The sequence below is a fragment of the Schistocerca piceifrons genome, chromosome 8 (assembly GCF_021461385.2).
Source record: "Schistocerca piceifrons isolate TAMUIC-IGC-003096 chromosome 8, iqSchPice1.1, whole genome shotgun sequence".
NCBI lineage: Eukaryota > Metazoa > Arthropoda > Insecta > Orthoptera > Acrididae > Schistocerca > Schistocerca piceifrons.
In genome coordinates, this window is record NC_060145.1 from 502,247,249 (window position 1) to 502,535,606 (window position 288,358).

General features: G+C 44.2%; 1 protein-coding gene across 1 annotated transcript; it reads left to right on the top strand.

The window, feature by feature from the left end:
• The first annotated feature begins 61,483 nt into the window (after positions 1-61,483).
• LOC124712491 (aminopeptidase N-like) lies at positions 61,484-203,397 on the top strand. The gene is made up of 14 exons (XM_047242786.1): positions 61,484-61,780; positions 83,059-83,315; positions 88,468-88,710; positions 101,646-101,987; positions 116,416-116,596; positions 124,425-124,575; positions 139,292-139,373; positions 155,759-155,957; positions 171,348-171,585; positions 182,107-182,381; positions 188,325-188,539; positions 191,071-191,232; positions 192,737-192,881; positions 203,173-203,397. Exons 1-14 carry the CDS (start codon positions 61,484-61,486, stop codon positions 203,395-203,397), a joined length of 3,012 nt encoding a protein of 1,003 aa, XP_047098742.1.
• Positions 203,398-288,358: the final 84,961 nt, after the last annotated feature.

A 288,358-nucleotide genomic window follows, 5' to 3' on the forward strand; every position in this document is an offset into this window, starting at 1 on the left:
AAATATATAATCCAAACGGGAACTGAACCCAGGTACTCACTTTCGTGAAACAGCAATGCTAACCGCATGATTACGGAACGAAGATGTAAAGGATTCTATAAACATTGTATTCATTACTTTGAATCGTGTTATGTAGATCATATCAAATAATAGAAGCATATTCACAAATACGCTAAAGTTCAAATTCAAAGAGCAAATAGCTTTTTAAAAGAGTGATTATTGTTCCTCACTTCGTGTCATATTCAAAGGTGTTTTACTGCACTCTTTGTAAAGTAACCTGCGTTCTCCGTCAGCTTTCAGGCTATCCCCACGCTAGATTTTATCAAAATCATTTCAGCGGTTTGGACGAGAACGCATAATAGACAGTTTCTTTGACGTTTATAACGTTAGTATGCATTTGTCGTGAAACGTGCTGTGTATGTAGCTGTTGTCTCGGACAAAGGAAAACTTCTTTCTATAAGACACCCGTCCTATAAGAGCAACGAGCGGATATCGAGGCTTAGCCGAGGCTGACAGGTCGAGAGAGGCGCTGCAGGCATGCCGTCAGTAGACGCAGAGTACCGCAGCTCGGGCGTCAGTCGCTACTTGATAACACACACACACACACACACACACACACACACACAAAGGGAAAACCCTGACTTCCCTCGTACAAGTCTGCTTTTTTACAGGCATCAGCCTTCCAATATGGATCGATAAGAACTACACTCTGCAAACTACTGTGAAGTGCGTGGCCACAGGGTATGTCCTGTTCTACCAGTTATTGGGTTTTTTTCCCCCTTCCAATCACGTATGGAGTATGGGAAGAATGATTGCTCGAACGCCTCTGCGCATGTTGTACTTTGTCTAATTTTTCTTCGCAGTGCCTGGAAGAGTGGTACGCAGGGGCCTGTAATATATTCCTAGATCCATTACTCAAAGGTGGTTCTAGACGTTTTCTGACTAGGAACAGTTTGCATCTATCTTCAAATCTGCCAACTCAGTTCTCTCAGCATCTCCGAGGCCTTCCTATGCTGGTACCGGGGCCGAGTTAACCCACGTGAAGGCCTGAGACTACAAAAAAATGTGAAGCCCCTGACGACTTGTTGTAGACCTAATACATTTCTACGAAAGTACGGTGGAAAAGTTAAGGGAATACACGTACTTACATATCAGTAGTGCCATGCGGTAGATGATATTGTACCTAATGCAATTTAGCAAATGCATAACAAAACACACAAAGGTACCCTACTATATAACAGCAATAAATAAGAAACGTGTACCTCAAAAAAGTTTTTCCTATCTTGCGTCCTAGTGTCGTCCGTTATCGCATCCTGGAAGTCAACTGTTCAACTCTTGTTCAAGTGATAGCAAGGCGAGAGCGGTAATGTGTTCTTCTCGTATTGTAGCACAAAATTAGTTCCTGATAAGGGCTAGTTTACAGGAGCCTCTCTCAGCTTCACAATTCGCGATCGGTATTGAGAGAAAAATCCTGAAGCAATCATTAGATTCGGAAAAACATCGCCAAGATCGTTTTCAACCATCACTTCATATAATTCGTCTGGTAAAATGTTTAGCATCTTTTCTTTGACGAAACGCTTCAAGAATTCACTAAAATGAAGGATTTCAGAACGAAAAAATTTCTTTTCGAACACACCTCGATATTTCTCAAACTTTCGACGTTTCTGTTAAAGAGTTCTTTAGCGTCTTGCTTAACTGTTTTGTTTAAATTCGGAAAGATCGACTACTTCGCAATACTTTTCTTCTCGCTTAATTTAGTTTTGCTTGTAGTTTATTAACAACTGCAATAGGTGGCACATGAAATTTATCACGTCCACTCAGTTCTTCTGATTTCTCTCTATCAGGGAATTTTCTTATTATTTTGCGTCTCCTTTCGCCGTTAAATTCGTGATACACATGCTCACTTAAGCTCTTAGGTATTCAATAATTACATGAGACTACAGATCACTTCTGTGCAACGAGAAAACTATGTATCACGATTATCATGTACTACATTGGATGTTCTTGTTTAAAACTGAATTGCGCTAATTTGTGAAGACAGTGCGTATAACAAGCGAAGAAATTAGTTTCATATTTTTGGTCATATTTTATCTTACGCTGATAACCGTGTCTTGTACAGTTAGTTCCTTTTACACAGCCAGTTGAGATTTTGAGCAGAGTGGTGTCCCCCTTCGACCTGGAGACCGGGCATATAGACCCCTTAATCCGGCCCCGGCTGGTAAAAGCCGCCTACTTCTCCGATCCGAATTGTTCCTCTACTTTAAGCAGTAGACAGTGCTGTAAAATGAGCTCATTTCCTTCGGCATTTAGCGTTTTCTCAAGCGTAAAGGGGATTTGGGGGGGGGGGGGGGGGGGTTGGCTCACACCGAACATAGAGAACGCCTTCATACCATAACAGCTCCTCTCCCCTTCACTGTTGACACCACACTTAACGCTCTACAGGCATTCGCCAAACACAATCCCTTCCACCAAATCCTTCAAACAAAGCTATGACCATTTAGGGTACCCTGGTCTGTATGCCTTCGATACCCCAGTTAGTTCTATTTGGTACGAGTCCAACGTGCTTTAGCAGTATTCCGGGATGGGCCGCTCAAGTGATCTGTAAGCTACTCCTTTTGTAGACCGATTGCACTTCCCCATATTCTACGAATAAGCTTAAGTCTTCTGCCTGCTTCACACGCAACAGAGACTATGTGATCATTCCATTTCATGTCGCTAGAAAGTGTTACGACTTGATCTATTCCAGCTGCAACTCATTCAAAGTACAGCCATATGATACTAAGTTTTTTACTTCAGTGAAATGCACAGTTATCCATTCCTGAACATTTAAAGCAAGCTTGCCATCTTTGCACCACTTTGAAATCTTATCAAGATATGACTGAATATTTATGCAGCTTTTTCAGACAGTATTTCTTTATAGATAACAGCAGCGTCTGCAAAGAATCTGTGGTTGTTATTAATATTGCGTGCAAGATCATTTATATACAACACGAACAACATGGGAACCTAACACACTTCCCTGAGGCACACCCGAAGTTACTTCTATATCTGACGATGACTCTTCATCCGAGATAACATGGGGTGTGCTACCTAGCAAAAAGTCCTCAATACACTCTCAAATTTCGCTAGATACCCAATACTGTCGTACTTTCGATAATCAACGTAGGTGTGTTACTGACACAAACGTTTTTTTGAAACCAACAAGTTCTCTACCTACCTGACTGCCTCGATACGTATCAGATGTGAAAAAAAAGTGCGAGCTACATTTGACGTGATTGATGTTTTCGTAATCCATGCTATGGATGATGTCGTTCTGTTTCAGATAAATCACTATGTTTGAGCACGAAAGATGTGTTAAGCTTCTACAGCAAATAGATGGTAATTTAGTGGATCAATTTTGCTACCCTTTTCGTAGACGAGTGTGACCTGTGCTTTCGTACAGTTACTGCTATGGTTCTTTTTCTTTTCCTCTCCGAGGGGTCTTCAGAAAGACATGAGGAGGTTCTCTGCAGAATGTTGGAGGAAGGAAGAGGGGCAGATCAAAGCAGGTGGGAGAAGAGTAATGGAGGCAGGGTAGCTATCGATGTCATGAAACACCTCCCCTCCCCCTTATTCTCGACAATATTTTACGAAAATGGTTTGTATTTTTATGTATATCAACTTCCGAGTTTCTAATCTTCAGAAAACAAAGTATCACGACAATCGTCAAACAACCGGAGGAATTACAGAAAATTAACGAGATAGATATAACACGAGCGACTATTTCATGTGCACATGCAAGCCTTGTGGTTTGAACGCCTGCAGGAGGCATTCCATCCTGGTAGACGCTGGTAGTAGGACAACCTTCATATGGTCCCATGTCGCATTGTTGCCAAATTTATTCAAGATGTCGGATCCAAGATGGCGGCAATAGATAAGGCAACGTCGTGATGACGTCATGGCGGGAAGTTAAAATTTTCGTGGGAAAATAGGACAATTGGGCTACCTCCTCTAACCTAAACTCCCCCACGCCAACCCTCTCCTTCCCCGAGAAAATGCCAGGAAGTTCAAATTTTGACAGGAGAAAGGTCAATTGGGCTACCTCCACTAATGTAAGTCGTCCCACTGCCACCTCTTCCTTCGAATTGGTGGGAAAATGACTCAGACTGTGCTGGGGTGCTGGATTTATTTAAACAATTTGAGTTGTCATAGTCAGTAGATCTATCCAGTGTGTTCACCATCAGGTCTGGGGGTCCAACTGATCTAGTACACAGTACCGCCACCAGAGGGCACTGTCCTCCCATAGCGGTTTGAGGGAGGTGGGGGGGGGGGGGAAGGGGAAGCAAAGGGATTCAGTCTATGTGCAGCTGCTGGAGAGAGGAAGGACTGTACTTTATTTTTTTTTTTGAAACAGTTTATTTAAGGATGGATTTCACATAGTCTATTTGTTACACTGATACAAAACGCTCGCTCTGACATGCTTGGGGTCACGATACACAGCCTACTCGTAAATCACCGAAATAATACAGTACACTGATGTACAGACACAAAAGAAACTCGTATATTGTCAAAATAATGCATGTATAATGCTCTGCAAACATGCTCACAAATTGTAAATTGTTGAAATAATGCATTGCACAGCCTACAGACCGGCAAAATACTCGTAAATCACTGAAATAATGCAGTACACTGATATACAGACATGAAAACAGGTCATAAATTGTCAAAATAATGCATGTAAAATGTTGTGCAAACATGCTCACTAATTATAAACTGTCGACATAAAGCATTGCAGAGCCCACATACATGTTCACAAAATAATGCAACAAACATGAAAAGAACTCGTATACTGTTAAAAAATAATACACCTGTAAAGCTATGCGAACACACTCTCAACGCTTAAACAGCAGAAGATATTGCAGTGCACAAACACTCATTGCACGTAAAAACACTTTCGAACTATCGTCAACCACAACGTATCAGCAAACTTTTGCCTATTAAGTTCCAAGACAGTGCTCTCAGCCCGGTCACATACGTGAGACGCCTCTCGGCTGCACACACATGCCTACCACTGCCAGCGCGATGCCTTTCTACTTATACTGACGTCACAGGGCTATGCAAATAAGAGACAAGTCTCCCTCTGGACGCGCTATAGAAATGTTTTGCAATGTTTCCCAGAATAGCACAGCATGCTTTCTTTCTAGTGATCCTTATGGGACATGTAAGATGCGTCTAGCCACGCAACTATTTACCGTGGCTGATTCGTAGATTTTGGATTTAGGAGTCCAGCAGAGGCCAAATTGTCAAGTGAGAGGTGTCTGAATAGTGTCTCACCCTTGCAGGCGCGGCTAAAAGACTGCCAGGGTTAAACGTCACGTGTCTATATAAATAAGAGCCAAGTCTACCCCTCAGAAATCATAAAGTGTTGCAAAAACAGTTAATGGTCGCTTTTGTTATTGTTGTAGGAGCTTTCATGATGTCTCAGCTTGTTTGCATGGAAATTATCGCCCTACCCAGACCTGTTTACGAAAACAGCTCACAATAACACCGAATGCATTCTTCCTGATGGTCCCAACGAGGCATCCTGTGCTGTCCTTCCTGGAAATCGCGACGTCCTGCTTTAAACATATGTCTCAGAAGCGGTAAACGTTCTCACCACTAAAAGCCTTCATCATGTATGTGCATGCTTGGGAAAATATTGGTCGGTGTTGAAATTACTGTAAAATTGCTAAAATTGTTCGCACTATCAACTATGATGTTTATTATTACAGTACATAGATGGTGTCTTTTCCATTCCATCCATCCACTGGTACACTGTTGTTTACCACATAGAGATTGACTGACATCGCTTGTTTGCCATGGAGAAAGAGTTTTGGTGGAATAGAAACACCTTGTGGGGATGGCCAGCACCAAAACAGTGATTGCGTACATGATTGCAATATAAGGAATCAGTCGAAACGGAATGCAGAGCCACCAGCTATTCCGTCACTGTGAAAGATGAGTTTAAATGTAGAGGTTATCAATAGCATTCGGACAGCAGTTTGGAAACGCTCCACAACGCCGCCAAACTCTTCCAGTTCCTATATCTTGTAACTGCCTTTTATTTAAAATCATCCAGTGTGTGACTGGTGTGTTATGGTAGCAGCAGTGCAACGTGATTTACACCATGCGACATCTTGTTTTCTGTGAGAAGCAATGGATCAGAACCTGTTAATGTCAGTTTAGAACCTGACACTGACCTCGAAGTCATGGCAAAAAAAAAAAAAAAAAAAAAGTACGACAGTGTTCAAAGCGTGCTACAGCCGATAAAAACAATGTTTCGAACAACAACACAGTGTCACAGGAAGCGTCTGTTGCGAGTTACAGTATAGTTTGTGGGATACAGTCATCCTGCTACAGTACACGCGATGCAGTTTTACACTGATCTGTGCAATGGATCAATACCTGTGTATTTAATAGGATTGTCAGATGTGCTTGATGCCGGCATGCAGATGGTATTTGTTTCCGATATAGGGGAGGAAAGAGATGCGGTAAAAATTTTATCGAGTGCTCTATCGGATGAAGTTAATGGCGCTTTTGTAGTTCGTAATTTTTCTCTGTTGGATGGTACAGAATAATGATGACAGAATGTTGGGATGATAGACGTGAATGGACCCTGAGGGAAGCGGATCTGCTTCGGACTGTAGTACCTGTATGTAGTTTGGGGACACGACAATGCAGTAGCAAAATCCTCATCCTTCACCCAGATCCTATACTGTCTTTTATACTACCTCGTGTTGCAGGAGCAGGCTTTGTTTGACACTGACCTTACACATCATACACTGTTGGCAGAGATACAACAACATGTTCCCATTTCCACCGAATGGTCAAAACACGGTCCTGTCGCTCTAACTCTGGTCACTCTGTTTCTATACCGGTTGCAGAAGGTGGTAGACACAGTTCTCTGGGACTTCTGCTCAGTTCTGACTTGAATTGGAACGATTACATGTGCAAAGCTGCAGGAATGTCAGCAGTTGCAAGAGCCATAGGGAATGCCTAAAAAGCCACATGGGAATTTTACTAATAATATACACTCTGGTGATCACCATCTATATTCAGTGTCTCAGTATTTGTCTGGAAAACCACTTCATTCAGAGGTAATGCAATGCCTCGATTTATAAAGCCAGTATAAATTTTTACATGGATACTTGTGAGGACCTGGAGAACCAAGATCGCTTGTAATGAAAAATAAAGTGGCGACAGTAACATACAGTAGTTGTTGCGATCGTGTTTTTTAATATATGGCGGTTTCTATGACGATTACGTTTCTCTTTGTAAGACACAGTGGTACCATTCGCAAGAAAAACTTATGAGACATGTCTACCAATCGCTGATTTTCGGTCAGTATTATTTCGTATCGCCAGCAATCAGTTATTGGTGAAGAATTATACTTAGTAGAAGGGGCTGTGACATAGATTCGCCTCGAGCATCAGGCTTGCAAAGTATGCGTACGTGTTCCGACATCTGCAAAGGAAATGACTATGTCCAGTCATAAGGAAGCTATGGACTTGACGTGGAATACTGTGATAGCAAAGGAAAAAGTACATCAACTCATAAGAATGGTACAGTTATTTCTATTTCCAATGCCACAGCCGTCAGCAGGGTGTATTTCCGATACTTCATTCATCGTCAAATATCGTCGAATTGAGACCGCGATCGTAATACTTAATAGTAAGTATAGCGAACAAATATGTATGTGGCGTTTCCTAGGACGATTATCAGGGGAGAGTGGAGCGCGACGACGGTGGCCTGTGGAGAGAATGATTTATGTTTCCCGCTAGCCGTCCGAATGGAAAGGCCTGCTAGGATGCAGGAATGTAGCTTACTTAATTGTGTGGCTCTGGCTCTGAGCACTATGGGACTCAACGTCTGAGGTCATTAGCCCCTAGAACTTAGAACTAGTTAAACCTAACTAACCTAAGGACATCAGACACATCCATGCCCGAGGCAGGATTCGAACCTGCGACCATAGCGGTCTCGCGGTTCCAAACTGCAGCGCCTAGAACCGCACGGCCACTTCGGCCGGCACTTAATTGTGTCGTCCTCTAGATGGCACAATAGCGAGCTAATACTTAGTATGTGTTGGATAGTCTTCGTGATCGCGTGGAAATTTGAGAAGTTGTATGTTTGCGCTGGACCATTATTCCCTCCCATGTAAGTTGTCCAATTGACTGCTTCTGCATATTTCCCATCCTTATTTGGCTGAGAGAACATCGATTGTGGTTTGTACATCTAGCAGGTGAAAGACAGGTGGAAGACATGTTTGCTAGCTCTCTAGACATGAGAAACACCTTAGTTGACTCTGTAAATTATAAGAATGATTTGTGATCTGCTATATCATTGACATAGGTACTCACAAGTGGAAATATAAGTTTCTTCTATTTTTTGTGGAGTTTTCACGTAAAGGTCTTCGCAGATGGGATAAGTTTCTAGTTATTCAGTGGTTTAAGCGCGCTACACCTCGTTAAAGTTTCGGGTTTCGAGAGAAATAATTTCCAGTCTATATATTCGAAATTATACTGTTCAAGCAATCGATAGAATACTGCTATGTGCTTGATATCGAGAATTATCGCAAAAATGGTATGATATTCTGGTACACCACTTGAAAATACATATGTTCTTGTAATCTTAGAGTCTGGACATGGGTGTAGGAAGCAACCAGGTAGGGGCCAGAAACAGTAACGCCTTTGTGCGGAGGGGATCCGACCCAGCTTTTGTGCAACAGTATTCGCGGCTTATGCACGAGTCTCTGACAAACGCTAGCTACATGCAGGGTGCAGAAGTAGTGACATTGTATGGCACAGGATACGAATTACATGTTTACTAGATCGATATGGTATGTGGTGATATATAGCCGGGTTGTTGATCAGTTTCATGCTGAAATATCCAATCTTCCGTCGTAAGTGGCAGAGCAGTGTAATTGAGCAAGTGTCTTCCCGTATTTGACGATCTGTAGATCACTTTTGCAAGGTTTAACTGTCTGTGCAGTATGCGATCTGCACAAAATAGTTTTGCCGCTGAAAGTCTCGTCTACAGGAAAGGAGGCGGACAGTGCTCCGACACCGGCAGTATCAGTAATCTGGTGGGTATTTTCAGTAAGAGCCAATCAGAATGCTCCATTCATTCACAAGGTATCCTTTGCGCTGGGACATAGGAGCCTCTACAGACTGGTTCTAACAAGATGGTGTAGGGTATCTGCAGCAGGATGCTGGCCCTCACCTGCTATTGTGGCATTGGGACATTTCCAGCAGCTGTAGGGCACCGAAAATTCCAGCATTTTTCCCTTCTGCATGGCAGTTCTTCGAATTCTGTTGGCGTAATTGTTCTGATTTTTCACGTCTGTGCTTAGACAGTGCTCTTTCTCCTAACAACGAGAAACCCTCTGACTGCTGTGGACGTGTTAAGTCGTCATGCCTCGCCGTTTCCCTGGTGCTCGTGTCGTGTATGAGCGTAGCCCTTGGGTCTTCCCTGCAGCGTTAAGGACGTGTTGACGCATACCGCCCCGACGGCCTTTCCACCACTAGGGACAAGTTTAGTCACAGCTACCTGAGCGCTACAGACTTCCAGCTTCCAGTAGCTGTCCAGTCGCCTGACTGTATAGTTCGAGAGTGCATATATGTTTGTTGCCGTGTTCTCTCATTGCAGAATTCGATTCCTGTGTTTTGGCCAGTTTTCTTGTTTTCTGCGTGAGAAATCTCACGTCGCCGTGGTTGCACAGATAAAAAAATCCTGGATATGCTCACTAAGAGCGATAGTGAGTGTGAATTGTCTAACGTTGTTAGCAGTGACAAGTCTTCAACAGAAGCTGTAGTCCTCAACCTTACTAAAGAGTGGAGAGAAAGAATTATAGTCAGCAGTTCCTCTGAACCCGAGGAATGAAAGTGACAGTGAAACGGTTCGGAAAAGAGCATGCCTAAGTGACACATTTGACTGAAAAGAAACCGATTTCCAGCCATTAAACGAGTACTTCGATGCCTCGAGTTCAGGACACGAATGTCGATTAGATTCTCTTATTTTTTGTGATATTTATGCGTCAAGAACTGTTGCAACTTATTGCAGACGAAACAAATCGTATTTACGTTTACACCAGAGAAAATACTACAGAATCTGTGAATTCTCGACTGCCAAAATAGAAAGACATTGGATTTGAGGAAATGTATTGTTTTGTTGCTATTTGCCTTTTAATGGCGCAATAAGAAGTTAAAATTGAGTGATTCTTGGTCCAGAGATACACTTTTTAACGCATAAGTTTTCAGCGAAATTATGTCCCGAGACCGTTTTTGTCTACTTCTGAGAATGTTGCACTTCAGTGATAACTCTATGAGTACTGGAGGTGACAGTCTATTTAAAATCGATTGTTGACAAAGTTCGTAAGACGTTTCGTAATTCATTTCTCCCACATCACAAGCTTTGCATAGATGAAAGTCTCTTGCTGTTCGAAGGACGATTGTCTTTTAAGCAATGCATTCCAACCAAGCGAAGAAGATTTGGAATTAAGACATTTGTACTGTGTGACTGTCAGAGTGGGTATATTTTGGATTTTATTGTATATACAGACGCAACAACAGAAACTGGGTACCACAATTTGGGAAAAAGATGCTACGTAGTGGCAACTTTATGGTATCGTATTTGGGACAGGGTCATATTCTATGCGTCGATAACTGGATCTGTTCCTCTGGCTTCACAACTGTGGAACAGCCGCGCATGGCATTGTTCGTAAGAATAGGCGCAACATGCCAAAACTGCAAAGGAATTACAATGAGGAGAAACTGAGTTTACGTCCACTGACAAGATCCTTGCTATCGAGTGGTGCGATAAGAGAGAGGTGTGTATGTTGACCACAAGTCACACAACACAAATGGTTGAAACAGAGAAAAAATAAAGAAACCGCAGTGTATTGCAGATTACAATTCGGGTCTGGGTACACGTGACCGTTGTCACTTCGTACTGAGCTCAGTGGGATCAGTGCGTAAGGCTGTGAAATGGTGCAAGAAATATTTTTTCCACATTCTGAATTTGTGCATTCTAAATGCCCATGCTCTCCACCGGTCGCTAACAGGGCGGAAAATGGCACTCGCAGAGTTTCACCTACCTCTCGTAAGGGAGATAGTAGAAAAATATGCTACAGAACGGGAAAAAGCTGATAGGGGAAGGCGCTACGATGACGAGAATCCTCTGAGATTCACAGGGAGATATTTTCCGGCTGTTATCGTGAGTGCACATTCGCAGCACAGTACGCTAATGCGCAGATGCGTGGTTTGCACGAAACAGAAAGTGCGCTGGGAAACTAGATACCAATGCGAAACTTGCAACGTTCAATTGTGTGTTGTACCTTATATTGAGACTTATGATACAAAGAAGCATTACTGATCTTTGGGAACTAAATCTGAGAAAATTTATTGACACTTCTGAATGAATTACTAAAAAAAGGCAAGAATGTAAAAATATATATATATAAATCAATTTTCAACTTTGCCAGTGCCGGTCCCAAGCCCGGATCGAAAAGAAGGATGGGAAATTGATGCAACAGGTGTAAAAATATTCAAACGAATCCTGACTTCTTCACGTGTATCAGTTTACTAGCAAATGAACGGACTTGGTGATTGAGAAGGCGCAATAGATGTACTGTGGCAACTGTAACTACGTCGAGTACATTGCGCCAGTATAACAAAACCCATATATTAATTTACGTACGACACATTTAAAATATTAACAGGTAAGATGGACAGTTATATTCTTTTATCCTCAGTAGCACAAATGTAGATCATATTCGGTCTACTTGAATGTACGAATTCTCCGCCCCACTAGAAACCTGCGAACTCTCCGCCTCGTACCTGCGTCCATTGTGTGCCGTCCTAGCTGCAGCAGGACCGTCCTAACCGCCTCGCACTGCCTGTTCCCTGGACTCGGCCCAACTCCGCCCGCACACACCCGTCTGCCTGTTATAGTATCGCTCTAGTTTTCGTAGACTTTACATCGTGCCACTTGGATACTACTATCTCAGTAGTTGTGATATGGAAATTTCAACTACAATTCGTGGTAAGCCTAGTTGCCACTATGAAGGTTATTCTTACACGGTGAAGAAAACGAAGGAAGATGAGACTGTTCAAAACAGAAAGAGAAGCATTGACGAGGAAAGCTCAAAACCGAGGATTCTACAGTGCTCTTTTCGCGCGTGCATCAATGTGGAGCTCCGGATGACGCAAGGTTGGAATTACAGAGGACTCTGAACCAGGCACAGAAGAGGACACGAGAGGAAAATACGTCTACTTCCAAAATCTATTCAGAGGAGCTAGGTAGCTTGCATAATCGAGGGTACGACTTTGTGACAGAAATGCCACAGCAGCAAACAACGAAGACGACGTTATACAAGTGAGAGGGATCCAGAGACAAGAGAAGAGATTGAACTTAAAGCAGAGCTATTAACTATGAATGATGGTAGCAGTTTCCTGTTAAGTGACGATAAATCAGGAGACAGGAAATAGTTTTCTGTGGAAGAGCAGGGAGAAAGACTCTAAGAAGTAAACGAGACTTCTTATGGATGGTACGTTCAAGTGCTGTAGCAAACAGTTTTCACAGATATATACATTTCGTGCAGATTTTGGAAATAATAAAAATGAGGCTAATATCTATCCAGTTGCATTTTCATTATTACCAAATAGAAGGAAAGAGACATAATCCGACTTTTCAGACATGTGCTGGAAAATATTCCAATATGAGAAAGTCTCTCTGGAAGAAAGTACAGGATCTTGGACTCACTTGCGAACATAAAGATAATGAAGAAGTGAGACAAAAAATTCGCATTTATGCTGCGCTGGCGTTTCTACGGCTTGAAGATGTATGTGATGGCGGGCTGGAAATACATTCACAGGCACCGGATGTTCCTAGGCTTTCTGACTTTTTCGACTATTTTGTGGAGAGATGGTTGGAAAATGAAGAAAACCCTAGCAGCTTTTGGAGATGCTACAAACGGTTCCAATGAACAACTAACTCTGCAGAGGGCTGACATGACAAAATTAGTAATATGCTTTCCAAACCAAATCCTAAAATTAGTGATGTAATCAGTTGCACGAAAACAGAAGCAGAAAATTCAGCGTGCGCATTAATGAGAACAGAGTTGAATATGGAAGGTAAAAGAAAGAAAGCAGTGTACATGAAACGGAATGAAACGCTGGAGAAAATACTGAAAAAGTACGAGGAGGATGGTAACATAGGACTTGCTTGAAGGCTATCTCCTACCTTCAAAAACTAGACTAAATAATGTATCAGAATATGTATATAAAATAAAAAATATATGAAATGTAAATATCAATCTTAAAAAATACAAAAAAAAATTGACGAAGCTTACAAGCTGATTTTAAACAAGCCCAAATAACAAAAAAATTACTTTTGCCATTTAACCAGTCCAAAACCTGGATAAACTGCGATGGGAATCAGATTACTTTTAAAAATGTAGGTATGTGATTTCTAACGCATCTAAACCCAAAGCGCCACTAGTAACATGCCTCAGAAGTGTTTACAAGTTAACAGTTAAAATTAAGCTACACTACACTTGTGTGAACATGATGCCACTTAATACTTCCGTGTATTTAATAAGTGCACGTTTATGAAAATATTTCTATTGACAATGACTGCTTTCTGGTGCTGGAAAAGAACCGAATCTTCTTTATGTACTGAAATATTCTACAGTCTCTGTGAAGTCTTATTTTGTCATCTCTACTGTCTATTTGTTGTTTATCGTACCAAGCGAGGTTAGCGCAGTGGCTAACCAGAGATCAATCATTTGGCCGTCCATAGTCTTCTGTATTTGGTTTTCCTTGTTTAAGCAAATGCTGTGAAGGTTCCTTAAAGAGGAACCTCTCCCGTAACCAACAATCCGAGCGAAATCTAAATCTCTAATGACCACAACTGCGGACGTTACACGAAACCCAAACGCAAAATTGATTTTCTCTAGGTTGTGATGATGAATGATCATATACTGAGCTAAAATTAAGCATGTCTTAGGAATGTACACTTGCTTTTTGTGAGTTCCCATTCACTTCAGAAAGACGCGCACTATTGATGCAAAGATGAGACTCCTGAGGTATTTAAATATTAAATTATTGAATGACTTGGCGATATTTGCCGTGCTCAATTTCGAGCTCACACAGAATTGTATTAATTTCCTATTTTGTTACCTGCACGTCGAATATTTTGTTCTGCTGCAGACTTGCAATTAACCCAGTGGTTTAGCTATGTACTCGTATTTTGGAACCCAACGCGGACTTCTGTCATCCTCACCAGTTACCATCCTCACAAAATCATTTATTTATTTACAAATTCCCATAGGACCATTCTTCCGTTTGAGGTGCTGTCTAGATAAGGTATTTCTGTTAACAGTTAGACTTGTTCCACGCTTGGTTCAAATTGTTCAAATGGCTCTGAGCACTAGCAGTGAACCGGCCAACAAATGGCCCTTCAAAAACCTGACCGTAAATTACTTGTTTATTTATTGATTTACTTATTTTGTGCTCCACTTGAGCAACATCGCTGTGTATTTGTTCTAAACCAAATTTCTGCATAAATTAATAGAATCAATTTTTACTTTTAATCACTAAGAACTCTCTAAGTAAAAACATATGCATATCAGAACTAATAACACCGAAATTCTTACATGCAGCACGTAGTATGGCTCGTACCGTACGGCTTGAGCATGCTAGCTCGCGTCCCCAGGGGATTGGTGCGCCCTTGCTCGATCTTTTCTGGGCGGAAATTTCACAGGGCGGAGAATAGACGACACTGTCTACTTGTACAAAACCTGTTGTTCATAAGTGATTTAAACGCCTTTGATCAACGAGAAACAACATGCCAAAGTTAAAACTCTGTTCTCAATGCGATTTTTCTTACTACGTTGCCTCTGTTGCTAGCCAATATTGGAAATTAAACTCATTGTTCTGGGGAGGGTGGTGCGCTTAAAATTTGTTGTTCGAATGAGACTAGCTTTGAAGCATTAATAGAAAACGGTATTTGTAAAAGAAGTAATGAATATACCCTGCTTTCATCTTTTCATAAAAATCAACATCTTTTCGACTAATTTGTAGATTATTGGAAAGTAGTAGGGGATTAAAAATTTTTACTCCTTGTCGTTGTGCTGTCAATCTATTGCACTCTAAATTTCATTTTCATCATGCGTTGACTCTACTAGATAAGCGAATCAGAAGTTAACACTGTTTTCGGACCTGATTTTCACTCCCAACTTTCATTCCAGTTATACAGCTTGGTATGGTTTAGAGAGCATAGTTTTTTTAGCAAAATCAGAACGAAAATACCGCATTTTTGACGTTTTTTTACAAAATCTTCAATTTTGCGCTTAATTCATTCAGTATTGGAAAGAACTATGGAAATGAAACTTTATATTTGAGAACCTTGTGTTGTTAGGTTACTACATGCCACGTTTCACGTTCGTCATAGCGTTAGTTCAGGAGATACAAGAAGCCAAACTTTGAAATTTTTTCGTGCGCCTTTGTTTTTTGGCCGATTTACCTACAATTTTGTGGCTCAATACGGCTAGCAAAATTCTTTTCATCATTATTCTTAAGAAAACGCCTAAAGTTGTACAAGATGGCCAAATTTGATTTCTGTACAAAAACTATTGGCCGAGGTGTTACAGCTCAAAGTCGCCAAAAATTCACGCTGGCTCTGCGCGAGTCGTAATGAGCCGAGAAGTGTGGAGCAGAGGGCGGCTTGAGCAGCGCGGGCCGATCCCGTGGGACAGGCGGCGGGCAGCCGCAGGGAGGCCACTCCTGAGACTATGTTGGAAGCAGGACGTCGCCATTTCCAGGAATACCTCTTTAGAACCATCAGGAAGAATGCAATCGCTGTTATTCTGGGCTATTTTCGTAAACAGCTCCGGTTAGGGCAAGAATTTCTATGCAGACAAGATGAGACATCACGAAAGCTCCTACAAAAGTGACCGTTAACTATTTCTGCGACACTTTAAGATTTCTGGGAAGAAACTGACATGTTACGGAGGGGCTGCCTCATTATTATCGCTAGGAAGAATGCACCTGTGCTGTTCTGGGAAGCATTACAAAACATTACTATAGTGCGTCCAGAGGGAGATCTGGTTCTTATTTACACAGACCTGTGACGTCAGCATACCACTGACAACCTTTTATCCGCGCCAACGACGGTGAGTCGCTCGACAGTTCGGTCATCGCTGGACTGAAAGTAGAAAGGCACCGCGCCAGCAGTGGTAGACGTGTGCGCACAGCCGAGAGGCGGCTCGTGTGTGTGACCGGCGAGAGCGCGCTGCCCCGTTTGCGTACCTCGGAGTTCTGTAGGCGACAGTTCGCTGGTACGTTGTAATTGACTATAGTTCCAAAGTGTTTTTACGTGCAATGAGTGTTTTCTGCATTGCATTGTTTTCGGCTGTTTAATTGTTGTGACAATGTTTGAATAGTGTTACACATGCATTATTTCTTGACAATTTACGAGTTGTTTCCATTTATGTTGCACTATTTTGTGAACATGTCTGTGGGCTGTGCAGTGCATTATTTCGACAGTTTATAATTAGTGAGCATGTTTGCATAACATTTTACACACATTATTTTGACAATTTACGACTTGTTTTCGTGTCTGTACATCAGTGTACTGCATTATTTCAGTGATTTATGAGTAGTTTTCAGGTATCTAGGCTGTATACTGTGACCCCAAGCACATCAGAGTGAGTGTTTTGTATTAGTGTAATGAATAAACTATGTAAAATCTGTCCTTAAATTATTTGTTCCAAAATAAATGAAGTGCACTCCTTCCTATCTCCAGGAGCTGAACACAGGCTGAGTCCTTTTCCCGCCATTTACCCCCCTCCCCCCCCCTAGACTGCCACAGGACGACAGCAGCCTCTGGTGGTGGTACTGTGTACTACATCAGTTGGACGCCAGACCTGACAGTGAACGCGCCGGACGGATCTACTGCCGATGACGACTCGAACTGTTTAAATGAAAACTGCACTCGAAATAAAAACTTACATCCACCCTATCCAGCACCCCAGCACAGGCTGAGTCCATTTCCCACCAATTCCGAGGAAGATGTAGCGTTGGGATGACTTGGTTAGTGGGGACAGCCGGAGTGACCTTTTTTCCGCCATTTTCTAAGGTTATTTGAGGTAGACCAATTGACCTATTTTCTCGAAAAAATTTTATCTTCCCACCGAGAGTCATTGTGATGCTGCCATATCGATCGCCACCATCTCGGATCCACTACCTCGAACAAAATTGGCAGGTTGTGCTACTACTGATGCTTTGGGCCCATACCTCGGTTGACTGTACCCACTACAGACAGCAAATACAGCATCGGATCGGAAGTATCTGGGCGCCCCTTTGTAATGCGGAGTTTGCCACCAGACATCAGGAACAACGACAGCTAAACCAAGTCACGGAGACCTCGTCTACTGAAAAGTAGGAACCATCGAGCACTGGAGAGGGTGGCTGTAATAAATCATATGAAATCAGTGGAAGGGACCAACCGTGAGTTCCAAAATGCTGCTAGCAGTCCAGCCAACAAAATGACTGCTCACACAGAATTAAGAAGAATGGGGCACAGCGGCGGACGAGCTCCTCTAAGCCACACATTCCTGTCGCGCCACTGGACAGGAGGTGACTGGACACGGCTGAATCGGGATGTGTCCTTTGGCGATCCGGTAGAAGGGTCCGGATTTCGCGGATGCCTGCAGAGCGTATCAGCTTGCATAGCACAAGCCTTCTGCTGCAGACAGAGTGCTGGTCGTCTTATAAAAGGGTAATTTCCAGTAGTTTCAAACTCGATTATTGACCACAGTAGATCACTAAAGTACACTGACGGGAAAAAATCGCATAAAAAAAAATTTACTTGTGGTAAGGAAATTCTGGGAATTAATTTGTCTACTTAACATAGGTAAAGTTATTAACATTGAAAAATGGCTGGTTAATGTAAACGCGAGATAAGCTACTCCAAATATGAAATGCTGATGCGTTAACAACCGCGATATCGCCACAATGACGAATGCAAACGTGCAAACGTGCATGCATTGTGCTGTGCAAGTGCTGGATGTCAGTTTGTGGCTTGGAGGTCCGTGCCTCTTACATTACTTTTTTAATCGTATTTTATGCTTTTATGGATAAGATTAGCATGTTTTCTTGGTCTTCAAATGGTGTATTGAAATAATCCATTAACTTTCGGTCATGCAGCCGCGCAAATAAAATTTCCTCCACTGATATTTCGGCCGCGTCTCGTCCGGCCATCCTCAGAGTGAGTCACAAGACTGACGACAAGATGCCAAGCGCGGCCTTATATGCTCCACCGCGGCGGCACTGCCCATGAGGGTCACAGACACTGGTCGGCGGCAGAGACGTACGCTTACACATGCGCCGCCTGTGGCGAAGGCGTACAGACATTCGATTCGCTTATCGATGTATGATCGGCGGCGGTGACACGATGACGACTTCTCTGCAGTTTAATTACTCCAAGAGCCGGATTCCATGTTTTGTCCAAATTAAAACCATCATCTCTATTTATTAAATTGTTAGCTCATCTAATTTCTATAGCTTCCTTGAAGACAGATTCCCAAAAAGAAGAGGTGGATGTTAAAATCTTCACATCACTGTAATTCACGGAATGACCTGTATCAATACAATGTTCGGCCACAGCTGACTTGTCTGGCTGTAATAAGCGTGTGTATCTTCGATGCTCCATACACCTCTCATGAACGGTGCGTGTTGTTTGACCTATGTATGACTGCTCACAATTTCCGCAAGGAATCTGATACACCCACGCTTTACGAAGCTGTAAATCGTCCTTCACAGAGCCGAGTACAGCTGCAATCTTTGTGGGAGGAGGGGGGGGGGGGGGGCGGAAGATCACGATCACCTTAACACAGTGTTTCTCAGGGATACGTCCTATCTTTGAGGAAAGAGCACCCACATAGGGCAAAACGCACTAGATCTGAAGGGATTACTATCTTCTTTCCCATCACATCCCTGCTTTTTAGGTTTCGCATCGAATGCTCTACGAATTTGTTGCGGAGAAAATCCATTCGATTTAAAAATGCCCTTGAGGTATGTGAGCTCTTCTTGCAAATTGTCTTTATCGGATATACAGTGCGCCCGATGCACTAAGGTCTTAAGGCCACCTATGGTCTGTGAAGGGTGATGGCAGCTACTGGCAAGAAGATATAGATTTGTGTGCGTCAGTTTCCGATATACGGCATGTCCTAATGTGCCATCACTTTTACGGCGAACGACAACATCCAAAAAGGGAGGCAGCCTTCTTTTTCTATTTCCATAGTAAATTTAATGCTAGCATGGATGGAATTGAAATGCTCAAGAAATCGATGTAATTCATCGATTCCATGGGGCCATACCACGAATGTGTCGTCCACGTACCTCCAGAAGACCGTAGGTTTTAAACTTGCTGAGCCCAGTGCCTTGTCCTTGAAGTCTTCCATGAATAAATTAGCTACCAGAGGGGAGAGGGGGCTTCCCATGGCAACACCATCAATATGCTCATAAAAGTCACCATTATACTGAAAATAAGATGATAAAATCACATGTTCAAATAAGGCCGTAATGTTCTTATCAAAATATTGGCCGATAAGAGATAAAGAGTCCTTTAAAGGTACCTCGGAGTAAAATGATACCACGTCAAAACTAACAAGCACATCCGTACTATTTAGCCTGACATTATTAAGTCTCTGAATAAAATCCACAGAATTACGAATGTGGTGACTACATTTTCCTACCAATGATTATAATAAGGAAGCTAAATATTTGGTAGAAAAATATGTTGGTGAACCAATAGTGCTCGTTATAGGTCTGATAGACAAGTCCTCTAGACGCTCATCCTTATCCATCTTGTAACTTTAGGACGACCATAAAATCTCGGTGGTACTGCACCTCGAACTTTTAAACTTCTTATGACTTCCTATTGAAATGTACTAAACTCGCCTTGCGCGTGTTTTGTCGTGTGGTAATATCTCGGCAAAGACCTGTAGCAGACCTCTTGTTGTGCGCTGTCGAGTCCACTGAAAGTCGCCGCGTTTATTTGCAGGTTCGTTCACCAACCTACCCTGTGTCTCCGCAACTCCACGTCGTCGTAGTGCAGCTGAAACTTACTATAGTTATTAGAATGACTATACTCCGCTCACGGTAAGAATAAAGCTGATGTAAACAAACACAAATGCGATGATTGGTCAGAAGGCGTAGCACACGTGCACTAGTGCTGTTGCGCTCTTGGATGTAGGCTATACTTATATTAGATATATTACTGCTACGTTATGTTAAATGAAACTTTAAGATATTGAAATGTATTAACAGCCATTAATGTTTTTAATCACGCTTTAGGTATGTAAATTTTATTTTAAAAATCATGTGCGCTGTTAATACGGAGTATGGAAATAGCTGGTGCTGCTGCTTCGTGTTCAGTAGTGAAACAAGCGTGTGGGACACGGTTAAAATGTGCCAGGAAACAGGTTGTTCTCAATGTTTTTCATAATTTTATAGAGATAATAGGCTTTGAAATTTTCCCAGGGTCGTTATTAGATACAAATGAGACGTTATAGCGCCGCGAGCGTATCCCCGACACGGTAGCTCAGCGTGTTCGGCCAGAGGGGTTAGCTACCCTCGGTAGTAAAAAAACTGAGTGAACGGATCAACGAAAACGTGAACGCATCTCAAAGGACGTCAACCACGAACCAGTTCAAGGAACCAGCTAGGATAAAGTGAGATTAACAAAAAAAAAACCGTATACCGTAGTCAGTAGAATAGTAGTTTCGTAACCTGTTACTGTAAACGGTTCGCACGTTTCTCAGCACAGTCGTATTTTGTATCTCACTCAATTTGAAATATCTACATCTCGTAATTGTAAAATTCATCATCATTTTTTATGATAAATGCACTCTTCTTGTTTCTAATTACGTACTGCACGCGAAATTCCTGTTTTAATTTCAAACATAAATTCTTAATTATAAAGGTTATTTAAGTTGAGAAACCAGAAAAATTTAATTTTTTGAGGCAAATATGAAAAACCAAATACTGTTTACTTGGACTATGTCCTTTGGTTTATGCCACAGATGCAGATAAATGTCGTAGAAACATTTTCACAGCATCAAGCACACCAAACAAATGTTGCACTTTTACATTCGCCGCTGTACCATTACAATATGAACCCAACAGAAGTGATCTGGAGTCAAGTTACGGAATTTGGTCCGAGAAGTAAGAGGATTGTTAAGCTGCCACACGTACTGGAACTAAGGCACACGGCTTTTTCACATGTCACTGCTGAACGATGGCGGAATACAGAACGGCTCGTCATAAAAGAAGAGGAGAAAAGCGGCGCCTGGTTGGCTTCGTGGATTCTGATGTTGATCGACTCGTTATCAGCGTAGCAGATGACAGTTCGAGAACTGAAATGTATTTCTCGGATTCGGATATGGAAGACGACTGACTGCAATATCTCCAGTGGCTTCAGCACTCAGCATTACGGTGAAATTCTTCCAGTATGATTTTGCATCACATATAGCTCGCTCAGAAAAATTATCCTTTGTTTAAGTTAGGAATTTTCATCACTCTTTGTTTCTAATTAGAATACTATGTCAGGTGAGAACGAGCGTATTTTATGCTTTCCGTCTGGTCACCTAAGTAATGCTGGAGTTTTGCCGAATGTTATCTCATTCTGCTAAAAAATTACATGACTTTCGCAGCTGTATTGTTTCTTTGCTCGTCTCTTTTTACGTCTGAACTGCAGCTGCTCACATCACTGCAGTTTTTGTAGACCAGCTGGCTGGCCAGTGCTGTCCAAGTTTAATGCGCCGGTAAAGCTGTTGTCCCGCATTACCGCTCAGTCTGTGTTCGTGTGAGACAGCATAAAACGTATCCTTACGATCGTACTTGACTGTACTGGTCACAGGTTGGCTTCCGCTCCACGTGAAACGGAATCCAATGAGATTCAAGCAAACGCGGAAGAATACATGGCGTAGTTTACATCAGCTTTATTCTTATGATGGACAGAGTTTAGAAAGAGTAATATTTACATTCGAGTCTCACCTAATTATTTATCAGAGATGAGTACTAGTTTGTTTCTTCCTTAAATACAACTGTTACTATCCAGTTGTAATACGTAATATTCACAGTTATAAGCTGCCTTCGTCTTTATCAGAGGGAGAACAAAATCGTACTCATTAGCATTACATTCAACAACAGAGATAATAAAAATCAGAGATAATATCATGGCAACGCTCGCTTTTCTTTAGTTCCCACACGCAGAACAGTATCTGACAGAGTTATTTCCGTAATAAAATTTGTATTACACTATTCACTTGGTGGTTCAATACAGGGACGGTTAATTCTGACTGTCGATGTGTTGGAGTTGTCGTCCGATGATGTTCTACATGTCCTCAACTGGAGAGAGAAATGGTGATCGGGCAGGCGAAGACAACATATCGACACTCTGCACAGCATGATGGGTTACAACAGCGATACGTGGGCGAGCGTTATCCTGTTGGAAAACAGACCTTGGCCTGATGTTCATCAACTGCAGCGATACATGTGGGATCCCCAGAGTGTCGTACAGACTTTCAGCCTGGGTGCGTGGGATACCCGAGAGACTGCTGCTGCTGTCACTGCAGGCCGTGTCGCCTCGTGTGGGTCCAGCGCGCAGCAGGCCTCCTTGTGAGCAACACGCGGCCGTCGCTGGCACTGGGGCAGAACCAGACGTCCAGCCTGCCCTCCAGGGAGCTCACCACTCGAGTCGCAATTGGCGGTGGCTTAGGGTCAGTGGACTGCACGCTACAGGGCGTCTGTCTCGGAGCTGTCCACGAAGTAACCGATTTGTAACAGCTCGTTGTGACACTGTGGTGCCGACTGCTTCTCGTATTGCCGCTGCAGATGCAGTACGACGCGCCATCCCTCTCGGTAGTGCCACGTGGCCATTCGGAGAGCGGTCTTCTGGCGAGCGTACATTCTCGTGGCGACTGCTGCACGCTGGCTACGTTCCTGTCAAGTCTTTCTGCAGTGTCGCAGAAGGAACACCCAGCTCCTCGTAGCCCTACTACTCGATCTCGTTCAAACTCCGTGGGGGGGGGGGGGGGGGGGGGGGGGGGAGGGGAGGGGATGCGGGGAGGGGGGTTGACAAAGACGTCTTTGTCTCCTTAAACGCATTCTAACATCAACTCACCACGTGCAAACTAGAAACACGCCTACCACCTTTCTTTTATGTCACGCGACTCCTTCCTCGTGTTCGATCTTTTACCGTCAGCGTATGTCTGACTGTACACACTGTTCACCCTGGGATCTGTTGCTGCATGGGAACTACACGACACCAAATTTAAACCCGTTATGAAAGAATTTTACTTTCTGGGACGTGATGTCACCACTGTGTATCCGGATGGCATACTGCTCAGCACGTCTGCCTAGCAAGCAGGAGGCCCGGTTTCGAATCGCCGTCCGGGACAAATTTTCAGTTTGCCCCACTGATACAAATCAATGCCAACTGGCAGGTAATATCTGTAATTCGGTTGGGTCGTAAACTGTATATAGTTTCTGCTGCTTGTTGCCATGTTGAAAACCAGCTAATCTCATCCACTGAAAGTGCTGTGATTAGGTACTAAATTCACATGTCCAGGATTTTAAACAGTTTTTGGCAATTGCGTACGTGTTACTCACGTTGCTCTAAATTTTTTCACCTGATTTTGATGTGTCTCTGATAATCGCCTTAAAAATCCGAGAGAACTTTGATCGGAGATTTACTTCATTAGCTCGAAGCAAGCCGTAGTTGTGCTTTCTGTGCTTCATCGCTACAAAGGTATAGAAAAGCCACACAGGCCGAACGACCCGACCGTAGGCAGCCAGACGTGTCGGCATAAAGGCGGATGCCCGGTAACCCCACCCCCGTCACACACCGGCGGCTGGCTTCTACAACTATACTGTGCAAACCACTGTGAGGTACATGGCAGAGGGTACGTCCGTTTGTACCAGTTATTAAGGTTTTCTTCCTGTTCCATTCACGTATGGAGCACGGAAAGAATGACTGACTGAATGCCTCTCTGCGTACAGTAATTCTTCTAATTTTATCCCCACAGTCCCTATATGAGCGATATGTAGGGGGTTGTTGTATATTCCTAGAGTAATCGTTTAAAGCTGATTCTTGAGACTTTATTAATAGACTATCTTCAACAGTCTTTCAGTTCAGTTCCTTCAGTATCTCTGCGACACTCTCCCACAGGTTAAACAAACCTGTGACCAATCGTGCTGCCCTTCTCTGTGTACCTACAATATCCCCTGTTGGTCCTATCTGGTATGGCTCCCACACATGTGAGCAGTATGGTAGAACTGGTCGCACAAGTGATTTATAAGCAATCCCTTTTAAGAGTACCTCCAGCTTTACCCACCATCGGACCAATGTGTTGCACGCAGGTATTTGTATCTGTGGTTTCACCGCCAGACAGCACACTTGCTAGATGGTAGCCTTTAAATCGGCCGCGGTCCGTTAGTATACATCGGACCCGCGTGCCGCCACTATCAGTGATTGCAGACCGAGTGTCGCCACACGGCAGGTCTAGAGAGACTTCCAAGCGCTCGCCCAGTTGTACAACCGACTTTGCTAGCGATGGTTCACTGACAAAATACGCTCTCATTTGCCGAGACAATAGTTTAGCATAGCCTTCAGCTACGTCATTTGCTACGACCTAGCAAGGCGCCATATTCAGTTACTATTGATACTGTGAATCATGTACCGTCAAGAGCGACGTTCATCATTAATGGATTAAAGTTACGTCCGTTTTTCTAAATTCTAATTTCCTTGTCCTGTTCCAGAACTCACGGCAGCCTGCGTGAGCTAAAACGCGTGCATTTCGGCCTCCTCTAGTAACACGGTGTTGGCTCTCCTGCCAACCACAACAGTATCAGTTTGCCGATTCCCGCAGTGACTCATTGATATTATAGTCATACGATACTACGTTTTTTAGTTTTGTGAAGTGCAAAATTTTACTTTTCTGAACATTTAAAGCAAGTTGCCAATCACTGCGCCACTTTGAAATCTTTTCAAGAGCTGACTGAACATTTATGGAACTTCTTTCAGACAGTACTTTATTAAAGATAACTGCATCATCTGCAAAAAAGCCCGAGTTTACTATTAATATTGTCTGCAAGGTCGTTAATACATAACACGAACGGCAAGGGCCCCAACATCCGAGATAACATGCTGTGTCCTCAATGCAGTCTCGAGTTTCACTCGATACCTCGTACCATCATAGCTTTGACAATAAGCGTAAGTGCGGAACGGAGTCAAATGTTTTTCGGAAATCAGGAAACATTGCACCTAGCTGGTTGCCTCGACCCACAGCTTTCACTGTGACGTGTGAGAAAAGTAAAGTAACCCCTGTCTTTTGTTTCTGGAGCGCATTGGGTGGAGCAGCAAATGGACGGTAAACGGGGGGAGTGTGACCGGCGGCCGCTAAAGCGCGCGGCTACACGACTGCCGCAGTCACGGACTGCAGGCGGCCGCCGGCCGACCCCGGGGAGCTCCGGCGCCTGCCGAGCCCAGCTGCGGCTGGGATCACGACGAGTACCCAAGAACGATTCCACTCGGACCTCTTATCGAAGCTGAGTTGCTGGGAGATGCAACAGGGTCATTATTCTCACCAAGTAAAGAGTACTACTGACTGGATATCTCAGTCTGACTCCTTATTTCTAGATTCACAAACGGCTTTTCTGGCACCGTTCCTCACAAGCGACTTCTAATCAAATTGCGTACCTATGAAGGACTGCCAGAAACTTCACAGTTCGTAGTAATTGACTGTTACAGGGCCTCTGCTGCTCCCGGTCTGTGGAGTCTGAACATTACTAAAACAGACAAACTGCAAGGGCGTATTCCTGACTGGAAATGGAAATGCAGACACGTGTCCAGAAATGCATCGGTCCCACGGTAGATGCCGACGTACCGCGTGTTCCCTGCGTGTTGCAGGGTGTACGATTGACGCAGCGTACTGTAACGGCAGAGTGGTCCGGTATTCGCGTCGGGAACAAGCCGAGACGATGTTTATGTGCGGCCCAGCAGATGGGAACGGCCGAGAGGCAGCAAGGTTATACCAAAACGAGTACATTCACAGACACCGACCACGTCACATAACATTTCGAGCACTTTTTCGGCTTCTGTGCGACCGTGGGTCCTTTGAGAAAGTGCCGGGGGACGTCGGACTGTGCGTACACCAGACGTGGAGGGCCGGGTTCTACCCCGGTACGAGCTGCAGCCGCCCGAGCGAGCCGCCTCGGGCAGCTTCACTCCCGCGGAGGCCACCGTGGAGACGTGGGCGCGACGCAGCTGTGTGCCGCGTTCCGGGACGATGCGTCCACGTCGCGCGCACACCGTCCACCTCCGGACACGTGCTCGTAGAATCCCCTTTCCACTCGGGAATCGGCCCCTGCACTCTATGGGACTGATGACCACAGATATTAAGTTCCATAGTGCTCAGAGCCATTTGAACCATTTTTTACGTAACAAAAAAAAAAAAAAAGAAAAAAAACCCTCAAACCGCTAGTGTTAACTGACTTACGAACACTTCAGCCAGGACAAGTTCACACGTGACTACCACTGCACTGTGCGAAACAAAGTCCAATGATTGAGAGAGGGAACAATCTTATGGTCCACATCGCATATTGAAACCGCCGTCAAGAGTTATGTTAGTGTTCTCATTTGGCAACGCGATTTGAAAAAGCTAATATATTGTTAACTATGAATGCCGAAAAGTGATAACAAAGAATACCGACATACGTCTCGTTAATTTGCTCGCTGAATTCCGACTTCTCTTGCCGACTACGAAAAATTATTAATGGCGTCACGGGGAACAATAGAGAAAAAAGACAGTTATTAGAGAGGAAATTAAAGTTGAAAAAACATTAGGAGAAACTGAAATTTCTGGTGACTGGAAGGTCGTCTGAACGATGTTTAGAGTTGTAACCAGCTAATCCCCGATTCCTTAAACACTCGAACTGCCGTGCGTAGAACGGCTTCAAACGAGTTAATGTGCCACATATTTGATGTTCAGCACGTAATCGACAAAAACTTTGCAGAAATTTGGGTGCTAATGTAGTAATAAATAAAAACGTTGTGTCTCACACTGAAATTTTACTGTACGAACAGCGAAAATGCAGTAACCGAGATACTTTTCCCTTTTGATAATTTTGTGGGGTGTGTTAGCGAGAAAAAGTTTCGTAAAGGTTTGAAACTGCGTGTTAAGTTTGCTAGAAGTCGCTAAACGCCCTCATTCTCAAACACTGGATGAATGATGTCCGGGTCAGTTACTCTGAGTCGAGACAAAGACACAGTTTCTAATCGTAATGCGGATAATTACAGTATTTTAAATTTTTCAATGACTACTCGGAATACTGAAAACCGAGCTATCGTTGCCTCCGGAAGCAAATAGACAGGCAGCCCGGAACTGCTGTGCGGTCGAGTGTTCCGGTTTCCGGGATAGTTGCTCAGTAATATACTGTAGTTATCAGAAGACACCGTTAGTACAATTGCCACGAAAATCTTAAAAGCAGTTATGTCCTCGGTGCTGTAAAGTTCTTAACTGCTTAAAGGAAAGTAAAGAAAACATATTTTGTGATTATTATGTCGTGATAACCAATGCTACTGTAGGGTAATATCTAAATACACTGTAACATGTACAGACAGACAAACGATTACAATTTCAGAAACATCGAAAGATTTATCCGAGAGAAAGAGCATCAAAAATTGGGCAACTCAATAACGCGTCGGTCCATCTCTGGCCCTTATGCAAGTAGTTGGCCAGCTCGTCATCGATCGATAGAGTTTTCGAATGTCCTCCTGAGGAACACCGTGGCAAATTCTGTCCAGCTGGAGCGTCAAATGGTCAAAATCCCGAGACGGTCGGAGGGCCCTGCCCATAACTTTCCAAAGGTGCTTAACCGTGGAGAGATCCGGCGACCTTGCCATCCGAGGTAGGGTTTGGCTAGCAGTAGAGACTCTCGCCGGGTGCGGGTGGCCGTTATCTTGCTGAAGTGTAAGCCAGGCGGCCGCCTCCCACCCCACCGCTCGCCTGCAGACACGTCGCCGGGACTCGTCACTCAAGACATTTCTACTCCACCCAGTGAGATTCCTGACGCGCCAGTTAGCCAGAATTTGCCACAATATCCCTCACGATGGTATCCGACAACCCGAGAACTCTATCAATCAACGCCAAGCTGAAAGACTGCTTGCATAAGGGCGAGACACGGACCGACGCGCCATCGATTTGCTCATTTTTGGAAGCTATTTTTATTGAATTTTTCTGAAATTGTGATCACTTGCTTATCCGTACATGTGCGTCGCACACGCATATACCATTTCCATCCCACTGGGTTAGCTCCTTCGTGGTGCGTCGTTCCTTTTTTCCCCATACTGATACTGACAAAATTCCATTTGTTGACTTGTTGACGACCGCAATGTTAAGAGTCACTGGGAAAACGAGAGGATTCCTTCGAGAGAAAACAAACACAACCCACAATAAAGTTTACAGCTGATCAGCATATAGTCGAGTGACATTGAACGTAAATAAAACAAATTCCGTGCAATGCAGAGAGAAGAGGGAAAGTGAGACTGTGAAACGAAATGTAGACGACGCCTCCCTCTATAGACTGCGTAACAAACAAAACATTTCTAGGAGGGAATACTGACTCTCGGTTGAAGTGACGCGAATGCACAAAGATAGTTGCAGACAGAATGTCAGCAGCATATTTTACGTTTAGAGTCCTGTCGTTAGTGTGTAACGACCAATCTTTTATCTACATACGTAGGATGGACCTTAAATAGTGGCAACACTGCTGTGGAGACACTATGCAACGGAATCTACTATTGCCGCTGATAGCACACGTTGTTGACGTATCTACATCGAGCAAATGGAGTCGCCCGTCCCACGTCAAAGGCGTGTGCTCGATCGAGAAAAACACAGTCACTTGTGACCGAGCTGTCTAACGTAACGGTGTCACTATGTTTTCGAAACAGGAACAACGGAATTGGATCGAGATTGAATGTGCCAGAGGTCGTACAACACGACAGTGTCATCGAGGTCTTCCAGAGGCGTGCGGCCAGTCGGCATTGCCGTACAGAACAGTGGCACGTTGGGTAAAAGCCTTCGACGAAGGTCGGCAAACTGTGACAGACATCTGTCGGGCAGGTCGTCCTAGCGTCTTCTGAAGAAAAAGTGCATGCTTTTGCCGCGTTAATTGACAGTGATCGACGCCATACAATTCGCGAGCTAGCCCCCGAAATCGGATTAGCACATACGACTGTGCTTCGCATCCTGAAGGAACGTCTGGACGTGCGAAAAATTCCATCACGATGGGTTCCGTATGACTTGACGGAAATGCAGAAATGGATGCCTTACGACGCTGCTCAGACGCCCTTGGAGCGCTACGAGCGCGAAGGAGAGGCTTTCTTACGCCGTATCGTAACACTGGATGTGACATGGACCACATCGTAAGAGCCAAACCTGGAATGCCAACCCGAGTAATGGCGTCATTATGGGACGCCGCAAAAGTCGAAAGTACGTGGGACGCCACGATAGTCGAAAGTGCATCAGAGCCCCAGTATGGTGAAAGTTATGATGATTCTCGTGTACGACTGTGATGGTGTTATCCTAACGCATTACGTTCCTCCACGTCAGATCGTCAATGCACAGTATTACTGTTCGTTTTTGGAGCATCACCTGCGAACAGCTTTGCGAAAGAAGCGACGACACTTTCTGCGAAAGCCACCCATCATTTTGCACGACAATGCGCGGGCGCATACAGCGCAAGCTGTGGCTGCTCTGTTCGGTCGATGGGACTGGGAAGTACTGCACCATCCACCATACTCCCCGGACTTAAGTCCTTGTGACTTTGATTTGATTACGAAGATGAGGGAACCACTTCGTGGCATTCGCTTCAGAACTATTCCAGAGATTCGACAGGCAGTAGATCGCTCCAATCGCACCATTAATAGAACAGGCTCTGCTAACGGTATACTACGGCTTCCACATCGCTGGCAACGTGTTATACACAACGCTGGTGACTACTTTGAAGGACAGTAACAGGTGCAAATATGTAACTCTTTTGTATCGGTTATGAATTAATAGTTGCCACTATTTAAGTTCCAACCCTTGTATTATTTATTCATACCTACACTCAAGTCTTAGCTGTGCAGTTCTTTTCTGGGGAACAATACACAAAATATGACTATCCAAAAATAGCAGTGGAGCTCATTGTAAAGATCTATCCAGAACTCTAGGGACGGTAACTATACCATGTGTGTACATTTACCCGTCAGTTGTATACTCGAAAAATAACAATGATAATTACTGCACAAACACCTGTTGCCATGATCGTGGAAAAAGAGCTAGACTGAAGCTACTTTCATCAAAATTGAATAAACATAAAACTAACTACAGAATTTTCTAGCAAGGAATAAAACTGAACAATAAATAATTGGGTAACGCTCGTTTTACCGCACATCCAACGCCACCTAGATGACAAGGCCAAACAGCTCAGCTATGACATCACGCAATGCAGGCGAGGCACTTAGCGTCAACTCTGCCTTTCGCCAAATCGTTGCGGTAACGCCGTTTTAGAAACGGTTGAAGATAAGACAGTAAAAGACGTTAAGTCGATCGAACTTCGACTATAAGTGAAATTACTGCGAGTTTATTTGTTACCTCTGGGAAAAAAGCGGCAGCATTTACTGTTTTCAGCTGTGTCACATATAGAATCAGGAAACGTTTTTGCGCTTAACACAACTTTGGCAATTCCAGGGACTAAAAGATCTCGAGCCGTAAGAAATGACATTACTTAGGCTTAAAGCACTTAACTTCTTTTTAAAGGTATGTCAGGTGTAAAATAACTTACGACACTGAAGCAGACGGCGGAAAACAGTGCTAATTAACAACAGCATATTTTGTGTTATTGTATGTTATATGTTTCGTTAATTTTAAAGACAAGGACATAAACAGAGTAGGCAGTGCATTCTGACGGTACACATGAAACTACTACCTCCCAGAACGTTGTGTATTGGGAAAACAAATAAAGTTTGTAACACCCCACCAGTTGCTTGTCTGATTTTTGCGTGTGTTCGCCCATGACTGCAACTTACAGACAAATTGGGAGTGGAATTGTACGCAAAAATGGATAACGCTAGATTTAAATGTGGCCCTGTCACCCTAATTAATCTGCGGTGGTATTGTTGACGATAAATCACTTTTTTTTTTACTTCCAAACATGAACGATGACGAACACTTAGGGTGTTCATTGACATCAAACACATACACAAAAACAAAATAAAGCAAAAGGCTGAATTCAGGATCAACTACTGAAAGTAAAGGCTCTCCTGAATCACAATAATTTTATTATAACCTTCAGATCAATGCTGAATAAAACACAATGAACAATTCACAAATTATCCTCCTAACTGGCATTGGCAGTAACTGTGTTAAAATCGGTCCAAAACGCGATCCCTTACAACATATATACGAAGAACCACTACACTCCAAAGTATCGTGAAACCTCTGTGGAAACAGCAATTGCAATTGATCCAACTCTTTAACGTTACTCCTAACACAGGCCGAAGCGGGAGCGATCTCACCGTAACATTCCTGTTGTAGCGGCGGTCTCCGACGGCGACGGCGCCGGCGCCGGCGCGGCCGTGCGGTCGGCGTGTGGCATCTCGGAAAGTACACTCCTACAGAATTCGAACACCAGACTGCTATCCGCAAACTTCTCTAATTGCGACATTGTTTCCGACACCAGTGAGCTGGCGCGGCTAACGTCCTCTCAGAACGAAAGACCAAGACGGGAGACGACTTGGCTAACGCCCTCTCAGTACGAGAGCCCAGAACGGAAGACCACCACCGAGAGTCCAGCAAGATCGCTCTTCACCTTTATTTTCTACCCTCAACTTTTACAAAGCGAATCACATCACTAGAAGCTCTCATAATACCCGGTTTGCCAGTGCCGACCAATGTACGGACTGGGAATAGAACTCTTTTCCACAATTCTTTTATTTCTACAAAATTTCACAAGCAAACTCCGCCCTCGCCGGCTGGGAAGAACCACAGCGTTGGGCAATAACACGTTTACTGGAAGTTTTCTCCCAAGAGACCACTCGAGATTCCTCGTCGTAGCGAACACAGATTCTTGCATTGAAAGTTTGTTATTCGGAACTCCTGGCCTGCCCCACTTACTCGAAGGCGTAAAATTAGTGGGACATAGGCGAGAGTAAGCACAGGAAAGCCCGTCCAGCTATCCACTGCTCTGTTTTGGTAAACACTTGAACACCTGCAGCCGCGCGTCCCTCAGAGGTTGGCAGCCGCTGTGGCCTCTCTAAACGGATTACAGAAATCCCCCAGTTCACCATTCATACCGTCAGGCTGTGGCCTTCGGCGGCTAGGCGGGGACGTAGCCGATCTCTCTCTCGCGTACTGCCTTTCCGCAAAATCTTATAATTACAAAATCGCGGAGTTCTTGCGTGCCGATGCGTTTCCACATAGATTTCCTACACTGTAATTTAGAGTATTATTCCAACAAAACCTAAAGTGTCACGTTAAATGGACTCATCTAAGGTGCAAGGCCGTTACCACCTTACAAGTTAACAGTTTAATCCTTCATTGATGGCTAGCATTTTCTTCCACAGGCCCCTTCAATTGCACTCCGTCTTCAGGCCACGAGTGGCCTACCGGGACCATCCGACCGCCGTGTCATCCTCAGTGGAGGATGCGGATAGGAGGGGCGTGGGGTCAGCACACCGCTCTCCTGGTCGTTATAATGGTATTCTTGACCGAAGCCGCTACTATTCGGTCGAGTAGCTCCTCAATTGGTATCACGAGGCTGAGTGCACCCCGAAAAGCGGCAACATCGCATGGCAGCTGGATGGTCACCCATCAAAGTGCCAGCCACGCCCAACAGCGCTTAACTTCTGTGATCTCACGGGAAGCAGTGTATCCACTGCGGCAAGGCCATCCCCTTCAATTGCACCAAAGTTTACACTGATACAGTTTCATTCTCGTAAAATTGACACAAATTTGTAGAATATACAGCTTACACATCTAAACGATGTTCAACAACTAATAATATACATCCATATTTCAAATATATGGTCTGAAGTAAATCGTAAACAATAAAAGTGGAAAAAAGATTACTGATAACTCACACTAAACCTTTGAGAACAACCAAAACATACAGAAGTATCTACGAATTGCATGAAACAGCCCAGCATTACTCTAACAATGAAAGCATTCATTTTACATTACACTTATGGAAACATTGCACAGAGTTACAAAGTAGCAGTCCTCAAGAGTGTAGCCTTGTTTTCATTTGCTATGTTCGTTTCACTTTCACGCAAATAGAGGAAGAAAAACAAGACAATCCAAATTCATGATACATAAAGGAAATACAAACACGACATCCTTGTCCAGCCACAATTAACTTTCAAAGCAGGATCAACGTAGCACGTGGTCAAAGACATGCAACTACTTCTCACCATATTCTACAAAATGGCAATGTGGCAAAGAACGCTGTGCAACATGAATGAGAGCCATCTTAGAGTCACTAAATTTGCTATCATTGCATATTGAATGTGAAACAAGAGTTTGCTACTTCCAATGGAAAACTACAAGCAGATTGTTAGAGGGATGAAACAGCTTTATTTTTTAATTAATAAGGTATGCTATATAGCAGAAAAAGACCAATCTAAATATTAGGGTGAGTACACATGTTCGGAAAACACACAATGTAGCACAAAAACGGCACCATAACTAAGAAAAAGTACATATTAAAACATTAGGAATCCAAGATTTTACTAGTTCAAATATCTATATGAAAAGTGGTGCATATGACCAGCACAATATTTCACAGAAAAGCAGGTAACAAGTGTGGAACAGCTCATTTCACATTTGCGTGGTAAAATACACCTAAAAATCTTCAGCATTTAGCCATAGGTACAAATTAATTTGCAATGTGAATTTAAAATGACCCATTCCAAATCATTATGGTTTATTGTGCCAAATGATCCATGGAGCCTGAAACTATCTAACTAAAACCAACACTTCACGTCAGGGACAAGAGTCAAACGTATGGGAATAACAAGTGTCAGAAAAAACACACACTTCACCCATCCAGAAAGCAAAACTCAAATAAAAATAACAGTAAATAGACATCTCATAAATAACCAGGTGGATATCAGAAACCAAATATTCCACAGTGAAAACAATAGGGGGGAGCAAGACAAGCAATTATGACTAGATGCACTTACCTGTCATTCCTCTTACCACCTAGCAACTCACTCACGCTGTCCCACACCCACATTATTTGACATTTGCATACTATGTGAAACCACATCACCTCACATCAAGGATAAGAGTAAAAGGAATTGGATAAAAAGTGTCAGCAGTAGCACACCCCTCATTCTTAAGGAAAGCAGCACTCAAAGAACAATAGAAATTAGAAAACTCTTAAATGACTTGTTGGATATCAGAAACCAAATATTTTCAAAACACATTAAAATGGTAGGAGGAACAAGGGAAGCAACTATGACTAATGACACTTATCTCCCCCTTCCCTTACCACCTAACTGCACACTCACATCATCCTGCACCCACACTAAATATTTCACATTTCCATAGTATCTAAAATGATAATATCGTACATCAGAGACAAGAGCCACAGGTATGGGAATAACAAGTGCCAGCAGTATTTTTAAAACACATTGAGAATATGTAATAGGAGGAACATGACAAACAGTTATGACTATATACACTTATCAGACCTTCCTCTTAACAATTAACAGCTCAGTCACCATCCTAAACTCCACTAAGTAATAATCATTACAGTAACATACTAGACACAAAGTATATTCTCTCTATATTGAAAATGGTGAAAGTTCTGTAACATCACAGGTGAAGAAATAAATACGTATAGGGAGAGCTTAGATGTGCTGTAGTTAGTACTGAAAACTTGCTTGGTAATGTTAACAAAAGTGGTCAACCGTTAGTGAAAATTATGTACATTTCTTTTTAGTTTCTTTGTTTAAAATACGTCTTTCCGCCAACTTTTCAGTTTCCTTTTGTTTAATGACCTATTCACCTTATCATTTTCCATTTTACAATAGTTATTAAGTAAAATATTATCACGTGTCCAAACAACAGATTTACACAATTCCTGTGCTGAATGTTTGTCACAGACATGTACTGCAAAATCATCATTGGCTGTGACACAATCAAGAATTAATTTACATGCTAATCAAAATATCCACGGGTGTACTGCCGGTCTACAGTGTCGAACAGCTAAGTTCTCACGTCTCCTTGACAAACCACCTCTGCAGGTTCTGTGCAAGACTGTCATCAATTTGAGTGGCATGGTGTTGAGTGATGATGCTGTCTCGGTTTTGCAGAAAGGTCTCAACTTCGCTCCCACCCCCACGTTCAATCCAGTCGCAGAAAATGTTAGTGCTGTTGAACAGGTTACGGCTCGACTTCCGCTGAATCAGCTGAGGAAATATGTCGTGAAACTTGTCGTGCGTTGACGAAATCCAAGCCGATGAAATCAAATATCACCAGTAAAGAGAGGGCGGCCATTTGTGATCTGAGGGAGCGCTCTGAAATTGTTGTCTTACCGACTGACAAAGGCAATGCAACAGTTGTTGTCTCCCATAAGGACTACACTGATAAGATGCAGAGCCTGCTAAATGACGATTCCTACCGAAAGATCAGCGTGGACCCTACAAATAAGGTGGAGAACAAGACGAGGTCGCTTCTCAAGGACGCAGATTTACCGGAGGGTGACGCTAAGAAATTGTTACCCCAAGGTCCGATACCGCCTAGACTATATGGACTCCCGAAGGTTCACAAAGAGGGGGTACCATTACGCCCCATTGTCAGCAACATCAGGGCACCTACATATTTGTTGGCCAAATACCTGACGGGAATATTAAGTCCTTATGTGGGTAAATGTCCTCATCGCATCCGTAATTCCGTGGATTTTGTTAAACGCCTTGATAGCTTCAGGTTGGATGAGTCAGATATCATGGTGAGTTTTGACGTCGTTTCCTTGTTTACGAGGGTGCCCCTGCGAGAGTCACTAGAATTGATTAGTCAGAAGTTTGACGAGAAGACCACTGAACTTTTTAGGCATGTTTTGACTTCCACGTATTTTCTTTTTAATGGAGGATACTACGAACAAACGGAGGGAGTCGCCATGGGTAGCCCACTCTCACCGGTGGTAGTGAATTTGTACATAGAGAACTTCGAGGAGGAAGCCCTATCGTCATCCGAATGGAAACCTACTTGCTTTTTCCGTTACGTGGACGACACGTTCGTCATCTGGCCACATGGTATGGATAAACTCCTTGACTTCCTTACACATCTAAACTCCATACATCCCAACATCAAATTCACTATGGAGACTGAAACGGAGGGTAAATTACCTTTCCTTGACGTCTTGGCCAAGAGAAGTTCTGACGGCACCCTAGGTCATGGGGTGTATCGGAAGACAACGCACACTGATCTGTATTTGCACACAGACAGCTGCCACTACTCTTCACAGAGGAATGGGGTACTTAAAACTCTAGCACATAGGGCGCGCACTATCTCTGACGCAGAGAGTCTACCCCAGGAATTGGAACATCTGAGAGATGTATTTCGAAAAAATGGGTACTCAGAGTGGCAGATTCAACTTGCTCTCCGCCCAACCACTACAGCACAATGTGTGGAGATGGATGAAATCACGAGGGAGGAGGTAGGCACTGCGTTTATTCCATATACAGGCGCACTCTAGGGGGAAATCGCCCGCATTTTGAAGAAACACCGGATCGGAACTGTTTTGTCCTCCGAATAAAACTCGTGCACTGGTGGGGAGCGCCAAGGATGACCTCGGTTTGAGGAAGGCCGGCGTGTATCAGATTCCGTGTCAATGTGGCAGGTCGTATATTGGTCAGACGATGCGTACCGCCGAGGTTCGATGCCGTGAACACCAGAGGCACACTCGACTGATGTATTCGACCAAGTCGGCGGTCGCTGAACATTGTTTGTCGGAAAATCACGCTATGGAGTATGAACGCACGAGGATTCTGGTACAGACGTCGAGATACTGGGACAGCGTTGTTAGACAGGCCATCGAAATTCGCACCAATGACGACCTCATAAACCGTGACTGTAGCTATAATCCTAGCAAGGCTTGGCAACCAGCGATTGCGTTAATCAAGAGTAAATCGAGCAAACGTATAGTTGTGACGGCCACGGCGGACAGATCCATCACACCGACGTCATCTCAGACGCCGTCGCAATCTGTTCCACTGCGCGACCGTGGCGCGGGGCGCGGACGGTGGAGGGAGTGCGCCGCGGGCGGAGGGTATTTAAATCGGCCGCCGCCGCGACCGAACCCAGTTCCCCCGGAGCAGCCACAGCGTATTTGCCTCATTGACACACTGTACTGGGATCCAGATAGCTGTCAATGCTATCGAAGCCTGGCCTCCAAGCCATCAGTCTGAAATTTTGTAGACAGCAAGTATGACATTTTATGTTCTGACAGACAATATGTTCTTAGTTCTAAGAATGTATAAGTTGTATGCTTGAGGGCAGAGTGTGTTTCCTTACTGAGCTTCCCACTTGGAGAATTCATGGAGCTCCGGTTGTCTAGTCAATTTAGAAAACTTTCTAGAAATTTGCACTTCTCATCATCCTTGTGGCTTGTTAGGGGCTTTTGCATTTCCTCTCTATGTCTAAGGTATTTCAAAGCGGACTTAACATCCACAATTTTCCACCATGTGCTTCTTATTTTAATAAATTCAGCAGTTCCTTCATAATTTTTAATGTTATTTGTAGGCCTCAACTCCAGTAAACTACACTTGATGTTGTCATTGAAAATTTGACAAACAAGCCTTACATTTTGTTTTTCTAGTTAAGAGGGCCACAGAGTTTTCATACTTAAGCCATACCCAAATTTCAATGATTTGTTCGTTTCATTGTCAAATATAGACCTAATTGCAGAAAATGAAGCTTGCATTCTCACAGATGTGTTTTCAAAGCTGGGAAAGCAAAATATCAGAAGTTCATCTTTCAAATTCACCTAGTTATTTCTGATGCATTTATAAATGTGTACTGGGTCTATAAGATAAAAGAAGGGTTGGAATGATATGAAGGGTGTGGGTAAGCAATACTAAGTTGTGGTGGATTTGCAAAATTACAAACAGCTTTTCTGTTAATTGAATTATTGTCAGAACAAATAAAATAACATTTAAACCTAAGTCTTCCAACCCAATCAATACTTTTTCAATTACATGGAACAACAGGACAGCAGTCATTTTATTTACAGACAAATCTATAAATGATGAAATTACACCTTGCACCATAAACACACGAGTAGTTGCAAAAGTAGTGGTATCACATGTCATGCCAACTAAATTTCCTCCTTTGTTGACCATGGCTGGCTTAATGTGTAATACATCTAACATGAGTGCCACAAAACAGTCATGATGTTTCAGGTTTGGTATTTTCTCCCTTATGTAAATAAGAAAGATTGGACTGTTAGGATCAACATTAATATTTGCACAGATGTTTCTAATAGTATTAGGATGAGACAGAATAATATTTCCAGTGCTCTGTATGAATCTGTAAGCATGGCTTGAAATAAAAAAAAACAACAAAGAAGTAAATACTAAAGTGTGGGGAGGAAACCTATGTCTCTCAGGAGGCGAAAAGCTTAACTGAAACTGGATTCTTATGAATTCAACATCAGGTTTAGTTTTCCCCTTACATTCTAAGTTATCTAAAAACTCAACAATGATGTGTTGAAGTTGTTATTCTTCCTTTTTGCACACTAAACCTTCAACAAATATTATAATATTGTCTAGATCATGGATATTACGTACAGTTTTGGAACTTTCTTGAAAATGATTTCACAACCCTTAACATAAATGCTTACACTGAGTTCCTGATTAATAATTATGTACAAAATATGATGCAGTGTTCTTTCAGTGCCTACATAAAAAAGCAGTGCAAATATATAATTTTTCACTGCTTTGACCTCTTTTCACTATAAGTAACAGAGTCAAACTTCTTTATCAGTTCTTGAAATAAATTGTAGGAAAACGTCCTATTATATTCTTATAGAGACTTAATACTGTTCTCTATGGATGTTCTCAGTGCAGCAGCTCCCCTTTACTCCTGTTTTTCAGAAGGAGATTCTCTGGTTTTTGGTACAACTTTTGAAATATACGAAGGACAGTTAGGAAATTTGCCTGGGACTGCGTTTTGCCGGAGTTGTGGCTTGCTTAGTGGTGCGGTTAACATAGCCCCAGTTTTTCAGTCTACTGCTTATGTTTCCCACAGTATATCGTCATTGCAGAAGTGCAAGTGGCAGACGAAGTGAAAAGTAATATACTGCACGAATGTCGCTGAAACTTGTACTGATACTCAAACTTCAACTGCCATATACTTTCGTCGATAAGTATGGCTTAAAATCAAAGGCACTCACCACAGAATGTCTGCTAGGAATGAAGTTCTCCCCTTTGATCGCAGATAACCGTTTCCTTCGTGTATTCTCATCAGCTGGAAATTTGAAAATATGAACATTCTTCTTCTCGTCATGATTACCGTCACAACCAGAACCACGACATTTATTCACCAAGGTGATAATCAGTCTGAACTGCCACAGGCAGTATACACTTCAAAGAGCAGAAAAGCAAACGATTTCACAAAGGTACTCAACTCACCAACGCTACAGCTCCGAAACAGTTGTTTACATGGCTCCACAGAACAACAAGAAAAGAGAAACGCAACTCCTGTGTTAAAAGAGGGAAACACGGACCGACAGCAGCGCCTCTAGTGGTATGGAGATTAACTAATAAAGGATAAACATTGCGGGTTGCATCCCTCCTAGTTCATGTACGTTTTTTTTTTTCCTTGTAATTTTCTTATCTCAGTTTTCCGGGCATGCTATGCACAGGTATAGCACATTGCAATACAGCAGTGACAAACCTATAATTCAGGAACATTTGTACTCCAATTTAGCTGCTACAACTTAATTTAGCTTCAGCCATTTACACTAAAAGCTTGTTTCGACTTACTGTCTGTTTTAAGTGTTGCGTCTGCTTCTTATGACGCACAAAACATTCTGGAGCCTTTAAATGTTGATGGAAATCAGTATTAGCGAGTAATTTACAAATCTATTTTTGACGTTTGCGTCTGATAGTCGCTGCTCCTATAATGTTTTCTTCAGCAGCGACTGTCAGACGCAAACGTCAGGAATAAGTTTGCAAACTGACACACTTATTGATTCCTATCAACCTACAAAAGCTCCAAGACGTTTTGTGTGTCATAAGAACTAGACACAATGCTTCAAATTGACAGTAAGACTCAACAAGCTTGTAGTCTAAATAACTGCCACAAACTAAATAAAAATTGTAACAGTTAAATTGGACTACAAATATTCTTGAATAATGTCATACTTTGAGATCTTACAAGCTGTGGGGTCAATGGAGAAAAAAAACCTATTATTAAGAGAATATTCGTCAGTTAAAGAGGTTCAATTAAGAAATGTTTATCACAGTATTAATTAATGAAGAATTCTAAAATTTGTTACAACTAGGTTTCAGGACAGTAATGTCTGAGTAACTGCCCAAGAAACTTGCTCTACTGATCACTAATTTCTTAAAAATATGTTCCTACATCTTAAAATTGTAAATGCTTCAACACAAAAGAGAAAACAGCAATATTAAGTACCAAAACTAGGAAAGTTGGCTAAAAACAGTGAAATGAAAACAAAACTTACTTTTTATTTCTGAATCACAAAATAAAAAACTGTAGCTCATTAACACCAGTTACGGTATTAGCATCTATATAACGAACACTTGCTGCATCACTAGTAATGGTAGTCCTAATTCACTATTAAGAACGGTTTCACCTGATTCACTACTGATATTAGCAATTTCACAAGGAACACCCACCACATGTTTTGGAAACACACCCCTGTATAGCCTATGCCAAGTTTTATTCACAAAATCTTCTTTGAAAAAATAATCTTCACAAACAAAATAAGTAGCACAATTCACATCAGATGTCAGTTTACAAACACTTTTCCACTTCAGAAGCAACTCTTGGGGTTCTTTTGGAAACCTGTAGAAGTGCTTGTTGCTAACTTTCTCCATTGATACCACGTAATATCCAAATGAACAGTTGGGGCATTTACAGGACTACTTGAACGTCAGTTTGTTGTGTTGAATATTCTGAAAAACATAAAATTCTTCATTAAATAAAACTACTACTGATATATCAAAGTTATTTCAATAAATAAACGGAAACCACACAGCTTAATTCACGATAAAAGAGAATACATTTCTTCTTCTTCTTCTTTCGATTTCGGCCATCTTTGGACCACGTTCAACAATTCACTTGCCTGGCTTTTTGATCTTTTTTTCTCTCTTCCCAATATTTCCTCATCATTTTCGAGTGGTTCCTCCTCCGCTATTCCGACCATTTCCTGTTATTATTCTTTAGTTTCGTTTCTTCTGGAAAACACTTAATTTCGTTCACTATTTGTCTAAACTTTTCCCTGTCCCTGATTGACTCACGGGTGACATTAAAATAGGCCAAATCCTTTTTCACCATCTGTATCCATTTATTGTTGGTTTTTTCGTTCCTGTTACTATGTTCAAACACTTTTCTTGTTAGTCTGTTTCCATCCATCCTCGACAGGTGACCATAAAACGTTAGTCTGCGTTTACGCATTGCCTCACTCACTTTCTCAATAGTTTTGTATATTTCCTTATTACTCTTTAGCTTGTACTCTTCTCCAATCTTTCTCGGTCCTAATATTTTTCTCAAAATTTTCCTTTCTTTCTTTTCCATGTTTTCTATTTCCCCCTTTTTGTTAAGAGTTAGGCACTCCGATGCATACAGGCATTCTGGTCTAATGACAGTTTTATAATGTCTTAATTTAGCTTGAATCGAAATGTTTTTTTTGTTATATATGTCTTTGGTTTTTTGAAAAGCAAATTCCATTTTCCTTGCTCTCGCCTGGTTTGCACTCTTGTCTAAACCATTCACTTGAATTATTTCACCTAAATACTTAAATTTTTCTACTCTCTTAATATTGCCGTATTTAGTAATAAGATTTTTCTTGTTATTTCTATGATTAGACATATACACGGTTTTTTCAAATGAAATCTGCAGTCTAGCTCTGGCCGAAACTTCTTGTAGTTTCTCCAGGTAGTTCTGAGCTATTTCTTCGTTTTCTGTAACTATTGCCAGATCGTCTGCAAAAGCTAAACAGTCCACTTCTATTTTTTCTTTTTTGTTCCAATTCTGATGTCATTCTTGGTGCCTTTGAGTTCTTCTTTCCATATTCTCAATATCTTTTCCAGTACGCAGTTGAAGAGGATTGGGGATAAACCATCACCTTGTCTAACACCTGTTTTAATTTCGAACTTCCTTGAAATTTCACCCATAAATTTAACTTTGGCCTTACTGTTTGTTAGCGTCTGTTTGATAATTTTAATTGTTTTCTTATCGACCCCAAATTCTTCCAATACTTTCAGTAATGTTTCTCTATCTACCGAGTCGTATGCTTTTTTGAAATCTACAAATACTATTGCAAATCTCTGGCCTCTTGAGATTCTGTAACGAATTAGTGTTTTCAGGTTAAATATTTGTTCAACACAGGATCTACCTTGTCTAAAACCTGCTTGATATTCACCTATTTTTTTATCCAGAACTGGCTCCACGATTTGAAGTAATTTCCTTGACAAAATTTTGTATCCTACTGGTAGTAGCGAGATCCCTCTATAATTATTAACATTCATCTTATCCCCCTTTTTGTGTAGTGGGTGTATCAGGGCACACTGCCAGTCTTCAGGAATTCTTTCTTCGTCCCAGATCTTCTTAAACATATGTTCCAAAACTTGTGGGAGGTTGGTATCCATTATTTTTAGGATTTCTGGTACTATGGAGTCTTCACCTGGGGCTTTATTGTTTTTTAGACTGTGTATTATGTGTTTTATTTCTTCAGCGTCTGGAGGTTTTGACTCGGTATTAGTATTTCGGTGGTTTTCAAAACTCATTTTATCTTTGGGTGGTTCACAATTTAGTAGATTCTCGAAATATTTTGCTAATATTTCACAATTAGTCTTGTTTGTCAAACCTAGCTTGTTCTCTTCATCTTTAAAACATAAATTTGGGGATTGGTATTTGGTTAGCTGTTTTCTAAAAGTTTTGTAGAAATCTCTAGAATTATTTCTTTTAAAGTCTTCCTCAATCTGTTCTAGGTTATCCTGAAATTGTCTTCTTTTTTTATTATGGAAAAGCTTAGCTGTTTCTCTTCTCTGGATTTTAAAATTGTCAAGATCTTGAGGATCTTTTGTGGAGTTCCATTTCTGCCACAATTTCTGTCTCTTCTCCAGGTTCTCATCACATTCATTGTCCCACCATGGATGTCTTCTTACTCTTTTCACGAGACAATTTTCTTTTGCTATTTCAACTATTTCGTTTTTGATCTCCTCCCATCCCGCTTCCTTATTTATTGTGGATATGCCATCGCTATCTTTGTGCAATGCTCTTTGAAACCGTTGTTTAATTTCTTCATTTTTTAAAGTTTCTGTGTTATATTTTGGAATTTTGTAAAAGGTTTTCTTCTCTTTTCGAAATGGGAGTGGTCTGAATTTAATCGTAGTCAAATAGTGGTCTGAATCAACATCAAGGCTTTTCAGCACTTTAGTGTTTTGAATTTCTTCTTGACAATGAAGTGAGATAGCCACATGGTCAATTTGGAATTCTCCGAGAAGTGGATTTGGTGATCTCCATGTTTTAGTTTTTCGGCTCAGCTTTTTGAAATGTGTTGTCATTATTTTCAAGTTGAAATGCCTACATACCTCTATAAGCCTTTCTCCATTTTTTGAAGTTCTTTTGTGACCTGGGAAGATTCCTACTGTTCCATGGTATTTTTTCTCCCTTCCTATTTGTGCGTTAAAATCGCCTACTAACATTTTTATGTTCTTCTTTGAGCATCTATCCAGTTCCATTTCAAGTATCTCCCAACATTCTTCAATTTTCTCCGGGTTATTTTTGTTGTCCTGGTTTATGGGTGCATGACAGTTAATTATAGAGTATCCTTTGTTTTTACATTTAATCTCAAGAATGGATAGTCTCTCAGAACTCGAGTAGAAGTTAGTAACTGAATCTAAAATTGAGTGATGTACCAGAAATGCTGTTACATTTCATTTATAGGCTACGAGATTATTTACTGTAAATTAAATGTCTTACTCTAGGATTAATTGTGGACATTTTTTCAGCAGGAAATCTCTTCAGTTCCACGGTGAACTTCATGAAATTTAAAGTATAAAATCTGTTTATAATGAAGCTCAGTAATACGTAGATAAGAAACAAATACAAAGACGACTGTAACTGTAGACTTCAGTACAGAGCAAGACGACAGAATATCAACAACCGCCATTGAACAGCTCTCATTGGTCAGTTTCAGCTTCGTTTGATCCACAGCGCCTCTAGTGGTCTGGAAGGAACTACGTGGCTTCTTGCCTCTTCTCCCATATAGCTTTCACCCCCGTGCAGGGCTCCACGTAGCATTTCTACAGGCATCTAGGTCGCGCTGCTACCGGTAGGTGGCACTGGCTGTATACCCGAAGTTGATGACGTCACTCGCCTATTGGCAGAGTTTTGTATGGCCTTGTGATTTAGGTGGTGTTTGCACATCCAGCAAGCGTGACGTCATTTGGTGTCACACGCAATATCGACGACCGCATGATCGGATATCGACTTTCTTTAGCGTTTGATATGGGCCCCTCACAAGACTTGATGGCATGTAACGGAGATGTACAAGTACACGTCATCCTTGAATGATTTATTATAATTATTGCCATGATAAAACCTCACACAGTGATTCATCGACGGTTAATGCCTTTATATAAGAGTGCTCACTCAGGAGAGTTATTATCGTCAATAATTTACAAACTAAGCACGAAGCGTGCTTGTTTTATAATTTGCAGTGTGCCGTTTCGAGGTAAGGGAGCATTAAAAGTTTATCACATACGCGTCACCATTATCATTAAATGTCACTTAACAATGCATCAATGATATAAGCCTTCAGAGGGAATATGATAACCAAGACCAGAGTTAAACATCTCATTGCTATGTGCTAGAATAATAAAAAGCGTCGTGCATGATTTGTGGAGTCTGAAGTTGTTGCTTCGCATTCCAATTTTCTTTTCGCGTTAGCGTTGTTAACACGTTCTATTACTGTCTAATGATTGTAACACATTTGTGTTCTGCAATATTGAATGTTTTTTACATTCAATCTGATCTGAGAATGAAGGATGAAATAAATATTTAGCTTGAGGGTATTTTTGTTCTGTCATTGCAACTGCAAAAACGGGCAATTTTTTTCACCAGCCGCTTTTCGCTATATTGAGGTAAAGAATCATCAGTTGTCTGTAATTAAATTATTAACATTTTGTTTTGCTTTTAGATCGAAAAACAGTTCGTTAAGAATATGTTTATTTGTACTTAACAGTGATTTTCGGTTGATTTCTCGCTTACATCGGGAAATGCCGTCTGCTAGCGCATAGTTGCTTTTCTGCATTAGCCACTGATAATTTTCGTCTAATATTTAGTTGTTCTGCAGCACTGTGCGTTTCTTATGTTTTTCACAACACACTTTTAGGCACGTCACTATAAACTGTTTGTTTTCGTACTTCCAAGTATGTGTTCTGGTTTGTGTTTCGTAGTGGTTCCAACATAAAATTTCCACAACTTTGTCTTTGACCTACAACCTGTTTATTTATTTATTATTGTTTGTGTGTATTAATATATCGTGCAAGAGTAGGGAAGTGCCGCGCATGAACGCCGCGTGGTCTTGGGCGCCTAACCACGGTTCGCGCGGCTTTCCCCTTCGGAGGTCCAAAGTTAGTTTTTGTAGTTGCAATGACAGTACAAAAATACCCTCAAGAATTGTAAAGCTACTTTGGACACTATGGCTAGAGGTCTGCGCGGATAAGAAAAGTGCAATCTGCATCCGCACCGCATCCGCAAGGTCCTAATCCGCAACCGCAACCGCATCCGCAGTAATTAATCCGCATCCGCAACTTCCTTATCCGCGTCCGCATATATTCAAGTTTTGAATGAGTAATTAATAGTAATAGACTGTAGTACTTAGAATTATGGTACGTAATGACATAGTTATTATTAGGGTGCCATTTCTGCCCCAATTTAACTACTTTTGACTTCTTAAATCACAGGAAATGCTCTATACCTACTCTAAAGCAGACCATTCCATACAGGAAAGCATTGGCGCTCCGGAGCACACACAGTAGCGGCTCGGATCTCGTGAGATTGGAAACGCTATTTAAAAAAATAAAATTCAATGTAATAGTATTAAATGATGAAAATACGTGTATGTTGTTGTTGTGGTCTTCAGTCCTGAGACTGGTTTGATGCAGCTCTCCATGCTACTCTATCCTGTGCAAGCTTCTTCATCTCCCAGTACCTACTGCAACCTACATCCTTCTGAATCTGCTTAGTGTATTCATCTCTTGGTCTCCCTCTGCGATTTTTACCCTCCACGGTGCCCTCCAATGCTAAATTTGTGATCCCTTGATGCCTCAAAACATGTCCTACCAACCGATCCCTTCTTCTAGTCAAGTTGTGCCACAAACTTCTCTTCTCCCCAATCCTATTCAATACCTCCTCATTAGTTACGTGATCTACCCACCTTATCTTCAGCATTCTTCTGTAGCACCACATTACGAAAGCTTCTATTCTCTTCTTGTCCAAACTGGTTATCGTCCATGTTTCACTTCCATACATGGCTACACTCCATACAAATACTTTCAGAAACGCCTTCCTGACACTTAAATCTATACTCGATGTTAACAAATTTCTCTTCTTCAGAAACGATTTCCTTGCCATTGCCAGTCTACATTTTATATCCTCTCTACTTCGGCCATCATCAGTTATTTTGCTCCCCAAATAGCAAAACTCCTTTACTTCTTTAAGTGTCTCATTTTCTAATCTAATTCCCTCAGCATCACCCGACTTAATTTGACTACATTCCATTATCCTCGTTTTGCTTTTGTTGATGTTCATCTTATATCCTCCTTTCAAGACACTGTCCATTCCGTTCAACTGCTCTTCCAAGTCCTTTGCTGTCTCTGACAGAATTACAATGTCATCGGCGAACCTCAAAGTTATAGAAACAATTATATCTCGCTGCTCTTGTGCCAAAGCAGCTGAAAATGACGATCATTTTAAACTGTTACTAGCACATTGCATCATTTACCGACAGTTTTTTTGTACCCACTGCTAGGATGTGTCAAATTTTGAAGCCATTCATGTCAGCTGATGATTATATTGTAGTCTACGCGTTCAGTCCTCGTCATTTCCAGGTGAAAATATTTACAGTATTAGGCCTACACTGCAAAACGCTGGCGCACCTGTGAAAAAGTTAAACTGCCAGCAATAATTGACGTTGTCTGGAAGAAATAACTTGTCTTCCGAAGAGTGACAATAAAATCAGTGGTTATAGAAATTAGGAGTGCATTTAGCTTTAGCTAAAAATACGATTGAAACCTCGAACCTCACTTTTTGGGAGATTTATCGAATTAAGACCTAGCGATAAATGAAATGTCTGTTTCATTCTCAACTAAACAAAGTTTTTCACACTTTGAAACATTCTCAACATTGGTCTAAATTACTAAGACAAAATATGCAGTAGATTTCGCAGTTAATACTTTCAATGTTAAGAAATAATTTTTTATCAGAGTTTAATGGAACTGCAAACGATTTCAAGATGTCTGTATAAGAACCACTGTCGCATAACTTCAAATGTTAGACACTGTTCCCTGTTAAGCAATACCGAGTTACAGTTAAAATGTTCAATTTTGTTACTAATTTCAGCCCTTATCTTTACTAATTGGCTGGTAAATTAAAAGACACATTATTATTTTGGATGATTTGAATATTTTGTAAGTTTTCAATGTGATCAGAATAATCTTTTACGGGCTATCGCAGTCACAAATTGTTGGTCGTGAGCCGTAGTTTGAAGTCCCACTTGTAATTAATTACAAGGCCCGCCGTGCCACCGCCCCGGCCGGGCTGTTTCACTGTTCACAAAGAGCGACAATGCTCGGCGGCTGCAAATGGTACTGTAGTGCACGCTAAAATTTAGGTAGGCACTTATGAGATCATCATTACCTAGTTCAATAATATTGACGTGTTAGCTGTTGAACGTTCTTGTTGCGAAGAGTAAAAACTTAAAATTGAGCTCTTTAATATGAAAATTACAACAAACCAGATTGCTTGTTAAATGTTTCCTTCTTTTATCTAATGCCACTTAAATGTTCTTGTTGGGAATAGTAAAAATTCTAACAATATGTCGAGGAAATTCTTTACTATAAATATTACAATAAAAACTCACAGGATTCAGATTAAATATTTTCATCTTCTGCTTGCTTCTGATTCAAATTCTGGAAAAGAAATAATCAGATGAAAAAATTGTAACTAATTCAGATAAGCCCAAAAAATACAGTGAAGTAAGAGAAGCTGTACAAGTACCTTTTTACTTTGGAAGCTTACTATGCAGGAACATGATGTCATCAATCGTCTGTGTCTTCAAAGACGCAGTAGTCCCGCAGTAGAGAAGCGCGCTGGACGCTGGAATGCAGTGCACGAAGTATGCGAGTTTGGAAAGACGCGGATAGACGTTTTCACGTCCATGCCACCAAGCTATCAGGTCGACGCCTTCCGACAATTGGACTTTATCATTTGTATATCTGAGAATTTCCTCTGACGCAAAGTCGATCTCTCGTCGATTCATCTTCTGAGGAATCTTCAAATTCATTAAAAAGTACGTCAGACTTCTGTTTCTTTTGTAGGAATTCCAGATGTGGTTTCCTCCTTTCCTATAACTGTGGACAATTTCTCGCAACATAATTTTTCGTTTCCTTTACAATAAGGTATGTAAACGAACGACTGATGTGGATAGAATTGACAGTGTCTAGCAAGAAAATTAGGATTGTGTCAGTATATTCACATTGTGAAGGGACAGATCAAGATAAGATGGATAGTTTTTATGGGAGCACTCAGTGATGTAGTTGTTAGAGTAAAGGACAAGGACAGTGTTCTGCTCATGGGTGATTTTAATGCCAGGATTGGAATCGAACAGAAGGGTATAAAAAGGTTATGGGTAAATTTGGAGAGGATATGGAGGCCAACAGGAACGGGAAACAACTCTTGGATTTCTCTGCCAGTATGGGCTTAGTAATCACAAACTCCTTTTTTAAACATAAGAACATTCACCAGTATACTTGGGAAGGCAGGGGAACCAGAGCTGTCATTGACTATATAATAACAGATCAGGAATTCAGGAAGGCTGTGAGGGACACACGTGTATTCAGGGGATTCTTTGATGACACTGATCATTATTTAATCTGCAGTGAAATTAGGATTGTGAGGCCGAAAGTGCAGGAGGTCAGGTCCATATGTAGGAGGATAAGAGTGGAGAAACTTCAGGATAAGGAAATTAGGCACAAGTACATAGCAGCGATCTCAGAAAGGTACCAGTTAGTTGAATGTAGTCAATTACAGTCATTGGAAAAGGAATGGACGAGGTACAGGGAGACAGTACTAGAAGTGGCTAAAGAATGTCTTGTAACAGTAGTGTGTAAAAGTCTGATGAAGCAAGCAGCTTGGTGGAATGACACAGTCAAGGCAGCCTGTAAAACGAAAAAGAAGGCTTAGATGGTGGGGTCATGTTACACGCATGGGAGAAGCAAGGATACCCAAGAGACTCATGGGTTCAGCAGTAGAGGGTAGGAGGAGTCGGGGCAGACCAAGGAGAAGGTACCTGGATTCGGATAAGAATGATTTTGAAGTAACAGGTTTAACATCAGAAGAGGCACCAATGTTAGCACTGAACAGGGGATCGTGGAGGAATTTTATAAGGGGGCTATGCTCCAGACTGAACGCTGAAAGGCATAATCAGTCTTAAATGATGATGATGATGATGATGATGATGATGATGATTACAACTTCATCTTTTTCGGGACTGCTAAGAAACTTAAGGTTTTTATATTTTGGATTCAAAAACGTTGCAAGTTTATGGGTTACTGATATGTCCCATTTGGTGATTAAAATAGATTTGGCTGTACTCTTTAAATCTATCAGAAATGGGCTGTCGACATCATTTTTTTCAAGGAAGGAGAGAAGTTTTAACTTCCACAACACTCATAAATAAAGCGTAGGGGTTTTGGAGGCTTCGAGATCACAAGAAGCTATTTTAAATGGTGTCACAAAAGTTATTATATCTTCCAACATCCTCTTGTGTATAGAATGAATCAAATTATCTTGATTTTTCTCTGACAAAATTGACAGAACTTCAAACCATTGTGAATTAATAGACTCAAACATATCCAATTTACTGTTGCATCGTGTGTCTATATCTCCTTTCAATCACTTCTGAAGGCGATTCTGAAGACCAGATCTTTTAAAGAAAGTTATGATAGCTCGACAGGAACTTATTAGTCGTTGCACGTCACTCTTCTCATCATTCGCATCTCCTCGAGTCGTATGCTCCATCACAGAATTAAGACTGTGTGTTGATCACGAGAGCCTCTTGTATTGGTGAAGTGCTGCCACAATATTTGGACCTCTATCCGTAACGAATACGATGTTATTCACAGCACTGAATAAATCGAACGACCGTAGTATCTTAATTAATTCAAGTTTAATGTTTTCTCCTGTTTTTTTAATCTGACTCTCAAAATTTCTGGTGCACAACACTCGATCCGGAAGTTTCACTTCTTCATAATTATCATAATGTGCAGTCACTCCCATATAGTTTATTTTACGGTACAAATCAGTCCATAAATCGACATTTAGTGCTCCAGCTATATCTCTAAATATATTCTTCACTTCTGCGGAAACAGTTTCACGCAGATGATCGGCCGTTTCCTTCAAATTTCTGGATATGGTGGTTGGATGAGGTAGCAGTTCCTTAGCACTCACTGCACCGTACTTGGCCCCCACATCAATAAGAAACTGCGCCGTCTCGAGAAACCCAGATCCACACGCAACTTCGAATGGTAAAATGTCTTTGCTGACAAGATTGATAAGTTTTTCTGTCGCGGCTGTCTTCAAATTTGGCGGAACTTAAGGAACTTTCACGTCTCTCTTGGTATTTAAATAAGTAATTATGCTACTTTGCCCAGCCTCACACGAATGTTTTAGCAAATTTGAAGTTCCACTTTTGTGTCCAGTGCAGGAGTACACTTTTTTACACGCAAAACAAGCCACTATATCTTATATCTTTTCGTTGCCAACAAATACGTATCCGAATTTTTTCCAAATTGGCGATTTCAATTTGTTTTCCTTCCTTAATGTAAAATCACCTTTTTTCACCTTACACGAAATTGTATCCATCGATATGTTGTTAATTTGAAGAAAGAACTCTCCTTGATATTTGCTACGATGCACGTTGTCACTCGGTCACTACAAAGCGCTAACTGAAGGCAGCGGAAAATTGCAACGGGCACCTGTCTGGTAGACAGTGGGCAGGATTGTCACCCAGAAAGCACTTCACAGGCCACACAAAAGACACGGCCGCGGAAACGGATTAGGCGCAGGTCTCTTGGGCATAGCTACGTAGGTTGTAGCCAGGGGCTGAGGACAACAGACATCCGCTCTACCCGGGCCCTGCAGGATTCCAAGAATGTCAACAGACTTGAAGTTTTCAACTAACATTGCAACATACGTACTGGGCAGATGCCTTGTTCATTATCCGCAGATGACCCGCGGATATCCGCGCCGGTCGCGATTTTATCCGCCAAGTAACAAATACCGCGGATATCCGCGGATATATCCACGGATATCCGCGGATATATCCACGGATATCCGCATCCGCGCAAACCTCTAACTATGGCCACACAAATGAAGAATAAATATTTAGCGATTTCCGTGTATGTAGTTAGACAGGAACCTAAGATGACAGCTTAAATTGTTGATACGGCTGAAACGAGCATCAATGAAATTCATATTCTATCTTCTCACAAATATCTGGCACTTTATTTCCGAATATGTACCGCCTTTCGAGTGTGTGATTGGGCTGGGACCTAATAGAACAGTCAAAACAGCTTCGAGCAGCATAACGTTCATATTCTTCCTTGTCACAAAGTCGATAGCCGATCTCGCGGTAGTCAATATTGCGTGTGACGTAAAAACGACGCTTCAGGCGCTTCAGTCCGTAACCACGCTGCTGCTACGGCCGCAGGTTCGAATCCTGCCTCGGACATGGATATGTGTGATGTCCTGAGGTTAGTTAGGTTTAAGTAGTTCTAAGTCTAGGGGACTGACGACCACGGTGCTTAGAGTCATTTGAGCCATTTTGTCACATTTGCGGGAAATGTGATTCGAGAGTTACCCCAAATAATTGCCCAAGGAGATTAATGAGACTAGTAGAAGAAACTTATTTGAAAAGGCACTTACAAGATGTCCGTCAAACAATGCACTCTATACGCTGAAAGATTACTTAGCTAACGTAGAGTAGGGGCTTGATTAAAATGTAACACACGTAAATAATAATAACGACTCACGACCGGTACTCACAGCTTTACTTCTGCCAGTACCTCGTCTCCTACCTTCCAAACTTTACAGAAGCTCTCCTGCGGACCTTGCAGAACTAGCACTCCTGAAAGAAAGGATATTGCGGAGACATGGCTTAGCCACAGCCTGGGGGATGTTTCCAGAATGAGATTTTCACTCTGCAGCGGAGTGTGCGCTGATATGAAACTTCGTGGCAGATTAAAACTGTGTGCCCGACCGAGACTCGAACTCGAGTTTTAATCTGCCAGGAAGTTTCATATCAGCGCACACTCCGCTGCAGAGTGAAAATCTCATTCTGGAATAATAACGACAGTAAATTGCGTCATTTCACACAACGTTCCCTCCTTCTGTCTTTACTTCCTTCTTTTTTCCCTTTTTCCGGAAAAACTTACTCCCAAAGCTATGCAAGACTAGCACCTTAACGTCCTTCTGAGCTCAACAAATTCTGAACACTGTGGGACTTAACATCTGAGGTCATAAATCCCCTATAACATAGAACTACACTATTGCCAATTAAAATTGCTACACCAAGAAGAAATGCAGATGATCAACTACCACTACGGTCGCAGGTTCGAATCCTGCCTCGGGCATGGATGTATGTGATGTCCTTAGGTTAGTTAGGCTTAAGTAGTTCTAGGTTCTAGGGGACTGATGACATCAGATGTTGAGTCCCATAGTGCTCAGAGCCATTTATTATACTAGAACTGACATGTGATTACATTTTCATGCAATTTGGGTGCATAGATCCTGAGAAATCAGTACCCAGAACAACGACCCCTGGCCATAATAACGGCCTTGATACGCCAGGGCATTGAGTCAGACAGAGCTTGGATGGTGTGTACAGGTACAGCTGCCCATGCACGTTACCACAGTTCATCAAGAGTAGTGACTGGTGTATTGTGACGAGCCAGTTGCTCTGCTACCATTGACCAGACGTTTTAAACTGGTGAGGGATTTGGAGAATGTGCTGTCGAACATCTTCTGTATCCAGAAAGGCCCGTACAGGACCTGCAACATGCGGTCGTGCATTATCCTGCTGACACGTAGGGTTTCGCAGGGATCGAATGAAGGGTAGAGCCACGGGTCGTAACAGATCTGAAATGTAACGTCCACTGTTCAAAGAGCCGTCAGTGCGAACAAGAGGTGGCCGAGACGTGTAGCTAATGGCACCCCATACCATCACGCCTGGTGATACGCCAGTATGGTGATGACGAATACACGCTTCCAATGTGCGTTCACCGAGATGTCGCCAAACACGGATGCGACCATCTTGACGCTGTAAACAGAACCTGGATTCATCCGAAAAAATGACGTTTTGCCATTCGTGCACCCAGGTTCGTCGATCAGTACACCATCGCAGGCGCTCCTGTCTGTGATGCAGCGTCAAGGGTAACCGCAGCCACGGTCTCCGAGCTGATAGTCCACGCTGCTGCAAACGTCGTCGAACTGTTCGTGCAGATGGTTGTTGTCTTGCAAACGTCCCCATCTGTTGACTCAGGGATCGAGACGTGGCTGCACGATCCGTTACAGCCGTGCTGTCATCTCGACTGCTGATACGAGGCCGTTGGGGTCCAGCACGGCGTTCCGTATTACCCTCCTAAACCCACCGATTCCATATTCTGCTAACAGTCATTGGATCTCGACTAACGTGAGCAACAATGTCGCGATACGATAAACCTCTATCGCGATGGGCTACAATCCGACCTTTCTCAAAGTCGGAGACGTGATGGTACGCATTTCTCCTCCTTACACGAGGCATCACAACAATGTTTCACCGGGCAAAGTCAGTCAACTGCTGTTTGTGTATGATGTGTATGAGAAATCGGTTGGAAACTTTCCTTATGTCAGCACGTTGTAGGTGTCGCCACCGGCGCCAACCTTGTTTGAATGTTCTGAAAAGCTAATCACTTGCATATACAAGCATCTCCTTTCTGTCGGTTAAATTTCTCATCTGTAGCAAGTCATTTTCGTGGTGTAGCAATATGAATGGCCAGTAGCGTACTTAAACCTAACTAACCTAAGGACATCACACACATCCATGCCCGAGGCAGGATTCGAACCTGCGACCGTAGCACTCTCGTGGTTGCGGACTGAAGCGCCTAGAGCCGCTCGGCCACCGCAGCCGGGTGAGCTCAACATGTCACTCGTTATAGAGGGGTGCTGACTCCATTTTCAGGTTAGCTTGTGGCAAGCTGCGCTACACAAAATCGAAAACAGGCGTCGTTGCCTAGTTAGTGACAGCAGCTGACAATGTGCTTGTGTATCCGCGTATTATGGAACAATGTGTGTATATTGTGTGTAGTATGTGCAGTGGCTGGGAGTTAGAAATGAATGGACGTGTAGCACTAGCCGTTTACATCTCTTAGAGAGTTATCTGTAAAACAGTATTATACGTTAGAGACAAGCGGAATGAGGTAACACTCTTTTAACCGTCTGTTGCCTGAACCATCAGAAACACACAAATTTTCCAGTATACTTGTGAATCACGGTAGGAAATAGTAACAAAACAACGGTGAGCTTTTTTGGAATTTTAATTTTATTTTTTTGACCATTTTACAAAGGCGGTACTTTTTGAGTACCGTCTGATCCTCCCTAGCCTTCCGATCGACAGTTCTCGGAGCAGCAGTTTTCCTCAGAGATGAGTCAGAATGTCTTAGAATGCACTAAGGCTGCAGTTAAGTGATATTTAGGAAGGTAATTAATTATGCAGTTACTTAGTGGCATTCAGTAAAAATATTTTTATTTTCGTTACAGCTGAAAAATACTCCGCAAAATAAACGTTTTCGTCTAGCTCGAAACTTTTTTGAACTCTGTATCTCATATCTTCCCTGTTTGCTGTAAAAGTGAGCAAATGATCACCTTTATTACCCCATCTTATATCCTTTAGGCTAATTTCTTCCTTTTGTTGCTTTCTGTACAACTGGCCTTGCAGCTCCGTTTTGCATTCGTCCTACCCATCACTCCTTGAGCAACATTTCTCCTGAACTTCAGAAGTGGGATCCTTCCGTACAGTCAAGAATATAGTTTATAAGCGTTTACAAATGCTTTCTGCGTCTTCTTTCCAGCCCGTGAGAAGATCCAAGTCTGCCAACATGGTTATAGAAAAATACTTAATGCTGATTTTAGCGCCCTGCTTCTGCTTTTTGCACAGAAACATTACTTCTGTTCCACGGTAATTGGAAACCAGGCACACACTGCTTTATTAACGTTCCAAAAAAAAATACCTCAATCTCAGAGAATGACGTCATATAATAAAACTGATCTCCTTTCATTTGCTTATAAGGTGAACGGCCCGATGGGAAATCTTTAATATTTATCGTCATTCTGCTACAAGACACAGTTGTCTCTGCTTTTAGTCTCGAGGCAGCAAATAAAAATGTTGACAAAGACCACTCTTCGTTTTTGCTCCAACACTTCTTCCATAAACCTGAAATTACGTATTTCTCAAATGGATTATTTCCAAATCCCCTCTACAGAGATTTATTCCTCTCTCGATATATGTGAAAGGCGAGAATATAGCCTTCTTGTCTGCAGTACACCACACTTTGTTACAATGTTCAACTGATCTCATTGGGTTGTATTGTTTCACTGCACTTTAACCATTGAGGAAAATGATTGAGTCATCTAACTTTCCTCCGCCTTCTGCAAATTTCGGTTTACAGTACCTTTCTACTTTCGTAGGGATTTTCATGTAAGGAACCGTTTACCTCCTGTTTTCGTCTTTTTTTGCGTTCCTTTAGAGTATAAGGTAAACTGGTTTGGAGCCCCACTGGTGAACATTCTAGCAAGAGTCTTTCAAAAATTGCATTGAAACCTAAAGCTTTTTCAAAAATTGCGTCAAAACCTCAAGCTGCAGTATTATTAGCGTCACCTGTTTCATCCTCTACTTACCTGACTTAATTACCTTTGGCAGGTCCTCGAGAAGAGTTGAAACAATTTCGTCATCTATTAGTGTTGGCGATGCATGAAAAGTGCGAAACAACATTTAGAACGATGAGAATCATCCTACCACTAAACGGAAACAGACCTATACGGAACAAGATCTAAATAGCTAGTAAAATACGTACAGTGAAAGACGTCAAAGAAAGCAACAAGCTACTATTGTGTAGCGAGTACACGAAAATTACACACGGCCAGACGTTACTCTAAATGTACGACACAATTTTCGGTTTCTTTCGTAAATATTATCTACACATTTAACAAAAAAGGCGGGCGAGATGAAAATAGGACCTAATCCTCATGATATATTATTATTATCATTATTATTTGTGTTATGCCCTTGAAGAGTGCATTTACATTAAACTTCAAGTCCATTTCCATGTTGTTTTCTCTTTTACATTCTGCCCAAACAACCTTTATTCGTGTGCTGTGTTTTTGCTACCGTTCTTCGGTCCACTTTAGGCCCTTTGTTCTATTCGGCTTCTCTTTTTTCCTGTTCGCCCTATGTTCCTTCAACCTCCGGTTGTGTTCTTGTCGTCTCTGTTCGGTCCATTGTGTTCGTTTGCTGTGTGGTGTCTCTTGTAGTTTGTTTCTAAAGAGTGTTTTGTTTTGTATTGTTTCCTGTGTGATGTTGAGTTGCTCCATGTTATTTTTTACTTCAATCATCCATTTGTTGTTTTTCCTTGTGCTAACCCAGTACAAGATCTGCCTTGTTATCCTATGTGGTGCCATTCTGCTGAAGTGCCGGTAAAACTGTAGTCTTCGTTTCATGATTTGGTCTGTTATTTTCTCTGTGTGTTCGTATAGTTCTTCAGCTGGCCTCTTTATCCATACTCCGTCTTTTTGCGTCGCCCCGAGTATTTTTCGTTCCGTCTTCTCTCTCTGATTTACGTGTCTGTCTTTGTACTACTGTGGTCTCGGCTGCGTATAGTGTTTCTGGTAGCGCCACCATCTCGTAGTGTCGTAGCTTGGCCTTTAGTGAGATAGCTTTCTTATTGTTGTGGTTCCAAGTCAGTTTGTAGGCCTTCTCTAGTTTCACTCTTCTCTCTTCATTGGATACCTTACTCTGTTGATCGTACTGTGTACTAGGTCAGTTCGTGTCCGGACCTTGTGGTGAACACACTGGATGGCTGTACTACCTCTAATTGTTTAAATAAAGATTGGTGCATGCAAAATAAAGAGTTATGTCCACCACAGGCCTTTTCCCGCCCATCCCTAGGAAGAGGTGGCTGTCAGATGACTTAGGTTTGTGGAGGTAGCCTAAGTGTCTTTCCCTCCATTTTCTAAGATTAGCAGAGATAGCCCAAGTGACCTTTCATTACTGCCAAAATTCAAACTTCGCGCCAATCCCTAGGAAGAGGTGGTGGTCAGATGACTTAGGTTAGTGGAGGTAGCCCAAGTGACCTATTTTCCCGCCATTTTCTTAGGTGTGTTGCATCGTCCTGATGGAATTTGAACTTCCCGCTATTTTCTTGGGGACGTCATCCATCTTGGATCGCCGGCATCTTGGATACATCTGGCAACAATGAAGTGTGGGCTGTACAAACTTTGACCCACTACTCCCACCTGGTATTTGCCAATCAGGTGGTCTGTTTGCTTCTCTTTTACATTTAGCAGTGCTTTCGAAATTATATTTGACAGGTAACAGTGAGATGCCCATACAGTTGTTTAGGTCGCACTGATCCCATTTCTTGTGGAGAGGGTGTATTAGTGGTGGGTGTCGGTCTTTCGATATCTCTTCTGTTTTCCATATCTGTTTCTTGATGTTGTGTGTGTGTTCTGTGATATCTGGGTCTTGTAGCTTCCAGAATTCCGCGATGACTCCATCCTCTCCTGGTGCTCTATTGTTCTTGAGGTCCTTGATGATTTCTCTTACTTCTTCTATTAATGGCGGTTCGCCATCTGGGTTCGGTGAGGGTTCCTCTGTGTCCAGTTTGTCTGTTAGTGATTCTGCATTTAGGAGTTTACTGAAGTACATCGCTAGGAGGTTACAGTTGTTCTTGGTATTGGTCTCTAGTGTGCCATCTGGTCCTCTAAAGCAGAGGTTCGGTGCTTGCTATTTCATCATGTTTTCTCTGAACGTCCTGTAGAAATTCCTTGTGTTGTTCCTTGTGAAGTCTGCTTCCATCTCTTTTAGTTTCTGTTTCCGAAGTTTCATTTTTCTTCACGGATAATTTTACTTGTCTGTTTCTGTGTTTTGAGAAATTCTTGTCAGTTTTCTGGTATCTTCTTGCTATTGAACTTCTTCCATGTGATGATTAGTCTTTCGATTGCTAAGTCACATGTGTGGTTCCAGCAGCGGTGTTTCCTGTTTCGCAGTGCTACTGCTAATTTCGTAGCTTCCTAAAGCTTTCCTGATAGCTGTTCCCAGTTTTGCATAGTTCCTATATTAATTTTCTCCAGTACTTTGTCTTGGTTAAGTGTCAGATATTGTGGGTCTGGTCTAGTGATCTTTTCTGTTGTTTCCTCTTACGGATTAGGCGTGTCTTTATCTGTAGTAGGTGGTGATCCGACTCAAAGTAGCCCTTTCGTGTGTCGATGTTCTACATTTCCCTAGGTGCTTCTCTTTGTTTTATGACGTGGTCGATCTGTAATTCTCTCTTGCCATTTGGGAGTTTCCGTATGGTTAATTTTTGAATGGGTTTCTTGAAGTTCGTTGACATGGGTTTCGCGTAATTCTATCAGGTGTCTCCCGTTTAGGTTTGTGTCGCGATGTGGTGTGTATCTTCCTGTAATGTGTCCGTATTTTTGTTCTTTTCCCAGTTTTGCGTTGAAGTCTCCTAGAATAATTTTAGTTTGGAGTTTATATTTTCTTGATTGTCTCCTCCATTATTGTCCAAAAGTCCTCAATGGCGTCAGGGTCCTTCCTGTTGTGGTCATTTTGACAGTGTTGATTCTTTTGTTAGGCGATGTGAAGTCCATTACTACGTCTGTGTACTGCTAATCCTGTGCCACAGAGCCTGAGGTTCTTCCTGTGTACCGATGGCTATGCTTTGTATCCTGTGTACTTCCCTGTGTTGAAATGGTCTTCATCTGGGAATCTTGTTTCTTGTAGTGCGGAAATTTTGATCTTGAACGTGTCTAAAGTATCTGTGAGCTGTTTCATCTTTCCTGTCTCGAGTAGTGTGTTCACGTTGAGTGTTGCGATGTAGTGTTTCTGTTTTCTCTTGAGAGAGTTTGAGAAGCTCCGATTCTTCCTGCGATGTCCGTGAGCCCCCGGAATCCGATGCTTACGACTTTTCCAGTGTATTGACTGGGTCTCAGGGTAGTGAGATTTTCCTCGTTGTTCCATCATGATGTTCAATGGTTGGATATGTGGATTGTTGCCGCCTCAGCCTGATTTTCCAGATCATGAGGTTGGCTATGGCCGGCACCAACATGTGATACAGCCACTGTGGGAACCGACGCTACTGATCGTTTTGGTCCGCCCCGAGTATTTCATTTCCTCGGCACTCCCTATATCTAGGAGGCACTCCACTATCCGCCACCTGGGGAGGCGCCCAGTTGCGGGTCTATCGACCGCCCCGGGAAATACCGATCGACCGGAACATTATGAACTTCTATTGATATAAACCGGTCCAGGCGATAGCAACGTCACTAGGCGAGGAATGACTGGTAGTCAGATACGCGCACAGTGCGGGTAGCATCAGTGAGCGTGCTGTCCCTGTGTAGGATGGGGAATGCGCGCCACGTATCTTCATTTGACCGAGGGCAGGTTACGATAAGTCGGAGGTTCGGCACGAGCATTTGTGGCAAAACTGAGGTGAAACTACGTCCAGAAGTCGTGGGGTTGGGCGGCTACTCCTCATTACAGATGTCGGGCGTCGTAGTCTGGACAAACTGGTAAAACACGACAGCCGGCGAACTGTGGCGGAGCTAACATCAGATTTTAATGCTGAGCAGAGTACAAGTGTGTCTGAAGACACAGAGCGCTCCTAACGATGGGCCTCCGCAGACGAGGACCAGTGAATGTGCCAATGTTAACGAGACGACATCGGCAACTAGGACTGAAATGGGCACGTGACCATCGGCACTGCACGTTGGCGCAGCAACACAGCGTTGCACGATACGACGAATGTCGATACCTTCTTCATCAGCTCCACGAATCCGTCGTCTTCCAGACGACACCTGAACTTCGGGACGGAAACGAGCTGGCGGCGTCTCCATTATGCTCTGGGGAACATCCTCGTTGGCATTCGTGGGCCCAGTGGAGCTCGTGCGAGGCACCGTGACGGCCGAGGAGTGTCGTCCACTGGTTGCGGACCACGTACATCCCTTCGTGACGGCAGTGACTCGTTTCTACAAGATAATGTGCAATGTCAGAAGGTCAAGAGTGTGATGGAGTGGTTCGAGAAACACAGTGGCGATTTGCAATCGATGTGCTGGCCCCCCATCCCCAACTCTCCGGAAACAGATCGAACACATCTGGGATGTGACTGAATGTGACGTCAGAGCTCATCGATCCCCTGACACGAATTTATGGCGATTAGTTGACTTAAGTGTGCAGATGTGGTGCCAACTCCCTCCAGTGATCTTCTGAGACCTCACCGATTCCGTGCCACGATGCGTCGCTGATGTTACCCGTGCCAAATGTGGACGTACCGGGTGTTACGTAGGTGGTCATAGTAATGTTCTGGTTCATCACTGTGCACTCTTTATAACTGTTATATTTGTCTCACTGCCTTAAACCTCTCACATACAAAATATCTCTGAATTCCAAAAAGCTGCACTCAAATATGTGATTCTTCTGGGGGTAATGTCTCAGGTTTTATCGATCTCAGAGACGATGGTCAAGAGTATCGGACAGCTCTCGGACTAGCGCTCAGTGCGAGTGTACGCGCACAAGTCCGCGGGTGGAGCGGCAGCGAGTGGTACGTGCAACTTTTGTGCAGGATGCCCCTGCGAAGCAGTCGGGTGGTGGCGGCGCTGGTGGCGGCGCTGGCGGCGTCTACGTGCGCGTCGCTGGTGCAGCTGGCCCCGGCCGTAGTGGGCCGGTGGCAGGCGCGGAGGACGCAGTGGGCGCGCGCCGCCGCGGTCACCCGCCTGCCGCTCGAGGTGCTACCCAGGCACTACGCCCTCACCGTTGCGCCCTACTTCCAGCCCGAGGGCGGCTTCCAGAAGAACCAGTTCCAGGGACACGTCGCCATCGACGCCATCGTGAATGACGCTGTCGGGAACCTGACGAATACGGTAAGCTCCATTTCTAAGTAGCAATTTTCTTTAACCTGTGCAAGCCTCTCGGTCTCTCTCTAAATGATGAACTATTGCTACCTGTATCCACTTCAACCTTCTTACAGTAATCGGGACTTAGTCGCCCTACAATACGCCCCCTCCCCAAATTTCCATTCGTTACCAAACTAATTATACTGTGATGCTCACGGTTGCCGTACCGACCTACCTAATCCTTCATTCGAGTTGTGCCACATAGTATTTCTCTCTCCAGTCCGATTCAGTATCTCCCAATTAATCAAAAGATTTGAAGACGTCAATTGAAGCAGTGATGAGCGATATTTTGCTTATTTCGAGAAATCGCACAGCCGAGTTTCAGTAAATTCAGTATAACTTTTTATCCACGTAGGGTTCGAGTGTCGTGCAGACTCGACAAAGCCGTGGATCCGAGTTGTCGACAACGCACACCGTAATGGTGTGGACAGTGTTTACACGACGATTGACTGGGAATTGTTACTTTCGGATAGTTGGGGAACATTTGCAGCCGTTCGTGGACTCGATGTCCCCAAACAACGATGTCATGCCACTGGGCCACGATTACTCGCTATTGGTTTACAGAACGTTGTGGACAACTGGCCAGCCAGATCTTCCGGCACGAGCCCCGCCCGACATGTACTTGTGCCGCGCCGGCGAGACTTCCGCCGCTGTGGCAGCACAGCTCAGTACTTGTACAGGGGGCCGCCGGCGGCGCGCCGAGTCCACGGCGCGCCGAGCTGCTGCAATGCGGCGAGCCGACGTCGGGAGGAACCCCGCCACTTGTCACCTCGCTGCACACATTTCTAAAATGTAAACTATATACACAACCCCATTCTTAAAATTTTGTCGAAGGGTACTTACCACTGTTTACTTAACACCAGTTACCATTGACATATTCCTGTTCAGTATCTGGATGAATCATCGAAATAGTACAGAGAAAACTCTTCAAAGCGCAAATTTAGTAGCTACTTTTAGGAATGACTCTTTTTGACCGAAAACAACGTTGTAAGTACGCATTTTGTTTATAATAGTGACCCAACTCCTGAAAATTCTTGAATATGTGTTGCTTCCCCTTTTCACTTATACACTAGAAAAAATTTTTAGAGTGTACCCACGGAGGACCTATCCGTTGAAACACAACAGCAACTCCTATACTCCTGTACGTTCCACAGGACATGCCACTCCTTCATTTCCCTTTTTCTTCATTTGTTAAAGGATACCTCCCTTTTCTGACCTCCGTGTCGGCTCCGCTGATCATTTGCATCAACTGCATTTGCTTTGAGAATGTCAGACGCTGTGCGCGTTTGGAAGGATGCATTTCTGTGATGTTGGTGTGAACCCATAAAAACTGAGAGTTATAAGCTTAACTTCCTCCACATACCTCAGAATAATATCACAAGTATACAGTCGTCGAAATCCCATATGTACGCCAAGTATAACGTGCAACAGAAATAAATGCTCACTTTCTCGAAATCCAGTAATTCAGACATACTGCGACGCTTAAGTTTGCAACTCGGCTCAAAGGCGCCACACTCGTGCCCCTGCTGCGACGCTCCAGACGGCGAGCCGCGTCGGTCGACACGTGCGGGGGGAAGGAGAGAGGGCCGCGGCTCGCAACTTGCTGCCACGTTATAAAGGCACATTTGCATGCCGAGCGTGAGTTTCCGCGGAAACGCGAAATATTAATTAAATAAATAATCAGTGACAAATAAATAAAGCCTATGGCACACAACTGCAGCGCTGTGTCGCTGATAAAACAAAAGCACAATTACGTTACTCTTATGTTTGATTAAGAAAGGGAGAGCTCTGGTAGAAGTGGTGCGAGAAGCACGTATTTTATTTTATTGTCTGGCACACCGCCATATTTCATGTTATAGAAGAATACTGCGAGTTGCAACCACACTAGGCACTCGATTCTGTAAAGAATTATATTTATAAAAGTAAGTAGGATTATGAACTGTAGGCTTATTCATTGAATATATCTGATTTAACTAACTGTGTAACTTTTTTATGTTTAGTAGACAATCACCTCTGTACGACGTATTGGCATGGCTGGCAAATTATTGTAATATTGAGATTTAGATTATGAGTCCGCACCTACCGTAGTAGTCTTTGGAAACGATTTAATTACGAAGTCCGATTATTCAGTTTTATTTCACGGTCAACTACGAGTAACATTGCCTTTACAAAAAAGCCATTGTCAAGCGTCTGATACCGAATAATTAAACGTCCACGTTCCAGATAAGCAAATACAACTGCAATCACAATCACCATCATACAGATAGAATAATTAACATATTTAAAATAACAATATATATTTTTATTTATTTATTTTATTTATTTTATATTGGCGACTGCGTGTTGGACTTGTTATTTTGTCATTTGTTACATTGTTCTCTTTGTTTCATGTAAAAAAATCAACTTTCTGGACCTGGACGTCAATGTATGAGAGATAACAAAATCTGAAGATATTTTCCAATTCTGAAATTTTGCGGGAAGACGCAATGAAACTTCCAGCAAAATAAGGTAAGACGCAGCATCTTTGCATTAGCAGGCTTGACCAGACGTATAATTCAGTGTATTAGCTTTTCAGTAAATTCTGTAGTGTTTCTTTTCTGCATAACAGTTTCAGTGATAAATTTCATTCTCAGTACTTTTCCCTAAACAATAACGTATGCAACAATACCAATACACGAGTGTACAATATGGCCGACTTCTGTACGATATCATGTAACATGGCCAGCAGCCATTACCAATAATCTCAAATTCAGTTTATATTTTAAATTAACAGACAGCCATTGTTGCTACGAGCGATTCATGCTCAACTACGTTTTATTTTAAAATCAGTGTCAAAAATTTTCTTGAAACATATACCACGTGTGGCATGGTAATAACTAGAAAACAATACGCAAAAATGGAACAGCAAGGACGTACTATTCAGACGCAATCCGACTCGGACGTGAGACAAGTGTTAGAAAATGACTTTACGACAGCAACCGGTAGTGACGATTCATCAAACATTGACGCAAGTGTTGACGAAAATTTTGACAATAGGCCGTCCACTACAAAAATTTCAAAATCTCAATCAGAGCCCATGTTAATGCATGACGTCACGTCTAATGACGCGGCGGGGGCAGAGACCCTGCAAACGGTAAACATTGCCGACATGTTACAAATGCTAATGAAACAAAACGCAGAAAATATGGCAACCATAAGGAAACAGAACGCCGAAAACATGGCAACCTTAAAGGCACAATTAGAGACACAAAATGAACAGTTAAAAACACAAAATGACGAAATCAAATCTGATCTCATAGCAATCAAGATAGGTAATGACACTTTGTGTAAACGTGTGGAACTTATAGACGCCACACTGACCAAACAGATGAATGAACTCAGTACTAAATTTTCCCAGCTTAATACGAGACAAGAAAAGACTACAACTGACGTAGCACTTTTACAGACACAAGTAAAAAACCTTAATGTCACGTGTGAAGTTCTTACTGAACAAATTCAAACATATCCTTCAGTACATGACAACCTTGAAAAACGAATTACTGACGTACAGAATAAATTTGACAATGTTGAACAACACCTGACTGACATCTTACAATCAGATGCCACAGCTCATTTTCAAAATATTAATAAAGAATTTCATGATTGGGTTGAGAACAAAGACAAACATTTTGATAGATGCTTACGTGAAAATTTACCAACAATTGTGCACGACTCCGTAGCGCAATACATTACTAATAACAAACAGCTGATCAGTGACGCAGTACAATCCGTCACTGCACCCATGAGACAATTCACCGATCAACTACAGTCTGAATGTAACGAAAATATCAGTCAAAATGTACAGTTCAGAAACCAATATACATTCGAGTATGATACACACATTCCGCACACGACAAATACACAAGAACAAAACACACCACGACTACAACACATACCACGATGTGGAAACACAAACACAAGCTATTATCATGGTAAACCACAGCAACATTATCGTAATTACTCGCCAGCTGGACATAGCAGTAATTACAGTGGAATAAATCTATATCATAATGCAAAGGTAGACGAAAGCTTAATGAAACACAGGCAATTTCAGATTTTTATCCCAGAAAAACGAACCATTCATCCGGTGATTTTTCTTAAATCTTTTAGTAACGCATTTCCTCGCACTTGGAGTGACCGGAAAAAGATTTCATATATTGTCGGTTACATCCAAGGCGATGCAGCTGTCTGGGCACACAGTCAAGCTGACGTATGTACCAAGTACAGTGAGTTTGAGCGTGCTTTTCTGAACAAATTCTGGTCGCAATCCGTCCAGGAGCGACTCAGAAGACAAATTTTAGAACCTGAAACTTTTAACAGTAAAAATGGTAACTTACGCAGATATTTTGAAAAATACTTGAACATGGGACATTTTTTAGACGAACCAGTCGCAACGCGTGATATACTCCGTGCCTTGAAGGCCAAATTGCCTTTCAACATTAAAGAAAAACTCCTACATATCCCGGATGACGATTCAGATTATTTTTTAACAGCTTTAGATTCGGTTGACATGTTACTTGAAGATCAGCGCTTCGCGCGGCAAAACAGCAGCCACAATGTTTACACTAGTGGTATGCAAAACATGCAGGCTTGCCAACACAATTCTGGCGCGCCCACAGTTGGATACGCGATACAACAAAAACAGCAAACTCACATGCCGTCTCAGTACGGAAATCAAAATCAACACGCGTATTCCAATACAAACAATAGTTACAACAGTAATAACATTTTATGCGGCAATCCATACAAAAGGCACCGCGGTAATAACTACAACGGTAACAACGGATACAAAGGTAATAACAAAAACACAAACAGAAATAGAAATAATAATAACTACGAGCCAAGACAGCATCAAGGTTGGACTCGTAACGATCAGTACTTTCATTCAAACTCTGCTTTACCACAGCAGCCACCAGGTCAAAATTGGAGCATACCTTACGACCGACAGGTAAGTTATAATGCGCAACAGCAACAACAACCGCAAAAGTTTGGAGATCATAATAGGCAATATTCGAATGTGAATATAATAGAAATGACACCTGATGCACAACCTCAATCTGTGTCAGTACCTAGTACAAATGCTAATCCAACAAACTAGAAACAGTCACTACTTTGCCCCAGGTCGTGGCTGAAGAATTCTTGGGGGGCGACTTCAATGTTAATCAGTTATTTGACACCACACTTGAACAACAGAATAATGATATGCCGAGTAATTCTAAACAAAAACTACCTGTTTTATTTATAAGATACAACCACAATAACAATATATCAGATGAACTTTTACAAGACAGTACACAATGTCGTTTAAACACAAATGAAATTGTTTTAGTATCTACTACTGGTGTAGTAGGTGGGATTCCAACTACTATTATCCTAGATATAGGTGCAGCTGTGAGCGTTTTGTCTTTTAATTTCTATAAAAAGATGTGTGAATTGGAACCTGTGCCTGAGTTTCCTGCCCAAAACTGTAAAATAACTACTGCACTAGGTAATAAGTCATGTAGGGTTACGAAGCAAGTTTTTGTAAACGTTAAAATAGGTAATGGAACCGTACAATGGCCATTCCTGGTTGTACAAATTGTGACAAATTGCATGTTAGGAATAGATATTATGAGCGAGAAGGACTGCATTATAGACTTCTCCAAAGGTAAATGTATTTTAAATGATAAAGGCAGTGTAATTATTATTGATTTGGACAGGAGAACTCTAAAGCATGACAAACACTGTACAGGGTACAAGGTTCAGTTAGTACTTGTCAATGACATTCAAGACATGCAAACTCACTCATCTGACACAGAGCTAATGGACTTGAAAACATTGCTTGATCATAAGATAAGTGAAGCTACAGCTCTCAGTGTACATGAACGTATAAAACTACAGGAAGTGTTATCCAAATATTTACAAGTTTTTACCAAACGATTAGGTGTTATCAACACGTATGTGTACAAGATTGAAGTTAAGCCTCACAAGATCTTCTACCACAAGACATATAACGTACCGTTATCTCAACGACCTGCTGTGTGGCAAGAACTAAAACAAATTACAACATAGATTATAAGTAGTATAGAAATTTTCATTTCAGCTGTACCAGTGACGCAGTTGAAGACAGAAGAACTTTTCTTTCAACGCCGCGGCACCACCGAGAAGACGGAATATTAAAGTAAAATTTATGATTACGTAGCAGTGGATGACATATTAATTTTTCACGGAACATTTGTTACTGAAGGTACCACTGACTTGGTGTGACACCTGACGAAATGACAGACGTCATCTGTGAAGCGATCTTTTACTTTGAGAAATAGATTAGACGCACATCTCTCAACACGAAAAGCATCTATCAGTAGTCAAGGCCACACAGACACTCTACACACACGCACAAAACGCGAGGAATCGAACATTTTCTCTCTCTTACTATTGTGAATATTTATTGAGTAGTGAAAACGCCTGGTCTTGCCTACTGATGTAGTGAATGTTGTGTCTAGCCTATCTTAATTTCAGATGACATCACAAAAAACATCGATAATATCCCAGCAAAATCGCTAAAGAGGATGTAAATATCTGCAATTCATGAAATCAAATGTGACACAATGTAATAACCTATAGCGATGTAATGATGATGTAAATATGTTTATGTGCAACTATATTATGTTTATGCTAAGAAAATATGTGACGTGTGTATGTATAATTACTTATTTTTTTAACTGATGTATAGTGTAACTGTTACTATGTAAAAATTTGAACAAAACGAGTGCCAAAAAGACATTGCATAGTGAACCACTGTTCACGGACATTAACGAACATTACTAACTCTGCAACTACGCGGAAACCTATGTGAAAGAAACTGTTAATGCTATTCATTATGCAGCGTATCTATGTGAACGCGATGAACGATTTCCTTGATTAATAACTACGAACATTTAGGTGAGCTATATTCAGCAAAAAACTGAAAATGTGAAGTGCATAATTCGTGCATCGTCTAGTGACATTACTACAGTACCCAACTTCAAGATGTTAACTGGATTAAATGGACACAAAGTGCCTGTCCACAAAACAACACGATGGGTGGAAGAATTTTGGTTGGAACTTCAGGGAATGAAATGTTCTCGAAATGTGACGGACACTCTTACCTGGACTGTCCAAGGATCGACGCCAGCTATGTGCCGTCCGAGGTTCTGCAACCAAGCTTCCACGGAATGTAAAAAACGAACTGCACGTGGACCAATTACTCGACGGGTCACGTCTGATCTGTAATAAGCAATGCTTTTAGTCACAACCAACTGCATCACTACGACTATAATGGAAATGAGAAATGGACACGCTTATGTATTAATCACGTTGTTATACAACGATGTTACTGTGATCAAAAAACTTTACCACGACGATACTAACCTGTAAAAAATTATTGAGCAGCGGATGAATATGAACTGTAATAACGACACGATGTGTATAGGTCAACGCACCTGAAAAATACGGACATTTTTCTTTGAAGTATTTCAAAACAATACTATGTAACTAAGAACATTCAACAATCTAAGTTGTATTGTGTTATAACAAATATTGTAAATTTAAAACTAAGTTACCTGTCATAGAATGTAGTCTTCATATGTAATCTTGGTTGAATATTTTCTTTGTTCAACGACTGAAAAACGCGCGCACACGAACAATATGAACTGCAATACTGTGCCGCGTGATCTAACTGTACGATATAACGGCAGTGCCGCAGTTACACAGACGCTTCTGCGCATGCGCGCACTCTATCTGCCAACATTAGAACTTTTACGGCGCACCCGCGTCATTCAAATTTTGTATATAATGTGTATAATGTGTAATGTAAGTCATGTAAATAGTTGTAGATAACTTAGATTTTCTTGTGCCTTTAGGTGAATTGCTCGCCTGCAGGTGTGTCCTTTCGCCTCGCAATTCAGGGGGCAATATAAAGGCACATTTGCATGCCGAGCGTGAGTTTCCGCGGAAACGCGAAATATTAATTAAATAAATAATCAGTGACAAATAAATAAAGCCTATGGCACACAACTGCAGCGCTGTGTTGCTGATAAAACAAAAGCACAATTACGTTACTCTTATGTTTGATTAAGAAAGGGAGAGCTCTGGTAGAAGTGGTGCGAGAAGCACGTATTTTATTTTATTGTCTGGCACACCGCCATATATCATGTTATAGAAGAATACTGCGAGTTGCAACCACACTAGGCACTCGATTCTGTAAAGAATTATATTTATAAAAGTAAGTAGGATTATGAACTGTAGGCTTATTCATTGAATATATCTGATTTAACTGTGTAACTTTTTTATGTTTAGTAGACAATCACCTCTGTACGACGTATTGGCATGGCTGACAAATTATTGTAATATTGAGATTTAGATTATGAATCCGCACCTACCGCAGCAGTCTTTGGAAACGATTTAATTACGAAGTCCGATTATTCAGTTTTATTTCACGGTCAACTACGAGTAACATTGCCTTTACGAAAAAGCCATTGTCAAGCGTCTGATACCGAATAATTAAACGTCCACGTTCCAGATAAGCAAATACAATTGCAATCACAATCACCATCATACAGATAGAATAATTAACATATTTAAAATAACAATATATTTTTATTTATTTATTTTATTTATTTTATAACGTGTCACGTCACACCGGCACCCAACGAGCCACGCGATCGGAAGGTGACACCCCCATTACACCCTACTTTTGACGTCTCTGCGACGGAGGTCAGAACTGCGACCCCCGGCTTTGAAATCTACATCTACATCTACATCTACATCCATACTCCGCAATCCACCTGACGGCGTGTGGTGAAGGGTACTCTGAGTACCTCTATCGGTCCTCCCTTCTATTCCAGTCTCGTATTGTTCGTGGAAAGAAAGATTGTCGGTATGCCTGTGTGTGGGCTCTAATCTCTCTGATTTTATCCTCATGGTCTTTTCGCGAGATATACATAGGGGGTAGCAATATACTGCCTGACTCCTCGGTGAAGGTATGTTCTCGAAAGTCCAATAAAAGCTCGTACCGAACTACTGAGCGTCTCTCCTGCAGTCTTCCACTGGAGTTTATCTATCATCTCCGTAACGCTTTCGCGATTACTAAATAATCCTGTAACGAAGCGCGCTGCTCTCCGTTGGACCTTCTCTATCTCTTCTATCAACCCTATCTGGTACGGATCCCACACCGGTGAGCAGTATTCGAGCAGTGGGCGAACAAGTGTACTGTAACCTACTTCCTTTGTTTTCGGATTGCATTTCCTTAGGATTCTTCCAATGAATCTGTCTGGCATCTGCTTTATCGACGATTTATTTTATATGGTCATTCCATTTTAAATCACTCCTAATGCCTACTCCCAGATAATTTATGCAATTAACTGCTTCCAGTTGCTGACCTGCTATATTGTAGCTAAATTATAAAGGATCTTTCTTTCTATGTATTCTCATCACATTACACTTGTCTACATTGAGATTCGATTGCCATTCCCTGCACCATGCCTCAATTCGTTGCAGATCCTCCTGCATTTCTGTACAATTTTCCATTATTACAACCTCTCAATATACTACAGCATCATCCGAAAAAAGTCTCACTGAACTTCCAATGTTATCCACAAGGTAATTTATGTATACTGTGAATAGCAACGGTCCTACGACGCTCCCCTGCGGCACACCTGAAATCACTCTTACTACCTGGGAACCCGTGTCCATGGCCCTCTGAGTCTCGTGGACGAATAGCGCGAGCTGGGTTTCACACTATCGTCTTTTTCGAAACCCGTGCTGATTCCTACAGAGTAGATTTCTAGTCTCGAGAAAAGTCATTATACTCGAACATAATACGTGTTCCAAAATTCTACAGCTGATTGACGTTAGAGATATAGGTCTATAGTTTTGCACATCTGTTCGACGTCCCTTATTGAAAACGGGGATGACCTATGCTCTTTTTCAATCCTTTGGAACGCTACGCTCTTCTAGAGACCTACGGTACACCGCTGCAAGAAGGGGGGCAAGTTCCTTCGCGTACTCTGTGTAAAATCGAACTGGTATCCCATCAGGTCCAGCGGCCTTTCCTCTTTTGAGCGATTTTAATTGTTTTTCTATTCCTCTGTCATCTATTTCGATATTTACCATTTTGTCACCTGTGCTACAATCTAGAGAAGAAACTACAGTGCAGTCTTCCTCTTACGAGTGGCCGAGGAAAACATTTCAGATAGACCGCCGCTCACAATCGACACGAAAACGTCCCAGAGGTTGGCATCAAGTGCGCCAATGAAACTGCCTCTTTCCCTGAGGCGTCGACTGCACACATTTCGCGTTCGAGAGCGAGAGTTCTCAGTCTGATGAGCAGCAGGTAGTTCTAGACCTTCCTGACAACCTTTGGCCTGCTGAAACCTTCCCTGAGGGCACTGCGGGGCTGCATCTCCACTGAACGTGCAGTGGGACCGCAGATTTCGTTCTCGTCTACAGACCGTTCAGAACCGTACGACGAAATCTGAGCGCTATCGGAACCAGGAAAGGGTACGCACACCTCTTCGGCCTTCCTACTCCCCTCCCTCCTCCAACATTGACACGCCCCTGACTACAACGGCAAAGAGCCCCTCTAGGAGCCTCCAGTTCGGTGACAGCCCCACTGCCGCGCACGCAACTTTGTCGAGCATTTTAGAAATGTACCTTCAGATATTTCGACACCACTTTATCGTGGCGGCTGTGCTAGTGTCAGAAGGTTAGGCGACCCCTTCGACAACCCTCCGCTTGGATTTCCTTACCATTCTTTTGCCGTCAGCAGCGGATATCTAAACAACCGAACGCAGCAAATTGCTCAAATTTTAACGGTTTATTCTCTAGTCATTTATCTAGAAGTGACACCTTTCCGTTTTCAAAAATGTGCTATCGATAAACAACCGAAACACTTGCTTTTGGGATACCGAAACACCGCCAGGGATTCCGAAACGGACACGCACAGCAAATGACTGGAATTTTTATAATGTATTCCTCAGACCCCGATCTCGACCACCCTAGAAAACTTTTTACATATCTTTATCCGTTTTCGAAATACAGAGGTTCAAAATTACGCTACTTGTTTACGAAAACCATGCACGTAAAATCCGGTGTGAGGCAGTATAGAAAGTGAGGTCGCACGGAGAAATATGTTGTAAAGTGTCTCCGTTATTATCTGCGAACCCCATGTCGTAATAATGAAACACATGCCAAACTTTTTTGCACGTAAACTTTGGTCTGAGGTGTAAAATTAGTTTCGCGTTTTTTTCAGTTTCACATAAGTAAACTGTCTGCATTTTCCTGACCGTTACATTTCTTCTGTAAGAGTTACATGCCGTGCTGCAGCTGGGAAAAGAACAGAACCAGCGGAAAAATACTGAAAGATAATAGATAGTGGACGTGTTATAGAAAAAGCAAAGGAGACAATGGCAGCTCGGGAGCGGAACATAGTTGACAGTGATAGAACAGCGCCAGGCAAAAAGTGAAGGAGACACTGTCAGCGGCGGGGAGGGGAGTTTAGGAATAAAGGGAAAATGGGCGAGAGCCAGTGATAGTGAGGGACAGAGTATATAAGAACGACAATGATGATGAGGAACAGAGAGATAGAGTGAGAAGACACAGCAGAGTAGAATGGGAGGAACGAGATACGTATCAGCGATAAAAGAGACAAAGAGGAAGGCAATGACAGAGCGAGGAGACTGTAGCAGTAGGACAGAACGAAGGAGATGGTGGCTGCAAGACGGGGGGAGACAGCGGCAGTTAGAGAGACACAAAGAGAAAAAGACAGTGCTTTGGACTGAATGAGGAGGGCAACTGGGAGTGGATGGATATAGGTGACTTACAGCGATGGACTAGCGCGTGTGAGAGGGTTACAATTTGGAGTTTGAGGTGAGTTGCACGTTAAAAAAGTACGGAATACCAAAATTTTTGGGAAAATTTTTAAAGGTGCTGAGGAAGGTGGAATGAGGTAGAAGGGGCCCAACTTTTGAGTCAGAGTCTTTTGAATGTGTTCGCAATTTTTGTGCTCCGAGAGGAGCATTTCTTCGCTGGTACATAAATGATCTAGCTGATAGGGTCCGCAGAAATCTGCGGTTGTTTGCTGACGATGCTGTGATGTACGGGAAAGTGTCGTCTTTGAGTGACTGTAGGAGGATACAAGATGAGTTGGACAAAATTTACAGTTGGAGTGGTGAATGGCAGCTAGCCCTAAATGTAGAAAAATGTCATTTGATGGTGACGAGTAAGAAACACATAATTTGCGAGTACAGCTTTATTAGTGTCCTGCCTGACACAATCACGTCGTTTAAATACCTGGGCGTAACGTGGCTGAGCGATGTGAAGTGGGACGAGCACGTGAGCATCGTAGTAGCATAGGCGAATGGTCATCTTTTGGGAAAGTATGATTCATCTGTAAAGGAGACTGCTTATAGGACGCTATTGCGACGTATTTTTGAGTACTGCTCGATTGTATGGGATGCACACCAGGTCGGATGAAAGGAAGACATCGTAGGAAATCAGAGGCCGTCTGCCAGATTTGTTAAGTTCGATCAGCACGCAAGTATTACGCAGACGCTTCGGGAACTGAAGTGGGAATCGCAGGAGGGAAGACGAACTTCTTTTCGAAAGACATTATTAATGATGGTAAAATCACTTGCGCTCTTTTATCGCATTTTTCATAGACTACGACTCCTTCGTCTGGTAACAGCATCTTTCGACCATCTTATACTATTTTTGGACATTTCCCCGTAAGTCATTCCTTCTGTAGAATACGCCGGATGAAAGAAACAGACCGAAAGAGAAACTACGCTGGGTCCCGTTACAAGAAGAGAAAATGTGCCCAGAGAAATTTGTCATTCAGTTACCACTAGCAATGTTCATTTCAGTAACAGATAACAAAAAATGAAACTGTACTTATAGTGTATATTCAGTATAGTAGAAAGATTGCATAATTAAATTTGTAGGTGATTTATGGTATAGTGCTTGCGAATCTTGGTATACAGAACTGCTACCAGTGACAAACAAAACGGCTGTAACCTGGCTGGACTCGAGTCGACGTGAGCTCGGATGAGAGATGTGGGGACATCGTGTGGTTCCGCGTTGCGAGACTGGTGGCGCTGTGGTCTCTCAGCGCACGTTTTGACTGGGTGGGAGACCAGGAGGTCGTGACGGCCAAGGCGAGAGTCGAACAGGCAGACCAGGACAGCACGGAAGTTGCAGGCTGATTCTTCCACATCAGGAAATGATTTGTGTATCTCAAAAATAGAAGTGGTTTGGGTACTATATTACACTTGACAGTCCCGCTACAATTAGTCGGGTAAGTCAGTTCCGAGGTTAGAAGAAGCCGAGGCAGTACCACGTCCAACAGGACAATGTCTACTGAAGCAATGCAGACCACACCTTCAGGTTGGCCGCAGCGTTATCTTCATCGCTGGAATGTAGTCCATCTATAGCAATGATTCGATGTGGCAATGCCCAAATTCGACCGCGGTCAGGAGCCCGTGTTAAACTCCCGGCACGCCCGTGACTGGCTGCGTGTAATGGGCACAGAAAGCCGGGCGCACACTCCCCTCCAACACGAATGTACCTTGTCGAGCACTCGGCATCGAGTGCTGAACATTCGAGTTGCTTCCTTCACTTTACGCAATGATTTCTGTGTGTGATGTGTGAAAAACACCAACCTGAACTGTGTGTTAGGTGTGGTGATTGTGATTGTGGTTTACACACCCCTGAGATACGAAATTAAAGTTTCTGTGGTCGGAACACGGAGTGAAGCTTCCTATGCAGTCGCGCGAAATTATTTTTTAAAGGTGATGAAACAGTCAATCAATCTTTATGGAAAATTTTGAGCATATGGCACTTAGGACATCTTCTCTTAAACCAACTTGTTTTTTGAGATACGTGGATGATATTTTCATCTTTTGGCCACATGGAATGGAATCTCTTGATCGATTTTTAGATCATTTTAACTGCCTTCATCCGCGGATCAAATTTACGATGGAAATTGGAAATGATGGCAAATTACCTTTTTTGGATGTCTTGGTACATAAGAAAGAAAATGGCACTTTGGGCCACAGTGTATACCGAAAACCTACACATACGGACCGCTACCTCCATGCCACAAGTTATCATCCACAACATCAACGCTTGGGAGTTTTACGCACACTGGTCAAGAGGGCTTATGGTGTTTCGGATTCCGATAACTTGAAACAAGAGTTGGATCACCTTAAGGTTGTTTTCAGGCAGAATGGGTATTCTGATCACCAAATTACTCGTGCTTTTCAATTTGGACCCCCACGAGAAGCAACGGTGGACACTTCCAAATCTGTTGCTTTTTTACCCTTCGTGGGAAGTATCTCTTCGAAAACTTCAAGAATCCTCAGGAAATATGATATTAAAAGCGTACTTATGCCTTTGGCCAAAACTAGATCCCTTCTTGGATCGGTTAAAGATGATTTGGGACTGAGGAAGCCTGGGGTATAGAAGATTCCCTGTCACTGCAGCGAGGCCTACATTGGACAGACTATTTGTACAGTTCAAGATCGATGTGTGGAACATCGACGGCATACACGTCTGCTCCAGCCGGAAAAATCAGCCGTTTCTGAACACTGTCTTAATGAAGGGCACAATATGTCCTTTAAAGAGACGCAAATTATTGCCTCGGCTTCCCGGTACTGGGATTGTGTATTGAAAGAATCAATTGAAATCCGTCTGTTTGATGATATTATTAACAGAGATAAAGGATTTCCTTTAAGCAAGACGTGGACTCCTATTTTATCACAGATAAAACAACAACGGTCTGGTTTCCGACCGGCTGCATTTTAATTTTGCGATTCCTCGCTTTTGACAGTTTTCACCACTGGCGCCGCTGCAATTCTTCGCCTCACAGAGGGCAGCTCTTCCGTTGCTCGCGCACGCGCAACGGCCAGTACCCGCGGTATAAAGGAGCCGCCGAATCTGAGGTCTCTTCAGTTCCGGCGTGATTGTCCACTCAATCTCACCTGCAGATGGCGGCCAGATGGTCCGCCGAAATATCGTGTTGTCGTCAGGACGATGGAACCCGGCTGAAAACCCGTGAAAATCATCAGCCAGTCAATAGATAACGATTTATTAAGTCTGAATTTAAGAGGGGTAGGCACACCTTTAAAAGTTAATTTTCGTGCACGAAATATGCAGGTCAGCCACATCACAACCGCACATTTGAGTTAAGGGAGGCATCGAACAATTAAATGAAAATGCGTGCTTATGATCGATGGTGCCGGCCGCGGTGGCCTCGCGGTTCTAGGCGCGCAGTCCGGAACCGTGCGACTGCTACGGTCGCAGGTTCGAATGCTGCCTCGGGCATGGATGTTTGTGATGTCCTTAGGTTAGTTAGGTTTAAGTAGTTCTAAGTTCTAGAGGACTAATGACCACAGCAGTTGAGTCCCATAGTGCTCAGAGCCATTTGAACCATTTTTTGATCGATGGTGTTTATTTCTCTTGACGTGCATTCGAGCGGGAAAAACATTCGACAAGATTACAACGAATGCAAAGATAGAGAACAATTATGTCTAATTCCGATCGCGGTACCAATTTTATGATTGCGTAATGAATACTGCCAACGATCAAGCGAAGAGCATGTCAGAAAATGCTAATGGAAAGTGAACTCAGAAGAACAAAGGCCGTTCACAGATGCAAAATGCATCCTGCAAATCAAAAATCTAAGTGGGGTTATCAGTTACCGAAACGACTAATGCCACAAAGTTAACAAACACCGCGCCCCCTGAACTATTCCTGGGAACAGCGTCGCTGGACGAACCTCACCAATTAAACTCCCCAAACTCAGATGCGCGCGCGTCGGCTGTGAGCGAGACTTAGTAGCGTGCTGGATCCATCTTCCCGTGTGCAGCCGTACAGATGCTGCAACACCATCGTCCGTGGAAAACAGAAATTCTAACTCCTCTCTCTAGTTTTGGAATGTCTCCAAGCCATCCACCAATGACGGTAACGATTCTGAGCACCGTCTGATCTCTGGCCAAGTTTTGCTGAGATTGCGACAACAGCCGCGGTGAAATTCCAATATTCCGACAGAGCGGCAGCAGAAGATAGATTTTTTTTTTTGTTTTGTGGACGGGGGCGGGGCAGAAGTCAACCGTTTTTCTAGCCGCGCTCGAGGCGCTGCGTCTTGCGCTTCCCACAGAAAGCTTTAAGTACAGGAAACATACCTCCATATAAGCATCGCGTCTTTGCTCGAGCGCTTCCCAGCCGTCTGGGGCATTACCGGCTGTCGCGTTGACATGTCCGGCCTTGTCTCGGGAAGAAGTGCGAGGGCCCCCAAAGGCGACGTTTATGGCCACAGTGAAGGTCGAAACCTGAAGTATGTTACCACCAAGACACAATCGATGCCTTCTCTGGGCGATAGCAATGGAAATACTATCGACAGTAGTGTTGCCGAAGTATAGTTACTAAACACAGCCTTCCGAAATTCCTTCACCAAAGAACACGAAGTAAATACTCCAGAATTCGAATCAAGAACAGCTGCTAATGTGAGTAACGTAAAAGAAGACATCCTCGGAGTAGTGAAGCAACTTAAATCACTTAACAAAAGCAAGTCTTCAGGCCCAGACTGTATACCCTTTAGGTTGCTTTCAGAGTATGCTGATACAATAGCTCCATACCCAAAAATGATATATAACCGTTCGCTCGACGAAAGATCCGCGCTCAAAAGCTGGAAAGTTGTGCAGGTCACACCAGCATTCAAAAGAAAGTAGTAGGAGTAATCCACTAAATTATAGGCCCATATCGTTAAATCCAGCAGCATTTCGGGACATATATTGTGCTCGAACATTGTGAATTACGTCGAAGAGAACGGTCTATTGACACGGAGTCAACACGGATTTGGAAAATATCGTTTTGTGGAACACAACTAGCTCTTCGCTCAAATGAAGAGATGAGTGCTATCGACAAGAGATTTCAAACTCATTACGTATTTCTGGATTTCCGGAAGGCTTTTGACACTATACCTCACGGGCGGCTTGTAGTGAAATTGTGTGCGTATGAACATCGTGTCAGTTACGCGACCGGATTCGTGATATCCTGTCAGTGAGGTCACAGTTCGTAGAAATTGACGGAAAGTCATCGAGTAAAACAGAAGTGATTTCTGGCGTTCCCCAAGGTAGCGTTGCAGGCTCTCTGCTGTTCCTTATCTATGTAAACAATTTAGAACATAATCCGAGCAGCCGCCTTAGGTTGTCTGCAGATGACGCTGTCGTTTATCGACTAGTAAAGTCGTCAGAAGATCGAAAGAAATTGCAAAACGATTTATAAAAGATATCTGTATGGTGCGAAAACTGGCAATTGACCATAAATAATGAAAAGTGTGACGTCATCAACATGAGTGCTAAAAGGAATTCGTTAAACTTCGGTTACACGATAAATCAGTCAAACTTAAAGCCCGTAAACTAAAGTAAATACCTAGGAATTGCAATTACGAACAGCTTAAACTGGAAAGAACACGTAGAAAATTTTGTGGGGAAGACAAATCAACGACTGCGTTTTATGGACAGAACATGTAGAATATGTCACGGATCTACTAAGAGACTGCCTACACAACGCTTGTCCGTGTTCTTTTGGCGTATTGCTGCGCGGTGTGGGATCCTTACCAGATGGGATCAACGGAGTATATCGAGGAAGTTCACCGTAGTTCAGCACGTTTTCTATTATCGCGAAGAGAGAGTGTCACGGATATGATACAGGATCTGGGGTGGACATAATTAAAACAAAGGCGTTTTTCGTTGCGGTGGAATCTTCTCACGAAATTTTTATCACTAACTTTCTCCTCCGAATGCGAAAATATTTTGTTGACGCCGACCTGCATGGGGCGAAACGATCACCGTAATAAAATAGTGAAATCAGAGTTCTCGAGGAAAGATATAGGTGTTCGTTCTCTCTACGCGCTTTTCGACATTGGAATAATCTAAAATCGGGAAGGTGGTTCGACGAACCCTCTACCAGGCACTTAAATGTGGTTTGCAGAGTATCCATGCAGATGTAGATGTAGAATGCCAGTGTCTCTCTGCTGTCTCACTCTGCTAGGCTGCTGTTTCGAGTAAAAGGAAATAAACAGCTTCTCACAAACTGAAGTGAATAGCTAATTTAGTTCCTAGCTTGATCGTTGGCAACACGTGGAATTACATATGCAAGAGTTTTGCAAGTAATAATACGAATTATGAAAAGAACATTTCAGTTACCTCTTCAATACGTTAGTAGACCTGGGGAGTAGTATTAGAACATAAAAATGTGAATAAACATGTAGGGTGGCGCTACATGAATAATGAAGCCACCTTACATGTAGTCTGAATTCCATGTTAGAATTCAAAAATCCCCTACAGCTGAAACTTGCTGGCAGATTAGAACTGTGTGCCATTCCGAGATCCGAACTCGGGACGTTTGCCTTTCGCAGGCAAGTTCCCCACCGACCGCAAGACTAGCACATCTGGAAGAAAGACAGTTTTAATCTGCCAGCAGGCCTCACAACAGCACACATTCCGCTGTAGAGTGAAAAATTCATTCTGAAGACATATCCTACAGTTGATTTGTGATTCAGTCCAAAAGACAGAGGAAGGAAAGGCACACCAGCTCCAGCAGGACCATTCCTTAGTGGTGGAGAGACCAACATTCAGCTTGATGACACATTTACGTTGACCCTAAAGATGCAACTGTAGCGCTGAAGACAGATATGAAAAATGTTACACTAGCAGTTAATAACTTCTTCATTGCATGGCTTTAATATAGTGCTGTCTCATATCCCCTGGGGGACTATTATAATCGTAGCCTGATCAGTATTGTAATTTAAAAGGATGCTTCCAGTCCTGATTGCTTCGTGATACTGTAACACTTATTTCAGGATACACGTGTTCTCGTTGAAACTCTGTGCAGCTAGCTGCCCAAGCATTATCTCTGAGACAGTGATTATCCAGCACAGGTATTAGCACCACGAAAATTGCTACTTGAAATTGTTCCTTAACCACAAGAACACAAAAAACTTCGATTTTTATCTTAAAATTTCTCTTTTAATCTGACTGCTTATTTTAATGCTGTTGCTTGACTCCGTTCTAGTTTAAATATTATTACCACCATAATGTAATAACCTTGACTTTAAAAATGCGTAGCTGGCAAGAGATATTAGTTTTTGTAGTTACAACTATGAAATGAGGTATGCTGGCCCACTGGGACTTCATTTATCATCGAAACTTGTTCACAAGTTGGTGTGGTATTGAGTCAAAAAATAGTCAAATCTTGCCCCAAATTTTCTGATATTTGGAACTTAACCTTACTCAAATGGTTCATATGGCTCTGAGCACTATGGGACTCAACTGCTGAGGTCATTAGTCCCCTAGAACTTAGAACTAGTTAAACCTAACTAACCTAAGGACATCACAAACATCCATGCCCGAGGCAGGATTCGAACCTGCGACCGTAGTGGTCTTGCGGTTCCAGACTGCAGCGCCTTTAACCGCACGGCCACTTCAGCCGGCTATTAACCTTACTCAGATAAATAAATAAATAAAGCAAAAATTACAGCTAGCCCTTTACGACATCGCCACTTTTCAACCTACGAAACAAAAACAGACATTCTTTCTCTTCAGACGTTGCCTTCTAAGAGACATTAAAAATTTTCCAATATGACTCTACAAAATATTCTGCCAAGTAAAGTGAAGCAGCACGTGTGGCTCGAGAATCTAAACACGATCGTTTTGCTATCTCGCAGTATTCCTAGATAAAAGTACAGAATCTTTGCACTCTCGATGAAAGTCACATAGACAATTTTTTGACAGGGAAATTCTTTATGATCACTATAACAATCAGGGCTGTCGCAGTTTTTGGACCAGAGGTTTCTTGAGTAATATCTCTGACTTTTGGCAGCATCTGTGGTGAAAGTTCTCATTAGTAGCTGGTTCTGCTGTCACCAAATTTCTCTCAGGCAGCACATGACACATGCAGTATAATAATTACAACCACTATTAATATACATTTACATTCTTCGTAAAAAACATATTCAATTAGCGTCTGTATTCTGTGAGAGAAGGAAGCATAAACAACAGCCTGGTAAACAAATAACTGTACGTATATCTGCAACATAACAATTTTATACTCAGCAGTAGAAACGTAAGTTTAATGATGTATTATCTAGGTCTATATCCGAGACACGAACGTTAATTACTACTGTGAATATGACCACAGGAGAAGCAAGAAACATATCATATATGACCTAGCGATTCTAGGCACTTCAGTCTGGAACCGCGTGACCGCTACGGTCGCACATCGAATCCTGCCTCGGACATGGATGTGTGTGATGTTCTTAGGTTAGTTAGGTTTAAGTAGTTCTAAGTTCTAGGGGACTGATGACCTGAGAAGTTAAGTCCCATAGCGCTCAGAGCCATTTGAACCATTTTGAACATATAATATAAACTCTTTGGTGTATTTATCTGTTCCTTGCTTACACTCTATGACAGTTGTGTCCAATGTATCCAAGAAATTTCTCCATTTAAGGATTGATAGCAGTAACATGTGCGACATACTGTGAAGTAGGACATATTTTAAGTCCCGTCAGATTAAAACAGGCGGAGTTATAGTTACAGTCTAAATCTCTTCATCGTTGTGTGCTTGTAGTTGTATATCGATTTGAACATAAGAAACGACGTACGATTAACACAGATGTCACTGACATAGAGATACGTAATAAGTAAACTTATATATCGAATTGATATGTTGTAGACATTGACATGCGTACAACTGTTTGTATCGGATACCGCAGACGGTAGGTTCTACGTCTGAATACAATTTGGTTACTACACATTATAAATTGAGATACTCTTTAATAAACGCTCATTGACAGCATCAGAAGAAAGTGGTGGGGTGTCCCACAGAACGCTGTGTCAGCAGTGGAATTGAGTTGTCGTAGTGAATAACGTCAGACTTCCCCACGGTTCAGTATAGACATCGAATTGTCGGTCCCTGTGTACCTGGTCACACGAGCTCGTTCAGAGATCGAGGAGGGCGAGACTGTGCGATCAGACTGCTCCTACTTAACTACCGTAGTGCTCGAGACGACTTTAAGCTCGACGAGAGCTTTAACTTTGCTGTGGGAAGCTCTGTCGACAAAGGTGTCGTACGTTTTACTGCGCTGTTTGGGATCACAGGCCGAGTTCACCCTGTCTATCGGTCCGCAGATCACCCTCCACGCGGCCAGCAACCTCGACTTCGATAAGGACACTGTGAACGTCGTCCAGTACCAGCAAGATCCTACGAGGGACACCTACGTCGCCGTGACGTCAGTGGATCGCGACAATGCGACGGAGACGGCGACCGTCCGGCTGGTGGCGGAGGTGAGCGGCGAGGTTCGCATCGAGATCTGGTACACGGGCCAGCTGGCCGAGGACATGGACGGCTTCTACGTCAGCACGTACGAGGCGGCAGGAGAGACGAGGTGGGTAGTCGGCAGGCTCTGCTCGAGGTCCGCGTGTCTCTTTTCACTGTTCTGTCTCACCTGTTTCCGGAATGACGAGGGCAATCCAAGTACCCAGTCCCCAGTCGGAGAAAATGTCTGACACGGCCAGCAATCGAAACAAGCCGGGACCCTCCGATCCACAGGCAGCATCGCAGGCCGGGCCGGGGACGGCTGGCTGCTCACACATTCGGCTGACTCGGGAGTGGAGTCGGTGTGGCGTGCCCGCGTTTCGAGTACGCTGAGCATGACTCCGTCACCGGTTTCTTCCGTCAGTGAACGAACCCCAGAAACTAACAACTGCTATTTCACTTGCAGCGTCTGAAGCTGTCCTCTTAGATTCCTGCCTAACGACGCCATCGGCAATCGCGATACATTCCGAATAAACTGCCAACATTTATGATGAGCGAGAATAAGAGTGCCGCTGCTGATTGTTACAGTCGCAGCAATTTCATCGTCCCTTTTTTAAACAGACACGAGTTCAAAATCGAAGAAATTCATCCCCGAGTTGGGGCCGTGGCCAGTGCAGGGGCCGAACAGTCGGTAGGGCACTTGCTTGCGAAAGGCAAAGGTCCAGAGTTCGACTCTCTATCCGGCATACCGATTCAATCTGCCAGTAAGTTTCAAGTTTCGTGTAGACTCTTATTCAGAAGATCCATTACATTTTCTGTCATTTTTATGTTCGTGAGACTGACCACCCTATCCGCAAATTTTTCCCGAGGACATGCAGCTTTACTGTATGATTAAATGATGCTGGCGTCCTCTTGGGTAAAATATTCCGGAGGTAAAATAGTCCCCCATTCGGATCTCCGGGCGGGGACTACTCAAGAGGACGTCGTTATCAGGAGAAAGAAAACTGGCGTTCTACGGATCGGAGCGTGGAATGTCAGATCCCTTAATCGGGCAGGTAGGTTAGAAAATTTAAAAAGGGAAATGGATAGGTTAAAGTTAGATATAGTGGGAATTAGTGAAGTTCGGTGGCAGGAGGAACAAGACTTTTGGTCAGGTGGTTACAGGATTATAAATACAAAATCAAATAGGGGTAATGCAGGAGTAGGTTTAATAATGAATAAAAAATAGGAGTGCGGGTTATCTACTACAAACAGCATAGTGAACGCATTATTGTGGCCAAGATAGACACGAAGCCCATGCCTACTACGGTAGTACACGTTTATATGCCAACTAGCTCTGCAGATGATGACGAAATTGATGAAATGTATGCCGAGGTAAAAGAAATTATTCGGGTAGTGAAGGGAGACGAAAATTTAATAGTCATGGGTGACTGGAATTCGTCAGTAGGAAAAGGGAGAGAAGGAAACATAGTAGGTGAATATGGATTGGGGGGAAGAAATGAAAGAGGAAGCCGCCTTGTAGAATTTTGCACAGAGCATAACTTAATCATAGCTAACACTTGGTTCAAGAATCATAAAAGAAGGTTGTATACCTGGAAGAATCCTGGAGATACTAAGAGGTATCAGATAGATTATATAATGGTAAGACAGAGATTTAGGAACCAGGTTTTAAATTGTAAGACATTTCCAGGGGCAGATGTGGATTCTGACCACAATCTATTGGTTATGAACTGCAGATTGAAACTGAAGAAACTGCAAAAAGGTGGGAATTTAAGGAGATGGGACCTGGATAAACTGAAAGAACCAGAGCTTGTAGAGAGTTTCAGGGAGAGCATAAGGGAACAATTGACAGGAATGGGGGAAAGAAATACAGTAGAAGAAGAATGGGTAGCTCTGAGGGATGAAGTAGTGAAGGCAGCAGAGGATCAAGTAGGTAAAAAGACGAGGGATAATTGAAATCCTTGGGTAACAGAAGAAATATTGAATTTAATTGATGAAAGGAGAAAATATAAAAATGCAGTAAATGAAGCAGGCAAAAAGGAATACAAACGTCTCAAAAATGAGATCGACAGGAAGTGCAAAATGGCTAAGCAGGGATGGCTAGAGGACAAATGTAAGGATGTAGAGGCTTGTCTCACTAGGGGTAAGACAGATATTGCCTACCTTTGGAGAGAAGAGAGCCACTTGTATGAATGTCAAGAGCTGAGATGGCAACCCAGTTCTAAGGAAAGAAGGGAAGCCAGAAAGGTGGAAGGAGTATATAGAGGGTTTATACAAGGGCGATGTACTTGAAGACAATATTATGGAAATGGAAGAGGATGTAGATGAAGATGAAATGGGAGATAAGATACTGCGTGAAGAGTTTGACAGAGCACTGAAAGACCTGAGTCGAAACAAGGCACCGGGAGTAGACAACATTCCATTAGAACTACTGATGGCCTTGGGAGAGCGTCATGACAAAACTCTACCATCTGGTGAGCAAGATGTATGAGACAGGCGAAATGCCCACAGACTTCAAGAAGAATATAATAATTCCAATCCCAAAGAAAGCAGGTGTTGACAGATGTGAAAATACCGAACTATCAGTTTAATAAGTCACAGCTGCAAAATACTAACGCGAATTCTTTACAGACGAATGGAAAAACTGGTAGAAGCGGACCTCGGGGAAGAACAGTTTGGATTCCGTAGAAATGTTGGAACACATGAGGCAATACTAACCCTACGACTTATCTTAGAAGAAAGATTAAGAAAAGGCAAACCTACGTTTCTAGCATTTGTAGACTTAGAGAAAGCTTTTGACAACGTTAACTGCAATACTCTCTTTCAAATTCTGAAGTTGACAGGGGTAAAATACAGGGAGCGAAAGGCTATTTATAATTTGTACAGAAACCAGATGATGATGATAGTCCGCCGCTCGTGGTCTCGCGGTAGCGTTCTCGCTTCCCGAGCACGGGGTCCCGGGTTCGATTCCCGGCGGGGTCAGGGATTTTCACCTGCCTCGAGATGACTGGGTGTTTGTGTTGTCCTCATCATTTCATCATCATCCAATAAAGTGGCGAAATTGGACTGAGCAAAGATTGGATAATTGTACGGGCGCTGATAACCACGCAGTTGAGCGCCCCACAAACCAAACATCATCATCATCTCAGAAACCAGATGGCAGTTATAAGAGTCGAGGGGCATGAAAGGGAAGCAGTGGTTGGGAAAGGAGTGAGACAGGGTTGTAGTCTCTCCCCGATGTTATTCAATGTGTATATTGAGCAAGCAGTAAAGGAAACAAAAGAAAAATTCGGAGTAGGTATTAAAATTCATGGAGAAGATGTAAGAACATTGAGGTTCGCCGATGACATTGTAATTCTGTCAGAGACAGCAAAGGACTTGGAAGAGCAGTTGAACGGAATGGACAGTGTCTTGAAAGGAGGATATAAGATGAACATCAACAAAAGCAAAACGAGGATAATGGAATGTAGTCAAATTAAATCGGGTGATGCTGAGGGGATTAGATTAGGAAATGAGACACTTAAAGTAGTAAAGGAGTTTTGCTATTTAGGGAGTAAAATAACTGATGATGGTCGAAGTAGAGAGGATATAAAATGTAGACTGGCAATGGCAAGGAAATCGTTTCTGAAGAAGAGAAATTTGTTAACATCGAGTATAGATTTAAGTGTCAGGAAGGCGTTTCTAAAAGTATTTGTATGGAGTGTAGCCATGTATGGAAGTGAAACATGGACGATAACCAGTTTGGACAAGAAGAGAATAGAAGCTTTCGAAATGTGGTGCTACAGAAGAATGCTGAAGATAAGGCGGGTAGATCACGTAACTAATGAGGAGGTATTGAATAGGATTGGGGAGAAGAGAAGTTTGTGGCACAACTTGACTAGAAGAAGGGATCGGTTGGTAGGACATGTTTTGAGGCATCAAGGGATCACAAAATTAGCATTGGAGGGCAGTGTGGAGGGTAACAATCGTAGAGGGAGACCAAGACATGAATACACTAAGCAGATTCAGAAGGATGTAGGTTGCAGTAGGTACTGGGAGATGAAGAAGCTTGCACAGGATAGAGTAGCATGGAGAGCTGCATCAAACCAGTCTCAGGACTGAAGACCACAACAACAACAACATCCGCAAATTAATGTTTGATTTCCTGCTGTCTCACATTATGTTTCTTATGTCAATTGGAGGTTTTCTTCGTGTGTCTCATTACGATCTTTTCCTGTTCGTTACTAACACCTTTAAAAACACACAGGGCAGCCACGATGCGGCGCCACTGAGATCCCACTCCGGTCTAAAATAACAGTCACTGTTTTGTTAATTACATTACACCTATGGTCATCGTTTAACTGTTTTGTCGTGCCTAAAGGTTTCTCTGTTATTTTAAACTTTTATTCCGCTTTTTGCAAAATTGTGTGTCGTTCAGTTTGCCAGGCAAGGAGCTTCCCGTTATTACTCTTTATACTTCTTGTGTGAATTTTAAGTATGTCCACGTATATTGTCAGACACTCGTGTGAAGTAACTTTAATTAATGACTACACATACTGCATTTTAACTACTAAATTTGCGATACTAGTCAGTAGCGTGCCGTAACTATAGTGCCCGCCGCTCGCCTGTCATTTGTATAAATACCACACTCATCCGTGCCATCACACGCACTTACTATTTACCTATGTCTGTAGTCAATGACTTTGACTCCTACATTAGGATATTTTATGGTTTGTATGGCTGCTGCCCGTGGCTGTTAATGATATATTTTTTTCTTATTTTTTATGTGTCACCAGGTCTGTTATAGATTTTGCTTCAGCTAAATTAACTTTTTCGGTTACATCACTGTTATATTTTATTTGCAACAGATTTGAAGATGGCAGTAGCAGAAACTAGTAATAGTGGATTGTAATATCTGTGTGGTCAAGATGCATCTTTAAAAACAAGGTGCGACAATCCGATCGCAGACTTCACGTCTTCGATTGATAGACATTTAATTATAAGAAACTGAACAAAGGGTGATGTGTTCTTCATAAATCTCCACTGTGCCGCTGCCTTGTAATAGAATAAACAAGTTATAACACAAAAACAGCGCAACGCGACGAAAGGAATATGGGGTCTGCTGCATGGATTGGCGAGTCATTTTCGTGTCAGTTCCCACAGCTGCTATCAGGGAGACGAGTGGGAATAGCTGGCTAGTGTGAGCTGCACAGGCGTTGCCTTACTGCTCGATGCGATGGGGCGTGCTAAGCAAACGTGCTACGCGTGGACAGGTCGACTGGGGCTGTGTCTCCTCTGTGCAGGTATCTGGCTGCGACGCAGTTCGAAGCGACCAGCGCGCGCAAAGCCTTCCCGTGCTTCGACGAGCCGGCGCTCAAGGCCACATTCAGTATGGTCATTTACCCTCCTCACAACTACAGTGCGCTCTTCAACATGGACCCCATTCCGGCTCCTACAACAACAACAACAACAACAACCACGACGACGCCGACGCCGCAAACGACTGCGGATAATTCGCCTCCACTGCGCAGCTGGCCTGCACCAAGGTACGTTTAGCATCGAAAACCACGAACGTCCCAGGAGGCAATAGCCTCAACACAAATAACATAGCCTGCTGGCCTGTACAACTGAGGCACCAAGAGCGATAGGAAACGACGAAATTTTACTTATTGTGTGTATACATACACTATTATACAAGCAGACCTGCAGATAACCTACCAATTTCAACTAGGAATATTACCACAGCTCAAAAACAAATTCAAATTCTTTTACAAGTTGCGGAAAATGTAGGACTAGAAACGTTATTCGAAAAACCGGAATATATGGCGTACAACAAACAAGTGACAAAGTTTTTGATCACAAAATATGGAAAAATAAAAATGCTTTCTCAATATTTGGCGGAGGGGGGGGGGGGAGGGCGGGGGGGGGGGGACGGACGGGGGAAATCATACAAGAAAACGGTTCGGAAAAAGCTGTCAGAAAACAGCAGCTGCATTCAGATGAACACAAAACATCTATAATAAAAAAATCATTTTCTAAATTCAGTAAACTTAGGTATTACAGCACTGTAATCAAACCTGACTGTCCTGGTGGAGAAGAAATTTTAATTTTAAGTAGAAAGAGAGATACCGAAGAAATTCGTAACAAGGAAATAAAAGAATGGACAGACGTACATGGTGACATGAGGAAACGAAAACTTAAATTTTATGGGCACATTAAAAAGAATGGCACCCACTAGAGTAGTAGAATTCTACGAAAACATAAGTTAGGCCAAAAGGGAGTCAATTAAATCGATCACTGCAATTAAGGAGGATCTCAAAGCAGCCGGTATATCTCAGGCAGACGTTACAGATAGAAAGACATTCAGACAAGAGATACTTGATTAGAAAGTTGGCCATAGGCAAATTAGAAAACAGACTGCAACACCATGATCTGATGGAAGAAAGACATAACATTCTGAATCGATGAAACATATTTGGACACAAAGGAAGGCCAACCATCAAAAGCGACATTGATTTATTGTACGTCGCGTGGTCCTACTGTACCCATACGTGAATAATAATAATATTGTTTAACGTTGTATCCAAAAATCTCGAAAAATTCTTGACCAATTTACTTCAAATTTTTACACAACATTCTAGTAAACACAGAGACAGACATACGCTATTTACTTATTTTAAGCAACAATGTGCACATTTTCGGCGAAAACTGACTGTCAAAGAGAAAATGCTGTGCTGTGCTGTGAAAATGGGCAGTTTTGTCTTTTTTCGTGCCGTCAGTTTTAACTATGACGGCAGGGCATTTCAACTATTAGACAAATTGTTTCTCTAATATAGCGGGTGATCAAAAAGTCGGTATAAATTTGAAATCTGAGTACATCACGGAATAATGTAGATAGAGAGGTACAAATTAACACACATGCTTGGAATGACATTGGGTTTTATTAGAACCAAAAAAAATACAAAAGTTCAAAAAATATCCGACAGATGGCGCTTCATCTGATCAGAATAGCAAGACAAAGCAAAGAAGTTCTTTACAGGAAATGCTCAATATGTTCGCCATCATTCCACAACAATAGCTGCAATCGAGGAATAATGTTGTGAACAGCACTGTAAAGCATGTCCGGAGTTATGGTGAGGAATTGGCGTCGGATGTTGTCTTTCAGCATCCCTAGAGATGTCGGTCGATCACGACTCACTCTCGACTTCAGGTAACCCCAAAGCCAATAATCGCACGGACTGAGGTCTGGGGACCTGTGAGGCCAAGCATGACGAAAGTGGCGGCTGAGCACACGATCGTCACCAAACGACGCGCGCAAGAGATTCTGATTGTGATAATACAGCTTCACTAAAAGCGCCTTTTCAGGTAACGTCAACATGCTGCGACTGCTGGCGCATCTGATTCTCTCTCTCATTACAGCTCCTTTCCTGCACGATTGTCATGCGCAGTCACTGACGTTTTGCTGTCCAGCGCCATATGTCGAACATTTTGCGAGCTTTTTTTTTCTAATAAAACCTCATCTCATTCCAAACATGTGTGTCAATTTTTACCTCTCTATTATTCCGTGGTTTATTAAGTTTTCAAATTTATACTGACTTTTTGATCACCCGGTATATAGCGTCATACTGGTTGTCGTTCCCAACGGATGAGACTGTGGCGGCCAGGGCAACACTCGAAAAATGTGCGCATCGAGGCAGGCAAGGACAGTAAGGGAGACTCGTGGCCTTCTGTCATCTTGTTGAAAGATGCCGTCTGCATCTACATCTATAGTCTGCAAACCACCTTGAGGTCCGTGACAGAGGGTACGTCCAGTTGTACCAGTTGTTAGGGTTTCTTCCTGTCCCATTCACACGATTATTTGAATGCCTCTGTGCGTACAGTAATTATTGTAGTCTTATCCTCACGATCCCTGTGTAAGCGATACGTAGGGGGTTGTAGTACGCCCCTAGAGCAATCGTTTAAAGCCAGCTCTGGAAACTTTGTTAATAGACTTTCTCACGACAGTTTACTTCTATCTTCAAGTGTCTTCCAGTTTAGTTCCTTTATTATCTCTGTGACACTCTCCCACAGATTAAACGAATGTGTGATCATTCGTCCTGCCCTTTTCTGTATACATGCAATATCCGTGTTAATCCTAGCTGGTATGGGTCCCACACGCTTGAGCAATATGCTAGAACTGGTCACACAAGTGATTTGTAAGCAATTTATCTTAAGTCTACCACCAGCTTTACCCACAAATGAGCCTATGAAATCATTCCATTTCATATCCCCACAAAGCGTTACGCCCAGGTATCTGTATGAGTTGGCCAGTTCCAACAGTGACTCATTGATATTACAGTGTGAGGATACTACGTTTTCCTGTTTTCTCAAGTGCTATATTTTACGTTTCTGAACATTTAGAGCAAGTTGCCCATCTCTGCACCATGTTGAAATATTATCAAGGTCTGATGATATTAATGCAGCATCTTTCAGATACTGCTTCATAAAGGATAACTGCATCGTCTGCTGAAAGCTTGATTTTACTATTAATATTGTGTGCAAGTTCATTGATATACAATATGAACAGCAGGAGTCCCAACACACTTGAAGACGCATCTACATCTGACGATGACTCCATTCCACACAACATACTGTATTCTTCCTACCAAAAAGTTCTCAGTCCCGTTACCAATTTCGCGTGATATCCCATATGATCGTCCTTGTGACAACATGAGTAGGTGCGGTACTGAGTCAAATGCTTTTCGGAAACCAAAAACACTGGATTTACCTACTTGCCTTGATCCCACATGACCCAAGTTTTAGAAATCCATGCTGGTTGCCATTGAGGAGGTCATTCTGTTCAAGATACCTCATTACGTGTGAGCTTGTAATATTCTACAACAAATCGATGTCTAGGATATTGGATGGTAATTATGTGGATCACTTTTACTACCCTCCTTGTAGTTGGGTGTGACTTCTGGCTTTTTCCAAGAACTGGCCACGGTTTTTTGTTCGATTACAGTCGGAGGACGGGATAAGTCAGTCGCAAATTCAGTGTAGAATCAGACAGTGCTTCCATAGGGGCTTGAAGCATTGTTCAGTTTTAACGATTTCAGCTGTTTCTCAACTCCACTGACACTAAAACTCATTTCACTCATCTTTTCAGTGTTTTGAGGAGTAAGTTAGGGTAATTCTCCTGAGTTTTCCTTTGTAAATGAACATTTGAAAACGGAGTTAAGCATTTCAGCTTTTGCCGTGCTACCCTCTATTTTAGTTCCTGTCTCATTCGGTAGGCACTGGACACTACCTTTGGTACCACTGACAGCCTTTTGCATGCGAGACGAATTTCTTCGGATTTTGTGAAATGTGATTTGACAATATTCTGCTACATTAGTCATTGACGACATCACGCATTGCTCTCTTGCCAGCAAAGGTGTTTCATTCAGCATCTGTCTATTGCCCAACGCTTTGTTTTACACCTATTATGCAGTAATGTCTGTTCCTTTAGAAGTTTCTGTATGGCGAGTGTATACCATAGAGGTTCCCTCCCATTATGAACCGTTCTATTGGGTGCATATCTATCACGTATCCAGTGCGTGGTCAACTATTCTTTTAAACTTGAGCCAGAGTTTCTCTATATAGTCCTGACCTGAGCTGTAAGTATCGAGTTCCTCATTGAGATGCGGCACTGCTGATTTTTTGTCTAGTTTACCTAACATATACATCTTTCAGCTTGTTTTAGTTGCCCTTTGTACTTTGTTTTGCGGCGGTGTTCGTAGCGACAAGCAATTCGCTGTAGAACGGCTTACGAAGTCACCGCCACACTTTTAATAGCGGGCCGACCGGTCCGCTGGAACAGTGAACAGAAAGATGAAAACCCAAACACTCTGATTAAAGTCGGTACTTATCTTTATTAACGAAGATACAGAACACAGTAGTGAACGCCGTGTCTACAGAGATCTGTCTAGTTCGAGTCGGAGCGGCTAGGTCAGCGTCGGCTGACGACAAACAACAACTCTGCTGCGATGAACACACGACTGACTAGCAAGTACACAATTAGGTGGCGAGTATACAACTGAGCGGCGAATATACACTCCTGGAAATTGAAATAAGAACACCGTGAATTCATTGTCCCAGGAAGGGGAAACTTTATTGACACATTCCTGGGGTCAGATACATCACATGATCACACTGACAGAACCACAGGCACATAGACACAGGCAACAGAGCATGCACAATGTCGGCACTAGTACAGTGTATATCCACCTTTCGCAGCAATGCAGGCTGCTATTCTCCCATGGAGAAGATCGTAGAGATGCTGGATGTAGTCCTGTGGAACGGCTTGCCATGCCATTTCCACCTGGCGCCTCAGTTGGACCAGCGTTCGTGCTGGACGTGCAGACCGCGTGAAACGACGCTTCATCCAGTCCCAAACATGCTCAATGGGGGACAGATCCGGAGATCTTGCTGGCCAGGGTAGTTGACTTACACCTTCTAGAGCACGTTGGATGGCACGGGATACAAGCGGACGTGCATTGTCCTGTTGAAACAGCAAGTTCCCTTGCCGGTCTAGGAATGGTAGAACGATGGGTTCGATGACGGTTTGGATGTACCGTGCACTATTCAGTGTCCCCTCGACGATCACCAGTGGTGTACGGCCAGTGTAGGAGATCGCTCCCCACACCATGATGCCAGGTGTTGGCCCTGTGTGCCTCGGTCGTATGCAGTCCTGATTGTGGCGCTCACCTGCACGGCGCCAAACACGCATACGACCATCATTGGCACCAAGGCAGAAGCGACTCTCATCGCTGAAGACGACACGTCTCCATTCGTCCCTCCATTCACGCCTGTCGCGACACCACTAGAGGCGGGCTGCACGATGTTGGGGCGTGAGCGGAAGACGGCCTAACGGTGTGCGGGACCGTAGCCCAGCTTCATGGAGACGGTTGCGAATGGTCCTCGCCGATACCCCAGGAGCAACAGTGTCCCTAATTTGCTGGGAAGTGGCGGTGCGGTCCCCTACGGCACTGCGTAGGATCCTACGGTCTTGGCGTGCATCCGTGCGGCGCTGCGGTCCGGTCCCAGGTCGACGGGCACGTGCACCTTCCGCCGACCACTGGCGACAACATCGATGTACTGTGGAGACCTCACGCCCCACGTGTTGAGCAATTCGGCGGTACGTCCACCCGGCCTCCCACATGCCCACTATACGCCCTCGCTCAAAGTCCGTCAACTGCACATACGGTTCACGTCCACGCTGTCGCGGCATGCTACCAGTGTTAAAGACTGCGATGGAGCTCCGTATGCCACGGCAAACTGGCTGACACTGACGGCGGCGGTGCACAAATGCTGCGCAGCTGGCGCCATTCGACGGCCAACACCGCGGTTCCTGGTGTGTCCGCTGTGCCGTGCGTGTGATCATTGCTTGTACAGCCCTCTCGCAGTGTCCGGAGCAAGTATGGTGGGTCTGACACACCAGTGTCAATGTGTTCTTTTTTCCATTTCCAGGAGTGTAGAACTGTCCTAGCGCTCGCGACTCCAGCGCTTAAGAAGCCAGAAGCCAGCGGTGGCGCGCGCAGACTTGCGGCGATTTCCTGTATCGCTGGCGCTGCTTACGCGGACGGCGTCCGGACTTTGATGCTGCCAACCTTTTGGCAGCGGGCTCGGGTGGCATTACTGGCTAGGATATAACACTTTGTGTGGTGTCACCGCCAGACACCACACTTGCTAGGTGGTAGCCTTTAAATCGGCCGCGTCCATTAGTATACGTCGGACCTGCGTGTCGCCACTGTCAGTGATTGCAGACCGAGCGCCGCCACACGGCAGGTCTAGAGAGACTTCCTGGCACTCGCCCCAGTTGTACAGCCGACTTTGCTAGCGATGCTACACTGAGAAATACGCTCTCATTTGCCGAGACGATAGTTAGCGTAGCCTTCAGCTACGTCATTTGCTACGACCTAGCAAGGCGCCATTATCAGTTTATATTGAGATTATAATTCTGTATCATCAAGAGCGATCTTCACCAATTATGGATTAAAGTTAAGTATTACAGCAACTGCGTCCGTTTTTCTAAGTTCTCATTTCCTTGTAATGTTCCAGACCTCACGCCAGCCTGCGTGAGCTTAAACGCGTGCCTTTCGGCTTCCTCCAAACCCCGTGAATTGGCTCCTGCCAATTCACAACACTTTGGTAATCATTGTTGCCACTACCGTGTCACGGTCACTGATACCAGTTTCGATGCACATCCTCAAAAAGGTCATTTCTGTTTCTTACTATTAGATCCAATATATTTCTGTTTTTAGTAGGGCTTCTAACTATCTGTTCTATGTAGTTTTCAGAGAGGGCATTTAGTAAAGTTTCACAGGATGACTTATCACGTCCACCACTAAGAAAACTGTAATTTTCCCAATTGACTGTTGGCTGGTAAAGTCTCGAGCGACGATTACAGTAAGACTGGCGACCTTCCGTACAAGTGGGCTGAGGAGTAAAGTTTTCAGTTACATATGGGGACGAGTCTGGTGGGCGACAGAAGGATCCAATTATCGTTCTGTGCCAACCCCCGATACCGAGTCTCGCCCAAACAATCTTACACGCAGCTTCAATTTCAATATCGGCGGATTTGAGTTTTGGATGTAATGCGACAAGTACACCACATCAATTTCCCATTCGCCTATCCTTTCGAAATATACTCGAATTTTCCCCCGAAATCTCACCGCTCTCCATTTCAGCCGTGGCAGTCTCGAAGACAGGGGCAAGCCGCCGGCCATAACAGGTGAGAAATGTAACGGCCGCTTTCCAAATTACCGGCTGTGCGAACGAGAGGTGACCGTGTCGCGTACCCGACGGCACCACACAGCGTCACACGACGCGCATCACACGTACGATAATGTTCTTCTCCTTCGTCACGTTATCGCACATCTTCGTGGGAATATCACATTAACCTGGATTCGGCAACGTCAGTTCCCGGAAGTCCTATCTGTGACCACCCCGTCCTCTATTTCTCCGCCGGGGTGGAAGTTGTGTACCCCAGCTGCTTGTGTTTCGTGTTAAGTGGGAGAACGTTTTCGAAATGTTTGTGAATTGTGGCACCGAGCTGGAACTCGTGTACCAGCGCACTACTCACCTCGACGTGGTCTGCAGTGGAGAGGGCGCAGACGAGACAGTGACAGCTCCCATATACCTCCGCGGCTGGGGCGCGCGGCGGCTCCCCTCCCCTCCCCGCCCCTTCCCACCCCTCCCATCCCTCCGACAGAGCGCGCCGTGGGCCGAGTGGCTAGCCGCCAGCGCGCGACGGCTGCTGGCGAGCTGCGGACCGCCCTGTCGCAGGCTCCAACTGTGCTCCACATACAGCATCCCGGATGGCGCCCGAGTGTCACAGGCCCGCGGTTGTACACCTGTGATGCTAACAAGGGACTTTAGTACAAAATGGCTACCCGTTTGTAGGTTACTTGCGTGGGCTCTGCTGCCTCGTGACGCTTACGATAAGCATTTCCGCAGCAGCCGCTGTGGAAAGGCTTCTACCTACTTCCACTTGGGTGCCGGCGTCTCAACTGTTTCGACGTCTCACCGGGCCGGCTCTCCTCGCGACGTCGTGAAAGCTGTGTCGTATTTTCTAAGGCGTAACGTGCGCCCTCGCCTGCGCCTGGCACTGCTGGAATCTACTTCCTAAACTGTACGTTTCTGACCTAATACGGTCGGCGCGTGACCACAGATGTGAAAAACAGCCCAAAGACCGTACGTAGGCCGGTCAGCTCGCTCGCCGTCTGTTAGGCTGATACTATCCAAAGCAAATCCCAGAGTGGCAGAAGCAGCTCGATAACTAGCACCGTTATCTGGGAAAGTCTGACACAAAGTTAGCGACCTACGGAATTTGCCAGCATGAACTCTCTCCTCAGAGCTCCACACCCGGATTCGTCTGACAAGACAGCAGGGCGACACTCCCGCGTGTCGTGTCGTCGTCGGATGCACCAGTTTCTGCGGCAGTGGCGAGGGAAGCCGCGACCGATATCGCCACGCCTGGAAATAAGGAAAGAGATCATGAAAGCATTTGGCCATACTCAAACAATAGGAAAACAAGAGGTAACACGCCTGGAAGCCCTGCAGATTTAGTGCGACCGAAGGATGTTGAACATCAGCTGCAGAGATAAAGTTAGCAATTGGGAGGTGCTGAGAAGAGTACAGGAAACCATATATCTGCGAAGGCACATCCAGACAAGAATAGACAAACTCCTAGGTGACATCTGAAGACAGAACATCACTGTAACAATAGTAGAAGAAGCTTTTGCTTTTTTCCTTCTTGCGAGAGGTATAACACGCTCTTCTCATGACCGCACACCACTGAAATGCGATTTCTGGATAAGTAAACCGCCACGTAATGCGGGGTGGTTATAATTAAACTTTCCCTATATAACACATTATAAAACCGACGCTGATCATCGTACGACTATCAAACTTGGTAGCATCAATGTCCAGAGTACGGGATGCACGATATGCATGCGTCGCTGTACCACCGTCCAGTTCCAACTATGGCCACCAGGTGCCGTGATCAGTCCTCGTGATTCATAGTCTCACGCACCTGACCAGTCGCAGTGCACTTGTTGACGTGTCAACATGAGCCTGGACAAAAGGAGCAGGGCGTTATTGGCGAAGCTCTGTTATCAAAACAACAGTAATGCTGCAGCTGCTCTTCGAGAATATCGCCGGCTGAAAGAATTACGACAGGGTCCTCTTTCTCCGCCCGCTACCCAGAGCACGATGAAGAAATTCGAATCAATTGGAGAACTGGGTGTCGGTCCGGGAAGACGCCGACACACCACAGGTGGTCGATGAAATCGCTGTTGCCACGGCAGATAATGCTGCGCGCAGTTCGCGATCGCCAGGCAGTGCGCGTGCTGTGTCACGACAGTTGAACACACCGTGGTACACTGTACGGAAGGTGCTTCGAACCATTCTCAAATGGAATCAGTACAAGATCCATAACGTACGGCAGCTTGCACCACACGACGCACAGCGACGTGTCGACTCCGCTCTCCACTTTCTCGCAAGGATTGAAGTTGTTGAAGGCTGGCCCTGGACAGACGATGCTCATTTTCCTCTGACGAGTGAGATGAACACACAGAACTGATGGGTGTGTGGTTCTTCTCCTCCAGTCACTGTGCACCATGTTCCTCTGGGCGGTGAACGTGTCACTGTATGGTGTGGCTTCACGGCTACATTCGTCACTGGCCGATTCTTTTTTGAACAGGTTAGCGCTCGAGGATCAAAGATGTGCAGCCTGGCCGACGTTACTGCGATGTGCTTCGCCAGCGTGTTATGCCCGCCCTGCAGTAGAGAGACGCATTGAACACGATAATTTTCGTGCAATATGGGGCCCCAACACACGTCGCACTTGAAGTTCACCTGCTTCTCCGAAACGCACGTGGAAACGATCGAATTATCAACTGATCATTTCCAAATGCTTGGCCGGCACGATCGCCTGCTCCCACCCCCTGTGATTTCTGGTTGTGGGGCTACCTGGAGGACACGGCTTACTAGGAGAACATTCACACAGGAATGCTTCGCTCTGCGATCCTGCGCTTTCTGACTCTTCCGGACACTGGTGGCCGCCATACTGAGCCCCTTTTGTAGCAGTAATGGTATTATGTACTGTAGCAGCATATTAAAAGTGTTTTAATTCAATCGATTCAGCATTATTTCTCTACCCCATGTCTTTGACCTTAACGCTGCCAAGTCTGGTGCTTGTACGGTAATTAGTTTCCGTGCTATAACGTTTTAAATAGCGAAGCTTTAATTATAACCATCCACGTACGGAGAGGCCTCATTGCTACTTGTTAGGCGTGTCAGTCCCCGAAGTGCGAACCACTGGCAAAACGCAGCGTCTAGTAGACCTCATGTCTGTTGCATGTCGCCGCTTACGCGATTGCTGTTTATATGACCAGGACTGTGTAAGGATTCCCTTTCTTTCTTTCAGTCGAATTTAGACGTTGCTTTTTCTTGGGCCGTTGAAACTAGCTTTGGAGACACCTATATTTACACTCATTTCAACAGAAAATGCTTTGATTTGTTAAATAACTCTCATAAGTGCTATGCATATGTTGTATTTGTTGTACAAGATTTTGATACGGTCGTGTTCTCTTTCCCGTTGAGTTAGAACCTTAAACGCAGCTGAGTGACTGATCGAATCGAATGACTTGCCAAAACCTATTACCACAAGGCAAAGAGGTAGATGTTACGCATTTCTTTGAAGAAACGTCCCCTTTGAACAGTTATACAAGACTGTGCTGAAACTGACATTTTTTTTTTTTTTTTTTTTTTAGCGCAACGCAATCTGACTTTCAAAAATCTCTACAAAAGAATGGCCCTGACTAACATTAACCTATACCTTTCACAAATCACTTACCTCTCCAAAAATCTTCGTTACTCGAACTACTGCAGTACAGCGAGCGCCACTACTGCCAGCTAAATAAAAGATTCAAACTACGGAAGGCACTAACTACTGATAGGGATAGTTAGCAAATGAAAGATATTAATAGAGAACAAACAATGTATTTACCTTAGTATCATCAAAAGTCATAATATATATAGCAGTTCATGACAAATTACAAAACTCCGCCATCTCTCTCCCCACATCCACCACTGCCGGCGGGTCACCTCCAACTGCGCAACGCTACGCGCTGTTCACAGCCAGCTGCCTAACACTACAATGGCGAGTATTACAACAATGCAAAGCAGCTACAGACTGCACACAGCACAGCCAGTGATTTTCATATTGAGCGCTACGTAACGTTGCCAATAAAAAAACCTAAACAGCCTACTTACATCTTTTACTATTATTGTTTCATGCGCAGTGAGGATGTGGTAGGAATGAAGATTGTGTTTAACGTCCCGTCGACATCGAGGTCATTAGAGGCGGAGCACATGCTCAGATGGTGGCAAGGATGGGGGAGGAAATCGGCCGTGCCCTGTCAAAGGAGCCGTCCCAGTATTTTTCGCCTGGAGTGATTTAGGGTAAGCGCGAAAATCCTAAGTGTGGACGGCCGTACGGCGGTTTGAACTATCGTCCTCCCGAATGCGAGTCCAGTGTGTTAACCACTGCGCCACATCGATCGGTGTGAGGATAAGGTCGAGTGTACTAAATCCTGTGCAAAACCCAGATTCCAGCCTGGTCGAGCCCGGTCGAGTGTAGTGCTCATTCCGCCAGTCATTGTGTAAGTACAGGACTGTTTTGGCTTCATTCCAGATACACGGTAATGTTTCGCTGTGTAAATAACTGGAAAATGTTGAAGCTAAATGATTTATAGATTTCTCATCTGTCAGTTTCAAAATATCGACGCCGAGTTCGACACTGACAGGAGTAGTTCCTTTTATCGAGCTCGTCTAGAGCATTTTTGACTCTTTAGGGGAATATTCCTGCAATTCGGGAGACAGGAGCCTCGAATTCGCGTGGGACTAAAATATCATCATCGATTTTGCTGTACAAGTTATTATAAAAATTTCCCATATAGTCGAATATATTTTCCTTATCCGCAATTCGGGCTCGATCTATTTCTATTTAACGCTATCTACAGTTCAAACACCTCGATAATGTTTTAAGCTACATGCTTTATAGATCACAGATTTTAAGATCTCGGCTGAGTGGTCAACACTTACGTGTGTAGGTGGGTGTATGTGTTTCTGTGTGTGTGTGTGTGTGAGAGAGAGAGAGAGAGAGAGAGAGAGATGCAGGGTTTTTGTCAAGCGCATTTTCTCTCAAGTTTTGGCACGTATCTGGAATTTCTTTCTTGCAACGTGTAGCTGGAGTCAGCCCAAACGCATCCTGCTCATCACGTCTTTCATGCGATGCCAAGAGTCGGCGGAAAGCGTGCGTTTGTTTCTCGTCACTCACTCACACACACACACACACACACAAAATGATTTTGAAAGTGTAATTTCACGTTCCCACTCGACAGAGTGCTACCAGATTAGTGTAGTGCAATCGATATTGATTTTGCCGGTACGAATTAAAAGGCACAGTGGAAGATGAGGAACAGCCGGTAGGCTACCCCAGCAGCGACTGTGCAGCGCTGCACGCCGGGGCGCTGCTGTGCTGTCCCTGTCACGACAGTAGCCTACACACCGGACTAATCTGGCAGCGTTCTGTTCCGATTTTAAAATCACTTTGTTTGAAACGCGAAACAAACCCACGCATTGAGTCGACATTTCGCGTCGCACGAAACACGTGACGATAACAATTTGTTTGAAGTGGCGTCAACTACGCATTATAGAAAAGAAATTGCAAGTTCCTACAGTAACACCTGACGACCTGTAGGAGGGACACCCAATGTCACAATTACAAAGCTAGTGTTTCGTAAACACTCTCGGCTGAAGAACGAAAATGTAGGACTGTGAAACAAAAGTAAAGGGGTAAAATAAAAAAAAATATTGAAACGTTTATTCTCGAATTACTGCGTAATTCGAATAAATGCATTATGCACTAAGTGCACCTATTGTGAACGTGTCCTAGGTCACCTGCGGCAGCAGCTGCGGTAGCGAACCGGACGCCGGTGTACTTTGGGACGACGAATCCGATGTCGACGTACCTGGTGGCGTTCGTAGTGTACCACGAGGAGACGTTCGGCGCGCTGGAGAGGAAAGCCACCGAGACCGAGGGACCGATCCGCGTGTGGTCCAGGGCGGAGCTGGGCGCGCAGCGCGGCTTCGCGCTGGACGTGGCCGCCGCCTCGCTGGCCGCGTACGGCCGCCTCTTCCCGGACTACTTCCTGCACATGAACACCAAGCTGGACCAGGTCGCCATTCCGGACTTCAGCGCCGGCGCCATGGAGAACTGGGGGCTCGTCACCTACAGGTAGGCCGGCTGCCTGCTCCGTGCCCCTGCATTTAAATTATACCACCAGAACTGGCTGCGAGTACGCGCTTTCTCGAGACACGTCGGGTTGGTCAGTATCCAGTCTAATCACTAACCGCATTTGTGTCGAATGCTCGGTCCGAGTACATTGCCGAATACGAGGCAATAGGACACTTACGAGAAGAGGTCCCTGGCAGTGGAATTGACTTTTCGAAATCATCTGTGTGGTGGTATAGGTTTAGGCTCAGGTATTACACCCTGAGGCAATGGCCCGTAGTTTGCGAATAACTGACGAAAAAAAAAAAATTCGAAATTTTCTTTGATGCTCTGCTGCTTTAAAATAGTAGCGTTTCACCGAGTCGTTGCGTAGTGTAACGGCTGTAGCACTGGCGCTATATTTTTAAATTGATATCGAAATGACTTTGATAATTATTATTATTTAGTTAATTGGTTTAATTGTATTTCCTTATTTCTATTTCATTGGTAAATCATTTAATCAGCATATTAACTTATTTAGTTGCTCTCATTTTTAATTCCCATCATTCTTTCTCCAGTGGGAATATCTGCCCATCTCAAGTTAAGTATGTACATATTTTTATTTATCTATTATAGTATTTAGATAAATAAATAAATAAATATAATAAAATAAACAGTATTTAAACATTTGAAAATGTCAATCTACTGCCTGTAAAACAAAGAAGAAATAATCTATTTATGTATGCAGTAGCGTGAAAACGTAATTTTCTTTATAAATGACATTTTCTTGGATGGTAATGTCATACAACGATTTAAAACACAAATGCTTAATGTGCAACGGAAAAAATAACGCACACGAAGAGTTAAATAAATGAAGGGATTATAAGTACAGCGAAATGCAAACAAAACGAGAAATATAAGTAATGAATGCAGCAACATGAACGAAATATAGGATGATGAAACGGAAGAAACTAAATCGATGTTAATACAAGGCAATAATTAAAATCAGATACACAAAGATCCCCACAGGGAATTAAAAATAAGAGCAACTGAAAAAATTAATATCGTGATTAAAAGATGTGACAAGGGAATAGAAATAAAATAATACGTTTATTCCAATTACCTAAATAGAAATAATTACTTAAGTCATTTCGATAAAGATTTAAAAATATAAAATTTGAAACCACCTAACGAGGTTCGGACCCACAAGCTCTCGGACATGATACGAGTGCTATAATCATTACGCTAAGCAAACAACTTGTAACACTCTACTACTTTAAAGCTCTACATCACGCAAAATTCCGAAATTTTTTTGCTCATTTACTCGCAAACGATGACCCACGTTGGTGAACGGTTGAACGGTGTAGTACCTGGTACCCTGACCTACACCACTGTTTAGATGGTCGCTCCCGCCACTGAGGACCTCTCGCTGTTAGTGTATCAACAGTAACCCTCACTCGCGAGGCGCTTTAAGGACTCGATCTCCCGTGTGTAAAACGGTTTCATATGTGTGACGACTTGGCAGATAGTTAACGTGTTACTCCTTTACGGTTGAGACATAAAACCTTAATTATGTTTTAGGTTTGTCTTAAGTCCGTAAGTGCTCTCATTATCAAACAGTGGAAGAGTACAGTCTCGGTAATTTGTACTCAGTTTTAAGAAAAGCTCGTTTTTCGTGCATCCCAGTTTTTATGACATCGTGACTCCTGAAGTACAAGAGGGGGGTCAGGGGGCGGAAAAAACATGTGAACACCAAAAACACAACACATTACTGTGCCCAGCTGGACTTGAGAACTGCTTTCAGTCGTCCCTTAATAGAAAAATACAGGTACCGTGTAGGGTCTTCATAGGAACCTCACACCATTCTCCTTGCGAAGCGGTGGCAATTTCAGGTGACCATGATGGAGATGGGTGGCAACCGCGCATCCTTCTCACCACAGTATACGGCAAAGACTCAGTAACGTCGAGATGTGGCCACTGCGGAGGCCAGGGTAGGCGCTACGATCGATCCTCGTACTCAGGCTCATGCGACCAGGGGCCGTGTCGTACCGTGGGACGGGCCTCAGCAGCCGAAATGCTCACACAGTCCACTCGCAGTAGTGTGACTCTGCGGAGCGATCACACCGAACCCCCGCCTCGTTTCGCTGCGGGACGCGGCCTCGGCCAGCAGTCGGGGACGCTGTGAAACGAGACTCGCCCGACCACACGAGTGTCTTCCGCTGATATGTAGTTCAGGTTCTTTCGCTTGGACACCGCATTTTCCTGCTATGGGCAAAATTTTCATCAGTGACGAGTTCAGCCCTACCTGCAGTTTGCTGCTTATGTATCTAACATCGTTGCGTATTTTGCACTGACAGAATTCGTGAGTTCTGCAGTGATTTTTGCAGGTGTCGCCACAATCCTCCTCAGTGACCTTGCGTCACCACCACTCGGCTCCCACTTCACCTGCGTTTTGTCACATCGGATGATGTTTTTGCACTTTCCCTGTTTGCGGTGTAAATCTTCGGCATCGTGCCTCGTGGAACACGAAACACGCCGCCTGCCTTGGCTACGGAAGCACCCAACAATTCGAATGCACTGAGCTCCAGCGTAATGCACGCACAACTTCACGAACTGGGTACGTATTCCAATACGTCCCATGGTACACTCTATAAATAGCGCAACACACAAACTATCACAAAAACTGAAAAGCATACTGATCAAAAATTGTACATATGAAACAATATATTCTATAAAGAAACAGCATGATACTAGAGGAAGAACTGAAAGGTAAAAATCTTCCCTAAGATGCTCAGTTCTTATCAGATGACATTACCAACCTCTACTGCCGGCCGGGGTGGCCGTTCGGTTCTAGACGCTACCGCCTGGAACCGCGCGATCGCTACGGTCTCAGGTTCGAATCCTGCCTCGGGCATGGATGTTTGTGATGTCCTTAGGTTAGTTAGGTTTAAGTAATTCGAAGTTCTAGGGGACTGATGACCTCAGAAGTTAAGTCCCATAGTGCTCAGAGCCATTTGAACCATTTTGAACCAACCTCTACTTAAACATATCCATACAAGAAGCTGTAACAGTAATCCAAAAAAGCCTTATGAAACATAAGAAACTTGCGTATACAGAGATCATTCAATTTATTGAACTAAACCAGCTAACTCTTAAGCTACAACTACTTACCTTTAATGGCAACATTTATAAGCAACCAGATTGCCTAGCAATAGGATTATGTAAATTAGGTATCGCAGCTGACGTAAACATAAGTCACTTGGAACAAAAGTTATTTAGCAGCCAAGAACCTTCCATAAAGAAAACTAAATTTTGTAGGAGATATGTAGATGACACACTACTGTTAGGGGATGTCAGAGACATAACAGACATTCTAAACTGCTTCAGTGAGCTACATGAGAAAATTACATTTACAATGAAACATGAACGAGACAAAAGCATCACTTAGCTGGACTAAATATTACAAGAAACGACAACACACGCACATTTAAAATTTATAGGAAAAAGTAAAATGACCGACACCTCAATCCCTCCAACCTCATGCCATCCAGACATCCATAAACAGTGAGCATACGAATCATTGCCACATAGTGCAACTAAAATACCTATGAACCAAGAAAATATGCAACAAGAAATAAATGTAGTGAAACAGGGCACAGTTGCCAACGATTATACTGCTTCCATGGTTGACGCAGTCCTAGACAAATTGCGCCATAGAAGAAAAAGACAAAAACAAATTTATATCTAGCATCCCATATATTGGCAATACATCACAGACGGTTGCTAATATTTTGAAAAATCACAAAATAAAACTTTGGCTTTCTATATCAAATAAACTACAACAAAAGCTAATAGATAATACACACAATAATTATGATACATACGCAGACTCTGGAATATACAAAGTAATATGCGAGGAATGCTTCATGTTCTACCTAGGACAAACAGGCCGAAATTTCAAAACCAGTCACACAGACGACATTAAAGCCAAAACACACAACACACATACATAATACAGGACACCCACTTGGAAAAGTATAGCAAAGTATCAAATTACTCCCCCGATAAATATGGTGGCTAAAATGGATTTGTTAGAAAAACTGGAAATACATTTACATTAGAGTTAAAGACAACATGTTAAACGAAAAACCTGAAAGTGAAGTGCTCTCGTCGTGAAATACTGGCTGAATATAGAGCGGGTAATTGCAACCGCTGCTTCAAGACATACAAGCGATTTGTAACTGATACATTTTTAATTACTGTACTGAACCCTCAACGCGAGATTATATCTGATTACGAGTAGATTACAAGAGGGTATTAAATATTTAAAGTGGGTAAATAACTGTACGAAATACTGAAAATCAAATTCTGGTTGCCGCTGGAAGTCGTTAGAGACAACATCCAACAGATTTTTTTTTTTTTTGTGGGGGGTGGGGGGTGGAGGGGACGGGACCATTCTAACCCTCCACCCCATAATTACCGATACAAATTAGTTATTTAAATTCTGCTGCTGTTGATTTACAGGACATATACTTCAGCCTTCGTAACAGCAGACTGAGCAAAGAGGGTGGAAAGTTCAGAAATGTTGATTGATCAATGTAACTGGTACTTACGTCCTAAAATTCTTTTTCGTTATTCCACGTGGTTCACGTCTAGGGATCTTCTTTCTTGCTTTCCTGTAAAATACTGACAAAATATTTGCATTTGCAGGAGTTCATATGTTTGATCTTGCTGTATCAATTCTAATGAAAACAATGAACACATTTCAGCTTCCACTTTGTTGGTATATTCTTGAAATCATTTAATAAATTTGAAATAACACCTTTTCTTTGTGGTTCACTATTATACACAGATATTTTAGAGTATTGTTATTTAGATATAATGGCTACGTTCGGCCGCCTTTGACCATATGCGGTCATACACAGTTTCTCTCTCGGCAAACTACAGCAACTAACATACTTTCGTCGGAGGGTCGAGTCCTCCCTCGGGCATGGGTGTGTGCGTTGTTCTTAGCATAAGTTAGTTTAAAAAGTGTGTAAGTCTAGCGACCGATGACCTCTGCGGTTTGATCCCATAGTAATTCACACACACACATTTGAACATACTTTACCCACTGATAACCCACTTTTGTTAAATACATAGATAACAACACATTGGTCAAAGATTATTAAATTTCTTCATGCTTACACACCTTTCTGACATTTACAGTCATCAAAATAATAAGCTAACTTTTTATCTAAGAAAAGGGTGTCGTAGAATACGTGATAAAACACCTTGTGTTGGAAATTACAGTTGGTACGTACACTGATGGCCCAAGACATTAAGACCACTTGATTAATAGCTTGTTTGTCCGTTTTTGGGTTGAAATACATCACTGATCCTACATATCTGAAGGTTTCTTGATAGGTTTGTAGAGGTATGTGGCTTTATATGACATCGTACAAGTCATGTAATTCGGGTAAATAACGAGCCGCTGATATCCGTACGCGGTGATGGCGCCCTATAGCGGCCCAGTTGGGTTCCATCGGATTTACAAAACTCAAACTTGGTTTCCGAGGCATCAACATCAGTCCACTGTAATTCTCCTCAAAGCATTGCAGCACGGTTCTGGCTCCGAGACGCGGACATTTATCCTGTTGAAAGATGACATCGCGAAGGGAGGCAGGTGGTTCACAGCTGCCACTACATCCACAGGCGCAGGAGAATGTCTCCCACAGGATAATATCGCTCCCCCCAACCTGTGGCTGCGGCGCGCTGCACGTTCCGTGCTGCCGATGACGACCATCTACCGAGCGTAGCAAATGCGTGATTCACCCGAAGGACCGACACGTTTGCATCGGTCGAATCCCGACGGTTCCGTGCCCACTACTATCGTCACTGACGAGGTCGTCGGGTCGAAATGTGAACGCGTAGGGGTTGTCTGCTCCGGAGCTCCACGTTCGACAACGTACGATGTACGACGAACGGTGTGCTCCGAAACACTTGCGGCTGCACCGACATTGTGCTCTTTCGGCAGAGATGCCACAGGTCGCCTTCTATCCTACTTTACAGAGCAGACAAGTCTCCGAACTCCAAGTTCTGCGAAGAGTCGTGGACGTGTTACCATTTAGCGCCTAGTGGTAGTTTCACTGTCCTACCTCTTTCCATAGATGCTCACAACTGTAGCCATTTTCGGGATACTCGTTTACTGGCTCTCTCCTTTCTTGGATTTACCCCTTTGCAGCCCATATCTTGGCTAGGGTGATCCTCCGTATATGTATACCGCGCCACGTGCCCGCAACGCCACCAGGCAGCACCCAGTGCCGAGGTGGAGAAGGGTCATAATGTTTTGGAACACCATGTATTCAGAGTAGTTTCATTACACCATTGTAGATGGAACGGTGGTTTGTGCCGACGCGAAATGCAGCGCAGTGGAAATGTAAGGACCGCCATTTGGCTGAACACGACACGGCGAGTATAGTCAGGTGGGTAAGGCGGGTGAGGGCGAGTGGTAGTGTCTCCAACAGGCGGTCACCAAAAGAGTTCCACTTGTGTGAGAACCACGAGCGAGTGCGCCTATTGCACGAACACACGCGTCCTAGACGTTCAGCTCGGCGACGTGCACAGACTTTACTGCAATCGCGACGTTCATTGTGCCGCATATTGACTATATGAAGCTTCGCCCATATAAACTAAAGCCTGGCCAAAACAGACTCGCTAGCTGCACTGCCATTTTTGCGACGATTATCCGAAAACCAATGTTCCTCCAATACGATTTGCTGTCCAGTGAAGTAAGCTTTTTCGTGACTGGACATGTTCAGAAGCAAAGCTTCGACAACGTCTGCGTGCGAAACCCGAGGCAAATCCAAAAGCTGTTGCTGATCATTTCTGAAAAATGTTGTAGAATATCCTCATTCCAGAATTGCACACAAGAGAACTTCTGAACAACATTCAGGTCCGCAGGAGAGTGCAACAGCTGAACATCAAACCAAAGTAAGTACATATTCTACACTCCTGGAAATGGAAAAAAGAACACATTGACACCGGTGTGTCAGACCCACCATACTTGCTCCGGACACTGCGAGAGGGCTGTGCAAGCAATGATCACACGCACGGCACAGCGGACACACCAGGAACCGCGGTGTTGGCCGTCGAATGGCGCTAGCTGCGCAGCATTTGTGCACCGCCGTCGTCAGTGTCAGCCAGTTTGCCGTGGCATACGGAGCTCCATCGCAGTCTTTAACACTGGTAGCATGCCGCGACAGCGTGGACGTGAACCGTATGTGCAGTTGACGGACTCTGAGCGAGGGCGTATAGTGGGCATGCGGGAGGCCGGGTGGACGTACCACCGAATTGCTCAACACGTGGGGCGTGAGGTCTCCACAGTACATCGATGTTGTGGCCAGTGGTCGGCGGAAGGTGCACGTGCCCGTCGACCTGGGACCGGACCGCAGCGACGCACGGATGCACGCCAAGACCGCAGGATCCTACGCAGTGCCGTAGGGGACCGCACCGCCACTTCCCAGCAAATTAGGGACACTGTTGCTCCTGAGGTATCGGCGAGGACCATTCGCAACCGTCTCCATGAAGCTGGGCTACGGTCCCGCACACCGTTAGGCCGTCTTCCGCTCACGGCCCAACATCGTGCAGCCCGCCTCCAGTGGTGTCGCGACAGGCGTGAATGGAGGGACGAATGGAGACGTGTCGTCTTCAGCGATGAGAGTCGCTTTTGCCTTGGTGCCAATGATGGTCGTATGCGTGTTTGGCGCCGTGCAGGTGAGCGCCACAATCAGGACTGCATACGACCGAAGCACACAGGGCCAACACCCGGCATCATGGTGTGGGGAGCGATCTCCTACATTGGCCGTACACCACTGGTGATCGTCGAGGGGACACTGAATAGTGCACGGTACATCCAAACCGTCATCGAACCCATCGTTCTACCATTCCTAGACCGGCAAGGAAACTTGCTGTTCCAACAGGACAATGCACGTCCGCATGTATCCCGTGCCACCCAACGTGCTCTAGAAGGTGTAAGTCAACTACCCTGGCCAGCAAGATCTCCGGATCTGTCCACCATTGAGCATGTTTGGGACTGGATGAAGCGTCGTCTCACGCGGTCTGCACGTCCAGCACGAAAGCTGGTCCAACTGAGGCGCCAGGTGGAAATGGCATGGCAAGCCGTTCCACAGGACTACATCCAGCATCTCTACGATCGTCTCCATGGGAGAATAGCAGCCTGCATTGCTGCGAAAGGTGGATATACACTGTACTAGTGCCGACATTGTGCATGCTCTGTTGCCTGTGTCTATGTGCCTGTGGTTCTGTCAGTGTGATCATGTGATGTATCTGACTCCCGGAATGTGTCAATAAAGTTTCCCCTTCCTGGGACAATGAATTCACGGTGTTCTTATTTCAATTTACAGGAGTGTATTAAATGTGTCCACACATTGTGATATCCAGGAGCCGATTTGACGTGGCCACCCAGTTCCGCAGACTCAAGAGCTCCACATTACTTCCTCTGAGGCAGTGTGAAGCAAATAGTCTAGGCCACTCGTTTTCTGACACTTGACTAACTGAAGACATCCACTGATCTCTGTATATATGAAAGGCAGCATCCAGGCCGACCGGCTGACTGACTCAACATCGCACAGCCCAGACTGCTAAGAATAGAAATTTGGAGGCGGTGTGGACCTCATACCGGAGGCACCGTTTAAGAAGTCCAAAATTCCAACCCGATGGGGTGGAATAGGGGATGAAGGTCTTTTTGAAGCTAGACCTACGGAAATGGGTATTTGGTTCCCCGGTCGGGAATAAAGGTGTGTGCGTTTCAACATTTTTGGAAATTAAACCACGCGAAGATAAAACAGTGGGTGAAAGCTTTTTTTGAAACTATATCATTATTAAAGAACTGGTAAAGTATTTTTAAAGATACATGTATGAACAATGGTATTTGACTTCTCTGTTACAAGTAAAAAATACGTGTTTCAGTGTTTCTGGAAATTCAGCCCCTAAGGGAGTGGAATAGAGGATAATAATTTTTTTAAAAATTATTTCGTTATATTAAAAAAACTTTAAAGCTAAATTTATGAAAATCTATATTTCACTTCTCGGTTAGATATAAAACACATAATTGATTGGTGACTCCGTGGCGTGTTGTGTGCACCACGACCAAATAGTGGATAGAATTGGAAGGAAAATCAGCATTGGCCGTTGTTGTTGTTGTGGTCTTCAGTCCTGAGACTGGTTTGATGCAGCTCTCCATGCTACTCTATCCTGTGCAAGCTTTTTCATCTCCCAGTACCTACTGCAACCTACATCCTTCTGAATCTGCTTAGCGTATTCATCTCTTGGTCTCCCTCTACGATTTTTACCCTCCACGCTGCCCTCCAATACTAAATTGGTGATTCCTTGATGCCTCAGAACATGTCCTACAAACCGATCCCTTCTTCTGGTCAAGTTGTGCCACAAACTTCTCTTCTCCCCAATCCTATTCAATACTTCCTCATTAGTTATGTGATCTACTCATCTAATCTTCAGCATTCTTCTGTAGCACCACATTTCGAAAGCTTCTATTCTCTTCTTCTCCAAACTATTTATCGTCCATGTTTCACTTCCATACATGGCTACACTCCATACGAATACTTTCAGAAATGACTTCCTGACGCTTAAATCAATACTGGATGTTAACAAATTCCTCTTCTTCAGAAACGCTTTCCTTGCCATTGCCAGCCTACATTTTATATCTTATCTTTACTCCTGATAACGACATCCTCTTGAGTAGTCCCCGCCCGGAGATCCGAATGGGGGACTATTTTACCTCCGGAATATTTTACCCAAGAGGACGCCATCATTATGTAATCATACAGTAAAGCTGCATGCCCTCGGGAAAAATTACGGCTGTAGTTTCCCCTTGCTTTCAGCCGTTCGCAGTACCAGCACAGCAAGGCCGTTTTGGTTCTTGTTACAAGGCCAGATCAGTCAATCATCCAGACTGTTGCCCTTGCAACTACTGAAAAGGCTGCTGCCCCTCTTCAGGAACCACACGTTTGTCTGGCCTCTCAACAGATACCCCTCCGTTGTGGTTGCACCTACGGTACGGCTCTCTGTATCGCTGAGGCACGCAAGCCTCCCCACCAACGGCAAGGTCCATGGTTCATGGGGGGCCGTATTTTGTTGTTTTATTGTCAGCAAAATCCATTTTCGGTCACTTAGTGACCATCCTCAGCGCTTGAAGTTAAAAATTTTCACGTGACGATCAGAGAGTATAAAAACGAAAATCACAACTACACCTGCGTATGAACAAAACAGTTGGTAGGAACATACCTGTAATGTACAATTAAAATTGGTAGGCACTGGTATCAAGCTCTAACCACAAGCTTAGACGGATCACATAAACTGAGGCCGCTGTTTACATGCACCTGTACAGCAGACCTCGGTGTGACAGGGCTTGGAACGCCCTCTATGTGACATGTGTCACGTGAAGACTTAATATTACTGGTTTTGCAAGATATTAACACAAAATACCTCTTGTGCATTTGTGACTCATTAAGTAATTCAAATTTAAAATGTACCTAATAAACATAGCAGACGAAGGGGGAAGGAAACATCTAAAATACAATGGCGTATTGTTTTTGAAAAAACCAACTTAGAAAACATAAAACAGATCGATAATAAGTTGTCAGAGTGCAGGACAAGTAAAAGAGAAAAAGAAAAAGAATAATATATGAATAACATTAAATGAGGTATAACACAGTTTTTTTTTTAAACATAGTAGGCACCATCTGGCGTGGGAAGTTAGTAGTACAACGTTCGTGATTTACGTAAACTCTTACGTTAAGAATAAGGAGTCAAATATATAAAAATAGTAATAGTCCGAAAATGCCATTACGTAATAATTATAATGCCGTGAAACACAATAATCATTACAAAAAAGTTTTGAAGGTGTAGACAAACAGTTTTGTTATCATATTTAACCGACATGATGATGTACATCTCGTTTGTCCCTTTGGACAAGCTAACATTATTATAACAATGGTTATACGCTTCCGCATAAGCACTGGGTCAGAACCCATACATACATAACATCAAAGATACCCGGTTGCTTAATGTAAAACATAGCACCCACAATTTGGCGAGGGAAGTTAGAAGTACATCGTTCTTGATTTACGTAAAACATTACGTTAAAACTGAGGAGTCAAATATATAAGAAACAGTAATAGTACGAAAAATGCCACTAAGTAACAACTCAAATGCCATGAAACAATATTAATTACAACAACAAAAAAGTTTTGAGGGTGTAGACTAACAATTTTGTTATCATATTTAACGACGCTATGATGTACATATCATTCGTCCCATTTGGACAACTTAACATTTTTTATAACACCGGTTGTAGGCTTCCACATCAGCACTGGGTCAGAATCCATACATACATTCACAGGTTGACAAAACAGTAATAGAATCGCCAAGCAACCGGTTTTGAATACTAATAAAAATAATTTGATTTTACATAACTTATAGTAGCAGTGGGACCCATATGAAATAAAAGCAGACTTAAAAATACCTTTAATTCTGCAGTGGAAGAGATGTGTTTCAAAGTAGCGGATATGAACAAGTGCTCGTGTCTTTTAAGGTGTGCATTTTAGAGCCCATATTTCACTGGACATTTTTCACTCGTCTGTCAAACTTTCTTCTGTGTAAAAATACCGTCAGATCTGAATCGTTAATAAGTGCGAGACTAATAATGCGTAGATAGTGGTTTAGCCGACAACCGACAGATCACGTCTGATTTCCTTTGCCTTCGATGTCATCCTATCAGAGTAGGCGCACGCTCGTGGTTGTTAGGAATTAGCATTGTTTAAAGTTACAAACTGGTGTGGCAGGGACCCGCATTTGGCTAGGACGCAGGTTTGGCTATCATTCTGAAGAGCTGCTAGGACCCAATGCGAGACAATAATAATATTCGTCGGAATGTGAGTGAAAATAGGTATAAAACTGAAAATTTCAGAGTAATGAAAGATGTTTGCTCGTACGGCTCGCGGAAAAGCTCGGAATTATAGAGAATACGAGGCAGAGCAAAGCTCATGTCGAAAGGTATCCAAACAGCCTAAAAGGTCCAGTGGCGAGTCGATGCGAACGCAAGGGCAGCGTGGAAAAGGAAATGAAAAAACTGCGCGTAGCGATTACGTAGCTGGCCCATCAGACATACAGCGCCAGAAACAGTTCAAACTTGCGATTTATCTAGTCTGTGTAACGGCTTTATTAAATAAACAAACACTGTGTGGAAGAGCTGACGTGACGGACAGGCTGGCGTGCTGTCCTCAGCCCTGAGATGCAGCACGCTGCTCTCGCGGCCGATGTCAGCCGAGCAGCCGCTCACGAGGGCCGAGTGCGACCCACGTGTTGACGCGGCCGTATGCTACCCATAACCTGCGTGATCTGACGGGAACCAGCGTTACCACTGCGGTAGGCCATTTATTAAAAAGATCGGTAATGAAATTACATACGAATACGAAGCACTTTTGACGATTTTACCCCGACGTTTTCACGAAAAATGTACGCTGTCGACGCGAACTGCTCACACAGAATTTGTGTTTCCTGTGTTGGTCAGTATTACCACGCCTCAAAATGTGCAGTAGCTTCTTTCAACAGACTGTATAAGAAAAGTGGTATACCGGGTGATTATAATCAATCTTAAGGTCTTACAAGTGCTGCAGAGTGGGCTGTACACCTTTCAGGTTGCTGAAACGTCGCAGGTCGTGTTCATTAATCGGTGTGCTCGTGCAGTATGCTGCAAAAATAACAGTCCACTTTCTGGTACCAGGTGAAAATATGGCGCTGTAAGCTGTCACAAGGTGAAATGTTTCCTGTTTTAGTGCCAGTATACATTTATTTTTTGACGTGACTATCGTTGCGAAGCATAAAGACGGTTCAAGTTTTCCGTACGAAATGCAATGGCTGTTGAGAAGAAAGACCACGCACTGCTGGTGAAGTTGTTTAATCAGAACGGCAGCAATAGCAGCGCTACATTGGGGGAATATCGGTGACGCAAACAACTGCGAAGAGGCCCCGTGTCGGTAAAAGGGCTAAGAAATATGATCGAGAAATGTGAAGAAACAGACGAGGCCGGCGGGGCGGGCGCCCCTTCCCGTGGCAGCTGTCGGCCGAGTTGCAGCCGGCCGTGCGGCACGCGGCCAGTGCTCGGGCTGCGTGGCGGGAATGTCTCCCCTGCCGAACCATTCTACAGTGCTGTCCCCGGAAGATTCAGAATATGCACCAGACAAAGCCCCGTGCCAGGCTACAACAACGCGTGGTTGGGAAATATCTTTTGGACAGAAGAGGAACATTTTACTCTGGACTGTATCGTGAATGTACGGAACTGTCGAATATGGGGTTCTGCTCCAGCACATGTTGTGCAGAAACATCCACTGCACTCAGTTTATGTGATCTTGTGCTGTGGTTTCACGAGCTCGTCATTCTCAGGAGATGACACCTCGTAGCCCTGTCGGGTGTACAGTGACAAACGCACATCGTAAGGATCTCCTCGAGCAGCACAAGGTTCCAGCTTTGCAAGAACGCAACTGTGTCCGCGCCGCTATTTTCGTGCCACATAAGGCGGCGCGACACGTCACGCGCCAGGTGAAAAAGATTTTCTTAAAGAGATTCTGTAACGAGCACATCATCTCCAGGCAAGCTCCAGTCGTGTGGCCATCCAGATCCCCCGACCCAAGTCCGTGTCACTTCTGGTTGTGGAGATATCTGAAGGATCGTGCCTACCAGGGACGTATCTGGACTCTTTCCGAACTGAAGGCTAGCGTACAATGACACTCCGATTACACCGAATATGTTGCGGCAAGTGTCGACCGTGGCACGTTACGAATGCAGCATGTCGCTGTGTGAGAAGACGGTACTGAACACTTGTTGTAACTTTTGCCGTAACCACCGTTATCGTATCGGATCGTTTCTCACCTATTCCTGTTCCCATATCCTGACTGTTTATGGCCCTATAATTTCACCTGGTGGCAGAAAGTGGTGCTACATTTCTTTCAGGACTCGCCGCAAGCGCACCGGTTAATGAATATTTCTACGATTTTTCAGCGTCATGTAACGTATACGACGTGAACTGCATTACCCAGAACACCGTCAGTTAAATTAAGACCACGATTTCGAGAAATGTGTTATAAGACAAATTCGTACTTCAGTATAGTGACCGACGACATTTAGAGCTAATATTGATGTAATTTGGACTAACGATTTACAGAAATAAGATGAATTACTGGAAAATATTAAATATAGGAGTTACTGTCCTGTTCGAGGTCCTCACTGAAAGAATTTTTTAACCTTGGCGTGTGGGAAATCCCTTAAAATACGGCACCGGTGGCAATCCTGGCTCGATGTGAACGATAAGGCCACCCGACACGTTTCTGCCCCTCCACCAGCAGGCACCTTCAGCTGTAGAGTGTACTTACAGGGAACGCGGGGTGCTGATCGACGAGGCCGAGAGCACGACCGAGTCCCGGCGCAGCGTCGTCACGACCGTGGCGCACGAGCTGGCGCACCAGTGGTTCGGGGACCTGGTGAGCCCCGACTTCTGGAACGTGGTGTGGCTCAACGAGGGCTTCGCCACCTACTGGGCGTACCACGCCGACCTGGTGAGTCGCAGCACACTGGCGTTCTCAGCGGGGCACACTCGTGCTCTCGAAGCGCCCAGCATCCGGCACACGCCGCTCTAGCGATTATTCGTTCCGTTTTGAAACGCACCCCTGTTACTTTTTGAACATTTTTGAACACATTCTAAGTTGGTTTACAAATGATTCGTAAGCTGATTTTTGAATCCGTGCATAGTGTAGGACTACGTGATGTTTCTGCCAGCGGAATCTCCATCGAATATAGAAATAAAAAAATTTCCCACAGGCAAAAGGGGACGGTGCTATACGTGCTGAGCTGTACAGGTATAAACCCGAACTGGTGAGTGCCAATTGCTGTTTGTTTGTGTGGTTAACTGGATGAACCAATGATCGGCGTTGTTATAATTACTAGCGAAATTCGTAGATGCAGACTACCAAAGTGGAAATAAACTACTAACGGGAATAACAGGTAAGAAAGATTACATATTAGTGTCCTCGGTGCATCCGAGAAAATGACGTTTTGACAGAAAAGTTTTGCCAGAACGCTACACCACAAAGAGCCAGTTGTACAGTCCCCGGTAGGAGCCGCTAAGTTCTATTCTTGGAATAGCGCCGAAAACGAATTGTACGAACAAGTGATAAAGTCTGACCGGAGGATAAACGCGGAGAATTAAACATGGATAGTGAAGTTAACCGGAGAAAAAGTTTAGAAAATGGGACGATAGTTACAGAGATAGTGGTGACAAGATTGTTCGTTAGAAGAAGGAAGAAAAAGAAACGGGGACATCACACAAATTATATGCAAGAAAATGACGAATCCAATTTTATGTAGAAATTTCTTGCTACTATTTATCGATCTCGTGCTTGAGAAACTGCAGCGTATGACTGAAATGTGAAACTATTTCCTAACATAAAGCTTTTTGCTTTTAGTTCTCCTAATAGGCATTTAATGTTGGTACTGCGTGAATTATATTCTGTCGTCTGATCTATGTAAATGAGGTACATAAAAGCGACCATTTGTGCCAAAACAGTCTCTTTTATTTGGCGTGAGTTACAGTTCCTTCAATAATACAAGGGCCTGTTTCGTTTTATGTAGCAGACAGTGACAAAATAGACATAATCAGATCGAGAAACCAAACCAGTCTTAGTACTCTTCTTATTTTTTCAATATTAGACAATGAAGATTTGATTTTTCGTGTAGCAAAACGATTGACGAATTTTGATGAAGTAATAGATTCTATCGCATAAAGGAAACCTGTAGTAAGATTAGAGAGAAAAAATGATGGGACCTAAGAATTGAAAAAATCTGTACTGTCTAGTTTGTCTCTCGTATTTACTGTATTTATCTTTCCTCTATTTAAATTTATGTTACACAAAAGAGAAAGTTATTAGCTAATAGACAATTAAGAGTGCAAGTTTTATGAAGATTTCTTATTCTCCCGGTTACAAATAATCCTACCCTTCATTAACTGTGAGCTTCTTTTAAGGGGGTAGGATGTCAAACCGGTCGACTGAGACCAGGAGAGGCACCGCAGGACATTTTAATTTCCACTCTGCTGAATATAGGTTTGATGGCTTCCATTACAAAATGTACATGTTTGAATTCACAGAGAGAAATACAGTGAGGTGCGATAAAGGAATCTGTGTCAAGAGACGTGGCACGACGCTTTCGCGCACTTAACACCAAGTAACAGGACTTACCTCTCTCCAATGTTTTAATAATGAAACTCTTCAGAAAGATGTGCGATACAAAATGAACATATTTTTGAAAAATCGATTTTTTTAACTTTTGATGTACTGTCTCAAATGTTCGAGCTGCCGGGGGGGTGGGGGGGGGGGGGGAGGCACTGTCAAGTTTTTGCCCCGGCTCGGGGGGAATATCGTATGGATCTGAGGCCGACTTATCTTATACGTGATGACGTGATGGATGAAGAAATATAGATGTGCTGAAAAAGGAAAAAGAAAATAGTGGAAGGCAAAGTAAGTGGGAGGAAGAAAAATAGTGATTGAAGGGCACTAAAATATGAGGGGCGCAGGTTGTGGAGAAAATGTTTCTCAGGGGTGTACTTTGTGAAATTATAGACCGTGTATTTATACGAGGTTTTATTAGAAATAACCTGAGTTAATGCCCGACTATTTCTCCCCAAAGGAACTCGTTTTATTTCCAGACTGTGGAGAATGTGATTCATCCAAGTCCCTGAATTTTGTAAATGAAGCACAATTCTGGCCCGCATCTCGTGGTCGTGCGGTAGCGTTCTCGCTTCCCACGCCCGGGTTCCCGGGTTCGATTCCCGGCGGGGTCAGGGATTTTCTCTGCCTCGTGATGGCTGGGTGTTGTGTGATGTCCTTAGGTTAGTTACGTTTAAGTAGTTCTAGGGCACTGATGACCATAGATGTTAAGTCCCATAGTGCTCAGAGCCATTTATGAAGCACAATTCTGTTACTAACCCTGTAAACAATATAAGATTTGACTAGAGATATGTTCCCATATCCCTGTAATCATCAACAACCAAGTTATTGTTCGCGGAAGTGTGGTGAATTTATTCGAAGTACAAGGTATGCCAACTCACTCCGAAAATAACTCTGCACACCCGTTGATAACACTTCCCTCGAAAAGGCGTACAAAATACATGCAACTGCAGCGGCATTAATTTAAAAGAAAGAGATAGTTTAAATAAACAAAAATACTTACAACTAATAGTGGATCAACAAAGTTACATTTACTACGTTTATATGCGACCCATCTTCTAGAAGACGAAAACCGAATTCAGAAGCCGTTTTCCGTTGTCGTGTTTACACGTTAAGGCCTAAAGCGGATCTGCTAGCCCAGTCAAATACGGCGTCTGGAAATCAGCTGTTCCAGTTTCTGATTTAGTTAGCACAATCGCTATTTCTTTTCAGTTAAATAGTAGAAGTAGACAGCTTCATACTCTGTGTAACATTTCTACTTCTCCTCCACAGCGCAAAAAGTCACTCCGTCCATATCAGCCGAAATTTTTTCTAACAAGTCGTAACCTGTCAGAGCAAGCACGTTTGAAAAACGGTTGTGCGTTTACATGGTAACGAAAATCTGTTGTGGATGTGGAAAACCAGCAGCTAGAAACGGCATTCCAGAATCGATTTTGGAGTTCAAATGGTTCAAATGGCTCTGAGAACTATGCGACTTAACTTCTAAGGTGATCAGTCGCCTAGAACTTAGAACTAATTAAACCTAACTAACCTAAGGACATCACACACATCCATTCCCGAGGCAGGATTCGAACCTGCGACCGTTGCGGTCCCTCGGCTCCAGACTGTAGCGCCCAGAACCGCACGGCCACTCCGGCCGGCGTGATTTTGGAGTGTTTACATAACTAATCACAGGTGGTACTGGGGAATTGGTTTAGGAAATCCGGTTTTGGGAGCCCATGAAAACATAGTGACTGAAAGTTAATAGTTCATTTTAAGCATTTTATTTACGCAGCAGAAATGTCCGTTGTTAGGGAGCCGTGGCGACGTGTTGAGATGGCGACTGTGGCTTGTAATGATGCAGACGAAGTTATCAAATCAGCTCGTTCTGTCGTAGTATGCTGGTGAAGTTTAACGGGCCACTGTTCGGACAGACGTAATTGTTGGTGATAAGCCACCGTTTTAACATGTACACGTTTATTACTTGTTATACACAACTAGTTATCATTTCAGCACTTCATACACTATTCGTGATAATTTCCGACTGCAATGTAAATGTTCGTCGCGTTTATATATGACTATCGGAATCGCATATTCACGGTCAGTGAAACTTCTTTGCGCCTAATCCACAATTGTAATTACGTTCACCGTGAGAGTTACGACTTCATATTCTCGGCAGTTCCGTAAGACGAATACAACAGTTTTACGGTGCCTTGGCTCTCGCCGTAGGCTAAATGTAGAAACGGTTACACTGACACGGTAGCAATGTCTACTCACGTAAGCATTGTCAGTACCAGTTGAGAAACAGTCCATTAAGCAATATATTGTGCGATCTTTCTATTCATAACGATCACTACAACTTTGATCACGCACTGGGATGATAATCCCAATCGTCAGTTGTCAAGTTCCACGATTCACCTTCTCGGCAAGTTTTTGCATCTCAAATCAACACTCGCCATATTGTCACGTAAGCACTGACTGACTAATATAGCTGCTCCACTGTTACTTTCGACATTATTTCATGTCTACGATTTACATAGCTGTTCTTCATACGGCAGTTAATGTTAGAAATACAGATGAGAAAAACAAAAGAATTTAAAAGAAAGAAAACGTCTATCCATTAGAGAAAAAGAAAGAAACTACAGTTACGTTTTAGCATTATTTATAAACACTGCTATGCTATACCGTGAAAGATACTTGGTCTAAGAAAGCGAAAGAAATGACACAAGAAAAGGGGAAAAAATACTTATCACTAATAGCTATATCTTCACAAGGCGTATAAAAGGAAATAATTAGGCTTTTCAGACAGCTGGATTGAACAACAGTTCCATAAGCCCCTCCACTATCTGGTATGGAGATGCTTGTAAGTCGCTTCTAGATGGAGAAATTTCCATTATAGCATGCAAACCTGTGCAACGTAATTGCAAAGCCTAACTGAAGACACGATTTCTCAGGCCTCAGTGAGCACTCTTAACATGATGTAGCAGGGTAGACACCGACTGGGTCACCTTTTTATGTTTATGCGGATTATCGGTTTCGACGTCTGTTAAACGTCATCTTGAGATCCACATGCAGCTACTGGAGACAGCAGTTGATCGGCAGGGCAAAAATTCATTATTCATTTAAAATAGTTCTAACTGACGCTTAGTCCGCCATCTGCCTCTCTCCGTCTTTCAGTTTTATGGCTTTGCATTAACTGGCAATGACACAACGGAAGTAGAATCGTAATATTGCTGCAAGTTACTTGTGACTTTGGGGTGTGTGTTGTTACATGTTATGCAATTATCATACAAAAAAAGAAATACTGTGATGTCTGCCTGTATCCCTTATTCTGCCGCCTGATAACCTGCAGCTGGGGTGACGAAACCCGTTGGGGCGGCTGTGCCCGGACCTCCTCCTGCTTGGCGTAGTTCAGCAGCTCGACGTGCAGTGGACACAGCAAGTCTGCAACGCTGCCACTGTAGCCGTCCGTAACTGTGGAAGTCTTGCCAGTGCAGGATTGTGTGCACGAACTGACCCATCGACGTGCAATGGGATTCTTGTCAGACCACCTAGGTGGCCAAATCATTCGCCGGAACTGTCCAGAATGTTCTTCAAACCAATGGCGGATATTTGTGGTCTGGTGAAATACTGTATTGTCATCCATAAAAATTCCATCATTGTTTGGTAATATGAAGTCCACAAATGGTCTCCAAGTAGTCGAACATATCATTTCCAGTCACTGATCGGTTTATCTGGACCGAAGGACTCGACGCGGCCCACACCTTTATTAATTCGCAACCAGCTGGCACAGTGCCTCGTTCACAACTTGGGTCGACGGCTTCGTGGGGTCTGCGCCACACTCAACCCTACCGTCAGCTCTCACCAACCGAAATTGGGACTGATGTGACCAGGCCACGGTTTTCCGGTCTTCTAGTGTCACGAACTCAGGGGAGGCGTTCCAGGTGACACAGCGCTGCTAGCAAAGGCACTGTCTTCAGTCGTGTGCGTGCTGCCACAGCCCACTGACGCCACATTTCGCCGCACTGCTCTAACGGATACGTTCGTCGTAAGTCCGAAATTGATTTCTCCGGCTATTTCACGCAATCTTGCTTGTCTGTCACCACCGACAACTCTATGCAAACGCCGCTGCTCCCGGTCGTTAAGTGAAGGCCGTCGGCCACTGCATTGTCCGTGGTGAGAGGTAATGCCTGAAATTTAGTATTCTCGGTACACTCTTGACACTGTTTTTCTCGAAATATCGAATTCCATAAACATCGAGACGGAACGTCCCATGCGTCTAGCTCGAACTGCCATTCCGTTTTCAAAGTCTGTTAATTCCCTTCGTACGTCCGTAATCACGTGGGAAATCTCTGCACACGGATCACCTGAGTACAAAGGATGGCTGCGCCAAAGCTCTGCCCTTTTATACGTTGTATACGCGATACTGCCGCCGTTTATGTGAATATCGTTATCCCGAGACTTTTGTGAGCTCAATGTTAAAGTGAGAACAGTAATAAGCCCACCACACCACTACGGCACCGGTTAGCGTGGAGTAATGAGCATTAGAATGCTCAGAGTTCCATACTCAGCATACATCACTTCTGCCAACACTTAAACAACGCAGGGTGTCAGTTGACGGGACCCTACAGGGAAGGAGATTTGGCACGCCTGTTACCCGAGGTCATAAGAGTCGTGTGTCTAGTAGTGAACCTCGGACATCAACTACAGTTACGACCACTACAGCTTTGCACTGAGGAAGCTAGTATTTTGATGGGAGCACATCTCACTTAAATGATGATCTCTATTAGAATGAGACACCGGATGTTCCATTGTAATACAGTGAGAACAGGAGTGGACATTACGCCGTGCATTGAAGAAGTAAAGACGATTACGACGCCTGCAGTTCATTAATGACGACAATGCCTTCCTGCCCTGCCGAAGTATACTGTCTACTGCCGGCTGTTGACTGCAGCATCTTCCACTGTTCGGCATTCACAACAGTGGTGGACTTTCTATTGTGGCTGGAGGAGCACCACTGCAGCATCGACTGCTCTGTAGTCAGCACTCTGTCCTTTCGTGGGAGCTCGTACCGAATGGCGCCTGATAAAATGCGCTACTGTCAGGAATATGTTGTCTTGTCGAGGCACAATGAGAACTGGTGTGGGCCTAACACTTTGCCTCAAAGAACAATTGATGTAATGAATATTACACCATCCATAATTGTGTACTCGCAACAACACCTTTCTGCGAAGCTTGCAATTCTGTAGAAAGCAGGCTGACAACCCACTGGACGATCAAAAATTTGACAAACGGAATGACGCAATTTTAGAGACTTTACTGGTCTCGTACATATACGATTCGTATGTAAGGGGGAATTTAAAGTAGACTGGGGCGGGGGTGAGAATTTAGATCGAGGATGGCGGCGTGCCAGGGCAATCCGTGCAGTGGGGCGAACTGCTGTGCCGAGATGGCTCAGTGGCTACCACACCTGCCTAGTGAGTAGGAGACCCGGGTTCGATTCCGGGCCTCGGTACAAATTTTCGCTCCCACTTCAGTCTTTACACATAAAATCAAAAACTTGATGTACGAATGACAGTGGTAACAGTAAAATGCCTAAACCTGCGCAAAACTTAGCGGAATGTCCATTACAAAGGCCATATTTATATACCGATCGTTGTGTGCTTTCGTGGAGGGACGGATCGGGGACATAAGTCCTCGGCAATCTAAAACTGCATAGCGTAGTTGTTGTGTCGTAGATATACAGTGAGAACAGCAGTGTGACAAACACTACGCTTTGGACAGCACCTAGTCTAAGGGACGTTAAAATGCTCACATTTCATTATCTGCGCAACTGCCATTCCTCCTGGAATGTGTCGCCAGAAATACCACAGCAACGTCGAACGCTCGGTGTGTGACAGGTTGGTAGTCGACACAGTTGTGGATCTAGCACTGAGGCTTGAGGAACACTTAGTGGAACGAGAGATTTAGTGCTTGCAGATGTGTATAGACCACTCCATTCTTTTGCCCGGCCTAAATGCGAGCAAGATATCATCTGATAACTACAGCAGGGTAGAGAGATTGTTGTGCTGTTCGCTTATACAAAGGGCAGCATTGGTCCCAACACTGTGCCTCGGAGAACATCTCTGACAGTGCGCATTATAATGGCTATAGCTTTGTACTGACTGCACCGAAATTTCTCCAGGGAAGCATCATAGAGGGATGGCAGCTACGTGACCAGTTCCTGGCTGAAGAGTTTACGGGGGCCCTGGAATCTGACGCGGCAGCCGACACGCACCCGATGACCACAGAAGAAAACACCACGGCCCCCTTCGATGACATCACTTACAACAAAGGTATGTTTGTTTACCTGGATAATAGTGAGTGACATTTGAGTTTCTTATTTTTGAATATATGTCTCTCATTTGAATTAAACCAAACAGATGAGTGCGCTAGCATTTGAGATGAAGCGTTAGCCGAGGCAGAGAGAGACGCGCCTGCAGAACGGTTGAGGAACCATTCCAGCAACACAAACCGTGGAGAGGTTAAATCGCAGTGATCCCACAATAGTCTGAATCTAATTCGAAAATCAGTACAACTGGATCCAAACACCCAGGACTATCCCAGGCATTCACAGCTTGAGGAGAGAGAATGGGTTAGCATTCCTTTCTACATACTTGTCCACAGGTTAGTTCACTGTGGACTCTGGATACTCTCCACTTCTTTTCTCTCATTCACTGAGCCTCTATTGAAACATCCTGCCTTTTCTGTCTGTCTCTTTTAACCTTACTTCCTTTCTACAATACTCTGTGTTGATGAGGGGATGAGAGACCTGTATGGCTTCATACTTAATGTGCTAAACAATCAGTGACACAGTGTGGTCATCAGCAGAGGCCAGTCTGCCGCACTTTCCCTCGATCGGAACATGAGTCTCTGAAAGAACTGAAAGCGTTTGTGTAACGCTGTAAGTGTGATTTTTTGGTAAATAAAGCAATAAATATCGCCTTCACATGATAAAAATGTTACATTTCATGAATTAACGTCGTTATTTCAACACTACTAGCCCATCTCTCTTGCCGTGTCAATATTGTCACTAGTCTTACAGTTCTGATACACTACTGGCCTTTAAAATTGCTGCACCACGAAGATGACGTGCTACAGACACGAAATTTAACCGACAGGAAGAAGATGCTATGATATGCAAATGATTAGCTTTCCAGAGCATTCACACTAGGTTGGCGCCGGTGGCGACACCTACAACGTGCTGACATGAGGAAAGTTTCCAACCGATTTCTCATACACATCATACACAAACAGCAGTTGACCGGCGCTGCCTGGTGAAACGTTGTTGTGATGCCTCGTGTAAGGAGGAGAAATGCGTACCATCACGTCTCCGACTTTGATAAAGGTCGGATTGTAGCCCATTGCGGTTGAAGTTTATCGTATCGAGACATTGTTGCTCACGTTAGTCGAGATCCAATGACTGTTAGCAGAATATGGAATCGGTGGGTTCAGGAGGGTAATACGGAACGCCGTGCTGGATCCCAACGGCCTCGTATCAGCAGTCGAGATGACAGGCATCTTATCCGCACGGCTGTAACGGATCGTGCAGCCACGTCTCGATCCCTGAGTCAACAGATGAGGACGTTTGCAAGACAACAACCATCTGCACGAACAGTTCGACGACGTATGCAGCAGCTTAGACTATCAGCTCGGAGACCATGGCTGCGGTTACCCTTGACGCTGCATCACAGACAGGAGCGACTGCGATGGTGTACTCAACGGCGAATCTGGGTGCACGAATGACAAAACGTCATTTTTTCGGATGAATCCAGGTTCTGTTTACAGCATCACGATGGTCGCATCCGTGTTTGGCGATATCGCGGTGAACGCACATTGGAAGCGTGTATTCGTCATTGCCATACTGGCGCATCACCTGGGGTGATGGTATGGGGTGCCATTCGTTACACGTCTCTGTGGTGTCACCGCCAGACACCACACTTGCTAGGTGGTAGCCTTTAAATCGGCCGCGGTCCGGTAGTATACGTCGGACCCGCGTGTCGCCACTATCAGTGATTGCAGACCGAGCGCCGCCACACGGCAGGTCTACAGAGACTTACTAGCACTCGCCCCAGTTGTACAGCCGACTTAGCTAGCGATGGTTCACTGACAAATTACGCTCTCATTCGCCGAGACGATAGTTAGCATAGCCTTCAGCTACGTCATTTGCTACGACCTAGCAAGGCGCCATTATCAATTGCTATTTATCTTGTGATGCATGTACCGTCAGACCGATGTTCACCAATTATGGATTAAAGTTAAGTATTCCAGCAGCTACGTACTTTTCTTGCTAGTATAACTCCTTTAACTCTTCCAGACCTCACACCAGCCTGCGTGAGCTTAAACGCGTGTCTTTCGACTACCCGTCACTGTGGATTGGCTGTCTTGCCAGTCCACAACAGTCTCGGTCACCTCTTGTTCGCACTGACGGCACTTTGAACAGTGGACGTTACATTTCAAAAAAATGGTTCAAATGGCTCTGAGCACTAAGGGACTTAAGATCTGAGGTCATTAGTCCCCTAGAACTTAGAACTACTTAAACCTAACTAACCTAAGGACATCACACACATCCATGCTCGAGGCAGGATTCGAACCTGCGACCGTAGCGGTCGCGCGGTTTCAGACTGAAGCGCCTAGAACCGCTCGGCCACACCGGACGGCGTTACATTTCACATGTGTTACGACCCGTGGCTCTACCCTTCATTTGATCCCTGCGAAACCCTACATTTCAGCAGGATAATGGTTCAAATGGCTCTGAGCACTACAGGACTTAACTGCTGAGGTCATCAGTCCCCTAGAACTTAGAACTACTTAAACATAACTAAGCTACGGACATCACACACATCCATGCCAGAGGCAGGGTTCGAACCTGCGACCGTAGCGGTCGCGCGGTTCCAAGCAGGTCCTGTACGGGCCTTTCTGAATACAGAAAATGTTCGGCTGCTGCCCTTGCCAGCACGTTCTCCAGATCTCTCGCCAATTGAAAACGTCTAGTCAATGGTGGCGGAGCAACTGGCTCGTCACAATACGCCAGTCACTACTCTTGATGAACTGTGGTATCGTGTTGAAGCTGCATGGGCAGCTGTACCTGTACACGCCATCCAAGCTCTGACTCAATGCCCAGGCGTATCAAGGCCGTTAGTATGGCCAGAGGTGGTTGTTCTGGGTACTGATTTTTGAGGATCTATGCACCCAAATTGCGTGAAAATGTAATCAAATGTCAGTTGTAGTAGAATATATTTGTCCAATGAATACCCGTTTATCATCTGCATTTCTTCTTAGTATAGCAATTTTAATGGCCAGTAGTGTAATTACTAGTGTTATTTGTTGTACAATGATGACTATTGGCGAGATGTTAATTGTAATATTTACGTAATTACATAGCAATCGAGTACAGTGATACGTGGGCGCACATCGTGTTCGATACGCCGCAAGCGACATCTTTGGGTTGCACAGCGCCCCTTTTGCAGCGTGTGGCTGTGCATCTGCGCGACGCTTTCTCGGATGCCGGACGAGTCTATGACGAAACACGCTGCTCTTCCTGTCTCACGTCCGATACGAGTCCCATACTAACGAGCAATATTCAAGAATTGGTGAAATGAGTGTATTGCTATCTGCCTTTTTTGTGGGTGGACTACACATCCTGAGAATTCTTCCGGCGAATCTCACCGGGGCGTCAGCGCCACCTGCAATTAGTTCCATGTGGTCCGTGTACACCAAAATATGTAATGCGCGCAACTGCTCCCGGTAATTGCTCTGCAACTGTGTAATCATCCGGTAACCGGTTTTTCTGCCTATTCGTGCGCAATGTGTTGCGTTTGTTTAATCTTGGATAAATTTCGCATCCGTGCATCAAGCGTAGATCCTCTGCAGGTGTTGGTGTGTTTCGCTATAGATTTCAACCGTCGTGACGTCTCTGTATAGAACAGCGTCGTACGCGAAAAAACTCGTAGAATTTCCGACGTTATTTACAAGGTCATTTATACGCTCTAAGACAAATAGAAACGACCTGTCATGAAGGAATTATGTGAATGGGACGGATATGGGGAGATGTGATGTACGTGTGCAGACAACCAATTTATTATAATTTCAGAAAAATTAGATCCTTTTTCAAGAAAAAGAGCTTCACAAATAGAACAAGTCCCTGATGCACTGGCCCTTATGCAAACACTTATTCGGCCTGACTCTGATTGATAGAGTTCTCGGATGTCCTCCTGAGGGACATCGGTCCAAACCCTATTGGAGCGTTACATCCTCAGAAGCCCGAGACGTAATGCACCGTATGTTCCAATTGGGGAGAGATCTGGTGACCTTCCTGGCACGAAGACAAGCAGTAGAAACTCTCGCCGTGTGCACACGGGCGTTGTTTTGCTGAAATGTGAGCCCAAGATGGCTGGATTATGATGGGCAACAAAACGGATTGTAGAATTACGACAACATACAGCTGTACTGGAAGGGTGCTGCGGATGACTCCGGACCATTATTCCTGGCTGTCAAGTCGTATCGCGGGCGACAATAGTGTTGGCATCACACCACAGTCCAGGACGTCTCCAGACACGTCTTCGTGACACCCCCCCCCCCCCCCCCGCACAGTGGTGGAGTACCTTCTCGACTGTCGTCCGCCGTGAGGCCCGACAACCAGGAGACGACCTGAGGCGCCGATTGTTTTCGTAGCAGGACCCCCTCGGTTGTCATCCGGCACCCTAGAGGGTATATCGACGATATTCTGCGCCCGGGTTTGTTGCCCTTCACAGCGAATCATCCTGGGCTTACATTTTAGCAAGATAATGCCCCTGCATACAGCGAGAGTTTTCACTGCTTGTCTTCGTGCTGTACAAACCATGTTTTGGCTAGCGAGGTCTCCGAATGTTTCGGCAGTCGACAAGATTTGGAGCATTATGGGCAGGACCCTCCAACCAGAGTCAGGGTTGGACAGATTATCCGTGACGGTCACAGTCGACAGCTCTGTCAATCAGTGCCATCCGAACTGCTTGCACGGAGCAACGTATTATTGACTGGCTCAGCTTGCGAATCTCTTTCCCTTGAAAAATCACCCCATTTCCTCGAAAGAGTTGTAATCTGTTTCTCCGCACATGATCTTCACATCCACCATATACTGTGAAAAGTAATTAATGGTCCTGTAACGCTCCCTTTGGGTACGTGCGAAGTTAGTTTTACATATGAAGATTTGTCTCTATTAACAATGACAGGCCGCGTTGTGTTTTTGAGGAACTCTTCTATCCAGCCGCACAGCTCGTATTTTGTCGGTCAGAACGCAGTTCGGAACCGTATCGCACTGTTCCTCGAGACCAGGGGGCGCACGCAGCGCAGCGCCGCACCTGCCGCCTGCCGCCTCCTCAGCACAACTCTGCAACACGAACGTCGTATGCGGAATCCGTGTCGATTCCTACAAATGAGACTCTCACTCTCCAAAAGTGCGTAACTCTGCAACGTACTGTCGACGGCGATATAGGCCTACAGTTTGGTGCATCTGTTCGACGTACCTTCTTAAGAGCGGGAATGACCTACGCCTTTTCCTACGATCGGGAACACTTTGCTCCCAGCAGGGACCTGCGGTACGGTGCTGCTAGAACACTCTGGTATCCCATCAGGTCAGGCGGCCTCTCCTCTGTCAATCCATTTCAGTTGCTTTTCTATCCCTGGGTCACCTGTTTCGATGTCTGTGATTTTGACGTTCGTCTGACGATTTAAAGGGCGAGCCACAATCTTACTCAGTGAAATAATTTTGGAAAAACAAATTTAGTAGCTGCACATAACCATCTCCAGTTGAGTTGGACCAGAGGAGCCAGTCTGTTACATGTAAACGCAGCCCACGCTATTTTGGAGCCTGGAGCCACGACCAACTTGCGCAGTGCCTTGACATTTTGGGTCAGTGGCTTCGTGGGGTCCTGTAGGGTCCAACTGGCACGGTCACGAACGCAGCAGAGATGCTGCAGGATATGCTGTCCTGTTAGCAGACACAGTCGCGTCGCTCGTCTGTTGCCCTAACCCATTAACGCCAAATTTCACAGCACTGTCCTAACGAACATGTCCGTCGAACGTCCTACACTGATTTCTGCGGTTATTCCGCCAATGTGGCTTGTCTGTTGACACCGACGACTATACGCAGACGGCACCGGTCTTAGTCGTTAAGTGAAGGACTCGGCCACTCCGTTGCCCACGGTAAGAGCGAATGCCCGAAATTAGGTATTCTGACACAGCGGATCTCGGAAAAATTGAATTCCTTAATGATTTCCGAAATGCCTGTAACTTCAACTACCAATTTGCGTTCAAAGTCTGTTAAGTCCCGTTGTGCGACCGTAATCGCGTGGAAAACCTTTTCACACGAATCACCAGAGTACAAATGAGAGTTTTGGCAAGGCACTGTCGTTTTATACCTGATATATGCAATACTACTGCCATCTGCAAATGGCTATCCTAGGACTTTTGTCACCTGAGTGTACTCAGCTAGTTATTTACGCTACAGTGGCCGTACGGCTTTTTCATCTACTAAGTGGTATCAAACTTGGATAATAATTTTTTCGCTATTCTGATTTCTGCTACTCCTAATTACGTTTATCTGTTTCCTCAGCCCACAGACCTCACTCGTCACGTGGTTAGCACATCGCTGCCCTGTCGGTCTCAGTTTTAGTGACCGGATACGCTGCTTCTCGGGCGGGCTCGCGAGGGCCGGGTGCGGGCCGCCCGCTGCCGGTGCGGCACTTGGCAGGCCCGGACCGCCGACCGCCCCCGGCAACGCCTTACTCTGCCGGTGTGACCTCTGTGGCCTCCTTCCATCTAAGTTACTGAGGATTTCGAACAACTTGTGCCACTTTACATCACAGAAGGCTGTTCCTAGATCAAATAATTCTGTGGAAGTGGGAAGATTTTTGTCTATGAAACATACAAAGTTGTTCAGCTTCCATTGGCGATCCTACACTGAAGATAACATGCAACCTGCTCCCTAATTAGAAATCCTCAATCCAGTCCCAAATTTCGATATATACACCACAAGATCCTACCATCGTTAGTGAACATTGATGCTTTAGAGAGTTAAATACTTTTTGGGAGTCGGTAAACAGTGCAGCTACCTCGTTGCCACGATTCGTGTCTCTCAGGCTGTCGTGTTGATAGGTTTATACGTGACCGATTGTAGTCGGAATCCCTGCTAGTGATAGTACACACATCAATAAAAGCTTTGCATCACCCCGGTTCCCAGAACTCCTGAAGGTAGACATCGATATGGATTTCGTATCACAGACATGGTCCCTTTGACTGTCTGATGTCACTAAACCCACCCAAAGATGTAAACAATCAAGCACGAGCAGCTCCTATTACACGGAGGGGATTTGACAGCCGATCTGTTCCAGTCATCCCACAAGGAAATACAGCTCGTGTTGTCTGTAGTTCGACCGTGCCTAGAGGGTCAATACCGCGGTTCGATCGCTTCCACATTGATACCTTGTGCCAGGAAGGGCTCTCAACAAGGGAAGTGTCCAGTGAACCAAAGTGAAGTTGTTTGGACATGGAAGAGATACAGAGAGTGAGGAACTGTCGATAACATGCCTCGATCAGGCCACACAAGGGCTACTACTGCAGTGGATGACCATTACATACGGATTATGGGTCGAGGGAACCCTGACAGCAACGCCACCAAGTTGAATAATGCTTTTCGTGCTGCCACAGGACGTCGTGTTACAACTGTGCGCAATAGGCTGCATGATGCGCAGCTTGGCGAGGTCCATCTTTGCAACCGAGAGGTCAAGCAGCGCGGTACAGATGGGCCGAACAACATGCCGAATGGACCAAGAAAATGGTTCAAATGGCTCTGAGCACTATGGGACTCAACTGCTGTGGTCATTAGTCCCCTAGAACTTAGAACTACTTAAACCTAACTAACCTAAGGACATCACACACATCCATGCCCGAGGCAGGATTCGAACCTGCGACCGTAGCAGTCGCACGGTTCCGGACTGCGTGTCTAGAACCGCGAGACCACCGCGGCCGGCCCGAATGGACCGCTCAGGATTGGCATCACGTTCTCTTTATCAATGAGTGTCGCATATGCCTTCAACCACACAATCGTCGGAGACGTGTTTGGAGGCAACCCGGTCAGGCTGAACGCCTTAGACACACTGTCCAGCGAGTGCAGCAAGGTGGAGGTTCGCTGCTGTTTTGGGGTGGGATTATGTGGGGCCGACGTACGCCGCTGGTGGTCATGGAAGGCGCCGTAAAGGCTGTACGACAGTGCAACCATATCGGCAGCATATTGGCGAGGCATTCATCTTCATGGACGACAATTCGCGCCATCGTGCTCATCTTGTGAATGACTTCCTTCAGAATAACGACATCACTCGACTACAGTGGTCAGCATGTTCTCCAGACATGAACCCTATCGACATGCTTGGGATAGATTGAAAAGGGCTGTTTATGGACGACGTGACCCACCAACCACTCTGAGGGGTCTACGCCGAATCGCTGTTGAGGAGTGGGACAATCTGGACCGACAGTGCCTTGATGAACTTGTGGATAGTATGCCACGTCGAGCACAGGCATGCATCAGTGCAAGAGGAGACGCTACTGGGTACTAGAAGTACCGGTGTGTACAGGAATCTGGACCACTACCTCTAAAGGTCTCGCCGTATGATGGTGCAACATGCAATATGTGGTTTTGATGAGCAATAAAAAGGACGGAAATGATGTTTATGTTGATCTCTATTCCAATTTTCTCTACACGTTCCAGAACTCTCAGAACCGAGGTGCTAAAAAACTTTTTTTGATGTGTGTGTAAGAGGCGATCAAAAAGATTCCGTTTGAGGTCGTTGCTACAGTATACACGAAAGTAGCGCGACTCCGATGTAGGTATACAAGCACAGATCTGTAGGAATGGGATTAGTGTGACATTTGTATCTTTCCGACGTTCGTGTGATAGATGCATAAATGTAAAATATGGCGACTTTGTTACCAAATGCGTCGAAACAAAAAAATGGTTCAAATGGCTCTGAGCACTATGGGACTCAACTGCTGAGGTCATTAGTCCCCTAGAACTTAGAACTAGTTAAACCTAACTAACCTAAGGACATCACAAACATCCATGCCCGAGGCAGGATTCGAACCTGCGACCGTAGGGGTCTTGCGGTTCCAGACTGCAGCGCCTTTAACAACACGGCCACTTCGGCCGGCTGCGTCGAAACAGCAGTAGTGTGCTGTTATTGTTTTCTCGGGTGCCGCACGATGAACACCGGCAGACATCCGTCGGAGAATGAAGAATGCGAATGGGGTAGTATGTCCGTCGAAAACGATCTTGTGGAGTGCTGCGCCAAGTTCCGCGCTGGTCGCAATTCGACACGAGGCGCCGGTCGGTCTGGGAGAATTAAGCGGCGCCACTCGATCGTCAGCCGTATAGTGCCGGTCTCTCCGGCACGCGATTATCACGCCTTCGGTCCCTTAAAGAGGCCCAGAAGGGTCGACGATTCCCGCCGGACGGGGACGTGCAGCAGGAGGCTGTGTCTTGCCGAAATGGTGCGTCGCTGGGACCATTGCGTCAATGCTCACGTGAAGCGCGTCGTTTGCTGCGGTTCCTGTTTTTCCCTCGGTTTACTCCTGTTTGGAGTTTCCGCGCTGTGGAGCCTCCGCTAGGGCGGCCGCTGTGTGCCGTGCCCAGGGCGGAGGAGGCGGTTGAGGCGAGTGTGTGGCCCTGGACGACCGTTCTGCAGCGGGACGCTCGCTCCCTCTATGCTTAGTCTGCATGGGCCAAAAAACCCGGGGCGTGAGGACACGAGAGGCCGTAAATCTGTGGACAACGTTCGGTTTCCGTTCGTAGGCTGGGGAAGCTAAGAAGTCCGTCTGCGGCTGCCAATAATCTCTGTCGGGGCCAATCTCCAGGTGTTGTGGGAGCTATTAATAACTGTGTGGCAACGTTTCTCTGCTTTGAGTTTGTGGTCGGAAACTGCCTTGCGTGTGTGTTACTGGCCCCTTGCACGATGGTGCATTTGTACGCCATACTGACTTAAGGCGCGAGTCGTAAAGAAGCACAAAAGGAAAAATTTTTTGGCTGTGGACCTTCTGCAAACTTTAGTTTTCCTATGGACGGCGTAGGTGACTGTTTGGATAAGCACGTTGCAAAATGTTAAATAACCTTGTACTGTCTGGTGGAGAGAGATAACAGATATTGTCGAACATTAACACAATCTCACATTTCAGACATCCACAAAATTAATTGGCTCTGTTTTAGTATGTAGGCATATATAACTCTAGTCGTTATTGTGCATATATTCTTGTGTTAAGGAGTTTAGTCCCTGTGGCATTTAAGTGCTCTATTTAATTCTATTTAAAGTAGTGCTGGAGTTTCTATTTGGTAATCCGCCTAGCCACGACTGATGTCGGTTGGTCGGTCTGTCTGAAATGTTGGGCCTATTGGGTAGAGACCGTTGTTGACTTGCTCTCCTAAGCTGCCAAGTGCCGTATTGATACTACGGCGGTACTTCTAATCGAATCTCATTTGCACAAGTTATCAGTTCCAGGGAGCACAAATAAAGCTACCTTTGCCTCTGCAATTTTCGTCCGCTGGCCGGCAAGCTTCGGTTAATGATTAAAAATCGTCAACTGGTCTTCGTCCAACCTAGTGCCCCTCAATGTTCCAGGAGAATGAAATACGAGGTTAATTATCTACTCCGCCGTTATGCCCAAGAAAGGCGAATTAGAGTAGTCCTGGACAACCTAAGTATTGTAAACTATTGAGATAGTTCTAGGCTTGGAGAAATTCCTGTTTGGTAAAATTTAGCCTTCTGCGTCGGTAATCCGGCGTATTCCACGATCCGACATTGTTATAGAACTGAAAGATTTGGTTTTGATAAATTTGCTGAGACGTGACTTACTTATTTGCTATTGATGTTAATTGCTTTAAATGAATCTAATATAATTTGTGGTTATAATTCTTAATGAGTGACCGTCCTTAATGGTATAACATTTAATGTACGTCTGATTGTCCCCTATGTCACCTACTGACTTCATTCAGAGACTGAAAAGGTAATCCTCGCTCAAGTTTATGGGACTTTATTAACCGCTCAACTATATTGTTTATGGTCTTAAAATGTTTGTTAAAAAGGACTAGTTTTAGATTCCTATTGTTTATTAATTAATTCTTAAGTTATATATCAAATATTACGAGTGCAAATATTCTTTCATTGTTACACCTGCTGGTTCTGTGGTTCACGCTGAAGGGTGTGACAATAAATGCAAAATCTAAAGTGAAGCGTCGGGGCGAATTTCTCCTTTCCCTAATCATTACCGTAGCGAACTGATTTTTTGCCGCTTGTTATTGAAACTGGTTGAGAGAATAGTTTGATCGAGCCCATAGAAAGAGTATATCATCACTTCGATTTTGCCTTATTGGCATCCCGATTCTGGACTGTAGGGCCTTCTGGCGGAAACATTTTAATCGCCGTTTATATCACAAGTCACGCAATGGAGAGTAGCAACCAGAGAGCCCTGTGTAATGAGGAATCGACCACCAGATGTCACCAGAGGCGGACCAGCCAGTATAAAAGGGGGAGGGGGGCCTCGGCGACTTGGAACGGCGTCCGGTCACTGGATGTCACCCGAGTAACAACACCGCCGGGACAATTAAAATTGTCTAAAGCCTCACAGGTGGAACTGGAAGCACAGCTGAACGGCGACCAGGCACCCGGGCACCCGCCCACGGCCCACTTGCCGACAAACAGGGCCGTCGCGTGAAGTCAGCGGAAGGAACCGACCGTGACTTCCAAAACGCTACTGGCAGTCCAGCCAACAAAATGACTGCTGGCGGAGAATTAAAAGTAATGGCGGACAACGGCCGAGGACCTCTTCGTGAGCCACACATCTCTGTGGTCAATACTGACGACACCTGAGACACTGGATGACCGGAAACGAGTCATTTGTAGTGATGAATGACGCTGTGCTCTGTGGCTGTGCGTTTCGGTTTGGCGAATGCCTGCAAAACCTTACCTCGCGTCTTGTGTGGTGCCAATACTGAAATACGGAGGACTTTATGAAATTTTTTACTTAATAGTGGACTGTCAACAGTTAGAAACAGTATCGTAGCCAAAAACGTTAGTTTTGCAAGGGTTTTCGGAAATTCCTGTTACAATCTTCTACGATATACATTAAAAGCGTAGCCGTAAGGTGTATAACGGAATGCCGGACTGGGTGGCCAGCCATGATTTTCCCCTTATCGCGGGCTGTTGCCTCACTGTCGGGCTATTCCAGAACGCCTCGCGGCCAGACCCATGCGTCTACAACCTGTATTCGTACATCCATTGTGTATATTCCGGCACAGGTGAGACATTTTACTTGAAAGTCGCTTGCCTGGAGTCGGCGGATAAATACGACACCGTTTCCGTACTATGACGGTTTCAGTTCATCCACTTCTGCTTGAGGAACTGAATTAGGCGCGACGCAGTGCAGTTATTAGGTAACAATCAGAAAGGAAACATAACTAAACATCTATTTATCACCTACGCACTTTTGTTCGCATTAACACTTAAACATTACTTTCTATACGAACAGTGTATTGGGTTCTTATTTGTTCTGCAATATTGTAAACACGTAATGTTTAAGAGTTAATACAAACAAATGTGCTTCAGCGATAAATGAATGTCTCGTTATGCTTCCTTCGGAATTATTGCCTAGTAACGGTAGTGTGTCACGCCTAATTCAATTCCTCAGGCAGAAGTGTATGAGTTATACGTCTGAATTGAAACCGCCGTAGCCGGCCGTTGTGGCCGAGCGGTTCTAGGCGCTTCAGTCCGGAACCGCGCGACTGGTACGGTCGCAGGTTCGAATCCTGCCTCGGGCATGAATGTGTGCAATGTCCTTAGGTTAGTTAGGTTTAAGTAGTTCTAAGTTCTAGGGGACTGATGACCTCCGATGTTACGTCCCACAGTGCTCAGAGCCTTTTTTTTTTTAAACCGCCGTAGAACAGAAGCGGTACGTTTCCGGACGTGTGTTTGCATTCAAGCTATTATATACTCGTCGCTCTCTACAAGTCTTTTGCTTGCAAAGGAATTTCATAGTACCCTGTATATTACGATACTGTTTGTAACTGTTGATGACCTGCTACAAATATTTTCATAAATATGCACATCTCTTTGTAGATCCGTCTCAAGATAATCATAACGCCCTTTGTAGATCAGTGTCAAGATGATCATAACGACTGAAAGCGGTAAATGAATAAAAAAAAAAAAATAACAGTGATCCGAGACTTGGAACTAAATCCGTGTCCGGACATCCTGCTTTAGGTTTTCCGTGCTTTCTCTAAATCACTTCAGGCAAATGTCGGCACGATTCCTTCGAAAGGACAAGGCCGCTTTGCTTCTCCACGCTTCCCTAATCCGAGTCCGTGTTCCGTCTCTAATGACCTCGATGTCGACAGAGCGTTAATCACTAATGTCCTCTTACGATCGGAGACTGTTGTATTTACAGAATTTAGTAGCAGTGGATCGCTGTCACCTTCACAGTCACTATGTCACTCCACATCAAAATAACGGAGAAGGTAGTGTTATAGAATGCGAGCGGTTTTGGTGTTCAGGGCGCAGTCCACTTATGGAGCTAAGAAAACGCTGAGAGCGACAGAAGAAGTGTACAAATTTTCAGCGTTCTGTGTTGTGTGCGGTAGAGGAACAGTCCCGAGGCGATGGACGTCAGTGTCAAGACGGAAACGCAGCGCCCGTGAGGCAGCGGTTTGTTGACAGTAACGTTCCCCTCGTGGACTCGCCTGCGCGGATTGCCGACACCGACACGAATCCAGCGTAGCACTGGCGGAAACTGCGACACCGTCGACCTGGCTCCACAGCTACGTGTCCGGGTCACTACTGCCTACGATGTCGAGTCCTACACCTCGGTCACAGTATCTCTAGCAGATTTCGAGCAGTCATAGAGGCAAAGAATTGACGCTCCTCATATTAATCTATAGGACAGTAAAACGAGGGAAATTTTCAAAGTCGCAGAGCGAAGCATTGCGAGAACGTGGACACGAGGCGGCCGTAATGAAAACATTTCGCCGCCGAGACTGGGTCAGGGCAAAACAAAATACTGCCGTTTCGGGAGAGCAGGGCACGAGAGTCTAGCAGAAAGCGGCGGCTCAGATCGAGCACACGGCGTCACGTCGGAAAGAGAGGCTAAGGCGAATGCAACGAAGGGTACCGAGAGCTTTTACGAAACAGTTCTGTACCACAGGAAAGTCACGAGGCGAGCACGGCTGAAAGGAAAACCGACGCTACCTCCGTAATAGCTCGCCTTACGTGGTCATTACGAATGACGTTCGGTAAAGAATAGCCTCTACTTCGCTGCACAAATACCGATGCAGTTTAGCTCGTGAGGCAGCCGGTGGGACGGATCGGTGGCCTACGTGACGTTCACACTCGGTTCCTCGACTGCAGCGAAGTGACGTCTGGCACGAGTCTGGTGTAGATTTCCTGCACGGTACAGACAACAGCCGCTACTGGGAGACGTGGCTGCCTCGCCATAATCACCAGTCGCGGAGTCGGACACCGCGGTGTGCCCCTCTCTCAGGTGGCGGGACCTGGAGGTCTTTGCTCCCCGCCAGGATCAGGACACCACATTCCTGACGTTATAGTGGACTGAATAGAGGCAGCCTGGACTGGAGGCCAACTCGACGGGTGCACGGCACCTGCGATGGCGGTACGGCGGATGACGAGAAAAGGCGGTGAGCGAGGGAGGGCAGAGCAGGCCCCACAGCCCACAGCCCACAGCCCACAGCCCACAGCTCGCTGCGCACTGCCGGCGACCACTGGCCGCTGCAGGCCTTCCGAGGGAAACCGGCGAGGGGCGAGTGCCTCCTCTCACAGAACCAACTTCACTCGAGCCCTCCCAATACTCGCCTCTTGCACTGCAGATGTACAGATGCAGAATGTCGTGTGTGAAGCTGTCGAGATCTTCTACATCGTAGCGAACCGTCGCAAATGCGTTACAGTAGACAATTATAACTAACTTTCATTTCATATTTTTCAGGAGGCTCCATCTTGCGCATGTTCAGCAATTGGCTCGGTGAGGACGTGTTCTACGAAAGGCTCAACGAGTATCTTATTTCTCAGTAAGTGTCAGCTACACAGATATTTAAAACTCTGCGCATACTTGACTGCTATCCAGTGGATTAGTACCATCAAAATAACATTTAACTGTAGTGGTCGGGGGATAGCAGCTTTATGAAGGTGCAGTACCTATTTATGTTTATGTTTATGCTCTTCAGGGGTATGCTGCCGGATACGATCGTCTTCACTAGACGATATTTCGGCGATGCATCTGGCCGCTATCTGCAGGTGGGCTGCTGGATAGAGTAGGGAAGGTGTATATTTTGTTTATTTTGGAACAATTTATTTAGCGATGGAGTATATTTATCACACTGATACAAGACACGTGCTCGCGGTCTTGCCACAGACCTGTAAACTACTCCTGAATAACGCTCTGAAGACACGCCAACAGCCCCTACTTTACCAAAATAATTTCACTTCAGACGTGCAGACTTGTCCTAAATAATGCAGTATACAGATGTGCAGACACGAAGTCAACTCGTAAGCTGCCCAAATAAAACGTAGTGCAGCCTACAGACCTGCTCACAAAATAATGCAGCAGACACCGTCTACCGCCCCCTGTCCAGTAGACCACACAGGAGGCTACCGGCAACCCCGCAAAGTGACACAGCCGTCAGCTGTCGTACCGCACGGCAATGCCCGCACCAGTGAGGTGGCTACGTCCATTTCGTACTCGACACCTGAGAAACTGCTCTCAGAATACGTGCCCGCCTAGGCACCGTTGCCGATTCGACCGGCCGGGACCGCTCCCCCCCCCCCCCCCCACCCCAAGGCGTGCCCGCGCCGTCACAGCCGTACGCCGCCGCCGGATGCGGCTGAGAGTTGCCTCTATTTCCAGATCTACAGTCACTGTTATACTGACGTCACAGATCTCTAATGAGCACTCGTGCAGCTGCCGTATGCGAGACACCTCTGGGCAGCACGTGTCTTTACCGTTGGTTACAGAGTAGCACACGGTGCATTGATCCTAGTGCGACATGAGAGAAGCGTCTAACCGTGCTTAACAGCAAATAGTGCAAAATAACATCGAATGCACTCTTCCCAGAGGTCCTAACGTGATACCAGAGTCCATCACGTGTTACCCTTCCTGCTTTCAACAGACACAAATGTTCCCACCACTATGTAGAGGCTCCTACATCCTAGCACTAAGGATGTGAATGAGTCGAGCATTATGATTGGATCTTATCTAATTTCCTCGCTGAATTACTGATGCCCTCGGTAACGGAGCACCATCCCCCTTTTCTTTCTTTCTGCAAACAGGGATTTCAGTGGTAAATTATTTTGCACAAACCTCTCAATTGCATTGACAGTTAAAGCTGCAAAGTTGTCTACAGATCATCAAATACATACGAGACTCACAAGAATATTGGAAGCCAGGAAAATATATACCAGTGTAACTACATTTAAATATTGTGATTGCTGCTACAGTCTGACACCAATCGATGTACAGATAATGTCTCCTCTTGACGGCTGTGCTTCTGGAACCAATCTCAGTATCTATAGCGCACATAATTTTCCGTGCAAAACATCTCCTTCGTACCCTTGCGGTTATTGATGTGCTGAATCTATACATCCCTTTCGATAGGACACACAGTCATCCCCTCTAGTCATGCCACAGTAATTGTACAATGTAATATATACAAATCTTACACTACATAAGCCACAGCAACTTTACAATGCAATATATACACATTTTACACAAACACTACAGTTTTCTTTTATATCTGTACAGCACCCGAAAAAATTATGGTGTACCTACACTCACAGCAGCTATATGTCTGTCCTAGGGAAGCACCGTCAGCCTTTTTTTTCTTTCTACAGACGTGACATTCAGCGACAATAAACTATTTTACACTGATCACCATATTGCACCGACAACCAAACCTCACAAAGTAGCATACGTATCGTCAAATACGGAAAGACTCTTACTCAGTTACACTGCTCTCGCACTGAGGACAGGATCTTGAATATTAGAGTGTGAAACCGATCTTCAATCGAGCAATATATCACCACATACCGTGTCGATGTAGTAAACATACAATTCGTGTCCTCCACAATACAAAATCATCCTTTTTACATCAGAAAGCCGTCAATAGATCGAACTCACCCTCAGAACTATTGAGCAAGGACTGGCTCCTCTCGCCCTCCCTCAGTACAAATGTGTTACTATTCTGTGCCAGTCCTGCCTGCTTGCTCGCATTTCTACACCCATCTCCAGACTCTGGGATTACAAGAACATATCTAATTTTGCATAGTTCGCACACAGCAGCATCCTACCGATCGCTCACCCAATGCCAATCCGAAGATATAGACTGGGAATTATTTCTATACAAACTGAAACTTTAGCTAGATGGAGCGTGATCTAGACCACTGAGTAACTAGAAATAATTAGACGAAAAATGATATTTCCACCGGCGAATACCGGTCTCAGTGATATACCAGATTCGAAACCGTCCCTAAAATTTACATGGTCAACTAAGTTGTTTGTCATGTCTATAAAACCGGAAAAAGTGTCTTCCACATGCTATATACACCCCACAATCGATCTTCTCTCAACTAAATGAAGGCGCAAAATGCCCACAAGCAGCCAACCGAACAATTTACGTGGGAGGAAATAATGATGCAGCACAAACTCACCTCCATATTCATTCTCAAATTTCCATGCGAACACGAAAACTATCCAACACATACTAAGTATTAGTTCGCTATATCGTAGTCTAGAGGACAACCCCTTAATTCATCTACATTCCTACATTCCAACAGGCCTCGCCATTCTGACAGCTCCTAGTGTTAAAGGGAAACGTGAATCACCCCCGCACAGGTCACCGGCTCTGCAGGCCGACTGTGCACAGGTAGAATCAATCGTCCTAAGAAATCGGTCACATATATATTTCATGCCTGTACTTACAACTGAATGTTACAGTCATGGTCTCAGTTGAATGACATTCGATAATGAGCGAAGTATCGGAAATACACCCTGTTGATGGCTATGGATCTGGAAATAGAAATATCAGTACCATTCTTATGAACTGAGATACTCCTCCCTTTGCTATCACAGTACTAGAAATCCATAGCTTCCTTATGAATCGACATAGTCATTTCTTTGCATATATCAGAACACAAACACATACTTTATAAGCTAGATGCTCAAGGCGAACCTATCATGCACCCACTACTACTAAGTATAATACTTCGTCAATAACTGATTACCTATGATACAAAATAACACTGAGAGAAAATCAGCGATGGATGGACATGTTTCATAAGTTTTTCTTGTGAGTGATACCACTGTGTCTTAGAAAGAGAGCCATAATAGTCTCATATGTTAAAAAACCGATCACAACAGCTGCTGTATGTTACTGTCACAAGCGATCTTGGTTATACAGGTGCACACAAGTATCGATCTTAAAAGCTATACTTGCTTTATAAATCCACATATGGCATTACCTACAAATCACGTGGGTTTTCCAGACAAATAATGATATGGTGATTGTCTTGCAAACCACCTAATGTTATAAAACCCGATCCTAACAACTACTGTATGTTACTGTCACAAGCAGTCTTGGTTCTACATATGCATACAAGTGTCAATGTTAAAAGCTATACCCACTTTACAAATCGAGGTATGACATTACCTCTGAATAAGGTTTGTTTTTTGCCCAGACAAATACCGTGACGGCGATCGCAGGAGTATATTGTGTCAGACCAACGCGTCGCCGACGGCGCAAGCTCGTGATAAAATCGCTGCATTTTGAAAGTGATTCGGCTAAGGAACGTGATATGTAAGGGGTATTTGTGACTCCCTCACGCCACCCAGCTAGAATTTTCTACAGTATTTGTAGCGCATTCTGTTTCGATCTCTTGTCAGAGGTTCGGTGATATATCCACTGAGCTGTAGGTGATGGTTGATTCAGAAGGATCACAAAAAGTAGTAGATGGTGTGCTAATTGAGGTCGTACGAAAATGGACACTAGCTTCTCAGAACTGCAGTGTTACGCTATGCACTAGAAATGATGGTTGGGATTTGGAAACAGGTGTTTCCATTCAAACAGATACTTGCTTTGGATCACAGCCACAAGTGAATAATATTTTTGGCACTCTCATGTCTCGAAATGAGTTGCCTTTCCTGAACCTAGCTGCTACAGTAAAATTTCAACGTTGTTTTAGTCACCCTCTACGCATCTTGCAACTGATTCTATTCCTACAGCTTAGCGTATTTAATCATTCCATTTTAAGGCGGAACTCAGCAGAAGTCGGAGAAAACTATATCCACCACCTTCTGCAACCTGTGTAGAAACTGAACGACCTGAGTTAGTGCGACAGGACCGTGTTTTGGCCATTATGCAGAAATGCGCGCTTTGTGGTGTGTCCCCAAACTACTTACCAGTACTACACATCCGTGTCCATTCACATCAATCAGCCCAACATGCTATAATCGTTATTCTCTACCCCCCCCCCCCAAATTGAGAAAAATTACGAACTATAGAACTATAAAAGCTCCACCAACTTCATCTAATTTAGAAGTCACCAAGGCACCGATGCTGGCGCAATGATGCATTGCCGCGGTGCAGTCCAGAGCGGAGAAAGAGATTTCGCAATACTCCCCAGAAAAGCATTCCTAACAGTGAAGCCAGTCCCGTCAAACTGCTGCTGCTACTGCTGCCGGTGTGGCACGATCCTATTAAATATACAGGCACTGCAGAGGTTTGATCACCTGTACTGTAGGATGATGACCGTATCCCACAGACTATTCTGTAAGTCACAAGAGATGCTCCCTGTGTTCCTGTGCCATTGTTTGAAACATTGTTTTCTAACATGGTTTTGTACACTGCAAAACATTTTCTTTTTCTGCCACGATTTCGAATCCTGTGCCATGCTCTAAACTGACATTAAGAAGTTCTGATCCACAGCTTCTCGCAGAAAACTAGACATCGCACAGTGTAAATCGTGTTGTTACGATGGCTACCGTAAGACGCCACACACTGGATGCTTTTAAATAAAAGACAGTTACAACATAAGGAAACTAGCTGCATTGTGAAGTGTTTTCAAACTGATGTCCGAAAGTGATTGATGACTTTAAACTCTTCTGTCACAATGACGGAATAGATGATGGCTCTGCATCCGCTTTCGACTGATTCTTCATATTGCAGTCATGTACGTGATCCCTGTGTCATGTTCCAATTTGAGAATGACTATGGAGGTGCGTTTGTGCTGGACCATTATTCCCTCCCATGTAAATTGTTCGGTTGATTGCTTCTACACATTTTGCGCCATAATTTAGTTGAGAGAAGATCGCTTGTGGGGTGTATCTAGCAAGTGGAAGACATTTTTTTGGGTTTTATAGACATGAGAAACACCTTAGTTGACCTTGTAAATTACAGGGATGGTTTTAAATCTGTTATATCACTGAGATTGGTATTTGTGGGTGGAAATATCATTTTCGTCTGTTTATTTCTAGTTACTCAGTGGTCTAGAGCATGCTCCATCCAGCTATGTTCCGGGTTTAAATAGAAATAAATCCCAGTTTATATCTTCGGAATTACATTGGGTGAGCGATCGGTAGGATACTGCTGTGTGTGAACCGTGCTAAATTACATGTGTTCTTGTAATCCCAGGGTCTGGAGATGGGTGTAGAAACGCAAATAAGCAGGCAGATCAAGACCAGAAACAGTACTGTTTTTTACCGAGGAGGAGGGGGAAACGAGCCAGTCTTTGCATAACTGTTCTGAGAGTGACATCGATCCATGGAGGATATGAATTGTATGTTTACTACATCGACACAGTATGCGGAGATATATTGCTCGGTTGGAGATCGGTTCCACGCTCTAATATTCAAGCTCCTGTCCTCAATGGGAGAGCAGTGTAATTGAGTAAGAGTCTTTCCGTATTTGATTATACGTATGGTACTTTACAAGGTTTAGTTGTTGATGCAATATGGTGATCAATGTAAAATAGATTATAGCCACTGAATGTCACATCTGTAGAAAGAAAAGAAAAGGCTGACGGTGTAACCCTAGGACTGACGAGCCTCATGACATATAGCCAGTGTAAGTGTAAGCATACTATAATTTTTTCGGGTGCTGTACAGATATAAATGAAAACTGCAGTGTTTGAGTAAAATGTGTGTATATTGCATTGTTAAGTTACTGTAGCTTATGTTGTGTACAATGTGTATATACAGCATTGTAAAGTTACTGTGGTTTATGTTGTGGCATGACTAGAGAGGATGACTGTGTCCTATCGAAAGGAATGTATAGATTCAGCACATCAATAATCACAAGGGTATGAAGGAGATGTTTTGCACGGAAAATTATGTGTGCTATAGATACTGAGATTGATTCCAGAAGCACAGCTGTCAAGAGGAGACATTATCTGTACATCGATTGGTGTCAGACTGTAGCAGCAATCACAATATTTAATTGTAGTTACACTGGTAAATATTTTCCTGGCTTCCAATATTCTTGTGAGTCTTGTATGTATTTGATGATCTGTAGACAACTTTGCAGCTTTAACTGACAATGTAATTGAGAGGTCTGTGCAAAATAATTTACCACTGAAATCCCTGTTTGCAGAAAGAAAGAAAAGGTGGATGGTGCTTCAATACCGACAGCATCAGTAATTCGGCAGGTAAATTCGATAAGAGCCAATCATAATGCTCGATTCATTCACATCTTTTGTGCTGGGATATAGGAGCCTCTACATAGTGGTGGGAACGTTTGTGTGTGTTGAAAGCAGGAAGGGTAACACGTAATGGACTCAGGTATCACGTTAGGACCTCTGGGAAGAGTGCATTCGATGTTATTTTGCACTATTTGCGATTAAGCACGGTTAGACGCTTCTCTCATGCCACACTAGGAACAATGCACCGTGTGCTACTCTGTAATCAACGGTAAAGACACGTGCTGCCCTGAGGTGTCTCGCATATGGGATCTGCGTTAGCACGCCTTGAAGTTCTGTGAGATCAGTATAACACTGACTGTATGTCAACTTTCACCTGTGTCTGGCAGCAGCTCACAGCACATCCCTGGTGCGTCTGCACTCCTGCCCGGTAGCATCAGCATTGGTGCCTAGGTGAACACATATTTTTAGAGGAATTTCTCAGGTATCAAGTGTGAGAGGGATGTCGCTGCCTCATGCATGCAGGCATTCGTGGGTGGTTTGACAGCTGACAGCTGTGTCGCTTTGCAGGGCTACAGGTGGCCTCATGTATGGTCTACTGGACAGGTGGTGGCAGACGGTGTCTGCATATGTTGATTACTTATCCACTGCATTACTTTGTGAGCAGGCTCAACTATGCATTGTTTGGGCAGTTTACAAGTTGGTTTCATGTCTGAACATCTGTGTACTGCATTATTTAGGAGGAGTCTGCATGTCTGTACTGAAATTATTTCGGTAATTTAGGAGCTATTCATGTGTCTTCAGAGCGTTATTTAGGAGTAGTTTACAGGTCTGAGGCGTGGCTCCATATATGTGTTTTGTATCAGTGTGATAAATATACTTCATCCCTAAATAAACTGTTCCAAAATAAATAAAGTACACTCCTTCCTTACTGTATCCAGCAGCCCACCGCAGGCTGAGTTATTTTTGCGCCATTTTCCCCCTCCAGACCACCAACAGGAGGGATGACAGCGCCCTCTAGTGGCAGTATTGTGTACTAGGTCAGTTGGAGTGCAGACCTCCTGCCGAACACACTGAATGGTGTTGTTGTCTCTAATTGTTTAAATAAAGACTGGTGCACAGTTACGACAGTTGATGATGAGCAAGCATGTTTGCCGAGTCTTTTAGATGGATTATTATTTTGACAATTTACCAGTTGTGTGGGTATCTGGGCGTAAATGTATTGCACTATTTACGAGTGGTTTGCATGTCTGTAGTCTGTGCAATGCGTCATTTGCAAAAAACTGCTGATTTATCAAAGTGGGAAACAATTGAGAATGGGGTGCCGAAAGGTTCGGTCTTGGGTCCACTGCTGTTCTTAATATATATTAATGACTTGGCAATCTATATTCACCTGGTACTTTTTGCTGATGATACAAGTATAGCTATCACACCCAACAGACAAGAATTAACTGGCGAAATTGTAAACAATGTTTTTCAGAAAATCATTAAGTGATTCTCTGCAAATGGGCTCTCATTAAACTTTGACGAAACACAGTATGTACAGTTCTACACAGTAAATGGAATGACACCATTAATAAATATAGACTTCGATCAGATATCGCTAGCTAAGGTAGAATATTCAAAATTTCTAAGTGTTTGCATTGATGAGAGGTTGCACTGGAAAAAACACACTGAAGATCTGCTGAAACGTTTGAGTTCAGCTACTTATGCTGTTAGGGTAATTGCAAATTTTGGCGATATACATCTCAGTATATTAGCTTGCCACACCTATTTTCCTTCTCTGCTTTCGTATTGCATCATATTCTGGGGTAACTCATCATTGAGTAAAAGAGTGTTCATTGCACAAAAGCGTGTAATCAGAATAATTGCTGGTGCTCATCCAAGATCATCCTGCAGACACTTATTTAAAGAGATAGAGATACTCACAGTATATATATTCACTTATGAAACTTGTTAGTAACAATCCAAACGAATTCAAAAGTAATAGCGGTGTATATGGCTACAACACTAGGAGAAAGGATGATCTTCGCTACTCAAGGTTAAATCTAACTTGGGCTCAGAAGGGGGTAAATTATGCTGCTATGAAAGTTTTTGGTCACTTACCTAATACCATCAAAAGTCGGACAGATAGCCATATAGCATTTAAAAGGCAATTAAAAGAATTTCTTAATGGCAACTCCTACTCATTAGATGAATTTTTGGGTATAGTAAGTGGGTATTTTCCGAACGCCCACAAAAAAAGTAAATAAAAATTAAATATTAAGTGTCGTATAATATTTTGTGTAATGTAATATCTTGTATAGACATCTTTTATTAACCTGACGTGTTCCACATCATTACAAAGTGTCGTATTCATGACCTATGGAACAAGTACTAATCTAATCTAATTTTGACAGTTTACAATTAGCAGATGGATTTGTAGAGCATCATACATGAGTTATTTAGGAGTGGTTTGCAGATCTGTATGCTGTGTGGCATGTCTAGAGCATGTGTTCTGTGTCACTGTGATAAATATACTCCATCCCTAAATAAATTGTTCCAAAATAAATAAAGTACACCCCTTCCTCTCTCCATCAGCCCAGTGCAGGCTTAGTCCTTTTCCCACCAATCCCTAGGAAAAGGTGGTGATCAGGTGACTTAGGTTAGTAGAGGTAGCCCAAGTGACCTATCTTCCTGTGATTTTCTTAGGTTCGTAGAGAAACCACAAGTGACCTTTCTTTACTGACAAAATTCAATCTTGGCGCCAGTTCCTAGGAAGATGTGGCAGTCAGAAGACTTAGATTAGTGGAGACAGCCCAAGTGACCTATCTTCCTGCGATTTTCTTAGGTTAGTAGAGATAACTGTTATGTGATGCATTATCCTGTTGTAATTTGCACTTCGTGCCATTTTTCTGGGGGAGGGTGGTTAGTTTAGTGGAGGTAGCCCAATTGACCTATCTTCCCGCCAAAATTAAAACTTCCCGCCAAAAGCCGCTATCTTGGATGACATCACAGCCGCTATCTTGGATGACGACATCGCCACCATCTTGGATAACGGTACTTTGGCATAGAACCATACTTTGTCCCAATACTGCAGTCGCCTATACATGGCTTATAAAGGAGCCGCCGTTTCTGGTGTTTGTTCAGTTCAGGCGAGATTGTGTACTCAGTGATCGCACCTGAAGATGGCGGGCAGATGGATCGTCGAAATTTCATGTAGTGAAGATGACCATATCCTGCAGCATATCCATGGAGAGCATAAACATGAAAGGCGCTGGGAAAATCTACGGAATAACATTCAGTACCAATTGTTTCCCTCCTTCAGACAATGAGGTACTGTTCGATGATTATAATCTCTAATGTAACATCACCATCATTATGTCACTACACGACAAATGTCAGCTCTTATACACGACATCTGCTGCCCAACACAGCTGATCATATTTCACCTGATAGTAAAAGGAATGGATTGTGGAACAAAATCGAGGAATCGCTTCGGAGGTACTGTGTGTGTGTGTGTGTGTGTGTGTGTGTGTGTGTGTGTGTGTGTGTGTGTGTGAGCGCCCGCTCTGGGAATGTTCATATTCTCATGACGTATTACTTCAGCCATAAAACTGCAGAAATTCAACCGTACATGAACTTTGTCTGCTGCTAACATTTCCGCTGTAAAATGTCCTAGGGTAGAATTGAAACTCAGGGGATAGGAAATCAATGGTAAGATTTGCTGGTGACATCGCTATCCTCATTGAAAGTGATCAAGAACTACTCAGGACATGCTGAGTGGCACGAACAGTCTAATGAGTAGAGATGTGAATTGAGGGCACATCGGAGAAAGAGAGTAGGAGAAGTGAGATTAGCAATAAACTTAACGTAAATACTGTAGAAGTAGACCAAGTTAAAGAATTCTGCTAACTTGAAAGCAAAATAAAACATGATGGACGAAACAAGGAGAATTTACAATGGGGACAAGTACAGCTAAAGAGCGTATTACTGACCAAGATAAGTCTACTCGTGTCAACCATCGGTGATAAATTCATGATGAAATTTCTGAGAATGTACGTTTTGAACACAGAATTCTATTGTAGTGAACTGCGAACTGTGGGAAAACCGGAACAGAAAAGAATGAAAGCATTTGAGATGAGGAGCTACGGAAGAATGTTTCATATTAGGTGGACTGATAATTAAGGAATGAGGAAGTCCTCCACATAATCTACGAAGAAAGAAACGTGTGAACAACAAAGACGAGAAGACAGAATGGAACGACTGGACCTCTGTTAAGACATCGAGGAATACCTACGTGGTGTCCACCTGTTTGCTCGCCTCCCATGCAAGCGGACCCGGGTTCGATTCCCAGCCGGGTTGGAGATCTTCCCCGCTCGGGGGCTGGGTGTCCCCAGTATCACTTCATCCTCATCATCGACGCGCAAGTCGCCCAATGTGGCGTCGACTCAAATAAGACTTGCACTTGGTGGCCGAACTTCCCCGAATGGGGCCTCCCAGCCAACGATGCGATACTCTCATTTCCAATTTTTTTAGCTGCATGGTACTAGAGAGCGCTGTGAAGAGTAAAACCTGTAAGGGAAGACATAGATAGGGATGTGACCAACAAATAATAGAGTTCGTAGGTTGCAAGTGTTACTATGAGATGAAGATGTTGGCACAGGAGAAGAATTCTCGGCGGGCCGCATCGGACCAGTCAGAAAACTTGACGAGAGCAAGCCGAAATATTTGCACCAGACAAAGTTTGGTTACGGCTTAATTCCCTCAAATTTATTCTTCATCTCTACAATAGCTCGATGCCCATCTCGAATGGGAAGTGATCCTAATATCAAGATTTCGCCTGTAAATGCTGGTTAAGGGAAAGTTGACGAAAGACGGAGTTATTGTACGTAAACCATGGTACGTGGTCTGCTGGACAGAGGAGAAGCCGCTCTGTCTCTCGCGGCTTCAATTGCTCGCTAACGGCAGCCGTGTAGCACAGTGGTAACTGCCAAAAGCATACATGCCTCTAATAGTAACGTGTGATTGTAGCTTGTGTTCCAAAACTGAACAGCATAGAGACAGAGGTGATGACACATGCTGCTGGGCCTGACCGTACTTTTTCAGGACAATGCTCAAGCACGTACAGTGTAAGCTGTGACTGATGGGGCTGTTAAGTGTTATACCACCTACTGCACTCCCCTGACTTAAGCCCTCGTGAGTTCAACTCGATTTCTCAACTGAAGGAAACACTTCACGGCATTCGCTTCAGAACTACTACAAATTCGTCGGGCAATAGACCGCGCCGCTCAAACTGTGAACAGAACTGGCACTGCTAAGAGTGTCCTACGATTTCCACATCGCTGGCAGCGGCTTTTGCACAATGATGGTGACTACTTTGAAGGTCAATAAAACTATGAAAGACGTATCTTTTTGTACTAACTGTAAATAAATAGTAGCCACTATTAAAGTTCCAACCCCGCGTATTAAAGTTTCATGAGAGGGCAAAGCTTCTGTCCACATATCAGCATGGTTTAGAAAACGTCTACCGATGAAACTCAGCTTGTCCTCTTCTCACACGAGATCCTACGAACTATGTACGAAGGGCAACAGGCGGATTCCGTATTCCTAGATTTCTGTAAAGCATCTGACATAGTACACCGGAATAGGTTCAGAGATATATGAGTGGCTCGAAGACTTCTCGAGTAACAGAACCCAGTACACTGTCCTCGGCGGCAAGTGTTCATCAGAGACAAGGGTGTCGTCGGAAGTGCGCCAAGGAAGCGTGATGGCCGGCCAGAGTGGCCGAACGGGTCTAGGCGCTACAGCCTGGAACCGCGCGACCGCTACGGTCGCAGGTTCGAATCCTGCCTCGGGCACGGATGTGTGTGATGTCCTTAGGTTAGTTAGGTTTAAGTAGTTCTAAGTTCTAAGGGATTGATGACCTCAGAAGTTAATTCCCATAGTGCTCAGAGCCATTTGAAGCATTTTTGAAGTGTGATGCGACTGCTGTTGCTCTTCACGTGGGACAGGGAGGGCGGCAGTCTGCGGACGTCTGCTGATGATGCTCTGGTGTAGCCGCTGAGCCATTATAAGAGGATAAAAGATTTATAGTTAGTGTGATAAATAGCAGCTAGCTCGAAATGTAGCAAAATGCAAGTAAATGCAGATGAGTAGCAAAAAGAAACTTGTAACGTTCGAGTGCGGCATTAGCAGGGTTCTGCTTGACACGGTCAAGTCGATTAAGTATCTGGGAGTAATATCGCAAAACAGTACGAAACAGAATGAGCATTTAAGGTTTGTAGTTGGAAGGCGGATGGCAGAGTTCGGTTCATTGGGAGGATTTTAGGAAAGAGTGGTTCATCTGCAAGCGAGACTGCATGTAGGACAGTGTGATCAATTGTTGAGTACTGCCAGAATGTTTGGGATCCACACCAGGTCGGAGTAAAGAAAGACGCCGCAACAGTTCAGAGGCGGGCTGCTAGATTTGTTAGCAGCAGATTCGAACAAGACACAAGTGCTACGGAGATGCTTTGAGAACTCAAATGGGCACCGATGAAGAGAGGCAACATTCTTTTCGCGAATCACTACTGAGAAAATTTAGAGAACCGGTATTTGAGACTGACTGCGTGTAAGGACCGTGAAGATAAGATGAGAGAGAGTAGTGCTCGTTCAGAAGCATAAAAGGAGTCTTCTTTTTCTCGTTGCTTTTCCGTGTAGAACAGAAAAGGAAATGACTAGTAGTGACACAGGGCACGCCCCGCCAAGAGCGACGCGGACTCTTGCGGAGTACGCATGTATACGCTGATATAGAAGAGGCAGCAGTTCGGAAGAGGTGAGTGAGATGGCGTTGCAGACTGGTTCATATGTTACACAGACAGACATAGAGGAAAACACTCTGAAATTTGAAAAGGGAATTAAATTTCAAGGAGAAGAAATAAAAGATGTAAGATCTGCCGATGGAACTGTAACACTTTAAAGATCAGTTAAATGGATTGGATAGTCAACTTGCAAGAGATTATTGAATGAACGTCAACGAAACTAAAACAACGGTCATGTAAGTAGTAAAATTACGTGAGATGATATTGAGGGAATTACGAAACGAGACACTATCTCTTGTGAGCTTAACTACTGTTCTCAACTAGGCGTTAAAAACGCATCACTAATTGCTTCTTATACCAAATAAGAAATATTTGAGAACAACAAACACAATGCATCTGTACTTGTGCTTTGTATGGCTTGTCTCCACAGAACTTCATTGTAGGTATCTGATTTTTTACTTCCATTATAGTCCTGAATTAATCTCGATTTGTGTATACTGCAATTGTAACTGCTGACTTGTGATTTTCTTATAAATTAATTTGTTCCGGTTTCTCACCAGATACATTGATTTGTTTACTTGTAATTAATAAATTTTACATTTGGTCATAAAACAAAACTTCACACATGACACAAGATAACTTCAGATTGAATTGACTTATAATATATGTTTTCACTAAAGATGTCGTATTAATTTTATACGCTTCAGAAATTGGTAGTTAATGTTTGTAAAAAAACTGATCTATAATTTACATTTTTGTAGGTTAGTGACGCGCAATTCGGATATACAGAAAAAAAACTAAATTGGGTTTTGTGGTATCACAGTTTTATATTACAACCAGAAAATTAAAATTATGTGTTAATAATCATATACTCGAGCGCCATAACGCAGCTAATATTTAAAAAAGGATTCAGTATTGATAAGACTCAAGGCTACGTACCGAAAGCAACGAAAGGAATTTGTCAATATAGTGTTGCGATAATTGATAAAGGATCTTTAGCCAACGCAACGAAACCCTGTACCCATAGTACCACCACAAACAGTGAACGGAATTCCAAGACTTTGCTGCAGTAAGCAGGTTCAAACAGATGCGAGTTGCAGGGTTGCACCACGGGGACCGGGAATTGGAGCTGCGGCTGGGGGCCTCGCACTGCCGCTACCAGTCCGCAGTGGGCGGCCGGAAATCAGCCGCAGTTGGCAGCAATCGTGTGAGGAAAGACCGAGCTGCGTTCTTTCTGATTTGTGGACACGACTTGTCCGTCTCTAGGAAATTTACTGTGCTCGAACTCAAAACATGTTCTAGAATTTGCAACAAACCGATGTTAAGGATGTTGGGCTGTAATTTTGCGGATCCGATCTTTTAACCTTATTATATGCAGGAGTAACCTGCGCTCGGAACTTTACGCTGGTCGTGAGATTCGCAATAAATGCAAACTAAGTAAGGGGCCAACGACGTAGGGTTGTTGTTGTTGTTGTGGTCTTCAGTCCTGAGACTGGTTTCATGCAGCTCTCCATGCTACCCTATCCTGTGCAAGTTTCTTCATCTCCCAGTACCTACTGCAACCTACATCCTTCTGAATCTGCTTAGTGTATTCATCTCTTGGTCTCTCTCTACGATTTTTACCCTCCACGCTGCCCTCCAATGCTAAATTTGTGATCCCTTGATGCCTCAGAACATGCCCTACCAACCGATCCGTTCTTCTCGTCAAATTGTGCCACAAACTCCTCTTCTCCCCAATTCTATTCAATACCTCCTCATTAGTTATGTGATCTACCCATCGAATCTTCAGCATTCTTCTGTAGCACCACATTTCGAAAGCTTCTATTCTCTTCTTGTCCAAACTATTTATCGTTCATGTTTCACTTCCATACATGGCTACACTACATACAAATACTTTCAGAAACGACTTCCTGACACTTAAATCTATACTCGATGTTAACAAATTTCTCTTCTTCAGAAACGCTTTCCTTGCCATTGCCAGTCTACATTTTATATCCTCTCTACTTCGATCATAATCAGTTATTTTACTCCTTAAATAGCAAAACTCCTTTACTCGTTTAAGTGTCTCATTTCCTAATCTAATTCCCTCAGCATCACCCGACTTAAATCGACTACATTCCATGATCCTCGTTTTGCTTTTGTTGATGTTCATCGTATACCCTCCTTTCAAGACACTGTCCATTCCGTTCAACTGCTCTTCCAAGTCCTTTGCTGTCTCTGACAGAATTACAATGTCATCGGCGAACCGCAAAGTTTTTATTTCTTCTCCATGGATTTTAATACCTACTCCGAATTTTACTTTTGTTTCCTTTACGTAGGGTAATCTTTGTAAAACCGAATTTGGATTCCATCTGGTCCTGGCGTTTTGTTTGCTTTCCAACTCCTTCAGTTGTTTTTCTACGACATCGACGTTTATTACTTTGTCGTCCGTACGGGACTCTCTGCGATGGTCGAATGATAGGTACGTCTGTAAGATTCTCGCGATCGAACGATTTCTTAAATGTGGAATTTAAAACTCGGGCCTTCCTTTTGCTATCGTCTTGTGCCAAACCAGACTGGTGAAGAGTTGACTGGATAGAAGCCTTAGCACCGATTAGCGATTTTACACGGGACCAGGATTTTTTGGGGTACCCCGCCGGATCTGTAGTCGAATTACGGCGGTGGTTGCTGCCGTATGCCTCACCCGTCGATCTTTCCACAGACGCAAGAATCTCTACTAACATTTGCCTCTCGTCACTTGCACGTCGTCTTTCGAACCGAGAATCCGACAGTTTTTGCCTACTCCGCAGTTTCCATATTTCGTTATTAAACCACGGTGGGGTCCTTCCGTCGTCAATCCACTTACTAGGTATGTACTTGCCCAGATCGGAACAGGAAGGGAAAGGACTAGTTGTGGCACGGGGTATCCTCCGCCACACACCGTTCGGTGGCTCGGGGAGACGTAGATGTAGACGTAGATTTAGCACGCAGCACTGCGCACAGCAAAGCCTCGAGCGTCGGGAGCTGGCGGCGCAGCTTACGGCGTCCCGTTGCAGCAACTACAGCAGCGCGCGGCCGGCGGACCTGTTCGAGGCGCTGGCGCCGGGCGAGCCGCAGCTGCAGGAGCGCATGGCCTTCTGGACCTCCACCGCCGGCTACCCCGTCATCAACGTCACCAAGGACGGCAGCCAGGTGCAGCTGAAGCAGGTACCTCCCCTCCCCACTCCTCTACGGCCACTACGCCGCCCTACCCCTCCAACACAGCCTCCAGAAATCACGACACTCCCTCTAGATCCGTCTTAAGGACAGACGTGGGGAAAAATGTATTCTTGTACTTAAACAAATATATCTCCAAAAATACACTGAAGAGCCGAAGAAACTGCTACACCTGCTTATACCGTGTAGGGCCCACGAGGGCACGCACAAGAGCCGTAGCATTACGTGGCATGGACTCGACTAATGCCTGGAGTAGTGCTAGAGGGACCTGACGCCACGAATTCTGCGGGGATCTCTTGTGAACACCACGTTGCAAGGCATCCCAGATATGCTCATCGATGTTCGTGTCTTGGGTGTTTCTTGGCCAACGGATGTGTTTAAATTCAGAATAGTGTTCCTGGAGGCACTCTGTAGCATTTTCTGGCCGTGTGGGGTGCCGCATCGTCCTGCTGAAATGTCATAATGTACAATAGGCACGAATGGATGCAGGTGATCAGACAGGATACTTACGTATGTGTCACCTGTTCAGAGTCGTATCTAGACGTGTCAGGGGTCCCGTATTACTCCAACTGCACACGCCCCATACCATTGCAGAGCCTCCACCAGCTTCAACATTCCCCTGCTGACACGCAGTGTTCACGGATTCGCAAGGTTGTCTCCATACCGTGCGCTCGATACAATTTGAAACGAGACTCGTCCGACCAGGCAACATGTTTCCATCATCGAAATTCTAATGTCGGTATCTGCGGGCCCTGGCGAGGCGTAAAGCTTTGTGTCGTGCAGTCATCAAGGGTACACGAGTGGGCCTTCGGCTCCGCAAACCCACATCGATGAATTTTCGTCGAATGGTTCGCACGTTCACACTTGTTCATATTGGTTCAAATGGCTCTGAGCACTATGGGACTTAACTGCTGTGATCATCAGTCCCCTAGAACTTAGAACTACTTAAACCTAACTAACCTAAGGACATGACACACATCCATGCCCGAGGCAGGATTCGAACCTGCGACCGTAGCGGTCGCGCGGTTCCAGACTGAAGCGCCTAGAACCGCTTGGCCACTCCGGCCGGCACACTAGTTCGTACCCCAGCATTAAAATCAGAAATGAAATCCTTCTGAAAATTGCTGCAATCACCTCAAACTATTCTCTTCAGTCGTAGTTGGTCCTGTTCTTCTGGGATCTTTTTCCGGCCACAGCGACGTCGGAGATTTGATGTTTTACCGGAATCTTGATATTCACGGTACACTGGTGAAATGGTCGTACGGGAAAATTCCCACTTCATCGGTACCTCAGAGATGCTGTGTCCCATCGCTCGTGCGCCGACTATAGCGCCACGTTCAAACTCACTTAAATCTTGACAACCTGACATTGTAGCAGCAGTAACCGATCTGACAACTGCGCCAGACGCTTCTTGTTTTATATAGGCGTTGCCGACCGCAGCGCCGTATTGTATCTGTTTACATATCTCTATTTGAATACGCATGCCTACAGCAGCTTCTTTGGCGCTTCAGTGTATTACAGCCGAACTAGCAAAACTTGAGACTGTTATGAACAACATAATGCTTGATATTTTGTGAAATTTTTGTTTGAAATTGCGCATCAACATACATTTTATAAGGATATGAATTTTTATTTATTGTTTCTATAATGTACCTTTTCTCGTAAACTAATCCAGCAATAAAACTGAAATTTCACAGTTTAAAGCTGCATAAGAGGCTAATAAAACTGTGGAACAGATTTTTTTTAAGGTCATAGTTGCTTTGAAATTAACTTTTCATTTTTGTTTGGCTCGGGACTGTTTTATTTTTCTCAAATTTTAAGGGGGGTAGGACGTCAAACGGGCCGACTTGTAGCAGGAGAGGCACCACAGGACATTTTAATTTCCACTGTCTATACTTTTACAAATAAATTCATAAAACTTTGACAGCATGACGAGGAAGGATTCAGGATTCATACCCTTAGCAGTGACAGCTCAAAAACGTAACAAAATACATTTTTTACATGTGAAATTTCATCATTTTTCACTTAACTATTGACTGCATTTGTTGCTGTAGGTACACTTTTCTTCCTGAGTAAGAGAGGTTCTTCCATGAATTTTGTACAGCATACAAACCATAGTTATAGGTGTATGAAACTCTACAATTTATTTAATTTATGAAAAACTGAATGAACTGTTACATTTTAAATTTCATGTTTAGAAAAAACTCAAATTTTATAGTTAATTATCTCAATTTTTACCACAGTTTTTTAATAGGTTTGGAAAATTCTAGAGTTTCATTCACCTGAGAGTACTGTTCGTATGCTGTGCAAAATTCATCGAAGAATCTCTCTCACTTAGGAAGAAAAGTGTACCTATAGCAACAAATGCAGCCAGTAGTAAGTGAAAAAAAGATGAAATTTCACATGTAAAAAAAGGTATTTTGCTAAGTTTTTGAACTACCACTGCTATGAATGTGAGTCCTCAATCCTTCCTGGTCATGCTGACAAAGTTTTATGAATTTATTTGTTAAAGTATATACAGTAGAAATTAAAATGTCCTGCAGTGGCTCTCTTGCTCGAAGTCGGCCCGTTTGACGTCCTTAAAGCAGAACTTTTCTCAGGAAAAAGATAACAGAAAAGCACTGCACAGGATTATTCAGTAAGTAATTCTTAAGAACTATCCCAAATTTCAGGATGTTACCTTTTATGGTTCCTGATAAAAGGTACATTACAGCTCAAAAAGTCAGTTTATAGCAATTCGCATTTAAAGCTTTTTGACATTATTTCTGTACCTCTAGTGACTAATGTTCTCCAAGTCCATAACCTTTATTCTCTTCGTCGTCTTCCTGGTCTAATCTCTCCCCCTGCCTCCTTTCGCTTGGCATGTTTCCCATTTTTTCTTCTGCTGCCTGAGCTTTGTCCAGTCGCGCTCCATCGATGCTTCAGTGTGAACGCACCTGGATGGAAGTCCAGTCTCTACAGGCACTTAATCCTATCTACATTTCCACTAGACATATATATCATGTAACTACCCTCACAACAACTGAAGACACAAATACTGTTTTTGGACAACGCATCCTATGTTTTCGCATGTACACATTTTTTGAGCAGTTCAGGACTGGATAGGTACTTGAAAATTGGTTTTATAACGTCTAAAACAGCATGTGTCAAACCATGTTTGTGGGTGTATCGCTTTCCACTGGCTTCTGCCAGAAGATATTTTCACAAAGGGGATGTTGAGGATTATTATCCGTGGAAAGCTTGTGCAAGAATATTGTCCACACGGCTTGCTGCATTGTTTTCACACTATGTAGGTTATCATTGATAGTTTTTCCATAGTATATTTGTAAAGTGTGGATTTCCTTGTCTGTCAGTCTGTTAACACCTCCCAGTGGCCTTCCACCTTCTAAAAACCACGTTTGTAAAGAAAGGAACAAACAGACATAATCTTTCTGACAGCCTTTTAGACTCACCTGCAGTTCGTTGAAGGAAAAATTAATGGAAAAAAAAATAAATTCTAGCATAGAGGAGGTGAGGTGTGGATGACAGCTCAGAAAGAGGTGGCGGGGGGCAGCGTAGCAGGCACACACACCCATACAAACTTTTTTAAAACATATTTCTAGCCAGAATTTGCTTATGAAACTTTCCGATGAATTCTTAAAGAATCAACGTAATAAATTATGAAATGAAAAAAAATCAAATTTTTTCGCAATTTTGCCCTACGTCTACCCTTCATCAGTTGACATTCTAGTCAAAGCAGCGACTCATCAAGATCAGTCCCTCTAAAACTTAGGCAACAATTATGCGGTGAACTGTTTGCAGTTTCCGTATCCATGACTGTTACCTTAGTGATTACGACCGCCCTTCCCAATTAAGAAGCACACTAAAATGTTTTGGACCAACTCTTGTTTGTAAACTAATATGGAAACGCCGTCTGCTAACTGTCGAACAGAAACACCTCAACAGGCAGAAGCTTTTGACTGACAGAACGTAGGGACGGCGTCCCTTCGCCATCCCCCACGCCTACAATGCCTGCATGTGACCTATCCTCTCCTACGCAAATGTTGCCTCGATATCTGACAAGCCGTCATTCCATCAACCCCTGCAAGTTCATCGAACAACACACTCTCGGCCTTGCTTCCTGAATCCACATGCCTTCCCCTGTAACAGTCTTTTACGAGGTCATATCTTTTCCCCACCTCCATGTTGACACTAAACACATCTGTACATCCTACACTCCCCGTAGACTCGACTATAGTAACTTCATAGTTTCCCGCTTAGCTACAAATCCTGGTGAGCTGCGACGCATATAACAACACATTCCGCGCGCTCTACACTTATACGTTTTCCATATCCTCTCCCTGCACAGTTTTAGCAGACTCCCACCTCCTGGCAGTTAAACCCGCCCTGACATCTATCACTCTTATCAGATTTGACTAGCCCTTCCGCACTACTTTCTAATTGCAGAGCTTCCCTCCCTTTTCTTTCCTCCTCTTGACCTTATCCAGACACACATCCACTTTTCTATTTTCTTTTAGTCATCAGTCGTCTGACTGGTTTGATCCAGCCCACCACGAATTCTTCTCCTGCAAACCTCTCCATACCATATTAACATCTACATCCTATGTCCTCAATTATTTGTTGTATAAATTCAAAACGTTGCCTTCTCCTACAGTTTTATTCCCTGCACAGGTCCCTCGAGAACCACGGAAGTTATCCCCGATTCCTGATGTCTTTTTTAATAGATGTCCTACTATCCTGTCTTTTCTTCTTGTCGGTGTTTTCCATATATTCCGTTCCTCTCTGACCTTTCAGCCCACCTAATTTTCAACATTTTTCTGTTGTACCACATCTCAAACTCTTCGATTCTGCTCTGTCCCGCTTTTCCCGCACACCACAATTGGATATTATACAATGCTGCGCACGAAGTATACCTTATCAGAAATTTCTTCCTTAAATAAAGGCCTCTGTTAGACAGCTGTGGACTTGAGCCCCTCTGCCTGTGCTAGACTACTTTTTACACCGACCTTGCTTCGGCCGTCGTGCATAATTTTGCTTCCAGTGTAGCAAAATTCCTTTACTTTGTGATTCTCAATTTTGATGTTTACTTGCTCGCTATTCTTGTTTCTTGTACATTCCGTTACCTTTGTCTCGTACCAGTGTACTATGAATGCATATTTGTACCAATTCCATCCAACAAGTCCTGTAATTCTTCTTCACGCTGACTGAGGATAGCAATGTTATCAGTGAACGTTATCGTTGATATTCTTTCATCCTGTAATCTGATTCCATTGTTGAACGCTTCTTTTATTTCCGTCATTGCTTCTTCGATGTATAGATTGAACAGTACAGGCAAAACACTGGATCGCTGTCTTAAGGACTTTTTACCTAAGCATTTCGTTGTTTGTCTTCCAATCTTTTCGTTCCCTCTCGGTTCTTGTACAGTTTGTCCCTCCCTACAGCTCACAGCTCAGCGCTGTTTTTTCCTGAATTTCGAACATCGTGCACCATTTCATATTGTCGAATGCTTTTTCTAGGTCGCCGATGGTGTGAGCGTGTCTCGAGTTTTCTTCGACCTTGCTTTCATTATTAAACCCAACGGTCAGAACTGCCTCCCTGGTCCTTTTACATTTTCTAAAGCCACACCGATGGTCGTCTGTCAGATCCTCAGTTTTCTTTTCCATTCTCCTCTCCATTAATCTCGTCAGCAACTTAGATGCACGAGCCTTTAAACCGACTGTGCGATAGTTTTCGCGTTTATCTGCACTTGCTGTCTCCAGAATTACGCGAATTATATTTTTTCGACACTCTGATGGTACATCGCCAGTCTCACGGACTCTACACACCAACTTGAATGGACGTTTCGTTGCCACTTGCCTCAATGATTTTAGAAATTCCTGCGGAGTATTGTCTTTCTCCCTTGTACCCTGTCCCTCAGAGCCCTTCCCGCTACTCCTAAATGCAGATCCCGACTATAAAGTGGTAGTGAAGTATAATGCACTACAGTTGATCCTCACATATGAAACTCGCTTCACGTCCCCGTTTTTAAGGGTGTCGTGGCCTGTCCTGTGCACGCACATTGGATGCATATTTCTCCCGAACCGATGTAAAGCAGTGGCTATATGGCGCAATGCCGACAGAAGCCGTCCTCCACGGGTGCCAACATTGGCTATAGTTAACGGCCGATAGGGAGGTCGCATCAGTTGTGTTGTGGGGATAGCACGAGCGATTCTGATGACGGGTTTTTGCATTGGCTTCTGCTAGTGAAGAACATTATTCTTAGCAAAACACTTGGAGGAAAAGTTTTGGGTGCGCCAGCGTAATGAAGACAGATCTGCAGGAGACTTTTTCGAAACTTGGAACTGTTTGTGAAGTTACCTAAATAATTTCCAGGACTAGAACATTTTTGAAACTATAAGAAACGAGGCAACTGGCCAGTGTAAATTCAGGGCAGGTAACGGTTCAGAATTAAAAACTTGTCATAAGCAAACATTCAACATTATTTAATAACATTTCCACTCTTATATAGGGTATTATTAACAAGAAATTATAAATGAGTAAGTGCGTACGAGCTAGATATTGGCTATTTTCGCCGTCGTTCTGTGCCGCCAGGATGAGTTATCGGACTGGAAACAGACACGTTTACGATATTGCAGTGCCTGTGTTCTTACGAATTACGATGCAGATTTTCTTCGGACATGCACGCACGACCAAAGGAACAGGTACTGCGGTGACTCTAGCCGTTACGAAGTACATGCGACGTATCCGCAGTTGCGAGTACGGATATTCGTCAGCTGTGTACTGGAACGACGACACTTTTGATTCGTGCTCGACCGGGGCCCGCTTATGACGAGCAGTCGCCTCACCAGTAGGCTATGCGACCGCGACTCAGCTCAGCGCCAGGCCGAAAGATCCACGTGTGTCTGCGACCTGTACTCGTACGCCCGTTACGTGTGTACGTGTACAGGTGTGGCCGCGAGCCGTGCTCGGGTAGCCATCTGGCGACAAGCGGCAAATCCGCCTTCCACTCCCGGTCGAGCACGAACTCGGTGTCGTCATTCCAGTACACAGCTGATGATTGTCGATAATCACAACTGTGGATACATTTAATCTAGGAACGTGTTTGGTCTATCGACTCCTCGGTCCGTAATCAGCCACGATCGGCTGTTGTCGGATTGGGCTTCCCCTTCCATTGTGGGGACTTACATTCTAGTCTCGGTGTTTTTTCGTTCCTACGTCTGCCGGTGGTCGCCAGGCTTTGAATCGTCAGAATTAAATTTTATTAGGATTCTCGGAATTCATCTCAGCCGGGGATCTGCTTTACTTTCGCCAATGCACACCAGACTGAAAAATTAGCGTCTGCAGGAATCGTGACTGCAGAATGTTACTCACTGGCAAACGTTGAGGCGTACCTACACAAAGTCCCCGGAATGCCGCAGACGAGAGAAGCGGTCGGACCCGGCAGGGCTGGCGGGTCCGGCCGGCGCTCCCCGCGGCCCCTGCTGCCGTTTCCCGTCTGCTGCAGGCGAGCTGCCAGCTGTTGCCGGAGAACGAGGTGCGTGCAGCCCCCGCCATTGCAGAGCCAGTTTTTTCGGCAGAAATATCCCGCCTTCTAATTTGGTCAGTGGACAGACAGAGGCGAGCTTCCGTCGAGGTGTCCGTAATTCGAGCGTCTTCCGACATCGGCGTGGCACGCCTCAAGTGTGATGTGGGCAGCTGTGCGAACAAAAGGTGAACACGCAGTGGCGCCCCGTACCGTCGCGGCGCATGCCGAGTCCGCCTGACGACGCAGAACGCAGCCCGGCACCGTCGGTTCCCCTCAGAGAGTCTGCGCGACTGGGCCCCCCGCGCCGCTGCCACGGCCGAGTGGACGGCGTACGCTGCCGAGTCGCACTGACGCGGCCACCTACCGAGACAGGTGCGAGACTGGCGGACCCGTGCCAACTGCAGTGCCGTGGTCAGCCGCGTAAGGTTCCCCAGTGGAGGCTCTGTGATGCCAACAGCCCAGTTGGAGTCGTCGCACAGGTTCTCGATTGCCTTTAAATACGGAGAGTTTGTTGATCGGGAGAGATGACCTCCGTCACACCACAAAATGTTCCAAGGCCACACGTCATCAACTTCAGTCCTTGCAGGAAACGTTACAGCAAAGCCTATTCGAATGTCTGCATCACGTGCCAAAAGTTGGTGATCGATGTGAGGTTAGTACGTATACCGTCAGACTCTCGTTCGCAGCACTCTTGTAACGTCGGACCACGGAACGTCCAGCTGCCCTGACACGGCTGGCGCACTGCCAGCAGGTCGCACATCGCGTGCGGCAGTATAACTCCTTCGTCAGTTTGTGGCGCAGTTGACCGTCGGCCTCTCCCGGGAGCAATTCCCGAATCGCCAGTTAATCTCAACTTCTGAATTACGCCCTTCAACCCCGGTGCGGAAAGAGGACGTCTCGGAGTTCCTTTAACGCGTCGGTACTCCAAAGGGCGCCATCACTGTTGCTGTTGTTTCTATGAAAGAGCTTTACAAGTAAAACCCTGCTCCCCACGTCCAGACCCGTGCTACCTGTCTGGAACAGTGATACACGCTGATACTCGTGTTTCAACATCAGGCGCGTTGTGGGGCCCCTTAGGGACACGGCATAGAGACGTGGAAACAAAACCGATGTGCACTCCGTGTGCATACCGGGTGGAGTCACGCCAGACGTGGAACGCATCTTCCTGGGTGCCACAGAGAGCACAGGGTGCAGCCAACTGCAGGTGCTGGCTCACGTCGGTACCAATGATATGTGTCGCTTTGGATCAGGAGAGATTTTCTCCGGTTTCGAGAGGCTAACAGAATTGGTAAAGGCTGCCAGTCTTGCCAGCAAGATGAAAGCAGAGGTGACCATTTGCAGCATAGTCGACAGGACCGATTGCGCACCTCTGGTACAGAGCCGAGTGAAGGGTCTGAATCAGAAGCTCAGACGGTTCTGCGACCGTGTAGGCTGCAGATTCCTCGACTTGCTCCAAAGGGTGGCTGGGTTTCGGGTTCCGCTGAATAGATCAGGTGTCCACTACACGCAGCAGGCGGCTACACGGGTAGCAGGGGCTTTTTGGCGTGGACTGGGCGGTTTTTTTTATTTGCAGGCGGAACACAGCAAGAACGTAGATACAGGCACCGTCAGTATAACAGTTGTAAATTGTCATAGCTGTGTTGGGAAAGTACCAGAGCTCCAAGCGCTAATACAAAGCACTGATGCTCAAATCGTTATAGGCACTGAAAGGTGGCTAATGCCGGATATAAGCTCAGCCGAAATTTTTGCAAATAACCTAACGGTGTTCCGAAAGGACAGGCTAAACACGGTTGGCGGTGGCGTATTTGTTGCTGTTGGAAGTAGTTTATCTTGTCGCGAAATTGAAGTAGATAGCTCCTGCGAATTAGCATGAGACGAGGTCATTGTTAGTTCAAAGAAAACTTGTATTTGATTTCAAACACGTACCCGACTCATACGAACATATTTCGTGGTGACTTTAATTTACCCTGGATATGTTAGCGAAAATACATGTTTAATTCCGAAGGTACGCATAAAACATCATCCGAAATTGTGCTAAATGCATTCTCTGAAAATTATTTCTAGCAGTTAGTTCATGAGCCCACGCGAGTAGTAAACGGTTGTGGAAACACACTTCACCTCTCAGCAACAAATAATCCTGAGTTAATAACGAGCATCAAAACGGATACAGGGATTGGTGAACACAGGGTTGTCGTAGCGAGACTCAATATTGGAACCCCCAAATTCCCTAAAAATAAACGAAAAATATACCTATTCAAAAAAACAGATAAAAGTTCACTTGACGTCTTCCTGAGAAACAATCTCCACCCCTTCCAAATTAATAATAAAAGTGTAGCCCAGATTTGACTTGAATTCAAAGAAATGGTATCGGCACAAATTGAGAGTTTTATACCAAATAAATTTACAAACGATGGAGCTGATCCTCCTTGGTACACAAAAAGTGTCAGAACGCTGTTGCAGAAACAACGAAACAAATATGCCAAATTTAAACAGACGTGAAATGCCCAAGATTGCCTATCTTTTACAGAAGCTCGAAGCTTAGCGCGTACTTCAATGCGAGATGCTTATAACAGTTTCCACAACGAAACCTTGTCTCGAAACCTGGCAGAAAAGCCAAAGAGTTTCTGGTCGTATGTGATGTTAGCGGCAAGAAACAATCAATGCTTTCTCTGCGCGATAGCATGGCAGATACTATCGAAGACAGTCCTGCCAAAGCAGAGTTACTAAACACAGCCTACCGAAATGTCTTCACAAAAGAAGACGAAGTAAATATCCCAGAATTCGAACCAAGAACAGCTGCCAACATGAGTAGCGTAGAAGTAAATATCCTCGGAGTAGTGAAGCAACTTAAATCACTCAATAAAAGCAAGTCTTCTGGTTCAGGCTGTATACCAATTAGGTTCGTTTCAGAGAATGCTGATGCATTAGCCGCATACTTAACAATCATATATAATTGTTCGTTCGACGAAAGATCCGTACCCAAAGACTGGAAAGTTTCACAGGTCACACCAATATTCAGGAAAGGTAGTAGGAGTAATCCACTAAATTACAGGCCCGTATCATTGACATCGATACGCAGCAGGATTTTGGAACACATACTGTGTTCGAACATTACTAATTAAAACGAATAAAACGGTCTATTGACACACAGTCAACATGGATTTAGAAAACATCGTTCTTGTGAAACACAAATAGCTCTTCACTCGCATGAAGTGTTGAGTGCTATTGACAAGGGATTTCAGATTGATTTTTGGATTTGCGGAAGGCTTTTGACACTGTACCACACAAGCGGCTTGTAGTAAAATTGCGTGGTTAAGGAATATTGTCTGAGTTATGTGACTGGATTGTGATTTCCCGTCAGCGAATTGGTAGTAATTGACGCGAAGTCTTCGAGTAAAACAGAAGTGATTTCTGGCGTTCCCCAAGGTAGTGTTATAGGCCCTTTGCTGTTGCTTATCTATGCAAACCATATGGGAGACAATATGAGCAGCCGTCTTAGGTTGTTAGCAGATGACGCTGTCGTTTATCGGCAAATACAGTCATAAGGAGATCAAAACAAATTACAAAACGATTTAGAAAAGATATCTGAATGGTGCGAAAATTGGCAGTTGATCCTAAATAACGAAAAGTGTGAGGTCATCCACACGAGTGCTAAAAGGAATCCATTAAACTTCGGTTACACGATAAATCAGTCAAATCTAAAGGTGGTAAATTCAACTAAATACCTAGGAATTGCAATTACGAACAACTTAAATTGGAAGAAACACATAGAAAATGTTTTAGGGAAGGCTAACCAAAGACTGTGTGTTATTGGCAGGACACAGAAAATGCAACAGATCTACTAACGAGGCTGCCTACACTACGCGTGTCCGTCCTCTTTTAGAATACTGCTACGCGGTATGGGATCCTTACCAGATAGGATTGACGGAGTGCATCGAAAAAGTTCAAAGAAGGGCAGCACGTTATGTATTATCGTGGAACAGGGGAGAGAGTGTCATTGAAATGATACGTAATTTGGGGTGGACATCATTAAAAGAAAGGCGTTTTTCGTTGCGGCGGAATCTTCTCACGAAATTGCAATCACCAGTTTTCTCCGCCGAATGCGAACATATTTTGTTGACACCGACCTACATAGGGAGAAACGATCACTATCATAAAATAAGGGAAATCAGAGCTCTTACTGAAAGATACAGGTGTTCGTTCTTACGGCGCGATATACTAGATTGGAATAATAGAGAATTGTGAAGGTGGTTCGATGAACCCTCTGCGAGGCACTTTAATGTTATTCGCAGAGTATTCATGTAGATGCAGATGTAGACGTAGAACGAACCAACACTACTAACAACGCAAATCCTGCAGCGCACAATCCGAACATCATTCTTGTAAAGCTGGGTGCCTATACGGTAAGCAGTTTTCCTTCTATACTGGCTCAAGTAGCCAAACTATAACCACTCTGCACATTTACAAACATGCGACAAGAGCCATCATACGTTTCAATTTGGAGAATGGCTTCTATCCCTGTCAGCAATTCGCTTTCGCTTAGGCCAACTATGCACCTAATCTTTAGACACTGTTCTCTGGCTCCACCCCCCAAGTAGCTTCTATATTCTTGTCTGAACTGCTCGTCGCCCACGTCTAAGATAAAAAAGGCTGCAATCCAGAGAAATACATACACAAAAAACTACGTGAAATTTAAATTTATATTGGATGTTAAGAACTTCCTCTTTTTCAGATACCTTTTCGAAGTATAGGCAGGCTACATTTTACAAACTCTCTGCTTCAGCCGTCATCAGTTGTTTTGCTACGCAGAAAGCAGAACTCGTCTACCACTTGTGATGTATCATTTCCGAATCTAATTCCTTCATCGTCACCTGATTTAATCAGACTTACCTTTGCTTAACTTTCGTCGATATTACCTTATAACCTCCTTTCGACAGGCTATCCATTTCATTCAGATACTTTATCGTTCTTTATCGTCTCTGACAAAATCCTGTTGTCATCGGCGGAGCTGAAAGTTTTAATTTCTTCTTAATCGGCTCTCCAGATTTCTGCTGGTGTCCCCTTTACCGCTTGCTCAGTGTACAGGACTTGCCTCACTGCGCCGCCCGCCGGCTTCGGCCCCTCGCGTACAGTAGCTGCGCTGTGCCGCGACACCTCGCCGACTCGTGGAGTCTCGGAATGTTTCGGAGTGGAAGTGAAGTGCTGTAGCGGGCGCTGTGGCACGCTCTAGCTGTTTAATTATGTACTGTCTGTGAGGTATGTCGTTGTGTCATTTAGTGTGCTCCAGTCGTCATGATGTGCAGTTGTCATATAAAAGAGATTATGTCGTAACATTTAAACTGCACTCTTAGGTGCCTGCTTAACCACCGAGTAACTGAATCAGTTTTTTAAGTAAACCACAGGAGAAGGCAGGTGGTTCAACGTTTATTAATATATCGAACGTATGACACTATTATTAATAAACACTGATCCACCTACCTTCTCCCACGATTTCATTAAAGAACCACGATTCCTCTATCATCTTTCACGATTTAATGTTAAAACTCTGATCCATTCACGTCGTTTATCGAAAACTATTTTCTCATGCGTTTCGCCGTCTTGTCCTGTCCGACTCGTCATTTCCCATCTTCACTTTCCATTATTCACCACGCACACAATTACCAAATGCAATATCCAACAAAACCGCGGACACCGTAAGTGCACTTTTGGGTACAGTCAAAGTACTCGTATATAGGTGAACTGGAGATTCGGATACCCGAGTTTTCAGTTGGGGGAGGGTTTGTTGGTATCCTGGTCTAGGGGCGAGTTACATAGGTGAGCTGGAGGTTGGGATACCGGCTTTCGTATTTGTGGGGGGAAGGGGGAGGGAGGGGTTATTGGTATTTTGTTATAGGGTGCAGCTATATAAGTTAACTGCAGATTGGGATACTGCGATCTTATGCTGTGTGTTGAATGATTTTGTCGCCTTTTGTTTTTTGGCAGTTTAGAGTGTTTTTTTTTCTGAATGTTACGCCTCGAACGGTGTTGTATTTATTATTGAATTTATAGCTTATCATCGCCCGAGACCCCTTTTTGCCGTGTTTGTCCCACTAATTTAATTGGCTTTAGTCAGTGTGTAACATGGGTGCGTATTCCAGAATTGAAAACAACTGTGTAAGTTGAAATGACAAGTTTAATGTAGCAAATTTTAGCACAAAAATTAGAGCTTTTACACAGTTTTCAACTCGACGACATAAAAACAGCGCAATGGATAACGCATCTCGCCAACATCAAAAAGTGAAATAATCCTACACACAACACTATTAAATATTAACTCTCTGAAAGAACAGTAATCCTAAGCACAATAATATAAAAGTTAAATTGGAAGTTTCTTTACAAAACTGCTCCTACACGTATGTTATGATGTTGGTCGGTACTACGAAAATCGTCCGATTCCGGTTCAAAGTTTGGTACTATTTAGGATGACAATCAAATCTACGGTAGATCGTTAGTTACGTGACAAATGTGAGTGCAAGATTAGCCAAGGCCGCTCGAGTTTACAGTGGACACAAGCTGGTGAAGCAACACAGTTTAAGCCTCTGTATGCGGTGTTTGCCTTCATCTGCGACAAGCTGCCGACTGCAATGGAATGGCGCTCTCTCCCACTGAAATTCCTACAAAACTAATCAGGCCTTTGCTGAACTTTCCAGCAGAAACTTCCCCTGTGTTTCTCGTTATGCGAGAAAACATGTACTCAGCCCTAGTCTTAGTACGTGGCGATATACACGCGCGTGGTTGGAGCAGCGTGCATACTATAGTTCCCTTTCAGTTCTCGCAAGAACAATTAACTAATTTGGCTGGTTCGTTTCTCCACAGTTGGAGCTAAACGTTGCTAGAGCTGGATTGCAGCCGCTGTGAGTGCAGTGTCCACACAAATTTCTTCTCTGAGTCGTACAGAGTGATAAACACTCCGTTCTGCACTTGACGCCAGTTCAGAGACGAATCCCCGAAAATTTCTCTCTTGTCCTACTCACGGCAGAACTACCTCCCCCACTTGGGTTCATTTTTTCTTCACGTCACGGCCTTTTTCGATCAATAGGAGCGTTCCTCTTATTTTGCGGAAACTCTCTCTACTAATCGCAATGTCCATTCTATCAAACTGCGTCGAAACTTCAGTATTTTTCTCCTTCCTTGTGCGTTTCCACCAATCGGACGTTTTGTGCCCCTTCTTGAGGTCTAAAGTATATTGACCTTTCCTCGTGTCACATGCGCTGGACGCGTCATCGAAATGCGTTACTAGTTTTTCTTCGCGTCCCATAGGAATTCCGAAACGTAGCTTTCTGAAGCCTTTCCTTTGTCCCTTGCGTGGCCCTCCCTCCTGAATCACCTGGTCGGGTCGCTGACCTTACTCCTGCCAAACCTTGAAGTGGCTTCCGTCGTAACCCTTGCAGCGCGCCTTCGCTACGCCGTTGCCCACCTGTATTTTTCAAACTAAAAACGACTCACGTTGCCTGTTCCACCTTCCGCTCAAAGACACGCATACGGTGTGTTAATTACCGTCGATTTACTGTCAACCCTTTTTGCAATACATACTGAGAGGTAAATGTTCTCATAACCGCCGAAGAACGTTAGGTGTAATATTCACCTTCTTGTTGCGATGTATAAAGTTCTCATGTAAGGTGCGAATATGATCATTTATTCTGCCACCTTACAAGTGGATAGGTTCGTGGTCGCCATGTCGGATACGCTCGAAGTAAGGGTTTCCGGGATAGTGGAGAAGTCACTAGCTGGAGCCGGCAGGTGGTTTCCCAGTCTCCAGTAATCCTCACTACTCGATTATTACTCAGTTATTACTACAATTCGAGTGCCAAGTGCAGGTGCAGCACGACACGGGCGGTGACCTGACTGCCCGTTGTTGGCAGTGGAAGTTCCAGCTGACGCCGTCCGGGGATGGCGAGGCCGCAGCGCCGTGGCCCATCTTCATTACCTTCAACAACGGCTCCCAGCTGGGTAGCGACGACGTCATGCAGAGCGTGTGGATGCTCGACGACCAGATGGACATCACCGTAGGTCTGTCGGAGGGAGAACTGATACTCCTCAACTACAAATGGACCGGTAAGACACCCACACAGTTTCTTTTGTTCCACATTCGAGACGCGTTTCGAAAACATTACTTTCAGATGAAACCCGAATGGCTGAACTATGCTAAAAGTAAAAGTCTGTTTAAGAAAGGAGATAAAAAAATACTATAAAATTTCCGTCCAATTTCACTTTAGCCAGCATTCCCAAATATTCAGTCGGCCTCTTAACCATCTGATAACAAATATTACATTATCCAAAGGAGGAGACGAGATACTGGCAGGAGGGGTCGCGAGTCGTGCGTGGGTAGCTCAGTCGGAAGAACATTTTCCTGTTAAAAGCAAAGGTCGCCAGTTCGAGTCCCCGTCTGGCACACAGTTTTAATCTGCCAGAAAGTTTCGTATCAATGCCTACTACGCTGCAGTGTGAAAATTTTATTCAGTATGTTGTCCAATCCTCACAATGAACCCCTCAGTGCAAGGTCGCAAGTTCTCTCTTTAATAAGGCTCATTTCTAATTATTAGCTGCTAATGACTCACCGTGTGCATCAGAAGGGCCACAGAAAATGAGTGCCCGACACGTGCAGAGAATACCGATCTATGGGATGCATGTATTACACTTCGCAAAGTGCACATCGTCGACATTGGAGAAACGTTAAAAACAACGAATGAAAACTTGCGCACCACGTGATCACAGAGGTTGGCACCATCAGAGGCGATCTCCTTGGGAGTTACAAACCGAGCAGGGCGTTCACCTAGGTATCCCCTATCAAAGAATTATATTGGTGCAACGGGATGGTGAGAACTGATGGAATTTGATGTCATGCAGGCGAATTCAAAAGTCTGTCGAGCAGCTTACCATGAAACCGGTTACCCATTAAGGCGTAGCTGCACGTAATGTGATAACACATTTTATAGGCTGAATTTGTCCTGATGTTCCAGCTGGTATGAAATGTAATGTCACACTTTTCAGGAAGGATAGTTTGCTCTAAAAAAGTACGATTTTTATACGCTTACCAGGAATCAAGCAAAAACAAGTTATTTTTATCAGCTATTGGCCTAAAGCAGCGCTTATGCCATAGTTGTAGTTCTCTTACAGCCATTTTTCCACTCTTGCTTTCTGCGACGTAAATATTCCCTACCGCCCTTGCAAGATGACGCACACCAGGAGGAATCTTAGGGAGCAGAGCAGCTCCGGCTTCTCAAAGCGCAACAAATAACCTTCCAGCACTGATGTTAGTTCAGCTTGCTACAACTCCCTTGGTATCTCTCATTTTCAGTGTTCCTTTCATCTGTATTTTCTCTTCAAATTCCGATTGGTCGGAGACGAAAACAAATTTGTTACTGAACGATGAGATAAGTCATTTTATCTCATCTACAACTTTTCTGGACGATTCCGCTGATTACTATGCATCGTCAAGTTGACGCTTTGTTTGAAATTTCGTCATCGTACCTCTTCCAGTTCTGTAGCTCTGTTTGAAGTTCCGCAACCGTCCACTGCTTCCCCTAAAGTCGCTGTAGTCTGCGTGACCCGCAGTTTGATGTGTATAACGTAGTTGGTCACTGTCATGCACGTCCTGCAAATTGTATCACGCACACTTGAAACCGACAAACACCAGCTTTTGTTGCAAGTGCACCTTGTCCTCCCTTGAACATCGGTAGTTTTTCTTACGCCATACACGGTCATATTGCTGTTTACTTATTATAAATTGTTCATAATTGTCTTTGTTTTATTATGCTGCGGATGATATTCCGTATATGTAATTACGTTTAGTACCCGCTCCTTGGACTGCGTTTGTCCTTCACTACGTTACACTGGAGACGGGCTTTGTGGCTCCCTGTCCGACGAGGATGATGATCTACATGGTTCGAAACGTGTTCCATTATCACTTTCACTTGTTAGGCACATAGTCCTCCTCATGTACTCGTACATAGACCGCATACAACCCACCGACGCATCTTGCAAAAACGTTAATATTTCATCTGTCACTCTTACGAAACTCTTTAGTGTCCTTCTGACGAAATGTCAACCTCGACAACTATTGCTGCAGATATAATCCAATGTTTGCTTCGTTTATCGTTGCCGTTGCTCTGCACCACTAGCACTGCAGCGTGTTGCGAGTTACTCTTCGACTAAGTAGTTGGACTACGTAACACAACCTCGTGGTGTTCTCACCACTGGACACCTCCAGTCGCAACAGAACCTCGTGCTGTTCTCACTACTGAACACCTCCAGTCGTAACACAACCTCATGCTGTTCTCACTACTGGACACCTCCAGTCGTAACACAACCTCATGCTGTTCTCACCACTGGACACCTCCAGTCGTAACACAACCTCGAGCTGTTCTCACTACTGGACACCTCCAGTCGTAACACAACCTCGTGCTGTTCTCACTACTGCACACCTCCAGTCGTAACACAACCTCGTGCTGTTCTCACTACTGGACACCTCCAGTCGTAACACAACCTCGTGCTGTTCTGACTACTGGACACCTCCAGCCGTAACACAACCCCGTGCTGTTCTGACTACTGGACACCTCCAGTCGTAACACAACCTCATGCTGTTCTCACTACTAGACACCTCTAGTCGTAACACAACCTCGTGCTGTTCTCACTACTGGACACCTCCAGTCGTAACACAACCTCGTGCTGTTCTCACTACTGGACACCTCCAGTCGTAACACAACCTCGTGCTGTTCTCACTACTGGACACCTCCAGTCGTAACACAATCTTGTGCTGTTCTCACTACTGGACACCTCCAGTCGTAACACAACCTCGTGCTGTTCTGACTACTGGACACCTCCAGTCATAACACAACCTCGTGCTGTTCTCACCACTGGACACCTCTAGTCGTAACACAACCTCGTGCTGTTCTCACTACTGGACACCTCCAGTCGTAACACAACCTCGTGCTGTTCTCACTACTTCACACCTCCAGTTGTAACACAACCTCGTGCTGTTCACACTACTGCACACCTCCAGTCGTAACACAACCTCGTGCTGTTCTCACTACTGGACACCTCCAGTCGTAACACAACCTCGTGCTGTTCTGACTACTGGGCACCTCCAGTCGTAACACAACCTCGTGCTGTTCTCACTACTGGACACCTCCAGTTGTAACACAACCTCGTGCTGTTCTCACTACTGGACACCTCCAGTCGTAACACAACCTTGTACTGTTCTCACTACTGGACACCTCCAGGCGTAACACAACCTCGTGCTGTTCTCACTACTGGACACCTCCAGTCGTAACACAACCTCGTGCTGTTCTCACTACTGGACACCTCCAGTCGTAACACAACCTCGTGCTGTTCTCACTACTGGACACCTCCAGTCATAACACAATCTCGTGCTGTTCTCACTACTGGACACCTCCAGTCGTAACACAGCCTCGTGCTGTTCTGACTACTGGACACCTCCAGTCGTAACACAACCTCGTGCTGTTCTCACTACTGGACTCCTCCAGTCGTAACACAACCTCGTGCTGTTCTCACTACTGGACACCTCCAGTCGTAACACAACCTCGTGCTGTTCTCACTACTGGACACCTCCAGTCGTAACACAACCTCGTGCTGTTCTCACTACTGGACACCTCCAGTCGTAACACAACCTCGTGCTGTTCTGACTACTGGACACCTCCAGTCGTAACACAACCTCGTGCTGTTCTCACTACTGGACACCTCCAGTCGTAACACAACCTCATGCTGTTCTGAGTACTGGACACCACCAGTCGTAACACAGCCTCGTACTGTTCTCACTACTGGACACCTCCAGTTGTAACACAGCCTCGTGCTGTTCTGACTACTGGACACCTCCAGTCGTAACACAACCTCGTGCTGTTCTCACTACTGGACACCTCCAGTTGTAACACAACCTCGTGCTGTTCTCACTACTGGACACCTCCAGTCTCGCCCCCTTTTGCACGAACAGCCAAAATAGTAGTTGCACGGTAGACAGTATGTGGGGAGTCGAATGCCGAAACATCACTGGTCTTCCACTCCAGGGGTTCCTTGTCAGTTCGGATTTTAAGGGTTTCTGGTACTGATAAAACAATCTATATAGTCAAAATGTACTTAATTCATTAGGTAATAAGTTACAGGCTACTGTATGTTGTGATCTGTCAAAGGCATTTTAATTTGTAAATCACAATATTATTTCGAGTAAATTAGTATATTACGCTGTAACTGGAAATGCTGCATAATGGTTTGGTTCCTACATCTCTGACAGGAAACAAAGGGTGTCATTAGGAAAGAGACGTGTATTAAGCTATCGAGCGTAATTCAACTGGGATCTAATTAGAATTACACTTGGTGTTCCATCTTAGGGCTGTTGCTTTTTTTTTGTGTATATCAGTGACTTTTCCTTAGTAATATTACCAGATGAGAAGTTTGTTTTGTTCTCAGATGATACAACCATTGGAATAAATAGCTAATCAAGTGTAGTCTTAGAAAGATCGGTAATGAAACTTTCGAGGACGTTAATAACTGGTTAGCAGCCAATTCTTTGTACCTAAATTTTGAAAAAACACGCTGCATGCAATTCAGAACTTGTAAGAGATTTCCCACCAGTAAATGCCTATAATGCTGTGACAAACACATGACGAAGTCAACAGCGTTAGATTTTCGACTTTACAGCCCGATAAGAAAATTCAGCTGGCGTTAACACACCACACATCTGGTGATGCGCCTAAACAAATCTCTATTTGCAATGCGAATTTTGTCAGACATAGAGGACATTAAATGAAAAGGATGACACACTATGCCGACTTTCATTCCATAATGTCTTACGGAATTATTTTTTGGGGTGACTCATCAAGCCAAGCTAAAGTTTTCCAGGTACAAAACGTGCAATAAGAATTATTTGTGATGTGAACTCGTGGGCTTGTTTAGGGAATTGGGGATATTTACCATTGCTTCCCAGTATATTTATTCCTTAAGGGAATTAGTCAATTTGAGGTACGACCGTACTAATGCATTCACTCAGTAGCATTTCAGCAAATACTAAAAATCTGCAGAATGGTAGCTGACACCACACTTTGAGGTAGGGAACCTGGGGTCGGAGCAGCCAGCATAACGAGGTGACGTTACTGTCTGCTCGCATTCGGGAGGACGACGGTTCAGTCCCGCGTCCGGTCATCCTGATTTAGGTTTTCCGTGATTTCCGTAAATCGCTCGAGGCAAATGCCGCAATGGTTCCTCTGAAAGGGCGCGGCCGATTTCTTTGCCCGTCCTTCCCTGATCCGACGAGACCGATGACCTCGCGTTTGGTCTCTTCCCACAAACAACCCAAACCCCAACCCATTAGTGTCTGCTTTGTTTATTTACATTAGTTACAGTTAACTGCAAATACCATGACTGACACAATCAACGTACCGTTTGTGCTGTATCTCAGAACATGTTGAACGCAAGCATGACATCGGCGATTAAGATTCTGACGCACCTTGACAAAAATCCCTGGTATGTTTCGAATCACATCACAGGCGGCTATAATTCTGACAAATAATTCCGTCTCCGTATCAACTCGGGTCTCATAACAATTGGCTTCCCGTATCCCCATATGAAAAAATCGAGGGGATTCTGCTCAAGTGACCTCGCAGGCCACGGAACAGGACGTCCCCTTCCAGTCCAGCGAGCGGGTTGTACTACCTAGTAACCAGGCTAGTCCTCCTCGTTTCCCTGCAATAAATAAAGAATGTACATGTAAATAAAAAGCACAGTACGTGTAATCTCAAACGGATGTTAGTAGTAAATGAGCTGTAAAACTGTAATGCTAGACAAAGCTGTAGACAAGTTTACCTCCGTAAGCTGGCTTCTCCAATTCCAGGTTCTCTACTTCAATTTGTTCAGTGCATCATTCTCTATGTCCTGTTACATTTTGGCACGCTCATAGTTCAGGTGATACGACCTCGTAAACAGTGGGATTTGTGAAAAACTGGTTCTTGCATGAAACGGAGCGCAAATTTTCAGATACGAAGGGACGAGGGGAGAGGGGGGGGGGGGGGTGGGAGGCGGCGTTGGGTTCACTGCTGAATTCTAACGTACAATACAGCATTTAACTGTAAAGAAGATTATCCCATTTATCTTGAGCCGTGCGGGATTAGCCGAGCGGTTTAAGGCGCTGCAGTCATGGACTGTGCGGCTGGTCCCGGCGAAGGTTCGAGTCCTCTCTCAGGCATGGGTGTGCGTGTTTGTCCTTAGGATAATTTAGGTTAAGTAGTGTGTAAGCTTAGAGACTGATGACCTTAGCAGTTAAGTCCCATAAGACTTCACACACATTTGAGCATTTATCTTGAACACCGAATGTACCTTTCCCTCCGGGAGCAGTATACGAGGATTGGAGCTTTAATGGTGGCAACTATTTATTTACAGCTCGTACAAAGTAGATGCGTGTTTCAGAGTTTTACTGACCTTCAGAGTAGTCACCAGCATTGTGTATAACTCGTTGCCGGAGATGTGGAAGTCGTAGGAAACTCTTAACATTGCCAATTGTGTTGACAGTTCGAGCGGCGTGCTCTATTGCCCGACGAATTTGTAGTGGTTCTGAAGCGAATGCCGTGAAGTGTTTCCATCAGTTTAGAAATCGAGTTGAACTCACGAGGGCTTAAGTCAGGGGAGTGCAGTAGGTGGTATATCACTTAGCATCCCCATCAGTCAAACAAATCAGTAACAAACTTCCTGTCAGATTAAAACTGTGTGCCGGACCGAGACTCGAACTCGGGACTTTGCCTTTCGCGGGCAAGTGCTCTACCAACTGAGCTACCCAAGCACGACTCACGCCCCGTCCTCACAGCTATACTTTTGCCAGTACCTCGTCTCCTACCTTCCAAACTGAAACCACTAACAGCTTGCACTGTACGTGCTTGAGCATTGTCCTGAAAAAGTTCGTTCAGGTCCAGCAGGAAGTGTCATCACCTGTGTCTCTATGCTGTTCAGTTTTGGAACCTACGACCAGCTTAGAGACAGAAGTGATGGCACTTTCTGCAGGACGTGACCATCATTTTGCAGGACAATGCTGGCAACGGGTTATATACAATGTTGGTGACTACTTTGAAGGTCAGTAAAACTCTGAAACACATATCTGTTTTGTACGAGCTGTAAATAAATAGTTGCCACTATTAAAGTTCCAGCCCTCATATATATATACATATTCTCTATGTCCTAGTGATATGTATGAGGGCTGGAACTTCAATAGTGGTCAGAAAATGTTGTTTAGCTACCAGGGGGACATTAATACGTCTGACTGCCTTTCTTGTAACTTGCTTAATGAGAAAGAAGATGTGAAGAGCACTACAGTTCCTTATTACATATCTCCGTGTATTTTTAATTCGGTAATCCACTTTCTCACGTCAAGAGCTTTTCAGAAACGTATCCGAGCGTACCGCTCACATAAACATGACCTTCTTGAAAACACAACAAGAAATTAATTTTAACATTCCTGTACTTGCACACAGTGTAGGTAGATGACGTAACTCGTCCACTTCCTGGAGTTTACAGGAAGCAAATGGAAACAGAAGGAAAATACGCACCGGTCATTCAATCAGCCGTCTGCAGTTCAGCGTTCGCGTGGGAACGTACACCAGGCAAGAGGAAGTAGTGTATAAATGTTACTCAGCTACAGACAATGTAGGTCAGCAGAATAAGTGCAATAATTATGAGAATCTACAATTATTGCTCCGCTGAAAACTCAACCAACAAAGCCGCAAGAAAGAGGAAATACTGTCCGGCTGGTAGCTAAACAACAATTGCTTGGTACGTATTTGTATTTTACTTCTGGACAAAAACTTATTTGAGGTGGTCAACTTCTGGACAAAGCGATCGACAGCCCTGGCCGTAAGGGGACCAACTGGGTGCTGGCGGCTTCCAGATTCAATAGTGTGGACGCAAAATGCGACGGCGTGCGTGTGCAAATGCCCGAAGCTCAGGAAGCAGATGATACTCGTGTTACAGCGGGAGGGACATTTTGCTCCACAGATTCAAGTGGACACCGCCAGGGAGCAAGAAGAAACCGGCACATAATAAACATCCCGTGGGCGATATCGATAAACGTGCCATCAGGCAGATATTTCTTTGATATTATGAACAATGAACAGAAATGCCATATTTCGTGAAGCTGCCAGAAATATTGTTCCGCCTACGAAATTTTTAAAAAGTTGTCGAAATAAATGAGTTGCGATGTGTGCGAAGTAGCAACAGAATCTCAAAAAACGTTTCGGGGGAAAAAGAAGCACCAGGATTACAACAGGCAGTGGTTTATTGGACTGTGAATCTACAACTGGATGTACGTGATTACACTGCAATTCACACTTAAGTGCCTGGAGTGAAAACCTCATTCTGGAAACATCCCCCAGACTGTGGCTAAGCCATGTCTCCGCAATATCCTTTCTTTCAGGAGTGCTAGTTCTGCAAGGTTCGCAGGAGAGCTTCTGTTAAGTTTGGAAGGTAGGAGACGAGGTACTGGCAGAAGTAAAGCTGTGAGGACGGGGCGTGAGTCGTGCTTGGGTAGCTCAGTCGATAGAGCACTTGCCCGCGAAAGGCAAAGGACCCGAGTTCGAGTTTCGGTCCGGCACACAGTTTTAATCTGCCAGGAAGTTTCAAGTACACAATTAAAGCAATTCAATACCTTCAGGATATAAAGCACTCTACAGTGGCTGATGAATTCTTTTTGTTAAATCAGATACCTCGCGTTTCTACTCAATTTAGCATGATAATCGTGAGTATGTTTAACTAAATATCACGGTTGAATGTACAAAAAATGTAGGAGAGACGGAGAGGACCGCAGTTGTGAGTGTCAATTGAATGTCACTTGTTGGCGTAGCACGAGCGCACGTGTTTACCTTTCGTTGGCGCCGGCAGTGGAGGCTGTTAGCGCGAGTTGTGAACCTGAGAATCTATTCTAAATCTCTCTCGAGTGTTAAACCCCAATATGATAAATTTCCATCATCTTCGGTGAAGCTGATACTCCTAGTTCTTCCCCAGCTCAGTTAATTAGAATGGTACACACGATTTGTCTGGTATAGCGTGTACGTCATTGCCTTCAAATGGCTTGCGTTAACAGTCATTCTCGGTGCGATTCCCCATACTAGGAGACTTCGCAGTTTAACTCCTTTCGAGTTAAGACGAGCCTGTGAACAAGTGTTCTGATAATGACTCGCGCATTCGTCTCAGCATGGCGCGAGCCGCCTTGCTCAAACACTCGACGATTTGCTACAAGAGCTAGAGCGAATGTCTCTCTCTACATTTGCCTATATCAAAGCTAGTGGCCAAGCGTTTTCTTTATGGCCAATAGAGCGTTCATACTTGTTATAGCTCCACCCACTAGAGTTTTTGTAGCCTATCACGGGCGTCGTTTCTTTCGTATGGTAGAGTTTAACTTCTGCTATGTAATACTGACATAAACAGCTTTTTCTTTCGTGTGAGTTTTAGCACTAGTGGCTATAGTGAGTGATCAATGTTTTGAGTGGGGTTTCTCCAGACGTTTATCAGTCATCTCCATTATCTGTAGAAAGGCTTTCCGAGGAGTCGTCGTTAAAAGCAGAGACGAGGGCGACTTTTGGCGACGGCCTGTGCAGCGGCTCCGGTGTCTGATTGTGTCCACAAGGTGTCCCGCTGTGCGGGCTCCACCCTAACATTGAGGCGGGCGTCGCCACCGTAAAATTCTGTTTCCCTCAGAACTGCGTCTCGTAGCGCGGGTCTTGGAAATTACTTGCTGCCATTACTAGTGTGATTGTTAGTGGTTTACATTCACGAAATGCTGGCTTGTTTATTCACTTTATCTATCAATAATTCATACATTTTCACATAATTATGTCGTGTGGTATATCGAGTTAACAGGAATTGATTCAAAAATTCAGTGTAAAGTGCGTTATTTGTTTGACACCTTACAACATATCTGGGTAGAAAGGAAAGAATAATATTGTGTCTGCTCGAGGCAGAACTATCCATAAATAATATTACTGAAGGATAGATGACTGTGTCACTTTGTAATCCACTTCCGCACTCCAAAAGCCCCAATCGGGAGTGTGCGGGATGCTACATGGTGCACCCTATTCTGTTTGCAATTGAGAAAGAATTGTGTGACATTGCCAGCTGTGAGATCGGAGATGAAGCTCCAATTAATTGGGAACAGCTTGTTCTTTCTCGCACAATGGGCCCTTTCTGAAAAGTATGTGCGCTGTTCTTTAGAGATGGTAATTGAAGCTTTACAGCCACCTTTCATATTCTATTAATTTGTAAAGATGTTACAATAGTACTGCCCGATCACGGCCCGACCATCTCACCGACTCGCTCGCCGACCTGTCCGACTGTGGCTGCTGTACGGTACACCCCAGCTGCCGGCACTGGCGAAACTGTGGGCCAGCACGTTGCAGTCAGCGCTGGAAGTTAGGGGTCCGCCAGTCAGAGTGGAGTGCGCGGACGACATATCCGACACTCACACACAGGCGAACCGGTCGGGGCAGGTCCACTCGGCGGACGAGTCGGTCGACTGGCCTGCTCGTGTGCGGGCGGCTCAAAGCCAAAAGTGCCCTCGAGAACTGACCCGTGGTCTGGTCGGCACAGGTTTCTACCGCGTCAACTACGACAGGATCGGCTGGCAGGTGGTGCAGGCCCAGCTGGTGTCCGACCACCTGGTGGTTCCCCGGGAGACGCGTGCCCAGCTGTTGAGCGACTCCTTCAACCTGGCGCGGTCCGGCCACCTGGTATGGGGGCCGCCGCTCGACATCTCCCTCTACCTGAGCGAGGAGCGGGACTACCTCCCCTGGGCTGTCGCCTTCCGCAACTTGGACTTCCTGGACACAGCCCTCGCACCTTCCGAGTACTACTCCTCCTTCAAGGTGAGCCAGCAGCTGTTGCTGTAGTTACGTGTTCGGAGAATCCTAACGATACGTGCTATCTGTGAGCCGCCTAATCCTCATCGTGCACATTTCTTCCTTTGGCCAACTTTAACCTGTTATTATTAAATCGGCTTCAAAAGCCTGAATACCTCGTTCTCGTTGTTGTTGCTGTCTTGAGTCCACAGACTGGTTCGATGGCAGCTCCCTGTGCAGCTCTATCCTGTGCGAGCCTCTTCATCTGCGACGTGCTTCCTTTTGAACCTGTGTACTGCATTCATCTCTCACTGTCCGTCTACAATTTTTACCCACCACACTTCCTTCCAATACGAAAGTGAACTAAAAATCAATTAATCTGTTCAATATGATGTGAGACGTTAAGTTTGTGAAACTTTTGTGGTTTGAGATGGAAGACTGTAATTATGTTATGGAAGATTAAATTGAGAATTGGAACTGAGAATACGATTAGACTTGAGCTGCAGTAATTAGCAGTGGCAACCACACTGAGACTCGAACCTGTTTTATGCTTCAGCTGTTCTGTCCGAGCGCAGCACCGTGTAAGGATAGTGTCAGGGAAGGCGAATGGTCGACTTCTGTTTATTGTGAGAGTTTTAGAGGAGTTTAGATCCTCTGTAACGCAGAGCGAGTACAGAATACCAATTCTTGAGTAACGCTCGTGTGTTTAGGCTTCTCACCTGGCTGCATTAAATATAGACACGGAACAAATTAAAACGTGTGTTGCTGGACTTGTTACCGGTAGGTTCGATCGGGATGCAAGCATTACAGCGATGGTTCGTGAACTCAGACTGGAAATCCTGGATGGAAGGCGACGCTGTTTCCGGAAAACACTGTTGAGAAGATTTAGAGAACCGGTCATTGATTGCAGCATAAGACGTCAGAGCGACACTACCGCTGCCAAACCTACAGTGCATTTCGCTTAAGGACCGTGAAGGTGAGAGAAATTAGGCCTTGTACTGAGGCGTGTAGACAGCCGCTTTTCCCTCGCTCTATTTGCAAGTGGAACAGGGAAGGGAACGATTAGTTGTGGTAGTCTCCACCATGGTGGCAGAAAGCCGAGAATGATAATACTGTGAATCCACACAAACCATAAAAATCTGTTTATATGGGTACATACATAAGTACATACGTACCAGGTGGTTATAATTAAACTTTCTCTACCTAACACGTTATAACATGGAACCTAATTACTCTACGAGTACCAAACTTCGTAGCAATGATGTCGATGGCATGGGGAAGACAAACAAAATTGAGACACTTTTAATGTGCTGCTAAAGTACATCATACCATTACATGCCGATACCATTACTCCTACAAAGGGGGCTCAGTATGGCGCTCATCAGTGCAGGATCGCATTCTGCACAGCAGAGCGAAGCATGTCCGTAGGTATGCTTGCTACCTGTGTGAATGTTCCCTTAGTAAACCCTGCCTTTCAGGTAGCCCACAACCAGAAATCACAGAGGGTCAGATCAGGTGATCGTACCGGCTAAGCGTTTGGAAACGATCGGCTGATAATTCGACAGTTTCCAAATGTGGTTAGGATAAGCAGGTGAACATCACGAGCGATGTGCGTTGGGGCTCCATCTAGCATGAAAACTGAACTTCAATGCGTCTCTATCACGTAGGGCGTGAGTGACACGCTGCTGGCGAAGCACATCGCAGTAACGCTGGCCAGTCGTACTACACGTCTTTGGTCCTCGAGCACCAACCTGTTCAAAAAAAAAGAATGGGCCAATGATGAACTTTGCTATAAAGCCACACCCTATGGTGACACGTTCACCGTACTGAGGAACTTCACGTACAGTGACTTGAGGTGAAGATCCCCACACTCTCCAATTCTGTGTGTTCGCCTCACCCATCAGAGAGAAATGAGCTTCGTCTGTCCACAGGATGGTCCAGAGCCAGCCTTCTTCAACTACAGCCCTTGCGAGAAAGTGGACAGTGAAGTCAAGACGTCGTTGTGCGTCCTGTGGTGCAAACTGCTGTACGATTTGGATCTTGTACGGATACCATTTGAGAATGGTTCAAAGCACCTTCCGTACAGTGGACCGAGGGATTTTCAACTGTCGTGACACAGCATGTGCACTGCCTGACGATAGGGAATTGCGCGCAGCGTTGTTTGCGCTAGCAACAGCGATTTTATCAACCACCTGTGGTGTAGTTGGTTGTCGGCCCCTTCCTGGAGCGACGCCCAGTTCTCCAGTCAATTCGAACTTCTTCATCGTGCTCCGCACATCAGGTGGGGAGAGAGGACCCTTCCGTCATCCTTTAAGCTGGCGATGTTCTCGAAGTGCCGCTGCAGCGTTACTGTTGTTTCGATAATAGACAATGAGCTAATACTTTTGTCCAAGCTAACGTTAACACATCAACAAGTGCATTGCGACTGGTCAGGGGTGTGAGACTATGAATCACGATGACTGATCACGCCACCTGGTAGCCATAGCTGGAATTGGACGGTGGCGCTGTGACGCTTGGAAATCGTGCACCTCATACTCTGGACATTAATGCTACCAATTTTGGTACTCGTACAGTAATTAATTTCCATGTTATAGAGTGTTAAGTAGGGAAAGTTTAATTATAATCACCCGGTATGTTCCACATCTCCTACTAAACCACTGGACCGATTTCGATCAAACTTGGTACACATATCTCTTACTGTCTGGAAAAAACCACTATGGGGGTAAGAATCAGCCACCGGTCAGAGGGTTTGCGAGGTGACGCGAGGATACTCGTAGTCCAGTTATTCAGTGTTCGAGAAAGGAGCGCTTAGAGACTTGCGGCGAACTCCACACACAACTTCAAACCCTTACAAAACTTTCACCCTCTGACAACCCCAGCAAAAAGACGAAAGGAAAAATTTTGTTGCGTACTACATTTTCGTTTTTGTGCAGTTATGCTGCCACATGAAGAATGACGCTTCAGTTTATTACTTCTTTACTACCGATTCGAAGTACATTCCGCAGACAGTAAGTACATATACCACTGAATGTACCTGCAAATTTATATCATCCTATACCAGGTAGTTCAGTACACGCTACGAGAAAATGGCACTGTGTGGCGATATTGACTAGCCATACAGGTGAAATATGTACAAATATGCGTGAAATATGTTAAATATGTGTACAATATATTTGACATATTCGTATGGGAGGAAAGCCACGAGTAGAAAGCTCACCCGAAATCCCTGGAATGATATCAGTCAGATTAGTTACATTATGAAAAAAATACTGTAGGAGTAACAACGGCCAGGCTGTTACTCCAGTGAGTGTGATAACGTGGAGAGATATGGAAGGACGAGGAGATGGTGAGGGTGAAGGAGGAGAGAGTGATGGACAGGAGCACGAGGAGGAGAGGGACAGCGATAGGGGAGGGGAGATGGACACAGAGGAGGGTAGGAGGAGGGGAGATGGACACAGAGGTGGGTAGGAGGGGTCTGGCAAACAGAGGGTGAGGAGGAGAGGGACAGCGATATGGGAGGGGAGATGGACACAGAGGTGGGTAGGAGGAGTCTGGCAAACAGAGGGTGAGGAGTAGAGGGACAGCGACAGGGGAGGGGAGATGGACACAGAGGTGGGTAGGAGGAGTCTGGCAAACAGAGGGTGAGGAGGAGAGGGACAGCGATAGGGGAGGGGAGATGGACACAGAGGTGGGTAGGAGGAGTCTGGCAAACAGAGGGTGAGGAGGAGAGGGACAGCAATAGGGGAGGGGAGATGGACACAGAGGTGGGTAGGAGGAGTCTGGCAAACAGAGGGTGAGGAGGAGAGGGACAGCGATAGGGGAGGGGAGATGGACACAGAGGTGGGTAGGAGGAGTCTGGCAAACAGAGGGTGAGGAGGAGAGGGACAGCGATAGGGGGGGGGGAGAGGGACACAGAGGTGGGTAGGAGTCTGGCAAACAGAAGGTGAGGAGGAGAGGGACAGGGGGGAAGGAGCAGAGGAACGGAGGGGGCAGCAACAGAGACTGATACAAGATCGGATTAAATACACAGCCGGTGCAGCACGCCGAGTTGCTCTCTCACTATTCTTTAAACAATCTGTCCACCCACCTGCATAGGCTTCCGGTTGTCTGCCCAATAGTTCTGCGGTGGTAGCTGGTAGAAGCAGCGTTGACATACCTACCACGCAAAGACCGCATAACTCCAGTCCGTGAGCATTAGCTGACAGCTAAACTATGGAACGGTCGGGAATCTTGCATGACTAGTTTGAAAACTGTCTAAGATTTCCTGTAAGCTGATTTATTGTCTCTAAACCACAGAAAATGGGAGTCGAGTCCTTATTTGATATCTCACCATCAATTATACATCGTTAGTGACTGTCTCTGTTACAAGTTGACACACGAAATCAGCCAGAAGATGTTTAGTCCTACCCGATACTTTTTAACGTCGCAAACAGTCACTGACCCACGACTACTCGCGAGTTAACGCATTCAGTCGTTCGGTAGGCTTTTAGCGAAGGAGTGCTCACCTTAATGTCTCGTAATTTGCACGAAACACGCTACCCGGAGTTTATTTACGACTCGAAATTTTCAGACACGAAATTTCCTAGAATAAACCACTCACAAAGCTCAAACTTTCTGAAAATACACAGTACTGTAGTCACTTTTCATCAGCTACACGAGAACCGATGAGACGCACGGATATCTCCATTTTGCTCCAGATTTGATCAGCGCGGTATAACATAGGTGATAAGCACAAGACGGGTTCTGACCGACTATGTCGGCTCAAACGCCAGGACGATGCTGAATTCGTATTGGCTGGTATGTTCAGCAGCCGATCGTATCATGTCGAGCACTTCTATACTCGCGGTCAGCCAATCAGATTACAGCAAGTGATTTAGACTAGAAATCTCGTAATTTCGAAACTAAATAAAATTTAATGAAAACAAAATACGATTCCTTTCCACGAAATAAATTACCAATAAATTTAATACAGAACGCTCCTTTTGGCTGCCTGTTACGAAATCTAACTCACTCGAACATACGTCACAAATTTCACTGTTGCACAACGACTTTCTCACACATACATTTGCCGGCCTGGGTGGTCGAGCGGTTCTAGGCGCTACAGTCTGGAACCGCGCGACCGCTACGGTCGCAGGTTCGAATCCTGCCTCGGGCACGGATGTGTGTGATGTCCTTAGGTTAGTTAGGTTTAAGTAGTTCTAACTTCTAGGGGACTGATGACCTCAGAAGTTAAGTCCCATAGTGCTCAGAGCCACACATACATTTACATAGTTTTAATAAAATATCACAGTCTCACTTTACGCATGTCCCCCATTCGCTCTCTAAGTCTTTTCAAAAGACTCAGACAACCGAAAGACGATGAAATAATAGCCTTCCAAAGTTTATTTAAATACGTCAGATATTTGTGGAAATTTAATTTCGTCAGAAATTTATGGAAACGAAAGTAAACTGCAGAAAATTGGAGTAAATGAACCTATCCTCTCGGTTGTAGTTTCAATTGGTGCTATACACGAATACATTACAGTCCCTAACTCAGTTTCACAATGCCAGTACAGTTACTATGCGTCCTAGGTAAAAATTTATATCTGCGGAAGTACCAAAGTTACGATTTGAAATTTTGACAGTCGGGTTGTTTTATCCACAGTATTTGATAGACTAAGTACGTAAAAGAAGTGTTACTATTTAGCAGCACTTGTCGAGATTCGGGGAGAGTACATGTAACGCATTGCACGCGGCGTCAGTCGAGTACAGCAGCTGGCTCGGCGCAGCAGCCGGCGTCAGCTGTGCCAGCGCCAAGAACCAAATATCTGCTGTCCTCCCGGCCCCGAGGCAAAGTACGCTTTCGCTGCGAGAGGTAATAATTTGCTACGTCGCCTTGGGCAACGCCGGGGAACGGAACTCGTATGTTTGGATTTGTTTTAACGGAAGTGTGCATTCGCTATTTGGCATCGATCGGGTTTCGGCTTGCAGGCGTACATGCAGGCCCTGCTGGCGCAGCCGTACGCCGCGCTGCGCTTCGAGGTGCTGCCGGACGACGAGCACGCGACGCGCCTGCTGCGGGTCTCGGTGCTGCGACACGCCTGCCGCGTCGGCTACCCGCCGTGCCTGCAGGCTGCCGCCGACCTGGCCGCCGTCGCCTTCCCGGAGGGCGGGCAAAACGACGGCGACGGCGACGGGGCAGCCAGGTGCGTCGAAGCTCTCGTCCCCTCCTTCTGGGGCTTCTCCGTGCCGGCGGTCTTCCTCGGTTCCTTTTGACCATGCGTTTGTCCGCCTCCGTAGACGGGTGTTCGGCACGTCAGAATACCGCCGAAGGCTTGCGGGGTCACTTAGAGGCGAGGTCGGAGATTTCCTTCCCTCGGGGACTGGGTCTCGTGCTGCCTCAGTCGTTTCGTCCTCGTCAACACGCGAGTTGCCCCAGTGGAATCGACTGACAAGTCTTCAGCCGGGCGAACAGTCTACCTCGCACGTTTCGTTAACCCTACGGGCGGTAGCAGAGAGCGTGTCCCTCTACATCGTCCCGACTTTTTTTGCAGGGTGTGTCCCATCCAGCTCCGTTGTCTTCTCTCTATTTCGACGTCGACAGGTTCTTCTGTTTCGAATTCGTAGGTCGTCGCCGATATTACATTTAGTCACAAGATTTTAAGACTTTTCCTAAGACATCTCGTCCTGTCCACGAATCCGGTATACTCAGTTCGCTAGACGTACAATAGAACAACTCGTATTAATGAGTTGTACTACAAAAAGACAATTACAGATACTTAAATTTGACAACTACACAGACGTGTCGGGAGGAAAGGGTGACGTAGGAAATAATCAGTCTTACTAGTGACCGGTGATCTACGGAAGTGGCCGACGTTGACGCCGCTTCCGAGGTGGCCGTGACCAGTCCGGGGCGGTGCTTATGTCCTCTTCGCGTAGGTTCGCAGCTGTCGCGCTGTCGGCCGGCTGACTTCTCAAAATCTTGCAGTTTGTCAAAGTAATTTTCCGTTTCACGTCCGTAAAGCAGCACTGGTTTCACCTATGTTCTACGTACTCGTTGTCGAGTTAACGTGGAAATCTGCGTGACCCTCCGTAACGGACACAGCCGGGTGAACGCCCCGTCCGCCGTTCCGGTTCTCGGTCTGGCGTCGGCAACGGTGCTGCACTCCCCAAGTACGCCAACTCGTTTACCTTTTCGACATTCTCGTCGTTAGTTCTCAGCTGACTTTCGTACTCTTCGTCTTCGCGCGGCATTCACTTGCAGCCCGACTATCTCGGCTTCGTGTTGGGAGGTCCTGCAGCTTTTCTTCCGTGTCGACAAAGTTCTGCGAGAGGAGTTGGACTAATTGGAGATCTCCGATCGTTCAGTTAGTCCCCGTTATATCTCTGTCTTCTTCTTCTCCGTCACTTTGCTCGTCACTGAATTCTGCACCAAAAAAGGATACCGGTGGATAAAACACACCCCATCTCGACCTCCACAATTAACTGGGAAGTGTTCGATAACTTTACCCTCACGGATAGCTCGGGACTTTTAGTCTCCCTGATAACTTCTGCACTCTTCTCCGGTATCGCGTACTGTTTCAAAGATTTGCACGTATTACTTCTTTTAATGAAGACGAACGCCTTTACCAAATATTGAAAAAGAATATTAACACCAGTGATGAAGTAATTTGATTCTTCAGTAACGGCTATAAGCGTGTTTATTTGACCCGTACAAGAACACTTCTACTAAAATCAGCTTGCTCCTTTCTTATCTGCAGTTTATCTGTTAAGGATTATTCGCCCAGATGCTTTGCTACGACTCGTAGGCAAGGTGGTTCCCCTCCAGTTATGGAAATTTGACGAGAAGCCGTTCTGTCCACTCCTATGGCACGTTTTCCAAGTTCCAGACCTTTATTAAATGACTGTGGATAACACGTGTGCCTGCCTCTGCGTCAGTGGTTAGACATCCTTCTGCACTGTTATCCACTCGGGGCCTTTCCATTCTTTAGCTACTCGATTGCTGTTTTGATCTGTTTCATTGAAGGTGGCTCTAAGGTAATCGCATTTTCTACCACTTTGGTATCACTTTCATCTTTGGCCTCTCTTTCTCGTTCAGACTCTCCCTCTGTTAAGCACCTCCATAGGAAAGTTGCTTACGTCTGGTCATTTCCCCAATTGTAATTTTCTTTGGTAATTTGTGGTAAGGTGTTGTGGGACCTAACTACTCAGGTCACCGCTCCCTAACGTTACGCACTAATTAATCTAACTGAAACTAACTTACGCTAAGGACGACATACACACCGATGCCCGAGGGAGGACTCGAACCTCCGATGGGAGAAGCCGCGCGGACCGTGACAAGGCGCCTGAGACCGCGTGGCTACCCTGCACGGCCCCCATTTGGAGCCCACATCACAGCAACAGTATTCGACACTATTATATAATTTTCTTAGTGTATCGAGTGAACGTAACACGAGGACGCAATGTTTCTCACGGCGAACAATGGTTACAATGCTTTGGTTGATCATCAGACGTGGCTACTCAATCTTAAATCACTCCCGACAGAAACGCCTAAGAACACGATTGTTGAGCCTGCTACAATGGACGACGGAGTAGTCGAGGGATATGAAACTTTTTCGTGTACGTATTCAGTTTTACACTACATTAAAGTCGAGATTCAGCTGGCAATTTTTCACCCGTTACTTACCATTTGCTAGTATCTCTGCATTTGCCAACGAGACTGTAACTGGTTTTGCAGCGTGGAGCCGGACCTGCGCAGCACGGCGTACTGCGTGTGGGCGCAGGACGGGGAGCTGTGGGGCAGGCTGTGGCAGCGCTACCTCGACACCGCGGTGGCCACCGAGAAGGTGGAGCTGCTGAGCGCGCTCGGCTGCTCCCAGGACAACGCCACGCTCTACGCGTGAGTCTACACATCTCCATTGCCTCGTTCCACTTTACTCGTACATTATCCGATCGAACGTATCCACACATATTTTAGCGGACGTCTTCGACCACCACATAAATGATGGAATGAACTTTGCTGTAGACTTTCAATCGGATGTCTGTGAGGCAATGGGAGACCATTCATTAGTACTCGCAGGAAAGGTGACGATGCTGGGTGTTGGGGTCTGGAGGGAAGTCAGCGCTGTAACTCAACCCGGAGGTGCTCCGCTGTGTTCGGGTCGTGACTCGGGGCGGACCAGTCCGTCTGGAGAACGTCGTCACACACAAAACTTTGCCTCACAGGCGTCGCTTTACGACAGGCTACGTTATCGTGCCGGTACAGACAGCCGCCGTCTCCAAACTGTTCCTCTACTGTACGCGTTACACAACGCTGTCAAATGATTCGTAGGCGACCACACCCTAACCGTGTGAACCGCCGCCATACTGTAGCCCCCCCCCCCCCCACACACACACACACACCTCTGTAGTTCACTGCTGGTACGACACGTGTTGTTAGGTAAGTTTGATGTGGTGTCACAATCTATTCATTAGCAGGAATAATCTCGAGTTAGATTTTTAACGCAGGAAGTATTAAACTTTGTATACGTCTAGAAGCAGCGTAACTCACGGCCCACAAATTATCCTACTACTAACACTATTCACTGTACCACTGAAGATACCTACAAAATTCCACACGCCAGATCTGTTCTTTAAAGAATCGTGGCTGATGCAGGGCCTACTGCTAACACGCCACTGGTCTTGTGATTTCCAACATTTCGGCAACCGGCATCCGACGATTGTTTCACAATGTCATAAGCTCAATTTATTTGCATTGCTTCTCGGTTTACGTTCAACTTTTTGAAGACGGGCCGAGCTGGGGAGGAATATAGATTCCTGGCGTAGGCTATGGCCGACGATATAACGATGATACAGTGACTGACGTCATACATGCTTAAACAGAAAGTGAACGGTACATGAGATCGTGTTCCAGTTTTATTTTTCCGGAATATCAGCTAGTAGTATACGAGTAGCCTGAGGTCCAGGTTAGGTTGAAAGGTAACAGTACGGTAGTGATCTCGTGATGTTGATGAATGTGAATGCGAAATCTCAGTTGTTGTGACGTCTGATCTGTAGCATAGCTTGAGGTGTAGCTCGGGTTGGAAGGTGAGCGTCTGGCATTGATTTGTCGAAGCCAATGAGTGTGATATCGTGAGGATAAGTGTAATCCTGCTTATTTAACATATATTATACATACTGGACTCGGATGGGTCGTTTATGTCCGCTGTTTTGATGATATCGTTGGTAAAAACTGCTGGTCTGTGCTGAAGCCGCCCAGTGCACATCTCTCGTGTACTGTGGGCATGTGCCTGCAGTATAAACGAAGCATCCAATACGTGCTCAAGTGATCCAAAGCTTTAGCTGATTTTCAGCTGTTTCCTATACGAGGGATGCCGTACGAAAGTGCTGCGGCGTTGTTGCAGGTATCTGACGAACGCACTGAATGCTAGCCTGGTGAGGCCCCAGGACTGGACTACGGTGTACGCCGGCGTCTACTCCACGCCGTTCGGTCTGCAGGTCGCCATGGACTTCATCGAGACGCGTGCGGCCGACCTCTCCACACAGTACGTACTGAACCAATCCCCATCTCGTGCAGGCACGACATTAGATTACGTATTAGATTTAATATTATGTTATATTACATTATAATAAGGCATTGATCAGGTAATAGATAGATTACATTAGATATTATGATTATTTAATATTAGACTGATTAGAAATATGATTAGGTATTAGAGTAAATACATATTAGAGTAAATAATAGACAGGTTAGATATGATACTTGAAGATGTGGAATATGTCAGAAGCATTTACAAAATAAAATATATGCTAATGTTTCCTAAACAGACCAAAAGTCAGATGGTTCTGAAAGATGTGGAAAAAGATAGAAACTTGATGTTAGTTTTATTTACATACTAATTTCTATAGAACTTGCCACATCAGTTTATAAATACTAACTTGCACATCATAATTCTAACAGTATTTTAAGGTGGCAGATGTAGTCTGTCCTCAATGTTATTCAATATGTAGATTCAGAAAAGTGTAATAGAAACGAAGATAAAATTTAAAAAAGGGCTTAAAATTTCAGGTAGAAGAAATTACATAGTAATTTTGTCTGTGACAGCAAAGGACTTGGAAGAGCACTTGGACAGGATGGGTGGTGTGTTGAAAAGAATTCATCGGATGGATATCAACAAAAGAAAACAAGGGTAATGAAATGTAACCGAATTAAATCAGGCGATGTTGAGGAAATGGATTAGGAAATGAGAAACTAATGGTAGTACACGAGTTTTGTTATTTTGGTAGCAAAATAAGTGACGATGCCTGAAGTAAAGAAGATATACAATGCATACTTGCAGTAGGAGGAAATGTGTTTCTAAAAAAGAGAAAACCAGTTAACATCGAACATAAATGTAGAAGTTAGGCGGTCCTTCCAGAAGGTATTCGTCTCGAGTGTAGCCTTGGAGACAACAGAAGCTTTTGAAATGTCGTGCTACAGAAGTATGCTGAGTAGGTACTGGGTCGAACTGGGGAAAAAAGAAATTTACACCACACCTAGACTAGCAGAAGTGATCAGTCGAAAGGATACCTTCCGTGGCATTATGGAATCATCAGTTTGGTCGTGTAGAGAAATGTGTGTGTGTGTGTGTGTGTGTGTGTGTGTGTGTGTGTGTGAAGGAGTGGAGGAGTGGGGAAGGGGGGAAGGAGATGGAGTAAAAATTGCAGGACACGGAGGTTTTGACATCAGAGATAAACTTTGACTTTCTGTTCCAACCCACTGACTTTATTTGTGTAAGCTGCAAGTGTGTGTGTGGAAATAGCGATGAACTACTCCCACAAGTCTTATGCCCCAGAAAAAAATTCAGAAACGCAATCTCACCCATATGTTCAATAGAAATAATCACACACACACACACACACACTTACATAACGTAGCGCAGGTGAAAATGGGCTTAGCGTAGCTATCATTTGAATATTAAGCAGCAAGTAATGATTGATCATTGTTACCCAAAGCTGAACAAATTTTCACTTTACGCTTATATGTCCAGCTGTGCGAATGAGGGTGTTTTCTCAGTTAAAGGCAAGAATAATTAAATCACAAAGTAAACACATAATTTGTGAATAGCATTTGCGACTAACATCACAGTAACGTGTGAGATCACTTTACACAACACTTAGCAAGCAGCGACTGTCGAAACGGCAGCCGTTGACCTACCTTGTCCTTATCTGCAGTCTAATGGTATGCGGGGAGTAACCACTTATTACTAGTTTCTTGTGACTGAAACTCAGCTCTCGTATTCCTGTATGATGGTAGATTCATGAACAGTGAATGGAATCCATGATGTATCACAAGACTACAGCCATGCAACATGGCACTATTCTGCACAGTTAACAAAGAATGATTTGTTTTGCATAGAAGCAATTCCAGAAGTAGGTGGTTAATAGGCATATATATATCGTTACTAAATACAATTAAATCGATTTACGCGGGCACGAAGCAGTAGGTATACAATTCAAATTCAGAATAAATAACGAGAATACTCTGTTGCAAGTACACGATTATAAACGAAGCAACGACTCTTTCACAGTTTATGTGCGGAGGAAAAATTTGAACCCACAGCATGACGAGTTGAAAAGATCATAGACATCGCTGTAATCAGCTTCCATTTAATCAAGTTTGAGCTACCTCAAGTTGCCATTTTACCATGCAGAAAATACCACTTTCCTCATCACGGAGTAATCATGAGCAAGCAGTGCCGAAATGATCTACCGCCCATAACTAAGCTTTGCTGTGGCAAACGATCCCACCCATTTTTCTCATCATTGTAGAATCTCCATACCGCCACGGACAACCACCAAAAGCAATCTTCCCCCTAAGTCACATCACAGAACAGGACTCCTCGACATCAGAACACAGTACACAAAACAGACTGGCGAATGCTATTTCATACAAGAACAGCCTTGCGCTTGCGGCTTCTAAGCTGTGAAGCCCCCCCCCCCCCCCCCCCCCGATCGAAAGATGCGAAATTTCATTGATCATAGAAATAAGTTGCTCACATCTCTTAATCGATCGATCGATCGAGTGACTGATTTATGATTGATTGATTGAAGCTGTATATAATGGATACGCATTATCTGCAAAAAGTAAAATATTCAAATGTAATGGGAAGAAATGAAATTTCTGAATGAAAAGGACACTTCAGTTGACCACATTTTCTGCATTAGTATCCATTTCAATATTTTTCCTCTAAGTGATTGACAAAATACATAAAATTATGCAATAATAACTGCATGCAGTGATAGTGTGTACTTACAGGTTCGGCTACACTCGTCAATTATTCAGAGTAGTAGTTGGCGATCATGTGATCACCACTGAAATTATGTCATTCCTCTCCAAACGCTAGCCGGAAATCACACTAAAATTGTGCAAATTCTCTTCGAATGCGAGCCAGAATGCACACTAAAATTACGCCATTTCTCTTCGAATGCGTGCTGGTATGTAAATTAATTGGACAAAAGCATGTTTTGTAATGCACTGTTCATGGTAACTAGAAAGCAACTTCAAGTGCTGAAATGAGGCTCAGCCACACTGATGTAGGTAGAATATGGAAATTTTACTTAAAATTGAGAGCAGGACGATATGTCATTTCTTCCTCAAGTTATTGATTTTTAAGTCCGTGGGTAGGTCACGCGTGAATTTCTTTTCGTTATTAAGTAATGCAGTGCACGAAATTTTAAAGGGTTAGCAGAGGTAAAAACGCACTGCGTAAACTTTGGGTACGGTGGGTTTTAGCACATACATTGCTGTGTATGAAATGTAGAGAAGTAGTCAAAATTTTATTTGAAGTTGAGAGCAGAACGATATCTCATTTCGCCCACGAGTTAGTATATCTGGCGGACGGTCGTGCGTAACATGCTCATTTCCGTTTCTGTACGTAGGGAATCCTGTGGTCACAACAAACGTCATACTTGTAAAACGGTTCAAGATATCGAAACTAGGCTTTTTGTATATGATAGCACGCAAAGAGGCATGTCTGTTATATGATAAACACTCGAAACATTTTTATTCACCGAAATATGGAAGTAACTTATTCACAGAAATGAGAGGATTGGTAGGACGGGGTGAGTAAACACGCCTGCAACGCTTAAGTGTAGAGTGTGAGGGGTTTTCGAGCAGAAATTCATGTATGAGTCAAGTAGCCCAGTGGTCAAACACATCTACTGCCAATTCATTGGCTTTGGTTCGATACCAGCTGCTATAATTGTTTTTTCTCTCATTAAATTTATTTCATTCTTCACAATCTGAAACAATTAATTATAACTTTAAATATATTGAAACTGTTCTTCTTCTTTCGTTTCACCTTCTTTGGGGTTCGTTGGATCAATAATTTCTTTGTGCGTTGTTCTTTCCTTAGGGCCCAGTATTTCTTCATTTGTCTGATCTTTTCCTCTCTTCTTCCGAGATGAAGCGTTTGGACATTTGTGTAGATTTGTCTTGGAACCGCATGTTTTCATCTTTAATAATTAATTTAGCTGTTCGAACAGTAAGTGAATTTTCTGAAATCTTTAATTATACTAGATCTTCCTCAGTTTCTTTAAACCATTTGGGTTTCGTCAAAGATTTGTTTAGTTAATCTGTTGGAATTCATTCTGAGAAGATGACAATAAAAATTTATTCTCCTTCTTCGCATAGTACCTGAAAGTTTTTCAATTTTCTTGTAGAGAGTTTCATTTTTGATGTATATAATCTTATTGTCCTGAAATTTTGGCTCTATGATTTTTCTTAAAATTTTTGTTTCCTTTAGCTTAAGTTTCTCCATTTGGCCTTTGAAATTCATGTTTAGTGTTTCTGCTTCTTACAGTTCTTCTGGCTTAATCACTGTCTTGCAATGTGTAATTTTGGGCCCCATGAAAGGGATTTTTTGTTGTATGTATTTTTTGTCAGTTGGAAGGTCAATTCAAGTTTATTTTTTCTGGATTCCATTGCTTTGCTTTCCCCAGCATTCCAACTAATCTATTCTCCGAGTTGTTTGAATTCCTTTACTATTTCAATCTTCTGTTCTTGATCTTTGATGTATTTACATGAGTGCTTGATGTTTGTCAATATCTTCGATTTTTCAAAGGAGATGTGAAGACCTATTTTAGGTGCTTGTTTCATTAGTTTTCTTGAGCTCCCGTGCTTCTTCCATTGTTTCAGCAAACAGGGCCATATCATCTGCAAAAGTAATGCAATTTACTTTAAGGTTCTTCTTTTTGCAACTCAGTCTTATAGCACTCTTAATATTTGTGTTTCATTCTCTGACTACTTTCTCAAGCGCACAATTGAACAGCAACGGCGAGAGCCCATCCCCCTGTCACACTCCCGTTTTCATTTCAAAGGGTTCCGATAATTTGCCCATAAATTTAACTTTCGAAAATGTATTTGTAAAGGTCGCTTTTATAATATTAGTTGTTTTCTTATCCAAACACATTTCTTCCAGGACTGATACTAGAGATTCTCTGTCAATCGAATCATACGCTTTTTTTAAATCAATTAAGGAGATTACGTATGTCTTTGCCCTTGATTTATGGTATGCCATAATGTTTTTGAGGTTCAGTATTTGTTCCGAACATGATCCACCCTTTCTAAAACCTCCAGATTTCCGGGTCCAATTGCGGCGGCTCTGCCCTGTTCAAAAGGACTTTAGAAAGAATCTTGTATGTTATATCCAGCAGCGATATTCCTCTGTAGTTGTTGCGGTCTGTCTTCAAACCTTTCTTGTGGATAGGGTGGATGAGAGCTGTTCTCCATTCTGTGGGGACCTCTTCTTCTATCGAGATTTTATCGAAAACACACTTATGGGATGTAATTGCATTTTTGTCAACCTTTTTCCATAGTTCGGCCACTATTTGGTATTCTCCGGACTCCTTGTTGTTTTTAAATTCTGAAATGACATTCTGTAGTTCTTCAGTCGTCGGTGGTTCTGAAGCCGGCTTCTCACGGTTATTGGGGATGGATTCAAATTTTTCAAGGATGGGTTCACAATTCAAGAGTTTCTCAAAGTAGCCTGCTAGTATTTTGCAATTTTCCGTGTTACTGTGAGCGATGGTCCCATTTACATCACGAAATTGGAGGGTGGGTGATTTGTATCTTGGCAACCTTTGTTTGAAAGTTCTGTAAAAGCTTCTTGTATTGTTTTTAGAAAATTATCCATCAATTTGGAGGAGAATTTCGTTTTCATGTGTCTTCTTAATACTTTTTATAGTTGTAGCTACCAGTTTTCTAACTGTAATGAAATTCAATCTGCTTTCTTCTGTTTTCTGTGACTGCCAGTTTTGCCATGCCAGTTTTCTTGTTTCAACGAGGGCATCACATTCCCGCGACCACCAGGCATGTTTTTTACTTTTTATGTTAGGTGCTATACGTTCAGCTGTAGTAATGAGGTTTTCCTTGATATCCCCCCAGCTTTGCGTCTGAATAGTTTCTGTTGCTGCTGTGAATTCATCTGATTTTAATATCTTTTCTATGCTGTATATCCGACCCTTAATTTGTTTTATGCTACGTTTCCTGTATTGGATGACTTTGAACTTAATTTTAGAAAGGTAGTGGTCTGAATCCAAATTTGCACTCCTGAGTACCCTAACACTCATGATTTCTTTGCGAGAAATCTTCTTGTTTGCACATGATCAAGTTGAAATTCCCCAAGGCTAGGATTTGGGGATATCCATGTCTTTGTCTTCGTGGTATTTCTTGAAAGCTGTGGATTTAAGAACTAAATTGTGTGCTTGGGAAAGTTCTATTAGCCTCACACCATTTCTGTTTGTTCTCTTGTGTGCAGGATAGTCTCCAACTATTTTCTTATATCTTTTTTCTTTACCAATCTGTGCATTAAAATTTCCAAGAAGAATGATGATGTTTTTATCTGGAATTTTCTGTATAATGTCATGTAAATGATTTCAAAAGGCCTCCAATTTTTCTTTGTTTTTTTTTCTGTTATCCTCATTTATAGGGGCGTGTGCATTGATAATTGTGTAGATTTTGTTTGTGCTTTTGAATGTAAGACCTGAGATTCTTTCTGATTGGGAATCAAAGTCAACTATTGAGTTCAAGATTTTTTTGTTGATTATAAAGGCTGTTCCAAGACGTGGTACATTTTTCATTACTCTCGGTCCCACTTTCCCTTTGTATATCCTAAAACCATCGGAATCGAATGTATCTGTATCCATGTATCGTGTCTCTTGAATGGCTGTTATGAGTACGTTGTGGTTCTTTAGGGCATTTGTTAGATGTTTTAATTTTCCGGTTTTCAACAATGAGTTTGCAATGAAAGTTGCTAGGTACGTTGATTGCCTATGTTGAAATTTGCATGAGATTCCAAGACACTCCGACTTGTCTTTGAGCAATGTTGCAGACTGCCCAGAATCCGAATGTCTGCTGACGTACTGGCGTACGGTGGATCGTCCACTTCGCTATAATTTTGCGTATTTTCAGTGCGTTATGTACGAAATAATGGTCTGGGATACCTCATTCTTAATAAACAAAATGATCACCGACGAGCAACTCATATTATTTTTAGAGCACATTTTGACTGATGAATATTTTAGAGAGATCCGCTTAAGGAGTTAGATATTTTGACTAAAGCTTCAAAGTGTATTTATTTCTCTCACAAAGTCTGTTGTGAATAATTTACAGTAGGGTAAAAAGGAACACTGATGTAGATAATTACAATACCAAAAGATTATCTTTAAGACAAAAATAGGTGCACAATGCTACCAACAAAACTTTTCATCACTTATACAATGATGTGAAATATCTTCCAGACAGAAAAGTTAAATTTGAAAAAGAAACTAAAAAAGTTTTTCAATGATACTGCATCCATTCCATATCTTTGCGATTTGTAGAGCTGGTGGGTAGGAATTATTAATTCACATCTGTATTAAACAAAAGAAACTTTGTAAATCATCATCATGTAGCCATATTTACATATGAATAAGTAATATGAATGGAAAATGATATCTTCAACGTAATTATGATTAATCATACAATGATCCATAAAATTAACTAACATGGAAAACAAACAGTGAGTATGTTAACTAAACATCAGCGAACTTCATCTAACACTGCTGTCTTCTCAAAACAGGATGACTGTATACTATTTAGACGAATTCTAATAAATGCTCCAAGAATGATGTACATATTGTCCAGTATTCTAACGTAAGTTGAAATAAAATGTTGAATCAGTGATACAACATGGTACAAATCGAATACACGTATAAATAAAGCTTTTATTTTGTAAGTAAATTATTTCCTCCAACAAAGAATGGAGTGTGTGCAACCGCTCTCTTTCAGAACTGTGGGTGTGTTTAGAGCTTCCCTGACGATTCCCGTCCACAGTATTACCGGACACAGGCACCAGTAACTTGTGTTGTCTGCTTCACCGAAACTGCCTAAAATGTTGTCCACTCCCATCTAAAGTGGTTTGAAACCGTTCAGTTCTTTAAGTTTACTTTCTCTGACAGAAATTACACACATGTTGTGTCCATTCTTCGATACATTTCCTGATGTAGCAAAGAGGGTGTCTAATACGATTTCGTAAGATTCGTAGCACTCATCCAAAGACTTTGCAAGCTATTTGAAACTGCAAAGTAATTCCTTCATTCTTTCACATCTTCACATGGTTATGTAAACGTGTCGGATTAATAATATAATATTCCATTTCAGACGCGTCATAACATAATATTCTGCTTCCCAGGCCCAGCGTTTTGCAGAAGATCATCAGTGGACTCGCTGGGAAAGTGGTGACAAACGAACAACTGAATCAGGTGAGGTTACATGTCTTATATTAAAGAAGAGAAGGACTAAATGATATTTAGAGCTGAAAAACATTAAAATAGTTAGAGAAAGTTCAGATGGACAGGGTGGCCAAAAGTGGGGATTGAGATCAGCTGTGGACATTTATTTGGAAGTAACCATCCCGCCACGTATTTCACATGTTTTAGATGGAGGCGTGGAACCCATACCAGTTAACAGACAAAACGCACACAGTGAAGTCATAGTCTCAACAACCAGAACAGATATGATCATGTAACTGTGAGAGCCAATAAGTAGGAGTCCAACTGGGATGTAAAACAAATAAAGTACATGTACTTATTGTATGGTACACGGTCCGAACGGGTCGGAGAGGCGTCAGTACAGCATGCCCCACAAGGCATGCAACCTCTCCACACGACATTTTATGTTAGTGTTCAAATCTCTACTTGGCCATTCCAATTTAGGTTTTCTACAGTGCCTTAAACTTCTTGAGAAAAAGACGAGGATATCGAACACCCCCCCCCCCCCCCCGAGTCCGATATTAAGCTCTACCCCTAATGACGTTGTCACTCACAGGGAATAAAGCTTTTCATGTGTGAGCTGCTTTCCAAGCTCCATTGGACTCTATTGCGTACCTTGCTGGAGTGGCATTCCTAGAAAGTGGATGGTGTGAATCCACCTATCAGTTTAATGAGTCGTGGCTGCAAGATATGGACAAGAATTATTTACAGTGGAATGGAAAAACTTCTGGAAGATGACCTCGAGGAATATAAGCTTCAGCTGGAGAGAAATATTATTTTAATTTTCTGGCACTTGGCTTATCGTATCTCACCTCGAGGACTAATGTACGAATGCACAGAGCCATACTGACTATGGCTTTTCTTGAAAGATACAATCACGAAAAGGAAATCTATGTTTTGTGGTGTATGGAGATTTACAGAAATCTTTCGACGATGATGACTAGAATATACTCTTTGAAATTCTGACAGTGACAGGGAAATATATAAGGATTAAAAAATTATCTACAACTTGTACACAAACCAGTTATAAGGGTCGAATGACATAAGAGGGAATCATTAGTGAAGAATGCACTGAGGAAGCAGAAAAAGAAACCAAGAAGAAATTTGGTAATAGAAGTAAAGTCTGGGAAAAGAAATAAAGATTTTGTGTTTTCAGATGAAGTTGTAATCCTGTGAGAGAATACAGTTGACTTGAAAAGAGATTGTACTTTGAACATCAACAAATTAAAACAAAAGTCAATGGAGTGCAATCGGATTAAATCAGGTCTTGCAGAGGAAACAATAGAAAGAAATGAGACTGAAAGTAGTAGTCGAGTTTTGCTATTTGTGCACCAACGTAACTGACGATGGCTGATGTAGGTAGCAATAGCAAGAATATTGTCTGAAAATCACACACACATCGAATATAAGTATTAGAAAGTCGTTTCTGAAGGTACTTGTCCAGACAGCACATTGTACACAATTGAAATAAATAGTGCAGCCAAAAAGAACGCTTTCCAAATGTGGAGCTACCAGAGAATGTTGAAAACAAGATGGATGTCTCGAATAATTAGAGAGGAGGTACTGCACGGAATTGGGACAAGAGAAATTTACGACAAACTGGATTCGATGAAGGGATTGGCTGGCAGGACACATCCTGATGGGTCAATGAATCGTCGGTTTGGTAATGGAGTGAAGGGTGGTGGATTAAAAGTTATACAGACACACAGAGCAGGTTCATGTGGATGAGGGTCAGAGTGATTAATTGAGTACGAAGAAGTTTTTCACAATATAGATTAATGTGGAGATCTGCACGAAACCAGTGTTCGGACTGAGATCACCGCAGCAAGGAAATGGAAATACAGAGAATTAGTTAGCTCGGCCTTTGAAATTTAATAGAAATGTAAAGAAAACAAATGTGTCTCCTTTGGGGCTGGATTAGAATTATGATGTATGACATAATCTTCACATGTGTGTACACCTACTCCGCAACAAAGAGGAATGATTGGCTCACAATGCACCGTATAACGGAGAATCTGCAGACAGACAGGTGTGTTTCTTGTTCCAGCTGGGGGCCCTGTCCAGTGTGCCAGAGCTGCAGGCAGTGAACGCCTCCATCCAGAGTGCCATCAGCAAGGCGGAGCAGCAGGTGGCATGGGGTGAGGCCCACGTGCCAGAGGTGGGGGCCTGGCTCGACAGCGCAGTCGCCAGCGGCTCACCGGCAGCCGTCTCCACGACCCTGCACCTCCTGCTGGCTGCCGTCGGGAGCATCGTGTTAGCTCTGCTCAACTAGGTTCCGTAACTCGAGAAGCACGATTTTAAGTTTGGAGATAGGGGGTAGAGTAGTCGCCCAGTGGGGGAAACCCTCAGGTGTTTATATATTTCGCAACAAAAAATTCTTATTGAAAAACTATATCCCTTTAAAGTTTGTAACAGTTAGTAGAACAAAGGAGAAGAAAAATGTGTTAAGGAAACACAAAAGTTAACATTTAGTGTTCAGTTTCTTTTCTTCTTTGGCCCTTTACAGACGAACATAGGATCACACTTAAGCCACTATGACAGTTCTACACTACTTCAGCTCTCCAGTTTTTGATTTCCTCTTTTCCTTCCGTGATTCGTAGGAACAGTTTCATTCAGGAAACTTTCTCACATATTGACTTCATTTCCTCATACTGTTGTGTCTCCAATTTCTCGATTACTTATACAATTATTTCAAGATGTCCATGTACTCCAGTAAGTCAGCTGGGGTTTATCTTTTAAGTTTTAATGTATACCATTTTTCTTTTTTGTCTATTAGGACTCATAGACGTGCATAGAAATTTATCTGGATTGGGGGAGGGGCATAAAATTCTTAAGTACACTAAAATCTACATTGTGACGACCAAACAAACACAGGCTATAGAGCAATTGCTAAAGTCCTTGTATTGCCTCAGTGCAGGGAACCACGGAGTGGTACAATTGGCTGAACACGTGATTGACCAGAATCGTGGGAAATCACTTCCAGAAGTATATGAGAATTTCGTAATGAATAAATACTCTGTACTCCAGATTGCGAGATAGGCGGAGGGAGCAGCAAGTACCCCCTTCTTGTTTCCCATTTCAGACACCTTTGCTCGGACTCTTCCTTAGGGAGTGCTTGCAGACTATCAGTCTCCTTTTCGTAATCCTATCTGTAATTTTTTCCCACCTGTTTGTGTTTATCTGTGTTACTTCTTGATTTGAACTCTGCTACTCATCATCTATTTCCTTTTCTTTTCTTTTATTTTTCATCATGTTTGCGCTGTAAATTAACACATCCAGCGCAGCTACTTACTATTTGGAGAAAACAAGTTTCTTTTCATTTTTTAAATTATCTATGACACAACCACACGAGCATTTTAGGATCCCATAACTGATTCCGGCCAGCCAGTGGCCGTCTTCAGACTAAAGACACACAACAGCGAGCACTTTCTGTTCTCATAATTGTAAGCACTAATTCTGCTCCATATCTAAATAAATTATGGGAAAAGATAGCGAAAATGTACATTTCCCTGGAAACACCCAACAAAACCCTCATGAATCAGAAAAATACAGAAACTAACAATACAGTACCTCCAAGCAGTTGCCACAAATCTCTGCTAGACCATAAACTAAAGTTTGTAAATTTATATATGTGTGAAATAATTGTATACTGCTGACGTAACTGTTGAAAGCAGTGGTTTGAAAAAGTCTTTGTCAAATATTCAACAGTGGTGCCCATGTTTGTTAAACATCTAAGCATCTTAGAAATTTAAATTATAGTCTTCTCTGGCTTCTTTCTCTAGATTTAAGCATGTACCGTTTAAACTTCTTGTTCAGAATAAAAATTACGCAGAAATAAGTTGGTTAGTGTGTACTATTAATTATAAAGCACTATGTGATTTTGATGTTAATTTGTACTCACAAATATCTGTATTGCTTCCAGAAAAGAAGTCCATAAAAGTATTACAAACTGAGAGTGGAAATTTAAGTATTAATTCTCTCCTCCCACTCTGAAACATTAAGTTTTACTGGGTTCTTAGTTTTTAGTACTAAAATTCACAAAATATGTTCGCTAACACTGTGTTTTACAAAGTCACTTATGTCATGAGATTTGTTATCTGGGAGATGTTAACATGTATATGAGTTCTTTAAATAACTACAAACGAAAAGTTAGGTTCAGTTCTTGTGAAAAGTATTTTGGAACTACGAATCGAGAGTTGTTTGTGATTTACGTTCAAGTATCGATTAGTAACGATAGAACCAGAACAAGGATGTTTTTGTATTCGATAAAATTGAAATTAATGACAGTATAATATATTGTGTTTTAAAATGATTAAATAAATGAAACAAGAACGTTACAAAATTTATATAAACCTGTAAATTTGGCTGCATGGCACCTGAGGTCGACTCTTCATGTCATACTTATCATAACGTCAAATACTGGTACGTTTCAGAGAGCATCTCGCAATTCAGTGCTGCATGATTTCCCATGAGAGGTTCTACATATTAAGACCTGTCATTTTATTAACATGTTTTTTTCTGGCTCCATCTTGTTACTAAGTGATAGTCAGAAGAACGCAAGCATCCAAACTTCATGAAATTCAAGGAGCAGGAAAACAAAGGAAGGGAATTAGAAACAAACGTGAGGGAACAAAGATTTAATGGAAATGATTAAAGTATCATTCCCTTCAGCCCATACACTGGTTTTATCCTGCTCCCCAAGGTAAGCCAGTCCATACACTGGTTTTATCCTGCTCCCCAAGGTAAGCCATCTTGTTCAAGCCCCTCTATATCTGCATAGCTAATGCAACCCCCTCTATCATATTCAGCGTTCAAGGTTACCTCCACTGTCAATGTATAATACATGATTGCTCAGAGTATTTCCTAATAAACAGTTCCCTCAAGTTACATTACACCATAAAGTTATTTTCTCCGTGATTTGATGTATTATTTCTTCATTAGTTGCCTGACCTACCCATACAATCTTCAGCATCCAGCTGTATTATGACATTTCACAAGTTCCAATTCTCTTCTCTCCACAATGTTGAGACAGATCTGTCAGATACTTCTCATTTCTTTATGCTTTTCTAAAGTGTCCACTGGATTTTGCCACTTCCTAAATGTTTATTAATATCACTAACCACACAGAAAGAAGTGTGCCATTGTCTTCTTTATTTTTACATGTTTATGATCTGCTAATTCCTTCCAAACCTAACTAACGTGAAATTCCAGTCTGGCAACAAACGACAAAAACATAGATCTATAAAAGCAACATAGGACGACGCTGCTTGCCCTTTGAACGAGACATCCGTGCGATGAGATTCAAAATTAGTTAATATTGATTCGCACCAGTAATTACAGTGTGAATATAACACAAACAGTTGCAGCCACTCTCACAATTAGCTCCTTTGAATAAAATTTAGATATGCAATGGTCGACTTCGGTTTACTTGGAAAATTTTAGAAAAGAGTGGTTCACCTGTAAAGGAAAGTGGATATAGGAAGCTGATGCAACCTATTCTTGAAGATTGCTAGATTGTTTACGATTCATATAAGGTCAAATTGAAGGAAAACATCGAAACAACTCAGAGGCAGGTTGTTTATTTGTTACAAGCAGAAGCAAACAACATATAAATATTACGGAGACGCTTTGGGAACCCAAATGGGAAATCCTGGAGGGCAGGCAATGTTCTTTTCCAGAAACGCTATTGAGTAAATTTAGAGAACCTCCATTTGAAGCTGACTGACAAATGATTCTGATGCCGCCAACAGACACTACGCGTAAAGACCACGAAGATAAGATTAGAGAAATTAGGGCTCTTACGGAGGCTTGCAGACAGTCGTTTATCCATCGCTCCATTTGCGGGTGGAACAGGAAAGGCATTCCACTTGGGTAGTCCGTGCAGCACTGCATTCTGCAGGGGTGTAATGCCTAGCATTTCTTTCTAGTAAACAAGATAAACCTGGGTTAAAGGCCTGGCTGGGACACAAATTTTAATTCATTTCTTTAGAGTCCATCATTATCGTAGTTAAAAATTAGTCTCAAATGTCTGGAGTAAAATTTAATGATGAGATCTATAGGAAATAAAATGACTAATAGTGGTTGAGGGTACCCTCCGGCACGCACTGTACGATGGCTTCTTATGTGGAGGAAGATGTAGATGTGCGATTTGATGCTCCTCTTAACAGATCGAGGAACGATCAAGTTAGATCTTTTTGAAATAACAGATATTCGTTCATATGAGGTGAAGTCAGGATGGCCGAGACTCACATGCAAGTTGTGCACCTTCTCCACCAATGTGAAAATGTGCAAATGCCTTCGCACTGTCTGAGCAACATACTGGCGCCAGTGGGAAGTTGGCTGCTTGCTGATTAAGTAGTAAGTTACGCCCCCTGCAAACGTATTGACTCCAAAGTCGTTTAGCGAAACCGGTTCTAAAAAGATTCAGGATGATAGGGAAAATATGTGGCGTGGATCTTTCTGGCACTTGCGTGAAAAAATTTCCCCTCTTCCGATTGGTAAAACAAATAAGCACAGGCCCTGGTTGGCTGACGCGAGTTTTCGGCGGAATTGTTTTTGTCGAGACGCGGAGTTACGGAAACGCTCGGTTTCAGAGAGGAGCGCGGAGGGCATTCTGTCCGGAGGGAGGCAGGGGAAACGTTCGGTGCTGAGGAGCAGCGGAAGGCAGCAGATTCCTGAACCCGGAACCAGTGTGGAGCTGTCGCTCTCTGTTACGAGGTCTGAGGTGTCAGCCAGAGTGGTGAGTTACGATCTAAATGAGATCGGCGTCGTAAGCAGTTTAGGATCCTTGCGATTCAGGCAGAGTCCTTCCACGGCCTAAGTCGCGAGTGTTAACTTTTAATTTAAATTCTCTCGCGATTCACGATTCACCGTTTGTTACAGTGGGTCATGAGTTACCATTGACTTACTGGTTAACTTGTGGCGCATGTCGAGCACCGTAAGTAACGCAGTTACTTCCACCACATTGCTTAAAGTCGGATCAGTCGCCGTCTCTGGAAGTAACCCCTCTTTTACTCTGTATTTTCCTGTACCGGTGACTACACCGTACGAGCGTCACTTGTTTACTACTTCATGCATTTCTTGATATTTTTAAACGAAGACGTCAGCGATGTTCGGTTTTTTTTGTGTGTGTGTGCAGATCTTGGAAATATCAATGTGCAGTAGTCGAATTTCTCTTGCTACCATTTCGGTAATTCCTTAACCCCCATGTCGCTTGAATATAGATTAACCAAAGTCTTGAGCTGTACTTTTCTCACGAAAATTCTGTGGTCCCTATCTCCTTTTGATCAGACAGCTTCCACTCAGTCTACAGGGCATTAGGTTATACAGTTATATTCGTATTAAGCTCAGTCAGCGCACCTGACGATGGCGACATGTCTGATCGCCGAAATATTGTGCCCGTTGGACACTATGGACCGGCAGTATACCCGTGGACTGTTCGAGCAACAAATACGCCTGGAGAAACTGAAGAATCACATCACCGGGCGACCGCTACGGTCGTAGGTTCGAATCCTGCCTCGGGCATGGATGTGTGTGATGTCCTTAGGTTAATTACGTTTAAGTAGCTCTAAGTTCTAGGGGACTGATGACCTCAGAAGTCCCATAGTGCTCAGAGCCATTTTTGAAACACATCATATACCTTTACGGGGAGGAGATGTATCGCAGCATGAAGAAACTCGACAAGCTGCGCCACCGAAGATGCTGTTTGCTGAGTGCTCTTGCATTCCTGAAGAGATGTTGTACCGAACAGATTGTGCGGAAATTTGCTAAGGTCACACATCACATCGATTATGCAGCAGCCAAGAGAATTAAGAGACGGGCCAGCCTTGCCTTGGTACTTGAGAGGGAGCACTTTACTCGCCGCAGCCTTGAATACAGCTCCCAGGAACTATTTAAACTTCATCGTAAAATGGCCAATCAGTTTAACTCGTGGACCTGGGACTGGGTGGATTGCCGATTCTGCATATAAAAAGGCCACTGGACGTCAGATTTCAAAATTCCCACTTCTCTCGGATAAACCATCGCTGGAGGAACCATGCAAGACGATCATCAATCTCACTGACATGGAGCTGTCTCATGAGGTGGTTTAGGTTCTGGAGAAGGGACTCAACTTTGCTCCCACCCCTAGGTTCACGCCGGTCGCGGACATCGTCAGTGCAGTGGAACAGGTTGCAGCGCGATTACCACCTGAAGCAGCAGAAGAAGTGCGTCGGGAAACCTGCCGGGCTCTGACCAGAACTAAACCTACGAAGACTAACATTACCAGTAGAGAGAGGGCGGCCATTCGGGACCTAAGAGGGTGCTCTGAGATTGTTATCTTACCTGCTGACAAAGGCAGTGCCACTGTTGTTCTTTTCCGTAAGGACTACATTGAGAAGATGCAGCGCATGCTAGATGACGACTCCTATAGGAAGATCAACGCTGAACCCACGAAGAAGGTGGAGAACAAGACCAGGGCTCTACTCAAGGACGCGGATCTACCACAGGGGGACGGCAAGAAACTGTCACCTCAAGGACCTGTACCACCAAGACTTTAAGGACTCCTTAAGGTCCACAAAGAGAGGGTACCTATGCGCCCGATTGTCAGCAACATTAGGGCACCCACTTACTTGCTGGCAAAATATCTGGCTGAATTACTTAGTCCCTATGTAGGTAAATGCCCTCACCATATCCGTAATTCCGTGGATTTCGTGAAACGTCTCGACAACTTCAGACTGAAAGACACTGATATCCTAGTGAGTTTCGACGTGGTTTCACTATTCACCAGGGTGCCTCTACGAGAGTCAGTCGAGCGTATTGGGAAGAAATTTGACACTTTAGGCATGTCTTGACCTCAACGTATTTTCTGTTTAATGGGGAATACTATGAGCAAACGGATGGAGTCGCAATGGGCAGCCTCCTCTCGCCGGTGGTCGCGAATTTGTACATGGAATACTTCGAGGAGGAAGCCTTGGCCTCATCCAATTGTAAACCTACTTGTTTCTTCCGTTATGTCGATGACACGTTCGTCATTTGGCCCCATGGTAGGGATAAGCTCCTGGATTTCCTTACACACCTAAACTCCATACATCCAAACATCAAATTCACTATGGAGACCGAAGCAGAAGGAAGATTACCATTCCTGGAAGTCATGGTCAAGAGAAGAGCTGATGGTACCCTGAGCCACGGTGTGTACTGGAAGAAAACGCACACTGACCTGTACCTGCATGCAGACAGCTGCCACCACCCTTCTCAGAGGAATGGAGTACTAAAAACATTAGTACACAGGGCGCGCAGCATTTCAGACGCAGAGAATCTGCCCCAGGAATTGGAACACCTCAAAACCGTGTTCCGAAAAAACGCGCTCTCGGAATGGCAGATTAGACGCGCTCTCCGTCCCACCACCACTGCACAGCCTGTGGAGACGGATGACGTCACGGAAGAAGAGGTAGCCACTGCCTTTATTCCGTACAATGGCGCACTATCGGGGAAAATCGGCCGTATATTAAAGCAACACCGAGTTAAAACCGTCTTCTGCCCGCTCAATAAAACACGGGCATTACTGGGAAGTGTGTAAGATGACCTCGGTTTGAGGAAGGCCGGCGTATACCAAATTCCCTATGAGTGTGAGAAGACATATATCGTACAAACAGCACGCACCATCGAAGATCGTTGCCGAGAACATCAAAGGCACACTCGACTGAAATATACAAATAAGTAGGTGGTAGCAGAGCACTGTTTGTCCGAGAAACACGAGATGGATTATGTGCGTACCAAGATCCTGGCTCAGACCTCTGTATATTGGGACAGCGTTATAAGGGAGGCTATCGAAATTCGCACCAGGGAAGATCTTATCAACAGAGATTGCGGCTACAATCTCAGCAATGCTTGGGGCCCGGCATTGAATGTAATTAAGAAGACACTCAGCAAGAAGTACGAACTGGCGACCAGGGCGGACGTAGCAAGCACATCGACGCTTCGACAGATTCCAACGCCCACGTCTTCGCGACCGCCGGCGCGCGGGCGCGGACGGCGAAGAGAGCGGCCCGCGGGGGGTGGAGATTTAAATCAGCCGCCCGCCCTCAGGATCTCAGTTCATCAGCGCACCTGACGATGGCGACATGTCTGATCGCCGAAGTATTGTGCCCGTTGGACACTATGAACCGGCAGTGTACCTGTGGACTGTTCGAGCAATTTATGCAATTTATGAGTTGTTTGGCTCTCTGGACGTAAATGAATGGCATTATTTACGAGTGGTTTGCATGTCTCCAGGCTGTGCAAAGCGTTATTTTGACAGAATTGGCAAATGTGTGAGTAGAGATTTATAAATGAGTTATTTAGGAGTAGTTTGCATGTCTGCATGCTGTGTGGCATGTCTGAGCACGTGTTCTGTATCACTGCGATAAATATACTCCATCCCTAAATAAATTGTTCCAAAATAAATATAGTTCAAACTTTTCTCTTTTCACCAGCCCAGTGTCAGCTCTTTTCCCAGCAATCCCTAGGAAGAGGTGGTGCCCGGGTGACTTAGGTTAGTGGAGGTGTGGTGTCACCGCCAGACACCACACTTGCTAGGTGGTAGTTTTAAATCGGCTGCGGTCCATTAGTACATGTCGGACCCGCGTGTCGCCACTGTGTGATCGCAGACCGAGCGCCACCTCAAGGCAGGTCTCGAGATACGGGATAGCACTCGCCCCAGTTGTACGGACGACGTAGCTAGCGACTACATGGACGAAGCATTGCTCATTAGCCGAGCCAATAGTTTGAATAGCCTTCAGCTAAGTCAATGGCTACGACCTAGCAAGGCGCCATTAGTAACATTGCATGTATCTAAAGAGTCTCACTTGTATCGCCACAATCTCCAGATGTACCAAAAGGATGGATTAAAGGTAAGTATTCCAGAAGCTACGTACTTTTCTTTATAGCATTCATTACGTATCCTGTTTCAGACCTCACGCCATCCTGCTTTAACTTAGCGCGTGCCTTTCAGCTTCCTCTCATTGTGTCTAGGCTGTCTTGTCTAGACACAACAGGAGGTGATCTTTGTTTCCCGCAATTTTCTTAGGTTGGTAGAGAAACCCCAAGTGACCTATCTTTGCTGCCAAAATTCTAACTTGGCGCCAGTTTTTAGGGCGAGTAGACGGTCTGATGACTTAGGTCACTTGGGCTACCTTTCCTAACCTATCTTCCTGCAATTTTCTTAGCTTAGTAGAGGTGGGATGCATCATCCTGTTGGAATTTGAACTTTCAGCCATTTTTCTTGGGGGTGGGGGGAGGAGTGGGGCAGGTTGCCCAATTGTCCCGAAAAAATTCAAACTTCTCGAGAAGATCGCCATCTTGGATGATGTCATAGCCACCACCTTGGATGACATGCACTGTTGCCAAGTCTACACGCCGTCATTGTGAATGAGGTCATAGCCGCTGTCTTGGATACATGTGGCAACAAATCAGAGTGCGCCAGAATCCGCTTTGTCCCAATACTACCATCGTGTTCGGTGTATGGCTCTGGCGCATCATACTGCATTTGCATCACAAATTTTAGCAATAGTTGCCACCACATTGACGCAACTAACTCTTACAAATTAGTTATTCGAGGACAATTCCGAGCCAGACGCCCAGGACTGTTCATTCCGCTGACCCCAAACTACCGCCATTTTCGGCTTCAGTGGCGTCAAGGGAGAGCTTATTGGAAGGCAGGGTGCAGATTTGGAGTGCTTTCTGATGAAAGCTGGTTCTTCCTTGGTAGAAGTGGCAGCCGTATATTAGTCAGCAGGAAGCCATTTGAGGTCTAAACAAACCTGTCCGCGTTCTACACACATTGCAACTATGCCTGGAGACATGGTCTTGGGTGCGATTTTATGACAGCAGGACGACTCTCATCATCATCCCATTTACCTTTACTGCAAACTTGTACGTCAGTCTGTTTATTCGACCTGTTGCACTGCCATTAATGAGCAGCATTTCAAGGGGTATTTTCCAACACGATAACTCTCGCTGTTGTAACCAAACATGCCCTACAGAGTGTCGACATGTTGTCTTGGCCTGTTAGATCACCAAATCTCTCCACAGTCGAGCACAAACTGAAATGCGACTCCTGTGCAACACAAAGCAAGCACGTTTGCATGCTTCCATTCAACATTCTAGCTGTTACACTGGCTGTTAATGTACCATGATTTCACATTTACAATGGATTTTCTCGCGCTTACATTCACCTGTGATGTTGTAACGGTATTCTCTTAACTATGTTACCCAGACAGATGCATTGCCGAAATTTCTGTACTCTACATTAATTACTTTTTGTTGCTGCGATTTTCTTTCTGTCAGTGTATTTTCATTATTTGATAAGATTATTAACCGAATTTATAAATTTAAAATGGTGTCATGATCTACTCGTTAAGAGCTACAATATTACGTTAAAAGTTTGACATTTTAAGAGAAGTAACGAAGGTAGCAACTGTGTTACTCAACATTAATCAAATTTTCGAGAGCACTGAGCTACATCCAACAAAGATCACACATCACTTTTAATCGTTACGAAACTTTTTCTTGCTTTTCGCTGTTCACGCAGTAGAGTCAAGCCAACTGAAAAGAGGACTCTGAAAGGCTGTGTCAGAGCAGAGAGACTAAGAAAAATCGACTTTAAAAAGGAAGTGAGCAGCTCGACAGGACGAACAGCTTCAGACCACCAAACACAGTAAGAAATTGTTATCTGTCAGGCAAGAGGAGTCTGGGAAGCCCGAGGAAGCGTAGCCACTGTTAGTTCGTCGCGTGTTTCACAGATCATATGAACGTCTTCTTTATCGAAATGACGTGGAACGAGTTAGACTACACGATACATGTACACGATTAGCGTTAACATTAATGATGGAACAGCACCGGAAAACTGCTCCTACCTGAGCACAAAAAAATCGAATATGTTCCGGTTTATTTAAAACACTCTGACTGGAAAGCTTGGTACCAGTTGTTGCCTCATTCTACTTTCCTCAGTACCTTTACAAATTTTCGTAAAAAACTGTGGCATGCGAACACACTTGGGCTCCTTTTAACATGCAGCTCACCTCTCACTCCCACAAGCTCCCCTAACTACAACTCGCTAACACCCACTGCCGCTCACACCCATAAACTCCCATTTTCCCGTTCTCTCACTCACTCACTCACACCAAGTCACTGCCATTACCTCTTTGTGTCTCTCTGTCTCTGTCCCTGTCCCCTGTGTTACAGCCATTGTCCCCTTCGTTCTGTCCAACTGTTTCCTCTCATTACCCTTCTCTCTCTCTCGCTCACTCTTAACTGCTGCTGTCTCATCCCTCCATTCCTACTGCTGTTGTCTCTTCTCACTGTCACCCTCCCTCTCTTCCTTGTTGTCATTGCCTATACTCCGTCTCTTATTATCAACGGCTCTTCCCCACATTCACTTTCTCTTTCCCTTTCTCTTTCTCTTTATTGCTTCCCTTCTTGCAATGTCTCCTCGAATCTTTTCCTAGCATTGTTCTGTCACTGTCAGGTATGTTCCGATGCCACTGTGTCCATATCTCCCTCTCAAACTGCCACTGTGTCCTTCGTTCTTTCTGTAACACAACCACTACCTACTGCCTTCCAGTATTGATTACTTTTTCACCTCTTTCCCATCCCACTCTCTCCTTCTCTATCGGCATAAAAAGCGCGAAGACATTCTCATGCCAAAATTTATGGGAACATTTTTAAAGGTGCAGAGGAAGGTAGAATGAGGCATCTGATACCCCACTTTTCAGTCAGATTAAACAAGAGCATATTCCTCTTTCTTGTGCTCCAATAAAAACATTTTTCCGCCTGTTCCCTTCTTTTCCTTGGCACAGCAGGGCATGTCACTCATATGCAAAAAACTTTAAGGTTAGTAAAATTTTGATAGTTTACTTCTTTAAAATGTAAATAACTCAAAAATCATTTTACACATCGACCGTATTGTACATGCCCAAAAACCTTGCGCGTGCTGCAGTACTACAACAAGGGGTTGCCAGAACACTTTACAGCGTATTTCTACGTCATTGCCGGCCGCAGTGGCCGAGAGGGTCTAGGCGTTTCAGTCCGGAACCGCGCGACTGCTACGGTCGCAGGTTCGAGTCCTGCCTCGGGCATGGATGTGTGTGATGTTGTTAGGTTAGTTAGGTTTAAGTAGTTCTAAGCTCTAGGGGACTGATGACCTTAAATGTTAAGTCCCTTAGTGCTCAGAGCCATTTGAACCATTTTTTCTACATTGTATAAACAACGCATTCGCTCACGCCGAATTTTACGTGCATATCTTACACGTACAAGGCAGAGTAAACTTGTATCTCAGAACTGGAGAAAAATGTGAAGAAAATTTTCAAGGTTTGTCGAGACTGAGATTTTAGGAATATATCGTAAAATACACCCATTTGCTGTACGTAGTCGTCTTGCAATCGGTGGCTCAATTTTTGTACCCAAAAACCGTGTTTTTGGAGCGTTTCTCGACAAAGGATAAAGAAGTTTCAAAACCGGAAGATGGCACTTCTAGAAAAATCCTTACAGAATATACCCTTAAATTTTGAGGAATTTGCTGCCGTTGATTATTTACACATCAGCTGCTGACGGAGAAAAAATTGTGAAAAATACTTTTTTCTGGCTTTGTCAGGAATCACCCACGAACTAAATGGTGCCTCCGTAAGATCCTTAAGGCGCACGGTAGAACACATCTGATGCAAAGAGAACCAACCGATTTGATCTATTTTCCGAAGCTGGAGGAAGTGCCTAATATTAAATAATTGACCCTTTACTGTAGGATAGTAGCACTAAGATGATCCTTGTGTCGGGTGTACAAAATAATGCCCCCTAGGCCAAGTGCTGTCCGAAACACCTGACCCCGGCTTTCTATCAACAACAGAACCCGAGATACGAGCCCTGGAAAGTCGCGTATTCATGCGCGACGTTATGGTAGGTATTGCTAACGCATGCTGTCGCAATTGTACCTATTTTAGACTTACTCAAACAACTACACTTATAAAAAGGTTTTCTTAGGCTACGTTTTTAAATAAAAATTCGGCTATGGAATAGAAGGTGTTGTCCACGAGAAATGTTTTTTAGGTTAGATTTAAAACTTGCTTTGTTTCCTGCTAGACATTTTGCGTTATCTGTTATGGAGCAAATCGTCAAATATGTTTGTTGCTGTATGCTGAATTCCTTTCCGATCCACTGGCAGCTTTAATAATGGGCAATAAAGGCCATTTTTCCCTCTAGTGTTGCAGGCATGCACCTCACTGTTTTGCTCAGATTGTGATGGATTCATTAGCGAATGTATGCATTGTGACGCCGCCGTAGTTATAGTGCCCAGTTCCGTGAAAGAGTACCCACGTGACGACGGCAGGCGAACGTCGTATATTACTCTTACTGGTACGTGATGAGTTACCTCAGACTATCATTCCATAAGACATTATTGAGGGGAAATATGCGAAATATGTCAGGAAGTTGAATGGTATGTTTCCAAGACTAGAAATTATACAAAGAGCAAAAGTAGCTTAAATTAACTGTTTGAGAAGCTCAATAATATGCTTCTTCCAGTTCACATTTTCATCAATATTCACATCCAGAAGTTTCGAGCATTCTACCGTATTTACTGAAATATGCTAAGTCATTTGATGGTATGATTCTATTTGTTCTACGGAAGTGAAAATAATGTGTTCCTTCCAAATTTAGGGAGATTACATTTTCAGAGAACTACTTAGTAATTCTTTAAAGAATATCATTAACAATCTATTCTGTTGCTTTCTCTCTAAGGGGGTTTATTATAATACTAGTATCTCGTGCAAAAAGCGCTAATCCTACTTGTAGAATGTTAAGTGGCATGTCATTCACGGAATACATGTGGACGCAGGACCCGTCCTGTGAATGCACATTGAGGTGACAAAAAGACATGGAACAGCGGTATGCACATATACAGAAGGCACATATACCGCCTACACGCGACGGGCATTAACAGTCTTTGAATGTGGAGTGGTACTTGAAGCTAGACTCATGCAACATACATTTCGGCCGGCCGCGGTGGCCGAGCGGTTCTAGGAGCTTCAGTCCGGAACTGCGAGGCTGCTACGGTCGCAAGTTCGAATCCTGCCTCGGGCATGGATGTGTGTGATGTCCTTAGGTTAGTTAGGCTTAAGTAGTTTTAAGTTCTAGGGTGACTGATGACCTCAGATGTTAAGTCCCATAGTGCTCAGAGCCATTTGAGCCATATATTTCGGAAATAGTTAGGGAATTCAGTATTCCGAGATCTGCAGGGTCAAGATTGTGCCGAGCATACCAAATTTCGGGCATTATCTCTCACCACGGACAATGCAGAGGCCGATGGCCTTCGCTTAACTAGTGACAGCAGCAGTATTTCAGTTGGGTTGTCAGTGCTAACAGACAAGCAACCCTGCGTGAAATAACCGCAGAAATCAATGTGGGACGTTTGAGTGTGGCCGGCTGCCCTGCCCGTTGAGTCAAGTTTATAGCTTCGACTTTAGTTTAATGCGACTTAATGTTGTAGCGTACTTTGATGTTAATGACGGAATTATCGAACAATAATCACGGTGCACTCAATGGTAGTAAGACGCAGAATGTGCACTGAGTGCTTTAATAAATAACGCGCGGATGAGTAAGTGATATACTTGAGGTACCAATATGTAGAACATTATTTGTAGTTTCTGAAATGGGTTTAGCAGAGAGTTCTTAATCTATTGATTATTTTTGTTAGAATTGCACGTTCAGAATTCGCTACACCTGTTAATATGCAATAGAACTATCACTACAGAACTAAATGTATCCCTGATACATGAATGGTTTTAAATTCTCAAAAATTACGTCCACTTGATGAATGATTAATCTAAGTAATAATCACGGTAACATATACCATCTGTTAATAATTCATCCTGAAACCTGCAACAGTTTTTGCCATTTCAAAAGTTACGTAAAACCTTTAACATGAATCTACTTTATTAGTCCACAGACAGATTATCTGGACGAGTTTTGATTACCACTTCGTAAGTCATTAATCTCCGTTGTTAATATACAAAGAACTTGACATTATTTTCTTGTAAACTCTTTACCCCGTTAAACCCAATATGTCCTTGTAGTACATTGATTACTTTTCGTAATATAACGCTAAGTAGCTCGAATACTTCGTATAAATGCTCAGCTTCTGTGAATCAAAATTATCTCGTTGCCTTTCTTCGTATTAGCAACGTTAACAGTATATTTCCCTAATTCAATTTATTTATGCCAATACTATCTCTGAACTCTGAGTATGTGTTATAAAAATTACATAAATCAATTTATTTCCTTATTCCGGATTAATTGTTGTACAAAATCTGGTTCTCGTATTTCTCAAAATATTCGATTTTCTACATGCGAGTCCATTAATGGTAATTAAAGTAATCACGCAAACTTATTTGTAATGTGACACCTTATGCCAAACGCATTTGGAAGATATCACTGTAACTGCCTTAAAACTTATAGGCTGAAATAAGAAACACTGAAATGTGCTTTCTGATTTCTACAAGGTCTTATTTTTTGGTTTTACTTTATTTTTGTCAGTTAAATTCAGTATTTTACACCTTCTGCAAGAGGTAGTGACCGAATGCCAGCAAATCAATTTAATTCTCTCTAACTGATTCGAAGGAACAACAAAAATAAAACAAGAACCCTACCGCCGCGTTACACTAACCTTAAGAAAATTCATTGACAAAGCTAAGCCACTTGAGGCGTTGACAGATCGCGAATCCAACTACTGACGTCACAAAGTTACAAACGGTCACTCGTCACTGCATCACTCGCCAAATTACAGCACGGAGACACGCAGTCCCCTACTTTGGTTCCAAATTTCACGGGAAATTCATTATCACAGCTAGGGAGACCACCGCTGTACCACTCACTCTTCAGCGCTTTCTGCAATCTTTCATCATAAAGTTTCCTGGTTTACTCATGGCTAGGGACTGTTATACCAAATACAGTGGCCACTGACACACCACAGGGCGTCACCTCGCTCGAGTAACCCAAATCACCAACAACCATTAAATTAAGGAAAACACTCAGTTTCATTTCAACGCTTAAAAAGATCTTCCCAGCTATAGCATGAGCTATCATGCACCAACATTCTCGATTATAAATAAAAGGAATCTGTCCTCTTGGTAGCGGAGAAAGTTCGCAATAGACAAATTCGTGCCTAGCGTGCTAACCACAACCTCCGTACTCGTAGTTAGACTTACCGCCGCTGAAAAAGCTGTTGTTCTAAGTCTTCTCCACAGGACGATGTGTAGTGTGCAATGGTCAAGAAAGAACTATCTCTTATTGTCGATTACGTTAGGAACTGCAGTTTTCCAACACTCACTTCATGTGTTGAATGGTGAGTCTTGTAGCGGGCAGACAGCAGCGCCAGCAGACGATCTCTGGATACCGCCCTTTCCCTCTGCGTCTATTGTTCTCTTTTCTTTTTTTGAAGCAGCCTTCCTCGTACTCAATCCGTACAACAGATTTTGGTATAAATGTATACACAATTAATCGCATACAATTTCAAAATAATTTCCTTCATAATTTACGATTAAATACGTAACTTGGCAAACACGTGGAGGCGACAAGTAGACCAGAAACACATGTCAAACATTTGACACAGTACAACCTACAATGAACGTATCCGTTAGGTCAGCGCAGCGAAATCTGGCGTTAATGGGCTGTGGCAGCAGACGACCGACGCGAGTGGCTTTGGAAACAGCACGACATCGCCAGCAGCGCTTCTCCTGGGCTCGTGACTATGTAGGTTGGACCCTGGACAACTGGAAAACCGAGGCCTGGTCAGATGAGTCCCGACTTCAGTTGGTAAGAGATGATGGCAGCGTTCGAGTCTGGTGCAGACTCTACTGACCCATTGACCCAGGTCGTCAAAAAGGCACTGTGCAACATCGTCGTGGCTCCAGAATGGTGTGGGCTGGGTCCTTTAGTCCCACTGAGCCGACCATTTACTGGAAACGGTTGTGTTCGGCTGCTTCGGTGGTTCCTAACCTGGGGGTAATTACCTCCTGACGTGTAAACTGACAGGATAAAAACAAATGTCCTTTAAGGAATAAAATGAGGGGATGAAAAGCAACCGATTCCACTTTGTTTCAGTCACAGCACTGGGTCGATAGACCATCTCTATTATCGCAATTTGTAAGACTCTATAGTGATTATATTAGTATTATTTATTAGAGTAGTTAGAAGCAAAGTATTAACAGCCTGAAATCGTCCAATTTCTGCCAGTAAAGAAGTAAGGAGTGCAAGAATCAAGTGACTTATAAACAGCAAGTGTAGTGCATATATCTTAACCTGTTTCATTTTAAATGGCGTTGCAGTGTGCAGGTCGGGCAAGGGGCGCAATGGAGACGAGTTTTGCTGGGGATGCGTGTTTTGTAACAAGTGTCTATCAAGTGCTACCCACAGCTTCTTCTCAGAGAAGAAAGCTAGCTATCCACAGTGAGGGCATTGACCACCAACTAAATATAATTTATCTTTCGTCATCTAAAAAATAAAAGTCATCTAAGAAAGGTCTTTTATTCTACAGTTTATTTAGGTGCTAAAGTTGATGATGATGTGCGGGAGGGGGGGGGGGAGGGGGGCAGCAATAGACCGTAGGGACGAGGGAGGGCGGTGGTACTAGCTAATGTCTGACTGCAGTTAGGGGTATTGGTCCGAGAAGGATGTGAACCACTGGGCTACTCGGAGATTATTTGCAGCCATTAATTGACCACATCTTAGCAAACTACGATGTCGTGTTACTGTGCCAAAGTTGTTCGTCACTGGTTTGATGAACATTCTGGACAATTCGAGCGAACGATTTGGCCACCCAGATCGCCCGACATGGATTCCATCGAACATTTATGAAACATAATCGAGAGGTCAGTTCGGGCAGAAAATCCTGCACCGCAAGCACTTTCGCAATTACGGCCAGCTACAGAGGCAGCATGGCTCAGTATTTGTGCAGGGGACTTGTGTGCATTCCACGTCGAGTTGCGCCACTGTGGTGTCCCGTGCCTTCTGGTTGAGAGAATACCGATTGTGGTGCGCGCATCTGGCAGGTGAAAGATGGGTGGAAGACACGTTTTCTGGTTCTCTAGACATAAGAAACACCTTATTTGACTTTGTAAATTATAAGGATGATTTGGAATCTGATATATCACTGACATCGGTATTCGCGAGTGGAAATATCAGTTTGCTCCATTTTTTTTCGAGTTTTCACGCAAAGATCTTCGCACACGGGATACGCTTCTAGTTACTCAGTGGTTTACAGCACTCTGCACCGGTTTATAGAGAAATAATTTCCAGTCTATATTTGTGGAATTATAGTGTGCTAGCGATTGGTAGCATACTGCTATGAGCTTCATATAGAGAAGTATCGGTAAAATGGTGCGATATTCTGGCAAACCATATGAAAATACGTATGTTCTTGTTATCCCAGAGTCTGGAGATCGGCGTAGAAAGCAAGCAAGCAGGTCGGTACCAGAAACAGTAACGCATTTTTGCCGAGGGGAACCGACGCAGCCTTTGTGCAGCAGTTGAGGCAGTGACCTGGGTCTGCTGAGAGTGTTCTGGTCATGTATCAGGACAGTGCGTGTGGGGGAGGAGATGACTGGTGACCTTCGGCTGCGGTGAATGACCTACCGACCTCGCGGAAAATATCTAATGTCGTCAGGAGAATGCGGGGTGAGTCACTAACTATTGCCACTTACAATAATTCCGAAAGTATGATAGGAGCTGAAAAGTTTGTGGCACAAAAGTTCCATGAGACAACGGGGACCATAATATGACGTTGGTTGTTGACAGGTGGGGTAGCTTCAGAGATATGAAGGTCAACATTGTTTTTTTAAATAGGATGCTATAGTTTGGTACTTATTTTCTGATAGCGGGTATCGAGATCAATCCACTGATGTGCAACAGTAAGGTCTTCGAAGATTAACGAAGGTCACACAGGTGGCATGAACGTCCATTTACAAAAGGTGTTCGAAGTGATGACCATTGGTATGAATGCATGGATAGAATGGCATTCCTTATCACATCGGCACTTATCGAAGCACATGCTCCGATAATTTTCTCTCGCATATCTTGAGGTGTTCTTGGAATGTCTTTATAAACAGTGTCTTTTAACAATACCCACAAGAAAAAATCCAGAGACATCAAGTCCGGCGAACGAGCCGGCCACGACACATCTCCTCGGCGTCCAATCCAACGATTTGGGAATTTTCTCTGCAACTCATTTCTAGCTATCAGATAAAAATGTGCCAGACACCCATCGTATTGATAACACATTCAGCTCCTTGTTCCCAAAGGTATTTCTTCCAACAGCAGATCTAATGTTTCTCGCAGGAATGTGGTGCACTTTCTACCATTAAGATTTCCTTCGATGAAATAGGGGCCTATAACTCTGTCCTCCAGAATCCACACCATACGTTCACCGACCAAGGTTTTTGGTGTGCAACTTGCCGAAGCCGACATGGATTTTCAGTTGTCCAATGATGCATGTTACGCAAATTAATATTTCCATGGTTCGTGAATGTAGCCTCGTCAGTACATAAAATCAAATTAATAAATATGTCATCCCTCTGAATCTGAAGTTGAGCTCATAGGCAGAATTCAATGCAACGCATACAATTCGTACCACTTAATTCTTGGTGGGGACTGATATTGTAAGGATGATATTTATGGCGATGCAGAACACGAACAACACTACTCTGGCTCATGCCAGATTCCCTTGCGATCTGACGCGAACTAACACAAGGATCTCGAACGACAGTGGCAAGAGTACAATCTCTGTTTCCTCGTTAGTAACTTTCTTTTGTCGGATATGTTTCCGATGCGTTAAAGATCCAGTTGTTCTCAATTTATCATACACATATTTAAATGCACGACGTGTAGGGTAAGTACGTTGAGGATATCTTTCACCGTATAAGTCTCTAGCTCTCACTGAATTTCGTTTGCATTCTCCGTAAATGAGAAGCATATCGACTTGTTCTTCGAAGGAATACATCATTCACATTCGCTTGATTCGACGACACTAGTCTTACCGCTCTTATTAGTGTTGTATTGAGAAACCGTCGAATGGTGTTTACATATCAGTGGCACCTTACATCGATACGCCGTATTCGGCGAATATTTATTATTTGCACGGTATACAAGATAGAATTATCAGAGCATGTGCTTCAATAAGTGCCGAAGTGTGTGTAGGTACATGATGAAAGGGCCCCCAGGATGCCGTAAAATTAAGGTTTTTATTTAAAAAAAAGTAAAGACCGAGTAACCAGAGAGTTGGCAAAGACGTTAATTATAAAAGCGTGGTAAGACGCAGACAATTGAAGGAAAAAACATTCAATTTTTGCCACAGTTTTTTTGTTTTCACTCTTACGCTCTCTCGTAGGGAGAAGGACAATGAAGATGTGCGGTTTTAGATATGAAGTATTGCGAGCTCTATTTATCATATGTGTCCGTGAATAATATTATATTAACCAACAGTATAAAGTATTTTTTATTTATTGAAGCGAAGAGAAGAACATATAAGGAGGATTTTCTTGATTACGACAAGCGCCGGTGTTTTCGGAGTCCGCCGCTTGCAGCTGCAATTAAAATGTAAGCCAAGTCCGATGGCCAAAAGATACAAATAAGCACAGAACTTTTTAAATAACGCAATCGTATTACACCCTACAACAATGTGTCTTCATACACATAGTCAATAATAATTAGTAATATTTAATTAACTTATTTATATCTTTTTTTTATTACAACTGTCAACCTGTGTGCCAGAACCTCAGGGCACCGGTTGTGGGTAGTGTGAAGAATTTTGAAAGGAATAAGAATTGGACCCAGGTCACGTAAAATTTTCCATAGTAAGCTGTTTTGTTCGGCACATCAAAGGTTACGCAAGTTGCTTGCATGGATACGCTTGGTAGCGCCTCTTTTGATGTAGATAGAAACCTTTTCTTCGTTATTCCCTTCCTTGAATTTTATTTCGGAAAAATTGACAGAAAATTTTCATTGTGATACATATTGTCAGTAAAACATCAGGAATTGTGACAATAGTTTGCGCATCATAATAGACGTAAAACAGCTTTGACATCACGTGAATTTTATTTTTTACATATTCATACAACATGACAGATACATATATGCCTATTGAAACTTCCTGGCAGATTAAAACTGTGTCCCGGACCGAGACTCGAACTCGGGACCTTTGGTTTTCGCGGGCAAGTGCTCTACCAACTTTTTTTTAGTGCTCTACCAACTTTTTTTATTTTTTTAAATTTTTTTTCTTAATTTTTTTTGCTTTTTTTAGCAATTGTATCATCTGATAATTGTTTGATAATGCGGGGCCACAGTCATAATGTATTTCTTTAAAGTCAGTACCGCCATTAGTCAGAAAATGGCTCTGAGCACTATGGGACTTTTTTTTATAAGTGCTCTACAAATTTTTTTTTTAAGAAAAAAATAAAAACCTCTTGGGTATGAAAATAAAAGATGACGTTATTCATAAATAACACAATATCCTTTGAAAACGTAAAACATAAAAGGTAGCTATATTTCCGCAACGGCCTTCTTTTGTATTTTTATGTTTTTTGTTAACATAAATGAGTATACAGTCTCACCATCAGCAGCAATTTTTTTTTTTTTTTTTTTTTTTTTTTTTTTTTTTTTTTTTTTTTTTTTTTTTGGGAGCACAAGAGAAAGTAAACAAATAGGCTGCAGATAGAGAGCTATGTGTGAAAACGATAAACATGTGTAAGGAGAAAAAAAAACTTAGAAGAGGAGGAGAAAAGAGAAGTGAAATAAAATAGGAATACTTTCCGCGCCATGCTCCACTTTGGCGCGCCATCAGAACAAAATGCATTCTATCATTGACCATTGAAGGGGTACGTGGGATCGTCCAGTCTTGGCTGGCACGGTTCGTTGCGATTCCAGCTTTGAGGCGGATTGGTAAAAATGCTCTGTAAATAGTTCGCGAAAGTGGCCCGATAGTGTCGATGTCGGCGAAGGGTGTGGTGATGTACTTGGAGGCGTGTCCAAAAGTCCGCCGGATCGACGATGCCGTCCCGGAAGAGGTAGTTGACAGCCATGCCACTGATCCATGTGATGGCGTGCCACTTAGCCGATGGAAAGTAGGTCGTGTCGGGATATATCATCATAGTGGGAGAAACGTGATGTGGTGGTACTCGAAGGTAGAAAGCCACAATCTTCTGTACGAGGGTCCAGACAGCTGCTGCTGGCCCACACTCAAAACGATGTAAATCTGTATCTTCGACATTGCACTTGAGGCACAGGGGTGAGTCCACCAGTGCGATGCGATGCAGTTTCTGTCTTGTAGTATACTTGCCGTTGACGAGAAGGTACCACATAGAGGTGGTGTCAGTGGTGTAATATGGTTGGTGGATCGTTTTCCAAACTGTGGGCCATGAAACCTGGGGGTGACGTGTTTCGACGGGGTTGCGGGGTGGAGACTTTCGGAGAAGGCGGTAGATGTCGCGGGTGGTCGTCTTCCTGGTCCTGGGGAGCTCGGTGCATATGTAGCTGTACTCCAAAAAGAAGCGGCCGATATGTGACATCGGAGGTGGCGTGTAAGCCAAAGACGTCGGTGGGCGTCTCGAAACAGGTGCGAGCTCGGTGGTCAACATTCCAGTAAAACTAGCTGTGGTGTCACCGCCAGACACCACACTTGCTAGGTGGTAGTTTTAAATCGGCCGCGGTCCATTAGTACATGTCGGACCCGCGTGTCGCCACTGTGTGATCGCAGACCGAGCGCCACCACAAGGCAGGTCTCGAGATACGGACTAGCACTCGCCCCAGTTGTACGGACGACGTAGCTAGCGACTATACTGACGAAGCCTCGCTCCTTTGCCGAGCCGATAGTTAGAATAGCCTTCAGCTAAGTCAATGGCTACGACCTAGCAAGACGCCATTAGTAACATTGCATGTATCTAAAGAGTCTCACTTGTATCGCCACAATCTCCAGATGTACCAAAAGGATGGATTAAAGTTAAGTATTCCAGAAGCTACGTACTTTTCTTTATAGCATTCATTACGTATCCTGTTTCAGACCTCACGCCCATCTGCGTGAGCGTAGCGCGTGCCTTTCGGCTTCCTCTCATTGTGTCTAGGCTGTCTTGTCTAGACACAACACTAGCATTTTGGCTTTTCCATAACCGGAGCATAGTATTGGTGTAAAGTGCCGTAGTCCTGGCTCTCACATTAACCAGACTGAGGCCACCATCCCGCTTCGGTAAGGTGAGAGCTTCCAGAACAAATGAAATAGCCGAATGCCACCTGTAACCTGGCCGCCATTGTCGCAGTGATGGGCAGAATCTGCGCTATATAGGGTGTCCGAGCTGCCAGAAGGGTATTGACGAAGGTGACTCTCTGGTACATATTCAGCGGGCGTAGTATGTGATTTTGTATGTTGGCCCGGATGCGTTGCAGCAGCGCTCGAAAATTGATCGCCGAGATGCGGCGAATGTCTCGCGTGTACACCAATCCGAGACAACGAAGGGTGTCCACCAGTTGAAATGGAACTACGCTGTCTGCGGGAAGGCCGCGGCCGATCTTCATGGCGCATGATTTTGCCACGTTCATAGCGCTCCCTGCCCCTGCACTGTAACGGGTAATCCACTGCATCGCAGCTTGTAACGTCAGCCGCTGAACGTACGACGAGGGCCAAGTCCTCCGCGTAAGCTCGGCAGCGGAACATATGATCCCGGAGTGGAATATCTGTCAAACGATGCCGTAATCCGCAAATGAGTTGTTCCATCGCAATGGCATAAAGCACCGTCGACAAAGGGCAACCCTGCCGTACTGAGCGTTCAGTCCGTATAGGTTCTGTAAGTCTGCCGTTGACGAGAAGTCTGGACGTTGCTCCACGAAGGAGCCGCATAATCACTTGCATGAACGTCGGGGGAATTGCCATTCGGTCCATCACTGCGTTGAGGAATGCATGATTGACGCGGTCAAACGCTTGTTTGAAGCCGATGGAGATTAAAGCGCCTGGCAGTCGCGAGTGTGTTGCCACAGCGATCACATCTCGATATTCACTGAGGGCTGTCTGTATATTACGATCGCCGCCTAATGAAGTTTGTTCGTGGGAAATAATGTCCCGTAAGACACGTTTGAGTCGCACTGCTAGAAGGCGTGTGAAAATCTTGAAGTCCGAATTGAGTAACGTGATCGGCCGATAACTGTCGAGCCGTGTTCCTCCTGCGGGTTTCGGGACTGGTACAAGTAAGCCTTCCATGAACATTGGTGGCGGGTTCGCCGCGCCGGACAAAAGTTCCCAGCACATGTCCCTCCGTCGTGGCATCATTAAATCTTGGAAGGTTCTGTAAAATTCGAGAGGTAAACCATCCGGGCCGGGAGATCGATTCAGAGACCCCTTGACCACAGCGCCTTGGACGTCGTCGGTGGTCACTTCAGCAGTCAGGAGGGTTGCAGCTGCTGCGTTGAGAGTACCAAGTGTCTCCTGGGCAAACTCAGCAATGGCCTCTGCACCGGCAGGTACTTCTTGAATGCATCCCCAATGGTAGCTTGCGAAGTCAGCCGTCGTCCATCAGGTAAGTCTAAAGTTGTCATTAAAGCCTGTCGGCGTCGACGAACATTTTGAACAATATAATGCATAGAAGGTTCTTCACCGTTAATCCTGTCTTGGCTGCGGGCTCGCACAATGGCTCCCTCTAGATGGCATCTGGTCAAGGATAAAATCTTTGCCTTGATGCGTTGAGCTTCTTTGAGGCGATCCAGGGATGGAGGATGATCCATGAGTTCACGTAGAGCACTATAGTAAAAATCAGTTGTATGGTGATTCCACCTGGCTTTGGCTCTGGCATAGTGTGTCAATGTGCGTCGGATGGCCGGTTTGGCGCACAGCAACCACCACTGCAGTGTGGTCTCGTAACGCATAATGCGTTGAACACAGGTGTGCCACGTGTCGGTGACCTGTTGTCGACATTCAGGGTCCCGCAGTAGCGCGACATTGAGTTTCCAAGGTCCTGCACTGCGCCATATAGATTGTCGACGTAGGTTCATGGTACAGATATAGATGTCATGATCCGAAAAGGCAGACGGCCAACGTTCCGCGTCGAGGAGCGTTAGAGATGTATATTCTATCAAGTCGGCTGGCAGAGTGGCTCGTGATGTGTGTATATCCCGGGCGGTCGCCGTGTACCACTCGCCAAGTGTCGAGGAGACGAAGGAAGCGAAGTTCGGGACATGTGGTGAAATGGGGGTATTGGTCTGTGCGCTCGAGAACACAGTTGAAATCTCCACCTACGATGAGATGATCGTATCGACCGAGGAATAAAGACGTGATATCTTCTGCGTAGAACTGGGAGCGATCCCTCCGTTTATCAGTGCCCGATGGGGCGTAGAGATTTATGATTTTGAGTCCTTCAACTGTTATGGCCACCCATCGCGCTGTTGGGAGGTATGCGACATCGGAAACTGCAATTCCTGCTCGGAGGAGGATGGCTGCGCCTGAGTATTCCATAGCTGCAGGGGCGGCATACGTCTCATATCCATAACACCCAGTCCAAGCCGCTGTCCTCAGTTCTTGTAACAGGGCGATGTCGATGTCCGCTGCTCTTAGCGTGTCACGGAGCAGTTGAAGTTTAGCGTGGGAGCCGATATTATTAGTATTGATAGTAGCTATTCGGTACGCCCGATGGGAGATCCGTGCTGCCGATAGGTTCGTAGCTGGTGAAGATTGTTGTGGTGGATGCTGGAAGTCCATAGAAGTCGCAGGAGTCGCCGTAGAAACTTCACCCATTTTAGTGTTGGTCTAACGGAGAAACAGATCTCATTTCCGCATCAGATGGAGGTGGGAAATCCGTGTCATCCGTCCATGAAAGGTGTCCGACAGGTTTGACATCGGCGAGATGTGGCAGCGCTGGCCGAGTCGGCTCAATGGCGTCGGTGACAGCAGGCGTGCTATGTTCCATGGCTTCTGGGAGCGGGGCTTGCGCACGATCTCTGTTGGACGGTTCACCGTCTTGTGGATGACTCGTCTCCGTGGCAGGGGAGAAAGTGTTATCGTTTTCTCCGTCGGAGTGATGTGGCATCTCTTCGTCCTGCGGAGGGGGGTCAATGGTCGAGTCTGATGTCTTGCGGCGTTTTTTTCGTCGTTTGGGCGACTTCTGCTTTCGGCAATGAGTTTCGGTGTCTGAGGAAGGAAGAGATTCACGTCGTTCCGGTACAAAAGCCGCGGGTGCTATGATGCGGTCTTCATTCTCCAGAACACTCTCATTAGTATCCTTGTGATCTTCTAGCGTGGGTGTGTCCGGCTGTTGGACATGTCCACGGGCGGCATCGCCGGTGTCAAGGTGCTGGGACGCCTCCGGGTGTAACGGACCAGAGAGACGCTCATGAACGGCGCCTTGTGAGGGCTGGGCGTGCAGTGTCGCCGCATAGGTGACTGGAAGGGTGGTCGTGGTTCTGTCGGGGTTCGTATCGTCGGGCCTTAGTTGTGTGATGCGGCGTTGCAGGCGTTCATTACGGACGTGGCCTTCTTTGCCACAACCGGAACATGTTCGAGGTTGTCCGTCGTAAATGACCACCGCACGGCAGCCGCCGATAGAAATGTACGATGGAACGTGCCGTTTGAGATCGATTCGGACTTGTCTCACACCATTAAGCACCGGATACGTCGTAAACTGTGCCCATGTCTCGGCTACGTGGCTCTGGACTTTTCCGAACGGGCATAGCGCCGCGATGACTTCATCTTAGTTCACCTCGAAAGGCAGTTCGAATATGCGGATCGTCCGAAGGCCAAGTCCTGCATGGTCAACATCCACAGGCCCGACGTTTCCGTCGGAGTGCCGGAATTTTAGTCCATGTCGCGTCCTTTGAATGATCTCTTCGCAGGCAGCGTCGGAAGTCATCTTAACATAAACGACGCTGCTAATGATCGATAGGTGTATGCCGATGAGTTCGTCACGCGGGATCTTCACGTCTTCGCGTAGGAAGCGTTCGACGGCCAGTGCTTTGGGTCGTGCGTATTCGTTTGAGAAGGTGAACTTAAGAGTGTTCTTCCTGTAAGAGTTGGCCAATACAGCTTGTTCGACTGAGAAGCGCTGTGACGAGGAAGTAAACAAAACACTCCGCGCGCGCAGCGGCGTGGTCGGCCGAGCGCGGTGCGCACTGCTGCCCTGCCGAACGCAGATTGACCAACTGAGCTACCCAAGCACGACTCACGCCCCGTCCTCACAGCTTTACTTCTGCCAGTACCTGCTGTAAGCTGTGAGGATGGGGCGTGAGTCGTGCTTGGGTAGCTCAGTTGGTAGAGCACTTGCCCGCGAAAAGCAAAGGTCCCGAGTTCGAGTCTCGGTCCGGCACACAGTTTTAATCTGCCAGGAAGTTTCATATCAGCGCACACTCCGCTGCAGAGTGAAAACCTCATTCTGGATATATGCCTATTGTTGATAACAATAGCGAAAAATGGCGTAGAATTGCGAGACCGAACAATTGAAGTTCATGCGCCATGCATGCCTGCTGCAGGAAGTTTAAGTAGATCGGAGGTGAGTGTCTCAGGAGTGACAAATGATAACGACGCTCCACAGCAGAACAACCTTGACGACACAATGTTCACAAGTGACGTGACAATGTCACGCATTTCCCAGAGCGACTACCGCTCATGAATGAAACATTGGAATACGATTCCAAAATGAAATTTGACAACACGTTACAAACACCACTTGGTCACAACACAAATACTAACTAGGAAAGTACAGCTAACAGCAACCAAGTGGTACAACTTAAGCAGTACTATGGCAGTTATTATCTAACATAAACGTGAAATTTGATGATATGAAACATAATATCAGTTATATGAAACAAGATATGAATACCAAAATAGATAGTTTGACACACAATCTGAACACCGTTACACAAGATCTAAATACAACGAAACAAGAACAAAAACAAGTATTCAAGGATTTGCGAGTCACGGTCTCACAGAAATTCGATGACTTAGCGAAAAATTTTCGCACTGAAATAGACGAAAAATTGAATGATATGAAAACACAGGTAAAGCATGAAGTGCTTCCTGAAGTTAACAGTAAACTACGGAGTTAAAACATAAGGTAGATTCTTTTAACAACTATAACGATCTACTCACGAGCTCATAAATTAAGGACTGATACATGATGATACAACGCTCTATTGGGCGGTTTGCGGGTTTAAATTACCTCGGGGTATGACCATGCGTTGCGTTTGACCTGCGGTCGTCGGACGGTGGTGCTGGCAGCAATCCACATACGCAGGGGAGTGTTGGTGCATGTCAGAGTACGGTGCAGCGAGTAAGTGTGCAGGCTTTTTCAGATGTGCTAATGGTGACTGTGCCTTGAAAATGGCTCAAAAAATAAATTTTGATTACGTTATGAGGGTTAGAATACTAGGGTGACTGGAGGCCGGTCAAACACAGGAGGTCGTAGCATGGGCCCCCGTATGCCACAAAGTGTGATCTCAAGATTATGGCATTGATTCCAGAAGACAGGAAACGTGTCCAGGCGCTGCATTACTGGACGTCCACAGTGTACAACACCACAAGAAGACCGATATCTTACCATCAGTGCCCGCAGACGGCCACGGAGTACTGCAGGTAGCCTTGCTCGGGACCTTACCGCAGCCACTGGAACAAAAATGGCTCTGAGCACTATGCGACTTTACTTCTGAGGTCATCAGTCATCTAGAACTTAGAGCTAATTAAACCTAACTAACCTAAGGACATCACACACATCCATGCCCGAGGCAGTATTCGAACCCGCGACAGTAGCGGTCGATCGGCTCCAGACTGTAGCGCCTAGAACCGCCACTGGAACAGTTGTCTCCAGACACCCAGTCTACAGACGACTGAACAGACATGGTTTATTCACCTGGAGACCTGCGAGGTGCATTCCACTGACCCCTGGTCACAGGAGAGCCCATAAAGTCTGGTATCAAGTACATGATCATTGGAACAGTGGTCCCAGGCTATGTTCACGGACGAGTCCAGGTGTAGTCTGATTCTCGCCGGGTTTTCATCTGGTGTGAACCAGGAACGAGATACCAACCGCTTAAGGTCCTTGAAAGGGGCTTGTATGGAGGTCGTGGTTTCATGATGTGGGGTGGGATTATAATTGGTACACGTACACCCCTGTATGTCTTTGACAGAGGAACTGTAGCAGGTCAGATGTATCGGGACATCATTTTCCCCAGTATGTCCGCCTTTTCAGGGGTGCAGTGGGTCCCACCTTCCTCCTGATGGATGATAACACACGGCCCCAGCGAGCTGCCGTTGTGGGGGAGTACCTTGAAACGGAAGACATCAGGCGAATGGAGTGGTCTGCCTGTTCTCCAGACCTAAACCCCGTCGAGCACGTCTGGGATGCTCTCGGTCCACGTATCGCTGCACGTCTTCAAACCCCTAGGACACTTCAGGAGCTCCGACAGGCACTGGTGCAAGAATGGGAGGCTATACCCCAGCAGCTACTCGACCACCCCATCCAGAGTATGCCAACCCGTTGTGCGATCTGTGTACGTGTGCATCATATCCCATACTGATGTCGGGGTGATTGCGCATGAAACAGTGGCGTTTTGTAGCACATGTGTTTCGGGACGGCTTTCTCAACTTATCAGCGATACCGTGGACTTACAGATCTGTGTCGTGTGTGTTCCCTGTGTGTCTACGCTATTAGGATCAATTTTGTGTTGTGCCACGTTGTGTGGCACCACATTCTGCAATTATCCTTAATTTATGAGCATGAGTGTAGTAAAACAGCAGATAAAGAAAGTCACAGATGCAAACACAAACTTTGAAGTCACAGAAAACCAGTTGTGTTCGACCGCGAGAAAGGTGACCACTGTCGTTAACAAACCAGATAAAGACTGTGAAACTGTACCGTCAGCTGTAGAAGAGCTTACTTTCTTACTTTAAGGGTATCAACATTAGAAAATGGCTCACCATGTGCTAAGAAGGAGAGAGAGAAGATCAGTGAAAATTTGAGTGATATCATTAGCCAAGCTGAAGCAGGTACGTTAGATAGGGGTAACACCATTGCAGAGTAACAGACTGTAAGTTGTACATAGATGAAGTAGAAAAGACTATTCGGAAAAAAGAAAATGAAATAGTGAAAAAGTTAAACATTAATCTACAAGCCACGGGAAACAGGATCCGCAATCTTTTGTAAGAAAATATAACCGGATCTCGAAATATGCATGTAAAAAATACACAGGCTAAAGTGAACAAACCACAACCTGTTGGTATTTATCCGCAAATTGTCAAGAGTCCCAAAGCAGATACCAGTGACAGTCATAGAGTGAAAAATGTAAACATACCCACAACTCCATCACATGAACAATTACCAGCCGGAATTACAGGTAACTAAAATAACCACCTAAATACGACCGAAAATGCCATGTGTATATCAACTATTTTTGCAGAGGAAGGTTTGCTGAGACATCGACAGTTTCGTACATTCACTACTGAAGGTAATAGAATGAATGCCGTAGTACTTATCAGTGCTTTTCGTTATGTATTTCCAAGCAACTGGATGGAAGCATAGAAAATCAAATTTGTCGTGGGATATACGCAAGGTGATGTGCTATTATGGGCAACTGAAGTGGCGGAACGTTGCACCACTTATATCCAATTTGAACGAGCTTTCCTCGACAAATACTGGTCTGAGACAGTGCAAGAAAGACTGAGAAGCGAGATTTTAAAACCAGCACCATCCAATGACAAATACGGTAGTCTGCGTGGATACTTGAACAGGACACGCTACTGGACCAACCCGTTATCACAGGTATAATCAAGCACTGACAGAAAATATTCAGTGTCGTGCTCTGGCGTTGTGACAAAAATTCTTACTATAGCACACTAGAGAAAAAATTAATCTATGAGGAAAGACCTGCACCCAATAGAGCAACAGAAAATCAGGCACAACAACAACATAGTTATGTAAATCAGTCAGTGAAACGTGATCTAAACACACAGCAAAGATGGTACACACAGTAGCAAAATTACATACCCAGAGGTAATCGGTACGGCAACGGGAACGGCAAAAACAAACCATTTAAAAGAAATTTCCAAAACGACAGGTGTAATTTCAACGCACAAGCGAATTACAGTTCATCGTTACAAGGCCCTACGCCGAACGTGAATAGCAAGTCAGCCGCAGCAGTGGCCGACGCTCGGCAACAACGCCATGCCTTACGCTGTATCGCAGCCGACCTCTGGGCAGCAAAAATACTGCACAGCACCTAACGACACAAACTGGCCAAGTACCCACACAGTGCAACTAACTGGAATTTCTCCAGGTAACGAATTAAGTCACACTACGCCGTCGAAAACACCAACCGCTCATAGTTGATGATGATGATGATTGGTTTGCGAGGTGCTCAACTGCGCGGTTATCAGCGCCCGCACAAACTCCCAACCTTTGCACAGTCCAGTGTCGGCACTTTCATGAATGATGATTAAATGATGAGGAAAACATAAACACCCAGTCATCTCGAGGCAGGTGAAAATTCCTGACCCCACCGGGAATCGAACCTGGGAGGTTATAGTTGAGCCCCAGGATATGGACCTCTCAGGGAATGGGGGCAAGGCAGAACTACAAACATGTTTTATAAGCTTCCTGGCAGATTAAAACTGTGTGCCCAACCGAGACTGAGCTACCGAAGCACGACTCACGCCCGGTCCTCACAGCTGTACTTCTGCCAGTATCTCGTCTCCTACCTTCCAAACTTTACAGAAACTCTCCTGCCAACCTTGCAGAACTAGCACTCCTGAAAGAAAGGATACAACGGAGACATGGCTTAGCCACAGCCTGAGGGATGTTTCCAGAATGAGATTTTCACTCTGCAGCGGAGTGTGCGCTGATATGAAACTTCCTGGCAGATTAAAACTGTGTGCCCGACCGAGACTCGAACTCGGGACCTTTGCCTTGCTCAGATGGTAGAGCACTTGCCCGCGAAAGGCAAAGGTCCCGAGTTCGAATCTCGGTCCGGCACACAGTTTTAATCTGCCAGGAAGTTTCATATCAGCGCACACTCCGCTGCAGAGTGAAAATCTCATTCTGGAAACATCCCCCAGGCTGTGGCTATGTCTCCGCTGTATCCTTTATTTCAGGAGTGCTAGTTCTGCAAGGTTCGCAGGAGAGCTTCTGTAAAGTTTGGAAGGTAGGAGACGAGATACTGGCAGAAGTAAAGCTGTAACGACCGGGCGTGAGTCGTGCTTCGGTAGCTCAGATGGTAGAGCACTTGCCCGCGAAAGGCAAAGGTCCCGAGTTCGAGTCTCGGTCGGGCACACAGTTTTAATCTGCCAGGAAGTTTCATATCAGCGCACACTCCGCTTCAGAGTGAAAATCTCATTCTGGATGTTTTATAAGGTTTGACAAACAAGGAGACATAAGAATGATTTGTATCAGCATGTGTTAGGTATAGTAGATAAAGTCAAGGAAGAACAAATACAAGCAATCATTAAGGTGAAAATGTTGTGGCGTAGCAAGACAGCCACGCCACTCGGAAGTAGCCGAAAGGCACGCGTTACGCTCACGCAGATTGGCGTGAGGTCTGAAACAGGATACGTAATGAAGGCTATAAACAAAAGTACGTAGCTTCTGGAATACTTTAATCCATCCTTGTTGTACATCGCTCTTGACGATACAAGTGAGACTCTTTAGATACAAGCTATGTAAGGCTAATGGCGCCTTGCTAGGTCGTAGCCATTGACTTAGCTGAAGGCTATTCTAACTATCTGCTCGGCCAAGGAGCGAGGCTTCGTCAGTGTAGTCGCTAGCAAAGTCGTCCGTACAACTGGGGCGAGTGCTAGTCCGTCTCTCTAGACCTGCCGTGTGGTGGCGCTCGGTCTGCGATCACTGACAGTGGCGACACGCGGGTCCGACATGTACTAATGGACTGCGGCCGATTTAAAGCTACCACCTAGCAAGTGTGGTGTCTGGCTGTGACACCACAGAAAATATTTAACATAGACACACAGTTAATTTTAGATAGAGGTTCAACAACTAACCTAATGTCAAATGCATTTTTTTGTGAACTGAAGAAGAGAGGCAAGTTTCCAACATCTCCTGTCCAAAGTCGCAAGGTGCAAACTGCTACAGGCAGTAAGACTAAACTGGTTAACCATCAGGCACTTATCCCATTATAGAAATTGAACATATTGCAGTGAAGTGCAACTTTCTTGTAATCGACAAACTTATAGTTAATTGCCTTATTGGCATGGACACGTTTAGAACATCCAAAACGCAGATTGGCATGGTTATGGCTAATGTCACTTTTTTGTAAACGATCAGACGAAAGTAACAAAAACAAACCAGAGTCAAATGTAGTGGTACAATATTCCTTTCCAGCTGTATATTTCACAAACAAATATAAAATATTTCAGTATACTCGATCTCAAGTTGTCCTACTGGCAAATAAGGCTCCACGAAGAAAGCCGAAAATATACTGCATTTCTTTGTGTTGGCAAAAGTTACGAATTCCGTGTTCTACCTTTTGGACTGAACATTAGCGCAGGAGTATTTATATCTGTATTGGACAAGGTTTTAGGATCAGAAATGCTTACAAAGTAACTGTATACGTAGATGACATGCTAATAGCCACACCCACTTGGTTAGAACATATCAGGCTCTTTGAACATGTGCTTCAACGATTTGAAGATTACGGAGTAACAACTAATTTAAAAAGGTCTAGTTTTGGTAAGGAGCAAGTCAAATTTTTAGGACATGTTGTGTCAGAAGAAGGTATATTACCTCGTCTGCAGAAACGTGATGCCATACGCATTGTCCGGCTCTAAGGAATAAAAAACGACTAAAGGCGTTTTTAGGACTAGTTTCGTTTCTTTCGTAAGTTCGTACCACAGCAACTGATGAACAGTGATGCATTTCTAGGCTTGTTAAGAAAAAGTAGGCTTTGATTATGGGATGATGAGTGTGAAGAGGACTTTAGTAACATTAAGCAGGCATTAGTCAATGCAAACATTCTTAGCCACTCTGACATGTCCAAGGATTTTTGCCTATGCACGGATGCCTCATCTCAAGAGCTGGGGCCATGCTTATTCCAGATGCGAGAGGAAGAAGGTAAGGAAGTACACAAGGTCATCAGTTTTGCTAGTCGCACGTTATAAGAAGCAGAAAGATCCTACTCTGTCTCAGAATTAGAAAGTTTAATTGTAATATGGGTATTTAAAAAGTTTGAATATTTTTTGTAGGGTAAGAATATCAAAGTTTACTGTGACCATCAGTCACTGTCATTTCTTTTAACATGTAAACTATTACACCGTCGATTAGCTAGGTGGTGTCTATATTTACAAGAACTCAATTTTGGGATCATTTATAGTAAAGGAAATTAGGATGTATCACGGTATAAGTGTATATTTTTTATTTTTAAAATTATATATTTTATGATTTTGGTTGGGGTGACTTTAAATATTGTTGGCTAGCATGAGACTTTTAATTGACTTATACCGCGATAACACTCGTACGGACATCGGCTGCCCCGAAGTACGTACGATATAATATTTTTTAAACACAGAGCGCTACTCACCGCCTTCTAATAAATATTTTGCGTGAGCGTTGCTATTTATAAAAGAAAATATGCGTATTCTTACGCAAACTGTAATTATTAATATGGATCTCAGGGGCTACTGGTTATTTATGCACCAAATTACATAAAGAGTAACTGAGATATCGCGGAATGTAATACTGTTCAATATTTCTTGTTCAAAATTTGCAAGGCCAAACTGGAGAGAATCTCGTCTGCCGTTAGGCGGCCAAAATGAAACATATTGAACTCATTCAGTATTCTAAATATTAATAAATGAAATCTATTTTGACTCTTTTTAACTTTGAAATTAATGAAAGATCAAAACTGAGAAGTCTCTCGCATTTACATTTAATATTATGACATGATATTTTAATTAAATAATACAGTCAGCGTAATGGCCGACTAAATCCTGCTACGTGAGATGAACTCCTTGCACCACGAAGTTCGGTAAAAATTTTGTTAATTATAATTGATGGTTGCAATCACGAGAGCTGACAACTAAGTCAATAATACACACTTTCCGATAACAATTTCTTTTGTATTTTTCAAAAATACAGATAAAACGTTAATTATTAGACAGCAAGACAATGGCGGCCTACCGCTGGACGAAACAAAACAGGAGAGCTCGTTCAATGAAAACATTGTCTCTGATCTTCATGGCCTATGTTACACAGAGATTACAGAAAAAAACAATGTTTTGTTAATTACATCGATATTTGTGTTTTGATAATAATAACTTACGTTCTTTACTATTTGTTATACATCGCGCACACGTACACAGTCGTGAAAAAATTTATAATTCATACGTCTCATAACAAAAACTTCCTTTCCCTTTCTCCAAATGTTCATTTATGTGACGTACCGCCACAAATGTTATTGCGGATGCCTTGTCCAGGTTAACACAAGATTTAGAGGAATTTGGTGAATTAACAGAGCAGGATGCAAAAAATCAGAACGTTATTGGCTCTGAGCACTATGGGACATAAACATCTGAGGTCATCAGTCCCCTAGAACTTAGAACAACTTAAACCTAACTAACCTAAGGACATCACACACATCCATGCCCGAGACAGGATTCGAACCTGCGACCGTAGCGGTCGCGCGGATCCAGACTGAAGCGCCTAGAACCGCTCGGCCACACCTGCCGGCTCAGAATGTTATTAATGCAACGTACAGCACAACAGTCAGATTACCATAATTTTGTAAGCAAACGAAAATTATACAACAGCAAGATCGCATATGGAGTACAGCCATGCAAGACCTTAAGCAAGATTAAGGCGGAAAGGTAAGCAAATGGTATCAGGAGTACAAAGGCGTCGTGTTTCATAGAAAACATGAAAAATCTGATCAATGTTGTGTCTGTATTCCACAACATTATATCGACGAATTTATAAGACACACACATGAAGTATGCGGACATTGCAACACAGTTATTTTCCAAATTTGAGAAAGCTAGTCCTACAGGTATTAAGAAAGTGTGCAATATGTCAAAAATCAAAACAGAACAATGTGTCAAAATACACTAGGCTACACAGAATACTCACAAAAAACCCTCTAGATATAGTATCCCTGGACATAGCTGGTCCATATCCAAGAAGTAGAGGCGGAGTACCATATGTAGTAGCACTATGTGATATTTTCAAGAAACATATCAAAATGTATGCCATTGAAAATGCAACAGCCACAATTATCAGAAAAAGAATTGAGGGAGACTGCTTGAGAAGAGTGGGTACCCCAAAGGTACTACTAACTAACAATGCTTCATATTTCGTTGGGCAAAAATGGAAACAATTTATGACGTCACACGGCATATAGCACACACACTACTGGCCTTTAAAATTGCTACAGCACGAAAATGACGTGCTAAAGACGTGAAATTTAACCGACAGGAAGAAGATGCTGTGAAACGCAAATGATTAGTTTTTCAGAGCATTCACACAAGGTTGGTGTCTGTGGCGACACCTGCAACGTGCTGACATGAGTAAAGTTTCCAACCGATTTCTCATACACAAACAGCAGTTCACGTTTCCGACTTTAATAAAGGTCGGATTGTAGCTTATCGTGATTGCGGTTTATCGTATCGCGACATTGTTGCTCGCGTTGGTGGAGATCAAATGACTGTTAGCTGATTGTGGAATCGGTGGGTTCAGGAGGGTAATACGGAACGCTATGCTGGATTCCAACGGCCTCGTATCACTAGCAGTCGAGATGACAGGCATCGTATCCGCATGACTGTAACGGGTCGTGCAGCCACGTCACGGTCCCTGCGTCAGCAGATGAGGACGTTTGCAAGACGGCAACCATCTGCACGAAAAGTTCGACGTCGTTTGCAGCAGCATGGACTGTCAGCTCGGAGACTATGGTTACCCTTGACGCTGCATCACAGACAGGAGCGCCTGCGATGGTGTACTCAGCGATGAACCTGGGTGCACGAATGGCAAAACGTCATTTTTTCGGATGAATCCAGGTGCTGTTTACAACATCATGATGGTCGTATCGGTGTTTGGCGACATCGCGGTGAACGCACATTGGAAGAATGTATTCGTCATCGCGATACTGGCGTATCACCCGGCGTGAATGTATGGGCTGCCATTGGTTACACGTCTCGGTTACCTCTTGTTCGCATTGACGGCACTTTGAACAGTGGAAGTTGCATTTCAGATGTGTTACGCCCCGTGGTTCTGCCCTTCTTTCGATCCAATGACTGTTAGCAGAATACGTAATTGGTGGGTTCAGGAGGGTAATACGGAACGCCGTGCTGGATCCCAACGGCCTCGTATCACTAGCAGTCGAGATGACAGGCATCTTATCCGCATGTCTGTAACGGATCGTGCACCCACGTCTCGATCCCTGAGTCAACAGATGGGGACGTTTGCAAGACAACAACCATCTGCACGAACAGTTCGACGACGTTTGCAGCAGCATAGACTATCAGCTGTGGAAGCATGTATTCGTCATCGCCATACTGGCGTATCTCCCAGCGCGATGGTATGGGGTGCCATTGGTTACATGTCTCGGTCACCTCTTGTTCACATTGATGGCACTTTGAACAGTGGACGTTGCATTTCAGATGGGTTACGCCCCGTGGCTCTGCCCTTCATTCGATCCCTGCGAAACCCTATATTTCAGCAGGATAATGCATGACCGCATTTTGCACGTCCTGTACAGGCCTTTCTGGATACAGAAAATGTTCGACTGCTGCCCTGGCCAGCACATTCTCCAGATCTCTCAGCGGTTGAAAACGTCTGATCAATGGTGGCCGAGCAACTGGTTCATCACAATAAGCCAGTCACTACTCGTGATGAACTGTGGTATTGTGTTGAAGCTGCATGGGCAGCTGTACCTGTACACACCATCAAAGCTCTGACTCAATGCCCAGGCGTATCAAGGCCGTTATTACGGCCAGAGGTGGTTGTTCTGGGTACTGATTTCTCAGGACGTATATACCCAAATTGCGTAAAAAGATAATCACATGTCAGTTCTAGTATAACATATTTGTCCAATGAATACCCATTTACCATCTGCATTTCTTCATGGTGTAGTAATTTTAATGGGCAGTAGCGTATTTTCCCTCCGGAATATTTTACCCAAGAGGACGCCATCATCATTTAACCATACAGTAAAGCTGCATTCCCTCGGGAAAAATTAGAGCTGTAGTTTCCCCTTGCTTTCAACCATTCACAGTATCGGCACAGCAAGGCCGTCTTAGTGTTACAAATCCAGGTCAGTCAATCATTCAGACTGTTGCTCCTGCAACTGTGTGATGCATTATCCTGCTGAAATTTGAAATTCCCACCATATTTCTGAGGGAGGGGAGGGGAGGGAGGCTTAGGTTAGTGGAGGTAGCCCAATTGACCTATCTTCGCTCCGAAATTCAAACTTCCGGCCAAAATATGCCATCCTGGATGACGTAACGGCCGCCATCTTGGATGACGTCATCGCCACCATCTTAGATACATCTAGCAGCAGTGCAGAGTGTGCCAGAATATAGGTTGTCCCAGTACTCCCAGGATATGGTATTTTGGAAATTACATTTGGTCCTGAATAGAGTAATTTCCACTTCTGATTCTGTTTGCCATATTCTGTCGATTTAGAGTGCGTCTGTAAGAGGACTCGTTGCCCTTCAAAAAACTGTGTAACACGTTTCATTTTCTTGTTACAAATTTTCCTTCTATACTCGGCCATGTTTTCTAATGTAGCTATGGCTTGTTTGATTTTGCCTTGTAGTGCCATTTCTGTAGTGGGTGCCTTTGGTATGGGTAACTCCCAATTATTCATTTGTTTTGTCCGGAACATTAGGTTATTAAGTGTTAAATTTATTGAAGAATGTGGAAAGGTTATTGACCACTTGCATGAAAGGTGTTACATATTCTACCCATAGAGTGTGTTTGTGAGGTGTGTATGCCCTAATAAATCGGTTAAATTCTTCAAAGACTCGTTCTACTAAGCTTGCTTCTGGGTGAAAAAGGCTTACTAATACACTCCTGACCATTCAAATTGCTACAACAAGAAGAAATGCAGATGAGAAATGGATATTCATTGGACAAATATGTTATACTAGAACTGATATGTGATTACATTTTCACGCAATTTGGGTGCATAGTTCCTGAGAAATCCCTACCTGCAGCGTACGTGCAGCTTCAACACGATACCACAGTTCATCAAGAGTAGTGACTGGCTTATTGTGATGAACCAGTTGCTCGGCCACCATTGATCAGACGTTTTCAACCTCTGAGAGATCTGGAGAATGTGCTGGCCAGGGCAGCAGTCGAACATTTTCTGTATCCAGAAAGGCCTGTACAGGACGTGCAAAATGCGGTCATGCATTATCCTGCTGAAATATAGGGTTTCGCAGGGATCGAATGAAGGGCAGAGCCACTGTTCAAAGTGCCATCAATGTGAACAAGAGGTGACCGAGACATGTAACCAATGGCACCCCATACCATCACGCTGGGAGATACGCCAGTATGGCGATGACGAATACATGCTTCCATAGCTGATAGTCTATGCTGCTGCAAACGTCGTCGAACTGTTCGTGCAGATGGTTGTTGTCTTGCAAACGTCCCCATCTGTGGACTCAGGGATCGAGACGTGGGTGCACGATCCGTTACAGACATGCGGATAAGATGCCTGTCATCTCGACTGCTAGTGATACGAGGCCGTTGGGATCCAGCACGGCGTTCCGTATTACCCTCCTGAACCCACCAATTACGTATTCTGCTAACAGTCATTGGATCTCGACAAACGTGAGCAGCAATGTCGCGATATGAGAAACCGCGATCGCGCTAGGCTACAATCCGACCTTTATCAAAGTCGGAAACGTGATGTTACGCATTTCTCCTCCTTACACGAAACATCACAACATCGTTCCTCCAGGCAACGCCAGTCAACTGTTGTTTGTGTGTGAGAAATCGGTTGGAAACTTTCCTCATGTCAGCATGTTTTAGGTGTCGCAACCGGTGCCAACCTTGCCTTAATGCTTCGAAATGCTAATCATTTGCATATCACAGCATCTTCTTCCTGGCGGTTAAATTTCGCGTCTGTAGCACGTCATCTTCGTGGTGTAGTAATTGTAATGGCCAGTAGTTTATTTGCAGAGTTTTCCCCTCACTTGCAAAGGGGTATACGATTGTTGAGACGGCTGCCAATGCAATATACGTTCCAGTGACAGCTCAGAAATTGGATTATTTGGATCTGCGTATTGTTGACCAGAATAACCAACTTGTTGACTTTCGTGGCAAGGAGATCATTGTACGATTACATCTAAGGCGTGATGGGCATACAGTATAAAACAAGTGCACGCAATCCACAGCATGTCACTTCGCTAGTGAACAGCGTAGTCTTAACACGTGCAAACTATGAGTTTCTTAAATCAGTGCCTTGAAACCTCGCAAACACGTCATCCCTCAATATTCCAGTCCAGTAGTGTATGATGAGAGAATTATACCTCAGGAATACTTCTCTCATAAACCTTATGCTTCAACCACATTTAACAAGAACGATGAAATTAGGATTGTCATCCAGCACCAAGATGCCCTCATGCTTCCATGCAAGAGTTTCATACATCTAGAGGGGTCATTCGAGAAAACTGGTGGCAACGATACAGTGGGATCCAAGCTTACACATGACGCTTTAGCATTCCTGTTTCAAGAGATACGCTACGACCTCAGTGGATCTGATCTCGACCATACACGCAATGTCGGCATAACATCAACCCTTAAAACATATGTCTGCATTATCCGCAGATTTGCATAGTTTAGAAAATGCGGGATGGTTCATAGACGATCCAGGGGATAGAACAGTTGCGGAGTACAAACGATTTACTGCATGCCAACCTCTAAAAATGCCTATGGAGTACTTTGAGGACATGAGACAGTTTATTATGAACGCTAAACAGGAGCTCATTCTGGTGCAGAGTGGAACAGACAATAACACATGCATTCAAGGATCTCAAGAGGAGAATATGATCATAATCAGCAAGATAATATGGAAAATGACTCATATCAATGTATCCAGCAAGGAGCGTTGGAAGCTTTTAAAAGTCCTGAATTCCAGTACATTTCTGTTACTGACATTTTGCTCGTGGGAGGTTTTCAAGTACCCAGTGTTCTGACTGTGAGCAGAAAAACTTGGGCTATTGAATCTAGGTGACTCTAGCTGCAAAGACGCTTTATCACACTTGCATTTCAGACTGATAGACTTCAGCATTAGTTAACTTGTAACTGTCGAAGACGGTGGAATCATTTGCTATATTACCTCTTCTATCTTAATTGAGAAATCTACCCATATGACAATTTACATCTACAGTGGAATCAAAATGTATACAGTCTAGCTTATGATATGTATGCGTTTCGTGCTACTTACTATAAAGTTCCTTAAGAAGATAGAAGAGGGTGTCTACTCAGTCCATGTAACTTCAAGGAGCTTTCACCAATCATCGTAATAGACTGATCTAAACAGAACGAGATAATTAAGTCTGGACCTAGAGACGTGCGAAATGAATTTGTTCTGGGAAATTTGTCGAAGATTCACACTGCCACGTACGCTCTAGTTGTACGTGGCCGTGTGATCAACTACTGCCCGCTCACTGGTGTTGTGCAACAAGCTTATGAATGAACGGGTGCTGAACCACACATAGAGCAATGGCGTCTCAGAGTGAGAACATGTAGGGTTTCTGTGATGGTCAGCACAGACAGTTCATATATAAAGATGTTGCGTTTGTAGTGTGCACACAAGATTTTGGAATAATAGAGATATTTCGAGCAAACATTGCATCACCGAGGTCTTTCAAGTACGTGAAGTATGCTAAGACATGGAAGAGTGCAAAGTGGTTAACGCATTTCTATCCTGGAATTCACTGGGATGATCCTGGCATATTTATAAAGATATGGTGACGACGCTTAAATTATTCGATTACACGAATACTATCATCTACATTAAGGGGAACGAGAAGATCTCATGGATGTGTCGAATCTTCAAGTTTTCTGCTATTGAAGACACGCGATTCTATGGGTGTCCTCCTCTCCGTCGGCTCAAGAACATGTATGACAAAAAGTGTTGCTGTATCTGCTTATGAAAATGTAAAATTACTTCTAAGTTGGATCAGAAATAAATGTGTTTTTACCTCACAACCTCTGTGTTCTTTATCAACCCTGCTCCCACTGTGGTAGTGTACAGGTTTTTAACCAGTGATCTTTTGTTTAAACTGTATTCCATCGATTTCACTGACCAATAGGATTCTGCAAATTTAAAAAAAATACCACATACATTGGAAGTATATCGATTTAATTAATGTGCACAAATTTTTATATCAACGTGGTGTTAGCAGTACAGTAGTTAAGGGGAGGGTGTGTGTGAGTAGGTGACATGGAGCAGAACAGCAGGTTAATTGCAGAACAGTAAATTAATTTGAATAATTTTTATGTAAAACCCAGTCCAGTAGTTTAAGGGGGTGGGTAACAAAGAAGAATGAGACAGAAATGGCGTTCAAAAGCATGTGGAATTCGAAAAGTGTACCAGAAAATGGTGGGAGGACATAACTAATTACTGAAATTGGTATCAAAGGCGGTGCAATAGCTTAAGGAAATGGGACATTGAATACCACTTAACAGAATAATAGGTTAAGAAAGACTTGTGTTCATCCTATCTAGCACAGGAAGAGTCCTTTTCCAGCCAAATCCTAAGAAGAGGTGGTGATCGGATGACTTAGGTTAATGGAATTAGCACAAGTGTTCCTTTTTCCCACCATTTTCTTAGGTTAGTGGAGGTAGCCTTGGTATGTTGCATTTTCCTGATGGAACTTGGACTTCGACCATTTTCTGAGGGAGAGGGGGAATTTTCCAGTGGGCAAGAAGTTAATTAATTGATCAATTTAGTCAAGTAAAACAAACTGATAAGAGTGAGAGGAGCTATTCGAATAACTCAAACCTGAAAGTGTACAGTCTTAGACATAAAACCTGACCGCCGGCCGGCCGCCACAGAGACTAAGTCCGAGTAGTTCACATAAGGTGGCCAATAAAAATGACCGCCCCTGACAACTCTTTAAGTCCAGCCATCTGCACAATCTGGCAACACTGTAAGATGCGGAAGTGTTAGGAGGAAGTGTTGTCTACTTCCAAGGTGTTCTCGGATTGTGTGAGCCCGTGGTCTAGTGGTAATAGTCGCCTGTTCGCGTCCAACTGCATTTTTTTTTTTTTTTACTACATTTTGGTCTAAAGTTATGAGTCTGATTGAACATCGAAGATAATTCGCTTAACATTCTACCGACCAGCAATAACAAGTACTTCCAGAAACAATTCCGCAGGGCAGCTCGTGGCTGCGTCACGATCATAACGAGCGTTTCCTCGCTCTGCATCGGCTACCGGCCACCGGCCAGACGCCACCCACCGCCTGAAATCCGTCGCCGCCCGTGTGAACGCTGCGCCACGCTGTCAGTGTATGTATCAACTGTCATTTTCGAATTTGAAGTTCTAGTTATCATCTTGCAGTTAAGCATTGGATTTTGCATACTTGAAAATCATGAACTACAGTTAAGCATTGTAAAACAGTCGCAAGTGGAAGAAGGTGTAACATCTGCAACACAACGTTTACTTTTGGTATAACAGAGGGGTGAATTCAGAGGAGGCAGCTAGAAAGATTTGAACTGTGTGTGGAGCGAGTGCTTTTGGGAAAAATACTCCAGGAAAAGATATTCTTATTTCAACAAAGATCGTTCTTGCATAAATGATTTTTCACATTAAGGTGGTCTCGACTACTGATATATGTGATAGATTACCATTTTACCATCATGCGACATTTGCATTCAACAAGCAAAGTTCAGAAGTCTGGTGTAGGAGTACTGCATGCTGTAATTCTAAACAACAAAAATCAACGGAGTGGCTATTATTGAACGTCATCAGGTCGCTCATTGACCATTGCTATGCAGTACTGTCACTGGTGACGTGTTGTGATGCCTTTATCGTTAACTTCCTAAGATAAAATGAAAGGCTGAGCTCCACCAAAAGACGTAAACACGAGCAAAGAGTAGTGTGAACATAATATTTTACATCTGATAGCTCCAAAAGTGTGTTTTGGGTTACGAATTCTGCCCCAAGGGGTGCATGCAACACAACTGGAATTTGTTGTCAACAACTGAGACACCTTTCGGTCGCAGTGTAAGAAAATCGAGCAACAAAACTTCATCACCTATGCTACTGCATGATAACTCACTCTGTTGACTTGAGAAACAAAACTATCCAGGAGATTAAGAGGAAAGTCGTCTCTCAGGCACTTGTATTGATAGGGAAGTCCTCTCTCAAGCACTTGTCCCTCTCGTCATATATTCGAAAAATTTTACCTTTCCCGCTCTTGATCTATCAACCGTCAAGGCATTTCATTTCTAGACGAAAATACTCTTAAAACTACTCTGGTTTAATGACATCGTTAGAACCAGTAGGTTTCTACGGACGTAGAATTTGTAAACAACTTTACATTGTCAGATTGTTTTAGATATCGTGAAAGAAAATTCTGCTGCTTATTAATTTCTCTTTGATGATTACTGTTCCGTTTAGTAAACTAATGGAAAATGCAATTAAAATATTCACTGTACTAATACAAATTAAAGACAGCTTACAACAGAAAAATCACGATGGCAGTCTCTTAATAAAGTATTAAGTGTCTGGGAAGACGATTGAGCCTATTTTAACACGAATTAATAGAATATTACCGACTTTTGACTTCGAAAAGATCTGTATTTACTTCATTTCATGTATCATTCGCAAGTATTATGAAAATCTGGCATTTCATAGATAAAATAGAATACCAAAGCAGTATTGTGAATTTGGCTGTACCGTAACGTTTTCGCTCTGACACTAAGGGTTATTGAAAGTTGCAAGACGAATATAGCTCGAGCGTTGTCTTACGATTCCCTTATTGAGTTTGTATGTGCCTGCTTGTTGCTCTGCTACAAAAGAATTAAAACTCTGGCTTTCAGCGAGTGTCGAAAGGCGAACGAAAGTAGCTTGCACCTGGTAGCCAAGCATGTTACCTGGGAACTGGTTTTTTTCTAAAGTGGGAAGACATCCTTTTGTGGTTGAATTGTTGGCAAGTGTCAGTCAGACGTGTGCCGTTGGTCTAAGTGTTTCGGTGTGCTGAATTTGGGCAGAAAAAACCTGTAGAAAAATCATTGTTACAAATAGAGAGATGAAGTCCCTCATTTATATTTTCACGTCATCTTGGTGAATTTTGCTCATAGTATTTTGGAGTGTGTTCCAGAATTTTTCGACATTTTCGGTGTTTTTCTTGTTTTCGATGTTGGTTGGGGGCATGTGCATTGATGGGTGTATATTTTTCACTGAGGCTCTGAATGAGCATAGTCATAAGTCGATTGTTGATGGGCCGGTCGCGGCGGCCGAGCGGTTCTAGGTGCTTCACTCCGGAACCGCTCGACTGCTACGGTCGCAGATTCGAATCCTGCCTCGGGCATGGATGTGTGTGATGTCCTTAGGTTAGTTAGGTTTAAGTAGTTCTAAGTTCTATGGGACTGATGACCTCCTCTGTTAAGACCCATAGTGAACCACTTGATTGTTGATGGGTGTGATTTCTTTGACAGAGTTGATGATAGATTTGTTTTCGAGAAATGCAATGCCGAAGATTGGTACGCCTTTCACTACCTTTTGTTGTATTTTGCTCTTGATGATTCAATAATTTCCTTAATGCAAGGTTTCATTGTCAGTTACTCGTGGTTCTTGAAGAGCAACGATGAGAATTTTTTGTCTGTCGATTTATTATGTGACATTATTTAGTTTTCGTGCTTGGATCAATTTATCGATGTTTAGTTTTCAAATGCATGTTTTCTGCTTGTAGGGAAATTAACAGAGACCTTCGATATTCTCTGCCGTGCTAACCTGGACTCCCCATAATCCGAAAATCCAGCTGCCGCAAGTCGACAGCCGGGCTGCGTACCACCTGGGGTAAAGTTGACTTTGCTTGCACAGTTCATATTTGATTGTGTTTCATTGGTTTGGCCTGGGTGATTCCAGGACCAGACAGGACCAGAGGGTATTGAAGCCTTTGGAAGCAAATATTTTCAGCCGAGCTCATTGAGCTAACAGACGGTGATCAGAGTAGCGGTGATTTTCACTCAGACGTGTCTGGATTTTGGATTCAGCGGATTGAGTAGCCGTTCAGGATTGTGTTAGTATTTGGTTCACCCAAGTATTTGATTTCCACGGTACCACCCATATGGGCGAGGGTTTCCCCTACCGGCCACACGGGATTTTTATTATTATTAGTTTCGTTATGTCATCAGCAAATCCGATATGGTGTATCTTCCCACCACTGAAATAGATGTTTATTGTTCGATTCAGTATTTCCATCACATAAATATGCGTTATAATTACGTTTCATTGCTACTAGTAGACATATTTCTCACTTTTTCTTAGACAGTTGCAACCTGTTACTCCATCATAGGAATTCATGTGCGCAGCATTGTTGCAATACAGCCGTTCAAATTATCCGATTTCTGTAATTTCATTTCGATACCAGATCGTTCTATTCGGATTCAGCCAGTCAGTCTTAATGTGGATATCCGACTACGACTCTCATCATTTGATTGACTGGGTAAACCACATTCGTAATCGGACTGTTGAATCTGCCGCGCGGGATTAGCCGAGCGGTCTAAGGCGCTGCAGTCATAGACGGTGCGGCTGGTCCCGGCGGAGGTTCGAGTCCTCCGTCGGGCATGGGTGTGTAAGCTTAGGGACTGATGACCTTAGCAGTTAAGTCCCATAAGATTTCCCACACATTTGAAGATTTGAACTGTTGAATCTAGACCACTTATCTATGACAGGGCCTGAATTCCAAAACACTGTGGAAAATAATAATACAATGTGCTTATTGGAAATACGTTACTTAAATATAAATACATGAACTAAGGTGATAACAGTTTGTTTACAGGAGCAAAGCTCCATCCATCATAGCAGAGCAGTGCGAGATTGGTTTCAGGGCCAAGAGAGGATAAAGCTGTTGCCGTTTGTTCCACGATCACCGAACATCAACCTTTGGACGAATATAGAAAACGTATGGTGGAAAGTAAACCATCACGCTATACTGTCGAGGACTTAATGAAATCAACGCCCCTACGCTTCGAGAAACCTTACGTAATGATCGTGGATGGGTTGTTTACTAAAAGTATACGGATCCACAAAACCCATGTGGACAATTATCTGATGATCGGTCAAGCTTTGCTTTGTCGCAGCTGTTTAACATACAAGTCCATTTACTTTCAGTGTCCTCACAATTCTTGCAATGCAAGGTAATTGAAAATTGAAAAAGCTCATCTACTCGACGTCAACTGTGGAATTGACTGGTGCATATGTTGTTCAACACACAGTAGTCGTCACCCTCACTGGAATCAGATACTGTGTGTGTGTGTGTGTTTGTTTTCGTGTTGACGCACAATTTGAATCAGTACTAGTAACATTACAGAGACAACCAATAATAAATATTGCATCAAATATGACTAAAGTATTTTAATGCGATGGGAAGTTTCAAACTGAATTTTTACCCAACCCTCGACCTGCATATTACGCTAAGTAAGTAAGATGTATTAACTCCATAGTATCGTTAGCAGAGACAGTGCGCTCTTGTTGTCGAGGCTCACGACAAGTACAGCGATTAGGAGTGCCCAGTGCCGCCGCGATTTGTTTGTGTTGGCTGAGCGTGGACACAGCAGCACACGCTTCGCCATAAACAGAAGGAAATCACCTTGCCTCTGACTGTAGTGAGCGGATATCACTGCCTGCGTGTTCTTACAGTAACCAACGTGAGACTCTACTCACAGGTGCCATGGAGCAATTGCAACGGGTATCATGTCATTACTCATCAGAATATTAACCAGTGATGGAATGTCCACTCTGTTTGAATCCCAAGAAAATAGGAATCTTCTCACAATGGAATGCGAGGTGATATCAAAATTTATCCAACATACAAAAATTTTTAACTGCAGGTCTTTCATGTATGCAGTAGTAGCACACAAGGAAATATTATGTCTTGGAAGCGTATATTTCAGTTAGTCTTCTCATATTAACGCCATTGTTTTAGTATGAAGTGAGAAAATAAACACGAAAAACTACATTACCTGAGAAGCATATCAGTCAAAAAAAAATTGAAATGGCTCTGAGTACTATGGGACTTAACTTCTAAGGTCATCAGATGCTTAGAACTTAGACCTAATTAAACCTAACTAACCTAAGGACAACACACACATCCATGCCCGAGGCAGGATTCGAACTTGCGACCGTAGCGCCTAGAACCGGCATAATTGTGTACTGACCATTCGTTATTTGACTAAATATGAACTACAATCTGATTCACCTATATATTACACGGGTTAGCGCCGGCACAAAGCAATGAGTAGGGGTTGGATGCCGTTGAAGTCCCATTACATTGATGGCAAGACAAATTTTCGCAAGTCACCTCTATTGCCTCAAAATACAATTGCATCTTAAATATCGAAGGACCGACGTCCACACTGTCACAGCGCGTTGAAATACAGCAACGACGGCCGATGAAAGTTTGTGACCGATAGGGCTCCGAACCTGGACCTCCTGCTTATTAGACAGACGTGCTGATTACCGCACTATTATTTTTTTTTAAAAAAAGTTAAAGAGGGCAGGGGTCGAAGATCCGAGGCCTGGCCACAATGCCTACGCCATACCTATCACTGAGCAGCTGCATTATTCCCATGTATTCCATGTTTGCACCCATATATTCCTTTAAATTGTAGAACAAAATTGAAGTAGTAATTAAGGTGAAATAAATTGCAGATTGCCACCTCCAATGGCGTGCGTTCGTTGTAGAACATAACTTATATCAGTGAAATGGGTGACGGAAAAATACATAACAAACATTCATTCAAAAATGTATTTACAATTTAAGTTATTATGCACTGGATCCATATGAGGTCTGTAAGGAAGCAATATATTTTTCAACAAATGAAAAAAATTTCGGAGTCGAAGGAGTTTTGCCAAATTAGAACAGTTCTGATTTTAGAACCAACGTAAAAGAATATTCCAGGAATAAAAAAAGTGAAAGTATAGCATTCTGATTCTAATAAAAAAAACTGTCCACCTCTTCGTAGCTCACATAAAGCAATAGATAAAAAAAATTGAACAATTCGTTATATTTGTTATTCTTCTTCAGCTTAAAATGTTCTTCTGCAATATAAAACATGTACTCTTCTAAGTTTTGTTTGTTACGACGTAAAAAACAAACTGTCCCAGAAGCCACGAATAACTGTTATTCTTTGCGGACGGGTAACATTTCCAGTCGGGTTGTAAAGCTTCAGTTATCGGTATCCGACTTTCTAAAGTTGTGTTGATAGTGCTAGTTTCTTCCTAGTCCAGTTCCAAATTCTGATTCTACTTTTACATAAGAAGATGTGCGCTACAGTTTCTACAAGCCGACATTTGTCACAGTATGGAGATGGTCTCAATTTGATTTTCCATAATCGTTCCTCTGAGGGTATGGTTTCGTTTACAACGTCGCACCATACGGCACTGACTCTAGTTGGTAGAATTTTATTGTTGATATTTTTCCAGACGTTCCTACAGTTTTTTGTAGGTTAATTTACTGGAATTGGTTTGTGAAGACGATGTCTGGTAATATAATCATAGACGGTTCTAGTGTTCGTTTGTGCTGGTGGAAGTCTTTTATTATTTTTGGTCATCAGTCTACTGACTGGATTGATGCGGCCCGCCACGAATTCCTTTCCTGTGCTAACCTCTTCATCTCAGAGTAGCACTTGCAACCTACGTCCTCAATTATTTGCTTCACGTATTCCAATCTCTGTCTTCCTCTACAGTTTTTGCCCTCTACAGCTCCCTCTAGTACCATGGAAGTCATTCCCTCATGTCTTAGCAGATGTCCTATCGTCCTGTCCCTTCTCCTTATCAGTGTTTTCCACATATTCCTTTCCTCTCCGATTCTGCGTAGAACCTCCTCATTCCTTACCTTATCTGTACACCTAATTTTCAACATTCGTCTATAGCACCACATCTCAAATGCTTCGATTCTCTTCTGTTCCGGTTTTCCCACAGTCCATGTTTCACTACCATAGAATGCTGTACTCCAGACGTACATCCTCAGAAATTTCTTCCTCAAATTAAGGCCGGTATTTGATATTACTAGACTTCTCTTGGCCAGAAATGGCTTTTTTGCCATAGCGAGTCTGCTTTTGATGTCCTCCTTGCTCCGTCCGTCATTGGTTATTTTACCGCCTAGGTAGCAGAATTCCTTAACTTCATTGACTTCGTGACCATCAATCCTGATGTTAAGTTTCTCGCTGTTCTCATTTCTACTACTTCTCATTACCTTCGTCTTTCTCCGATTTACTCTCAAACCGTACTGTGTACTCATTAGAGTGTTCATTCCGTTCAGCAGATCATTTAGTTCTTCCTCACTTTCACTCAGGATAGCAATGTCATCAGCGAATCGTATCATTGATATCCTTTCACCTTGTATTTTAATTCCACTCCTGAACCTTTCTTTTATTTCCATCATTGCTTCCTCGATGTACAGATTGAAGAGTAGGGGCGAAAGGCTACAGCCTTGTCTTACACCCTTCTTAATAAGAGCACTTCGTTCCTGATCGTCCACTCTTATTATTCCCTCTTGGTTGTTGTACATATTGTATATGACCCGTCTCTCCCTATAGCTTACCCCTACTTTTTTCAGAATCTCGAACAGCTTGCACCATTTTATATTGTCGAACGCTTTTTCCAGGTCGACAAATCCTATGAAAGTGTCTTGATTTTTCTTTAGCCTTGTTTCCATTATTAGCCGTAACGTCAGAATTGCCTCTCTCGTTCCTTTACTTTTCCTAAAGCCAAACTGATCGTCACCTAGCGCATTCTCAATTTTCTTTTCCATTCTTCTGTATATTATTCTTGTAAGCAGCTTCGATGCATGAGCTGTTAAGCTGATTGTGCGATAATTCTCGCACTTCTCAGCTCTTGCCGTCTTCGGAATTGTGTGGATGATGCTTTTCCGAAAGTCAGATGGTATGTCGCCAGACTCATATATTCTACACACCAACGTGAATAGTCGTTTTGTTGCCACTTCCCCCAATGATTTTAGAAATTCTGATGGAATGTTATCTATCCCTTCTGCCTTATTTGACCGTAAGTCCTCCAAAGCTCTTTTAAATTCCGATTCTAATACTGGATCCCCTATCTCTTCTAAATCGATTCCTGTTTCTTCTTCTATCACATCAGACAAATCTTCATCCTCATAGAGGCTTTCAATGTATTCTTTCCACCTATCTGCTCTCTCCTCTGCATTTAACAGTCGAATTCCCGTTGCACTCTTAATGTTACCACCGTTGCTTTTAATGTCACCAAAGGTTGTTTTGACTTTCCTGTATGCTGAGTCTGTACTTCCGACAATCATATCTTTTTCGATGTTTTCACATTTTTCCTGCAGCCATTTCGTCTTAGCTTCCCTGCACTTCCTATTTATTTCATTCCTCAGCGACTTGTATTGCTGTATTCCTGATTTTCCCGGAACATGTTTCTACTTCCTCCTTTCATCAATCAACTGAAGTATTTCTTCTGTTACCCATGGTTTCTTCGCAGCTACCTTCTTTGTACTATGTTTTCCTTCCCAACTTCTGTGATGGCCCTTTTTAGAGATGTCCATTCCTCTTCAACTGTACTGCCTACTGCGCTATTCCTTATTGCTGTATCTATAGCGTTAGAGAACTTCAAACGTATCTCGTCATTCCTTAGTACTTCCGTATCCCACTTCTTTGCGTATTGATTCTTCCTGACTAATGTCTTGAACTTCAGCCTACTCTTCATCACTACTATATTGTGATCTGAGTCTATATCTGCTCCTGGGTACGCCTTACAACCCAGTATCTGATTTCGTAATCTCCGTCTGACCATGATGTAATCTAATTGAAATCTTCCCGTATCTCCCGGCCTTTTCCGAGTATACCTCCTCCTCTTGTGATTCTTGCACAGGGTATTCGCTATTACTAGCTGAAACTTGTTACAGAACTCAAATAGTCTTTCTCCTCTTTCATTCCTCGTCCCAAGCCCATATTCTCCTGTAACCTTTACTCCTTCCCCTACAATTGCATTCCAGTCGCCCATGACTATTAGATTTTCGTCCCCCTTTACATACTGCATTACCCTTTCAATATCCTCATACACTTTCTCTATCTGTTCATCTTCAGCTTGCGACGTCGGCATGTATATCCGAACTATCGTTGTCGGTGTTGGTCTGCTGTCGATTCTGATTAGAACAATCCGGTCACTGAACTGTTCACAGTAACACACCCTCTGCCCTACCTTCCTATTCATAACGAATCCTACACCTGTTATACCATTTTCTGCTGCTGTTGATATTACCCGATACTCATCTGACCAGAAATCCTTGTCTTCCTTCCTCTTCACTTCACTGATCCCTACTATATCTAGATTGAGCCTTTGCATTTCCCTTTTCAGATTTTCTAGTTTCCTTACCACGTTCAAGCTTCTGACATTCCACGCCCCGACTCGTAGAACGTTATCCTTTCGTTGATTATTCAATCTTTTTCTCATGGTAACCTCCCCCATGGCAGTCCCCTCCCGGAGATCCGAATGGGGGACTATTCCGGAATCTTTTGACAATGGAGAGATCATCATGACACTTCTTCAATTACAGGCCACGTGTCCTGTGGATACACGTTACGTGTCTTTAATGCAGTGGTTTCCATTGCCTTCTGCATCCTCATGTCGTTGATGATTGCTGATTCTTCCGCCTTTAGGGGCAATTTCCCACCCCTAGGACAAGAGAGTGCCCTGAACCTGTATCCGCTCCTCCGCCCTCTTTGACAAGGCCGTTGGCATAATGAGGCTGAATTCTTATGCCGGAAGTCTTCGGACGTAATCTAGGCTGGCATGCTACATTAACAGGAGCGTTCCTCTCCCCAGGATCTAACGAGAGGAACAGAAGTTTCGTGATGCCTGTCTTAGTGGCATGTATTAGTTTAAAAGCACGTCTTTAATTCCAGGTCCTCCGTTTTGCCTCTGCAAAGTCACCGTGTGGTAGGATACTTCGAAGATATTTTGTTTCCACACATACTAAGAGGCTACAGCTAATATTTTATGTGCCGTGACCTGCTGTATCGGTAAGACTGCTGTGACATGATATATTTTGCTGAGTATGTATGTATTTATAAACCCGATGTTTCTGCAGTCGGTCTAACGACCGCATGTCATGGTCCTTCTACAATGTTCCGGTGACATTAAGATTCCGCTCCCAATTGTTCGTGGCCACGCCCTTGGGATTCGCTCTTAACCACAATCCGAGTTGGAGTGTCTCTTCAGTTACATCTAACAACTGCGCACCTATTGCACTATTGTATGAACCGAGATGCACGTTCATTTGGCTACAAGAATGCGTATGTTCCTCCAGCATGACGGGGCTACTGCACATTCAAGTCGTCAGGTCACAAATTATCCAAACCTAACATTTCCCGGAAGGTGGGTCATTAGATATGGGCACTTTTCTTTGCCTTCAAGGTCCCCGGACATTATGTCTTTGGATTTTTGCCTGTGGGGATGGTCAAAGGCAAAGTCTACAAAGAAAAAGTAAACCCAAGAGCCGATTTGATCGTCAGGATTATGAATAGTGCAGCCCTCGTAAAAGAATGCAAAGACGATCTCAGCAGAGCTACACGAGGTGTTATCAAGAGAAATCAAATGTGCATTGAAGTTGGTGGGAGAATGTTTGAAAATGTACTTTGAATGTTCTCATTTGCCTTTGCTTTGAGTTTGTTAGGGTTACGTACTAACAGCTGTGTCTCTGTACTCAGAAAAAGTGGACGCAATTATATGCAATTTTTTTCGTCTGTACTACCACCTGCTAAAATATCTACTATTCCTCCTGAAACACCCTGTATATGGATATATGTGTGGTGTCTGTTCTTTCGGACATGTCCGAAAGAAAATGCTTCATGGCACTCTGCAACGACCTTCGATCTAGTTGCAGGGGCTGATAGGGATTTCAGAGCTGCTTGGCTGTCTGAATAAAAGTAGATGTTACGATTTTTGTAGGGTCTACTCTAATTCTCCTCCGTGCACATGCTGATAGAAAAAAAAACTTGTAATACTGTTTCCATCTTCCCTAAAGAGACTCTAAGCAGTACACCAGACCCAGTACTTTCATCTGTTTTCGACCTGTCAGTAAACCACTATATTATGTGTCCTGCACGGTGTAGTGGTTCGTTTTTTCACTGATCCCTGCTTCCAGCTGTTACATGGCAAGGTTTATTGATACAGCTAGAAGTTATTGTATAGTTAATCGGCATTTCCCCAGCCATCGCCATACTGATTTGGGATTCCGTACATTCTAACTATTTCCCGTTATTTCCAATTTGTAGCCTTTATGTCCCTGCCGCTGCCTCCATTTTAAGCCACAGGTGTAAGGCGGGCATGTCTAGCATAATATCCATTCCAAGAGTGGATATCCTGCTAATTCCATCTGTTCGTGAAAGCAGGCCAGTCTCTGCACTTTGCTAGACTCCCTAGCAGCCACCTTCTTTTCGACTTTGTTCATATTATAGGCCAATATACACTCCTGGAAATTGAAATAAGAACACCGTGAATTCATTGTCCCAGGAAGGGGAAACTTTATTGACACATTCCTGGGGTCAGATACATCACATGATCACACTGACAGAACCACAGGCACATAGACACAGGCAACAGAGCATGCACAATGTCGGCACTAGTACAGTGTATATCCACCTTTCGCAGCAATGTAGGCTGCTATTCTCCCATGGAGACGATCGTAGAGATGCTGGATGTAGTCCTGTGGAACGGCTTGCCATGCCATTTCCACCTGGCGCCTCAGTTGGACCAGCGTTCGTGCTGGACGTGCAGACCGCGTGAAACGACGCTTCATCCAGTCCCAAACATGCTCAATGGGGGACAGATCCGGAGATCTTGCTGGCCAGGGTAGTTGACTTACACCTTCTAGAGCACGTTGGGTGGCACGGGATACATGCGGACGTCCATTGTCCTGTTGGAACAGCAAGTTCCCTTGCCGGTCTAGGAATGGTAGAACGATGGGTTCGATGACGGTTTGGATGTACCGTGCATTATTCAGTGTCCCCTCGACGATCACCAGTGGTGTACGACCAGTGTAGGAGATCGCTCCCCACACCATGATGTCGGATGTTGGCCCTGTGTGCCTCGGTCGTATGCAGTCCTGATTGTGGCGCTCACCTGCACGGCGCCAAACACGCATACGACCATCATTGGCACCAAGGCAGAAGCGACTCTCATCGCTGAAGACGTCACGTCTCCATTCGTCCCTCCATTCACGCCTGTCGCGACACCGCTGGAGGCGGGCTGCACGATGTTGGGGCGTGAGCGGAAGACGGCCTAACGGTGTGCGGGACCGTAGCCCAGCTTCATGGAGACGGTTGCGAATGGTCCTCGCCGATACCCCAGGAGCAACAGTGTCCCTAATTTGCTGGGAAGTGGCGGTGCGGTCCCCTACGGCACTGCGTAGGATCCTACGGTCTTGGCGTGCATCCGTGCGTCGCTGCGGTCCGGTCCCAGGTCGACGGGCACGTGCACCTTCCGCCGACCACTGGCGACAACATCGATGTACTGTGGAGACCTCACGCCCCACGTGTTGAGCAATTCGGCGGTACGTCCACCCGGCCTCCCGCATGCCCACTATACGCCCTCGCTCAAAGTCCGTCAACTGCACATACGGTTCACGTCCACGCTGTCGCGGCATGCTACCAGTGTTAAAGACTGCGATGGAGCTCCGTATTCCACGGCAAACTGGCTGACACTGACGGCGGCGGTGCACAAATGCTGCGCAGCTAGCGCCATTCGACGGCCACCACCGCGGTTCCTGGTGTGTCCGCTGTGCCGTGCGTGTGATCATTGCTTGTGCAGCCCTCTCGCAGTGTCCGGAGCAAGTATGGTGGGTCTGACACACCGGTGTAAATGTGTTCTTTTTTCCATTTCCAGGAGTGTATTATCGTTGGTTTTTTGCCACAGTCTCTGCACTTTGCCAGACTCCCTAGCAGCCACCTTCTGTTCGACTTTGTTCATATTATAGGCCAATATATTGTTGTTGTTGTTGTTGTTGTTGGCCAGGGGTGTATATCCAGTACGTACTGGGTTTAGGCCCCACTTTACCTTACAGCAGCTTCTAGTGCTTATAAGATTATCTTACGCAGTGGAACGTATTCTTTATGGGAGGTGTTCATAATAGTTTTACATCCAGGGCTACCTCTAGATACACTACTACCCTCTCTAAAGTTTCATCGAGAAACATAATTTTTCAGTATGTGTGCTGGACATGCTTCCCCATAAATAATACTACACCAATTTTCCTGGGGCTCGTCTTTAAATACTTTTTCACAATGTTCAGTGCACATAAGTTTAACAGTACTAGCAAATTTCCTAAGTCTTACTGTGAATAAATCGTCTACTTATTCTTTTCAAGAGTAGTCTGTCGCATTCAGCTCATCTATGAATTCATTCACCGCTACGTTCTTCATCTCTAACCATTTACTCGAAGGTCGTACTACTAGAACCCCCTCGACATCCAAGAAGGTACAGAGAGCATCCAGAAAGGGTAGTGCTTTTCCCACCTTCCCAACAATTTGGTGAAGTGTTACATGATTTGCTTCGCAAGTATTATGAAAATGTGGTAGTTCATAGATACAATTATGTATTCACAACAACAAACAATATGTCGGCAGAAAACAAAAGTGGCATTATGAATTTTGCAGTACTTTAAGGTTTTCGCTTTGACACTAAGGGTTACTAAAAGTAGCATGACGAATTTTGCTAGAGCGTTGTCTTACGATTCCCTCATTGAATTTGTATCTGCCTGTTTATAGTTCTGCTACAAAAGAATTAAAAATCTTACTCTCAGCGAGTCTCGAAAGGCGAACAAAGGCAGCGCACACGACAGGCAAGCACGTTCCCTTTCTTCTTCTTTTTTTTTTTTTTTTTTTTTTTTTTTCTAGATGGATCAGGTAATGGCTTGGCGGAGGCAAGGTGGGCAGGGGTCGCAACCCGAGGCCTGGCCACGACGTCTCCTCCCTCTCATTCTGGGGATGTGGTACAAAGGATGCAGTTGGTGTATTATTGTGAATTTTTTTGTTATTTTATTTATTCATTTATTTTTAATTTTTTTAATTATTATTTTTTTATTTTTTATTTTTTAACAGTAAGGAACTGAAAAGCAGTAAGTGCACCCGTTGCGTCGAGTTGGGGACGCACATAACTAAAAACATGCTAACAGTTGTAGAAAAAGGCATAAAGAAAGAGAGCAAGGTGCGGGGCTAAGGAAACCTTGAAACAAAACTGAAGGGTGGAATCCATACCACCATTAACCAGTGCTACATCTTGCACCGGATGGGAAACAAAAACTGGGAAAACCTTTCCGCACCGGGGACAAAAAGAGGAAATGGGGCAAATACTGCTACAGAGTGTGAGGGTTCACAACGAAACTCTCCATCTGCTGTATCATCCAGGTATGACTTCTTGTAATGACCAAGGTAGATCCCACGTTTTATCGTGTAGTGATCTATCATCGTCTTGTAAGTTTAGCTTCTCGTACCCATGATGTTCCAGCTACATAGAGGGTCGTGGAACGCACTCCACAAATAAGGAAAAATATTGTCGATACTTTGGGTTACGGAGGATCTTGCAATGTCGTTCCTGCAAGTAGTACCAAAAGTCTAAAGTGTCCTTAGTGCCGTCTTGAAACAAATAATGCACTGCATGTCCACGAAGCCACGTCATTGCATTAGTTTTTAGTGCGTGGGTAATACGTCTCATCCGGGAAGAAGATAGTCTTGGAGTCGATATGATTTGGCGTTACTCGAAGTATGCTGACATTTGCCTCGCTAAGTGCCACACTGCCGCAGACTCGCCACAGCTAAGACGGTGTTCATCATTGTCTGGAACGCCACAGCTCGTGCACGTGGGTGAGTCTGCCATGTGGATCGCATGTAGCCTTGATCTGGTCACCTGCTTACCTTTGACAGTGATATACCACATCGCCGTGACGTCAGTGTCCAGTGTTACGTGGTGAATTGTCCTCCATACTACTCGACAGTTGACGTTCGGGTGCTTCCTTTCCACGACGCTATCTGGTCGTCCACGTTGCAGGACCCGATAAACCGTCTTTGCCGTCGCCAGTTGAGTCGCTGGTAAGGCAAGTCGAACGTAACTTAGTTCGAGGTAAAAAATACCGATGTAGAAGAGCGAGGAGGGGACGTGGTGTATCGGCACAGGTGGCAACAGGGAGGGCGGTGCTAGTTCTTCTATTAACAAACTCGTCAGACTGTCCGGACGGCGGTGCCATAGTTTGACTAATGTGCTCACAAATAGGGCGACCGCTCTGTCATGAACGTGATAAAGGCCTAGCCCTCCCCGATCCGAGGGAAGGGTGAGAATCTCATATTTGATCTCAAAAAGCATTCCTGAACTCACGAAGGACCCAAAAGCCGCAAGTATACGGCGAGCTACCATCACCGGAATTGGTAATATCTGGGCGATGTGCGGAATGCGTGACGCTAAATGTGTGTTGACACACTGGGTCCTTTAGACGATGTCCTGGGTTCGTAGGTTGTTGTTGGCAATTCCAGTCCGAACATTTCGTAAAAGCCGTCGAAAGTTGTGAGCAGCGGTCCGTCGTATGTCGTCTGTGAAATCAACGCCGAGACATTTCAAACTATCTCTGAGCTGTAAGGGGGTGACACTGTTCTCAGACATTCCGACCCCGATGTTCATCGCCACCGATTTTGCGACGTTGATACGACTACCAGTGGCCATGCTATATTTCGCTATACAATTAAGTGCGCTATCGGTGTCGTCACCATTGCGGATGACTATCACCAGGTCGTCAGCGTACGCTTTACATCGGAAAGTGTGGCCTCGTAACGTCATACTCGTTAGTCGTTGGCGCACGCCGCAGAGGAGTGGTTCCATAGCCACGGCGTAAAGTAAAGTGGACAGAGGGCAACCTTGGCGTGTCGATCGAGAAATGGTGAGGGGCTGCGTAGATCGGCTGTTGACGATCACCTTGGACGCAGCGCCACGGAGTAGTCGCATGACGACAGTGACGAATGGCTGTGGGTACCGCATATGTTGGAGGACCGCTTCCAAATAGTTGTGGTCCACTCGGTCGAAAGCTTGACTAAAATCGATTGCTGCCAGTGCACCCTTCAGACGAGATGCCCTTACCTAGGAGCTAGCGAACAGGCGCGGGTCTTTGACGTGTTTATTGGCACAGTAGCCGCTATGGCAGATAAATCGCAAACATAAGAGACGAGAGTAGTTGTATTTCCCGTGTGGAACCACTTTCGTTGACTCAAAAGCATTAACCTGTATCCTTATGTCACATCTCAAGAGAAAATCACTAACAGTATTCAACTGAAATGACACGATAATGTCAAGTGAATTTAGCAGGATAGTTCTGTGCCATCAAGGAAGTAACTCGTCGGTCACATAGTTGCCAAGTTTCAGTTATACTGCCAGGAAGGATACCAGTTGATGTGTTCTGTGAGTGACCTAGGAGGTGACTATAGCTTCGTCTCAAAGTTGCCGGTGTCAAGGGCCGCAAGTTCCTCATTATATGTCAATGAATCTTATTCGCATTTCTGTAACTAGGTTTAGGGGCTAGAGTGCAATTACTTGTAATACATCGATGCACTGAATGCAAACTAAATGTCATAAATTTATAACTGCGACAATTATTTGTGTTTTACTGTCTTAATCGGACCGAAACCTTGAAAGCGTATTCATCGGACGCGATTCACAATTTTGGAGCTTCTCCAGTGGTTCAGTTGGCAATGCATCTTTGCTGTACAATATTGTTATTGAGATTACTGTCATTGGCACATCCGCCAGAAGACAGGCATGGCATGGCTTATTGTTGTCAGCTTTCCTGACGGATATTCTACACTTGCTCGAAACGTGTAGACTTAAGGTGAATTCGAACATTGCATATGGCGAAAATTTGATGTTTCTATTCTTCCAGCTCTATCATTCAAATAACAGTTACAATAAGCGGCAGAAAAGCGCCTGTGAACCAACCGTTAATTAGTAGAATCTGACAAATTCCATCTGTCATCTGATAACTGTGAAAAACTACTTTTTTCATCTTCACAGCACCACACTATGAACTCAACCGTTTCATAGGATACCTATACGTAATTTCGTTGTGATCATTTTCAATGACAGTAGGGGAGGAGCAAAACATCTGACTTGAAACATACTTTTCCAGCGGGATTTGAATCTTTGGCTACAGTTGCAGTAACACGTCCAGTGAGATATCAAGAATGTGAGTAATCACTCATTGCTATAGTATAGGCTAGAGCAGAAAGAGGCAGGTTTCCAACAAAGTAAACGATGAGAGACACTGTCGATGTCACTTATTAAACAGGAATTGTTCAGAAAATTACAACAATATCTAGTGAAATGAGTAGGTTTGCGCAGCTCCAGTCCAGCACTATCACTGAGTTGCCAAACATTTTCCAAATAGCATTTAAGATAAAAATGTGTGTGTGTGTGTGTGTGTGTGTGTGTGTGTGTGTGTGTGTGTGTGTGTGTCTGTTCTTTCGAACATTTCCGAAAGAACAGACACTACGAATCAATTAATCAATTGTTAATCAATTAAAGATTGAAGGAATGATGTCCAGGCCGTCATGGCCATTAAAACAACGGCGTAAGATGAAAATTTGTGCCTGACCAGATTCGAACTCGGATTCGTAGTGTGTTTTCTTTCGGACATTCCCGAAAGAACAGACACCACACATATATCCATATACAGCGTGTTACACGGCATTTTTTCTGCAATTTGTCTATACTACCAGTTCCTACAATATTTACTGTTCCTCGTGAAACATCGTGTATAATTATTTGGGTCTCGATGGGTCATCGAAAGTTTTCAGTGCTAGACGCACGACATCGTCCGAACCCTCGCGGGAATGCAGAGTGCAGCGAGCGAGTGGAATAGTGTAATGACGACGAGGGGGGGGGGGGGGGGGGGGTGGTACCACGCATGTGGTATGCGGCAAAGATAGGAATTCGCGTCTGACGAGGACCGTGTGTAGACAGGGGCATGGGTGTGTGTGTGTGTTGTCCATAGCGTAAGTTAGTTTAAGTTAGATTAAATGGTCTGTAAGCTTAGGGACCGGAAACAAAATACCTTCGAAGTATCCTACCACACGGTGACTTTGCAGAGGCAAAACGGAGGACTTGGAATTAAAGACGTGCTTTTAAACTAATAATACGTGCCGGCCGGGGTGGCCGAGCGGTTCTAGGCGCTACAGTCTGGATCCGCGAGACTGCTACGGTCGCAGGTTCGAATCCTACATCGGGCATGGATGTGTGTGATGTCCTTAGGTTAGTTAGGTTTAAGTAGTTCTGAGTTCTAGGGGACTGATGACCACGGCAGTTAAGTCCCATAGTGCTCAGAGTTAAGTTAAACTAATACATGCCACTAAGACAGGCACCACGAAACTTCTGTTCCTCTCGTTAGATCCTGGGGAGAGGAACGCTCCTGTTAATGTAGCATGCCAGCCTAGATTACGTCCGAAAGTACTGTGGCGATTGGAACTGTATAAGACTTCCACCAGCACAAACCAACACTAGAAGCGTCTATGATTATACACTCCTGGAAATGGAAAAAAGAACACATTGACACCGGTGTGTCAGACCCACCATACTTGCTCCGGACACTGCGAGAGGGCTGTACAAGCAATGATCACAAGCACGGCACAGCGGACACACCAGGAACCGCGGTGGTGGCCGTCGAATGGCGCTAGCTGCGCAGCATTTGTGCACCGCCGCCGTCAGTGTCAGCCAGTTTGCCGTGGCATACGGAGCTCCATCGCAGTCTTTAACACTGGTAGCATGCCGCGACAGCGTGGACGTGAACCGTATGTGCAGTTGACGGACTTTGAGCGAGGGCGTATAGTGGGCATGCGGGAGGCCGGGTGGACGTACCGCCGAATTGCTCAACCCGTGGGGCGTGAGGTCTCCACAGTACAACGATGTTGTCGCCAGTGGTCGGCGAAAGGTGCACGTGCCCGTCGACCTGGGACCGGACCGCAGCGACGCACGGATGCACGCCAAGACCGTAGGATCCTACGCAGTGCCGTAGGGGACCGCACCGCCACTTCCCAGCAAATTAGGGACACTGTTGCTCCTGGGGTATCAGCGAGGACCATTCGCAACCGTCTCCATGAAGCTGGGCCACGGTCCCGCACACCGTTAGGCCGTCTTCCGCTCACGTCCCAACATCGTGCAGCCCGTCTCCAGTGGTGTCGCGACAGGCGTGAATGGAGGGACGAATGGAGACGTGTCGTCTTCAGCGATGAGAGTCGCTTCTGCCCTGGTGCCAATGATGGTCGTATGCGTGTTTGGCGCCGTGCAGGTGAGCGCCACAATCAGGACTGCATACGACCGAGGCACACAGGGCCAACACCCGGCATCATGGTGTGGGGAGCGATCTCCTACACTGGCCGTACACCACTGGTGATCGTCGAGGGGACACTGAATAGTGCACGGTACATCCAAACCGTCATCGAACCCATCGTTCTACCATTCCTAGACCGGCAAGGGAACTTGCTGATCCAACAGGACAATGCACGTCGACATGTATCCCGTGCCACCCAACCTGCTCTAGAAGGTGTAAGTCAACAACCCTGGCCAGCAAGATCTCCGGATCTGTCCCCCATTGAGCATGTTTGGGACTGGATGAAGCGTCGTCTCACGCGGTCTGCACGTCCAGCACGAACGCTGGTCCAACTGAGGCGCCAGGTGGAAATGGCATGGCAAACCGTTCCACAGGACTACATCCAGCATCTCTACGATCGTCTCCATGGGGGAATAGCAGCCTGCATTGCTGCGAAAGGTGGATATACACTGTACTAGTGCCGACATTGTGCATGCTCTGTTGCCTGTGTCTATGTGCCTGTGGTACTGTCAGTGTGATCATGTGTTGTATCTGACCCCAGGAATGTGTCAATAAAGTTTCCCCTTCCTGGGGCAATGAATTCACGGTGTTCTTATTTCAATTTCCAGGAGTCTATTACCAGACATCGTCTTCACAAACCAATTCCAGTAAATTAACCTACAAAAAACTGTAGGAACGTCTGGAAAAATATCAACAATAAAATTCTACCAACTAGAGTCAGTGCCGTATGGTGCGACGTTGTAAAAGAAACCATACCCTCAGCGGAACGATTATGGAAAATCAAATTGAGACCATCTCCATACTGCGACAAATGTCGGCTTGTAGAAACTGTAGCGCACATCTTCTTATGTAAAAATAGAATCAGAATTTGGAACTGGACTAGGAAGAAACTAGCACTATCAACAGAACTTTAGAAAGTCATATACCGATAACTGAAGCTTTACAAACCGACTGGAAATTTTACCCGTCCGCAAAGAATAACAGTTATTCGTGGCTTCTGGGACAGTTTGTTTTTTACGTCGTAACAAACAAAACTTCGAAGAGTAGGTGTTTTATATTGCAGAAGAACATTTTAAGCTGAAGAAGAATAACAAATATAAGGAATGGTTTCAATTTCTTTATCTGTTGCTTTATGTGGGCTACCAAGAGGTGGACAGTTTTTTTGATTAGAATCAGAATACTATACTTTCACTTTTTTTTATTCCTGGAATGTTGTTTTACGTTTGTTCTAAAATCAGAACTGTTCTAGTTTGGCAAAACTCCTTCGGCTCCGAAATTTTTTTCATTTGTTGAATAATATATTGCTTTCTTACAGACCTCATATGCATCCAGTGCATAATAACTTAAATTGTAAATATATTTTTGAATGAATGTTTGTTATGCATTTTTCCGACACCCTTTTCACTGATATAAGTTATGTTCTACAACGAACGCACGCCATTGGAGGTGGCAATCTGCAATTTATTTCGTCTTAATTACTACTTCAATTTTGTTCTACAATTTAAAGGAATATATGGGTGCAAACATGGAATACATGGGAATAATGCAGCTGCTCAGTGACAGGTATGGCGTAGGCATTGTGGCCAGGCCTCGGATCTTCGACCCCTGCCCTCTTTGACTCAGCCTACCTGGTGATGAAAGTCTTCTCAAACATTCTTTTTTAAAGATAGTGCAGTGATTAGCACGTCTGTCTAGTGAGCAGGAGGTCCAGGTTCGAAGGCCAGTCGGTCACATATTTTCATCTGCCGTCGTTGCTGTATTTCTTCGCGCTGTGACGGTGTGGGCGGCGGTCCTTCGATATTTAAGATGCAATTGTTTTTTGAGGCAATAGAGGTGACCTGCGAACATTTGTCTTGCCATCAATGTAACGGGACTTCAACGGTATCCAACCCCTAGTCACTGCTTTGTGCCGGCGCTAACCCATGTTATATATAGGAGAATCAGATTGTAGTTCATATTTAGTCAAATAACAAATGGTGAGTAAACAAGTATGCCGGCCGGGGTGGCCGAGCGGTTCTATGCGCTACAGTCTAGAACCGCGCGACCGCTAAGGTCGCAATTTCGACTCCTGTCTTGGGCATGGATGTGTGTCTTGTCCTTAGGTTAGTTAGACCGCTAGAACTTAGAACTACTTAAACCTGATGACCTCAGAAGTTAAGTCCCATAGTGCTAAGAGCCATTTGAACCATTTTTTTAAATTATACAAGTATTTACGAATATTGGAAGCAGGATTGCAGCGAACTGATCACTTAACCAAGAGCAGCATGGAGTACCTGTGTAATGAGTTATTCCAGCTGCGTAGCTGAGGGTAATATTTGTTAAGGAATTCATTGCAGAATTAATGTAATACCTGTATCATGATCTCTGTAGTCATACTGTATCAAGGGCAGCCCGCGAATGGAGTACTATGTTAGGATTACTCAAGCTGAGGCCAAATAAAGAGAAGCGACGACGCCGCAACACTATCTTCACTTAAGTAGGTAGTCAGCGCTAAATAATGTGGGCCACCATTAACGTTACTGTAAGCAGTTTGACAGCATAACACCACCACAACTACTGACAACCTCAACCATTATCATCACGCAGTTGTGACTCTCAGTGATTACAGGCTGCTGATGTTAATCAAGAACAGCGGAAAGTGCCTCTGAAGTTCCATTTGCGTTACGCCTAGGACGGAGAGAATCCTAAATAACATTTATAGATCACCCAGCGAAGAGAAGAGTCCACGTATTGTCTGCAGTTCTTGCAGTTTGATATTAATGCAGTTCCAGATGGTTTCACACTTACTGGTTCTTTTGGCTATCGGAATACTCATATGGGAATTATAAAAGTGTAATTCCTAGAACGCTCAACTACCTTAATAACACCTCATTCTTGATTGAATAAGATTCGGAAAACGACGTTAATTTGACGTTTCCATCCATCTCCTGACGTCTTACTGAACGAAGTCTGAAGTGCACGCACAGTTGTGTTGCCTGTCGCATCTTTCGTTATATGGTGTATCTGACTTAAGTAAATCAAAAGTACGATCAAGTTGCCCATTACTTAACTGCCACCATTTAATGATGATGTAACGCAGTTCAGGTGAGCTGCACATGTTACTTATCGAAGCAAATGATAATACTTAGCAATGTCCTGTACCTGCTCATCTTCTAGTGACTAGCACTTACTTCAATGTGGCCTTTAATATGGTTTGCAACAGATACAATAACCCTCAATTTCTTGGATCAACACATGGGACGAAACTTCGCACTTCTGTCAATGACAAGGGCATGTGTAAATGAACTTCATGCACTGCTTACCAAGGCTGCAAGCAATTGTGTATGCACTGATGGCATTACAACTAGATGGATCCTTCCAAGAAATGATTATGTTACAGCTCCTGAAAGAAAAGGTTGACCAGTCAGTAAGAACAAAATCTGAAGCCAGTCTGAGTCCCAATATCTCCCAGACATCTGAAGAGATTGTGCTTTCCTCAAAACTAAATGCGAATCACTGCAGATCACAAGACTACAGTACCACCATGGCACAGCACGTCTGGGAACAAACAGCAGTCTCCCTCCAATGCCAAGCACTTAGGGCATTGGAGACAAATCTACATTGCTACTAGAGGGTAAGTACCATATCCATAGGAAGTGATCATCCTGTGCTTCGATATGTCAGAGCGGTATCAAATGGTAGAGCACCAACATTTCCTCAAGGCATTTAGTCGCGTTATACTATGCAAAAACTGATCCCGATTCTCAAACTTGGTTTAATTCTTCTGTCTCCAAGAATCTCTTCAACTAAGTTGTAACGATGAGAAGAGCAGCAGTGAAAAAGCACACTTTGTGAAACTCACAAATATAGATTCCACAGGCAGATTGATTGTTTGTCTTCTGTTTGGGGAGGAGTCAATACTCAATTCTTTTCACACTGCAGCAAAATTCTGCTCTCAGACTGAACAGAAATTAGTGAGATAACCAAAGTTAAAGAAAGCTATACAGAGTTTGAGGGAGTACGAAGACTTAGGAAAGAAGATCTGTTATGATTACTGGTTTCACGTGTCTTATTACATGGCACATAGTACTGTCTCCGAGATGGCCAGCTCGACTACTGAAATGATAATAGTGTTCCATTTTTCTGCCATATTGAACATGAAATAGTAACTAAACAGTTTGCTAATGACAGGACCAATCATTCACTGGATTTGTAATCCATAATATTGTGTTTCTGCATGCACTGCATTGCCTTATGTGCACCACTTCAGGAATACCAATTGAAGACCATCCACTCATTATGAACTCTTACAGGAATCGTCACCTTAGTGGGCGTGAGTAATGAGTGGATGGGAAATATCTATTAGGATCATTACGTAAGTAGATTGTGGATAGTTGCTAATATGGGTCTCATGGGAAGCGTGCAAGGGATAAATCCCTGCAGTTGCACTAGTCGTCTGTGTCCTTGGGGGCTCAGGTGGATAGAACGTCTGCATGTAAGCAGGAGATCCTGCGTTCGAGTCCCAGCCGGGGCACACATTTTCAGCTGTCCCCATCGAGGTATATCAACACCAACTGTCGGCAGCTGAGGGTTTCAACTAATTATCACATATCAAATGGCTTGTGCAACCATTCTTGCAACATGGTGTCTGTTACAACTAGCTCACAAAGAGAGTGGCCACATTGAAGCAGCAAACATTCCCACCAATCATTTCTCTGTGGACCATGTTATCTCAGGTTGTGATACAGTAGGGGCTGAAATCAAGCTCCAGCAGGATCTCAAGGTGTTTATGAAAGGTGGATCCTCACTTTGGAAATGATGCAGCAACAGTGCGAAACTACTCAAAAATATCTCCTCAGCGTTGCAAGAAACAAAACTACGTTCACAGCTTGATAACAATGAGGATGTTAAAACTTTGTTCACATGATGCTGGATGCTGGAGTGGGCATAGTGTCAAACCAGCCCCTGATGTCTACAGCTTCACAAAATGCACTCTATTGTCTTCACATCATCCAATTTTTATCCATTTGGATTTATTATGCCCAGTGTGATCACATTCAAGATACTTTTACAATGACTATGGCAATGTAAGTTAATGTGGAATGAGCCCTTGCCTTAACAGTTGCACTCTTTGTGGCAGACACTATACAGTGAAATTTGCATAACAGACAGCAATTGTGTCCATCATAGAAGCATTGCAGGAAGGACACCTGTTAGTATACGGAAGTCAGTACGAGATCTGGAGGATGGTCAAAAGAATGATTATATGATTCTGTTTCATGTACCAGAGACATATTTGAGTATTACTTGAAGTAACTCCCATACAGCAGAAATAGCTACACAGTTACTTGTTCGTCAGGATATAGGTCAGGAGCAGTGGGTGTTGTGATCATTAAAAGTAATTGAGCTGGAATGTACCCTGTTTATTCATGCAACGATGGTACATGGGTGCCTACGTAGGACTGAGCAGCCCCAAGACGGATTGCCATCTGTTCATCAGGAGGTTTGAGGAGAGAGGTAGAGGCTAGAGGTGCGACTACTCGGGACCGAGGTCTGAAGCTAAGAGAGCGCAGGGCTGTTTCCCAGCTGCCCTCGCCGCGCCCGGCCGTGGCCCCAAGTGATCACACGACTAGTCTTTGATTGGAGGGTCGATTCCGCCAACGCGCCTTGCTGGTAGTGTACCCCCGTCAGCGCAACTGACCCGTGGGACTAGAGCCTGACCGAGGAGCACGTGGCAGGAATGTGCCGACCACGGTCTTCCGGCCAGCACCTTCCACCACAGTATGCCCAAGCTGGCTATGGCTGTACATTATGAACAGAAAAATTATTTAATAAAATTTTATCGGCAATGATCCCTCTTGGGGACCTCCTCCCTGCACATCCTTTTCCTTTCCGAAGAAGGCTCTCTGGATGAAAATGAATGAGCTGATTCTAATTGATTATTTCATTTAAACAAATATATGATCATTATGAAGGGTCACAGAAATTAACATCCATAACATAGTGATATCAATATGTGCAAAAGTTACAAATTGGTCTGAAGAGCCTGAAGGAAGGCTATTGAATAGCAAATTTGTGAAGATGGGGAAACGGCAGTAGGGTCGGCGCTATGGTGTGAGTGTGTCGGCAGTATCTGTGATGGTGGGTACCCAGGCAATGGTGAGGGACACCGGAGCACAGCACACTGAAACACTCCACCCTCGTGGGGGTGAGAGAATGCTCCCAGGCCTGACAGTCATGAGGGGGCTTTTGCCCCATAATATTACTTTGAGGTCTTAAATCTAGGATTCCAATGGTGAATGAGAACATTAAAAAATTGTGGTGTCACTGCCAGACACCCCACTTGCTAGGTGGTAGCCTTTAAATCGGCCGCGGTCCGTTAGTATACGTCGGACCCGCGTGTCGCCACCATCAGTGATTGCAAACCGAGCGCCGCCACACGGCAGGTCTAGAGAGACTTCCTAGAACTCGCCCCAGTTGTACAACCGACTTTGCTAGCGATGGTTCACTGACAAAATACGCTCTCATTTGCCGAGACGATCGTTTAGCATAGCCTTCAGCTACGTCATTTGCTACGACCTAGCAAGGCGCCATTATCAGTTGCTATTGATATTGAATCATGTACCGTCAAGACCGACGTTCACCATTAACGGATTAAAGTTACGTATTCCACCAGCTACGTCCGTTTTTCTAAATTCTAATTTCCTTGTCCTGTTCCAGACCTCACACCAGCCTGCGTGAGCTAAAATGCGTTTCTTTCGGCCTCCTTCTAGTAACACAGTGTTGGCTCTCCTGCCAACCAAAGCACTGGCGACGAGGGAAAACCGCGTTCTTATCGATATTGCCCTGATTTACTTGTGTAATGGCTTCGCCACAATCTCCAGATGTAATGTCCGAATTTTATCGCTTACAGAATCAGCAGACGCAGGCCTTACTGGATGTCCTTGGACAGCTCGTCCAGGGTCAACGGGCAATGCAAAACGATGCGGCAGCCACCGGGCGCTGCTAATGCAGGCACAACACGCTGTGGCACCAACTTTTCGACCTTTTGATGTTGCACTGGACAGCTGGACGGAGTGGTCACGCCAATTTGGATTCCATCTCGCCGCCTACAGAATTCAAGGTAACGAGCGGCAGCCTTTTTCGTTATCATTGGTTGGCGTCCGAAACGTACCGTGTGGTAGTCAAATTATTTCCCCGACGTGACGTAGCAACTCTGTCCTGCGACGAAATTTTGTCTGCATTAGATGCATATTTCAAAGAATCAGTCAATGTAGTTGCGAAAAGGTATACCTTCTTTCGTACAAAACGTATGGGAGGTCAGACTAATCGGGAGTGGGTTGCAACCTTGCAAGGCCTTACTAGGGATTGTGCTTTTGAGTGTCAATGTGGACTCCCTTATTCAGATACTATGGTACATGATGCAATTCCTCAGAACATTTATGATGTTCGCATTAGGGAACAGATTTTGAAACTAGTCAATCCCTCCCTTCAACAAGTGATGGACATATTGGATCGGTAGGACACACTTGACTTCACCAGACGTGTGTCAGGTTAACCGGCCCGCCGGGCGAGCTGCACGGAGCAGTAAACAGCCCTCGCGCCCAGCCGCGCCACTGCCGCCAGGCTCTCAGCCACGTGTGCCGCGCAGGCAAGCAAATGCAGTGCTAAAATCATGCCCACGGTGTGCTACTAGACATTCGCGTGAGAATTGCCCGTCACACCAGGCTATTTGCTTTTTCTGTAATAAAAAAGGTCATGTTCAGAGTGTTTGCTAGAAACAGCTCAGATCAGACACTCACAACCATTCCAGGCCCTTTGCTTCGCGCTGAATTCGAACCAAGGAATTCATGTAGTTCATTCCACTCTGCCCAGTGCCACTCTCTCTAACACTGACTGTGTTCGTCGCACAAATAGCGTGCTTCGACATCGCCGGAAATCCCGTCAAGTCGCAAGTGGTTTTGTACCAGTGTCAGTTCACGTTGCACGAGACAGTCGCTCTTGTCGTCAGCAAAACAATAAACTTTTTGTATACTTGGACATTAACAGCAAAGCGATACCATTCTAGCTCTCTAGCTCGATACCGGAGCTGGGCACACCTCCGTTGTGTGCCGCAAATGTTAAGTTAACTAGTTATTCAAGTCAAAAGATCCCTGTTTTAGGAAAGTGCAGCCTTCTTGCAACATACAAAGGACAAACAAAACTTGTGTCATTTTACGTCCTTTGTTCTTCTTCTGCAGTGAACTTGTTTGGTTCAAATGGTTCAAATGGCTCTGAGCACTATGGGACTCAACATCTTACGGCATAAGTCCCCTAGAACTTAGAACTACTTAAACCTAACTAACCTAAGGACATCACACACGCCCATGCCCGAGGCAGGATTCGAACCTACGACCGTAGCAGTTGCGCGGTTCCGGACTGCAGCGCCAGAACCGCACGGCCACTCCGGCCGGCGAACTTGTTTGGTTTCGACTTATTTCAGTTGTTTAACCTGTCTATAGTAAATCAGGTCCTATCAGTGAACCAGACTGTGCCTTCAGACAGTGTTTCTCGTCTATGTGAAGAATTTGCAGGCATTTTTGCACCGGGCCTTGGTTGCGCTAAGAACTATAAAGCACATTTGGAACTGCAAGTAAACGAGCAACCGAAATTTTTCAGAGCGCGCAATGTTCCCCACGCATTGCGTGATGAGGTCGAAAAAACATTACACGATTTGGAATCACAAGGTGTAATTGAACGTGTTTTCTCTCTGGGCATCACCCTTAGTAATTTTTCCAAAACCTTACGGAAAATTGAGACTTTGTGTGGACTTCAAGGAAACAGGGAATCCGCAACTAGTGATTGCAACTTTTCCTTTACCCTGCTCGGAAGACCTTTTGACAAACTGTGCCCGGGTAAATATTTTTCGGAGTTGGACCTAGCAGATGCGTACTTGCAAATACCGGTGGACGAAGAATCCCAGCGCGTTTTGGTGGTTAACACGCATCTTGGGTTGTATCAATTCAAACGACTGCCATACGGGTGTGCATCCGCCCCTGCATTGTTTCAGCAATATCAACAAACTGTTTGTGCATCGGTCCCTACTACAGCAAATTATCTGGACGATATTGTGATCTCCGGAAATTCGGAAGAAGAACATTTGGCCAATCTCAGAATAATTATTTCAGGTCTTGCGACAAAATGGTCTTCGCTTGCGGAAGGACAAATGTGTGTTTTTTGCTCGTGACTTGCCCTACCTGGGACATGTACTCAATGCCCAAGGCATACATCCTAGTCCCGAGCACCTCCGTGCCATACAAGACTTGCCTCCGCCGCAGAATTTGAAGCAGCTACAGGGTGTGCTGGGAAAAATCAAGTATTATCATAAATACGTGCCGCATGCCTCTTCCATTTCCGCTCCACTTCATCACTTACGCCGTAAAGGTGTTCCGTTCGTCTGGACGACGGAATGCGAACGCGCCTTTCGCCAGTTGAAATCGGCGTTGCTTTCAAATACTTGCCTTACACCATTCGATCCCCAGAACCCCCTTTTGTTGATGGTGGATGCTTCGGATTTCGGGATCGTTGCTGTGCTTGCGCAGAAAGATGGATCGCACGATCGCCCTATTGCTTTTGCGTCCAAATTGCTCTCGTCTGCGCAAAGAAATTATTCACAGATCGAGAAAGAAGCATTGGCTCTCGTATTTGGTGTTACTAAGTTTCATGTTTTCTTGTATGGTCGTCACTTTACCATCATCACAGACCACAAACCTTTGACATCGCTTTTTCATCCGAACAAGCCTGTACCACCATGTACAGCGCAGAAATTCATTCGCTGGTCTATTTTCCTCTCGCAGTACCGCTACGATATCTTGTATCGTTCCACTGCTAAGCACGGAAACGCCGATGCATTGTCCCGTTTGCCTGTTGCTGAGGATAGAGCATTCGATTCCTCCGATCTTGCTTGCATGTTCATTGATGCGGAAACCGCTGACGTGGTCGAATCGTTTCCGATTGATTTTCGTCGTGTAGCCACTGCCACAGCTGCCGACCCTGTCCTTGCTACCGTTCTGCGTTTTGTTGCTATGCAATGGCCCTTGCCAAAGTCACGGATCGGGGATCCGTTGGTTCGCCGATTTTTTGCTCACAAGGAGAGACTTTTTGTTCGACGTGGTGTTTTGCTGTTGCATTCTGATAATGATCAGTCCAGGGCCGTGGTCCCACGTTCGTTACAGTCCTCTGTCTTACGGCTTCTCCACCAAGGGCATTGGAGTATAGTGAGAACGAAACAACTTGCTCGTCAGCACTGTACTTGGTTCAGAATCGATGCCGCGATTACGAATATGTGATCTTCTTGCATGGTGTGTGCCGAACAACAATCAGCCCCATCGCGGAAATTCTTTGCATGGCCAAAAGCCACTTCCCCTTGGCAACGCTTACACATCGATTTTGCTGGTCCATTCTGGAATGCTCGATGGTTGGTTGTGGTAGATTCATTCAGTAATTTTCCATTTGTTGTCCGGATGTCTCCCACGACGTCATCTGCCACCATCCAAGCGCTATCTGCTATCTTTTGCATTGAAGGTCTTCCACAGACAATTGTTTCTGACAATGGCCCACAATTCATGTCCGCAGAATTTCAGTCATTCTGCAAGGCCAATGGTATTCAACATCTGACGTCCACGCCGTTTTCGCCACAGTCAAACGGTGCCGCTGAACGATTGGTCAGGACTTTCAAGTCGCAGATGTTGAAGTTAAAAGAGTCGCATTCTCGGGAGGATGCGTTATCGCTCTTTTTGTCCTCGTGTCGCTCTCAGCCCCGAGATGGTCGCTCGCCGGCTGAGTTGCTCCACGGTCGTCGTCATCGAACCTTGATGTCTTTTAAATATTTACTATTAAAAACAGTCTTGATCTCGATTTATTTATCGAGGTGAGCGTTTCGACCACTACTGTGTTCATCTTCAGACCATTGAGTAGGAGCCTCTTTCTGTTGTCTTTGCTACATCCGCCGCATCAGGTTCCTGTGCAGCGGCAGACACCTGCTTTTGCTCCAGGCGACGTTGTCTACTATCGCCACTATCGATGTTCGCGGCGTTTGCTCGAAGGGCGCATTCTTCGCTGCCTCGGCCGCGCTATGTATCTGGTTTTGGGGGCCTCTGGTGAGGTGCGCCAGCATCTCAACCAGCTGCGCCTCTGTCGTCGCATGGGATCTGCCGCTCGCCGTCTGCTTTCAGCGACGGTGCCGTCCGGTCAGCGCCCTGGGGACCCATCTACTGGCTCGTCTCAGCCCCAGGTGTTACCGACGCTGCCTTCCATTTTGCCCCATGGCGACGCGCCGCCGCCGCCGCCGCCGGCCCCTGTTCTCCCGCCGGCGACGCCCGCAGTGGACGCGTCGCTGCAACCGCCGGGCGCCTCCCTGGGTCACGCGCTGCCGATCGCTTCCCATGAACGGATGTACTCCGACATGGAACTCTTGCCCGCTCCGGACCATATGTCGTCTTCGCCCGTCGGGTGCCCCGACCCGATGGAGGTCGACCCTTCGGCCCCTCCTGTCTCTCTGCGGGCGCATACACCGCATGTTGGCGTGCACCCTGGAGCAGGTTTTCAGACGTTTCCTAGCTCCCCGCGGTCCGAATGGCAGGGTGCGGGTGGCACAGCCTCGCCTGTTGTTAGGCTCCCCACCTCGTCGCATACGTCAACATGGGGTCCTCCCCACGGCGGGCGGAAGCCTTATGCCACCACCGTACGCCGATTTGCGGGGGAGGAATGTGGTGTCATCGCCAGACACGACACTTGCTAGGTGGTAGCCTTTAAATCGGCCGCGGTCCGTTAGTATACGTCGGACCCGCGTGTCGCCACTATCAGTGATTGCAGACCGAGCGCCGCCGCACGGCAGGTCTAGAGAGACTTCCTAGCACTCGCCCCAGTTGTACAGCCGACTTTGCTAGCTATGGTTCACTGGCTACATACGCTCTCATTTGCCGAGACGATAGTTTAGCATAGCCTTCAGCTACGTCATTTGCTACGACCTAGCAAGGCGCTATATTCAGTTACTATTGATATTGTGAATCATGTACCGTCAAGAGCGACGTTCATCATTAATGGATTAAAGTTAAATATTCCACCAGCTATGTACGTTTTTCTAAATTCTAATTTCCTTGTCCTGTTCCAGGCCTCACGCCAGCCTGCGTGAGCTAAAACGCGTGCCTTTCGGCCTCCTTCTAGTAACACGGTGTTGGTTCTCCTTCCAACCAAAACAAAAATGACAATAATTTAAAGAGAAAACAAAATGACTTACACGAGTGTTAAGACTCGACAGTTAAATTGGGATTCCATAGGCTTTGTATAGAGATACAAATCCATTACAAATTTAGTTCATTGAACTGACACCTAGACTACAGCTTAATACTAAGGGGTTGGGCTGTCATGCCTGATCACATCCACCAAGGTTGGCAGGTAGGTTCAGGTGTGATATTCACCTTCAGGTTGTGGGGGTGGTACTACTTCTCGGAAGGAAGTGAAACATTTGCAAAACCGTCTTTTACAGAGTATCCAGGATACTATAATCAGAATCATTACAGCGATGATTACTGAACCAGCGCTGGGTAATACAACTGTGGCTCTGAACCAAGCGCTTAACCAATCAGCAGTACGTGAGGCTGCTCAGTGAAGAGCAACTTGGTTATGTTCCTGGGTAAGGAGATGATTGATGGATTGGAGTAGATCTGGATCATTGGTATTCGGTAAATTCTTCAGCTTCTCATGGTGATGGAGTTTAAAAGAGAGTTCAGGAAGGTATAAGGTAAATGTGGAAATGGTGACATGAAAGTGGAGTGCAATTGAGCTGATATCCTCATAGAAGCAGCGTATACATCACATCTTGAACTATTATACACTAGGCCACTATTATTCAGTGTTACCCAGTACGAGTCAGTTTCTGACATTGAACGGTGGCACACCAGGGTGGTCAAGAGCAGACTGTGGAACAGCGAATAGAAAACTGTAGCCAACAGGTTGAGTTATTGGCTGACAAAGTGAGCCTAGAACACGAGGACATGGAGGTGTAGTAGTTTCAGCTAAAAACAGTGACATCTCGCACTCAGTAGTGTTAGCGTGTAAAATTAGCGTGGAGCGTAAGTAATGTGTTGTATGGGTACAACTGGACAGTTCAGCGCGAGAGAGAGTGGCGTGGGTTTGTCGATCCCAACTAACTATTAAAAATTCTTGAGTCTGCCAAACGACGTGGTGGTGAAGGGTGGCCCAAGAGCATGGAAAAGTGTATTTTGATAGCACTCGTATTCACAATTTGCGCACGTGATTGGCAACCTCATTCACACCTGAATACTATCCAAATTACAGGTAAGACGGACCTCCAATGCAGCATAGTAAAAGGGGAGGTTGCGTTCAGCTTCCAATGTTGATAACGGTCGACTGCGAGAGAAAGTAGTAGTGACCCTACAAGTAAGAATTTCTTGGCTTACTTGATGAGTAATTCAGAGATGACGGAGGGGGTACAACGTTGTAGCAATAGTTACCTGGCAAGTAGCGACGATGGACCAGTTCAGTCACGCTTACTGATGAACAAGGCCACGAAGTAGAATCCTGGCAGCAACCAACAGTTTGATCAGCAGATACTCAGTGTTGAATTACACCATTGTCTTGCCGCCTCGCTACCCCACGACTGCCAATCACACATCAGCAAAAAAGACGCTGAGCACGGAGGCAGTACTACGCAGCACAGACGAAGTGTAACTCACTGGAAAAAATTTTTCAACCTTCTATGGCACGAAGGCCAAGTGTCATTAATTAATTTGAGATTTTGTACGAAGAAAGTTTTTTTAATGAATAATAATAATGAGAAGAAATCCTGTGATCGCGGTGTAAACCTGCACGACCTAGGCACCTCCCACGCATTGGCCACTACACAGGGGCACCCACACCGCTAAGGCTCAACACGACGAGACAGGTGAAATAATTAATAAATTTCAGAAATAATATTGAGTGGTTTTTCAGCTGTAGAAAACCCGAATGAGGGTAGGACACCTCAAGTTAACTCAATAATCATAGGATCTTTACTTACAGAAGTGGTCAATAGAGAGATTAACTGTACTGCAGTCGGAAATGAATATTAGTGGGAGCGAGTCTGTTGCTCATGATTACAGAGGCTGGGCGTGAAGGAGTGGAGGCGGCGCAGCGCAGCTTTATCAGCGCTGAGCCGGCAGAGTGCTGAGCTCAGGTAACAGCATCAGAGAGTGTTAGAGGCTCTGCGTCCAATACTAAGACGTTGTAAGTGCAACTTAAAAGTAACAGTTTATTGCAAAGCAATAATGAACGAATAGCTGATGTCACAAAGACGTTTGATTCCATGTTAACAGAACAACTTAAGTGTTCAACAGGTAAATTGATATTGAATATTCAACGTTGTTGTTTAACGGAAACTGCTACTGAACATAACGTACATATGTACGTACTTCCCTTTCCCCTTCCGAAGAGCGGAGGGCATAAACGATAAAAGCCTTGTTCATGTACTTAGTATATGACAATAGAAGTCTGGTAACATCAACGAGTTACACCAAGGTAGTGTTAATATGAACAGTGTGGGTGTGTTGTAAGTGTGTTATTGTGCGTATTAAGTGTTGTGTAAATGTGCGACTGATAGCACCTATTGGCCTTCAATTCGTATCCATCGTCAGCTACCATTAGAGATACTTCCAGTCGAGACAACAATGAAAATTAAAAGGGAATACCAAATATGACACAAAAATAACCCATAACCATAAAGTGTACTAAACATGAATCATCACTCTAAATTGATAATAAATGTGTGTGTAAATGTGCGACTGATAGCACCTATTGGCCTTCAATTCGTATCCATCGTCAGCTACCATTAGAGATACTTCCAGTCGAGACAACAATGAAAATTAAAAGGGAATACCAAATATGACAAAAAAATAACCCATAACCATAAAGTGTACTAAACATGAATCATCACTCTAAATTGATAATAACAAAACATGACAGTGAAGTAATAATAATTGACAAGAAATAAAATCAAGGGAATATTTACCAGCCATAAACTTCTGAATCAGATACAAAATCCATCAGAGGATGTTGTTTTTTAGTGGGTTGACGAAGTGCATAAGGGCCGAAGTCAGTAGAATCCGACAGTGTGTGTGTATATAACAGTGGCATTGTATAAAACATAATAAAAGAGCGTCCGGGGCTCAGTTCATTTGTGGTTAAATGCCAAAGGCGTAGTGTGAGCGAAAATTGTCGCACGGTAATTGATGAATGAATTGTTTTGTGCTCAACTGAGGAGCCTAGGATTCGATGACGTGTAAGTACAAGTTCGCGTAGCAAATGAGCTTCCTGCGAGTCACTCGACTATTAAGTTGAGCAGGGCATTATTGCAATCTGCAGACTTGAATTGATGATTACATAATTTGCAGAGCAATGGAGCAACCTGCGGACAGTACTAAGGCAACCTGTGTAATAATTGATGGGTAAGCAGTGCATTGGAGCTACCTGCGATACCGTGGTTCAGCGGGCCTAAGGGCGTTCGTCTAACTTATTGCAGGCACATGGGCCTCCTGCGATACATGGAATAAAAGTATCAGCGGCGTTATTAGCGACCTGCTGTACTAGGAATATGTAGACTGTTCGAGCAATAAAAATAGGTCTGACGATATAATAGCATGCATGCATAAATAGCGTCACTTTTTGTGCGAACTTTACATAACAATACAGAAAATGAAAATCGTGTACTATAGTTATGTGGTTATGCTAACGCTAGTGATTTAAACACAATGACATATATTGAGGCAATGATATATAATAACACCGCTGTAAATAGTCGGGACGATATTATGAATGGTAGTACAAGAGTTTCGCATTGAAGTTGACGCATGATGTAGGCTGTTGGAGCGACAGGGCGCGGTGCACGTGCTCTGGTATCTGGTATGCAGTAGAAACAAGTGTCACGACACTACTGCGACCTCGACAGCAGCAGGTGTGCACACGTATTGGCTAGTGCTACATGTTAACGTTGCTATTCTAGCATCATAAGGCATCTGCCCCCTCAGGGGGTCCACAACTCGTGTGTGGATACGTGCTTAGCGAGCATGGACCCTCAGGTAATGTGGCCCTCCTTCCTTTCTGGGCTGCATACCTTCCTTTTCCGCAGCCTTCCCCATTCCCCAGTCTCTCTTCTTCACTTTCTCTGCTGGCAAGTCTTTGTCCTTCCTTTGTCCTTCTCTTTTCCTTACCTCTTCTCTTTACCCTTTCCTCCGCTGCGGCGTTTGAGACCTCTCTTCTTTCCTTTCCCTTTCTTTGTTCCTCCCTTTCTCTTTGTTCCTCCCTGTGCATGTCTGAAGGCCGAACCACGCATTCCCGTGCGTAGCCGGTGGCAGGGTAAAGCGTTATTCCCCGCCCCGGGTAGACACGTAGGACACGTACGTACCCCGTTACCTCCTGAACGTGCCGATTGGTCCCTCCGTCCGGTTCTCGGGAGGTGTGACCTGAGGTGTGAACAACCACCTAAGGTGGGAGTGCCCTCAGAGAGGCCCCCACAAGGAAGGAGCGCGCCATCGGAGACGCCGGTAATCGTGGGGGATACTTCCGCAGTGGTTTCCTCGTCATCTACTATGTCTGCTCACAAGCGTAAGTTCAATGAGTGTCAGCCATGGACAGTTCTTCCATCATTTCCACAGTTACTTGTTGTTTCTCGGTCGGATGAAGGTCAAGACTTCTCCACGGTCAACCCTTTCATTATTCAGAAAGGCGTCGAAGCAAATGCAGGTCCTGTAAAGTCTTGTTCCCGATTACGGAATGGCACCTTGTTGTTAGAAATAGTCAGTGCCCTCCAGCCACAATAATTGCTGCGTACTTCACTGCTACACACCTTCCCTGTCCAGGTGGAAGTGCACCGCACTTTAAATTCATCCCTCGACGGATTGTCCGACGAGGAAATTCAAAACTACCTGTCTGACCGGGGCGTAACGTCTGTCATCGAGTCATGGAAAGGGTTGACACGAACATCGTTCCAACCCGTGCTGTCTTCTTGACATTTGACAGAGTTCAACTCCCGTCGAACATAAAAGCGGGCTATGAGATAATTTCCGTTCGCCCTTACATCCCAAACCCTACGCGTTGCTATCGGTGTCAGCAGTTCAATCATACCAGCCAGTCCTGTTCCAATCCGGCCAAATGTGTTAAGTGGGGCAAGGATGCCCATGAGGGTGCTTGTCCACCTTCGTCCCCTCGTTGCATCATCTGTATGAGTGACCACGCTGCTTCCTCTAGAGATTGCCCCATTTTTAAAGACGAACGGCTCATTCAGAAAATCAGAATGAAGGAAAAGGTGTCTACGTTTGCTGCTCGAAAGTTATTCACCAGTCGAAAGCCCACTGTGCCTCACGCAGATAAATACAGCACTGTCCTTGCCTCTCCTCGGCCAACAAAGGAGGCAGCCATGCAGACTTGTGATCTCACCTTTAGTGCCACGGTCGTCGGATCGGCCAGCGCAAAGATCGCTCGTTCAACCTTCCCACTCTCGCCTTCTCACTCTATGGCTCACCCTTCATTGGGTTCCACTAAATCTCGAGCCCCAAAATCAGACACCCGGACTTCCAAAAACGAGCCTACTCACGAAGATTTTTTTATGTACCCCAGCTTCACAACCATCGGTTCCTCCTTCATCTCAACGTCCTGTTTCCAAGAAGAAACCCAGTTCCTCTCCTTCTCCGCCACGGCGTGTCTCATCTACAGCACCACCTAGCGGTAACCAGCCTCGGCCGTCTTCGGCTGCCAGCAGTGCGCCTCAGCGACACAGATCAACCGGCCGATTGCTGGTGACAGGAGCTGCTCCCGAACAACCTATGGAGCAGGATCTTCTGCCTTCGGCTGAATGCCGTTCCACGCTGTCGGTAGCAAGCTCTGATCAGTCGAGTTGAGGGCAGCCTTGGTCACATTCTTCCATTTTCTGTCCACCCTACGTACATTATCCATTGGAATATCCATGGCATTCGAGCCAATCGGGATGAAGTGTCGATCCTCTTATGATCCTACCCGCCAGTCATCTTCTGTCTTCAGGAAACAAAGCTGCATCCCCATGACTGCTTTGTTTTCCCCAATTTTCAGTCAGTCCAATTTGATCTCCCCTCAGTTGAATCATGAGTCCTCTATGTGCTGGAGTGCCTTCTTCTAGATGATACTCTCCATTATCACCCAATCCCCTTAAACAGTTCCTTCCAAGCTGTCGCTGTCCGTCTTTCCCTTTCTGGATACACCTTCTCTCATCATCCACACCAATGGCACGAGCTGATCTCCTTCATCTTCTTGATCAGGTTCCTTTCGCCCCCTATTCGCTGGTTGGGGTTTTCGATGCCCACCACCCACTTTGGGGATCTCCGCATTCTTGTCTGCGCGGCTCACTATTGATAGACATCTTCCACCAAGCGGAACTTGTTTGCCTCAAGACTGGGCACCCTACATTTTTGTCTGCCTCCACGACAAATATCTATCATTTGGACCTTTCAGTCGGTACCGTTCCGCTAGCTCGGCTCTTCGAATGGTTCGCTCTTGCTGATACACACTCAAGTGACCACTTTTCATGTGTCCTTCGATTGCAGCCACAACTGCCATATATGCGCCCGAGACGCTGGAAGTTTGTCCAAGCCGATTGGACACTTTTTTCGTCTCTAGCGACATTCGATGACTGTCACTTTCCTAGCGTCAACGATGAGGTCACTCATATTATAGACGTTATTCTTACAGCTGTGGTACGTTCAATACCTCGCACCTCTGAATTACCCTAGTGCCCCCCAGTTCCTTTGTGGAACGAGGCATGCCGTGACGCAGTACGTGAGCGGCGGCGTGCTCTTGGCGTTTTCAGACACCATCCTACTTTGGCCAACTGTATGCACTATAAGTAGTTCCGTACGCGATGCCGTCGCATCATCCGCGATAGCAAGAAGGCAAGCTGGTACTTCTTTACTAGCTCATTTAACACCTTCAGTCCCTCCCCGGAAGTTAGGAGTCGGATTCGACGGTTATCTGGTGCGCCTAGTTTCTCCCCGGTCTCTGGGCTCACTGTCACGCATGATACTTTAGTGGACCCCGTCGCAATTTCTAACTCACTGGGTCAACACTTTGCTGAGATTTCGAGCTCTTCAAATTACCCGCCAGCGTTTCTCCCGAAGAAACGCGCAGCGGAAGTGCAACCTCTTGCCTTCTCCTCTCAAAATCGCGAAAGCTGCGATACTGTTTTCTCCATGCGGGAACTCCACCATGCACTCTCTTCTTCTCCCTTTTCCGCCCCAGGACCGGATGGTATCCACATCCAAATGTTGCTGCATTTATCATACCATAGTCTGCGTTACCTCCTTCGCCTTTATAATCCAATTTGGATCGACAGTACTTTTCCCAGACGATGTCGGGAAGCTATCGTCGTTCCTGTTCCGAAACCTGGAAAGGACAAATATCTCCCCTCTAGCTATCGCCCCATTTCTCTCATGAGTAGTGTATGTAAGGTTTTGGAGCGTATGGTGAATTGCCGTTTAGCCTGGTGGCTGGGGTCCTGAAGTCTAACACTTGCCCAATGCGGTTTCCGAAAGCATCGTTCTGCAGTTGACCATCTTGTTGCCAAACAGTAGCAATACTTTTTGATCTGGAGAGAGCATACGATACCTGTTTGAGGACAGGCATCCTCCGCACACTGTTCTATTGGGGCTTTCGAGGTCGGCTGCCCCTTTTTCTTCGTGAATTTATGGCAAAGCGCACATCTAGGGTGCGGGTGAACACTACTCTCCCCCGTACTTTCTCCCAAGAAAACTGGGTACCCCAGGGCTCTGTGCTAAGTGTGTTTGCCATTGCCATAAATCCAATTATGGATTGTCTCCTTCCTGATGTCTCGGGCTCCCTCTTTGTGGACGATTTTGCGATCTACTACAGCTCTCAACGGACCAGCCTTCTTGAACGACGTCTTCAAGGATGTCTCGACCGCCTCCAGTCTTGGAGCATCGAAACCGGCTTCCGATTTTCTCCCAGTATGACCGTTTGTGTTAATTTCTGGCGTCGTACAGAGTTTCTTCCGCCTTCCTTACATCTAGGCCCCGTCTACCTTCCGTTCGCGGACGTCGCCAAATTCTTGGGTCTTATGTCTGACAGAAAGCTGTGCTGGTCCTCCCACGTTTTCTATCTTTCGGTTCGCTGTCTGTGATCCCTCAACACCCTCCGTGTCCTGAATGGCACCTCCAGGGGAGCGGACCGAGTAGTCTTTCTCCGCCTCTATCGCGCCTTAGTGCGCTCGAAATTGGACTATGGAAGCATAGTTTACTCCTCTGCTCGGTCGTCTATTCTTCGGCGTCTCGACTGTATCCACCACCGTGGATTACGTTTAGTGTCTGGAGCTTTTCACACCAGCCCCGTGGAAAGCCTTTATGCTGAGACTGCTGAACCTTCGCTGTCCAATCGGCGAGCTGTCCTTCTGAGTCGTTATGCTAGCCTGCTAATCCGGCCCATGACATTTGTTTCGACACCTCCTTGGATTTAGGGTATGCAGACCGCCCTTACTCCCTACTACCACCAGCAGTCCGTTTCCGTCAAATGCTTCATTCTCTTCCCTTCCCTTCCACTTTCCTAAATCTTTCTTGACAACTTGGGAAACTGAGAAAGGTCACGGAGCAGGCAGGTCTTGGGCCAGAGCCAAGGCGGTGCTGTATCCCACGGATGGTACCCCTTCTCTTGTTTATCGTCAGGCATTTGCTGCTCTCTGCGCACAAATGAAGGATGCCACATTTATTTACACTGATGGCTCAAAAACATCGTTTGGTGTAGGGAGTGCCTATATTGTTGGCGACACCCCAAATCGATTTCGGCTTCCCGACCAGTGTTCGGTTTATACTGCGGAGATTCACGCTGTTCTCCAGGCTGTCCAATCCATCTGTCGCCATCAGCGATACAGTATGTTATCTGCTCAGATTCTCTTAGCTCTCTTCTCAGTCTCCAAGCTCTCTACCCTGTTCACCCTCTGGTCCACTAGATTCAGGACTGCCTCCACTTGCTCCACTTGGGGGTGTCTGTGGCGTTACTCTGGATCCCAGGACATGTTGGTATCTGTGGAAATGAGACGGCCGATATAGTGGCCAAGGCTGCAGTCTCTCTTCTTCAGCCAGCTATTCGCATGATTCTCTTCACCGATCTATGGAGGGTTTATGTCGTCATGTTGCTCTTTTGTGGAACACACATTGGTCGACACTTCCCAATAATAAATTCCAGGACGTGAAAGCTCTTCCGTGTTCTTGGACCTCTTCCTCCCGAACTCGTCGTCGGGTGGGGGTTATTTTAACTAGACTCTGGATAGGGCTATGTCTTTTTAGCCATCGACATCTTTTAAGCAGCGATCCTCCCCCACTCTCTCCATCCACAGTTGAGAGCAGTGGGGACAGACACCTTACGCTTCTGTGCCCCTATTTTACTCCACTACGCGCCTGTCTACAGCTGTCGCCTGACATATCTTCCATTTTAGCAGATGACACGCGTTCTCGAGTTCAATAGTGCCAGTGAGATGACGTCAGTCATTTAAGCTCTTTTTGGGGACAAACAACTCCCCTTCTATAGTGGTTTTTTAAGCTTTCCTTCTGTTTTTGGTTTCCCCACATTTTTGAGTTTCACTCCCATTGCTGCTGGTTTCCAGTTTCGTTTTTTTACCTTTTCCGAAGTCACAGACTGGGCACTAATGACTGTAGGCAGTTTTGCGCCCTAAAACCATAACAAAAAAAAAAAAAAACTTTGCATCTGGGGCTGGCTGCTAGGCTGCGTGTGTGTTAATTTTAAAACTGACAATAACAAATTGAACTGAAAGGACAACTAGGCACAGTTCCCATAGCGCTTACATCACCGGCTAATTAGAGGAAAAGGACGTATCTCACAGTGGATTATAGGCCAATATTTTGGGGGCAAGACTGCAACAAGAGAGAAGCAATATGTCAGTGTAAATGAGTGGTAAGATTAAAAGACCGGTACTGTCAGAAGAAGGTACCTACCATGTTGTAGGGGCCTCCTCATTGACAGAAGAAGGAAAACAGGATAGAACAATGACCACGGCAGTAGAGTAAAATAAAAATGGAGGGCAAAAAATAACTGCGTAGCAACCAAGGAACAATTGCCCACCGATATACGGCAGCCCGGACGATTGGTCGTTTGTGCCTCGTCAGAAGCATGAAAAACCCATAGCATTGCATTGCTTTGCCCATATCTGGCCTTGTGCTCATAGTTCGATGTATAAGAGGGTTAGGGCTGTAGATTGTAACTCATACAATAACTTATATAATGAAACTTCAGTTATAAGATTTGCAGACTAAGGTATGCAGAATAATGTAAATCGTTAAGAACTTTGTGTAATTTATCCAGCTAATGTGAAACAAAACAAGGAAAATCAATTAAACAATTAATCAAATCTACCTAAGATATATTGGAATGTTTGAATGAATTTTAACATAAATATTGTTTGCCGTGTCTTCTGGTGGCATGAAGGAAACCAGTTTGGAGCTGTTAGCGAGCGCACAGCGCAGGCGTAGGTGCAGAGTAGCACGTCAGCGGTTATGTGAGGCGGCTTGCAGTTGCGAGAGACCGGCCGCTACTATAGTGACAAATATCACGGGCTTAGCGTGTACAAGAAACAACGATGAATTAGAAATTGCTAACCATCTAGAATAAGAGTTTTAAAAAAGCTGTTAGAC

Coding starts and splice junctions, on each gene's coding strand:
- LOC124712491 (XM_047242786.1), top strand. CDS start 61,484: ATGCCCCTGCGAAGCAGTCGGGTGGTGGCGGCGCTGGTGGCGGCGCTG. Junction 155,958..171,347: donor GCCAGGTGCAGCTGAAGCAG/GTACCTCCCCTC, acceptor TGCCAAGTGCAG/GTGCAGCACGACACGGGCGG. Junction 191,233..192,736: donor GACAACGCCACGCTCTACGC/GTGAGTCTACAC, acceptor GCGTTGTTGCAG/GTATCTGACGAACGCACTGA.